Source organism: Odocoileus virginianus, chromosome 24, assembly GCF_023699985.2.
Source record: "Odocoileus virginianus isolate 20LAN1187 ecotype Illinois chromosome 24, Ovbor_1.2, whole genome shotgun sequence".
NCBI lineage: Eukaryota > Metazoa > Chordata > Mammalia > Artiodactyla > Cervidae > Odocoileus > Odocoileus virginianus.
Window position 1 is genome coordinate 11,716,407 of NC_069697.1, and position 288,358 is coordinate 12,004,764.

A 288,358-nucleotide genomic window follows, 5' to 3' on the forward strand; every position below is an offset into this window, starting at 1 on the left:
ACATCCCAGAATTTCAGAAATAAAAGCAAAAATAAACAAATGGGACCTAATGAAACTTAAAAGCTTTTGCACAACAAAGGAATCTATAAGCAAGGTGAAAAAGACAGCCCTCAGATTGGGAGAAAATAATAGCAAACGAAGCAACAGACAAAGGATTAATCTCAAAAATATACAAGCAACTGCTCCAGCTCAACTCCAGAAAAATAAATGACCCAATCAAAAAATGGGCCAAAGAACTCAACAGACATTTCTCCAAGGAAGACATACAGATGGCTAACAAACACATGAAAAGATGCTCAACATCACTCATTATCAGAGAAATGCAAATCAAAACCACAATGAGGTACCATTATATGCCAGTCAGGATGGCTGCTATCCAAAAGTCTACAAGCAATAAATGCTGGAGAGGGTGTGGAGAAAAGGGAACCCTCTTACACTGTTGGTGGGAATGCAAATTAGTACAGCCACTATGGAAAACAGTGTGGAGATTTCTTAAAAAACTGGAAATAGAACTGCCATATGACCCAGCAATCCCACTTCTGGGCATACACACCAAGGAAACCAGATCTGAAAGAGACACGTGCACCCCAATGTTCATCGCAGCACTGTTTATAATAGCCAGGACATGGAAGCAACCCAGATGCCCATCAGCAGATGAATGGATGAGGAAGCTGTGGTACATATACACCATGGAATATTACTCAGCCATTAAAAAGAATTCACTTGAATCAGTTCTAATGAGATGGATGAAACTGGAGCCCATTATACAGAGCGAAGTAAGCCAGAAAGATAAAGACCATTACAGTATACTAACACATATATATGGACTTTAGAAAGATGGTATTGATAACCCTATATGCAAAACAGAAAAAGAGACTCAGATGTATAGAACAGACTTGTGGACTCTGGGAGAAGGCGAGGGTGGGATGTTTCAAGAGAACAGCATTGAAACATGTATATTATCTAGGGTGAAACAGATCACCAGCCCAGGTTGGGTGCATGAGACAAGTGCTCGGGCCTGGTGCACTGGGAAGACCCAGAGGGATCGGGTGGAGAGGGAGGTGGGAGGGGGGACTGGGATGGGGAATACATGTAAATCCATGGCTAATTCATTTCAATGTATAACAAAAACTACTGTAATGATGTAAAGTAATTAGCCTCCAACTAATAAAAAAATTAAAAAAAAATTTTTTTTTCTCCCGTTCTGAGGGTCGTCTTTTCACCTTGCTTACAGTTTCCTTTGCTTTGCAAAGCTGTTAAGTTTAATTAGGTCCCACTTGTTTACTTTTGTTTTTATTTCCATTACTCTTGGAGGTGTGTCACAGACAATCTTGCTTTGATTTATGTCGTTGAGTGTTCTGCCTATATTTTCCTCTAAGAATTTTACAGTTTCTGGGCTTAGATTTAGATCTTTAATCCATTTTGAGTTTATCTTTGTGTATGGTGTTAGGAAGTATTCTAATTTCATTCTTTTACATGTAGCTGTCCAGTTCTTCCCAGCACCACATATTGAAGAGGCCGTCCTTGCCCCATTGTATATTCTTGCTTCCTTTGCCAAAAATAAGGTACCCATAGGTGCTTAGGTTTATTTCTGGTAATTTTCTTAATATGAATTAACTAGCTAATTTCAGAGTTTGTATTCAAACACAGATATATCTGATCTTCATTCTTCAAATATCCTTAATCATCATCATGCAGAATTCGAGAACAGAAAAATGAGGTTGAAAATTTATAAATCTTGAATAATGACATGCTCAACTGCAATGAAAATCACAACTTTTTGTGAGTCTTGGATATGCAGCCTCCTTTACTGATAGGTATTAAATGTAACATACATATAGTCAATGAAATTTTGTGTGCAGAACTTATAAAACACGATTACAAACAAAAAAGAGAAAAGAGGAAAAAAAAAAGAAAATAAAGCAACAACAACAATAATAAACAAAAAAGAAAATTGCACAACCTGAAAAATAGGTGAAGATATTATTAGTTAGAATTACATTTGGCTTCAAGTGGCACAAAGTCTCAAAATAGTAGAAATTTATTTTTTCCCACATAAACAGTGACAAGGTAATTAGTCAAGGTTATTAGTAATTCAAAAGCTGATTGGTATGTACATCATATACTAACAATAAAACTGTTTTAAAATACATGAGAATGACAAATAACATAAGTAAGCGAGTGGTTCCCACCACGCAGAGAAGCCCAGGAATGTGTGGAGGCAGACGACATAGTGACCTCAGTTTTACTTATTACTTTTCTTTCCTTAGCTAGTCGGTAGGTGAGACTCCATTTTATTTTCCTTATGTATGACTGAAGTATTTCATAATACTAAAAAGGTGGTAGGGGGGGTTAACTTCAGGACAATCATTAGGAGGTTGAGAGAACTAAGAAGAGGAGGAAAAGAATACCCAACTATCTAATTACCGGCATATCTACTCGAAGAAACCCCACAGTTACTGAAAAGGTGAGCTCAGGGAGAGGATAAGTCTTTGTTTCTCTTTTCCTGTTTGAGAACGATAGATTCTTGCTTCTGCTTATTCTTAAAGTAAGCTGCAAAGGGGTAATTATGACAGTAATGCCATATTGGAGATTTTTAACGTGCTCTGTTCCACAAGACAATATCCAGTAGTTGATAATTTGGTTACTGTATGTGATAGCTGCTCTCCCTTCCTGCGGAGGGGTTGGTTTTAAATGGGTAGGGTTGTTGTCCGGTTGTTAAGTAGAGAGGAGAGCAATATTGTCATTTAGTAAGTAATGACCAGGGAAACTCTATATACTTCAGTTCAGCATTGCAAAAAGTGCCAACAAGCTCCTTGGGTTGGGGAGAGGGGGAGTTGGGGGCTGGGGCAGATTCTGGTAGAGCTACCCTTCATCTGAATCAAGAGGGGCATGTATGTAGGCATCCGTGTGTATGAATCAGAAGATTTTTATCACGCTGGGACTTTATTTTCTACCAGAATGACAGGAATATAAAGGAATAAAGGAAAAACTCCATAAACTCAAGGGAATTATTACACTCCCTTCTACACTAAAGATGTATAACACTTAAGTTCTACACAAAGCCTATGTGTTTACTTTGACTTTGTTTACTCTGACCTCTTGGTCTAGCCCATAAGCTTGTATTTTCTAGACAGTGAGTTTTCACTCTTCTTTATTCAATAGAGAAGGTAAAAGCAGGAAAAAAAAAACCCCTCAAGATTATCCACATAAATAATAAATTTATTGAAACCATGTAGATTTGACTTTATTAACCCCTCCATGAATGCTTTAATTTTTCTACCTTGTATTTTAATTTTTCTACCTTGTATTTTAATTTTTCTACCATTTCTTTTTATGTAACAAATGATTTTGTATCACTAACATTTAAAACAAGTGTTTAAAAAACAGTCTGAAATAAACAGGAGATATTTGAATTGGAAACTTTATCTCCTAAGTGTTGCCTGCAACTGAGATCTCTATGGTCAAAGTGTCTTATTATTGATGCCAGAGAACTTAAATCTGCAGAAAGAGCAATTTACATTCATTGTGGCTGCTACCAGAGTGGCTGATTCTTAAATTATTTATGCAAAGAAGCAAATTGTTCTGTTCTCTTTCTGAAATTATGCCGATTGCATGCTTAACAAGGCTAAACTTCTCACTGAAAATTCAACTTATTTTTCAAGCTCGTATTTTATAATCTTGCCACTCACTGTTCACACTGAGGAAGATGAATCATGAGCACAGAGCACAATGCTTTACCCAGACTCTTGAGAGAGTAATAACTAGAAGCTGTGATAGCAGATTCCATAAGCAAAATCTAACAGGTTTATTCTTGGCTGGTAGGGCTATTAACGTTTCTTGAAGTTATACTGCTGAATAAACAAGTTTGGGGCATTTTTTTTTTTTTTTCTCAGCAGAATACATTCAGTCCAAAAGCTGGAGGTTAAATGACTATGGCCCAAAATCTGTTTGCTATAAAACTAATGAACTTTATGTGCCAAAGAAAACTCAGACATATCAGAGTTGGGATTTGGTTTACTAAAGAAATAGAAAGGAACATAGCCCAAGTGGTTTATAAGAGATGTGAAACTTTAGAAAATTGGAATTATTTTGGACATTTATCACCAAGCCCAAAGCAAACCAATACACCAAAAATTTTATATATGCTAAGTATTATGCCCAGGGCTTTTTTACATAAATAGTCTCATTTATTATTAGCAACCCTCTTTGTGGTAGGTGTAATTGTCTAGACTCAGGAGAGATGGCTCAGTCATAGCTAACAATTAATTGATCATGGAGCAGTAAATGGATCTCTGAAGTTTTATTTTGGTACAGTGGACCTCTGATACATAGGTTGAGAAATGCTCATTTCTGTGGGTTTCTGCAGTATAAGAAAGAAGTATAATATCTTTAAAAATTTTTCTTAGTATCATTAACAGGATATCAGTCGGTCCCAACAGGTACTTTATTTGGTGACTTAAGCTGGAAGTGTGGTTAGTTCTTTACCATAAATTGCATGATCTCTCAGTAATATAATTTTGTCTAAGTTCACATCAGGAAACAATTCTCTCAAGAGAAAATAACCAGAATTAGTTTCCCTGGGCATTCCTGAGCAGGCCTTGCCTCGTGTTTTCTTCTTGTTCTCTTCCTCTGTCAGCCCCAAGCTGTTTTTATTTTAGTGGTTTTCAAGTACATTTAAAAAAGTGAAGTTGCTCAGTTGTGTCTGACTCCTTGAAACTCCATGGACTGTAGCCTCTTCATTCCATGGGATATTCCAGGCAAGAATACTGGAGTGGGGTGCCATTTATTTCTCCAGGAGAAGTTCCTGTTCCAGATTGAACCCGGGTCTCTTCACTGTAGGCAGACTCTACCATTTCAGCCACCAGGAAAGCCCAAGCTATACCTAAAGTAAACTACCTACTTCCATCCTTCTATTTTCTTTGTTTCCCTCTAATATTCTAGGCCACATTTGCTAACTTTATTCTATATTTAAACTGAATTTTTCTAGTTTTAAAAACATGTAAAAAATATACCTTAAGTTTATGATAGATATTGCATTAAATTAATATAAAATTTGGGGGAGTCTTGGCTTTTGTTTTTACTGTAGACCTTCTCATCTAAGAATATATTTCCATTTGTTCAATGTTGTATCTCATTCTTCAGTAAGATTTTCTAGTTTTTTTTCACTCTTGCAAGTTGAACATTTAATACCATTTTCATTTTTTAACCAGCTATTGCATTAGTAATATATTTTATTAATGTATATACCATCATCTTTATTATCTTATTTAATATTGTACTTTTGCTGGAGACTCAGGAATATAGAACAAGGAAAGATTTACTGAGGGGACTAATCTAAGCTTTGAGATATCATATATGAAAGAGGAAGGATCTCCTTTCAATAAGGAGATTTTGGTCAAGCGTGTTACATGTTTTCAAAAAGTGAAGGAAAGTGAGGATTTAGAATATAGGAAGAGACTTGGACAACCAAAGCAAAGTTTCCATGATGTATCAAATTGCATGTGTTCAACAGTTGATTGTTTTAAAAAATTTCTTCAGTAATTCTTAAAGTGAAATATGAAGATACAGGATGGCGGCTGAAGAGTGAGCAGTGTCACATACAGGGTTTTCTTTTGGGGACGTGTTCTTAAGCAGAAGGGAATAAATCTACGGAGAGATCAGCCTGAAGATCAAGATGAGAGGGGATGATTGGGAAACCAAATGCTTGAAGGGCAAATTGTTGGCAAAATTTCTGTCATTTTCTTCTTGAGTGTAAAATAATTGATGTTAGGTGTAGCATGTGATACCACTGTCTTACTTAGTCCAACCTCTATATGACTGACCTCAATGTTAAACTTGATTCTTCCAGTTGGAGAATGCATCAATAATATGTATATTAGAGTCTTATATTAGTTCATTGATTATCTCTCGACTTATTCAAACTGATTTCAATAGTGTTTTTCAAGAAAAAAAATGTAGGTAATTATTCCTCAGACTGAGAATGCCAAATTATACATTGATCATATTTGCATTTTCTAGTAAGTTGTTTTTAGTCACATGGGAGATTTCCCTTCAACTTCAGACCATCATCTTCACTTAAACGGGGTTTCTTGGGTGCCAGGAAGTGCTCTAGTGCATTTCCGTGTGCTATCTCTTTAAAGTTTCAAAGCAATACCATGATAAAGATAATATGACTCTCCTTGTCCGACAGGAAAACTGAAATACAGAAAAGCTAAGTCAGGTGGCCAAATTTTCATAACTAGTAAGTAGCAGAGTGGGTATCCGGACTACTGAGGTTTCAGTTCCAGTTTCAGCCAATCTGTATTTAACCAATATAATTATTGCCTCATTTCAACTTCTAAAATGTAATAAAATGTAAAATGTAAACCTAAAGCATAGAGATAGTGAAAGAAAGAATTTGCATGGTAAGATGGGGCAAACATATTTAGAATTCCAGAGGATGGAATATTGTTCACTAAATACAGACATAGTGCATGAATAGCTCCCCTGTTCATGTTTTTCTTGTGGAAGGTCTTTTAATTTGGAATGATCACTTCATAGAGTGTATAATGTATTTTGGCCAATGGAAGACTGAGGTTTACATATCTAAAACTCTGCACAAGATTGTAACACAGCAGTGTGTCGGCATCAAATAGAATGGCCTTGTGTTCCAATTTTTCTTCCCATAGAGTTCTGGTTCCATGATGTCCCCATCCTGTGAGGAAATTTTTTGTCTCAGCCCTTCTGAATGCAGGGGTGGTCTTGCAACTTTCTCCAGGCAATGAAATATGGGTGTAAATGATCTGTGTAAATTTCAGGCAGAAGCTTTAAGGGCCTGTGGTAGTTTTCCATGTTTTGTTTCTCTCTGTCAAAAATCGTCAATATTCCAGATAGAGTCCTGAGTTCTGGAAAGAGGCAACATGCAGCTGAAACTTACAATTCCTGATAGACACATAGCTTTGGTAAAAATTGACCTTTGCTATCGTAATTCACTGAGATTTTAGACCACGTGTTTTCTGACTAATTCTAGCTGATTCTGATAATAGAGTTATACTTGATTGATGTAATTGTTTAAAGTTAAAAATAATTTTTATGTCATTACTGAGAGTATTTTGGAGATGAGTGTAACTTAACTGATCCAGTTTCTGGATGTACTTAAGTTTCTCTTCAGACTATTAAACAGGTTTTAAACCCACAGCCAATGATGAAATATACTGAAGGGACATGTTTATGTTGTTTTTCATTTCTACTGTCCTACAACCTTAGTCTACCAAAGAGACTTTAGATTGATCTGCTTCATTTCCACATTTGTTTCTGGTATGAGACAAAAACTCACAGTTGATAAAGTGTTGTATAAAAATATAAGTACATCCACACATCTTGTTTTCCTCTCTAACCTAAGTTGTCTCAGTTTATTTCCCAAAGCAAAATTTTTCACTGAATAAATAAACTGGAACCAGTGTGCTTAGGCATGAACTTTCTATCATCTCTGGGCAATAAATAATACTTTAATCACTAGCTCTCTCTGCGTTGTTAAGAGGAATCATCATATCTCCATTATAGTAAAGTCTGTTGCTATTAACTCTTGAACAAGTACCAAGAATTCCCCATTTGAAAAAGACTTTGATAGCAAGTTATTGTCAATTCCAAATGCCATCCCCTTATTTATACTTCTGACTTGATGTTCAAATTTTAAACTGTCTTTATTTTCTCTGACTTAAATGTGTGGATGAATACATGTTGACTGACAGTTCACATAGCCCAGCCTGACACCCTGAAGAATTGCCTACCTTTGTGTTGCCTAACATGGACTCCCAAGAGACTTTTGCATGGGCTGAAGAGATGAAATTTCCTACTTCAAAAATGACAACTTGGGTGAAAATCTACCCAAACATTTTAGGATCGTCAGCTTTTTGTTCTTTTTTTTTTTTTTTTCTGGTGAGGCTTTATTGGGGTCCCTGCTGCAACAGGAGAGAGTGAGAACCAATAACAGAATCCCTTGTTTTGGTTACTCCGTGAGTAGGGAGCAAGCATGTACCTTAGATGGGGCTGGGGTAGGTGTGTGTCCAAGGTCAGTCAGAAAGGGTGGCTTAGTGTGGTTTGACCACCCCTCTGGTGGGGCTGAGTGCAGGGAACATGCTCAGTGCCCTGCTTTTCTCCTGGTTCTTTAGAAGTTGCAGTAGGAATGTTTTGGGGTGTTTTTTTTTTTTTTTTTGATATCTTTTTAGGATCATCAATTTAAGGATGCTTAGGATATGTGTTTTGGTTTATACTTTAGGTTCAGTAAGATGGTGATAGAAACTTCTGATTGATAAATGGAGTGGCAGAAACAGACTTTCAATCTGAGGATCTTATTCTTACTAACACCCTACACTTTATGCTATTTCTTATCCTTATTTTTACACATTGTAAGTAAATAACATGTATTCTGTAAGCAATTTCTTTTCATGTTGAACAATCATAAAATATTAGAGCTAGAAGCGTTAGTGCTCCTCTGGTTGAATCCCCTCTAAAATGAGAGAGTGAAGGACTTGTCTCAAAGCTAATTAAGGGCCTGATTCTTAGTCCAGTGCTCGCTCCTCTATGATGAATCCATGTTCCTGTGTCAGCTAAAAACATTAGGAATAATGAGTTATTGTTTGCATTTGGATAGGTGCTAGAGGAACATTTTGAAGTGAAATATACAGGGAAACAGGAAATTTGTTATTACTTTTGATTTTCAATGAGAAAAGCAAAGGTCTATATGCCAGTATCTCATGTGTAGGCAAAACAGCATGAGGGGGACAGAACTTGTCTCTTGGTTACAAAATCACAGTGACTTCTTGAGAGAAAACATAAGCTGAATTGAAAATATCTATACTTAAACCTACCTTTCCCAAAATGCTAGGATGTAGCAAATTATAAAGAAGCATCCTGGTTTAGGTATGTCTTATGTAACCAGAAAGAGTAAATGACTAGGAACACTTAACTCTAACTCCAGATCCTTAGCATATATATTTTTAAGATCAGAATACAAAACAATAACAATTCTTGAATTTGGCATGGGTCTAGACTTATAGTACAGTGCTGTTTTCCTGATGTGAACGCATGACTAAATGGCTCGTCCTAGACAGTTATTGTCGGGGAAGGCAATGACACCCCACTCCAGTACTCTTGCCTGGAAAATCCCATGGATGGAGGAGCCTGGTAGGCTGCAGTCCATGGGGTCGCTAAGAGTTGGACACGACTGAGCAACTTCACTTTCACTTTTCACTTTTATGCATTGGAGAAGGAAATGGCAACCCACTCCAGTGTTCTTGCCTGGAGAATCCCAGGGACGGGGGAGACTGATGGGCTGCCATCTATGGGGTTGCACAGAATTGGACACGACTGATGCGACTTAGCAGCAGCATCAGACAGTTATTGTAAATTGGTGTATTTCCTGACTTCTAACACTGGAGTCAAAATATACACTTGATGTACTTTCCAGGGCCTTTGGGAGGTCAGGATGAGCTAACATCCAAGGTGGTTATGAAAAAGGTAAAAATACATGTAAACTTTAAATTGATGTATTGTAAATATGAAGGAGTTTATTGCTTCCATAAGATCTCACAGTGGCTCTACCAGGAGTAGAAAGGGAAACTGGCAGGTTGTTTATAAATTATCTCAGTAAAGGCAATTTTTATATACTGCATAGCTCTTGACAAGAAAGCTCAAAACTATCTCTGACATATGCTATGAATGTTTCATTATGTATTTTACATATAGTTCTTATAAAAGATTTCAATATGGCAAGACAAAACCCTAAAGCCTCACTAGTTAAATTTAATAAAGAAACACTTCTTAATCATGTGAAGCCTCATTATTATCTACTGCAAACTGAAGAGATTTAAAATGAAAATTGGTGCCCTTTCAAGGTAGAAGTTGGGGATAACATTTGTGGCCATTTTTTATGATTATGCTGATGAACATTGCGGTTGTGTGTGAACCTGTTTGCAGGGTCAAATGCTGCTTTCATAATTTATTTGTGATTGTTTTTGCTTTGATTATTAATAACCTCACTCATTTGAGAATGTTTGTATTTTATAACCCAGTGTATAGTGAAGTACGGCAAAGCCTGGTGTGCTACAGTTCATAGGGTTGCAAAGAGTTGGACATGACTTAGTGACTGGACAAGAAGCATAAATATCATCTACTATATTAAATTAGGAAAAATGTTTGGATAAGATCTTATAAACTTTTATGATGCTTTTTTGAAATATGTTAATGAGACCAAAGCAATTTGATAGCAAGCCTTATGATATGAGAAACGTAAATTCTTCCAGTTGCTATGTTGGTATAAAAAATGTATTACTTTTTCCATTTCTACAAGAGGCTGATTTGTATGGGTAGAAACTTCTATATATCTTGGTTACAGCATTTAGAACAGGCATTTAAAAATTGAAATTGGTATTTTCTGCATCGAACATCACACATATCGAAGTTTTCAACTATGCAAAATGTGACTTATTAAACCATGTTAGTTTTCATAAAGTAGATAAAAATATAATGTATGATAGGCATATGTAAGTTGTGGGTACTATTTTTATTAGGACATTACAAGTTATTTTTTTTATAATTAGAGCTAATAATAAAATTTTCATTATATGTATTTAATTCTCTCTACACTCCCATATACATACAGTGTTATAATGAAAAAATTCTTCAGCCTTTAGCAATTTGTTATTAAATGCTGCTTATTTTCTTTATTCCTCAATCCATATATCTACTTGTTCAAACAGTAATTCATTTATTCATTCAATATTATTTATTAAACATGGATGTTTGCTCTAAAATTCCCAAGTTACACTTATTTTTATTTTACTGAATTTTTGAGTTAAAAATTTTTGTTCTCATGTCTGTATTATGTCTATTCATATCTGTATCATTTTCCATATTGCACATATGAGTTGTCTTTTAGATAACATTGAATCTTCATATTTTCATTTTCTGCTGGATTCTGGCTAGAAAGGTTTTTACTAGCGGTGGATTGATAGAATCACACTCAATTAAAAATTTGGTTATTAGTCTAAAGAGAAAAACGAATGTTCAAGATACATAGCATGCCTCCACTGTGTTCTAGGGAAATTTCCTATTGGATCTTACTACCAAACTCAATTCACAATTTAATCTAGTATTTTTTGCTGGTTAGTCGCTCAGTTGTGTCCAACTCTTTGCAACACCGTAGCCCTCCAGTCTCCTCTGTCCATGGGATTTTCCAGGCCAGAATACTGGAGTGGGTTGCCATTTCCTACTCCAGGGGATCTTCCTGACCTAGGGATCAAACTGTTGTCTTCTGCATTGTAGGCAGAGTCTTTACCACTGCGCCACCAAGAAACCCCTAATCTAGTATTAGTCTGTCATAAAAAAAAAAAAAATTAAAATTACATTCATATATGCAGTAGTCCACAAAAGACATTATATGTCTATTTAATTTTCTGTTCCAGTTATTCTTACAGCTTTCTGTTTGAATGAAAGTGAAAGTCACTCAGTTGTGTCCAACTCTTTGTGACCTCATGGATTATACAGTCATACTATGCTGTCAATTCTCTAGTCATGTTTTATAATGCCCTGAAAACTTTTAATGACAATTTGTTTGTTATCAAGATTATTAACCACAGGCCACTCCCACTGCCCCTCCCTTTTGCAGATTTGTTATATATGACTCATTTTGTAATTAATGCTTGTAGAGTGGATTCTTCTTTCAATAAGCAGTGAATTCCAGACACACTTCTATTTTGAAAACAGTAGACAGGCTTAATGAGATGACTGTAAAAATATCCATGAAAAATTCAGCTTTTAAACATTACCGAGATGTATCAAGTTTTCTAGGTGACAAGGTGAGAAAGGACTGAGAGAATCATAGAATTTAAAAGTTATGATTAATTGAAATTCTAGTAAGAGTCACAAGGGCTGGGTGTCATTTATCATACTGATTTGAAATGAGATATGTGAGACTTCAAGGTTAAGCAAGGTGAACTGGGAATTTCAAGGGAGCAATGCTTTTCTTTATTCTTTTCTGAATGGAGGTTGACAACCCATAATAGTCAAAAGAAAAGAAAGCCCATCTTTAAAGAGGCTCTACTCTATGATGCCAAAGCCTGTCTTTGGTTTATCTTCTAAATTCATTCTTATTCTCTTTATTTCATTAAAATAACTTTGGAACTTTATAGAAAGAAAACAAGGCATTAGAAAAAACATTACTTAAGTATCTTAAAGTCATAGTGTTTGGATAAAAGGACATGTGCAAATATTTTTAATTAAATTGCCATATTACTTATCACGTTGAGAAGATTGATGTGGTTATTGGTTTCTTGGTGCATCAAAGCATGATACCTCTCTCAGCTTTTATTTGGAAGCACCTGATAAACAGATATAAGAATTGGATCTGGAAATCATATTTGGAAAAATATGGCTTGGCCTGTACCAGGAAGTCCTGCTATTACTTCATGTGTGAATTTATCCTACCTACAAAGTCATGGGCATTGATAAAAGCCACTGCCATCCCATCTGGGCACCTGACTATGTAAAATGCAGGGCAGAGAAAAGTAGTGTTTCCTGCAGACGGCTGCCTCTCAGGAAGAGACGGGAAAGATGGGGAACACACTGGGCCCCCCCTTCCAAACCTGCCAAACAGATGAACTTTCCTCCTCCCCTCAGAAAAGTGAAGAAAGTATAAGGCTACAGGCCAGGAATTTTTTTCCAGTAAATCTCCTCCACATGGAAACCTCAGGGTGAAGAATGCATGTATGCCTTTAATATTTTAAAATCTTGGAGGTCTGAAATGCATTCAGATCCATTAGTCATTAAATCATGTGTTGTATTCTTTTAGGTAAAAGACACAAGGAAGATTAATTTCCATCACATAGATCTAGGCTTCTTTCAGTTAATATAAAAGGTATATCAATGTTTCAAAAAAACGGGATTTTTGAGCTGATTTCTCTTCATGTTATTTTTTTGGGAGAGAATAAAATATTTGCTTTAACAATTCTTAATGTGGAGGGAAAATTTACCAAAAGAAAAAAATCCAAATGTTTTAGGTACTATAATTCTACCCGTCTCTAAGTCTTACTATTAGACTTTATTTCCCAACAATTGGATTAATCTTTCAAGTGTGTGTTTGTTGTGAGGATATCTATACAAATAAATGTTCGATGTGGTCCTTGCTTTATTTATCATTAAATACCAGAGAAAGTCTCTGCCTTCAAGGAATTTATATTTTGGTAGGAAGAGCACATAATAAACATAAATACATGTATCAAGTAGTGATAAATGCTGTGAGTAAAATCAAGTACCCCCTGGAGAAGGAAATGGCAACCCACTCCAGTATTCTTGCCTGGAAAATCCCATGGACTGAGGAGTCTGGTAGGCTACAGTCCATCGGGTCGCAAAGAGTCAGACACAGCTGAGCGACTTCACTTAAAATCAAGTAGTGATAAGTGTTGTAAGGACCAGAAGAGAGAAGGAGGTGGTGCTATTGAGAAAAAATAACAGTAGATAGAGAAATACCATACTTTAGGGCATTACTAGTGTAGAGGTCAGAAAAACTAGAAAAAGCCACTTACAGAGTCCAAAAATACATAACAACTGAGTCAATAAAAGAATCAAGAGGGCGCGTATCAGGGAGCCACTAAAAAATGTATTTCAAAAAAAAAAAAGAAAACATCATCTGATTTGAATGCTGCTGAAAGTTACAACATCATTAGATAGGTATCACTGCTGAGTTTGTAAACGTGCAGAAGTTGACCTTGATAACGGTGGTTTTAGTGAAGACAGAAGCCTGAGAGATGGGCGTTCGGGAATAATTGCTGGGTATGAGAGTAAGGACAGTGCAAGCAAAGCACAGTCCTTTAGATAAACTGATCAGTACCCAGGGGCAGATGTATTGGTAAAGGGATTTATTGACATGATTGCTATTATTTTAATAAAGCCATATATCAGGGTGCCAGACATTTTTCTATGTGCTCTATAGGCGTCTAATTTAATATTCTTAACAACTATAGGATGGACACACTATGGTTGTTTTTGTTTTAGTGGAAGTTTGAGGACAGAGACATTAAATCTATTGTGTAAGGTCACACAGATAGTCAGGTGTGCAGGTGGTAATTTAACCCAGGAAATCAGAATCAATAGCACTTTCCAGAATCAGTCTCCCAACCCTGTTGCTAAGGTGCAGGATGTTTGTGTGTTGGAGGTCATATACTGATGGAAATGTTACTATGAGGAAGCTTTGAGGATTTAAGAGAGAAGGGAAGGAAAGCTGTAGGAGCAAATGCCATGAGTATGCAACAAGGGATCAGTGCAGTTCATTAAGAGTTTGGTCTTAAGATGTAAGCCGGATAGTTCATCCATTGCGATAGGACAAAAGGCTAACTATTTCTATGCAAAGGCAGGAAAGTTTTATCTTTGATGCTAGGAGAATGAGGAAGTTCTTGTCTAATTATTTCTATTTTGTAGTGAAACATGAAGCCAGGCCTTAAGTTGAGAGTGAGAAAAAGGGATAAAGGTAATGGAGTGTTGAAGAAAAAAATAGATGGTATAAAATGGTGTGTGTGTGTGTTGTGGATGGGAGAATTAAGTAACTAAGAAAATATGTAAGGATGCTTTGGGCTGGTGAGAATCTACTTGATATTTCATGTCATAAAAATAAAGTGAATCCCATCGGCACAGTCTTCAGAGGTATTTTTCTATAGCCAGTTCAGCTGCTATCTCTACATGTAACAGATCAAATAGGTGAAGAAGTATATTTAACCAGGCTTGAAGTTTTGTCAGGTGAGTGTTATAGCAGGAGATAAGGATGCGGGACTTGAGGTTTTATGGACGGGACCTTGGGAAGTTCACTGGTTAAATGAGGAAGTGAAGGAGCTGGTAGACAGTGACAAGTGTGTAAAGTCCTAAATGGGAGTATTAGAACAGTTAACACACTTGAAGGCAATAGAAGTAAATCTGGCAAAGAGAAAACAAGCTCCACTCATAAAATTAACTTCCAGGGTCATTAGAAACCATTTCTTTAGTTTCAGCGAAATGCAGTTATTTAATCTCAATAAATAGTAATTCTACTGGAGGCAGTTACTGTGTTTTACATTTAGCAAAGTTGTGGGAATGCTTTATTGTGTGTTCAAAATATAAAGTAATTCTACTGCATGAATATTTAATGCTCACTGGTGCTGATGGTGTCACAGACAAGGCCATCACTTGTCTATTTTCGTATATAAAATTTAAATATTTAAAAATAACTATCGTAATTACATGCACTACTAATAAGCACTTCCTATATGCAAGCCTTGGTCTAACACCTTAAATGTATTAATTCATTTACTTCTCTCAACAGAACTATTATACCAGTTTTTTTATATAAGAAAACAAAGACATAGTAAACCATAGAGCAATTTATTGATCAAGATTCTGTCAACAGGGCCAGAAACCGAACTTACTCACAAGCTTATTGGCTCCTGTAGCAGGCGTGTCCAGGGGAGCATTGTCTAGCACAACTGAGTTTAGGCTCTTCAGAAAGGTTATATAACACTTACTTTCTTCTCTTTGCTTCCCTCTGAGTTGGATGCATCCTCAGTGTGGCTCTTCCCCAATACTGTCCCCTCCCAAGCCTTTCCCATAGTGGCTTCTAGTCGCTTCAGATTCACACCCTTATAGCTTGTTAACCTTGGTGGAAAGAAACATTCTCTTTCCCAATAGATGCTACACAAGTCTTAAGGATGACCCGGGAAAAATATTGTGCCTGAACTGACTGCTGGAACCAGTGGAATGTGATTTACCAATTGGTTAAACTTATATCAAGAAGGTGTTGTATTGATCCAACCTGAATTTCATGAACCAAAATTTGGGGAGGGATTGCTTTGCAAAGGAAATTTGATATGCTCTTATTAGTTGAAGGGGAATTAGAGGCAAGGCAGGACTAAAATGAAAGTTCATTGATTTTAGTGACTGTCTTCAGTGATCTCACAGGGTCATTTATTGGTTCTAGGGTCATCAAAGCCAGCCTAATTGGAAAGTTTATCAAGACTAAGAGCAATATTTATGTTCTTGTAGGTAGATGACTTGTACTATTTGAGTAAAATTACCAAAGTTTTGGGTTGTTCTTCCTAATACTTTTTAGTCATCTTCTGAACACTTGCCAATTTGCAAGGTTTTGCTCAGTTTGTTTTACCAAATTGTGTTCCACTTTTATTTAACTGCAGCTTGCACTTACATAATGACACTACTGTAGGAAGAATTTTCAGTGGTGTTTAGACTAAATAATAACTGTAATTTGATGCACAGGGAGACTGTTCTCAAAGGTTAAATAATTCATTTTATGATTCACATGGGCTGCAGTAGAAATAGAAACTCCATCTTGGTTTCTTACTTCGCTTGTTCTTTCTTATTCCTATTTTCCCTTCATGATTAATTTTTTCTCCAGGAAGAGGTTGAAATTTATTAATGTGAATGATTAAGGTGATGTTAGAAATCTAACCTAGGGTATAAAATACATGATTCTGTTTGACTTTAGGGAAAACTTTCAACATACATATATCTGAAAAAAAAAACTGTCTAATATGAAATTGTTGCATCCCATAGTTATCATGTAAGGTTATTTTGCAGTTATTTTTATGAAAAGTTTCATATATACAAATCCTGATTATATCATACTGAGCATTCATTTCCATATTACTCAGCTTCAAAAATCATCAGTTCATACCCATTTATTTCTTCTGTGTTATTGTCTAATTTGCACTTTATAAAAGTAGCACTTTTAGTGATAGTAACTCTGGTAGAAATGATTTGAAATATATTCAGAAACCATTTAGGTTAGTTGACCTAGGTAAGAACCTGAATTTAAGTAAATAAGAGATTTAAATTAAAAAGTACATATGGAAAATATACAGAATTGACCTAACCTGGCAATTGGTTGAATGAACAGTGCTCTAAAATATTCTAATAAGGGAACTGGTGTTATTTGATTCTCTTCTGTCCTGTTTAAACATTTAAACATTACCAAGATGCTACTAAATGATCTTGTTGTAATGTATAATTCTCTTTTGTGGTAGTGAAAATGATTATATATTTATGTAATTTTATGATTTAAATTAATATTCAGATTAAAATTTTTATGAAGTTTCCTATTTTTTGAGAGAGGAAGCAGAAATGTAAGAGTATACTTGACATATAACAGAAGCTTAATAACTGTGCTTTTGTAAACACATAAGAACATTATTCAAAAAATAGTTTAAAAGTGATTTTTAAATAATATTTATTTATTTCTGGCTGTGCTGGGTCTCTGTTGTTTCATTTTCTCTGGTTGCAGCGAGCATGGGCTACTCTCCAGGTGTGGTGTGCAGTCTTCTCATTGCAGGGACTTCTCTTGTTGTGGAGCATGGGGTTTAGGGTGTATGGGCTTCAGTACTTGTAGCTCCCGGGCCACAGAGCACATTCTCAGTAGCTGGGGCACATAGGTCTCCTCACTCTGCGGCATGTGAGATCCTCCTGGATCGGGAATCTACCCCGTGTCTCTTGCATTGGTGGGCAGATTCTTTACCACTGAGCCACCAGGGAGGCCCTAAAGGTGATTTTTTATTTTATCTCACTACTCTTAGAAATCACTTGGGTATGTTTGTAGGGAGAATACAACAGTAATATTTTATTTGTCAATTATACCTCAATGAAGGGCTTTCTTGGTGGCTCAGACAGTAAAGAATCTGCCTGCAATGTGGGAGACCTGGGTTCAATCCCTGGGTTGGAAAGATGCCCTGGAGGGGGGCATGGCAACCCACTCCAGTATTCTTGCCTGGAGCATCCCATGGACAGAGGAGTCTAGCAGACTGCAGCCGTGGGGCCGCAAAGAGTCGGACACAACTGAGTGGTTAAGCACAGCACATACCTCAGTAAAGCTTACACACACACACACACACACACACACACACACACACACACACAGAGCTTAAGAGAATACAGTAGAATAAGGCTGTAAAAGTACAAATTAAAGAGAGAGAAGCCTAACAGACAGAAGGAAGCAAATGGATAAGCAAATTGTTGGTTTAGTTAAATTCCTATGACAAGTCAAGTGGCTGTGATGATTCTATTATTCTATCATCCTATGAGTTAAAAAAAAGAAACTTTTAATTAAATGTAGTGTATATATAATCATATTCAGTGGCTCTCAGGAGGTTAAGTTGCAGCAATACTTGGTTTAACACAGATATCATAAAGAGAAAGGAGAAACATGCCTTTGATTTCTAAAATTTTTATTAAAGTCCGTATTGGTGTTTCAAATACAACAAACCATGAAAAAGGACTCCTCTCCTACCCTAACTTCACTACTTGTAAGTAACAGCATCAGGGAGGAAAAGAGAAAGCCTATGCTTTGATCATCAAAATATATAGTGTCCACATAAAGTGAACTCTTACAGGTTGGCATTATGGGAGTTGATAGTTGGAAAAACACATGGGGATAGATAAAGTGCAAACTTATCTTTTCACCTTGGAAATTTCTTAATTCCCACTGTAAGAAAAACTCTCCCTACCAGCCCCTCCCCAACCCCGTCCCTACCCCAGTACTCTGAAGAAATGTAGAAACCTCAGGTAAAATGTTAGGTCATCAAAATGGAGAAATTGGAGTACAACCCTTTTCATATACAAACTTGATGATTAGTATTCTTTGAAGACTTATCTACTTCATTGGTTCTGAGAACAGAGTCCTAAAGACAGACTATTCTTTTTTTTAATTGAAATATAGTTAATTTACATGGCTTAATTTCTGCTGTACAGCAAAGTGATGGTTATACATATATATATAGATTCTTTTTTAATATTATTTCATTATGGTTTATCACAGAATATTGAATATAGTTCTTTGTGGTATACAGTAGGATTTTGTTGTTCAGAGACTATTCTTTTCAAAAGCATAACCTCTTCTGGAAGCTGTTTTCCTTTTAATGAAGTGAGTCATCAGGATATAATAGAATCCCTTACTTGTCTTATTATGCATATACATGGATAATTGATTTCCTCATGTGAAATATATATTTCTGAAATCATGTTTTTCTCCAAACTGTGGGCAACTATTTATTTTAGACTTTAAAATATCATCTGTTATTGTTTTCCTTGTAATTTAAATTGTGCTAAGGTTTTATGAGTCCTTTTACTCTGAACATGCTGCTTTCTCTAAAATGATTGTTTTGTGTACTTTTGGCATCCAGGGCAAAGGCAAGTTGGATAAATCATGGAAGGGGTCGTTTTAAATTAGCAATTTCCATCCAATGCAAAATCCCTCTCCAATTCCAATAAATTTGCAAAACTTTACAATTTCCTGGATCCTCAAACACTTTTTAAAAGTCATAAGAGTAGTGGTCATAGAGCCATGTGGTTTTTCACTTATATTTACAAACATTGATAGAAAGAGCTATATGATAATATTCTTTCAGTTTGGTTAAATATACTATTTCAATTTAGAAATTAGCTCTAGGAGAGAGACAGGCATTTCTTTGTTCACTTCATTATTTAACTCAGTAAGCATTTATTATCAATAATGTGTTATGCCTTGTGTTAAAATACTAAAACTTAAAGTATGGATAAGATATATTCATATTTTATATCATACATATACCATAATTAAGTCTGAAATATAACTGAGTGTCATGGCAACTAAGTATTTGATTTGTTTAAGAAGCTTAAAATAGAATTCCCTCAAAATGAAATGAATTGACTTTAAGAAGCACTGTGTCAATAAAGTTACTATAATAATTTGGTGAAAGTAGTGAGTGCTATAGGCACACTACTCAAAAAGAGCCTGTGACAGTAGCCTACTCAGCCTTTCAGCAGCTGTCTTATCAAATTCCATTTCTGTATGTAGTTTTTTGGCAATAGTTTCATTAACTAAAAGAGTGACATGTAATAAATATTTGTTGAATGAGTGAATGAAGCAGTAAATTATCATTGTCAGCCATAAATATTCAACTGAAAAATTTTCATTAGGCAGCATTTGTATTTTGGATAGATGGTCTCTCTTGCCCAAAATTAAAGAATCAAGTTGATGGGTGACAAATTAAACTCATAAATACACCTTTCTACTTGAAAACTCAAAATTGATGATGTAGTGTTAGAAATACTACATGATCCATGACATGAAATGATATCATCACCTGAATTTTAAAGGTGATATGGCTTTTCCAATGCTTGATTTATGAATTTGTTTTGGTTTTATAGTTATGTAAGAGTTAACATAAAGCATTTATAAGTATCTGTGAATGTTCAGTATTATTCACCTAGAAGGAATGAGAAAACTAACCTGTCTAGACTCACTCTTGGAGGCCACAGCAGATTATAAAGGGCAAAGAGTGACATTTATCATGAGTGCATGAGTGGACTGGCACAACCTTTAGAGGTGTGAGTGAGGATAGAGAAAACTCAGTAGGTTATTTTACTGTTTACATGAATCTACTTCTGCTTCCTGAAAAACACTGGAAAATTCCTTTTTTTCCCTTAGTTTTCAGAGGTTGCATAGACTGTGAACACCATTGAACATGTTCCTTATCGTTTGATTATGATCAGAAATGGCAGTTTGGAAATGGAGATGAAAAGCATTGCTTATAGTCAAAAGTACTCCAGACTAAAGTACGGTAATCCAAAGAGTAATTGTGATCACTGAATGAGTCTACCGCAATTATAGGCACCTGGATTCAGCGGTGTAGACAAAAAAAGCCCTGACCTTATGGGAGGATATTCCTTGTACTTGAGGACACTGAGTCAAGTGGAAAGAAGGCTGCGGTGGTGATTTGGAGTTGGAGTGCCTGCTCAAATGCTCATTAGCTTTTTGACACTGGCAGACATTTTGCCTTTGCTTCCTTGTCCATAAACATGATGGAGTTGGACTTTGTATTTTTTTTTTTTGACTTTGTATTTTGAAATAATTTCAAACCTATAGAAAAGTTCTTAGAACACTACAGAAAACCCCATAAAATGCTCTTTTATATAAAACAAATTCACCCACTGTTACAAAGTCTTTAACAGGAAAAGGATCTAATTCAGGATCCTCTGTTGGATGTAGTTGTCTTATCTGGAACTGTCCTCATTCATTCCTTGTCCTTCATGACCTTAAGATACTTGAAGCTTACAGGCTGGTTATTTTGTAGAATTTGGCATGGTCTGGTGTTTCCTCTTCTTAGAGTCAGGCTATGAATGTCATAGTAGTGATTCTGTGCCCTTTTCCCTGTAAGACATCATCTTTGGGTTGCTTTGTCCTGTCATTGGTAACCTTCACCTTGATCACTTGAGTAAGATGATGTCTTCTAGATTTTTCCACTGTAAAGCTATTGTTTTGTCTTTTATAATTAGTATTTATTTTGTGGGAGATACTTTACGCTACATAAATACCCCACTCTTCATTCAACTTTCACCCACTAGTTTTGTGGATGTTTTTTGCCTGAATTAATTATTATGATTATGGTTGACAAATGGTAATTTTCAAATTTCATCTCTTCTGCATTTGTTGTCATTTACTGTATGGAAAACTTTGTTATTATTTATTTATTTCAGTGTGGGGTTATGGATTCTTATTTCATTCTTTTTCTTACATGTTTTGTTACTAAGTATTTTAATACAAAATGTCCCAGATTATGCCAGTGGGGCCAAGTTAGCTTCTGTGTCTTTCTGATATGATTCCATCACCTTTTGTGCATTTCTATAATTGCTGGCATAACATTTTCTAGGCTTATTCTGTGATTTTCTTGCTCAACCTCTAGAATTGGTTCTTCAATCGAAGGAGTCAGAGTAGGTCTTAGTGAGTGTTGGAGTATCCCTGTTCCCAGACGCTCCGACTCTTCAGAGCTAGAACACACATATTTATCATCTAGATTTCCTTTTTCTTTTTTTTTCATGTGTACAATTTCTTCCTCTTTCAGTGAGAAAGCTCAGTTTAAATTTGTTAAATGTTCCAATCCCAGTGAGCTGCTGTCCCGCTTGAGATTTTCCGTGATATCAACCCCTGCCAGGCTTCTCTCCTTTCTTGATTGGGACTGTCTACTGGCTCTTTATCTGAATTATTGAGATAGAAAATAAATTAAGAAGGAGAGAAGAAGGGGAACTGTTAATTTTGAACAGGGAAAATAGTGGCAATATAGATTATTTAAGACAAGTAAGTATATGATACTCTATCAAGGTAATATAATGATTGGATTAGGTTCATAATGTGATATTAACAAAGTAAAGCACAGACTATATATATATATATTTAAAATATTTTTAATTTCTATACTTATACCTTCAATTGGCTTGTCCCTTAAAATCTAGTTTTCTTCTCTAATGGCAATAGTAGTGTTTTTGGACTCTACATTAGCTATTTACACCATTTTTCAATGTCGTATCTGAGGGAAAAATCTCTGAAAGGGAAAGGAATGAATACATGAATTTCTTGATTTCATTTGGCTAACTACTGAGAGATATGCTGTCCAATTTTTTTGAAAAAATATGAACTTTAAAAATTAAAGCTATATGAGTAGATTAAAAATAAACTCTCTAAGGACAAAAAAAATTCCAGAAACTCCCAGTATTTTGTGAACCTTAAAAGAAGTTAAAAATGGAAATGCCCTGACATTCTTTCTTTGAAAGGTTGAGCTTAAAAATAAAAATGACCTGACAAACACAAACTGATTAGACATTGAACCATAACATTTCAAAAACAGACTAAGAACAGATATGTCTGAACAAGATAGAGCAGTGCTGAGAGCCAGGCAAGATTCTCCCAAGGAAAAAAAAAATATAAGCAGGGGATAACTATATTTCAGTGGGCATTTACAAGGAGATAATACTCTGGTGAGGTGGAAAGGTATATTTAATGAACATTAACTTGAAAAACTTGCTGTTTTGATTTTCTCGGCTATTATTCATTCCCACAATCTTTCTAGCACATAACATTCTACTTACAGGGGAATTTTATTTTCCTGGTTTTTCCATGGACATTCCTAAATCTTCAAAGTCTGGTTCATTTTTTAAGACCTCGTTTTTAAATACACAGTGAGTTTTTCTAGCTGTTTCCAGGTTCTCGGTTCCTAATCTTCCCCTCTGTCCTGATAAAGATGTATGAAAGACTTGGTCGTGCACTAGCTGGTGGGTGTCTAGCTTCCCTAATGAGAAAATATATTTGCTCATTGAATGGCTGCTTTCTTTTTTTTTTAGCACCTACTGTGTACAATCACTCCATTTGACATCACTACCTCAAAAACATATTTGCAGTCATGGAAAAAATTTTAAAATGTATAGTAACTATAATAACTCAGAATTCCCCTGGTTGATTTGGCTGTTTCAGTCAGATTCTTAGTAGCAGAAATGAAGTCAACTTAATTTAGAAAAGGAAGAATCCTGGGAACAATCAGTGGAAAGTCTAGACAACCCAGTTAAGGACATCAGCAGGGAATAAATGTGGCTCAGCTGTAGGATACATAGCCAGGATCTGGATAATGGGTAGCTTATACAGAGAACTGGATGAGGTAGAGAGACAATAGTGTGATTTTAAGCATCTGGAATACCAGTCCCAGTGAGCTGGAGATAATTGGACTTTTAGACCTAAGGAGCCTTTACAAATATTGGTAGCTAGATTTTTCCCACAGAAATTCTGCTCATTTGGTGTGCATACTAATATCTTTCTAACCATGAGACTCGGAACCATTGAGGTCAAGAGCTGATCCTAGGGAAGTTTAAGCTGGCTTGAAGGATCAGGTAGGTATCTGAATAAACTTGTGAGATTTAGTTTTGATATTTAACCTAAATCAAGATATACATAGGGTATTCCCCAATGGCTCAATGGGTAAAGAATCATCCTGCAATCCTGGAGACACAGAAGACGTGAGTTTGGGCCCTGAGTCAGGAAGATCCCTCAGAGGAGGAAATGGCAACCCACTCCAGTATTCTTGCCTGGAGAATCCCATGGGCAGAGGAGCCTGGCAGGTTATAATCCAAAAGGTCACAAAGAGTCAAACACGATGGAGAGACTAAGCACCAAGATATACATAGACATATGTACACATAGTCTTAGACTTCCTTGCCCAAAGCCACATGGACAGGCAAAATCAAGCTTATCAAACTCCTCATCTCAATAAATAGACTGTGATTGTTCAGAAAAAAGTATTAACTTGAAAGCTTTAGGCTTAAAGTATAAACATATGTATATGTGCTGCTGAAGCGAGCCCTTAAAATATAAACATATGTATTCTGAAGAATTTAAGTGTCATTGAACAAATAGCATTTGGTTACATCAAAGTTTTTCTGAAAAATAATTATCTTTCTATGTAAACACCAGGCTGAATCTATTTCAGCTGTTTTCACATTTTTTTCATGTCCATTCCCTTTGTCATCCACTGTTTAACTAAAAATGCATAGAACTATTGAAGCAAAGCAACTTATTAACAAACTACCCTTTGCTCCTTTAAATCAGATCTCTTCACTAAATGAAATGCATTGTGTCTGATAATGATTGAGCATAGTGAAAACAACATCCCTAAATTTGATCTTGAAAAATCCAATTTCAGTTTTGAACTTTTCCCGGGTAAGAGAAATGTAATTACCAAAAAATAACAAAATGAGAGGATCACAAGTCTAGACAGCTGAGACCTGAAGGAGAGATCAAAATTCCAAGCAGATAAACAGGTGATATATAGTCACTGAAATATAAAGCATGGTACAAAGCTAGAAAGGCAGCAACAATCACATGAAGATATTTCATAACTGGTTCTCTCTGTCCTAGGACAGTAGGATTTCTAGAATCCTTTTAAGGTAGGACCTGATCCCTAATTTAGCTAGTTTGGTTGTTTTGCTAAGTACTTGAGTGTTGTGGTCTGAGATGCAGTAGGAGGGAGGTGATTTTTGACAGCATAATGGATGATCCAAATCCTTTTTGATTGAATTATGTCAGTTAAAGATAGGGACATTATATTCTCTTGAAGCAATTAACCAACTTACACTACTAAATTATCTGCCCAACTGTCAATGCATCATGGCTGTTAGTGATAAAAATAAAAACATGTTGAATTTTTGGATGTTTTCCTTCTAGATTTGAAATGATCACATTGAAAACTGAGTTGAAAAAATATATATATATGTATATATATATACACACACACACACAACTATATATATATACACAACACAATATATATATATACTATATATATATATACACATTACACAATATATATATACAGAAAAAATATATATATACAAAACTTCATTGGAAAAACACAAACTCAGTGTGAAAGCAGATGTGGTACTTCAGAATAACGCCAACGGGGTAATATAGTTATTAAATTGGCCCCAAACACTAGCATGTACATTAAAAAAAAGGTTGACAAGGAAAACATATCTCTTGGGAGTGTAGACTAGACCATCTGTCAAAGGGAGAATTGAAACCATATTTCCATTAAAGGTGGTCATTGATCATTTGGCGAAGATTTCTGTAGACAAATTGCATAGACTATGTCATCTTCCACTATCTTATCTTACATGTACAGACCTCAGACATTTTTCAAGGAAAGGCAATTTGGTGTTCAGAATTTGAGCAGGATTGTTAAAAATGTGATTCCCGAAAAGGCACTCTGTAGACATCAGTTGGAGAAAATAGATAGAAGCTGTATGTTTGATTGAGAACCAGTAAATCAGCTACAGTACTCTCTGGGGCTGAAGCCCAGGAAGTAACTTCAATTAAAAAAAATTAAGAGTTTGATTTATTTGGTAGGTAAGGGGATAAGAAAAAATCCTGTAAATGAATTAATTTGAAAATCAATAAAGAAAGAAATTAGTAAATTTTTTTTGAGGGGAGTCCTAGAGAGATAAGCATTGCTAGATTAATAGAAATATCTTGAATTTTCTAATAACTTTTTTCAGATGTAAATATTCATATATGTACAGCATTACTATCCTTGAACACTGATAGTGAGCAACAGAAAAAGATGTATATCCTTTCTCAGATAATGGAAATTCTTGCTAATTTCTACAATAAGTTTGGGACAATTGTTTAGAAAAGATGACATAAATTCTAGCATTTTTTTGTATGTTAAATCTCCCATAGATATGATGTTAATATCTACATTAGTATCTGCATAGTATTAACATCTCGTTTGTGTTGTTACTGTTGTTCAATCACTAAATTGTGTCCAACAAGAAATAATGTTTATACTCATCATTATTAACATACAATTACAATATAACTTTCCCCATGGGTATATTTTGTTGTCTCACTAAGAAGATACAAACTCCTTAAAGGTGTATATTGTATGATATACTTCCATATATTCCCTATTTTATTTAACAGTGTTATGTATCAAGTTAAATACACACTTATTTATTAAAAATATGTATTTCTGCCTTTGTGCTAGTACCATACTGTCTTGATGACTATGGCTTTGTAGTATAGTCTGAAGTCAAGCAGGTTGATTCCTCCATTTCCATTCTTCTTTCTCTAGATTACGTTGGCTATTCGAGGTTTTTTGTATTTCCATACAAATTGTGAAATTATTTGTTCTAGTTCTGTGAAAAATACCGTTGGTAGCTTGATAGGGATTGCATTGAATCTAGAGATTGCTTTGGGTAGTATAGCCATTTTGAAAATATTGATTCTTCCAATCCATAAACACGGTATATTTCTCCATCTGTTTGTGTCCTCTTTGATTTCTTTCATGAGTGTTTTATAGTTTTCTATGTATAGGTCTTTTGTTTCTTTAGATAGATATACTCCTAAGTATTTTATTCTTTTTGTTGCAATGGTGAATGGTATTGTTTCCTTAATTTCTCTTTCTTTATTCTCGTTGTTAGTGTATAGGAATGCAAGGGATTTCTGTGTGTTAATTTTATATCCTGCAACTTTACTATATTTGTTGATTAGCTCTAGTAATTTTCTGGTAGAGTCTTTAGGGTTTTCTATGTAGAGGATCGTGTCATCTGCAAATAACAAGAGTTTCACTTCTTCTTTTCCTAATAATATGTAATATGTAATTCCTAAAGGAATTTTAAGTACCCAATAGCTTTTAAATTATTAAAATAATTAATAGTTAATTCCATTAATGACCTGTCGCCTTAGCAAATACCCCTGAGTTAATAAAGACTGCCATTCTTTGGGAGCAGTACACAGAGATTTTTATTTCTCATGCTGTCAAAATTTAAACAGAACTTAACACACTTAACAAATGTTAGTTCTTATCTTGACTAACTGTCTCAAAATGTATTTATACAGCATTTAACATCTATATCCCACTGTCATTGGACTTGTGGCACGACATACATGAAGAGTAACTTTTTGCATGAGAACATTGTAACTTGCTAACCTCATTGATTCTCACTGAGGTTCTTTTGTGGATCTTCATCTTAAACAATTTACATTACCCACCTGGGTTCAATCCCTGGGTTGGGAAGATCCCCTGGATGGGGGCATGACAACCCACTCCAGTATTCTTGCTGGAGAACCCCATGGACAGAGGAGCCTGGTGGGCTACAGTCCATGGGGTCATAAAGAGTCGGACACAACTGAGTGACTAAGCCCAGCATGTGTGTATAAGAGCAGAGCGGTCTGTGTGTGTTGAATAAAGTAGAAGCTGAAGGCTGGGGGTGGGATGAGGTCTGAAGAGGATAAAAAGGGAACAGCTAAAGAATCTTCCTGTGTTTACTGACCAGGTACCCTCTTCTTCTGGTCTGCCCCTCTGGTTGTGACTGACAGGGTTTTGATTATGTCACAAATGTTTTTAATCTTTGTCATATGAAGAAGCATCTTGGAGATAAATGTTTCCTAGTTGACCTTCAGTGGTCAGTCTTGCTTGCATATATTCATCATGTCTTCATGCCTTGGTAAGCCCCAGTGGATTGGCATAGGAAAGAGGATAAGGAGAATGCATTCGGGGTCAAATACAATGGCAATTTAGGAACACTTGCCTGATCATTTTGACCTGGAGTGTCAGTGTAGGAGGTTTCATATTATTCAAAATCAAATATTGTAACTCATACAGTTATTTTCACAAATGCTATAACATGGACTGTTTCCTCATTTTGTTTTCTTATTTAAGATAACTTTTTAGACATTTGCATACACATAAAGGGGGTTCTTTGGTGGCTCAGACAGTAAAGAATCTGCCTGCAATGTGGGAAACCTGGGTTTGATCCCTGGGTTGGGAAGATCCCCTGGAGGAGGGCATGGCAACCCTCTCCAGTATTTTTGCCTGGAGAATTCATATTGACAGAGGAGCCTGCTGGGCTACAGACCATGGGGTCGCAAAGAGTCAGACATGACTGAGTGACTAAGCACAGCACATACACATAAGAAACACAGGTTTTCAAAATGTTTATATTTTACAGAATATAAAAACATGGACAGTCACATGGACAGTGTCAAGAACTCTTGTACTGACATTTACTATTTAATTATTAAGTGGGTCTCTTTTTTCATATTTGAGCATTTATGAAATGAGCAAGCTGATCTTAAAGTTTATTTTAAAGATTCCAATACATGTCTACCTTTCCTATAATGAGTTTAGCACAAGTTTTGCTAATTCTTATAAAAAAAATTGACAATATAATTTTCATTGTCCCCAGATTTTATAATTAACATAGACCTTAGTGACTAACTGGAGTATTTGTAAAGGTCCTTCTGATTATAAGATTATCTCTTCTTGTGAAATAAACTAAAAAATGGTTAAACCTCTTCCCCAAAATGTTTAATTTTTTTCCAATCTTATTATGAAGAACACATTTCTGATTAAATTTTGAAGTTCTGTTTAGCTCATTAACTCCTATTAAACTCCTACCACTGACTTTTAGTTAAAATCTTATTTTCTAACACATCTTTCTAACATATAATAATGCTAGAATATCAGGTTTTTAAAGTCTGTTTTAAGCTCAAGGATTTATTTTACATGGAAATCATTTTTTAGTCCTTGCTGAGAATGACTTCCATACAGTTTTAATCAAGTCTGACTTAAAGAATAGGATCTCCCTGATGATTAGTTAATACAGTTAAGGTGAGTGAGAGTCCAACTGTAGGAAATGTAATATGAATTTCATTTGCATTTTCATCCAGCTACTCAGACTATAAAGAGTGATTCTAAGACAGTGTAAAAAAAACAAAGATTTTGAAATTTTAAAGAATAACCTAACTGAACAGAGTGATTCACTTAGATATTTACGAAGAAAATTATTTAATTTATATTTTAGAGCTCTCCTGAGTATGGTTAGTCGTAAAGAAAAGAGCTTTAGGGAAACAAAGCATTATTATGATTATTATTTCCATTATAGAAAGGCCAAATCTAAAGACACACTCACAGAGTCAATCCAAATAGCATCTCACTGAATAAGGAAGACAAGGCTGTCACGACATTTCTCTTTGGGAAAAGCCCTCTCCACTGCTCGGGCGAATGCATCACATTTTGAAAGGCTAGATCCTAAGGATAGAATAAAGCAATAAAACATGACTGGGAAAAGCCTTTTTCTCATGCTGTTATTAACATCCATCAAAAACCCAGAGTCTCTTTTAATATTATTTTCAAACTGACTTCTTCCCATCAAGCAGAATCACAAATGACTTCATTCACAAAAACAGGGTTTTGGTTTCTCGTCAACAAATGGCAGCATGTTTTTGCCAACCAAACCAACAAGTCAGTATTTTCTATTTGATGTAAAATGCAGTTTTAGTCAGTGAAATCATTTCTAGGTAGAAGGCAAAGAAACAAAGCTTAAAGCAGATAGGGGCTAACTATATTTAATCCACTGTGTATACTGGGCCATCCCAATGGAATCACACACAGGTATTTCCCGCACTAAGCCTTCCTTCACCATTTTGAACAGAGCTATGAAGTATGTTTATTATGAACTTTTGAACTATCTGAACCTATTCCATGCACTGAAATATTACCTTGAAAAATGATTTTTTTTTTAAACTCGTGACATGAAAGCTAAAGCTGTTGTGCTTTGTATCATTGGAAGGTATTACCCTGAGAATTACATTTCCCAGCATTAGCCCAGGTTCCCTGAAAATGGTAAGCTGCACAGTGAATAATTAATATTGGCAAAGTCCTTATAAACCTCTGTAGATAGACTCTATCGTATTCTACTGGAATATATCCCAAGTATAAAGCAGCTTTGATTTAATTCATTGTCCATTCCTGATTTGTTTTTCTTTTACTAGCCTGCCCTCCATTCTATGTAGGACATCATGTAAATAAAATTACTGTTTCTGGCTTGAATCATCAGTAGATTTGAGTTAGTGGTTGCATGAAAGGCTAATTTAAACAACAGGCAGGGCCCCTGCCTTATATAGAAGACAGGAAGGAGCTCTATCCACGACCATCCTTGGCAGTAATGCTCTGTCCAATTAGAATGAATCATATTCACGTTATACGTAAAATATATCATACTACAGTTAAACGAAGAATTTGCTGTTACTGAGTCAAGAATGAAAGAAAGCAAGCTTCAAAGGTCATTAGCCTGTCCTCTGGCTTTCTGAGGACTACAATTAAAAAGTTCTCGAGAATTATCTGCCAAGTCCTTAAAATTATTCAGACAAGTAGGCACCACAGTCTCCTTCTGTAAATCATTACCAGGTCTGCCAGGCTTTATAGTGAGTAAGATCTGCTTGCTATTTATTCCAGCCATGAAAACAGTCTCTGGCCAAAATACAGTGGTCCCAGAAAAAGATAGGCAGTAGGTCTAATTTTTAAAATGGGATGGGAATAAAAAAATAATTTTTTCTTGCTCTATTTTCCAGAACTTTTGGTTTTCTTGGTAATCAGTCTTTTTGAAGTCTTAGCCTCCTAAACTGGTGAGGCAGTTTCTTATTACAATGTGGAACTTGGGCTGGACCAAACTGTGCCCTGAATCAAAATATATTCCTTGGAGAAGAACACAGAGTGATGGACAGCCAGCCTGTAACAGAGCCCTTGTTCTGTCCCCCAGTTACAACAAAATAATGATCACTTATATTTACTGAGTGCTTACTGTGTATTAGGCATTGATTTAAGACACTCCAAAATATTAATTCTGTAATATCCTATAAGATGATTATTCCCATATGACAGTGAGAGTGTGAGGTTCTGAGGAGGTCAGTAACTTGCCTAAACTACCCACTGTTGTTGTTGTTGAGTTGCTAAGTTGTGTCTCTTTGTGACCTCATGGACTGTAACTGGCCAGGCTCTTCTGTCCATGGGATTTCCCAGGAAAAAGATCTTCTTGACCTAGGGATCAAACTTGAGTCTCCTGCATTGGTAGATGGATTTTTTTTTTTTTTTTTTTACCAGCGAGTCACGTGGGAAGCCCTAAATCACCCATTAGTCAGAGGCAGAACTTGGGTCCGAACTCAGGCATTTTGGAGTCAAAATCTGTATTTAACCTTAACAAAGTAAATATCATTTGCTATTTAAGAGTTTGCATATTTCCAAGCTTTTGGAGTGAAAAACTCAGGTAAGAAGCACAGAGGAGTGTCTAGAAGGCCACAGGAAATATAAATTTGTGAAAGAAGATCATTGTTTACATTTCTGATAGAATTATTTAATATGGTTGAAAGCCACCTATCCTGTCTAGGCAGGATAATTCTAAGGAGTATTTCTGGCAAAAATGGATTGCCATTTTTTTAACTATCACAATTCCTGAGCTATATAATTGGTTGAAATGGACTATTTCAAGGTAAGGTTTAAACAACAGGGAATGACTCATTCTTCTTTATTTTTATTTTTAAGTTTTTATTGGGTATAAGTTGATTTACAATGCTGTGCTGGTTCAGTTGCATAGTAAAGTGAATCAGTTATACACATATATATATATACCTTCTTTTTCAGAATTTTTCCTGTATAGGTCATTACTGATTATTGAGGAGCATTCCCTGTCCCATAGAAAAGGCCCATATTAGTTATCTATTTTATATATAATAATATGTATATGTCAGTCCCAATCCCTCAATTGGTAGCTCTGTTAACCCTAAGTTTCTTTTCTACTTCTATGACTCTATTTCTGTTTTGTAATTAAATTCATTTGTATTATATATTTTTTATTATTGTATACAGCTTTATAAAATAATCTCTTAAAATATTCCTGACTTTAAAAAATGGATTCCATTTTTATACCTGGACCAATTTTCTTTCATCTTCATGTACTCATATTCCATATTTGGTTACCCTCACTCTCTTGATTATTCAAGTTCCTATCCATATAGAAAATAAAATACTTATGAATTAGCAATAATTTCTTTGGTTTTGAATTTCCTGCACAGCTGTACCATGTTTTTGGATTCCACATTTAGGCAGTATCATGCATTTGTGTTTGTCTATCTGACTTACTTTACTCATCAGGATAGTCTCTAGGTCCGTGTATGTTACTGCAAATGGCATTATTTCACATTTTTGAATGGCTGACTCATTCTTGAATTAGTAATCCCTCTACCCCCTAATCCCATCAGTGGGCTACTTTACAATGTTTTCAAATAATCTCTCTAAACCTTGTCTGTTCCTCAAGTCAGCATTCTTGTACTTAATTTCTATAAAACATAATTTAAAATCTTCTCCATCCTCTTCAAACTCCTGGCCCCCTTTCAGTTTTGGCTATGGCTGTATATCCTATTTTAATGAGCACATGATGATGTAAAGTATCAATTATCTCTTCCCTGTCACTTAAATGACAAGAGACTCGTCTTTGCTGATTTTCATTCCTCCTTTCCAAGATTAATCCTTCCACTCATTTTCCTGGGAACACATACTGTGGAGTTATCTCTCTTCTTTTTCCTTTGCATCCATCTGTAAACAGAACTGTCTTTCTCATTATAAAACTGAATCAACAAATGAAAGAAAATAACATTCTTTGACCCTATTATATACCTCCTTTCAACGTTCTTTAAATCATCTACTTTTTTCTTTTAATATTTTTCCCTTGGCTCATTCTCCTTGCTTTCTTGGCTTGTTAGCCTCCTAATGCATTTCTCTTTGAATACTATCTGATCTCTGTTTTCCAGTGTTCCATTAGTATTGTCAGAGTTACCACATTTGTTTTAGAAAATGCAGTGGGTATTTCTCAGTCACCTTTTGGCAACATGTACTACTATTGAGTTTCCTTTCTTGAAGAAGCCCTTCTCTGGGCTTCCATGACACCACACTCACTTGTTCCTTTCTTACTTTGCTCTTAGCCAGTTTTCTTACATGTTCTTCTTCTACTTGATAATAACTTTTATGCTCCATTCACATCTCTCTTAAGGGAAAATTCCCCTAAAAATTGCATCCAACTTTATGACTCTAATTCCCAACTCTATGCCAATGATTTCCAAATAAAAAATTGCAACTAGATACTTCTCATGAGCATCAGATCTATTCCTCCAACTGCCTGTAGGATACTACATGTAGTTATTCTGTCTAACTTTTCACATTTACCATTCAACAAAATAAGCTCATATTTCCCCCCTGCAGTTCTCTCTTCTTCCTGTGTTTTCTGTCTCAATTCATAGCAGATCCTTTGCTCAGTTGCCCAACCATAAGGTTTGGTGTTATTCTTTACTTACCTCTTCTTCATCCCTTACATCCATTGAAATCTTTGTGTTCTAGTTTTATAGCCTTCCACAATTTTTGTAGCCCAGTAAGCTTTTCCCTTTAGCTATAGATCAAACTTAGGCTACTAGCAAAAACATCTACTTCTGCTTTATTGACTATGACAAAGCCTTTGACTGTGTGGATCACAACAAACTGTGGAAAATTCTGAAAAGATGGGAATACCAGACCACCAGACCTGCCTCTTGAGAAATCTGTATGCAGGTCAGGAAGCAACAGTTAGAACTGGACATGGAACAACAGACTGGATTCAAATCAGGAAATGAGTACATCAAAGCTGTATATTGTCACCCTGCTTATTTAACTTATATGCAGAGTACATCATGAGAAATGCCAGGCTGGATGAAGCACAAGCTGGAATCAAGATTGCTGGGAGAAATATCAATAATCTCAGGTATGACACCACCCTTATGGCAGAAAGTGAAGAACAAAAGAGCCTCTTGATGAAAGTGAAAGAAGAGAGTGAAAAAGTGGGCATAAAACTCAACTTTCAGAAACTAAGATCATGGCATCCAGTCCCATCACTTCTTGGCAAATAGATGAGGAAACAGTGGAAACAGTGACAGACTATTTTTTTTGTCTCCAAAATCACTGCAGATGGTGAACACAGCCATGAAATTAAAAGACACCTGCTCCTTGAAAGAAAAGCTCTCACCAACCTAGACAGCCTGTTAAAAAGCAGAGACATTACTTTGCCAACAAAGGTCCGTCTAGTCAAGGCTGTGGTTTTTCCAGTAGTCATGTATGGATGTGAGTTGAATAAGGAAAGCTGAGCGCCAAAGAATTGATGCTTTTGATTTGTGGTGTTGGAGAAGACTCTTGAGAGTCTCTTGAACTGCAAGAAGATCCAATCAGTTCATCCTAAAGGAAATCGGTCCTGAATATTCATTGGAAGGACTGATGTTGAAGCTGAAACTCCAATACTTTGGCCACCTGATGTGAAGAACTGACTCGTTGGAAAAGACCCTGATGCTGGCAAAATTGAAGGCAGGAGGAGAAGGGGATGGCAGAGAATGAGATGGTTGGATGGCATCATTGACTCAATGGACATGAGTTTGGGTAAACTCTGGGAGTTGGTGATGGACAGGGAAGCCTGGCGTGGTATAGTCCGTGGGATCGCAAAGAGTTGGACATGACTGAGTGACTGAACAGAACTGATCTTTCACCTGGATTCCTGCAACAGTATCTTCATTTATTTTTCAGCCTTTAATGTTCCATCCCATTTTTCTGGCTTGGACATTTCCAAAGGCATCATGCCATGCTCCTGTTTGACATTCTTCAGTGAGAATACATTGCACTTACACTGAAGTTCAAATGTATTAACAGAACTTCCTGATCAAACCCTTTGATCAGTTCTTCAGCTTTACTTTATGTCAAACTGAAGTGCTTTCAATTTCTCAAATGCGTTGTGTTCCTAGAATTCTGGGCTTTTCATCCGCAGTGTTCTTAAACTTGAACAGTCATTTATCCAATCTTACATGGCTTTCTTTAACAAATTCTTCAGATAAACTTTTCCTTGTGAAACTTTGCCTTGATTATTAAATCTGGGTTAGTCGTTGTTATGGGTTTTCAGTAGCATTCAGCCTTCCCTAATAAGAGTTTTTTTTCCCCTCACATTTTTGTTTATTGTTATGCTATTTTAAAGTATAAACAAAGACAAGAAATTCATTTAGATTTTTTGTTGTAAATTCAGGATATTATACAGTTTCAGACAATCTGTACTTACATTTACTTGTTGAATGCAAAACTAATAAAAGCAAATCCATCTTTGGACAGCAGTATTTATTATAGGAAATATGTATATACCTTCTTATATCTGTATTTTGAATTCATTTAATGATAATTTGCAATATGGGTTCAGACTGCAATCATTTGAAAGTATGTCCATTACCATCATAATTCATATGATCAGTTCCGTTCAGACGCTCAGTTGTGTCTGACTCTGTGACCCCATAAACCTCAGACACCAGGCCTTCCTGTCCATCACCAACTCCTGGAGTTTATCCAAACTCATGTTCATTGAGTCAGTGATGTCTTCCAACCATCTCATCCTCTCTTGTCCCCTTCTTCTCCTGCCCTCAGTCTTTCCCAGCATCAGGGTCTTTTCAAATGAGTTGGTTCTTTGCATCAGGTGGCCAAGGTATTGGAGTTTCAGCTTCAACGTCAGGTGATTCTAATGTTTAAATCTCACCAGATTGAGATGGGAATTTTCAGAAGTCATTCAGTTTTGGGTATTTGGGGTCTCTGAAATATGTGGCTGGATCCCTGAGAGAAAGAATTTAAGGCAGTTGGATTGCTGTCCATCCACTTCTTTACCCAAGAGGGGAAAAAAATGGAGTCAGGTGACACGTCTAATTGTTCTGTCAGCTGGTGCTCCAGGTAAACCGACTAATGATATTTGTTAGGGAGAAGAAATCTTGTGTCAGAAATGCCTTTTGCAAGATATCTCTGGGAATGAATAAACTATAGAACATAGAATGCAGGATCTAGAAGGCAAGGCTCCCTGGAGAATGCCATGTAAGCCATGCACTTCTATGGGGTATAAAATGAAGATGTGTTGTAATTGAAACCTAACTGAAACACCCTCTAGTTGTACAAAGACTCCAAGACTCATCTAGAGACTGTATCTGTTCTGGGCAAACGCACACACACACACACACACACACGTGTGTGCATGCATCTAATACTGGAAAGAAGGACCTGAATAATAGCTTTCAATGTCCCAAATTCTCACTGTTGCTTCTGAGCCTTTTGATATTATTTCATATGGATAAGAACTCTGACTCTTTTTGTCTTACTGGCCAATCTGATCCTATGTGGCAGTGATCCTATGCAGATCCAATGCTCCTTTAAACAAATTTAACAGTCTTCTGTTGATATTTATGTACAGTATATGATGTAGCTGGATTCATGGTTCTTGTCTCTCTCTCAAGTTCCCTTCAGCATAGCACTTGAAAACATTTAGTTTTCCTGCTTGATTATGCCATATTTGAGGGAACATTCAAGGTCAGCTTCACAATCCACTGGTAACTCTAACAGATTGTGCATTTTAAGCAGATTTAAATTGCATTCATGAGTTTTATTTCAAAACCCATATATCCTCTTTCAGAGAACAATGCTAAGGACATTAGGTAATTGCTGAACTGAGTATTAGAGTTGGATAATTTCCTTAGATATTTTAATTGGGTATCTGTGAATAAAGGCTCCATCGCACATTGTACTTAGCCTTCTAAGTATCAAAAAGCTAAGCATGCATTTATTACAAATGGACTGTGGTGACATTAGCTGTTCTGGGAGTTCCTAAAAATATGGTTATTCTATCTGCCTCTTAAAAGGAACCGTTGATATTTACTGCCTCAGAGACTCTGATGAGTGGACAGAGGAAGGGATGGAAGATGGGGAGCAGGAGCGAGTTATGAGAACAAGATGTATTGCCATGTTTGCAGCAAAGGCAAACCAAACGCAATGAGTCTCAGAAGACAGCATATAAATCAGGATATTCTGACATAATATAGGAGAGGTCTTTAAATGGAACTGATTTCATCGTCTTGGTAAGTCATAAAAGGTCTATTTGAAAAACTGCAATAATAATTAGACATCTGCCAAGTTTTCAGCATTGACATTTGCTGGAGGACTGAAAACTTTCCTGAAATCTGTATTTTAAGACATTTTCTCAGCTAATCACAAAAGGTTTTTAATCAGAATATTCTGTGGGACCCCTTTAAATAATAACAACAAAAAAAATATGAACAATCTGAGAAGGAAAGGGAAATGTGGCACAGTTCCCTTTTAGAATTTCTGCTCAGTTAAAGAATCCAGAAGAGATTTTAACTCTATCAAAATACAGTTGTAGTTTTGAAACAGTCAAACTGTTATGAGCACTTTAAAAGTTCTTGTGACAGTCTCTTAAATTTTGCTTTGTAACAATCAAATTGGAATTGAATCTCACAGAAATAGCTTCCAAGAAATTGGTAAGCAAGAATGGAAAGAAACATATTTGTTCAATTCAACATAATACAGAAAAATTTATGCTAAAGGCATTACGTTTTGAGAAGTGTGAAAATTCCATTTTTGTCATCCCATCAGCAGATTTTTTTTTTTCATTCTTTGCTTTAAAAAAAAATGAATGAATTGGACTTTCTGAATTATACTCAAGGAAAAATCTTGAATTGGAGTCCTGTGAAAGAAATTTTTCCTCTGCCCACTCACAGGCAATTACCATTTTATTTTAGCCACATGTTTTGATTTGTTCTTATGTGTGTATACAACATAGAGATGATGAAAGATATGCCTTATAGTAGTTTAAGAAAAGCCTGTGAATTTAAGAATATATCTTAAGCTCCAACAAAAATGCTGGAGAGGTGTGTAAAGCTTGTGTGTTTTGGACTACAAGTGACTCTTGAAATGCATCTTGAATGTGGAATAGCTATTGAGTTCACACTCTCTTTTCCTGTGACTTTAGTCTAAAAAGGCCAGGCAGGTAATTCAAATGAGTGAGGGGAGTCAGGTGACAGAAAAAGAAACAGCTCCAAGTGGTATCTAAAGGGTCAGTCTTTACTCAGCTCCAGTTGATGGTGGACATGCTAAAGCACAGGCCCAGTGGGGGAGTATCTGTTTCAAGAGTATTTGTGAGACACTCCAGATGTGTGAATTCTCTCAGTTTTAAATATTGCCCAGGCAAATCAAGAAGGTAGATTATATGTGGCTCAAGATATGCTAGTTTCCATATCTAATACAAGAATATTCTAATATTCTATGTCCCTACCAAGCTGATGAAACCTGAAATGTCTAAACCAATATTTCACTAGCTTATCTTCTTGAAGTAGAATCTTCCCTGAATTGTGTTTAATGTTGTGTATTCAGTTCTCATTGAGAATTGATACATAAAACAACATGGAACTGGACATGGAACAACAGACTGGTTCCATATAGGAAAAGGAGTACGTCAAGGCTGTGTCACCCTGCTTATTTCACTTATATTCAAAGTACATCATGAGAAATGCCAGACTGAATGAAGCACAAGCTGGAATCAAGATTGCCAGGAGAAATAACAATCACCTCATATATGCAGATAACACCATCCTTATGGCAGAAAGTGAAGAAGAACTAAAGAGCATCTTGATGAAAGTGAAAGAGGAGAGTGAAAAAGTTGGCTTAAAGCCCAACATTCAGAAAACTAAGATCATGGCATCTGGTCCCATCACTTCATAGCAAACAGATGGGGAAACAGTGGCTGACTTTATTTTTCTGGGCTCCAAAATCACTGCAGATGGTGACTGAAGCCATGAAATTAAAAGACACTTACTCCATGGAAGGAAAGTTATGACCAACCTAGACAGCATTTTAAAAAGCAGAGACATTACTTTGCCAACAAAGGTCGATCTAGTCAAGGCTATGGTTTTTCCAGTAGTCATGTATGGATGTGAGAGTTGAACTATAAAGAAAGCTGAGCACCGAAGAATTGATGCTTTTGAACTGTGGTGTTGGAGAAGACTCTTGAGAGTCCCTTGGACTGCAAGGAGATCCAGCCAGTCCATCTTAAAGGAGATCAGTCCTGGGTGTTCATTGGAAAGACTGATGTTGAAGCTGAAAGTCCAATACTTTGGCCACCTGATGTGAAGAGCTGACTCATTTGAAAAGACCCTGATGCTGGGAAAGATTGAGGGCAGGAGGAGAAGGGGACAACAGAGTATGAGATGGTTGGATGGCATCACCGACTCAATGGACATGAGTTTGGGTGGACTCCAGGAGTTGGTGATGGACAGGGAGGCCTGGCGTGCTGCGATTCATGGGGTTGCAGACATGACTGAGCAACTGAACTGAACTGATTCATTCTCTTTGAGAACTGATACATAAAACAACACTATGAGGAATATACCTAAACAAACTATAAAACTTATCAGTAGTCTGTTAGGTGTCAAAACTTGTCAGTGATTGATAAAGTGTTAAATGTCACTTGTGTGAAGATTTATAAGACAAATTTACTTTAGAAGTTAATACCAATAGAACATTTTTTTAAAGATAAAGCATATCACATACTGCATGGTCTTTTTTAGGAATAAGCAAGTAAATGAGAAAGTGCACTCAAAATTCAGTCTCAATCATGGTAATTATATGAATTTAAGAATGATCATTTGTATCGTTCTAAGTTTGTAGAATTTGAATTCTTGTTCTCTTTTAATAGCTGTGTGTATGTGTGAATGTATGTGTGTGTATAAAGTTTTGTAATTTTTTTTGTGTATATATATATATACACACACACATATATATATATATATGCCTAGTACATATATGTGTGTATATGACTGTGTGTCTTATTTTAAGTGATTTAAGTCATTCTTTGGAAAGTGGAATACAATTTTAAGTAGAAATTTCAAAAAAGCAGTTTGGAATCTTTCTGTCACAGCATCTGTAGAATTTTGATACTTTATCAAAATTTTAAGATACCTGAATAAGGAGCTAAGTTATTGATAGGATTGTAAAGTAGCCAAATTGTCTTTTAAGTTCCTTTCCTTTTCTTAAATAATCTATACTAATTTATTGAGACAACAGTGATTTCATATTATTCCTGAGTGAAAGGTGTATATTTTAGTAAGTATATTTATTTTACAAGCTGAAAGAACGTGAAACAGAGGCAATAGTACACAGTATTATAGAAAATACATGAAGTGTTTTCTTGTTGTTCAGTTGCTCAGTTGTGTCCGACTCTTTGCAACCCCACGGACTGGAGCACATCAGGCATCCCTGTTCTTCACTGTCTCCTGGAATTTGCTCTAACTCATGTCCTTTGAGTTGATGATGCCATTCAACCTTATCATTCTCTGCAGCTCCCTTCTCCTCCTGTCCTCAGTCTTTTCCAGAATCAGGGTCTTTTCCAATGAGTCAACTCTTCCCATCAGGTGGCCAAAGTACTGGAGCTTTAGCTTCAGCATCAGTCCTTCCAATGAATATTCAGGGTTGGTTTCCACTAGGATTGACTGGTTTGATCTCCTTGCTGTCCATGGGACTCCCAAGATTTTTCTTCAGCACCACAGTTCAAAAGCATCAATTCTTTGGTGCTCAGCCTTCTTTATGGTCCATCTCTCACATCTGTATGTGACTACTGGAAAAACCATAGCCTTGACTATGGATCTTGTTGGCAAAGTGATATCTCTGCTTTCTAATACAGTGTCTAGGTTTGTCATAGCTTTTCTTCCAAGGAGCAAGTGTCTTTTAATTTTATGACTGCAGTCACCATCTGCAGTGATTTCGAAGCCTACAAAAATAAAATCTGCCACTGTTTCCATTTTTTCTGCATCTATTTGCCACAAAGTGATGGGACTAAATGCCATGATCCTAGTACACAGGGGGTGTTTAAGACATATAAACGTTGGTTTTACTTTTGTGTTGTTACCTCCATAGCATTAGCTAGATCAACATGCTTAGGAAAATTATATTTATTGTTTAAGTTAATTATGTGAAGCAATCATGATCAGAAAATAAATCTCCTAAAGAAATTTTGAAATTTTAAAATTGGATTTGCCTTAAAGCAAGCTTTTTCTGTTTAATTCACCAGATGAAACTTTTTCATCAAGATCATATTTTGAGAGGTGGGCAATTTTATGTACGATTACAGGCGAGCGCAGATGTTGTGTTTGAGACTAGTTTTGACATCTTTTTCATCTTCATATCATTTGTATCCCAAGTACAATAGCAGACATGTTGTCTGTTTTCTATAAACTCTTATGAACTCTACTAAAGATAACTACTGAATACTTTTGAAAACATAGTGACCAGAAAAATATTTTGTGCATTACTGTACACTGTTAAGCCCAACATAATTTTTGTTGATAAACTTTTTTTTTTCACGTTAGTAACAAAGTTTCTGAGTGGTTATTGAATAATTGCCTCTCTTTTACTTTAATCATTACATTGGAATTAGACAAATATTGTGTTAACTTTTTATATTAATATGACCAGCATAGGTTAGCTACTGAAATGTTCATAAAATATAATGGGAATGCTATAAATTAGTCTTTAAAAATATTAAGAAATAGCACATTTCCAAACTTTGATCCAAATGTATACATTTAAGGCACTTTTTAATTTATTTTACTTATTTTTTGCACATTTCTACTGGAATCACACTGATCCTCTGACTTTTCAATGATTTATTTTCTTTCAGTGATTCTGAGAAATTGCTTTCCCTGGTGATACTAGTCTAGCACTCAGATAGTGCTTTATTTTGGTCTAAAAGAGTCTTTGCATCCCCTATCTAAGGCTTTATCCCTGTCCTGAGTGAATAATGGATTAGAAAGTGGACTTGCCAGCCTCCTTCCTCAGTCCCCTTCCTCAATTCTTAATCTTCAGAGTAAAAAGATATGTACTTGGGGGAAAAAGTAGTCATAAGTTTGTGTTGTTTTCTAGAAAGTTAAAGTGTGTTACGGGCTTCCCCTGTAGCTCAGTGAGTAAAGAGTCTGCCTGCAATGCAGGAGACCTGGGTTCGATTCCTGGGTCAGGAATCCTGGAGAAGAAATGGCAACCCATTCCAGCATTCTTGCCTGGAGAATCCCATCGACAGAGGAGCCTGGTAGGTTCCCAGTCCATGGGGTCTCAAGAATCGGACACGACTTAGTAACTAAACCACCACCACCAAAGTAAGTTATGTTTTTAGATTTCCAAATGGCTTCAAATTTAAGTATGTCTAGGGAACTTTTGGAATGCATATTCATGAATTTATCCTAAATGCTATTTGTCACTGAGACCTGTTGCAATGAAGACCCTCTCTTCATAGAATAGTTTGCACTGTTCTTTAATCACTTCACCTCCATGCTAAGTCCTTTACTTATCTTCACATTATATTTGAAGGATGTAGCACTTTTGGTCCTCTATTCTATTCCCTGTTTCTCTGCCAATTTTCATCCAGGCTTTTGACATATTATAAGCATCTACATAATTGTGCAGACTAATAGGTAATGAATAATTAATTTTTTCTCTTCATTTAGTGTAGAGGAGATTTCTATGGTAAAAGCTATACTCCTGTTGTCAGAATGTAATGACATATTGCATGGGGAGAGGGAACTAAGTGCATGGATTTCTCATGAATATGTGGGGATGTTTGCAAGTTAAGCTAAATTAAGAGGTGGATGGTGAGTTTCTAATGTATTGTTTATTTAGAATTCTGCCTGTGCAGGTCTACCATCTTCGTACACAAAATGCTCATGTTTCCATATGGTATAGTGAGAGTCACACTGTCCACTGAAGAGCTATAGTTTTATATCAGCTTTGCTTTTAATTATACACTATCTTTAAGACCTTTAAGAAAGGTCACTTGACCTCCACAAGCTTTTGTTTCCTCATTCATGCCAGCTATCCTTTACAGAATTGTACAGGAGATTCATATTATTTACATATCAAATTATTTCATAGTCTAAAAAATAGTATATGGATGATAGGGCTTTTGCCACTGTTGTTAATTGTTATTTGTTTGGCTTTCTAAACACTGTATGAGATAATAAAGGCAGATTCATTCATTTATTCAACAAATAATTATTCATCACCCACAGTGTTTTCAGTGCTGATCATTCAACAGTGAGTGAGTTAAACAGGGATTTCTGCCTTCCTAGAGCCTATCCCAGTGCCAGATACAGACACCATCTGGTTATATCAGTTCTAAGTGAAGAGTTTTGCCAAGAGAACACACTGGTCATAGCAAACACCCTCTTCCAAAAGGACAAGAGACAACTCTACACATGTACATCAGCAGATGGTTAATACTGAAGTCAGATTGATTATATTCTTTGCAGCCAAAGATGGAGAGAAGCTCTATACAGTCAGCAAAAACAACACTGGGAACTGACTGTGGCTTCAGATCACAAACTCCTTATTGCCAAATTCAGAGTTAAATTGAAGAAAGTAGGGAAAACCACTAGACTGTTCAGGTATGAGCTAAATCAAATCCCTTACAATTATACAGTGGAAGTGACAAACAGGTTCAAGGGATTGGATCCAATAGACAGAGTGCCTGAACAACTATGGACAGAGGTTCGTGATATTGTACAGGAGGCAGTGATAATGACCATCCCTGAGAAAAAGAAATGCAAAAGGCAAATGGTTGTCAGAGGAGGCCTTATAGTAGCTAAGAAAGAAGCTGAGAAAAGAAGAGAAAAGCTGAGAAAAAAAGAGAAGCTAAAGGCAAAGGAGAAAAGAAAACATATGAGCATCTGAATGCAGAGTTCCACAGAATAGCAAGGAGAGATAAGAAAGCCTTCCTCAGGGATCAATGCCAAAAAATAGAGGAAAATAGTAGAATGGGAAAGACTAGAGATCTCTTCAAGAAAATGAAAGATACCAAAGGAACATTTTATGTAAAGATGGGCTCGATAAAGGACAGAAATTGTTTGGACCTAACAGAAGCAGAAGATACCGAGAAGAGGTACAAGAATACACAGAACTGTACAAAAAAGATCTTCACGACCCAGATAATCACAATGGTGTGATCACTCACCTTGAGCCAGACATTTTGGATTCCTAAGGCCTTGGACCTTAGGAAACATCACTACAAACAAAGCTGGTGGAGATGATGGAATTCCAGTTGAGCTATTTCAAATCATAAAAGATGATGCTTTAAAGTGCTGCACTCAATATGCCAGCTATTTTAGAAAACTCAGCAGTGGCCACAGGACTGGAAAAGGTCAGTTTTTCTAATCCCAAAGAAAGGCTTTCAAATCCCAGAGAATGCTCAAACAACCACACAATTGCACTCATCTCACACACTAGCAAAGGAATGCTTAAAATTCTCCAAACCAGGCTTCAGCAAATATGTGAACTACGAACTTCCAGATATTCAAGCTGGATTTAGAAAAGGCAGAGGAATAAGATATCAAACTGCCAGCATCCACTGGATCATCAAAAAAGCAATAGAGTTCCAGAAAACATCTATTTCTGCTTAATTGACTAGGCCAAAGCTGTTCCCTGTGTGGATCTAAAGAACTGTGGAAAATTCTTAAAGAGATGGGAATACCAGACCACCTGACCTGCCTCCTGAGAAATCTGTATGCAGGTCAAGAAGCAACAGAACTGGACATGGAGTAACAGACTGGTTCCAAATTGGGAAAGGAGTACATCAAGGCTATATATTGTCACCCTACTTATTTAACTTATATGCAGAGTACATCATACAAAATGCCAGGCTGGATGAAGCACAAGCTGGAATCAAGACTGCTGGGAGAAATATCAATAATCTCAGATATGCAGATAACACAACCCTTATGTCAGAAAGCAAAGAAGAACAAAGCGCTTCTTGTTGAAAGTGAAAGAAGAAAGTTAAAAAGTTGACTTAAAACTCAACATTCAGAAAACTAAGATCATGGCATCTGGTCCCATCACTTCATAGCAAATAGGTGGGGAAACAGTGACAGACTTTATTTTTGGGTGCTCCAAAATCACTGCAGATAGTGACAGTAGTCATGAAATTAAAAGATGCTTGCTCCTTGGAAGAAAAGATATGACCAACCTAGACAGCATATTAAAAAGCAGAGACGTTACTTTGCCATCAAAGGTCCATCTAGTGAAGGCTATGGTTTTTCCAGTAGTCATGTATGGATGTGAGAATTGGAATATAAAGAAAGCTGAACACCAAAGAACTGATGCTTTTGAACTGTGGTGTTGGAAAAGACTCTTGAGAATCCCTTGGACTGCAAGGAGATCCTACCAGTCATCCTAAAAGAAATCAGTCCTGAATATTCATTAGAAGGACTGATGCTGAAGCTGAAACTGAAGTTCAGATCATTTTAATCACCTATACATGTAATGATGAGAATATAAATGGGGTGTTGTGTTAGTGTTTGCTTAAGATATGGACTCAAAATGTTCACTTGAAGTTGTTGTTCAGTTGCTCAACTGTGTCCAACTCTCTGCGATCCCATGGATGGCAACACGCCATTCTTCCCTCTCCTTCACCATATCCTGGAGCTTGCTTAAACTCATGTCCTTTGAGTAGGTGATGCAACCCAACCATTTCATCCTCTGTTGTCCCCTTCTCCTCCTGCCTTTAATCTTTCCCAGCATCAGGGTCTTTTCTTTTGAGTCAGCTTTTTGTATCTGGTGGCTGAAGTACTGAAGTTTCAGCATCAGTCCTTCCAATGAATATTTAGGATTGCTTTCCTTTAAGATTGACTGGTTTGATCTCTGATCTTCTTGCAGTCCAAGGGACTCTCAAGAGTCTTCTCCAACACCACAGTTGAAGAGCATCAATTCTTTAGTGCTCAGTCTTCTTTATGGTCCAACTCTCACATCCATACATGACTACTGGCAAAACCATAGCTTTGACTAGATGGACATTTGTCGGCAATGTAATGTTTCTGCTTTTTCATATGCTGTCTAAATTTCTCATAGTCTTTCTTCCAAGGAGCAGCAAGTGTCTTCTAATTTCATGGCTGCAGTTACCATCTGCAGCGATTTTGGAGCCCAATAAAATAAAGTTTGTCACTGTTTCCATTGTTTCCCCATCTACTTCCTATGACGTGATGGGACCAGATGCCATGATCTTCTTTTTTTGAATGTTGAGTTTTAAGCCAGCCTTTTCACTCTGCTCTTTCACTTTCATCAAGGGGCTCTTTAGTTCCTCTTCTCTTTCTGCCATAATGGTAGTATCATCTGCATATCTGAGGTTAGTGATACTTCTTCTGGCAATCTTGATTCTAGCTTCTCCTTCATCTAGCCTGGCATTTTGCATGATGGGCTCTGCATATAAGTTAAATAAGTGGGGTGACAATAGATGTTATATATTGTCACTCTGAAGAATGGACAGTTAAATGAGATTTGAATGTTGAGTGGGGACCAGTTACTTGAAGATTTGGAATGAGGACATTTCAATAAAGTACATTAACCTTTCCATATAGCTCATATGGGTTTCCAAGGTGGCATTGTGCTGTGTTCATAGGTCAGTCATGTCTGACTCTTTGTGACCCCATGGACTGTTTATAGCCTGCCAGGCTCCTCTGTCCATGGGGATTCTCCAGGCAATAATATTGGAGTGAGTTGCCTTGCCTTCCTGCATGGCATCTTCCCAACTCAGGGATCGAACCCAGGTGTCCTGAATTACAGGCAAATTCTTTACCCTCTGAGCCACCAGGGAAGCCCAAGAATACTGGGGTGGGTGGCCTTTCCTTCCTCCAGGGGACCTTCCCAACCGATATCACTTCACAGATATGTAGATGAGGATTTAGTCATTTCCACCCTCTTGCTGATTTTTCTGCTTAATTTTTTAAGATGCATGTATAAGAAAACTGGGTCCAGAGAACTTGGGAGGATTCTATCCAAAAATAAAACAAACTTCAGTGGAAACTTACCCTTACTATCATTAACCTCTCATTAAAGAAAGTGTGGAAAACAATGAAAAAAATTAAGTGCATATTATAGCTTACAGTGAACAATGTGAGATTCGTGATCTCTGGAGAAGAAGATTTAGCTTCGGGACTGGGGATCAGGTTTGATGACTCAAGAACTTTTGTGTAACAGAGTTTTACTAAAGTGAAAGAGGACAGAGAAAGCTTGTGACACAGACATCAGAAGGAGGACAAAGAGTGCCCCCCTCTCTCATCTTAGCAAGGCCATATGCACTTATCTCAGACCTACTCCCACAACATATATCTTAAGATAACAGGATTAGAACTAACATCTTACCAGACCCACTCTCACAGTATACAAGTTTTAAGATTGCAAGATTAGTTGGAAGGTTCTTGTTAAGGAGAAACAGATCCTCCAGCATGGACACTTCAGTTCAGTCGGTCGCTCAGTCATGTCCAACTCTTTGGAACCCCATGAACTGCAGCACGCCAGGTAACCCACCATCACCAACTCCTGGAGCTTGCTCAAACTCATGTCCATCGAGTCGGTGATGCCATCCAACCATCTCATCCTGTCATCCCCTCCTCCTCCCACCTTCAATCTTTCCCAGAATCAGGGTCTTTTCAAATGAGTCAGTTCTTTGCATCAGGTGGCCAAAGTTTTGGAGTTTCAGCTTCAGCATCAGTCCTTCCAATGAATATTCAGGGCTGATTTCCTTTAGGGTGGACTGGTTGGATCTCCTTGCAGGCCAAGGGGTGCAGTCCAAGGAAGTCAAGAGTCTTCTCTAACAACATGGCTCAGAAGCATCAATTCTTCAAGTGCTCAGCTTTCTTTATAGACCAACTCTCACATTCATACATGACTACTGGAAAAACCACAGCCTTGACTAGATGGACCCTTGTTGGCAAAGTAATGTCTCTGCTTTTTAATATGCTGTCTAGGTTGGTCATAACTTTTCTTCTTAGGAGCAAGCGTTTTTTGCACATGTTCATTGTAACAAAATTTGAATAACTCAGAAAATAAAAGTTTTTCTTGTTTCATTAGCTCCAACAGTTTAATTGCAAATAGTTTTCACTTTTGTGTTGTCTTTATTTATAGAAAATTCTTTATCTATGTAGTCAGCTAGAAAATTTTAGAGGATAAGTCTTGGAAAACATTGATGTGGAATTTATATATATGAAATATTAATATTCTAACTTTTGTTGGGTTTTAGAAACTAACATAGTAGGCAACATTAGCAATATGTATAAAATATTTTTAATAAAACATTTAAATTAAGTGTTACCTTTTATTAGGTAGTGATTTATCAAAGTAGTTATCATAAAATAATGACAAATTTGTTCTATATAGTTTTTAGGAAGGCAATTTTTTTAGGAAAATTTAGTGTGACAATATATATAAAATATAACACCAATTCAGCATATTGAAATTTATATGGATAATAAAAGTACTGTCAAACAAATGATATTATAATACAATATGAAAAGTTTTTTACAAAGTTCTTCTAAAAATGCTTTCAGGGAAAACCCATGATTCACAAATAATAAGTAAGAAAGGAGAAAAGATTAAAGTCCTAAACATCTTGCATCTGGGACAGAGAAATTACACAGTAAACTTAAAAGATATTGAAGCACACTTATTGAATGGGAATTTTCCAATTCATAATTGCTGATTATACTTGAAGATACAGCCACAAAATGTTCTAGTTTAAGTCACAACTTATAAACTCTCTTCTTGATAATTTTGTTTAATGTTAACTATCAGAGAGGAGAATTTTCTCCATTTTTTTTTTTCTCATTTAGGACAATTTAGATGAGGTAGACTCATTACTTGACCCAAGAAAGCTCTTCTTTTGTTATTGAGCTTAGCTGCCTCAAGCTTGTTGACTGGACTCTGTTCTCAGATTTAACAGCTTTGTGTTTGATTCTCGTATATCTTGTCAGTTGTCTCTGCCCGAGTCTCACCTGAAGCTGTAGTGACAGACCAGCGTACCTCTCCACTGGCCCTGGACCTGCAGATCTTCCACGACAGGCTGACCAAAGGCGCCGAGCAGGGTTCGTCGTATGTGTCAACTTGACTCCCCTGAGGGGCACCCAGATATATTGTTTCTAGGTGTGTCTGCAAGGGTGTTTCTGAAGAGATTACCATTTGAATCAGTAGACAGAGTAAGGTTGCCTTCTCTGTTGCAGTTAGGCATCATCCAATCCACTGACAGTTCCAATAGAACAAAAATGTAGAAGAAGGACGAATGTGCCGTCTGTTTAAGGTGGAACATCCTTCTTCTCTTGCCTTTGTACATCGACATTCTTGGTTCTCAGGCCTTTGGACTTGGATTGAGACGTAGACTTGGATTTTTCTGGCTCTCAGACATTTGGACATGGAATGAATGACATCTCTAGTTTTCCTGGTTCTCTAGCTTGCAGGCTTCAGATCCTGGGACTTATCGGACTCCATTATTGTGTGAGCTATTTCCTATAATAAGTCTTTTATTACTCTATATTAATATCTATTTATCTATAGCTATCTGTACATGATATCCTATTTATGGATATATCCTTCCTATCCTATCTATCTATAAATCCCATTGGTTCTGTTCCTCTAGAGAACCCTAACTAATACAGCACCCATATCTGGTTACGAGTTCCTCATCAAGAATGAGATAAGCCCGAGGAGGCTGATGTGTCAGTCTGCAGTGACAGTGATGTGCTGGCAAACATTCAACAACTTCCTCTTTAAAAATCAATGTCCTGATTTGTAGGATTTACTGTTTTCTGTGTTGTTAATACTCCCACCATGGTCAATTTCAAACATCATTTAAAGAAAAACTGGGCTGAGATATATAGTAGTCTCTCTTTATATATCTATGTCCATGCTTACAGATATAATAGATGTAAATAAATTCAAGACTGTGTAGCAAAGTAGGAAGGGCTAAGGTATGCATATTTATTACTTTTAGGTAATACATTTCAGTGTAAGTTTATATATTTTAATTTCAATACTTGCTTAAAGACCAGCTGGCAAAGTCCCTGAAAACTTTACAAACCACTCTCATAAACTGCTACAGACTGACTCCAGCATGCACTTGTTGTTGTTCAGTTGCCCAGTTGTATCTGACTCTGTGACCCCATGGACTGTAGCATGAAAAGCTTCCCTGTCCTTCACTATCTCCCTGAGTTTGCTCAAACTCAAGTCCATTGAGTTGGTGATGTCATCCAACCTTCTCATCCTTTGTTATCCCCTTCTCTTCCTGTCCTCAATCTTACCCAGCCTCAGGGTCTTTTCCATTGAGTCAGCTCTTCACATCAGGTGGCCAAAGTATTGCAACTTCAGCTTCAACATGCCCTAGGGTGGGACAAATGGTAAAAATACCGTCAAAGAGGTTGTTGCCTTAATCACAATACAGAGGAATGAGAGCTTGGACCATAATGGTCAGTCAAAACACAGCAATGGAGAGAAGCTCTGGAGATGAGGCAAGAGAGGATCAAGAAATCACTCAAGGGAAGGGTGGTCTCTTTGAGAAAAAGCAGCACATTTATGACTTGTTTAAGTGTCATCAAATGCAAGGAAGAGATCTGGAATGGAGAGCAAAATTGCAAAGTCCACTTGATTTGGATCAAAGTGCTATTAAGTTCCTGAGTTCTGGAAGAATGATAACATAAAATTGAAGATGGTGACTTAAGGAAAGAGTCAATGCTAGTCATTTAACCTTAGTGGGAATCATGTCTATGAGAGGGAAGTTAGTGAATGTGAATCTGACTTTCAGCATAATGCATATATTTAAGTGAAGAAGAGATTTGAATTTAAGAATAAAAAAGGAAGAAACCAATATAGGAAGTGCTATTAAGGAACTGCTCTCATAGAGTGGTACAATTTGCTGTGTTTTGAATTTAATTTTTCTGTTAAAAACTCAGGAGATAAAAATCAGTGCTAAAATAAGTTCTTTTGAATGTGATATTTTTCATTTGGAAATTCAATAACTAATAGGAACTTCTTACTTAAAAGGACAAAATTAATGCCTGAAGACATGGGAAAAGCTGGCCTAGTGAGCACACTTTACTCTTCTTTTTTCTTTATACTTTAAAAATATCTCTTTAGGCACACAAGGTTAAATGAACTCAATTAAATTTGCTGGCTGTTAATTTATAATCTGTTCAATATTACATTATTTCTTAAAAGAGGTCTGATATTTTAGCTGGTTTTGAGATATAACAGAATTAAAAAAGAACTCAGAGCAGCAGAGTCATTTATTGGCCAGTTCTTCAAAAACAAGATGCAATTTCTTTTGATACCCTATTTTTGAGGAGCCTTGGAGACCTGGTGTGTTGTAGGGTCATCTGTCTTCTTTCAAAGACTGATACTCTGCATCTCCCATGATTGAGCAAGAAAGTGACAGCAGGCATGTTGTAAATTTACAGGTCAAAAGAAGCTCAGTGGTGTAAATTACATTACTTTGAAGTCTACATCTATTGCTGATCCCTTTGAAAATCTAATTTTACTCAACAAATTCCTTCCACCATACAAATATTATTTTCAAGGAAAAGATGGCATGGCCTTAGAAAATGGACGTGTCCATAGTAGGATATAACAAAGGAAAAAAGTAACTTTATTCTATCTCTGTGTTTAACTCTCTGTTGGGATCCACTGAATAATCTGTACCCAAAGGAGTTTATAGATATTTTTGCACACTCTGAATAGGGAGATAAAGAGCAAAGCAAGGGACTGTGTACAGTTAGAGCTTCCTTTAGAATGCAGAATAGGATTGGTTACTTAGCAATTAATGTCAAGAAATTACTGATTGCGATTTTTTTTCTAGATTCTATCTTTTCCCTTTTTTATGCAATGATTTTCATTTAAAAGTGATGTGGTATGATTTTAGTTGATGTATATGTGTTTTTGTAGTGAGTGCATTAGCTGTGTTGCTTCTGATGATGGTCAGTTAGTTATGCTGGCTTCTGACGTGTAAAGAATAAGAGGTATAAATAGAGGAGATTGTAGGCTATACTCTCAAAAGTCTTTACTGATATTTCCTGCAAACTGCACACAGAGATAGAGTGGGGATGTTGGGCAGGTTATGGGATATAGTAGGCAGCTTCTAAGATATGTCCCAATGAGACCTGCTTCCTGATTCTCCTCTCCGTGTATAATCCCCTTGCCTTGTCTCTGGGCTGAACCTAGCAACTTGCTTTTGATGAGAACAAATGACAATAACAATGAGATGTCACTTTAGAGTCTGCTTTACAGAAAGATTCTCTTATTTGTCCTTTTTTACTCTCTCATTTGCTTCCTTCAAATATTGCCAGCTGCTATGTATGAACTTCCCTATGCAAAAGCCCATATGATAAGAAACTGAGGGTGGCCTCTGACTAACATATAAATGAGCTTATAAGCAGATTTTCTGTTAGTCAAGTCTTAAATTGATTACACCCTGGTTGACAGCTGGATGGTAGCCTGTGGGATACCCAGAGTCAAATGACTTAAGTTGTACCCAGATACCTTATCCAAAAAATAGTAATTGATTTTTAAACACTAAATTTTGATATAATTTGTTGCATGCAATAGGTAACTAAAAGAGGCAATCCATTTTTATTTTATGTATCCCATACTTGCATAAACAGAATCCTCATAATTATATGTCTGATCAAATTAAAATCCATAGAACAACTGTATCATTCAAAGGCAAGGTGGAAAATAAATAACATCTCAAAGAGTCTAACTAAGAACTGTTTAATGAAGGAACTATTTAGAGAGGAGTGGGAAAGGTTAGGAGATCCAGCCAGAAAAACCAGAGAAAGAGTAAGAAATTAGCCTTGGGGGAAGCTGTTAAAACCACAGACCAAGAGGGGCCAGAAGAGGGAATGGTGTTATTAGAATCCAGAAAGGGACTGGTGTTGTGAAAAACTGGCCACCCTCCAGAAGCTCCAGCTTCAGGGTGAAACTGAACTGATGCTGGAGCAACAGCGAAGCTGTGAGGATAGAGGGAGGAAATCAGTGCTTTGACCTCTTTCGTCCTACCTTTGGCTCTTCTCTCTCTATCTCCTACTGGCCAAACCCAACGAGAATCCAGAGGGCAAGCGAGTCTAGGAGATGAAGACTTAAGCTCCATCTCTCAGGGCATAGCCCAGGACAAAGAAGGGTATAGGGTGTGTTTTGGATCTCCAAGGGGTGTGAAGAGAGACTCAACTGCACAAGTGATATTTAGAGTTGGAGATTTGCTTCAGCCTACCAATAGGAAGATGGTGGTTCATAAGCAGTTGGTGGAGCAGGAGAAGTTGGATGCTACTTTTCAGGAAAATATATGACCTCTTCGTCCCGGGCGCCAACTGTGCTTCTACTCCTATCCCTTTTTGGGGGTTAGGTATGCCATGTAACAGAGTTCTGGCAATGGAAACAGTAAACTCAGACCACACCCATATTGGGTCCATATAAACCTTGTAAGTACTTTGCTTTCTACTTCCCTTTCTACTTCTTGCTGTGTTGGATGGTGCCCCTGCAAGAATATTTTGGGATTCAACTACTGAAAGTAGTAGACTGTTCCTAAATGCATGGGTCGATAAATGACTATATGGAACAGAGCTAACTATCAGTCAGACCACTCAGAAATACTAAGAAAGCGTGAAATAGATGATTGTTTTTAGAGACATTATATTTTTGAGGCTTTTTCCTCTTTCATCCTAGCCAATCTTTACTAATACAAAGGGAAAAAGGGTACTTTTTTTTTTTTTTTGAAAAGGGCTTCCTATTACACTCGTTAAGTCCCTGACCACTTTGCCTCCATGTAAGAGTGTCTCTATCTACAGTGTTTTTTAGTCGCTCAGCTGTGTTTGACTCTTTGTGACCTTATGGATTGTAGTCTGCCAGGCTCTTCTGTCCACAAGATTCTCTAGGCAAGAATTCTGAAGTAGGTAGCCAGTCCCTTCTCCAGGGAATCTTCCCGACCCAGGTATCAAAGCAGGGTCTCTTGCATTGCAGGCAGATTCTATGCTTTCTGAGCAACCAGGGAGACCCCCCACTGACACCTATATTAATATTAGCTAAACTGGATTAAGATTACAAAGATTGTGTCAAAATGCTGCAGTTTAAAATAACCAAACAGGGAAACAGAATTCCTAGTATGGCTGATCATATTGGGTTGGCCAAAAAGTTCTTTCAGATTTCCCATACCATCTTATGGAATATTTTTCAAAAATGCCTTAAATACTTTGTTCAATCCCACAAGCTAATCTGAAAATTCATCTTTAACACAGGTGTGTGGGCTATGATCCCTATTTTAAAATCTGGAGAGCTTATGGTTACAACACGAATGATGCTATGTGGTTTCCAAGGCTGGGTTGCAAAAGGCAGCTGAGTTTCTTCTTGATTCTCATGAGATGCTAACTCTTAAAACTTAGTCATAGTGATATAAGGAAGCAGGCTGAGAGGACTACTGAACTGACAAGATGAGTTATTTCTTACAGAAAAGGAAGGGAGACTCAGAAGGGAAAGCACAGAGCCACAGAGAACAACTCTCAGACAGTAGGACTTAGTTTAAACAAGAAATGTGCTAGATATCAAAATAGCTATAGGGCAATGCTTGCTAATATCTCTTGTTTTTACCCCTTCTAAATTAAAGTGTCTACTATAGCAATTATCCTATGAATGTTCCACTACTGTGTGCTGGGTGTGTGTAAGGCAGATATAACTTTAGTTCACAGTTCTTCAGGTTGACAGAAATGGTATTGAAGGAACTGTATGCAAGTAATCACATTAAAGAGCCCCATATGTATTTGGACCTGATTTTGATAATAAGACCCTTAATTTAAGGCTCATGCTATAACTAGATTAGATTTGGGGATTTTAGAGGAAATCGAGAGCACATTTTCCATGGCAGTATATGAATTTGGGAACCCAGTGGGCAGACTAGGGGAAACTATTTCTCAAAACTAGTTTCAAACATATTTTCCCTTCTATATGTTCTTAACTTTTGTCCCTAATACTCCTCTCATTGAGATGTAGGGAATCTATATTCTTTCCTCTTGAATTTTGGTGCACTTGTGACTACACAGAAGTCTCATATATGTTGCATCTGGTTCTAGGAATATAAAAGAAAGGAAAACCTGGTCCTCCTGGGATTTATGCTTTTAGAACTAAAAAAAAAAAAAAAATTTCCCTAGCCAAGGTTGGAGTCTGATGCCTTCATTTCCTATCATATATTTAAGTTTTCAAGCCTTTAGATGATTTCAACTCCCATACATTTTGTTACCTCTAGCTTTTGAGTTTTCTTAAAGAGAGGAAACAGAAAAAAGAGCTCTCCAGGCCCTAGGTTATCTTAATACCTGACTCACCTTAATATAATGGCTATTTATACCACTCATATGGGAAGCTTTATTTTGCAGCTATATTAACTAAAATACCATGTTTCCATTTGTAGACCCATAGGCCATTTCTATAATTGACTTCTGAAGTATCCAAAAGTGAAGGTCTTAGAAGTCTCAGCAACTTCCTAATCCTTTGGTCATCTGTCCATTAATGGTGGATTGCTAGATGACTAATTACCAAGACCATCATCTTATTAATAATTACTTTATTCTTACCTCTACAATTAATTTGGTATAACTGCTTGACTTCCACAAGCATGCTCATCTTGAATATACAAGGTAAAGTAGTATAGCCTTGATGAATTCCACATACCTAGGGCTTTAAAGATACCACCCATATAACCATATCATTATTTATCATATATGTCTCTCCATATGTATGTATATATCGATCTACCTATATGAGAAAGAGAGACTCCATTAGGAAGTGGAGGACACAACTAAATACCAGTAATAAAAAATACAACGAGAAACCAAAAGACCTGCATTTAGTTTGTAGCTCTGCCTTGAAGATATTCAAAAGTACTACAGAGATAGTGCAAACATTATGGGTATGGTAAATTAAATTCCCTTTTAATGTCTTCCTAACCTTGAGGCTTGCTATGTAACATTCTGTTCGAAAAACCTAGGATTCACTCCAAATGAGAAATCAGCTTATAAAAATAATGCCGTGTCTTCTCTGACAGCCTCCAAATAGGCCTCTCTGTGCAAAACTCACTGAAATATTGTAGTCTTCATCAGCATCACAGTGCTGAGGGTGAGCAAGATAAGCATGAACTCCACGTGATTGGGTTATTTATTACCTGTTGTCTCAGAGTGAAAGATTTTTGTAACTCTCAAAAATATGATAGATTTTATATCAGCTATATAAGTTCTGAGTCATATCACATTTTTCTGCTTGTTCTGTTATGGTGTAAAAATCACAGGAATTTTCGCTAGGTAGTAAAAAAAAAAATAAAGAATGATGAAAGCCATTTCATGAAGAGACATTTAATATTGCATCACTTTCTTGTGTCCTGAGCAATAATTTATGGTTTGTATTTGCTCCTCTCTGTAGAATAGAAACCTTCTCTTCCTTCCTTAGGGATGCCCTCTCTTGTGAGAGCAACTCTCAATTTTTTTTGCATTGCTATGAGCTCTACACATTTCTTACTTTTTTCTTCCAAATTCTAGTCAAACTGCAATGGTTGAACATGATGATAAGCCATGACTCATTTCATCTTCTCTACCGGGGGATTCTGCTTGAGTTGACACTGATTTAATGTACAGTATTTAAAAGGCTTCCCAGGTGGCACTAGTGGTAAAGAATCTGCCTGCCAGTGCTGGAGACTCAAAAGCCACAGGTTCAATTCCTGGAAGACCCCCCTGGAGAAGAAAATGACAATCCACTCCAGTATTCTTGCCTGAAAAATTCCATGGACAGAGGAGCCTGGTGGGATGCAGTTCATAGTGTTGCAAAGAGTTGGACATGACTGAGCCTGCATACACACACACACACACACACACACATACACACACACACACATTTAAAAGGCATGTTAAAATTGTACATGAAGGATCTATTTGCAGGAATGTTGAAGGAACCTCCCAAGAAAGTATCTCATGCTCAAGAAAGACAGTCAAGGTGCCCAAGGTTGCTCAAGGCTTAGTTAGGGAGGGGCCACTATGGAGTACAGTATCAGCTGTGACTCATTCAGTCTCAAATATCAGAAATTCATTTTCACCTAGTCTTCATCTCTCAGCTGACTGATAACAGCACATGAAAGCTAATTGCTAAATTTTCAGGAGTTTGGTGAACCAAACTCAAGATTAGTTCTTGAAATTGGCTATGGTGGAGGTTTCACACCACAGAACTTGCCAAACATACAAATAATGTTTTCCTCCTCTTATACAGGTTACTAACCTTTACTGGAATAACATTTGTTCGACTTGACTCATTTCTGGCACTTTATTACCACCACAATTGTCATGAGGATGATTTCTAAAAATCAGAAAATATCATTCCACTGCTTGGAACTATCCACTAAGTTGAAACTGTGTCCCCCAGAGTTCCTTTCCCTATATGGTTCTGGGCTAGCATTGGCCACAAGAGAGTTTGAGCCTTGGGAGATGGAAGTGAAGTAGCCTTTGATTTTATGATCCAGAGGTCAGTGAAGAGAGAGGCGCTATTGCCATGGCCGCTGAGTTTGCCCTTGGTGGTGTCCACTTCATCTGCATGAAGTCCAGTTTGTCCTCTTACACCCTTACTTCATGCCCATCTTTTTTCTCAAATATTTGCTCTAATGAGTTCAAGCTCAAAGCCAGACAAATAACAGTGAGACAAGCTGTTTAACCAGCTCCCACACATGCACTAAGATCCCTTTTATTGTATTATTCCTAGTGGTTCTGCAACTCTGATTGATCCAAGCAACTTAGAATGAAACCAAGGTTCTCACTCTAGCTGAAAAAGGAGGTTTAAGAGTGAGGGGATACATGTATATCTGTTGCTGATTCATCTTGAGGTTTGATAGAAAACAACAAAATTCTGTAAAGCAGTTATCCTTCAATTTAAAATTAAATAAATAAAAATACTGTACTTCTACACACCTCTGCAACCATCACTGACCTTGTGATGAACTTCTCTTTTCTTTGCTCCCTGTTTTGCCATACTGGCCTTCATTCTTAGTTCTTAGTTGTTTGTTCTTAGAACCCATAGTGATTCTACTACTTTAGGGCTTTGTGTTAGCTTTTTCCTCTGTCTAATCTGACTCCTCTAAGACAGGTTTAACCTGACCACCCAATTTACAGTCTGCATTGAAGCCTACTGTAATTTATTATTTTTTTGCAAAGTCCTGATCATTTTGTAATATATTTCTTTTATTTATGTGTTATTATCTTTCTTCTCTCAGCAAAATCTAAATGCCTTGGAGGCAAAGCTCTTTCTGGCCTGGCCAGTAGTACATTGCCTGTTAATAAGTTTTGCATTTTTGTTTTACTTGCGTGGAAAACATAATGAAAGTAATTTTTATGAGCTAAAGTCTTCTTGGAAGATACAATATTTCTTAGTAAAACTGGCTTGATGGCTGCTAGGGGTGAAGGAGGTAACGAGGAAGATGAGAGAAGGGAGTTGGGTTGGGAGTGTTACGTTGTCCACTGCATGCTCTCAGATTCCTACCCATGTATTCTTTAAAGATTAATCCATTAAAATTGATTGAAGATAATCATTTCTCCCAACTTGAAACTGAGCTCAGTTTTATATGCATGTTAATGAAGTAGTAAAACAAAATTTAGAGATCTTGGAGCCCCAAATCAGAGGGAATCACAGGAACTGAAGTCTCTGGGAATTTAAAATTATTTGCAGCGGTATCTAGACCTGCTGCTACTGCTAAGTTGCTCTGTCATGTCTGACTCTTGGCGACCCCATGGACTGTAGCCCACCAGGTTCCTCTGTCCATGGGATTCTCCAGGCAGGATACTGGAGTGGGTTGCCATGCCCTCCTCCAGGGGATCTTCTGGACCCCGGGATCAAACCCACGTCTCTTATGTCTCCTGCATTGGCAGGCAGGTTCTTTATCACTAGCACCACCTGGGAAGCCAAGTTTCTACACCTCTAGGGAAACAATTAGGAATATCAAGGGAACTCTATTTATTCCCCTGGGGCAGTGAGACTTTAAGTAATGGCTCATCTCAGAAGCCAGGAGGAACTTTAGCTTAATACTTGTTGTCTTTAGATCCAAATTTGAATCTATATTTTCTCTACCACTTACTGATTCTGTGACCTTAACTATCATGTTATTTGTATTCTCTACCCCTTGGTTTCTCCATCTGGACTTTAGGACTAGTAAGATTATCTACTCATGGGTTTATTGTAATGATTAAATATATGAAAACATTTCAAGCATTTAGAATAGTGCATAACACATAGCAGTCAATCATTGTGTTAGTACATTTTAAAATATTGATTAACAGGCATGTCTTTTTCTCTAATCAGGATACATGTTTTCCTGAAGGTGGATGTACGTCTATGTTCTTTATACCTAACCCGGTTTAAAATAAAAATTTTTGGCTTTAGCATGTAATCACTGTATCACAAACTATTTTCACATGTATCATGAAGAAACATTTTTTGTATTTGATAAAGTTAAATGGTAAAGATTTTGTATCATAAAACATCCTTTCCTGGTATGCTCTAGACAATATTTTTTCCCCAAATTTTAAACATTTTAATTGCTATAATTTAAAAAAAGATAGATGTATGTGTTACAAAATTCAAAAGATACAAAATGGTCATACAGTAAAACATCAACTTTCCTCCCATACTGGTTGCTATGTCTAAATTTCCTTCTTCTGGCTGTACAGCCAGCTACCTTCTGGAGATAATTTGTGCCTCACAGGAGTATAAAGGCAATGACTGCAAAGACACAGACCTTTGCTTCCCTGATGTAAACAATGACCAACTGATTTTAGATATGTAAACACATGTTCACACATCCCGTTGAAGGCTCCTTAAAAGAAGGGACAGCCAGATAAAGGCATACTTGGGGTGTGTCTTGCTCTGCTTTAAATACATGGAAAATTAAATACTAAAAATATCAGCAACAAAAACAACAAACAAAAACTGCTCAGTATTAAATCCAGCTGTTTTCTATGCGAGATATTTAGTTAAATGATAAAGAGTTTCAATAAGCTCTCAAAGAAGGAACAAGAAACCTGAGGTTTATCCCTTTAGAATATAAATAATTATGCATTATCATTCAATTATTTCTATGCAATATAAATTATGATACATGAAGTAGAAATAAAAATACATTAAAATAAAAGCTAATTATGATGTGTTAGATCAAATTGTCCTGTGAGAGCTTCTGTATATTGCAATAGGGTAGCTTTATCACACCGTCTGAACTGTTTTCTATAGAAACTTTTGTATTTCGTAAATGTATTTTTATTGACAAATTATTCACATGAATTGAAAATTTTCCTCTATTTTTCAATAGATGTGTGAATATATAACAGAAGTATATATGATTGATATATACATATGTACATAGTCCTGGCCACATTTTTAAAATATCATTTTAATGACTACATTTATCTGAGATGGTATTTCACTTGATGTTTGACAGCTTGACTTTTGAAATCCAGTCCATCTGAGTTGATACTGTGACCCTACAACCTTTTAGCTGTCTGATTTTGGACAAGTTCTCTAATTCCTGGAGATAATAATGGTTCACCTTAATTGAATATTTGTTATTTGTCTTCCTGATCTAAGTGCTTCACATGTATGAGATCAATTTTTCTTGTTCAACAAATGAAGAATTTGAGGCATAGATAAGTTAGTAATTGCTTTGTGATAGAGAGATAGAAAATGGTGAAGCCAGACTCACACTTCAGGCACTTGGCCTCCGCAGTCTGTGCTCTTAACAACTGCTTTATGCTGCCTTGTTTTATTAAACCAGCGTACCTCCCAGAGTGAGTGTAAGGATTCTAAATGGGGAAATCAGAGTCAACACACCTTAGATAATAGTTCATGGTTTATTTGTTTCAAAATGTTTAATTGTAAAATTCTTATCCCATAAAACTTACCATCTTAATCATTTTAAGTGTGTAGTGTAATGGTGTTAAATATGTACAATTATGCAGTCATCACTACCATCCACATCTAGACTCTTTTCATCTTACAAAACTTAAACTTTTATACACAGTTAACAATAACTCCTTCTTCCCCTTTCAACCTCAACCCTCAACATTATATTTTCTGTCTCTGTTAATTTGACCACTCTAGATACCTCATATATGTGGAATTATATAGTATTAGTCTTTTTGTGACTGGCTTATTTCATTAGCATAATGTCTTATAGCATATGTGAGAATTCCTTTTTCTTTAAGGCTGAATAATAATCTATTTTATGTATATACTACACTTTTTAACTCTATTTGTCCATTGAGGAACACTTTGATTGCTTCCTCCCTTTGGCTATTGTGAATAATGTTGCTATGGATATGAGTGTACAACTATCTCTTCAAGACCCTGGAATTTCTGAATTACATTGTGGCTGTACCATTTTACAGTTCACAAGCATTTTTATCAGTGCACAAGGATTTCAATTTCTCCAGACCCTCACCAACATTATAATTTTTTATTTTTTTAATAGCCATTTTAAAGTGTATGAAATGCAGTTTCCCATTGTGGTTTTTGCTTTGCATTTCCCTAATGATTGGTAGTACAGTGTTAAAGAGTCCTCCCGCCAATTTGGGAGATGCAAGAGATATTGAGTTTGATCCCTGGATCAGGAAGATGCCCTGGAGTAGGAAATGGAAACCCACTCCAGTACTCTTGCCTGGAAAAGTCCATGGACAGAGGAGCCTGGCAGGCTGTAGTCCACGGGGTTGCAAAGAATCAGACTGAACACTGATTAGCGATGCCAAGCATCTTTCCCTGAGCTTTTTGACAATTTGTATATCTTCTTTGGAGAAATGACTTTTCAAGCCCTTGACCTATTTTTCAATCGGGTTGTTTGTTTTTGTTGAGTTACAGGCGTTCTTTATATGGCATGGATATAAATCCTTATCATATATACAGCCTGCATATTCTTTCTTTCGCTTTGTATTTTATTTTTTCATTTTGTTAATTGTGTCCTTGGTGCACAGAAGTTTAAATTTTTAATGGAGTCCAATTTATCAATTTTTTTTCTTTTGTTGCTTGTGCTTTTTAGTGTCCTATGTAAGAAATTATTACCAAATTCAGTGTTATGAATTTTTACCCTGACATTTTCTTCTGAGTTTTACAGTTTTAGCTCTTACCTTTAGGCCTTTAATCCATTTGAGCTAAATTTTGTATATGATTTAAGGTAAGTATCTAATTTCATTTTTTTCATGTGGATATCCATTTCTCTCATAAGCTGTCCTTTTCTTATTGGATAGTCTTGGCACCCTTTTTGAAAATCATTTGAGTGTGTGTACTTTTTAATGTCTGTACTCTCTGTTCATCTATGTCTGTATGCCTGTCTTAATGCTATTATCACACTGTCTTGATGACTGTAGCTTTTTAATAGGTTTTGAAATCAGGAATTGTGGGATCTTCAACTTTGCTCTCCTTTTTCTAGATTGCTTTGGCTATTCAGGGTTCCCTTAGAATCCATATTATTTTTGGATAGATTATTTCTGCTGAATATGTTGCTGGGATTTTAATAGGGATTGTGTTAAACCTGTAGATCACTTTGGGTACTATTGAAATCTAGAATTTTAAACTTTTCAATCTATGAATATTTTTCCATTTATTTGTATCTTTAAAGTCTTTCAGCATTGTTTTATAGTTCTCAGTGTAAAAATCTTTCATCTTCTTGGTTACTTTTATTCCCAGCTATTTTATTCTTTTTACGCTATTGGAAATGTATCTTCTTTTCAGTTTTTTTGTTTTTTTGGATGGTTCATTGTTAGTATACAGAAATGCAATTAATTTTTGTATGCTGATTTTGTATCCTTCAACTTTGCTGAATTCATTTATTAATAGTTCACAACTTTTATTATTTTTATGCACAACCAAAATTTATTGTTTTCTAATTTTTAAATAGTATTTATAAATAAACATTTTATTATTATAAATAATGTTGAAACTAACATCGTAAATAAGTCTCTCACTACATCTTTACGCCAAATTCCTAGAAGGGAAGTTATTTGGGCACATAGTTTGATTTTTATGACTGTTGGTAACCACAGTTAACCCTCCATATTTGCCTGAAATTGGTTCTAGTTCCCCCTGCCTTACCACACATTCTCTATTGGTGCTAAAGTCCCTTAAACAAAGTGGCCCCATAGGTAGCCCTCCATATTCATAGGCTGGATGTCCTTTGACACAAAAGACCAGCTGAACTGACAAATGATTTTCCAGAAAGTTTTATTAATAACTTTTCAAGAAAAGATAAAATCACAACTTTCACACAGATATAAAATGAATGAATATTAAATTATTTTATTTATAAGAAATGAGGGAACCAGGCAAATGTCATAACTATTTCAAAGGAAATATCAAAATAGCACAAATGTATATGAAGTAAATGATCCCTAACAGAATAGCAAATTGAGGCAACACTAGTTATTTTCACAGAGCAGGGTAAGGCAATTAAAATCACTAGCAGACAGGGTTGTTGTTTCGTCACTAAGCCCTGTCTGACTCTTTATGACCCAGTGGACTGCAACACACCAAGCTCTTTTGTCCTCCACTATCTCCCAGAGTTTGCTCAAATTCATGTCTATTGAATCTGATGATAATCAGAAGCAAAATCAGAATAACTAACTTATTCTCTGCTGCCCTCTTCCTTTTTTGCCTACAGTCTTTCCCAGCATCATAAGTCAGCTCTTCCCATCAGGTGGCCAAAGTACCAACTTCAGCATCAGTCCTTCCAATGACTGTTCATGGTTGATTTCTTTTAGGATTGACTAGTTTGATCTTGTGCAGTCTAAGGGACATTCATGAGTCTTCTCCAGCACCACAATTTGAAAGCCTCAATTCTTAGATGTTAGCCTTCTGTATGGTCCAAATCTCACATCTGCACATTACTCCTGGTAAAACCATAGCTTTGATCATACAGATCTTTGTTGGCAAAGTGATGTCTCTGCTTTTCAATATGCTGTCTAGCTTTGTCATAGCTTTCCTTCCAAGGAGCAAACATCTTTTAATTTCATGGCTGCAGTGATTTTGGAGCCAAAAAATATAAAATCTGTCACTGCTTCCTTTTTTCCCTTCTATTTGCCATGAAATGATGGGTTGGATGCTATGATCTTAGTTTTCTGAATGTTGAATTTTAAGCCAGCTCTTTCATTCTCCTTTTTCACTCTCATCAAGAGGCTTTTCATTTCCTCTTCACTTTCTGCCATTAAAATGGTATCATCCACATATCTGAGGTTGCTGATATTTCTCCCGGCAATCTTGATTCCAGCTTGTGATTCATCCATCCTGGCATTTCACATGATCTATTCTGCATATAAGTTAAATAAGCAGGGTGACAATATATAGCCTTGCCGTACTCTTTCCACTATTTGGAACTAGTCCTTTGTGTCATGTTGGGTTCTAACTGCTGCTTCTTGACCTGCATACAAGTTTCTCAGGGGGCAGATAAGGTGGTCTGGTATTCTCATCTCTTGAAGAATTTCCAGTTTGTTGTGATCCACACAGTCAAAGGCTTTAGTGTAGTCAATGAAGCAGAAGTAGATGTTTTTATGGAACTCTCTTGCTTTTTCAGTGATCCAACAGATGTTAGCAATTTGATCTTTGGTTCCTCTGCCTTTTCTAAATCCAGCTTGAACATCTAGAAGTTCTTGGTTCATATACTCTTCAAGCTTGGCTTGCAGAATTTTTAGCATTACTTTGCTAGCATGTGAGATGAGAGCAATTATATGGTAGTTTGAACATTCTTCGGCATTGCCTTTCTTTGGGATTGGAATGAAAACTGACCTTTTCCAGTCCTGTGGCCACTGCTGAGTTTTCCAAATTTGCTGGCATATTGAGTGCAGCACTTTTAGGATGACAATATACAGCCTGTCATGCTCTTTTCCTAATTTTGAACCAGAAAGCAGACAGGATAGCATTTATTTATCTATATTAGCTATCTAAAGCTTACAAACAGTTGCAAAATAGTTTTAAGACAACAATCAGGGCTAGAAAATCGTAATGCATAAGAATGTTTTGTAGCAGGTAAAATTTTCTATTGAACCACTAAAATATTTTCTTACAAGTTAAATCAATTTACACTTCTAATAGCAATTTATATTAGGTTCTGGCTCACATTCTTCTTCTGGCATAAAATATATCCTTTGAAAAATCTGCTAAATTAATAGCAGAAAAAGTGTTATGTAATTATTGATTTAATTTATATTTTTGGTGACTGCTCAGAGAGTGATTGAAGATTGTCATAGGAAAGAACCTTAAAATAGAAATTAAGTTCTGAAACTGTTCCAAACTCTTCTCACTTTCCAAAAGATAGATAATAAGAGACATAAAATTTAGAAGATAATTTTTGAACAGAATGAAATACTTGTTTATAGTTGAGCAGCTGAGGAATTTTTAAAGTTTAAATGTTATAAATCATAAATATAAAATATTTATTTGCAAGCAGAGTTTTTAAAAAACAGTACAGTGGCAATTTGATTATCCTTGGTATTCTCTCTTTATAATTAGGATCAATTTCCCTTTCAGATTCTACTTCATCCTGGAAAGTGTACTCCCTGTAGGCAAAGAATATTGAATGTTTAATGAAAGAAAAGCTTTCTAAACCCATTATTAAGGAACGGCTGTAACAAAAGCCACTTTTATTACTGTGTTCTCCTACTATATATTCTAAGTTTGCTAAAGGACAAGTGCTTTCTCTGGAATTTTAATATTTCTCTGCTATTTTTAATTGTGTGACCTTTGATGAAATCTCTGGACCTCTCTCTTTGTTAGCAGAAGTGGTTACTCTATCTCTATGCAGAACTGTTTGAGAATCAAATTAATCAATATATATGAAAGCACACTAAAAATGATGCTTCAAAGAGATATGAGAAGAGATTTGTAATATATTTATTCAACTCTTTTTATTAACCTCTTCTCTTCCATGAGCCATATCCTCTCTGGTCTGCCCTGTTCTCAATGCCATTCAAGCAGTAATATGGGAATGATGGCTTTTTCTTCACTTCCATCAGATAGGAACATTGAAAAACCAACAAAAAAATTAAATCTTGGCTTTTGAATCCTTCAGATGATTACTGCAAAGAAATAAAAAGAAGCCTTACAGCAAGAGCCCTGGTGTTCAGTTGTATAGACATGAAACTGTCTTCTGGGAGAAGGTTTGATTGTTACTCTGGTTTTAATTCCAAAATCTTTGCTTTAAACTTCCAGCACCAAATCCTAGAGAACCTAGAGCTTAGAATAGACTCCATAAACTGTAGAGTGGGAAACACTTTTGACACAAAAGCCCCCCTTTTTAATTAAAGGGAGGTAAAAACATCAGAGGGAGAGTAACTGGAGTTTATTGGTTTAAGAAAAGATCTAGTATCCCCTTTGCCATGGTAAATTCTGGAGAAAAGCAGGAAGACAGAAAGTTCAATGGAAGCACCTGAGAAGTTAGAGGAGCCAACTTCTTTAGGACATGGACCTGCTATCTTGCTAAACTTGGTATAACCTGGTCGTGAGAGGATGATGTTGAGATGGCCAGAATCCAGCATGTCTGAGAGCAGCATCCCAGTGTCTGCTCCACATCTCATTGCTCCCTTCGGAGGAGTCTAGAAAGGGCTAGGAGGACAGGATGGCAGGAAGGAACCTCACAATGTGCTTGTTCCTGATGACTGAAGTTTATAGGCAACAGCCAACATAAACATTTTTATTTGGGTCAGGTGACTTAGCCCAACACCAATAAGGTAACAAAGGGCAACTCAGCAGAGGCCAGAAGTGGCAGAAAAACCATTCTGGGCTAAATGTAGAGATAATGCAAATACAAGTGGACAATGGGCAAACCATGTATAAAAATGAAACTGACCCAAAGTCCTGAAGCAACCAGTTCAGGAAGCCACACCACTTCTTTGTAGCAATCAGCCCCCAAAGGTTAATATTTGGGTCGATGACTGCCAATTTCCCAGGTTTTTGCACACCCATACCCCCTGACCAATGACATTGGATGTCCTGCTTCTAGTTAGCTAAACTCTGCCTTCCCTATGCCAATGATGCCCAATCACAACACAGCTGAAGCCTCCTATTTCCCTCCTCAAAAACTTTCCAATTCTCTTTCTGCCTTTGAGTCTCTGCCAAATGTGAGTGATGATGGTTGACTCCTAGCTATAGCAAGCCCTGAATAAATACCTTTACTTGCTCATATTTTGGTGGTCTTTATGTACACATGATTTACACAATGTGCATTTCCCCTTTGATGCATGAAATTATATGTAGACTTACTCTAAATCTAGAAATCATCTGGGGAAAAGGCAGTGGGAGAATCCTAACTTGACTAAAAAATAACTTAGGAAAACTGAGTTTTAAACCAAATGTGACTGATTTTTTTTTGTAAGACATTTTCTAAAACCAGGCATAAATGGGAGATTGAGATAAGTTTAGATAAAAAGAGATTTTATATATTTGGGGGGATGTTCTAATATTATAACATGTAGTATGTTGGAGAAGAATTATGTTGAGTGTTATTGCCTTTCTTATTTATTTATATTAAAAATGAAAATATAATGTTCATTTTTCATTCATTCATTTTTCAGTCATCAAATTATTATTGTTATTATTATTCTTTACTATTTTCTGGATACCATTGATGCAAAGAAGAGCGACATATGGGTATCAGGTGTTCTAGCAGCCTTAGTTGGGACACTGTTTAGTAGGGTCACTATCACACATATAACACAGGAGTGAACAAGTAATATATGCTAATAGTATTATTTATGTCAGAAGTTGCTTACCCCATATCTCAGAGCTCTTAGAAGATATAGTGAGGTCCCCCTGTCCAAAGGGACCACAATAGCTCTGCTCTTAAATTTCTCGGCATTTCCAATATTTAAAACTTTTAGAAAACCAACACGTTTTTCAAGAAACCATTTCAGTAGGTACTAGTGCAACAAAACATGTGAAATTTGGGGTTCCAAACATCTAATCAGAATAACAACATTTAAGTTGTCAGTCAATTCAGCTTGCAATCGTTTTGGCAGTGAATTTAAGATGAAAAGCAATTTACATAGTTATATTATTTCCCTACTGTATTTAATCAAAGTTAGCAGTCTAAAATAATTAGGAAACAGAGATGTAATTTACATAAAAGCTGCACATTTAAAGAAAAGCAGATGTTTTTTAATATGTAATTTATTTCCTATGGAGCAGTGAGAAATTTAAATTTAAGATTTAGAGATTATATTCCTTCTTACCCTCAGTCTCATTTCACCAGGTGCTGTGGATTGCCTTTCTCTTAAAAATTATTTTCTCCTTGACTAGCCCCATGCCTTTCCCCATGATGTCATTTTTTAGATAGAAAATTAATTGTGAAAAGATAGTAGATGGCAGATTTAATTATTCCCTGGTGACCCAGATGGTAAAGAATCTGCCTACAATGTAGGAGACTCGGGTTCAATCCCTGGGCTGGAAAGATACCCTGGAGAAGGGAATGACTACCCACTCTATTATTCTTGCCTAGAGAATTCCATGGAGAGAAGAGCCTTGTGGGCTACAGTCCTTGGGGTCACAAAGAGTTGGCCATGACTGAGCTACTAAGTACATATCACATCTTATAGGGATTGAGAAATAATGGTTAAAATAATATAAAATTCGGTATGTTTATATGCATTTCAACTGTTTGAGCACCTAATATGCTAAGCATTGTACCAGATCCCAAGGGAACACAAGTAAAAATGACATAGCCCCTATTCACAAGGAACTTACAGATGTGTAGGAGAGAAAAAAGAATAGCAGTTCTGTTTCATCTTTTTCATTTCTTTTGAAGTTTTGCACATATTTCACTAGATAGTCTTAGATTCTTTATGTCTTTTGATGCTGTGGTAAAATGTGTCAATAAAAACTCCATTTTCCATTTGTTTATTGTCAGAGTATAGAAGTACAGTTGATTATTATATTTTGATCTGGTATGTCGATAAACTCACTCATTCTATAGACTCTTGAAATATATGTCTGTAGATTCTTAAGAATTATGTTATCTGTGAATAATGACATTTCTTTCTTTCTGGTCTTAGGCCTCTTATTTCTATTTATTGTCTTATTACACTGATTTGGAATGTAGTTTATATCAAATATAAAATTAGTAGTAGTTGGCATCTTTACTAGTTCTTACTCTCAAGGGAAAGTTTGAAATATTTTGCCACTGAGCGTGTTTCTTATAGATGTTTTTTCTTATTGTAAGTATTGTTGTTGTTCATTCACTTAGTCATGTCCGACTGTTGGTAGCCCCATGGACTGCAGCGCACCAGGCTTCCCTGTCCTTCACTATCTCCTAGAGCTTGCTCAAACTCATGTCCATTGAGTCGGTGATTCCCTCCACCATCTTGTCTTCTGTCATCCCCCTTTCCTCCTGCCTTCAATCTTTTCCAGCATCAGGACATGTTCTAATGATTCGGCACTTCACATCAGGTGGCCAAAGTATTAGGGCTTCAGCATCAGTCCTTCTAATGAATATTCAGGATTGATTTCCTTTAGGATGGACTGGTTTCATCTTCTTGCAGCCCGAGGGACTCTCAAGAGTCTTCTCCAACACCACAGTTCATAAGAATCACTGCTTTGGCACTCAGCCTTCTTTCTGGTCCAACTCTCACATCCATACATGACATACTAGAAAAACCACAGCTTTGACTATATGGACCTTTGTGGGTAAAGCAGTGTCTCTGTTGTAAGTATTACTTATCCTATTAAGAACAATTGTTCTTTTCCTTCTTGTGGAATAGTCTGGATATTTTAAGAAGAAAGGACTATAAAAATGTGCTTACAAAATACTGTGCTTGTGTAATACTTCGTGTTATGAAATTGTTGAAAGTAATGGAAGAGCTGGACTTAGTGGTGTAACACTTGGAGATACTGATTTCCAGAATGCTTTGTAGTGTCTGTAATATAAGGATCAGGAAGCTGAGGCTGATCCATCACAAACCACCTCTTAAAACTCCGCCTTTCCTGCCTGACTTTCCAGAAGAACTTTCGGCAGGATGATGGCTTCTGCCTCACTTCCACTTTTTAGATGTGCCCTGACTACTTCTGATTTGCAGGAGCATATCTATATGCAGATCCCAGGCTGCAAGTAGAGGTGAAGATGGCAGATTCTGTAGTAGAGATGACATGGAGTGGAAATGTCCTAGGTAACCCAGTGGCCAAAGGACAGCATCCACAGCAGTCTATTCCTTGGCCTTGTCAGTGTTCATCCCATTACCCCCGCTTTGTTGTTGTTCAGACACCAAGTTGTGTCTGACTCTTTGCAGCTCCATGGACTGGAACACACCAGTCTCCCCTGCCCTTCACCATCCCCGGTTTATCTATTCAAATATTCCCAACAACAGAAGTAATAAGCAATTGCTCTTGACTGTCACAATGTGGGGCTTCCCAGGTAATGCCGTGGCAAAGGATCTGCCTGCCAGTTCGTGAGATGCAAGAGACGTGGGTCCAGTCTTCTGGGTCAGGAAGATCACCTGCATGAGGGAACAGCAACCTGCTCCAGGATTCTTGCTCAGAAATCTCCATCAGCAGAGGAGCCTGGCAGGCTACAGTTCATGGGGTCACAGAGAGGCAGGGATGGCTGAATGACTGAGCAGGCACACAGAACAATGTAACTTTTCTTTGTACAAAGGAAGATACATTTACCTTTTCCTATCTAGAGCCCACCAGTCATTGAATCTATCTCTGGGTAGGTAATGTTCACTATCCTTTTAGTTTATTTATTGTCTTAACTAGATATCCTTAATGAAAGGAGTAAATCTTGAACTTAATTGTCATCACCATAATTAACACAATGTGTGTGTGTGTATTCAGTACAGTATAGTCAGCCACGTCCGATTCTTTGCGACCCCATGGACTGCAGCATGCCAGGCCTCCCTGTCCATCACCAACTCCCAGAGTTAGCTCAAATTCATGTCCATCGAGTTGGTGATGCCATCCAACCAACTCATCCTCTGTCGTCCCCTTCTCCTCCTGCCTTCAACATTTCCCAGCATCAGCATTTTTTCCAAAGAGTCAGTTCTTTGCCTCAGGAGGCTAAAGTATTGGAACTTCAACTTTAGCATCAGTCCTTCCAATGAATGTTCAGGACTGATTACCTTTAGCATCAACTGGTTGGATCTTGCAGTCCAAGAGATTCTCAAGAGTCTTCTCCAACACTACAGTTCTTCGGCACTCAGCTTGCTTTATAGTCCAACTCTCACATCTATACATGACTACTGGAAAAACCATAGCTTTGACTAGACAGACATTTGTTGGCAAAGTAATATCTCTGCTTTTTAATATGCTGTCTAGGTTGGTCATAGATTTTCTTCCAAGGAGCAAGTGTCTTTTAATTTCATGCCTCAGTCAATATTTTCAGTGATTTTAAAGCCCCCCAAAATAAAGTCTCTCACTGTTTCCATTGTTTCCCCATTTATTTCCATAAAGTGATGGGACCAGATGCCATGATCTTAGTTTTTTGAATGAAACCCTTGCATTAGGCCAAGGGGAAAAAACCATACACCAAGTGCTCAGTATATATTGGATGACAAGTTAAATGAATGATACATGATAGGCCCAGTTTAGTAAGACTCTTCTAGAATGCTCTTTTTCTCTCTACCAGTTGGACCACCAAGACCTGGCTGGAGACCCCCTCCCTGAAACTTTCCTTATCCAGTCATCCTCTGATAGGATAAACAAGTGAGGATGTCATAGAAATCATTTGTATCTTTGATGTCATTCATAATGGTACTGTATTTGATTTCCATTGGAGATTATATATGTGTGTGTGTCTGTATATGTTGATATACACACATATTTATACACATACATATATTTGGTAGAAAAGACACTTGCACAGACTTACATATGGCTCTTCTGATTTTCTGATCATGAATGCTCTCAGTTTCATGGATCAGAGAATCCTAAACTTTCTAATTGCTGAGCAAACTCATCCCATCCATACTCGGGTAATGGGGGAAAATTATAGGTTTTTTTTTTAAAGTCAGTTAATCTATTATAAAGATAAATTAATTTTAAGACTGTATCAGTAACCTGACGCACATAAGTTGCTAGTCTTCGCCACCCATGAGTGCCATATTATTTGTGGTAGAGTTACCAAATTCTTTCTTCTAGTTCTAGAATCACTTTCATTTAAGGGTAATATGCAATAGCATGGAAAAAAATTTGGATAAAGGGCTATGATTCTTCATTGTGTGAAATCAAATAAGGCCTTATTTTCTTAAACTAGACTTTTTGTCTTTGTGTTTTGTTTGTTCAGATCATCCAGCCCTTCCCTCACACCCATCTTTCAACTGCTAGCCATCTATTTCAGTCTTAGGAATTCTGTTTTAGTTTTCCATTATTGTGTAACAGATTGCCACAAACTTAGCCACTTAAAACAACACACATCTATTATCTCACAGTTTCCATGGGTTAGGGATCTGGGCGTGGTTTTGTTGCGTTCTGCTCAGGGACTCAGAGGGTTGCAATAAAAATATCAAACAGGGTGTGCTGTCATATAGAGACTCAACTGAGACAGAATTTAAACTGTTGGAAGAATTAATTTCTTTGCAGCTATGTGATTGAAGGCTCCAGCTTCCCCCCACCCTTTCCTGGCTATCAACTGGTGCTACCCTTGGTTTGTATAGGAATCCTATAGTTTCTTGACTCATGAACTTCTGCAAGCTGATTATTTACTTCATCAAAGGCCATATAGAGAGTCTACAACCTCTCTTCTGGCAAGATGCTATCTGTGTGTGTCTGTGTAATGGGAGTGGCTGCCTATAACTTCAGCCATATAATGTATAATCACCAAAGATACATCAATTACCTTTGCTATATTGTATCAGCTGGAAGCAAGTCATAGACCCCATCTGTATTCATGGGGAAGGCATTACACAAAGACATGAACACCAGGAGGTTACCCCAGGGTTGGTCTGGCACAAACTGCATATAGAATAAGCCATCACTAAACAGTGCAGATTGTATCTATTTTGTGATTCTCCATAAAGACAGAATGGACTCTCTCTCAATTAATAGGATGTTCAGTCTGATGATGTGGTTGCATGCGTGCTCACTCTTGTCTGACTCTTTGCCACCTCGTCGACTGTAGCCCACCAGGTTTCTCTGTCCTGGCAATTTTCCAAGCAAGAATACTGGAGTGGGTTGCCATTTCTGATGACATAAAAGTGCGTTCTGCAGAGTACAGTGAGCTCTGTGGTTCTCAAGCATGTTACTTCCCCTATTCTCTCTCAGTGTGTTCTGAGCCATCTAGGGGATATCCAACTAGATCTTATGCGGTAAATTCATGTCAACAATCCTATCTTCCTAAGGTTTTGTATCTTTCATCTATGTTTTACTGAAGAAATTCTAGAACCTCAATTAATAAACCTAGGCCATGGTTGAGTTCAAGTTTCATGCAGTCAATTGGACAAATATCAGAAGTGTGTTCAGTTCCTCTAACACATTCAGTCCAGAATTCCTGGTCAGTATAACTGTGTAGATAATGTCAGCCTAAGCTAAATTTGTGATTTTCATTCCCCAAACTAGCATTTTTAAAGTCCATTTCAAAGTATTTCATCTATGTTTCTGCTGATGAATGTTAGTAAAATAATGCAGCTCTTTTGGTTTATAAATTTTAGGGCAGAATTTGTCTCTAGGCTGAAGCAAATACTCTAAGGATGCATAGTAAATGTAACAACATATTAAATAGCAATATATGGAGGCACAGTGATGAGTAGCAGAAGAAGCATGAGGCCGTTGAACTGAACAAAACAAAGTGAAATTTTTTTTTCACTAAAGAGCTTAGTGAGTTTCTGAAAAAAGGAATAAATATGCAATGTTTACCATGCTTTTCAGACATTGAGACCTGTTTTCCCTGACTAATAACTTGGAAATAACGAGTGCAAAGAGAAGAGCTTCAGGTGTAAGGAGACCCATAATTTAGCTTTGCTTGGTCATTAAATAGCTGTGTGATTTTTGGTAATTCACTTTACCTCAGTGTGCAGTGTTATTTTCATCTGTAAATTGACAAATCCAGATGCTGCTGGATTCTAGAGTGTTCTGTCCCCTGTGTTCTCAGGCGCTCAGTCGTGTCTGACTCTTGCTGACCCCATGGACTGTGGCCCACCTGGCTCCTCTGTCCAGGGGGATCCTCCAGGCAAGAATACTGGAGTGGGTTGCCATGCCCTCCTCCAGGGGATCTTCCCAACCCAAGGATTGAACCCAGGTCTCCCACATTGCAGGCGGACTCTTTACCGTCTGACCCACCAGGGAACCCCATCCCCTCCTCTAAATATTTAACTGGAAAAAGACTTTATACAGATGAAAATAAAAAAGCTCATGAATAATTTTTGACTGCTTTAAGAAACATTCTAATTATCTCCCCACTCTAAAGTTACATAATTAGAATGTTTCTTAAAGCAGTGAAAAATTATTCATGAGCTTTTTTATTTTCATCTATATAAAGTCTTTTCCCAGTTAAATATTTTAATAATAAAAGTAAATGAGAAAGAAAAATCTGATATTTTGTTAAGTTTTGTAATATATATAAGGCACTTGAAAACCTTTCCACATTTGTAGATAATTCAGTTACAGAAAACTAAAGGCAAGCAAACGCCTAAATTATTTTTTCTCAAGCCTTTACTGGATTAATATTTGACCTGTTTATACTCTTATAGAATTTAATCCATACACTGGAATCAAATACTTAATATCAGTAAAATGATTTGTAAGAGCTGTTTGAAGTCCTAAAGCTCTTTGAATACTCTTCAATCAGCTAAAATTTTCTTTCCATTAGTTGCTGAAGAATATGTTTTTGTCAAAATTAAATCAACATATTTCCAGTCCCTTGGCTTGGGAAGTAAGATTCTGAAGTTATTCTGAATAGTCTCTTGGAAGTTATTTTCTTTTCCTTGCTTGCTAACCAGAGGAGGCATTTTTTTTTTTTTTTTATAAACCACACAATGAAACTAGCAGCAAAAACCCTTCTCTGATTAATCTAGAATGAAAGAATCTTCAACTTGTTAAAGTATTTAGAGATTGCTGACAGTAATAGAGTACCACTAGAGTTAAGGAATGTGAGGTTTCAAGAAAGTAAATGAGATTGCAGGTCATGTAGCTTGGTAGTCAAAAAGTTCAAACTAGAATCTAAGTCTTTTTACCATGGTTTTGTAAATGCTACCTATTATGAACAAAGAAGCCTCTGGTGGTTAAAATATCTTGCTTATACTTTGGCTTCCCTGATAGCTCAATTGGTAAAGAATCCGCCTGCAATGCAGGAGACCCTGGTTCGATTCCTGGGTCAGGGAGATCTGATGAGAAAGGGATAGGTTACCCACTCCAGTATTCTTGGGAAGGGATAGGTTCTTGGGAAGGGATAGGTTACCCACTCCAATATTCTTGTGGCTCAGCTGGTATAGGATCTGCCTACAATGCAGGAGACCTGGGTTCAGTCCCTACCTTGAACCTCTTTTTCATATTTAATCAAAAACTGGAGATTGCAACACAGTTTTGTTTTGTCTTTTTGTTTTGTTTTGTTAAATTTATTTAAAGTTCTATGTTAATGTTTAATAGCATTTTCCATTTCCTACATTAGATTGAGTCATGCATTCACAGATTTTGATGGATACATCTAGTCTCTATAGTAGCTTCTTTCCAATCGCTTAAACTTTGCATTACCTGGAATATGCAGGAATGGTAAAGATATGTTTACTGTACTTGATGAAATCCCCAATTTTTATTACCAGCTTTGGTTTATATCTCATATGATCTGAGGGAGAAGAAAAATCATTATGAGTGCCCTGAATTCTGACAAAGCTTGACCTCTTCTGAGAAGTACTGTTGTGAAAAGAAAAGGCATGTTAAGTGGGAATGTCTGTTACCAACTCTCTAGGTGTTTGTAGAACACCTATCTGAAAGGCCACGGTTTATTCAGGGAAGGAAATGGCTCTAACCAGTTGCATAAGCATAAATAAACAAGTAGGCTGAAGAAACTGCTTAACCTCCAAAGGAGGAGCTTGGAGGGGCTTTCTCATAAAACTTTTCTTAGAGTAATTCCATATTTGGTTAATATTCATAATATGTTCTTTTTTGCAGCATTTTTGTAATGAGAAAATTGGACCTAGGAGGCATACAATGGTTTGCACTCAGTCCAATTTGTTCAACAAACAAGAATCTAATATGGAAATGAACATTTTAAGAGATAAGCTTTCTGATTTTTTTGGGAGTCAGAATTGGATGATCCAGAGAAAACATTAAAGATCTTTCTTTGAAACTTCCTTTTCTGATCTAGTAAGAGGAAATGTCAGCCCAGACCAAATATTATTTTGTTAGTATTGGGACCAATAACAGAACATGAATAGTTAGGTTTTCCATTTTCTTTTGGGAGTGAATTTGGGTAGAAAAGAGTTTTTGTGGCACTGAGGTACCTACTTGGGAATATTTACTTACCCACTGTCTTCTTAAGTCTGATGTGTAATTTTCAAAAGTGATAATGTTTGAGTTAAACTAAATTATACTGTGAAAAGTTCAAACTTTTAGTCCAAACACTACCTAAAGTATTTGTTAGATTACAGATTCCTGAGTTTCATGACTAATCTATTTAATCAGAATCTATGGAGTCCAAACCTTAAAATCTGCATAGGTAAAAATGACTATTGGTTTTATTGTGCAGATCTTCCTTGACTTATGATATATGGCTTGATAAAGCCATCTTAAATTGAGAATATCATAACTCAAAAATGCGTTTAATACATCAAACCTACCAAACATCACAGCTTAGCCTTGCCTACCTTAAATGTATTCAGAACACTTCCTTTAGTCTATAGTTGGGTGAAATTATCTCACTCAAAACCTATTTTAAAATAAGGTGTTGAATATCTCATGTAATTTTATTGAATACAGTGCTGGAAGTGAAAAATAGGATGGTTGTGTGGGTATAGAACTTGTAAGTGTATCAGTTGTTTACTTCCGTGGTCACATGGCTGACTGGGAGCTGTCTGTCTTATCTGTCCAGCGTCCAGAGGGAATATTGCACCTCAAATCACTAGCCTAGGAAAAGATTGTCATTCAAATACGATTTCTACTGAATGAATGCATATCAATTTTGCGCCACCATAAACTTGGAAAATCATAAGTTGAAACATAAACAAAGTCTGGGACTGTCTGCACTTCCTAAAGTTTGTGAACGCTTGCCTAAAAGCTTATTCTGGATGCTTTTCAGAGAAGTGTCTCAAAAGTCCCTCACTTTCCTTAAGAAATTACTGCTTTTCTTAGTTCATTTTATTTTTTTCCCGAATATGTCATGTTCTCTTTCTGTATTGTGATCTTCCTGGCATCAGTGAAAATTAATTCTAGCTTCTCTCCTGATGTGTTGAACAGTGATTCAACAATAACACTATTGACGATGCCTATGGACCATGATCTGCCAGGCCACAGTCCATAGGGTTGCAGAGTTGGACATGAGTGAAGCGACTTAGCATACATAGAATTCAGTTCAGTTCAATCGCTCAATCGTGTCCGACTCTTTGCAACCTCATGAACTGCAGCACGCCAGGCCTCGCTGTCCATCACAAACTCCCAGTTTACTCAAACTCATGTCCATTGAGTCAGTGATGCCATCCAGCCATCTCATCCTCTGTCCTTCCCTTCTCCTCCTGCGCCCAATCCCTCCCAGCATCAGGGTCTTTTCCAATGAGTCAACTCTTCCTATCAGATGGACAAAGTATTGGAGTTTCAGCTTCAGCATCCGTCCTTCTAATGAACACCCAGGACTGATCTCCTTGAGGATGGACTGGCTGGATCTCCTTGCTGTCCAAGGGACTCTCAAGAGTCTTCTCCAACACCACAGTTCAAAAGCATCAATTCTTCGGTGCTCAGCTTTCTTTATAGTCCAACTCTCACATCCATACATGACCACTGGAAAAATACATAGAACACTATGGAAAATTTTGCCTGATAGTGTTTTCCTCCTTTTCTGCAGTTTTGTCTACAGAAAAATAGAAACAGATATCAAGTATGACAATTTCACTAACCAATAGTGCTTTTGAAAATTTTGTTTCAAATGAAAATAAACATGGAAATAATCAACACAAGAAACAGTTTATAAGACAACATTTAAAAAAATTGTGTTTAGAACTATTGAAAATAGTTTATTTTCAGTAGGTCTGTATCTTTTTTTTCTTTGAATTAAAGTAGACAAACTCTAAAAAATTAAAACTTGAGGCTAAAGTTAGCATAGCTCTACGGATGAATGAACATTTGTTGAGAAGTATGCTACATTTGAGAAGTAAACATTACATCTGAATTTTAGCAAATTAACATGAGTTCCTAATACTTTCAGTTTTAACTACAGATAGCTTAGACTTTTTTGATATTAAACTTTGCTTCTAATCTGTAGATTCTGAGGATTTTCTTTGAACTAAGAAACTCAGAAAAAGGAAGCTAGAAAGAGGGATTTGGAGAGAAACTGACATACACTCTGTGGTTTGAATGTAAAATATTGCAATGTTAGTGAGAAGGCATTTGTCACAGGACTGGGGGGTGAGAATTAATTTTGAAGTAAATGCTGCAATTTTTGATTCTTCACTCTTTACAACAAAACTGATAGCAAAAGAGACTTTTTAATTATCATTGTTATTAGTTGTGGGGCCAAAAGAAATGGAACTACCTACCCATAGATTATTGTTTCCTAAACTAGCTTACCTTCAGTGACTGAGGGTACATGTTAAAAAAACAGATATCTAGGTTGCTGACTATCAGATTCTGATCCATATTGTCCATGATGGGACTTTAGGGAATGTGGATTTTTAAAAAATTATGTAAGTTTTTTTTTCCAGTGTAAATTACACTTTATTTATTTTTATTTTTTTCCATTTATTTTTATTAGTTGGAGGCTAATTACTTTACAATATTGTAGTGGTTTTTGCCATACACTGACATGAATCAGCTATGGATTTACTTGTGTTCCCCATCCTGAACCCCCTCTCACATCCTTCCCCGTCCCATCCCTCTGGGTCTTCCCAGTGCACCAGCCCTGAGCACCCATCTCATGCATCCAACCTGGGCTGGTGATCTGTTTCACCCTTGATAATATACTTGTTTCAATGCTGTTCTCTCAGATCATCCCACCCTCGCCTTCTCCTACAGAGTCCAAAAGTCTGTTCTGTACATCTGTGTCTCTTTTTCTGTTTTGCATATAGGATTATCATCACCATCTTTTTAAATTCCATATAAATGCATTAGTATACTGTATTGGTCTTAATCTTTCTGGCTTACTTCACTCTGTATAATGGGCTCCAGTTTGGAAACATAGTTCTAGTCTATTTTCTTCTTTGTCAAAATTGTCCTTATGAAAAAAAAATAAAAGACTAATTCTTATAATCTCACTTCAGCTCACTTCTGTTCCTTCAGGTTATTGCTGTGAGTGAGAAATCAGGAGTTCTATTTCTGCTCTGGCACTTCATATGAATTAAGACAAATCATATAATTGTCTTCAATTTCCTTAATTATATTCCTCAAACATTTCCTTATTAATTCTTATATGCAGGACATTTGTAAAAGGAAGCAATTAGGGAAACTGATCTCCTTAGTCCTTTTCATGTCCAAGTTCTATATATAGAATTTGTTCTCTATCCCAGATTCTTCCCTGGTAGCTCAGATGGTAAAGAATCTGCCTGGGTTTGATCCCTGGGTTGGGAAGATCCCCTGGAGGAGGGCATGCCAACCCACTCCAGTATTCTTGCCTGGAGAATCCCCATGGGCAGAAGAGCCTGGCGGGCTACAGTCCATGGGGTTGCAAACAGTCCGACACAACTGAACGACTAAGCACAGCACATCCTAGAGTCAGTTCTTGAGACAGAAGGATCTTCATCTTTTCATTTAAATAGGCAGGGTATGCCATAACACACTCTTGGCTTTTGACTTACAATTTATGTCAATGGTTTTGTGTCTAAATAGTCCATTAACTTTGAATGGAAATCCTTCTATATGTAGGTTAATGTTTTGAACTGTAAATCCTTTGTATATCACAAAATGTCTGGCTGCATAAAACAGTTTTAAGATATCAGTATTTTTGTAAAGTGTTCTTTAACAGTGGGAAGGATTCTCAGGTATAATCCAGTTTCTGCCAGTGAAAAAATAAATGGCAAAACTTGGAGTCACAGAATTTTAGAGCCTAGCCTTTGCTGAACAGTATTTTCATCACTTTAAATAAAAGTTTGGTCTTAAGATTTGGCTATCTTGGAAGTGACAAAAGGAAGTAAATAATCAGTATCCTACATCTTCAGAACTTTGCTTCATAAGAAGCAATCCTCTGGTGTGTTTATCGGCAAGAAAATAAAATCCTTTTTGATTCTCAAATGTGATTTTTTATTCCACAGTCTTCCCAATTCAACCTACTACAGGATATTTTAAAAGTGTCTTCCCTGTGTCAAATGTGCTGGAGATAGAAGAGTAAAATGAAGATGTCCTCCACCTCAAACCCACATTCTTAAAGGGCTTACATGCTGGTGAGGAAATCAGGCAAGAGATTAAAAACCAAGGAAACACATTATGCACATTATCAGGCATAGAGTGTATTAGAAATAAACAGAGGAGGGAGGGTATGGAGTGCTTAGAGAGGTGGGTTGCTAGTGACATTGGATGGTTTCACTGAAAAAAATCCACTTAGCAAAGACTTGAAGGTGAGGATTGGAAAGACTGAAGGTGGGAGAAGGAGACAACAGAGGATAAGATGGTTGGATGGCATCACCAGCTGAATGGACATGAGTTTGAGTAAGCTCAGGGAGTTGGTGATGGATGGGAAGGCCTGGCGTGTTGAAGTCCATGGGGTTGCGAAGGGTTGGACACGACTGAGCGGCTGAACTGACTGAGTGACTGACTGACTCTGTGGCTAGACTCTTCCAGGCAGAGGGAAGAAAGAATGCCAAGTCCTGAGGTGGGAGCATACTTGGCATGTTCTTAGAGCTTCTAGGATTGCAGTGGGACTAGAGGGGGAAATGTAAGGGGTATGTATAGGGTACAAGGGCACAGAACTCATGGGGTCATATAATGCAGGATATGGCAGGTTATGGTAAGAATTTCGGCATTGACTCTGAGGGACATGGAAACCACTGGAGGATTTTGTGCAGCTCTGCTTCAAGCTTGTTAGTCGGTTAACAAGACCACGAGGGCAGTTGTATAGTTTCTCAGTGCTTCTTTGAACCAGTCTCTGCTCTCTGTGACCCTGTTGTACCTGTGGATAAAATGTGAAGCTGGTTAATGAAAAACTTTACAGGATAGTTTTAGCCATGTCATAAAGAGAGTCATGGGACCGTGGTGAAACTGGTGACATTAATAAATCAGAGATTTTCCCTTTGCATAAATAACCACTAATGCCATTTATATACTTTTGAATTTATTTTAATGAATCTACTAAGTTGCCACTAATATAGATGTATATTTTGTACTTATATTTTGCTTGTATTTGGTTACATTTGGGATTAGGAAATGAGAAGATAAAACAAAAAGTGAAAACCTCAAATATTTAGTTTTAAAGTAAAAACACTTGCAATGTATAATGCTTTAAGTGTCAAATATTTGAATATTTTAGTAACTGTTAGGTTCAGTTTTGAAAATTTTTAATGTAAGATGTTAATAAGAGAAGTGAGTGAGTTAAGTCGCTTAGTCGTGTCTGACTCTTTGTGACCCCGTGGACTGTAGCCCACCAGGCTCTTCCATCCATGGGATTCTCCAGGCAAGAATACTGGAGTGGGTTGCCATTTCCTTCTCCAGGGGATCTTCCCGACCCAGGGGTTGAACTCAGGTCTCTCGCATTGCAAGCAGATGCTTTAACCTCTGAGTCACCAGGGAAGACCAAGATGTTAATAATGATAGGTAATTCATTTAGACTGATTTAGAGAATTTTTCATTTTAAACGCTAGCAGAAATTTAAGAAGATACATCACTGCATCTATGGTAGTCAAACTAAGAATAAAAATTTAACATTCATTTAGCATTGAAGTTTTTTTTCTTTTTTTGAATAATACTTTAATCACTACTTTCTTCACTTCTTAGTAAGCATCTGCAAAGACATATTAAAATCTAACATAAACTACTGAATGTATTTTAAAATCCGTAGGACAATAAAACTTTAATATATTTTCCAAGATGAAAAGCAAAATCTTATTTCTATATAAAATTGAATACAAAGGATTCTTAGATTGCATAGAGTGGAATCATTTCATTACCAGGTTTATTTAATTTTTACTAGGAAAATCTTATGTAGGTTTGAATAATGACTTATTTAATGAGGAAAAAAATTCTTTGTGAAACCATGACATTATTTATGAGCCATCCTATGGACTAAAACATATAACAAGGTATATGATACTATTTTTAAATTAAAGCAAACATTCAGGGAAATCTAGAAAGTTTATAGGCTTCATTTCTGTTTAGTTTTATAGAATAATACCTTTTATTTCATCTTTTTTTTTTTCCTTTTCCTATTGACGTTAACCCCTCTTGTTTTCAACTTAATATTTTTCATCTACTTAGATACCAAAAATGGATATAGGGCATAGAAATTAGTAGAGCCTGTCAGTAAGGTAAGCTGATTAAACAATACAAAGATATAGTTATTTTCTAGGAATACATCTTGTCACACAAATATTGTCTGATTCCACCATATGTTGTTTTAAATGCAAAACACATTTTCTTGTCTGATAGTTCCTAATCTTCCTACAACAAAGTCAAATGCTTCCAATTTTTATAGACTTCAGAGAATGTTGTTCAGAAACACCCAGTCATTTATTTTTACATTATTTTGCAGTATAGTAACATTACCTCACCATTGTTAACAGATGTTTTCATCTCCACACAGTTTGCTGTTATGTCATCAGACACAAAAATACAAAGAAATTCAATAAGAAATGTATATTCTTTTCCCTCATAACATTTATCACAATCAATATGGCATTGGAGCAATGCTAATACAGCCATGCTCCTTTGAGGCTGAGAGCGTTTGTAGCATAGCAGTGGTGCTATGAGCTGGTGCCAGGACGTATTCATGGAAACACTTAGGATAATACTGCTTTAGTAGAGTCAGTAATGGTATAAACAGGGCAAAGGAAACACTGGGATTGCAACAGATGCAATTGATTATATGCCTTGGGGAATATTCCACTCATTTATTTTAAGTCCCGTCCATGTAAATCAAAAGACCATGATGTTGTCAGGAAGACAAATCACAGACGCCGTAATACACTATGACAGTGCCCCTGCTCTCCTGACACGGTGGATCATGCCTTTGGACACGAGAGCTGTCTGAAGCATAGCTCTTGCACTGTCAATTGTAGAAAATAATCTGACTTAAGCGTCTGAATTGCTGTGAACTGTGATATGGCTTGCTCCAAAAGTAAAAAGTGATATGACTGCTTTAGGTAAAGTTAACTTATGTATTTGAACCTAGTCTTAAATATCTCCAGAATAGAACTTAATAATTTTCAGTAACACTCCTAGTTGTCAATCTACACTAGAGCAGTAAATCTTAGGCACCAAAAGAGTCAGCTACGGATAATAACTCTAGAATCAGGATTTCAAATGAGATGTTCTTGGGAAGAGATGCTTTCAGACCAGAGGTTGCTTCATGAAGACCAAGTGTCTTTTCCTTACTCTTTTCAGCCATTAAGCGGGTATTTTGGAGTAAAAGAATTTCTCTTCCTCTGTCATAATTATAGATTGTGCTAGCCTACGAAAGCTATGCAACATTTCTCTAATCTGATGCATGGCGAGCACAGAGATTGGGAAAAGCAATTTGCATTTCCTTTTATCTCTTACTGATTGAAAGATCCATCACACCCCAGATTCACCTTGAAAGTAAAAAAATGGCTGAGTGGTTCTTTGAAAGCTGGGACTTAAAGAGAATTGCTGAGCATTTTAATAGAGGAATTGAACATCTTATAATTAATGCTACTGTGTGGCCTCACTCCTATAAAATAATACATTACATGCACATTAATTATGATTAGCATTCCTTCAGTGAATAGCAAAGGAAATAATAATGATTTGTTACTTATTCTTCAATGCTGTCACACACAGTCTTTTGTAAAGAATGGGCTTGACTTGCTCAATAGATAGTAAAGTGATGCTAAATTTCAGTATTATGATTCCTTTCACTAGATAGTTCATACAATATGCAAGTAGTGTATAATTTAACTTCAACTCTGCTCCTTAAAAAACAAAAATATCAGTGTGGCAATTTAACTTGTGACTTTGAAAAGAAACCTGTCATTTTCTTTAAAGTGGAAGATAGAATGCAATCATATTTTTATTATTACTCTCTTACTACATTTGATCCAAAAACACAATATAAGTTCTTGTTCAGTCTTGCAACAACTTGGGAATCATGGAGATAAAAGGTTGGAACTTTTCCTGTGTGTTATGAGTATACTTCTCATATGCAACAATATTGATATTTATATTACATTTTTATAAGTTATGAGTCATCGTCTATAAATTCAGATGGACAAGAAATGTCATACACACTTGCATATACACATGTGAATAAGTCAGACTTGGAACATATAGAAAGTCAGCCTTGTAAAATTATAGTCATTTGATTCTTGGGGGCAGCCCCTCTTCCTGTTGTACAAAAACCTGGCAAATAGAAGACGGTCCTCGAGCTGTCAGTCTATCTGTATAGTTGCTGATACATTGCTTCCTTTAAGCTTGGGGATAATCATCTCTGTTGCTTTTATTTCAAATGTGGGGGCCGGTATCTTTCCCAAGTCTGTAATTCCATGCAGTAGGTCCAACTCCCCAGTATAGCCCCCAGGTGAAACCCCGCCACCTGGCGGGGTGCTGCCAGGGACAGGAAATGTGTTCCCGCCTTTTCTCAGGATCCAGTGGCCTCCATTACCCTTAGCTGTGATGACACTCAGCATTTTCCCTCTTCTTTTTATTTTTCCTTGTTCCTACATTTGTCCAAAATATTCTTCTTCCTCTTTACCCTATCACTACCCTCTCATCCTTGAAATCTAATTTTCAAAACACAAAAGCTGAGAAGAGAATCTGCTGGCAATTAAGGCAGTTGTACCGTGTGATCACAAGCCTCTTTTGAGATAATGGGGAAAAAAAGATCTGGATACCTTATGGGAATGTGGGGATGGAAAATTTCAGTGAGAACAGAATACACATTAATAGCTCAATAAATTACCTTGCCTCATTGCTTGAAAATTCCACCTGGAATTTTTAATGTATCTATACCCATAGTTCGGTTTGGAATTATAAGCTGAAAAGAAGCATGGAACACACCCAGAAGGAAAATGTGCATTGGTTCAATCATTTCCGATCCAGAGGTTCAATGTCTGATTCATAGCGAAACCTCAGCAGGCAAGTGAACCAATGGGAAGGCACAGATTGCACCTTTCTGCATTTTTTATGCATATTTCTAATGAGCTGTTCCTTTCAACAATCCTGATTTTATCAGTAAATTTGTGGCCATTGAACTACATATTGTGAAATCTATTAGAGATAAATAGTAGTCTATGATTCACCTTCCGTGGTACTCAGACATCTGTTAAAAAAATTATTCCTTTGAGACAAATTTGGTTTCACAAAGCATATAAAACTTAGTTGCCAGCTCGATCTGACTTAATACTGCCATTCACCACTGTGGCATAATGTCCATAACACATTTTCACTCCTTAAAATAAAAATATTCAAAGCACAAGACAGACTAGACATTGGGGACTGGAATAAATGACTGCCTGAGAGGTCCATCAGTTGAGCAGAGTTGTGCTAACAATGGTAATAATAGCTAACACTTACGTGGTGCCTGCTGTGTCCCGAGATGGTTTTAAGGGCTTTATAGGCATTAACTGTTTCAGTCCTTCCACAAGTCAGTGAGGCCGCTATTATTCTTATTCTCACTTTACAAGTAAGAGAGCTGAGGCAGAGACTCTCAGGGATTGTCAAGTTCACTTGGCTGATAGGAAGCTGATTGGTATGTGAGCCTAGTAGTTTGGCTCCTGAATCACTGATCTTACCCCCTCCACTGAACACCATGATTTCTTAGGATGGAAAGAGGACACAGTCACCTTTATTCCCATCTTTCCCCAACCCAACTCATGTAAAATATAAGCATAAACTTCTCTTTCAAAAGCTAAATTACCAAGTTTATGCTTATCAAGAAAAATAGCATGCAAAAAATTTAAAATAATAATTTCCATTGCGTGCTTATGTTATATATACCTAATAGCTAATATATATTTGTATTATGTAAAATAACATCATCAGAATGTACAATGTTGAGAGCCACATTTTCATTTAACTTTATGTGTTGAGAATTTTCCACTTGCAAAAAGTCCTTAAAATATGTTTATTATTTATATAAAAATATTACTTATATTCTTTATATGTATTAATTATATAAAATTTTAGGTTGTTTCCAACTTTTCACAATTCTAGATAAAAACAGTAAAAACAGATTCTTTTGCTCTTATGATCATTTTCCTGAACCGCACTTTCCAAAGTGAATTGACGGGATAGATTATATGAACACTTAGGAGCTCTTGAAACACTTTGCCAGATCATCTCCCCAAAGTAGTCTTGCTTTAAAGTCACACAAATTAGTGTGCAGGTACCATTTGTGATGCAAGTTCAGCAGCACTAGGTATTCTAGCCACATGTCTTTGTTCCTAGTAAGGGAAAGAGGTTTGCAATATGTTACAATGTTGTTTTAATTTAATGTATTCTCTGATGTCTGTTTTCCTTGACACAGAAGGTAAACATATTTTTCTTATTTTTTTCCGAGCACAATTTCCATAGTGAGAGTAAGCAACCTTTGACTTTCCCATATGTTACAAATATTTTTTCCTGGGTGGTGTTTGTATTTATTTTGCTTAACATTATTTTTACATAGAAATTTTAAAATGTAGTTTAAATACATCAACATTTGTCATTGTGGTTTCTTTATTTCCATCTTGAGAGTAGCTACCCTCATTTTAATATTAGAGAAATACTCAATTTACTATCTTCTCTAGTTATTTGTGGTTTAATTTTTTAGTTTTTCATAGTGTAGCTGATCTGAAGTTTACTCTGGCAAAAATCAATACTGAATTAATTTGTGTATAGTGACATCTTTTTAGTATTGAATTTTCTCCTCAAATGATCAGTGCTTTCTTCTCTCACTGAATTTTTATAGTTTTATTCATATTGTCTATAATTTGTTTTAAATTTTATTTTAAGATATGTATCTTGGATGCTGTTGTGATACGGGTAATTGGTTTTTCCACTTTTTATTTTACTCTAACGTATAAGCAAGATATGAATTATCACATATACTTGGTCAGCTTATTGGAATCTCTAATGAATTTTTTTTTTTTTACTTTTGTGTGTTGTACAGAAGCTGTATCTTAAACAAAAGAATGGTCATAACCATGTAAAAAACAAATTTTTTTTTCTTCTTTCTAATTGTTATATGTCATAGCATCTATAGCACTCTGAGAACAATATTACATAGTGATAAAAATGGTATCATTTTTTTTTTTGTTGTTTTTTATTTTGGTTGCTAACTTTTAAGTAGCATCTTGGCTTCTGTTGAGATATTTAACTCAAAAATATTTATTAAACACTGAATATAGGCCAGCCAATCTTGGAGACTGTAGAGGAAGAGGCAGAGAATAAGTATGATAAATAAATAGATTTATTACATTAGTCAATGATAAATGTTAAGGATAAAAAATCTCCAGGCAATGGAGTGAGATATTTGTATGGGTTGCTTTTAGATGTTTGGATGGGTTGATTTTGGGCAGGGTAGCTAGGGATGAACTCACTGAGAGGAAAGACCTTGAGGATGTGAAGGAATGAGTCCTGGACAAAGGTTATTCCTGGAAGAGCAAACAGAAATGTAAAGGCCCAAAGATAAGTACTTGTCTAGTGTATTTAGAGAAGAACATAGATCTTCAAAGATCTGAAACTTAATGAGGCACCAGATCGTCTAGCCTTCAGTTCAGTTGCTCAGTCACGTCCAACTCTTTGTGACCCCGTGGACTGCAGCACGCCAGGCCTCGCTGTCCATCACCAACTCCCGGAGCTTACTCAAACTCATGTCCATTGAGTTGGTGATGTCATCCAACCATCTCATCCTCTGTCGTTCCCTTCTCCTCCTGCCTTGAATCTTTACCAGCATCAGGGTCTTTTCAAATGAGTCAGCTCTTCGCATCAGGTGGCCAAAGTATTGGAGTTTCAGCTTCAACATCAGTCCTTCCAATGAATACTCAGGACTGATCTCCTTTAGGATGGACTGGTTGGATCTCCTTGCAGTCCAAGGGGCTCTCAAGAGTCTTCTTCAACACCACAGTTCAAAAGCATCAATTCTTCAGTGCTCAACTTTCTTTGTAGTCTAACTCTCACATCCAAACATGACTACTGGAAAAACCATAGCTTTGACTAGGGGGACCTTTGTCAGCCTCTGCTTTTTACAATGCTGTCTAGGTTCGTCATAACTTTTCTTCCAGGGAGCAAGCTTCTTTTAATTTCATGGCTGCAGTCACCATCTGCAGTGATTTTGGACCCCAAAAAATAAAGATGTCACTGTTTCCATTGTTTCCCCATCTATTTGCCATGAAGTGATGGGACTGGATGCCATGATCTTAGTTTTCTGAATGTTGAGTTTTATTCCAGCTGTGCTTCATCCAGCCCAGCATTTCTCATGACGTACTCTGCATATAAGTTAAGTAAGCAGGGTGACAATATACAGCCTTAACGTGCTCCTTTCCCGATTTGGAGCAGCCTTTTGTTTCATGTCCAGTTCTAACTGCTGCTTCTTGACCTGCGTCTAGCCTTAGACTTCATAATAAGCACTTTGGTTTTTATTTTGAGTGAGGCAGGAAGTTGTTAAGAAGGGGTACTTAAAAGAGCCTTGATTAAGAGAGATTTTTTTTAATTAGGAAGAGATATTGAATCAACTTTAAAATGAAAGATTTTATTAAGAGGATTTGCACAAAAGGCTTAAGTATTTTCTGTATCTGTCTTAGAGTATAAAGAAAAATGGAAATCAATTTTAAGTTGGTTATTTTACCACAACAAAGGGCAGTGCCATTTGGGGAAAACAACCATATACTGTTGGGTATACTTACAGTAAAATGTGAGTATACTCACCTTAAGTGTTATCATGAGATTTAGATGAAATAACATGTAGAATATTCAGCTGATTCTTTGGCAAATAAATAGTAAATATCCAAGTATGTTAGCATAATACTCAAGTTAATCAAATGTGTTATTATATAGCAAGGACTTTGATATAAAAATATATACAGTATATATAAGAAACTGACTTTTAGAATGGAATTAAACTTGTCATACACATTTTTCCTTTAAATTTCTAGTCATGTCATTTTAGGATTTTTCTCAATAAGGTTATTTTAGCCTCACAGAAAACCTGGGTGTACCTGGGGATAAATCCTAGATACTTTTTTTAATAAAAAATTTTAGAGCAATTTTAGATTCATAGCAAAATTGAGTTAAAGCTGGAGAAATTTCCTCTGTACCACCTACCTCCACACATATATGGCCTTTCATCAACATCACTCACCAGAAAGGTATACTGGTTATTATTGATGAACTTACAATGACATGTAATATCACTAAAAGGATTCACCTTTAGTGGTATTTTTTATGGGTTTGGACAAGTGTGTAATGGCATTTATCCATCATTATAGAGTCATATGGAGTTAGTTTCACTGCCCCCCCAATCCTCTGTTCTCCACCTCTTCATCTCTCCTTCTTTCTTAACCCGTGGCAATCACTTATCTTGTTACTGGCTCCATAGTTTGCCTTTTCCAGAATGTCACATGGTTGAAATCATATAGTATGTAGCCTTCACAGATTGATTTTTTTCACTCAGTAGTATGTATTTAAGATTTGTCCCTGTCTTTTCATGACTCAATAATTCCTTTTTTGTGTTTATTTTTTTTAATTTAGCATGAAGGAAATGTTTCATTCCAAATATACCAAAGTTTAACCATTCACTCATTGAAGAACATCTCGGTTGCTTACAAGTTTTAGTAAATTTAAGTAAAGCTGCTTTAAACATTTGTGTGAAGATTTTGAATGGACATAAATTCCAGCTCCTTTAGGTGTTAAGAATAGTGCTAAGAAGCACTATTTCTGGACTATATGGTAAGAATATATTCAGTTTTGAAACCACCACTGTCTTTCAAAGTATTTACACAAGTTTGCATTCCTACCAGCAACGCATGAGAATTTCAGTAGCTGTACATCCTTTTCAGCACTGGGTGTTGTCAGTGTTTTGAATTTTGGTTATTCTAATAGGTAAGTAGTTATATCTTATTGTTGTGCTAATTTGCATTTCCCTTATGACATCATCTCATATGCTTATTTACTATCTGCCTTTCTTCATTCATGAGGTGTCTCTTAAGGTCTTTGTCCAACTTTTTAATCAGTTGTTTTTCTTATTATTGAGTTTTAAGAATTCTTTTCATATTTTAAATAATGATCCTTTATCAGAAATGTCTTTGGCAAATATTTTCTTACAATATTTGTATAATATTTTCTTATACAAGTCTGTGGCTTGCTTTTTCATTCTCCTCATAGTGTCTTTCACAAAGCAGAAACTTTTAAAATTTTAATTAAGTCCAACTTATTTCTTTCTTTCACAGATCATGCCATTGATAGGGTATCTTAAAAGTCATTGCTGAATTCCTGGTGATCTAGATTTTCTCTTATGTTAACTTCCAGAAGATTTATAGTTTTTTATTTAGGTCTGCTACCCATTTCAAATTAACTTTTGTGAAGAAGATAGGTTTGTGCCCACTTTTTATTTTTGCATGTAGATGTCTGGTTGTCTAGCATTGCTTATTGAAAAGGCTAACTTTCCTCATCATATTGTCTTGCTTCTTTGACTATAGTTATGAGGTCTATTTCTGGGTTCTCTATTTTATTCCATTAATCTGTTTTCCCCCCACATACCACACTGTCTTGATTACTGTAGCATTATGGTAACTCTTAAATTCAGATAGTGCTAGAATTATGACTTTGTTCTTCTGTTTCAATACCATGTTGGCCATTCTGGGTAATCCTAGTAGGTAATTTTAAATATTAAAATGTGGGCAGGAAGTAGAGTGTTTTTTTTTTTTTTTTTTTCCCAGAGCATTCTTTGTTTTAAAAATCAATTTTTATTGGAGTATAGTTAATTTATAATGTTATGTTAGTTTCCACTGTACAGCAAACTGAATCAGTTATACATACACATATACCCCCCTATTTTTAGATGCCATATAGACCACTGGAGAGTAATGAGTAGAGTTTCCCGTGTTATACAGTAGACTCTTATCATCTGTTTTATATATAGTAGTGTGTATATGTCAGTTCCAATCTCCCAATTTATCCCTGCCCATCCCTTTCCCCACTGATATCCATAAGCTTATTTTCTACATCTGTGACTTTATTTCTGTCTTGTATGTAAGTTCATTAGTACCTTTTTTAAAGATTCCATATATAAATGATATCACATGATATTTGTGTTTTTCTGTCTGACTTTAGTCTTGACCACTAAAAACATTACGTGATAAATCAGAAATCCACTGCCTCATTGATTTTGAAATCTGCCCTTACATTCTAATATATGGATTCAAAAGAGAATATAGCAAGCTTTTCCCTTTTGAATATGTGGAATTATGCCAATTTTGTGTGTGTGTGTTTCTTAGAGATGGAAAGAGAGGAATGATAACAGTAATAAAGGTGTATGTGTGTGAAGGTATAAAGTCAATCTCTGCCTCCTTTGTATGCCAGTACAATGAATCGGTTACACTGCAGCCAATTTCACAAAGAAGCATTTCAGAATTAGTTGCAATAAATGAGAATCAGTAAACTCATATCTAGAATATCACATTAGCAACTTTTTTTGTATGTAACATTCTACCTAGTTATATCTGCATCATCCTGAATCAATGATTTGAAAGGTTTATTTTCTCAGATTCTGCCCTTGACCTGGTTTTATTTTAAAGTGCTTCACCTTTTAGGCATTTTGATTTAGTTACTTACTTTCTAGAAACAACAACAAAAAAGTAAGAGATGTGTGTTTTTATTAGCATTTATGCAGCATAATGTGATAAAAGCTACTTCTATTATATGCTTCCTAATGTGGAAGTGCTTTTGCTGAAAGCTAATTTAACCTGAAAGTGACAAGATATTGATCCGTTATAACATATCAGAAATATCTTTAGTTGTGTAGTGTTCCCACATAGGAAAAAAATCTGAGATAAACAATGGTCTCTTTCTATAAGCCTAAAATGATAAAGAAACAGTTATTTTTCCAGTTGTAAAAATACTAAGATGAAAATAAGGAACTATCAGAAACAAAAGAATATTCAGTAAGATCATATGTATTAATAGATTCAATCATTTCAAATATTAAGTATGTGTTCTTGATAATTCAAGGTGACCAGCCCCACATACGAAAGTCAGGCTTTTGTATCCACAGAGCACGTTCGCTGAGCAGTGCTTTAATGTTAATGAAAGTTGGCATCTTGTGATATTCTGTTCTCTGCTTTTTGAATAGTTGAAGGTTATTTCCATATGGCCACTTAAGGTCTGGAGGTTAAAGCAGTATGTAAAACATTTTCTTTGCAATTTAATCCTATCAACAAAAAAGACTTTCTGAGATATATGGTAACTGATCACATTTTTCTCCTTTCACTTTAATTATCAATAAGCCTGAATGGTAAAAAAATGCTCAGTTTTATGTACCCTGTTATGGCTTATATATTGAAATGATTTTTGAATCTTGATTTCTACTTCTTTTTTTAAAAATTTTGAATCTATAATTTTATTTCTATTTTCTTATGTCTTAGGTGTCCCAAATTTGTACATGTGAGTAATGGTTGTACGTAAGTGAATGGATAAATAAATGTTGTGTGTCAAAACTTTCTAATTTCTTTAGAAATTTTTCAAAGATTTGGTGCTCTTACTTAGCCAATAAACCTGTCACAGAAAATTAAACTTGCTGGAGACAGACTAACAATTAGTCAGAATTCTGGACAAAAATATTGTTAGGGTAATTGGTCTGCCAAGTCAAGTCGAAGTGTATCAATATTCAAAATCAGTTCATAAAGCAGTGATAACCTGACATAATCAATCATGTGAAAGTTTTTTTTTTTAGAATTTTCCAGTAAACTAGTATATGATAAGGAACGTGATATTGATTTCCCAAGATTGACACTTGGAAATGCAAAGTAACCTCTCATATAAAGCCTTTGTTTTTTTCTTTTTACATTAAAGGAATACCTTTATAAATGGTTTTCCATCTTAGATTTTAAAATAATATATTTTAGTATCAAAAACTCATATATATTTCAATAATTTCCAAAAAATTGTAATTCTATTTTCCCTTCTAAAATACAATTGTTTACAAGATATTTGAAAGAGAACTTTATCCGACTATTGTGTCCAGTTTAAAATCATACATTTTAGGAAATGATAAAACAGGCTAGAGGGCATTTAATATGAATGGAGAGGTGGAAAAATTATTTTTAGGCTAATCTAGAAGTAGTCATTAATTATTCTGGAAAGATAAATTAAAAGGGGCAAATGAAAGCCTCTTTTTGAAACTCTCTTTGTTTACTTGCTCTTCATCCTCCCATGTGTGGACTGAAAAAATGAACTGTATTTATTGTGAAGGAAGAATTCACACATAGGGAAGATGTCTTTGTAGTATGGTAGATCAAAATGCTGACCTAGGCTGCCAAGGGTTAAGTTGCTGTGAATTTTAATCCCTAGGGAATCGCTAAATTTGATGGACAACTATGTGATTTGAATGATTTAGATAGTGGTGCTAGGTACTGAATCACTTCAAGAGATGAAGGTTGTGATGCTTTTCTAATTTATGTTTCAGTGATTTTATTGAAGCAAATATCATATATTCTAATAGATATAGTTGTTCCTTCCTAAATTAAGCACAGAAACAGATAATTAAGTTTCTGAAAGTTTTATGTGTTACATACACCTGATATCTTTTTTAAAAATTACATTTTCCTTCCAATAGACTCCTCAAGCATGCTGCACATGCATCTATTTGAAGTATTTAATATGCTTCATTGAGTTATATATTCCTTTCTTTCACTAGATAGTAGTTTTTTTTTACAGTTAAGATCATGGTGTAAATTATTTGTATTCCTGGAACCTAGTGCAGTGTTGCACATGATGTCCACAATTATGATGTGGTAAATGAAAGGAAAAAAGATGAAAGCAAATAAGAAAGAAGAAATTTCTGGCTCCTGTCTTAAAAAGTTGATCCTGTAATTTTGGCTTGTAGCCATAAGGTGGCAGAAGTATCCCACTGTGAAGAAATTCATTTATTCACTCATTCATTTAATCATGTTACACACGGTTAGATTTTCTTTTCTTTCCTCCATGACCTTTCTGGAGTCTTGAAGACTATAGAAAACAGTGAATAATGTGAAAAGCATGTCACCCAATACACATTTTTCAACTGAACAGCTGAAATCTTGGTGAGGTTAAAGTATCCTGATGCTAAAATGGAACATTCTCTGACATATTTTTTTCTCACATTCTTGCTTTTTAGTTTCTATATACACTTTTATTACTCTGAGAGTCCTAATTTTAAGTTAATCTAATAAAATATTCCAATTTAGCTGAAATTAATTTTGCAATTTCAGTGTCTTTGCTTTAAAATTTATGCATATTTTCTACTGATGGGGAGGCAAAAAACATCTTTCATTATTATTAAACTACCTATCATTCGTTGTGGTCCAATAAGATATCTCTTCATGGGTATTATTTTTTCTTACTTTTAAGTTTGATATAATAAATTTATTCACATTTTAAAGATGAGGAAACTAAATAACCGAGTATTTAGAGTTTGCTCAATGTTACACGGAAAGTTACGGGAAGAACGTGGGATATGAATCTGGTTTGGCATTCTTATAGATTTGGGCCCACCCATCAGAATCTACCCATGTAGGGTTTTTTTAAATTCATATTTGCTGGTGTATCAGATTTCATTTGTATTTCAGTTCACAGTCAAAGTAGAGATGATCCACCTGAGGACCTACCTATTAGAATTCTTATCACAATGTATTGTAATTGCTCATTTACTTGTATGCTTAATTAAAATTGAATTCTCTGAGGGCAAAGTTTGATCTTCTATCTTTGCATTCCCAGCATCTGGTAAAGAGTATGCATGCGTGCTAAGTTGCTTCAGTCGTGTCCGACTCTTTGTGACCCTCTGGACTGTAGCCCGCCAGGCTCTTCTATCCGTGGGATTCTCCAGGCAGGAATACTGGAATGGGTTCCCATCCCCTCCTCCAGGGGATCTTCCTGACCCAGGGATCAAATTAAACCTGTGTCTTGTGCAACTCTTGCATTGCATGCAGATTCTTTATTGCTGAGCCACCAGGGAAGCCAGGTAAAGAATATTCTAGGTGGAAAGTACTCCATATATAAAAATGTTAAATAATTTAATAAATCATGGTTCTTTTACCAAAGCTTAGGTTTCTTTTTCCCTCTCCTCCATCCAAAGCCTCAGAAGTAGTTTTCTTAAAGTGAGAATATTTTTGCAGCAGACTCCATTGCTTACAAACCTCACTTTCTCCCTAACTTCAATTTTGTTTAGGTGTCAGGATGCTTTGTGTTTCAGGGGAGTATGACATGGAGAGGGAATCAGTCAAGGTAACACAACCCCCTTGTGTTCAGTGGTTGAGTTAGGGGTGTGTAAGTGATATGATGCAAGATGTGAGAAAGTCTGTTGGGAGTTGACTGCAAGAGTTTTTCTTGCCTTTAGGAAGCAAAGTAAGGAAAACGTTTGTATTCTTCTGTTGGATGTTTCAGTATGAGGATATGATAGTTGGAAGCTGCTTCAACCATTTGAAAGATAAAAATCAAAATAATGAGAATGGCAGAAAAGAAAGGTGAAAGAACTTGATTACACTGTAATTTTCTGAGTTAATAACTTTTGAAATTTCCTAATCCCTTGTACTGGGATAGATAATTCAATCAGAGCCATTACCACACCTGCCATTTGTTCATCTCAGTTTATTGTAAAATTTTCTGTACAATCAAATGTGGCAAGGAAGATTCCTCCCCTTAACTGGCAAACTGCCCTGGTCTTCAATAGCAGTTAGGGAAGATCTAGATGCCATTCACTTCGAGGAGGTTCAGGAGACATCCAGAACACACCTTATGAACTACTCACCAGCTATGTTAGGACAAGGGAGTGACTCAAAATCTCTGGTATACCAGTAAAATGTAACAACTCACTTCCCGAAAACAAAAGGTGATATTTTAAAATTTATTATAAGCTTCACAGATAGAAAGCAGGTATAGCACACAGTTTACAAATATTAATAAAGTATACAATACTCTTTATTATAAGTTTCATATAGCTAATTGATTCTCACATAATGCTCTGTTTGGTTTCTGCCAAATTTCGGTATCTACAGACAAGCTATAGTTGCAGCCAATGAATATATTTCCAACATGACTGTGCTTGATATTTTCATTTGCATTAAGAATAATACAAATGAAACTATAAAGACATATGTTGGAATTCTACTCATTTGCCAGTGATATTACCAACTTCTTTGCTGAATATAATAATGTTTTTCAAATACTGGAAGAATATTTCCTTGCTACTGTATTCCATTCACAGTGGAACAGATACAGCCATAATATACTTTAAGTTTACACTACAGTATTAACACTTTCTCTATGAATTAAGTTTGGGCCATTAAGAAAACAATCAATCAAGCCTCCATTTGTTGGGTTTCCCAGTTACTTTGGTGTAAATATTCTTGCAATGACTGTAATGATGACAAAACATGAAACTGGGAAGAGGTGTGTAGTGGCACACTATATTTTTCCACCATATAGAAATAAGGCAAATAATAGCAAAAGCAAAGATAATTGTAAGATACACTAAAATAATTAGGAAGTGATGAGGCTTGGGAATTTAATATAAAATTTATCAAATTGTAAATTTATATGATTTAATTTTTAATAATAGCTATGTTTAACAACCACCTTGCAAAATCCCTGAAAATTAAATAATCAGCTTTTGTGAGCTGGTATGGGCCAGCTCAGGCACACTGCTGCACCATATGTTTCATCACAGAAATAAGTGATTCATTTTCCTGGTTCAGTTTAGCAAAATCTGGCTAACAAATTGTGTCGAATCTCCTGTTGCTATCAGATGTATTTGTTTTTAGGCAAACAATTCTACTGGCAGACTGTTTTTTCTCTTTTGAGAGTTAAAGCCAGTATAGACTGGATAAAGTAGTTGAGGACCAAATGGATAAAGTAGTTGAGGACCAAAATCTAATTATTTTAAGATGCTTGTGAATGCCATATACACAAATTTACCAAAATAATTTTTACTATTATGACTGTTATACATATCAGTTGAAGGCTCGTTCAAGGAATATGTGTCAATCAAAACTTGGGAGTTGGGCATTTGTTTTGAGGATTAAAATATGGCAACTTATTTTTGTGTGATAGTGAAATAAACATGTCTTACTTAAATTATGTTATCATAAACCAGAAATATCATATAATTTTACAATTTTTGTTTACAGTTCAGTTTAGGCCTTTTTGTTATATCTGATGAATATATATGGGTGATTTTCTTTTTACTCAATCCAGATAAATCTAGTTATTTGCAATGAATATAGCCTTGACTTTTCAGGTTTATTTAAATCAGACAGGGAACAAAATTGAGGGATTAGAAAGTGATATCAACAGCTTTACAGTACTGTCCTATGATTTGTCTTCTTCCAATTTAGGTTCAGAAATAACATCTAATTATGTTTCTATCCCTGTAGAGAATACCTCATATTTATAAAACATTCCTCATTGGATATGTTTTTTTCAAAATCTTGATTGCATGCACCATTTCATTTGTTTTATTTTAAAATAAATCAATGGAAAGAAAAGAAACTACGGAAATAATCTTTCCTTCTTTAAATTTCATGTTAAATAAAAGGACTTATTTTTGAACCTGAACAACCAGCTGGTGTAGAAGAAAGGATACATAAATTTGGCATTAGATGAAACAATACCTATTCTGCTCCAAGCTTTTGAGAAACACATGGGAATTAAGTGTCACTGAAATTGAGCCCTCTCTTATCTCAGTAGGGTCAGGAAATAGAGAAATAATTTCTTTTTTCCATAGCTTCAGACTGGGATCTAGCTGAATTTGCCCACTCTGGGTTACTGACTTGTGCTTACAGATAAGTTACAGTTGAATGCATGAGCAACTACCCACATGGATTTTTAAATGAGGAGAAAAATAGTTTGGCTCTAGAGTTAATGTATTCCAATTGTGATAGACATAATACAGTTAATATTGGACAATTTGACACAAGTGTCTGGGCAATTCAAGAACAATCTTTTCTATTATCTAATTATTCATGTAATTGAGGAAAATGGGGTTATTATGGTGACCCCTGTATTTAAATCCAACCTTTCAATTTTTCGGTGTTTGCAGAGAACTTCATTTGAGAAATTATTCTTAATGTTAATTTTATACATATTTTCTCTACTTACTGTCTTTAGAAATATATAAAGGGATCTTTTTTCCTAAGAACTTTCCTGCTTCTAATATCTCTGTACTAAAATTATTATGAAATGGCTAGATATTTCCTCAGTAATAATTTGTAAATATCTCAGCTTGAGAAGCTTTTAAATAAAAACTCTAAGATTTAAAAGTTCTATTTTAAGTATTGCTATTGGTTGTTGAACGTGTTAGTTGCTCAGTTGTGTCTGACTCTGTGACCCACTGACTGCAGTCCATGGAATTCTCCAGGCAAGAATAGTGGAGTGGGTTGCCATTCCCTTCTCCAGGAGATCTTCCCGACCCAACGGTTGAACCTGGGTCTCCTGGATTGCAGGCAGATTCTTTACCATCTGAGCTACCAAGGATGCCTAATCAATAATCTGTTGATTATTAATGCTTAATGAATATGCTGATTTTTCCCCAAAATTTATTGGTAATTTTAAAGTCTTCCCCTCCTCCCCCCAAATGATGCCTCTAGAATATATCTTGATTAAAAGAATATACGTCCTGGACCTGTTTTCAGTCAGACCTATGATATGTGATGTGCATATGATTTTTGGTAATTCTGAGACATTAATTTTGTGTACCAATACAGATTGTTTGCACATAATGAAAGAGTGGAATCTGGTATACTGGAGAATCCTCCACACACACACCATAAAGGAGAAAGATGTTTTTAGGAGTAAATGCTGGGAAGTTTTTTGTTTCTTAGGGGTACACTGATGAAAAATAAACCAAAAGCAAACCTGATGGCTTAGGGAAGCACTCCAAGATAGGTTACAGAACCTGCTGAGGTGCCTTTCTCCTTTCCTCTTGTTAAAAAGCCAGAAGGTTGTAAAAATGGCCATATTTTATTTAGCACCTTGGTAATTATTTTTTGTGAGTGTGTCATCAAAATAGCAGCTCTCAATTTCTCCTCTCACTTTGCAACACAACCATAGTGATTAACAGCATAGATATGGAATCTGTAAAGATTAATCTTAGGTGTCAACTTGATTGGGCTAAGGGATGCTAGGATAGTTGGTAAAAACATACATTTCTGGATGTATCCATGAGAGTGTTTCCAGAAGAGGTTATCATTTGAATAAGTAGATGCCAATCTGGAGAATTCTGCCCTCACCAGTGTGGGTGGGCGTCACTCAATTTGTTGATGGCCCATATAGGACAAAGAGATGGAGAAAGGGTAAATTCTTTCTCTCGCCTTGGGCTGAGTCATTTGTCTTCTGGCCATGGACATTGGAGCTCTTGGTTCTCGGGTCATTAGACTCTGCTTCACCAGCAGCACTTCTGGGTCTCATGTCTTCAGTTTTGAAATGGGAGTTAGTCTCATACTTTCACCATCATCTTCCTTGGTTCTCAGGTTCCTTCAGGTTCAGGATGAATTCTATCACAAATTTTCCTGTATCTCCAGCTTGCAGACAGCAGATTGTGGAACTTCTCAGTCTCCTTAACTGTGTGAACCAGTTCCTATATCTCCCTTTGTAGAGATCTTGGTATATCCTACTAGATCTGTTTCTCTAGAGATCTCTGAATAATACAGATTTGGACTGCCTGACTTTGCATTTTAAATGAATGTTTATATATTTGTAAACTTCTATACATTGATATTGGACTTCCTAGGTGGCTCAGTGGGTAAAGAATTCGCCTGCAATGCAGGAGATGCAAGTTCAATCCCTGGGTTGGGACAGATCCCCTGGAGTAGGAAATGACAACCAATTTAAGTATTCTTGCCTGGAGAATCCCATGGACAGAGGAACCTGGAGGGCTACAGTCCATAGGGGCACAAAGAGTTGGACACAGCTGAAGCAACTGAGTGCATATACATTTATATAGCGATGACAATGTGCCAGGCAATGTATTAAGCACATTTACAAATATTACCTTATTTGATCCTCACAACAGCAGAGCTAGTGTTCAAAGCTCAGCAGTCTGTCTCAGAGCCTATACCCTCAGCACATTCTCATTTCTAAGATGTTGGCCAGATGCTATAGTTTCTATAAAATGCAGATAAAAATGGTACCTTTTTATATTTTTGAAGAACAAATGAGTTGCTACATGATAAGCACATAGGGTGGTGGCTGGCACTTAAGTATTAAGTGTCACCATTCCTACCACTCACCCCTTGCCCACTCTTGCCCCCTCCTTCTCCATGCCTTCAGCAGAAGGGTGACTTGATTACTCTTTGGTCATTATCAATAATTCCTCTTTGTCTTTTCTTCAAATGATTTTTATTTTTGTCTAATCTAAAACCTATTGGTTCTCTATAAGTCATACATTCAAACTTGCTAAGAAAGAGAATCCCATTGATTTGGTTGGTCACCATCAATCTATACTAAGACTGCTAGCTTTTGAGTGATTTCTTTGGATTGCTAGATTTTTAGTCTTATAGGCAACCAATTCTGGGCCCATATTCTGAGGCAAGGATGGCAGAGTCATGACACAAATTTTCTTAAAACTGGAACAAATGCCTAATATATTCCATCATTCTTCACTATGAAGATATGTTGTGAGCTAGATTTTTAACTATGCCAGTCTTGCACTCCTCTCATGATCAATATGCTTTATTCATCAGTTTAACTAACTGTGTTGCTAATTTGAGTTCTGGCCAAACATGCTCAGCCAGGAACACCCCAGTCTACCTCAACTTGTTCACTGCTGTACTTCCCAGGTGGCGTTAGTCATAAAGAACCCACCTGCCAATGCAGGAGACATATCTGACATGGGTTTGATTCCTAGGTTGGGAAGATCCCCTGGAGAAGGAAAGGGCAATGCACTCCAGTGTTCTTGCCTGAAAAACCCTGTGGAGAGAGGAGCTTGGTGGTCTACAGTCCATAGGGTTGCAAAGAGTCAGTTTAGTTCGGCTCAGTTGCTCAGTCGTGTCCAATGCTTTGCGACCCCATGAGCCACATCACTCAAGGCCTCCTTGTCCATCACCAACTCCCAGAGTTCACCCAAACCCATGTCCATCGAGTCAGTGATGCCATCCAGCCATCTCATTCTCTGTCGTCTGCTTCTCCTGCTGCCCTCAATCTTTCCCAGCATCAGAGCCTTTTCAAATGAGTCAGCTCTTCACATCAGCTGGCCAAAGTATTGGAGTTTCAGCTTCAGCATCAGTCCTTCCAGTGAACACCCAGGACTGATCTCCTTTAGGATGGACTGGTTGGATCTTCTTGCAGTCCAAGGGACTCTCAAGAGTCTTCTCCAACACCACAGTTCAAAAGCATAAATTCTTCGGCACTCAGCTATCTTTTTAGTACAACTCTCACATCCATACATGACTACTGGAAAAACCATAGCCTTGACTAGACGGACCTTTGTTTGCAAAGTAATGTCTCTGCTTTTTAATATGCTGTCTAGGTTGGTCATAACTTTCCTTCCAAGGAGTAAGCATCTTTAATTTCATGGCTGCAATCACCATCTGCAGTGATTTTGGAGCCCCCCAAAATAAAGTCAGCCACTGTTTCCATGGTTTCCCCATCTATTTGCCATGGAGTGATAGGACCAGATGCCATGATCTTAGTTTTCTTAATGTTGAGCTTTAAGCCAACTTTTTAACTCTCCTCTTTCACTTTCATCAAGAGGCTCTTTAGTTCGCCTTCACTTTCTGCCATAAGGGTGGTGTCATCTGCATATCTGAGGTTATTGACATTTCTCCTGGCAATCTTGATTCCAGCTTGTGCTTCCTCCAGCCCAGTATTTCTCATGATGTACTCTGTGTATAAGTTAAATAAGCAGGGTGACAATATACAGCCTTGATGTACTCCTTTTCCTATTTGGAACCAGTCTGTTTTTCCATGTCCAGTTCTAACTGTTGCTTCCTGACCTGCATACAGGTCAGACATGACTGAATTGACTTAGCACTTAGCAGTTGGCTTTGACCTATTTGCAAGTTAGCAAGCCAGCTGTTAATTTAAATTAGGTTCTTGGTTTATTTTAACTGAATAATTTTATTTATTATTTTATTAGGCATATAGAAACTTTTTATAGTATCAAATGTTATTTACCATTTATATGCATTAGTCTGTTTACCTAAAATGATATATAAGTTTACAAGTAGAGCAGAGTCCTTTCTGAGACAAAACTTCCATTTAGAGTTGGAAGTGGCTGACAAAATGGTAGAACAAGTGGTTCAGGACTTTATTTGGATGAATTAATTTGAATTGAAAGAAATAAAAAGGGAAAAGGTAGTCTGAAGACAGAGACTGAGGGAAGGCTGAGTATTTTCTCTCCCAACTTTAAGGTCTGAGTATGAGCCTTATCGAGCTTTCCTGGTTGCTCAGCTGATAATCCGCCTGCAATGCAAGAGATCCTGGTTCAGTTTCTGGGATGGGAAGATTCCCCTGGAAAAGGGGTAGGCTACCCTATCCCACTCCAGTGTTCTTGGGCTTCCCTGGTGGCTCAGATGGTAAAGAGTCTGCTGTAGTGACAGAGACCTAGGTTTGTTCCCTGGGTCAGGAAGATCCCCTGGAAGAGGAAATGGCAGCCTACTCCAGTACTATTGCCTGGAAAATCCCATGGACAGAGGAGTCTGGCAGGCTAGAGTCCATGAGGTCACAAAGAGTTGGACACAACTGAGTGACTTCACTTTCTTTCTTTCATAAATCATACAATCAGCCAACTTTTTAAGTTTCCTATCAGTATTTTTTGTTTATAATACATACAGAGTAAAAAGTTAATTCACATATTTAACATTTATTAAATATCTTATTAAAAGAGTTTAGGTATAAACTTCTGTATCATAATGATTATGATTGAAACTGTTTTGCATATTTAGACCTAGGTCCTTATGATATAGAAAATAAAACCATATTTGATGAGTATCTCTAGTTCTGGTATAAACCAAGATCCACTCTACTTAATGAGTTAATATGTCCATGGCTTATTCTCCTTGTAGCTATGACTCTTGGGCTTTTAAGCTCACCTAAATTAAAACAGAAACCAGGTGGGTGGAGGAAAGCTTGATGATGAGGAGGATAATAATGCTGACCATGATGATGGTGATTTAGATACATTTTACATGGCATCCTATAGAAGTCAAGCAGAGTTCCATTTTATAAATTACCAGGATTTTTTTCAGTTTCCTCTCAATTGTTCCTCCTTCTGTTGTAGCCACTATATTCACAAGAGTTAGGGTAAAGGGAACATCTTAGGAAGTTATTGTTTCATATTTCACCTTTTATCTTAACAGGTTTCAGATCCTTTCTTTTCCAGTGACCTTGTTCACTTTTTTCATTTTCCAAACACAACATGACTTGGTAACCTATGCCTTCAGTCCAGTTCAGTTCAGTTACTCAGTAGTGTCTGACTCTTTGCGACGCTGTGGACCACAGCACCCCATTCTTCCCTGCCCATCACCAACTCCTGGAGCTTACTCAAACTCATGTCCATCCAGTTGGTGATGCAATCCAACCATCTCATCCTCTGTCATCCCCTTCTCCTCCAGGGAAAAGCATTCTTTGTGCTATGCTGTGCTATGCTTAGTTGCTCAGTCATGTCTGACTCTTTTTGCCCCTGTGGACTATATCCCACTAGGCTCCTCTGTCCATGGGGTTTTCCAGGAAAGAATCCTGGAGTAGGTTGCCATTTTATTCTCCAGGGATCTTCCTGACTCATGGATTGAACCCACATCTCCTTCATTGACAGGCAGATTCTTTATCACTGAGCCACCGGGAAAGCCCCAGTAGAACTCTCTACGTGGCTATAAAAATAATTGACATTTGCAATTTTACAGGGAAATATTAGGGTTGTCTAGAACTTTCAAAAATTGTCAAACTTGTGCAAATAGGGCAGAACATTTAGGTCAGGTCATTTATTATCTCTTTTGGGCTTCCCTGGTGGCTCAGATGGTAAAGAATCCTTCTGCAATGAGGAACACCTCGGTTCAATACCTAGGCTGGGAAGATCCCCTGGAGTAGGACATGGCAACCCACTCCAGTATTCTTGCCTGGAAAATCCCATGGACAGAGAAGAGAAGTCTGGCAGGCTGCAGTCCATGGGGTCACGAAGAGTTGGACACGACTGAGTGACTAAGCATACACACACGCTCATTTATGATCTCTGTAGCTGAAGATATTAAAAGGCTCAGACCAGTGAACAGCTCTGCTACTTGGGTGGGTGACTATGCAGACTTTACTTCCTATCACAGAGAAGAAACTGTGATCCATTTTCTCACTAATGAGGGCCTTTCTTTGTTCTTGTAACTTTCAGGATTTAATTTTCTTTTCATTCCTTTGGATATGTAATCTAATAGAAAATTTTATTATTAAGTTGGGGAATTAGGTGGAAAAAAGGTATAATATTGAATTGAAAATAATATTGAAAATTCTTGAAGTTACGGAAAGTTTCCCTATACAGTTTAGACAATTCAAAAGCTATTTAAGCTTCCATTCAATTTCCAAACCTTCTACACAGGGGGCATTTTTATTTTTCTTCTTAATAGACTTCATAACTTATCTTCAAAGAAAGTTGGCTTTTAGGCACTTTATGCAGCTGCTTCAGAAGTATCCTTTTATAAGTGTCGACTTTGATGTTTAATTGTTACAAAGCAATCAAACATAATTAAATTGTGTTGATGTTTTCTTGAATTGTTTATCTGTTACTTTCACTAAAGTTCATCTTAGGTTAATTGTCATATTTCAGTATTTAGTTTCATTATATACTTTTTATGACTATGACTATTACTGTTATTGGAGGTATATTTTATCACTTACTTGGAAAAGGTTTAGGGTGCTCTTTAATGCCTTTTGAATTTCTTAATTGTAATTAGTTAAATATATGAGGAATGCAAATTTTATCGCTACAAATTATCAGTCAATTTATTTCATCCTAGGTTAGCTAATATTTAACTGAAAAACCCAGAGCTTCAGTCACTTTGATCAAGGCTTGATGTCATGTCTAGTAATACTGAGGATCAAATTTCTTTCTGTCACTCTGTTTTGGATTCAAATTCATTGTAAGATTGTCTCCCTTTGTGACTTCAGGAAGACTATTGGCTACTCCCAGGGCTATATGATTTCTTAAGCATGCCCATTAGCATTCTCTGTGGTGGTTTAAGGTTCATTATGAATGTGCAGTTTTGACCACACATCTAAATCAGTCACCATGTATTTCAATATGAAATATATTGATTGCTTTGCCTAGGTTATGAGCTATATCTTTGGTTCTGATGGTGGAATCTGCTTCCTGAGAACTTTGTTGCATGTTAGTGTTGCATGTGGTAAATCTATTGCTATATTTTTAAAATATATCAAAACTTAGTGCTTTGAAACAACCATATTTAAAATATCACAGTTTCTGTGAGTCAGGAATATGGTCAAGTCTTCTCTGGGTTTTCTGTTTTTCAGGTTCCTCACAAGCCCTAAAATTCAGGTGTCATTAGGGAGTGTAGTCATCTCAAAGCCCGACTGGGAAAATATATGCCTCCAAGTCTACTTGTATGGCTATTGGCAGAAGTCAGTTCCTTCTGCATCATTGGGTTGAAGGACTCAGATCCTTGCTAGCTATTGGCTGTAGGCATCTCTTGGTGGTGGTTTAGTTGCTCAGTTGTGTCCGACTCTTGCAACTACATGGACTGTAGCCTGCCAGGCACCTCTCTCCATGGAATTTTCCAGGCAAGAATATTGGAGTGGGTTGCCATTTCCTTCTCCATAGGCATCTCTTAGATCCTCGCTACATGGGCCTCTGCAACATGACAGCTTGTTTCATCAAAGTTGCAAATTAAGAAGGCAATAAAGAATGCCTAAAAATGTTGAAGTTATATCCACTTATAAACTCAGTTTATACATACTTGAATTAAAAATACCAGGTTTGTGATTCTTTTTAAAGTAATATTTATCTCTTTTTCTATCAGGAATGCTTAGGTTAAACAGAGATCAGTTGCAACAAGAAGACAAGTAATCATCAAATTAAGGAAGGCAAGAGGCTTGGAAAACAGATTTTATTTAATTCAGTAGTGTCTAAGGTTTAAACTGCTAATTGTAAGTACCTAGAGGGCTTTTAATTGATCCCAGGCAAATATCCTAAAAATTGGACATGTTCTTTAAATCACTTTTAGTGGACCCAAATTAATAGCAAAATAAGAGGTTGATCTATGAAGGATAGTAACCCTGACATCTGTCAGTCATCTGTGATCTGGAGGCAATTCTGGCAATAGTGATAAGAAAGTGTTTCTCCCTGAGCATTTACTTATTACCAGTAGTTGAAGTTTGAAGTCTGCATCTCTATTAGAGAAATAAGGTAGAATATATGAATTCTATAAACCTTCCAGCCCATATCAAAGGAAATATTTTAATGATTTCATAAATAAAACCACATGCCAATATTAGCTCTGATCTCCACTGTGACTGGGTAAACCATATACATTTTCTCATTTATAAAAGAAAGATACTAAAGTATCAGCTATCCTCACCCTGACTTATCAAACTCTTCTGAATCAAATAGGAGTGTTTTGGATGAGTTATTATCCCAGCACTTTCAATACAGCACTGAGATTTACAAGGGCCTTTTATTTCTGGTTTAAGTGCTCCCTGAATTTGATACATTTATATTAAATTTTTATGTAGATGAAAATTTCAGCATCTTAATTGCTGGTTATTTTTAGTAATATTTCAGTTCGGTTCAGTTCAGTCACTCAGTTGTGTCTGACTCTTTGCGACCCCATGAATTTCAGTACACCAGGCCTCCTTGTCCATCACCAACTCCCGGAGTTTACTCTAACTCATGTCCATTGAGTTGGTGATGCCATCCAGCCATCTCATCCTCTGTCGTCCCCTTCTCCTCCTGCCCCCAATCCCTTCCAGCATCAGGGTCTTTTCCAATGAGTCAACTCTTCACTTGAGGTGGCCAAAGTATTGGAGTTTCAGCTTCAGCATCAGTCCTTCCAATGAACACCCAAGACTGATCTCCTTTAGGATGGACTGGTTGGATCTCCTTGCAGTCCAAGGGACTCTCAAGAGTCTTCTCCAGCACCACAGTTCAAAAGCATTAATTTTTCGGTGCTTAGCTTTTTTCACAGTCTAACTCTCACATCCATATATGACCACTGAAAAAAACCATAGCCTTGACCAGACTGACCTTTGTTGGCAAAGTAATGTCTCTGCTTTTTAATATGCTATCTAATTTTTTTGGGCTCCAAAATCACTGCAGATGGTGATTGCCGCCATGAAATGAAAAGATACTTACTCCTTGGAAGGAAAGTTATGACTAACCTAGTAATATTTACTAAACATTAATTATGTCTTTTTCAAATTCATGCATTGGTTTATAGACTAGTGATGAAGAAAAAAATATCTAGGAAAGAAAGGCAATTCAAAACAGTGGGTCTTAGGTTTATGGGAATATTAGAAATAAGGAACTAGAGGAGGGAAATTTTTCATGGCTAGGGCTAATGAAGGAAGTTTCAAAATGGAAGTCACATTTGATGTGACTTGAAGGATAGGTGGACTTTAAAATATGGAGATGATGGGTCAAAACTTTTACTTCAGGGGGAAAAACAGGAGCAAAATATAGATAGCAGAAAAGTATAAGCAGTGAATACAACCAACTGTTTCAAGTTTGCCTTGACTTGCACAGGCGGTGCATACAATAAAGCCCTAATGGGCTTGGAGTCAGACTTTGAATAAGCTTGAAGCCCAGATGATGGAGTTTCCATGTTTTTTTTTTTTTGTTAGAAGAGGAGAGTTACTAGGGGTTCTGAGTGACATGGCTGAAAGGCGAGAGGCAGAGTTAAGAGACTGGTGTCATAGTGCATAAGTGGGCTACTGTGCTAAGTATGGTTTTCCATAGAAGCTGCTGTTCACTTAAAAAAAAAAGAAAAAAGGAATGACTAGCCCTGAAAATAAGTTGCAGCCTTAAGTAGTTGACCTCACTTGAAATCATTTTATCATTAAATGTGTCTAATAGCTCAATTATAGCTTTCAAACTATAGTTTTTCCTTTTGGGAAAACTCAACATTTTGAAACAAAAGGTAATTTTTTGGTTGTTTTGTATGTCTTCCTTGTTCCTGCTACAGGAATTTTTCTTGATGCTGTTCAAATAAGAGCTCTATTCTTTTAGCAAGGAAGATTTTCCTTTCTTTGTTTCCATCAGGCAGTGAATTTACAACCCTGTATTTCTGACATCAGGTCTGTTTCCATGGAAATGGATGTAATAGAGCATATTTGGTACTATGGACTTGATCCAGCTAAAAATATTTGTAACAGTCTGGAATGTGAGGCAGTATAAAGCTATGGGTGTTGGCTCTGCCTTAGTGTTGATGTCTTCATTGAAAATGTCAGCTTTCTATAAAGTCAGAAAGCAATTAAAATGGCATAGCAGGAGACAACCCTTCAGAGCTGACTTTTCTGCCACCTCAGTTAGGTTGTTCAGTTTGTTCCTAATAATGCTTAGAAAGGTTCGTGTGTTACTAACTATAACCAAGTGAGAAGATCCTTCAAGATCCCTGTTTCAGAAGTATGATTTTTAACTGCAGTAGAAAAAGATGTAAAGAATACTAGCATGGAGAAGATGTAGCATTCACTTTCTGCTAAGAACCTATTTCCTTTAAATTCTTATTCAAGCACACTTGGGCTTCCCTGCTGGCTCAGACTGGAAAGAATCTGCCTGCAATGCAGGGAACTGGGGTTTGATCTCTGGGTCAGGAAGATCCCCTGGAGAAGGGAATGGCTACCCATTCCAGTATTCCTGAAGACTATCATGGACAGAGGAGCCTGGTGGGCTATGGTCTATGGGGCCACCAAGAATCAGACATGACTGAGCAACCAATACTTCCACTTTTTCAAGCACACACAAAAGTTACAGGGAGAGAGCAGTGCCCTGCTGACCAAGAATAACATTCTCTAATATGAAGTGCTAGTTAGAGGGACAAACTAAACCCCTGAGACTATTTTTTTGTGATATGGAAAATTTATAGGATATATCAATCTTTGAACAAGAGTAGTATTTCAGTATTTTCATATTTAGTTCAAATATTATCCTTGAGTATACCTTTGGTGAGTCTTTTTTTTAAACTAAAATTTCCCAGATTTATTGAAATATAATTAACATATAACAATGTATAGATCTAAAGTGTGCCATGTGATAATTTGATACACTTAATTTTGAGAAATGGTAACCATAATAGAGCTAGTTAGCACCTTCATCACCTCATGTAATTGCCATTTTTTTGGTAAGAATGTTAAAGATCTATTCTCTTGGTAATTTTCAAGTACATAATACAGCATTGTTATCTATAGTCACTATGCTATACCTAGATTCCCCAGGACTTATATTTATTCCCCAGGAGAAGGGAAAGGCTACCAACTCCAGTATTCTTGCCTGAAGAATTTCATGGACAGAGGAGCCTAGTGGTCTACAGTCCATGGACTTGCAAAGAGTTGGACACAACTGAGCAACTTCTTCATATTCTTCTTATAACTGGAAGTTTGCATCTATTTTTTTTTCCATTTATTTTTATTAGTTGGAGGCTAATTAAAGTTTGCATCTATTGATTGACAGTTTATCTCCCCTACTCTCCAGCCCCTGGCACCTACTTTTCTACTGTCTGTTTCTATGAGTTTGATTTTTGTTTTATTTTTCTAAATCTCACATATAAGTGATATCATGTACTGTTGCTTTTCATTGTCTTATTTCACATTCACATTCACTGTCTTATTTCATTGCATAATGCCCTCAAAATCTATCCATGTTATTACAAATGTCAGCATTGCCTTCATTTTTATGACTGGATAACACTCCGTTATATCTGTCTACTTATCGATCTTCCATCTCTTTATCTATTTATTCATCTGAACCTCACATCTAGTAAGTGATTATTATAAAAAAGAGACAGAAAATATCAGAGAAGATGTGGATAAAAGTAAATCCTTGTGTACTCTTGATGGGAATGTAAATTGGTATGGTCACTCAGGAAAACTGTAGATGTTCCTTAAAAAAAAAAACCAAAAAACTAAAAGTAAAGTTGTGCTATGATTCAGCAATCTACTTTTGGATATTTAGCCAAAATTATTGAAATCAGGAACTTGAAAAGGTATCTGCACTTCCACATTCACTGCAGCATTGTTTGCAATAGCCAGGACATGGATACAACCTAAGTAACCCTCTTCAGATGAATAGATAAAGAAGATGGTAGATAGATAAGAAGATAAATATAATGGAGTATTATGCAGTCATGAAAATGAAGGAAATATTGCCATTTGCAATAACATGGAGAATACACAGAAGAACTATACAAAAAAATTATTAAAGACCCAGACAACCACGATGGTGTTATCACTCACCTACACCCAGACATCCTGGAGTGCAAAGTCAAGTGTGCCTTAAGAAGCATCACTATGAACAAAGCTAGTGGAGGTGATGTAATTCCAGCTGAAACTATTTCAAATCCTAAAAGATGATGCTGTGAAATGCTGCACTCATTAAGCCAGCAAATTTGGAAAACTCAGCGGTGGCCACAGGGCTGGAAAAGGTCAGTTTTCAATCCAATCCCAAAGAAAAGCAATGCCAAATAATGTTCAAACTACCACACAACTGCATTTATTCCACATACTAGCAAAGTAATGCTTGAAATTTGCCAAGCTATGCTTCAACAGTACATGAACCAAAACCTTACAGATGTTCAAACTGGATTTAGAAAAAGCAGAGGAACCAGAGATCAAATTGCCACCATCCGTTGGATCATTGAAAAAGCAAGTAAATTTCAGAAAAACATCTACTTCTACTTCATTGACTATGCTAAAGCCTTTGACTGTGTGGATCACAACAAACTGGAAATTCTTAAAGAGATGGGAATACCAGACCACTTTACCTGCCTCCGGAAAAATCTATATTCAGGTGAAGAAACAGCAGTTAGAACCAGACATGGAACAGTGGACTGGTTCAAAATTGTGAAAGGAGTACATCAAGGCTGGGCTTCCCAGGTGGCACTAGAGGGAAAGAACCCGCCTAGAAATGCAGAAGTAAGAGATGTGGGTTTGATCCCTGGGTTGGGAAGATCTGGAAAAGGGCAAGGCAACCCACTCCAGTATTTTTCCCTGGAAAATCCCCATGGACAGTGGAGCCTGGTGGGCTACGGTCCATGGGGTGGCAAAAAGTTGGACACAACTAAAGCGAATTTTCACTGCACTTGCACTGCACTCACATTAAGACTGTATATTGTCACCCTGCTTATTTAACTTATATGCAGAGTACATCATGTGAAACACTGGGCTGGAAGAAGCACAAGCTGGAATCAAGATAGCCAGGAGAAATATCAATAACCTCAGATATGCAGGTGACAGCACACTTATGGCAGAAACCAAAGAGGAACTAAAGAGCCTCTTTATGAAAGTGAAAGAGGCTTAAAACTCAACATTCAAAAAACTAAGATCATGGCATCTGCTCCCATCACTTCATAGATGGGGAAGCAATGGATACCATGACAGACTTTATATTCTTGGGCTCCAAAATCACTGCAGATCATGACTGCAGCCATGAAATTAAAAGACACTGTTCCTTGGAAGAAAAGCTATGACCAACCTAGACAGCATATTAAAAAGCAGAGACATTACTTTGCTGACAGAAATCCATCTAGTCAAAGCTATGGTTTTTCCAATAGTCATGAATGGATGTGAGAGTTGGACCACAAAGAAAACTGAGAGCCAAAGAACTGATGCTTTTGAATTGTGGTGTTGGAGAAGACTCTTGAGAGTCCCTTGGACTGCAAGGAGATCCAACCAGTCCATCCTAAAGATCAGTCCTGAATATCCATTGGTAGGACTGATGCTGAAGGTCCAATACTTTGGTCATCTGATGCAAATAGCTGACTCATTGTAAAACACCCTTATGCTGGAAAGATTGAAGGCAGGAGGAGAAGGGAATGACAGAGGATGAGATGGTTGAATGGCATCACCGACTTGATGGACATGAGTTTGAGCAAGCTCCGAGAGTTGGTGATGCGAGGAAGCCTGGCGTGCTGCAGTCCATGGGTTCGCAAAGAGTCAGACATGATTGAGTGACTGAACTGAATATCTTATTTTTATTTTGATTTGCATTTCCCTTATGATTACTAATGTTGAGCATCTTTCCACATTGTTGGCTATTTGTATGGTATGTTTTCTTTGGGAAAATGCCTATATAGTTATTAGGTCCATTTTCTTTTTTTCTGATCATAATGGCATTTTTTATTTTTTTATTTTTTTTCATTTATTTTTATTAGTTGGAGGCTAATTACTTTACAGTATTGTAGTGATTTTTGCCATACATTGACATGAATCAGCCATGGATTTACATGTGTTCCCCATCCTGATCCCCCCTCCCACCTGCCTCCCCATCCCATCCCTCTGGGTCTTCCCAGTGCACCAGCCCTGAGCACTTGTCTCATGTATCCAACCATTAGATTGTGTGTGTGTTTTCTTTATATGTTTTGGGCATTTATCCCTGGCCATTTATGTAAACTACAAGTATTTTCTCTCATTCTGTATGTTGCCATTTTGTTGTTTCTTTTGCTATGCAAAAACTTTTTAATCTGATGTAGTCCCATTTTTTCATTTTGCTTTTGTTATTTGTGTATTTGATGTCATATCAAAGAAATTACAGCCAAAATCTATATCAATAAATTTTCCCTTATGCTTTCTCCTAGGAGTTTTATAGATCTGGGCTTTACATTAAAGTCTTTTATACAGTTTGAGTGAATTTTTATGTATGTTATAAGGCAGGGGTCCAATTCATTCTTCTGCATGTGATTGTCCAATTTTTACAAAAGGATTTTTAAAAAAATTTACTGGAGTATGAATTTTGGCCACCTGATGTGAAGAGCTGACTCATTTGAAAAGACCCTGATGCTGGGAAAGATTGAAGGCAGGAGGAGAAGTAGATGACAGAGGATGAGATGGTTGGATGGCATCACTGACTCATTGGACATGGGTTTGGGTAGACTCTGGGAGTTGGTGATGGACAGGGAGGCCTGGCGTGCTACGGTTCATGGGGTCTCAAAGAGTCGGGCACAACTGAGTGACTGAACTGAACTGAATGGAGTATAGTTAATTACAATGTTTTGTTAGTATCTGCTGTACTGTAAAGTGAATCAGTTGTATAATACATATGCTCACTCTTTTTCAGATTCTCTTTCCATACAGGTACTCACAAAGTATTGAGCACAGTTGTCTGTGCTATATACTAGGTATAGGTCTTTATTAGTTATCTATTTCAGTTGTAATTTTTTTATTTTTTAAAAATGTATTTTTATAGTATGTCCCTGTTGGTTTTCTATTTTAAATACAGCAAGTGTGTACATGTCAATCCCAAATTCCCAATCTATCCTTCCCCCACAACACTTTCCCCCTGGTAACTATAAGTTCATTCTCTAAGTCTGTGAATCTGTTTTATAAATAAGTTCATTTTTATCATTTTTAAGATTCTATCTATAAACAATATCATGTGATATTGATCTTTCTCTGTCTGACTTACTTGACTCAGTATGATAATCTCAAGTCCTTCTATGTTGTTACAAATGGTATTATTTATTTTTAATGGCCAAGTAATACTCCATTATATATACAAATACACACACACACACACACACACACACACACACACCACATTGTCTTTATCCATTCCCTCGTTGATGGATAATTAGGACTCTGAATGTCTTTTGATTGGGTTTTTTTTTTTTTTTTTGGCTGTATTCTTGGCTCCCTTGTCAAGCTGACCATATACAGGAGGATTTATTTCTAGGCTGTTGACTCTGTTCCATTGATTTATGTTTTTATTTTTATGCCAGTATCATACTGTTTTGATTATTGTAGCTTCATAGTATAGTTTGAAATTAGGAATTGTGGTGCTCATTCAGTTCAGTTCAGTTGCTCAGTCATGTCCAACCCTTTGCGACCCCATGAACCGCAGCACTCCAGGCCTCCCTGTCCATCACCAACTCCCAACACACAAACCCATGTCCATTAAGTTGGTGATGCCATCCAACCATCTCATCCCCTGTTGTCCCCTTCTCCTCCTGCCCTCAATCTTTCCCAGCATCAGGGTCTTTTCAAATGAGTCAGCTCTTCGCATCAGGCTGCCAAAGTACTGGAGTTTCAGCTTCAGCATCAGTCCTTCCAGTGAACACCCAGGACTTATCTCCTTTAAGGTATTTTGAATTCTTTATTGAGTAAACTGTATATCTTCATGTCTTTGTGGTCAATTATTGGAAGACTACTGTGATCTTTCGGTAGTGTGTTGATTCTTTGATTTTTCATTTTTCTTGAGGGTTTGTGTTGCTGTCTTCACATTTGAAGTAGCAATCATCTTTCCTAGTCTCTATCAACTAACTTTGGAAAAGAAATACCTCCTATCAGCCACTAGAAATTCTGAGGCTTTCTCAGAACTTCTGTGGATATGCCTGCTTGATGTTTCTTGCTCACTCTGACAAAATTCTTAAGATTATATGACTTTCCTTGATTCTGCAAAGCATCAGCCTGGGTGCTGACAGTCTTCCTTTTAGTTTTCCAAGGTCAGAAGTAAAGCTCAAATTTGCTGGTTTTCCCTGACCCAGAGATTCTGGCAGAATTTCTGCAAATGCTCACTAGCTGTCTGTCAAAGCTTTCTATCATTGTTGGGAGTATGTACAAGAAGCTGGCTACAGGATGGGGATATATGTGGGTAAAATGTGTAGAGCAGGAGGGGTGACAGTTGGCTGGTTTGGGATCTATGTGCAAGGCATCCCCAGTGGCTCATGAGCAGGCTTATTCAGAGTCAGCAGTGTAATTGGTAAGATCCATGTCCCTTTAACACCTTATGAAGATTCTACCTGCTGCCTCAGTCTCTTCTCACTCCCCAGTTGTATAAGTCATGGAAGAGGTGAGAGAAATGGGCTTCTTTCGCTGCATTTTGTGCAGCTGAGGAAGCCAGGGATTCACTCACACACTTTTACTTTTCCCTGTAGGAGAACCATAGACTGAGATGATCTCTCTTGGCACTGAGCAGTACCATGTTGGGGGAGAGGATAATTCAGATAAAATCAAACTCTTCCTGTTTCTCTCTTTAATGTGTCCAAATTTGTGGGGTTTTTTTTTTCCCCCTCCAGTGGTCTTCTGGAACTTCTCCATTGGAAAGCTTTACTACCCCAAAAGCTTTTTTTTCTGTGGGTGACTGTCTAAGACAGTGTTCTCCGAAGTCTCCTGGACTTTGGATGAGAGGGGCTGGAGCTGGTTCATAGGACACTGCAGGATCCACAGCTAGTACTGAGATCTGTATCCTCTTACACAATACACAGATGGGCAAGGCTTTTTATGGGTCCTGTGGCATCTTGTGTTGAATCCCATACCTCCATCAAGGTACTGTGGGTGGATGCCAAATTATTGTTGAGGAAGGGGTACAAATGAGAGATGTTTTATTTGGCTTTGTTGCTGACATCACTTCAAGGAGTGCTTTGATTCTGGATTTTAAAAAAGGAATATGGAATGATTATTTAAGGACAGTTGAAACTTTAATTTGAACAGTTACTTACTTTGCTGCCAGTTTATCATGGTGAACACCTGTGAATCACTACTTACAGATTTTCTTTATCCACTTATAGCTATATCTTGAGTTGACTGTGCAAAATACCCTTTCCATATAGTCAGTCATATAATTTGAATAAGCTTTTGTCCATCCTCAAACCTTTCTGAGGGCTCTCAATGGTTATTCCAAACATATACCCTAGTGCTTTCTTCAAGGATACATAATGATGGTAGATTATATTATTTTGACAAATGTTTATACCTTCATGTTCCTATTCATATCACTAATTTATAATGGTCAATGTAACATATTTCAGCCAATGCCAATGGTACATGAAGAGTGATGATTTATGCCATATCCAAGAGATTACTTTAAATGTCCTGTGTGTCAGAAAATGGGTATATCAGTCAGGAATTACAAGGGGAACAATTATGATGAGTTTTATAGGATGAGAAATTTACTTTGAGAATTAGAACTTACATGTCAAAAGAGATGAAGAAGATATAGACAGAGATTTTGAATATCAGAGAAATCTTTAATGAATCTCAGAAGTTAAGCAAAGAAAGAAAGTTTGTGGGGAGGTATTTTGCCATGTGCATCGACAGCCAAACATTTACTAGTGAGTTATTCTGTGGCCAAGTCATGTCCAACTCTTTGCAACCCCATGGACTCTAGCATGCAAAGCTTCTCTGTCCTTCACTATTCCTGAGTATACTCAAACTCATGTCCATTGAGTCAGTGATGCCATCCAACCAACTCATCCTCTGTTTTCCCTTTCTCCTCCCACCCTCAATCTTTCCCAGCATTAGCATCTTTTCCAATGAGCTGACTCTTCGCATGAAGGTGGCCAAAGTATTGCAGCTTTAGCTTCAGTCCTTCCAATGAATATTCAGGGTTGATTTCCTTTAGGATTGACTAGTTTGATCTCCTTGCTGTTGCAGGAACTCTCAAAAGTCTTCTTCAGCACTACAATTTGAAAGCATCAGTTCTTCAGTGCTCAGCCTTCTTTATGGTCTAACTCTCACATCCATATGTGACTATTAGAAAAACCATAGCTTTCACTAGATGGGCCTTTGTTGGCAAAGTGATGTCGTTGCTTTTTAATAGGTTTGTCGTAGCTGTCTCGGTTTGTCATAGCTTTTCTTCCAAGGAGGAAGTATCTTTTAATTTCATGGCTACAGTCATTGTCCACAGTGATTTAGGAGCCCAAGAAAATAAAATCTGTTACTGTTACCATTTTTTCCCCATCTATGTGCCATGAATTGATGGGACTGGATGCTATGGTCTTAGGTTTTTGAATGTTGAGTTCTAAGTCAGCTTTTTCACTCTCCTTTTCCACCCTCATCTAGAGGCTCTTTAGTTCCTCTTTGCTTTCTGCCATTAGAGTGGCATCATCTGCATATCCGAGGTTGTTGATATTTCTCCTGGCAATCTTGATTCAAGCTTGTGCGTCATCCAACCTGGCATTTCACATGATGTACTCTGCATATAGGTTAAATAAGTAGGGTGACAATATACAGCCTTGATGTACTCCTTTCCCAGTTTTGAACTAGTCCTTGTTCCATGCCTGGTTCTAACTGTTGCTTCTTGACCTACACACACATTTCTTAGGAGACAGATAAGGTGACCTAGTATTCCTGACCCACTATTGGTCAAGAAGATAGCATTCAAAAAGGATACTTAAATGCAGAGCAGAAAAGAACAAGACTAAATTACAGTGCACTGAGTCTATGTGTAACTAGTCTTATCTGTGTTGAGTCCATAAACTTTTGACTTTCTCATCTGTTCGTCATGATATCTTATGCTGATGTTCTTCAGGCAGTAATGGTCACTGGTTCACTTCTGCCTTGTATATATAAAGCAAAATTGTCTTATGATCAACTCTAATATGAAGTTTCAGAGGGAAATAGATTCTGGAAAACAGTTTTAAGCTTAACAGATGGATAGTACAGGATACCGAAATGGATATTTGCCAAATTGAAACTACTCTTTCAACCTGGATCAGGATAAAGAATATATGTAATTGAACCACAGCTGGAATAGAGTTTCAGTTAACCAGCAGCTCTTATATAGCATGAACAAAAAAATATTTGTAGTAAGTCACTGAGAGGTTGGAGTTGTTTGTAATTGTAGCATACTTGACTCATAGGGAAATTGATACTGGAAGTGATGTACTGCCCAAACCCAGAGCCAAAAATATATATCATTTCTTTTATTGTTGGCTGGGGAGGAAACAGGAATCTGGACAAAGAGTGACCTGTATTTTCAATAAAATGCACAATGGATAACTTGGAGGACAAATAATGACATAATAAAATTGTCTAGCCACTCCAGGAATGCAAGGGAAAAAAGAGACATAAATATTGGAATAGAATAATTAAAACTTTCTATATAAACAGAACATTATCTCTGTAGGACATCGTAAGACATTTCTAAAATAGTGATGGAATTAAGAAGCAAATTCACATAATAGAAGATCAATATAAAAATGATAGTATTTTTAAATTCTGCAACTAAGGAACAGAAAATAAAAATAGAGAGGTATTTCCAATAAAATAAAAAGTGTAAAATATATACAAGCAAACAAAAGATGTTCAAGATCTGTGCACTTAAAACTAAACATTGTCTAGAGAAATGAAAGAAAATTCAAACAGGTGAAGAGATATACCAAATTCATAGATTGGAAACCTCAACATTATCAAGATGTCCAATCTCTCTCAATTCATCTGAAGAGTCAAGGGAATAAAAATAAAAATTCCAGCAGATCCTTTTTGTTCTTTTCTTTGAAATTTTAACAATAATTTTAAATTTACATGAAAATGCTAAGGATCTAGAATAGCTAAAACAATTTTTACAAAGGGAAAAAATGAGTAATTTTTTCTGCTTGACTTATAAATTAATGGAATAGAAGAGAGATTCCAAAAATAGACCCACATGTAGTATATTAGTTGATTTTCAACAAAGTTACCGAGGGAAGTATTTGTGAGAAATGATAATTTTCAACAAGTGATGCTGAGACAACTGAATGTCTGCACTGAAAAAAAGAAAAAAAAAAAAACAACAAACCTAAAACGTGACTTAGTGCTTTACATATAATACATTCACTATGGGCTATAGACATAAATGTAAACCCAAAATAAATATATTTGTATAAAATAGTAGAGATTCTTTATAACCTTGGAGTAGGCAGATTCCTTTGGCTACATAAAGCAGTAAACATTAAAAAATGATAAATTGAGCTTTGGCAAAATTAAGTGTTTATTTTTGAATAGTCATCAGAAGGACTGATGTTTAAGCTGAAGCTTCAATACTTTGGCCACCTGATGCAAAGAGATGACTCATTGGAAGACACCCTGATGGTGGGAAAGATTGAGGGCAGGAGGAGAAGGGAGTGTCAGAAGATGAGATGGGTGGATGGCATCATCAATTCAATGGACATGAGTTTGAGCAAATTCTGGGAGATAGTGAAGGACAGGGAAGCCTGGCATGCTTCAGTCCATGGGGTCACAAAGAGTCATACATGACTAAATGACTGAACAACAACAATGCTTTTAAAAAGCCATTCTGTTTATATAACAGCACTCTTTGTATTATTTGTAATATATATGTTATATTAGATCTATTATTTTTGATAGCCAAGACTTTTACAAATTTTAATCCACAAAGGATTTGATAAACAAATTGTTATATTCACATAGTGGAATACTACTCAGCAATAATGAGGGATGATTAATTGAAAAAAACATAGAGATATGTAACAACATGGATGAATCTTTTAAAAAAGCTTAGGGGCAGAAGCCAGACACAAATGATGAGGGTTGGCAAACTTCTTCTGTAGAGTCTGTAAATCCTTTCGGTTTTCTGAGCCATATAGTCTCTATCACAACTACTCTGCTCTGCCATGATAGCATGAAATCAGTAATAAACAAGGTGAAAATGGGGCTATGTTCTAAGAAGACTTTACTTTCAAAAATAGGTGTCAAGGTTGGTTTAGCCCATGAGCCATAGTTTGCCAACCCTTGCTGTATGAATTTATTTATATGAAGTTCAGAACCAGGCAAAACTAACCTATAGAGATAGAATTCAAAATAGTGGTAACCTAGGGTGGCGTTAGGGTGGAAAATTCATTGCTAAGGAGCAGGAGAGAATTTTCTAGTGCAAAGTGAATGTTGATATTTTGATTGGCATGGTAGTTACACGGTATACATTGTTCAGGCTCATTAATTTATGTAGAAAGAATAGCGTGTGCAGAGGTTTGGAGGAGACAAGAAACAACATGGAGAGTGCAATTTTAATTTTTCTAGGTTTAATTTCAGACTTCGAGATTACTTAGGTCTGTAACTTGATGTTAAATGAGGACTCAACATTAGTTTCTAGAAGACCAAGACTTTTCCTGCCAAATATCTCTTCATTCTCAAGCAAGGATGGAATCTCATCAGGAACTGCAAAGGAGGATGGAGAGATGGTCCAATATATGCTTTGTAATCCTCAGCTCCTCACCTAGTTCAAGTTTATAAAAGAGTTGGCATAGAACTGTTCAAATTTGGTGTGTGTGTGTGTGTGTCAGGGGGGTGGTTCTATGGAAAGAATGCTAGTATGCTGTTGACCCTTTCTTCCACCTTGAAGAGGTGGCTTCCTCCTTACATGAGCCTAGAGGGTCTTCAAGGAGACAAATGGAAGAACTTCACCTATGTCTCCAGTTGGCTGGATGAACATAGTTTTAAATCCACACCTGAGACAGTAGCCAGAGAGCAACCTGTATAATAGAACGAGACATGGTAGCTTTTTAAATATTTTGTGTGTCCAGAGTTATTTCAGGCCAAGGATGGTCCATTTTCTGGGAAAAAATATAAGCTCTTATTCAAGAGGAACAAGGTAACTCCCAAATAAAATCTTTTTTATAGTTTCTTGAACAAAGGGAATTCACTGACAGCATGAGGAGCCTTGGCTAAGGACACTGCTAGTGAGCCTCCAGCAATGGAAATGCTCTGAAAAACTCATAAATAATCTGTAAAAAGAAAGGGTTTTTTTTGTTGTTGTTGTTGTTTTTGTTTGAACTGGCCAGCCTAAGGGAAACTAACACCAAATTATACCTGTGTCAGTCAAGGGAGGTTTTTTTGTCCTTTGCCTCTTTTTCTTCCCCTGTTTCAATCCTGAGGACCTAGGAATGGCCCATGGTGTGGGAAAGCAGAAATGAGAGCTTCAGAAGGGGGAAAAAAAGAAGAAACAGACCCCATCACCTTTTCTATTGTGGCAGCCAGCCTGGAAGCAGACCCACTGTGAAAATTCAAGACCTTATACTATAGACATTTTTAAAAAATTTCGTTAAGTATGTGGATTTCTGAACCTCCTGCATAAAGCTTGCCTAATTCCAAGGATCTGGGGCCCATAGGTGGGGAATTGCCTCTTTGAAGAATCTCTGTGTTAGTTTAATCCAAAGGGTTGACTTTCTAGTCATTTTTAAGTAAAGCAAAATGCTTTAAACCCTCCTGGCTCTTCAGCTTTATCTCCTACTCTGCTTCATAGTTTCTCGGACATGAATGATTCATTTAAACCCTCCTGTCTCTGGAGAAGTGAATGGCAATCCCCTCCAGTATTCTTGCCTAGAGAATTCCATGGACAGAGAAGTCTGGGGGGTTACAGTCCGTCAGTCACAAAGAGTTGGGCACGACTGAGCACACACAAGCCCTCCTACAGCTCTTCTCTCTCTTGTTATTCCGTTAAATACTTCTTCAGAACCCATTAAGCAGTTCTTTGCTATTTCCTGGATTCATTTTGTACTTACTTTTTTGCCCTTCTCTTATTCCGTTTGAAGCTCTGTGGAAGCACCTTTTGAAACTACCCATCTTTCATGGCCTATCTCAAATGTTGCTTCCTTCATAAATGATATTTCTTATTCAATCAGAATTTTGTCTCTCTGTGAAACCTTATTACCATGTTATGGCTTATAGTATTTAACATGTTCTCTGTTGTAGTATAACTATTTGTTTTTTTCTGTTTGTTTGTTTTAATTGGTAAACTAACATATGCATGGTTTCTTTAAAATTCCAATGATACATTATAATAGTGAAAATGATAAATCTACCTTCATTTGAATAGCCACACTCATCCCTATTTCCACTCCACCATGTAATATTATTGAAACTTTGATGTTTATCTTCAGGTTCATATTTGTGAAATAGTACCACATAGTCACATGGTTGATAAGAGGACTAACTGAGATAGTTTATAAAAATACATAACACAGTACCTGGCATATAGTGATTATTCAGTATTGGTTATTTTTATTATTTTGATTACATTATTGTTAACATCCTTTCAGATTTTTCCCATTTATTTATAAAATTTTTAATAGCCTGCATATCATTACATATATGCACATAATATTTCTTTTAGAAAATGTAATACAAGCAATCAATATATTGTTAGCACATACTCTCATGTTTGACATGGGACTTTATGATTCTGATGCTTTGCTGTGAAAATGTTATCTTGAATATACTCTTATATTCTTCTTTCTGTTTAAATATTTCTGAAGGATGGAGTCTTAGTAAACTTTGCTTTATCAAAACTTGTAAATATTTTACAAGTTTGATAGGTACTACTGTGGAACATTTTGCTTTTTCATACTGTTCATGGGGTTCTCAAGGCAAGAATCCTGAAGTGGTTTGCCAATCCCTTCTCCAGGGGACCACATTCTGTCAGACCTCTCCACCGTGACCGGTCCGTCTTGGGTGGCCCCACACGGCATGGCTTAGTTTCATTGAGTTAGACAAGGCTGTGGTCCTGGGATCAGACTGGCTAGTTTTCGGTGATTATGGCTTCAGTCTATATGCTCCCTGATGCCCTCTCACAACACCTACCAGCTTATTTGGGTTTTTCTTAACTTGGACGTGGGTATCTCTTAACAGCTGCTCCAGCAAAGTGCAGCTGCTGCTCCTTACCTTGGACAGGGGTATTTCCTCACGGTCGCCCTCCTAACCTTGAATGTGGAATAGCTCTTCTTGGCCCTCCTTCGCCGGCGCAGCCCCGCTCCTTGGACGTGGGGTTGCTGCTCTCGGCAGCTGCCCCTGACCTCCGGCGTGGGGTAGCTCCTCTATGGACGGTGGTTCATGACATTATACAGGAGACAGGGATCAAGACCATCCCCATGGAAAAAAAATGCAAAAAGGCAAAACGGTTGTTTGAGGAGGCCTTACAAATAGCTATGAAAAGAAGAGAAGCAAAAAGCAAAGGAGAAAAGGAAAGATATTCTCATTTGAATGCAGAGTTCCAAAGAATAGCAAGGAGAGGTAAGAAAGACTTCCTCAGCGATCAATGCAAAGAAATAGAGGAAAACAATAGAATGGGAAAGACTAGAGATCTCTTCAAGAAAATTAGAGTTACCAAGGGAACATTTCATGCAAAGATGGGTTCCATAAAGGACAGAAATAGTATGGACCTAACAGAAGCAGAAGATATTAAGAAGAGGTGGCAAGAATACACAGAAGAACTGTACAAAAAAGATCTTCATGACCCAGATAATCACGATGGTGTGATCACTCACCTGGAGCCAGACATCCTGGAATGTGAAGTCAAGTGGGCCTTAGAAAGCTTCACTACGAACAAAGCTAGTGGAGGTGATGGAATTCCAGTTGAGCTATTTCAAATCTTGAAAGATGATGCTGTGAAAGTGCTGCATTCAATATGCCAGCAAATTTGGAAAACTCCGCAGTGGTCACAGGACTGGAAAAGGTCAGTTTTCATTCCAATCCCTAAGAAAGGTAATGCCAAAGAATGCCCAAACTACTGCACAATTACATCATCTCACACGCTAGTAAAGTAATGCTCAAAATTCTCCAAGTCAGGCTTCAGCAATATGTGAACCATGAACTTCCAGATGTTCAAGCTGGTTTTAGAAAAGGCAGAGGAACCAGATATCAAATTGTCAACATCTGCTGGATCATCAAAAAAAGCAAGAGAGTTCCAGAAAAACATCTACTTCTGCTTTATTGACTATGCCAAAACCTTTGACTGTGTGGATAATAATAAACTGTGGAAAATTCTGAAAGAGATGGGAATACCAGACCACCTGACTTGCCTCTTAGGAAACCTGTATACAGGTCAGGAAGCAACAGTTAGAACTGGACATGGAACAATAGACTGGTTCCAAATAGGAAAAGGAGTACATCAAGGCTGTATATTGTCACTCTGCTTATTTAACTTAAATGCAGAGTACATCATGAGAAACGCTGGACTGGAAGAAGCACAAGCTGGAATCAAGATTGCTGGGAGAAATATCAATAACCTCAGATATGCAGATGACACCACCCTTATGGCAGAAAGTGAAGAAGAACTAAAAGAGCCTCTTGATGAAAGTGAAAGAGGATAGTGAAAAAGTTGGCTTAAAGTTCAACATTCAGAAAACTCAGATCATGGCATCTGGTCCCATCACTTCATGGGAAATAGATGGGGAAACAGGGGGAACAGTGTCAGACTTTTTTGGGCTCCAAAATCACTGCAGATGGTGACTGCAGCCATGAAATTAAGAGACGTTTATTCCTTGGAAGTAAAGTTATGACCAATCTATTAAAAAGCAGAGACATTACTTTGCCAACAAAGGTCTGTCTAGTCAAGGCTATGCTTTTTCCAGTGGTCATGTATGGATGTGAGAGTTGGACTGTGAAGAAAGGTGAGCACCAAAAAATTGATGCTTTTGAAATGTGGTGTTGGAAAAGACTCTTGAGCGTCCCCTGGACTGCAAGGAGATCCAACCAGTCCATCCTAAAGGAGATCATTCCTGGGTGTTCATTGGAAGGACTGATGCTGAAGCTGAAACTCCAGTACTTTGGCCATCTAATGTGAAGAGTTGACTCATTGGAAAAAACCCTGATGCTGGGAGGGATTGGGCGCAGGAGGAGAAGGGGAGGACAGAGGATGAGATGGCTGGATGGCATCACCGACTTGATGGACATGAGTTTGATGGACAAACTCCAGGAGTTGGTGGTGGACAGGATGTGCTGTGATTCATGGGGTCTCAAAGCGTCGGACACGACTGAGTGACTGAATTGAACTGAACTGTGGAACATTACCTTGTTTCACCATACCTCTATTAGGATCAGTTATTGGGGATTTTTTTTTTTCTTTTGACCAATTGGATGGAAAAATGATATTTCATTTTTATTTTAATGTACAATTCTCTGATCACTGACAAGTTTAAGGATATTCTATTTGTTTCTTTTTCTGCTAAGTGCTCTCTTTAATTTTCTCCATTTTAAATAGGGTTGTTGTCTTTTTCCTGTATCTGTTGTATTGTCCCACATTATCTAGTATAGCTCTGCACCAACATCATCTTACTGAGTTTTATAAGAGAATCTCCTTGGATTTTAATTGTAATTAGGTGGATTTGTAAAATATATAAAATTTAATGTGGAGAAATTGATAATACTTAGTCTTGCCATCCAGATTCAGAGATTATCTATCACTCATTTTTTACTTAACATAATGCCATTGAATATTGCCTGGTATCTTGCTTACTTGAATGTTTGAAGTGATATATGTCCTGGCTCCTACATGTATGCATGTGTGTGTTTCTAATTTGGAAAACTCGGTTATTTGACCTCTCCTCTTCTTTTGTTGGAAAGGAAGGAGAATCAGTTCAGTTCAGTTCAGTTGCTCAGTCATGTCTGACTCTTTGTGACCCCATGAACTGCAGCACGCTAGGCCTCCCTCTCTATCACCAACTCCCACAGTCCACCCAAACCCATGTCCATCCAGGATAAAAAGATACTAAATTTTAAATGTTGGAAACAATGCTTTTTTAAGGCCTCTAACTTTCCCTCTAGAATTAGAATAGGGGAAACAATAAATTTGGTAAGTATGAGTCTGAGAGAACTATATTCATGTAACAATTTTAAATCTGACATGATTTTAAATGAAAATATGGCTGTTCCTTAGGCATCTATATCACTTGTATAATAGCAAGGTTCAGCTACTCAATATGGCTGTGTACTACAGAAATATGGAGTTCTAAAATCTCATTTCTCCTTTCCACTGTTTATATGCATAACAAACTTATAATAAAATTGAATGACTGTAATAATGTTCTCTATATGTAAACCATTTCAATAACCCTGTGCCATCAGGAAAGCACAAATATCATTTTAGTGACATCTACACGTTTTGATTAGATAGCATCACTGACTCAATGGACATGAACTTGAGCAAACTCCAGGAGACAGTGGAAGACAGAGGATTCTGATGTGCTGCAGTCTGTGGGGTAGCAGAGAGTTGGACATGACTAGTGTGTAAACAACAAAAACACATTTTGAAGGCTTCTTAAGTTTTGATGGTTATGTTGGAAAACAATTGTAATGATAATAGATGTTTTCCATCTTTTTTTTTGGTAGAAGGTAAAAGATCTAATCTCAAGATATAGCAAAACTTAATTGACAACAGGAAGAATTTGCTTGCCAATGAAAGGATGATTCTCATGAAGGGATTTCTGAGCATTTCTGCTCCCAACAGAAGAGCTTGAAAACACACTATTTAAGCACAGGTTTTCTTTGACTAATTTTATGGAGATCTCCATAAACCAAACAATTAGCTCAGAGCAGAAGGATAAATCTTTTTATATAAACTTTCACAATTTGGGTGTATTTGGTAACTGACTCTTCTTTTTCAGATCACCACATTCAATGAAACTTGGATAGTTATAGGATGGGAAATTTCATAAATAAATACAAGCTGCATCGTACTAACCTAGAGTCTGGAATGATTTAAAATATTTGCTTTGATATGATTCCCAAATTCTGTATAAAAGTAAAGTAATAATGCAGAAATAAAACATAATGTGGCATGTCTAGAACTTTTATAACTAACCTGACTTTGAAAATGAGTGAAATAAGTAAGAGATCAAAGATTTAATGACTTTAGTTTCTCTCCCCTTTTTGTTTTTCCCCCTCTTGGAAAGGCTGTTCTATGGGGAAACCAGAACAGTTGACACTTCAAAATAAAATCGTATATTTAGTTAAGAATATAATATTGATCATCTCATAGTAAAGATTTATAGGTACTATGAGATGGGCTTTTAAAATTTTTATTTCTACTGCATTTGTCTAAGTAGTTTAGAAACAGTTTGCCAGGCGTGTGCTGAAAAAAAAAAAAAATAAAACAAAACCTGGGAAAGGAGCAATTCTGAATATAATAGTAATAAAATATATTATTAAATGAACTATTATAGTATATATTCTTCGGTTGAATATGAATCTGCAGGAACATATTACTACATGTTATGATAGAACAAAACTTTATCAAATACCTTCCTTTCCCTGGGTTTATAAGTTCTATCACTTTGATAGAGCAGATTGTGTGCTTAGAAGGAGGAGCTGGCATTGGGCAATTCCAAAGAGAGCTAAATAAAAAATCAAATTGATTTGGTCTTATAAAATACTATTGACTTTGATTTTTGAGTTCAATTTATGCTTCTGTGCATTTTCAGGGACATCATTTCTAACAGGATTGAGTGATTTGGACATGTGCAAACTGAAGTACTTAATTACCCCCTGGAATGAACCAATTAGATTTTTGACTAGATTTCTTTTGTCAAGAAGCTGCTCTCTCAAGTCTTGAGCTGAATTCAATAATTTTATTCCCTGATAACATTAGCTATACCTTTGGCTCTTAAACTTGGGCGTAGATCAGACTCACCTGGACAGCTTGTTAAATCACAGACTCAGCCTCTACCTCAGGAGTAAGTAGTTTAGTAGATGAGGCAGTGATTTCAATAGCTAAGAGTTCTCAGGTCATGCTGACAGAGTAGTTTTGAGAAGCATTGGCTTAATACCTTGTTTGGCTTATAGCATCTGCTTTCTCTTCTTCTTCAGACCTGAAGGTACCTGTTTCTGAGCCTAATGGTTTGGAATTTCTTTGTATTTTTATCTTCCGAATCAGTGGAAAGCTAAGCAAGAGGCGTGTACTAATCTCTTCCTCAGAGAGTCAACGTTAAGTCCACCATGCTTCTCAATTTGGCTGAATTTATGCTCCGGTTCTGAAGGTAACTTTAAATTTCTTAATTTCTCTGAAGTGTACCAGATTTCTTCCTTCACAATCTTCTTAGTAATTTTCTTTTTGTTGTTGTTGTTCTAAGTAATAGCCTTCTAATGTATCTCCTACTTTTTCTAATAGATTTTTTAAAGTTCTACCCAGATAAATTTTCCATAACACTGCTTTGCCTATACCATCCTTTCCTGAGAGATTAAGTGATATAACATATACGAATAAGAATTTTAATGCATCATTTAAATGGTCACTGTGCTTAAAATCCTGCAATTGTTCCCAATGCCTGGAAACATTTCCTGCTGTTGGGCTGTAAGCTAGGAAAGGTGATAAAAATTTTCTGGAGTGAACCCACTTTTTGACCGTCTCTTAGGTTTTGTTGTAGTTGTTGTTCAGATTATTTCCCCCAGCCTCATATCCATGTCTAGGAATTTAGATTGTTTGCTTGTTGATACTGAAACTAAGGTTTGGAAATGTGGGTTAAAAACAAACCTCTAAATACTGAACATTAACCTTGTCTCCCTCCACTCTGCCTTTTACTTAATTTTTACTATTTTCTTCTCTAGAGAGGCTGGGTTTTTGTTCTCTTCCAGACACATTTCTAAAGCATTCTCCACCATCTTCCTGCATGGATTTCACTCTTAAATTTCACTTCTTAATTTACCTTAGTCCTTCTTGTTCTTTAAACAACTGCATACTCTTCTACCTTGTAGTCCCTATGGAGTTTTTCCTGAGTTAGAGCTTATCTGACTCTTATTGTAGTTGGTATGTTTTTAGAAATAATGTTTGCTAGTGATTTAAAAAAAATATTCTAAGAAAACAAAGCAGCAATGACTTGGCATCCTGAGGAAACACAAGATAGACAAATTCTTGGGCTTTTGTATGTAAAGTTCTCAGGTGGTGCTGTAGTAAGTTTGAAATGGAAGAAGCCTAAGAGGATAGTCTATGCTAATATCCTTTTAATTGTCTCAGGGGACTAGGTTAGTGTTGACGTGGTTTTTCCATCCTAATATCTGGATTTCAAGCTGGTGATAACTGATGCAGGCTTACATAGTCTTCCTCATGACTATTCTCAGGCGAATGTTACAGAAGTTATAAGGCATGTACATATCCTTTGAAATCTTTGTAATACAATGAGCAGATTTACTTGATATATACCTATGATTTCTCTTTTTTATTTTATCTGATCACTTCTGGCTGGAGAACTGCTAAATACCTTATTTTCAATGATTATGTATCATGTTTATTATTTACATTCTTCAATATTCATATATCATTAGAATGTTGAAAAAGCTAGTAGATAGTTAAAATTTACTCATGAGTTTACATTAAGATATTAATGAAATCTAATTTTTCCCCTCAATTATGCATCTTATTTTTCAATTTAGGGTAGACTCCTGTTACTCATTAGTGTTTTCACTAGGATTTCTCTATTGACTTATTCTTTTGAATGATAAGAATGAGCTGGTTGTATAAGTGTGAATAATTATTTTTTTACCTTTAACCTCATTAAAATGTAGGAAGAATCAAGAGGAGAAGCAAATGAGAGACAAGTTTGGCAGTGCTCTAATAGTGTAGATTGGGAGTCATCTATAATGGCAGATGGGTTGACTAGTTTGATTAATGTGGCTTATTAAATTAATTGGTAAAGAAAGAAGCAAATTTCATAAAGGATTGTGTGGTTTTTCTTGGTAGTCAAACCTAAATCTGTAGTTTCAAAGGTTACAGAGTATAAAGTTCAGTTACTATGCAGTTGCACATCTAGGACTATGTGAATGGCTGCGTTTAGGGATTTCCTTTTGTTGTCAAGGAGAGAAAGAAAATCAGTTGTTAGCTGCCCCCCATCCCCTTTCCTATGCTTAGCATTGTGTATAAAAAGGCTGCAGTTTTGGCATTAACTTGTACAATCATTCTCAATTACTGGCATGATTCTCATTCTGTCCAAATCTTGAACATTTTAAAGGAGTATGTGTCACTCTTAATCAAAACTCTTAGTACCAAAAGTGAATAAGTTAATGATAAGACATAACGATAACCCTATATGCAAACCAGAAAAAGACTCAGATGTATAGAACAGACTTGTGGACTCTGGGAGAAGGCGAGGGTGGGATGTTTCAAAAGAACAGCATTGAAACATGTATATTATCTAGGGTGAAACAGATAACCAGCCCAGGTTGGGTACATGAGACAAGTGCTCGGGCCTGGTGCACTGGGAAGACCCAGAGGGATCGGGTGGAGAGGGAGGTGGGAGGGGGGACTGGGATGGGGAATACATGTAAATCCATGGCTAATTCATTTCAATGTATAACAAAAACTACTGTAATGATGTAAAGTAATTGGCCTCCAACTAATAAAAAAAAAAAAAAAAGAAATGAGAGAAAAAAAAAAAAAAGAAATGCATAAGCAGACATGGAAGTCCAGCTTTCTTTTGTAAAGTTAGATATTTAAAAGTTTCACAAGACTAAAATAATGCTACACTACTCACTAAAAATATTTTTTGGGGGTATTGGAAAACAAGTTACTTTTTATTAAAACTGTTATGTTAACATTCAAAAAAAAAAAAAAAAAGAATAGTACTGCCCAATTTACCTCAAACATAGCATTTTAGAATCTTCTCTTGAAGTCAACTATAAGCAGGGAAGGTCTCAGCAGTAAGCTCTTCTACTATGCTGCATTTTCTTACATATAAATAAAAATATGTGAAGTTTTTATTTCATTGTTTCAGATGTGTTTGAATCTCTAAGTAGACTATTATAGATTAATGTTACTTCTTTAATCACTGTTTCCCTTGAGCTCAGCATATCCTATTCACTATGACTGTGACTTCTTGGTAAAAGTTGCTAGACACTGTAAAAGGAATATCCAACAGATGACCAACGTTCATAGACTTTTATTCCACGTATTTTATGTAGTTCTGACATGTTCAAGCTCAGCTCACTAGACTCAATGATACCTGCAAAGTCGTATTCGTTCAAGTTCAAACAGGATTCCAGTTAGCCCATTTCCCATAAACCCTTTCTAAGCAATTGCCTACCCAAACCATCATGCTTTTGATGTAGCTGCTATACTTTCTAGCATGAAACAAAATTATAGGCAAGGGGAAAACCAGAGGGTTCCAGGTTACAAGAATATTTTTGTCTGTTTTATGAATGCTTATTTCTTTAGTAATAAATTGAAGGATTTGGAAAATGAAATATCTTATTTTCAGATTCTAAAGTTCTCTGATTATTTGACCTTACATATAGTGAAAGGTGTAATGCATATTAAATACTTGGTTTTGAAAACAAATTTACTCAAGCAAAGAGAATGATTGACTTGTGAATACAAAATGAGTGACCTGTGGAGGCAAATGGAATTTTTATTTTTCAGTGAGGCTTCAATTCTTAATTTGCAATTTGGAGTAATTTTTTCTCTTATTGAATAAATACATTCCAATTAACTATAAAGTGAATGCATCTAAATATATAGATTTATCCACATTTATATATTTTATACATTAGTAACCCAAAGGATAAATATACAATAAATATTCCAAAATATTTGGTTTTATCCTAAATGAGTTTTGTTAAAAGAATGAAAAATATTAATCTTAATATTATTATAAAAATATTTTCCAGGGGATATTTATAAACATTTATTTAAAAAAGAATAAATTGACAATTGACCCAGCATTAGGTTTGACTTAGTAACTTAATTGTAGGAATGCATTTCCTAGACTTTGAGATCTATAAATTGTCTACATGAATCTGTATTCTTGCTTGGGCTCACAGTTCTTTGCCGTGACTTTTGTCCTTTTCCCTTCCTTTGTTAGTTTGCTCAAGCTGTCATAAAGTATCACAGGCTGGGTTGTGGCAGGGGGTGGGGGCACAGATGCTTATTTTCTCAGTTTTGGAGGCTTGAAGTTCAAGACAGAGGTTCTGGCACCTTTGGTTTCTGGTGAAGGATCTCTTTCTGACTTGCAGGAGGTCACCTTCCTTCTGTGTCCTCACATGGCTGTTTCTTGTTGTGTTTACATGGGGAGGTAGAGATCTCGGGTGTTTCTTCTCAAAAGGACACTAATCCTATTGCATCAGGGCCCCACCTATATGAATTCATTTAACCTTGATTATTTCCTTGGAGTATCATCTCTAAATATAGCCACACTGGGGGTTAGGGCTTCAGTGCATGAACGATGAGGGGCGGGATATAAACCTTCAGACTGTAACACACTTTTATTTCCCTTTCTGACAACAGATATTTCATTTCATGCTCTGTGACTGTATTATTTCCCTCTGTAGCTTCATGTGTTGTGTTACTTCCCTCCTTCTGGTTTTTCTGCTGCTGAATTGCACTAGGCTGCAACTTACACTCTGTGTATGGTGCTGCTTTACATGGCACCTTCAATACCCTTAACATTCGGAAGAACCTACTCTGTTTCTTATAGAATCTCTTTTTTCCTACTCCTTATTTTCTTGTGGTTGGAGAAAAAGCTTCTCTCTGGGTGTGGTAGAAAGAATTATGGGTACTCCCTCCTCTGCAAGATGTCGGAGCCTTAATCCCAACAACCTGTAAATATGTTACATGGAAATAGGGAATTAAATTACAGATGAAATGAAGGTTGCTCACCAGTTGAGTTTTAAATGAGATTATTTGGAATTATTTGACTAGGCCTAATATAATTACAATATCCCTTTAAGATGGAAGAAGCAGGCAGAAGAGTTAGAATCAAAGATGAGAAGATGTTCTGATACGGGATTTGAAGATGGCTGAAGGGATCACAGAAGTGTAGGTGACCTCTGGAAGCTAAAATAGGCAAGGAAGTTGTCTTTAATGCCTTCAGAAGGAACACAGCCCTGTCAAAACCTTGGTTCCAGTCCAATAAAACCTTTTCCAGACTGTACCTGTAGATCTGCAAATCTGTAAATTGTTTTGATTTTTAAACCATTAAGTTTGTTGTAATTTGTTATAGAAGCAGTAAGAAATGAACACAGTGAGAAACTCAGAAGGCCAGTAGATACCATTGATAAATGATCAGGTCCCTGGTTTACCATCAATCTGGATAAGCACAGTTTCTTTTTTTTTTTTTTTTTCCATTTATTTTTATTAGTTGGAGGCTAATTACTTTACATCATTGCAGTGGTTTTTGTCATACATTGAAATGAATTAGCCATGGATTTACATGGATAAGCACAGTTTCTTAATCTCCCAATTCCTAAACACAAAACTTCCCAGAAAAACTCTGTCTCTTGAGAACCATATCCCATCTTAGAAGGTAAGCAGTGTTATTTTCAAATCTATTACTGGTTGTTTACTATCTCTGGTGGCTGGTAGAATCTACTTCCTGCTTCCCAAAAGCTCCTCTTTGGTATAATACATGCCATACATGGAATCCTTGCTTTAGTTAAGAACTTCTCATGCATGGTTCCGGATCATCCCCATGAAAATAACTTGGGGTGCTCGATCCAAGACTTGGAGATACTGGTGTCAACATGTTTAATGAATATTTCAAGTGATTTTAATGTCCACTAATATTTGAGGTCAATTGCTCTTAGTCTTGACCAACCTAGACAGCATATTAAAAAGCAGAGACATTGCTTTGCTGACAAAGTTCCATACTAGTCAAAGCTATGGTTTTTCCAGTAGTCATGTATGGATGTGAGAGTTGGACCATAAAGAAGACTGAGTGCTAAAGAATTGATGCTTTTGAACTGTGGTGTTGGAGAAGATTCTTGAGAGTCCCTTGGACTTCAAGGAGATCCAATCAATCCATCCTAAGGGAGATCAATCCTGAATATTCATTGGAAGGGCTGATGCTGGAGATGAAACTCCATTACTTTGGCCACCTGATGCGAAGAACTGACTCATTTGAAAAGACCCTGATGCTGGAAAAGATTGAAGGCAGAAGGAGAAGGGGATGACAGAGGATGAGTTGGTTGGATGGCATCACCGACTTGATGGACATGGGTTTGAGTAAGCTATGGGAGTTGGTGATGGACAGGGAGGCCTGGAGTGCTCCAGTCCATGGGGTTGCAAAGAGTCAGACACGACTGAGCTACTGAACTGACTGACTCTTACTTATAACAATATTTATGAGAACAGTTTTCAGAAAGGTCTTAGATGCTAAAAGATTCTTTCGCAGCAAAATAATTCTACATGAGCACATATATCTAGAGATACAATATTTACTTCTGATTTCCCAATGATTGTAAACTAGTGAACACATGTTTCTGAGAAACTTTTTCCATCAAGTTTATACATGTTAGCTGCTCAGTCATGTCTGACTCTTTGCTTCCCCATGGATTGTAGCCCACCAGTTTCCTCTGTCCATGGAATTCTCCAGGTCAGAATACTGGTGTGGGTTGCATTCCCTTCTCCAGGGGTTCTTCCTAACTCAGGGGTCAAACTCAGGTCTCCTGCATTGTAGGCAGATTTTTTACCATCTGCGCCAGCAGGGAAGACCCTGCAATATCTTATACATTACCTGCCTCATGGTAGTTTTTGTTTTGGGCATTTTCAGTAAAGCCAACAGTTTTCACATTTGCCTTGCACTTGTATGCTTTTCTTGTATTATGTCATTTCTATACTACCTACTACTCCTTTGAAATATAGGCCTTGAAGTAAAATGCCTCAATAGTTTTCCAATATTTTTTTCTGATTAAAAATATTTTGTTCTTTAGTCCAGGGGACTGCAGTCTATGGCCTACTACCTACTTTTGTAAATAAAATGTTATTGATATACAGCCACAGTCATTCATTTATGCATTGCCTTTGGCTGCTTTATTGCTATGACCACAGAACTGAATAGTTGTGACAGAGACTTTATGGCTCACAAATGCTACAATATTTACTATATGATCTTTTTCAGGAAAAAGAGCTATCAACTCCCACCTTATCATGTTAGTAATTCCTCTTTCTAAAGTTTATTTCCAATCTAATTTTTTTGGTACCCAAATCTATGTTTTGTGTTGTCTTCATGGATACAAAGGATGGCTGTATTTTATATTTTGAAAGTTCTAGGATTGCAAAGTGGTTCAGTAAAATAAACTTTAAATTAGAACAGAAAATTTTCAGCTCTGCCATTCACTGGCTGTGTGAATGGCATTCAGATTCTCTGGACATCATTTCTCTTATCTGTGACTCATTAAATGAGTTCATGCATATAAGATGTTTAGCTCATTTTCTTGGCATGTGATCCACCTTTGTGGCCTTGTTAAATTGTCATTTTTAACATAGAGCCCTGAGGTCCTGTATGGTGAGCCTTGGTTTAACAGCAGATTGCAAGGAAATTGAGATAGAGAAATTTATTACTTCCTGGACAACGTACATACCACACCTTAAGGGGCCTCTTGGGGAGGTTGAGGCAGGATGCAAGCAGAGAAATTGCAGGACCTGGGGCATATGACTTTCAGAAAGTCCATGGCTGGAGAATTTGGGGCTTCTTAAGGTGAGTCCAGGTTAATCAGTTGAAACCAAAAAGAGTAGGAACTTGATAGGCTTCTTGAGTATCTTATCTAAGGAGCACAATGAGGGAAGACTCTGCAAAGCGGGGAAACTGCTTGTCACAAGGGCCATTAGAGGAGCTGTATTATGAACTTACAGGTATTTGTGACTCTTCAGGATACTTATCTAGGGCGTGTGCTCCAGGGAGGGGCTACTGTCGGTTCAGACCTTCTGTGAGCTACTTGGTTAGCAAGGACGCAATGTTATAAAGTTGTTTATGTATTATGTTATAATACAATATTATAAAGTAGCTTTTAATGATTTATTGTGTCAAAAATAATAAAAGTAAATATTAAAGGTTTAGCTAAGCTACTTTATGATTTCTTGTGTCAAGGCTTTCTTGATAGCTCTAAAGAATCTGCCTACAATGCAGGAGACTCCAGCTCAATTCCTGGGTTGGGAAGATCCACTGGAGAAGAGATAGGTTACCCATTCCAGTATTCTTGAGCTTTGCTGGTGGCTCAGCTGGTAAAGAATCCACCTGCCATGCAGGAGACCTGGGTTTGATCCCTGCGTTGGGAAGATTCCCTGGAGAAGGGAACAGCTACCCACTCCATTATTCTGGCCTGGAGAATTCCATGGACTGTATAGTCTATGGGGTCACAAAGAGTTGGACACAACTGAGCAACTTTCACTTTCACCTCACTTTCATTGTCTCAGAGTAAAAATGAGACATAAATGTGACACGCCTATTTTAAAATGATAGTTTCTTTATACTTACCTTGATATTCATGTATGTATGATGAATATTCATGTTTATATTGTGAAGATACTATGTATCTTTCACATTAGAGATATATTAATGGCTTAGGCTCTGATGTCAGTTCTACTAGATGCTACAAACTTATACAAATTAGTGACTCTTAGTTCAGTTCAGTTCAGTTCATTCACTCAGTCATGTCTGACTTTTTGCGACCCCATGAATATCAGCACGCCAGGCCTCCCTGTCCATCACCAACTCCCGGAGTTTACTCAAACTCATGTCCATCGAGTCAGTGATGCCATCCAGCCATCTCATCCTCTGTCACCCCCTTTTCCTCCTGCCCCCAATCCCTCCCAGCATCAGGGTCTTTTCTAATGACCCTGAGTCATTAGAGTCGGGGTCATCTGAGTCAACTCTTCGCATCAGGTGGCCAAAGTATTGGAGTTTCAGCTTCAGCATCAGTCCTTCCAATGAACACCCAGGACTGATCTCCTTTAGGATGGACTGGTTGGATCTCCTTGCAGTCCAAGAGACTCTCAAGAGTCTTCTCCAACACCACAGTTCAAAAGCATCAATTGTTTGGTGCTCAGCTTTCTTCACAGTCCAACTCTCATACCCATACATGACCACTGGAAAAACCATAGCCTTGACCAGACGGACCTTTGTTGGCAAAGTAATATCTCTGATTTTTAATATGCTATCTAGGTTAATCATAACTTTCCTTCCAAGGAGTAAGCGTCTTTTAATTTCGTGGTTGCAGTCACCATCTGCAGTGAAAATAAAGTCAGCCACTGCTTCCACTGTTTCCCCATCTATTTCCCATGAGGTGATGGGACCAGATGCCATGATCTTAGTTTTCTGAATGTTGAACTTTAAGCCAACTGTTTCACTCTCCTCTTTCACTTTCATCAAGAGGCTTTTTAGCTCCTCTTCGGTTTCTGCCATAAGGGTGGTATCATCTGCATATCTGAGGTTATTGATATTTCTCCCGGAAATCTTGATTCCAGATTAGTGACTCTACTGAGCCTTATTTTTCTTCCTTATAGGGCAGAGATTGTCTAGAATGATCATAACAGAGTTTTATGCTATTTCTTTTTATATAAAAATATTGATAGTGCTTTAGTACAGAACTGAGTAATTAATAGTTAATATGTGATCAATAATTATTGGTTATTCTAATTATTAAAATAAGTATTATAAGGATTTTTATTAAATATTTACTGAGATTTATTATTGGTGAGACTGAACTATTCATCAGAAAATGTCTTGGGAATGTCAAAATGAGCAAGATGTACTCTCTATCCTCAATGAGTTCACAATCTAGTAAGGTAGGTGTGTGTATATGTATATAGTTGCCACATGTGTGACAAGTGTTACACATAATAAAGGCACCTAAGTCTTGGCCTGATGAATGGAAGAGTTAATTCTATTTATTGTATTTTGGATACAGTCAAGGGAGGTTTGGAGATGAACTTAACTTCAAATAAGTGTAAGTAAAGTATAAGTAAAAATGTAGCAATAGTTGGATATTTAGGAAAAAATCTATTTCAGTTGAAGTAATAGTATGTTCAAAGCATACAAAGAGGAAAACACTAAAGTCAGGGAAACACAAGACTGTTAAGTTGACTGTGGTGTAAGTGACAATTGGAGTGAGTTGAGAAGTGAGGCTGGAGGTGTGAGCTGAAGCCAGGTCATGGAAAATTGCTTAAGATAACACAAGAGTTTAGATTTTATTCTGTAGGTGATGAGGTGTATTTAAAGGCCTTAGATTTTTTATTGGATTCTACATTAAAATGTTTTGAACCAGAGTTTCAGAATCATGCTAGAACTTTTCATCATAATAACTGCCACAACAGCAACAATTATGTTCTTGGCACTCTGCATATTCAACCTGAAACTTTGCAACATGTCTTCTAGATAAGCACTATTTCCTTATTTTATTTTTTTTAATTTTAATTTTTTTTATTTTCTTATTTTGAACTGAGACCCTGATAACTCAAAAGTCCATAGTAATACAAGTAAGTGAAAGAGTAAGAATACATAATTGGATTGTTTATTTTCAACTTCCTATTTTTTTCACTATACATCATATTCTTTCTAAGAATAATCTGTTTGCAGTTTGTGGAATAGAAGAGAGATGAGATAGGGGATGGATCAGTGCAAAAAGAACTGTTAAGAAGATATTCCTTTCTCTAATAATCAATGATGTTGATTATCTTTCATGTGTTTTTTGGCCATCTTTGTGTCTTCTTTGGAGAAATGTCTGTTTAGATCTTGCACCCATTTTTTGATTGAGCTGTTTGCTTTTTTGTTATTGAGCTGCTTGAGCTGTTTGTATATTTTGGAGATTAATCCATTGTCAGTTGCTTCACTTGCAAACATTTTCTCCTATTCTGATGCTTGTCTCTTTGTTTATGGTTTCCTTTGCTGTGCAAAAGCTTTTCAGTTTCACTTGATCCCACTGGTTTATGTTCATTTTTGTTTTCAATATTGTAAATCAACTATATGCCAATAATTTTTTGTTAAAGGTATGGTGTCACAAGGGAGAACAAGGGCATCTGCTCGCTTCCCACTTCCTCACTTTTTACTTTCTTCTGCCTCCTTCCTGGAATGGTCAGTATAGCGATCAAAGATGTGGAACAATGAGGGAGGGATGTGGATCAGATGAAGAATCAGTCTTGAGGTGAGGAGCTCCTCCATGGTGGCATGAGATGACAGACCTGGAAAAAGAGGACACAGGGCCATGAGGGACAGCTGCAGAAGTAGCAACAGGAGGAGATGACTTATATGCTGGAAGATGGGTTAAAGTAGACAAATCAGTAAATTGAAGAAATGAATGAATATATTGAGTTGTTTCTCAGATCTGGAGAGATATAGTATAATCACGGATATGAGGAAGACTTGCAATAGCTCTTGGTTGTTAGATAATGGGACATCAGGGTAAACTAATATGTGCATGTATTACTTATGTAGCATCATGTTAGATGCAACACAAATGTTTCCTGTTCTTAGTAGGCTTAGAGACAATGATGTCTCAGGAGCAGTGAGTGACCCACATGCCCAAAATTTGCTTTCTAAATATCACCCTCCTTTAAAGGAGAAATGACTGATGACAACTTGTGGCAGAGAAGGTCCAAAGTCTTGTTCATCTTGTTCACAAAAAGTAAGTCCTCTAAAATAAAATGTTGCAAAAGAATAAAATAACTAGTTTCAAGGCAGTCTCAATGGATGAATAGAGGAGGACTTGAGTATTAAAATAGTGATAGTCATTCATTATTTATTTAAAAAAATCAAAATCTATTAATGTGTCAGTATGTCATATACATTAATTAAGCAAGCAAGAAGGTAAATGTAGAGAAATGGAAAGCTATTCCTCAGAGCTCCAAAAATTGTTGGAAATAGAGATTCACCATTTACCAGCCATCAGATGAGTTTAATTAAGTTGGAAACTGTGCAGGGATGCTAAGACTGGTAGGTAGAATTTGAGGAACAGGTTATTAGCATAATACCTCCTCACCAAACACTATCCAATTACAATCAGAAAAGTTGTGAATTTAAGCTGGAGAAAGCTGCTAGACACCACAGGCCAGGTCATCAGCACTGCTATCACTCATGCTGGAACAAGTTGACATTGTGTGTTTCCTGATGTAATGCACCACAAAGAATACTGTCATTTCTGTGGTTTTCCTGCCAAGAATGCATGGTCTGAGTCTGGCCTCCGAGGACTCTCTTGATGGGCCCAGCTCAAAACCCACCCTTCAGACTGTAAGACCTGTTCTCTTTATAACTGTGAGGACATGAAAGACTGAGAAGGACTCAAGAATTGTTCCAGATGGAAGAGGTCTGTAATACACACTAAGTATAATCATATTTCTGGAGAAGGCAATGGCGACCCACTCCAGGACTCTTGCCTGGAAAATCCCATGGATGGAGGAGCCTGGTAGGCTGCAGTCCATGGGGTCGCGAAGCATTGGACATGACTGAGCGATTTCACTTTCACTTTTCACTTTTATGCATTGGAGAAGGAAATGGCAACCCACTCCAGTGTTCTTGCCTGGAGAATGCCAGGGATGGTGGAGCCAGGTGGGCTGCCATCTATGGGGTTGCACAGAGTCGGACACGACTGAAGTTAGATAGCAGCAGTATAATCATATTTCTAGGATAGTAGACTAAAAAGAAAAGACATACTGGAGATGTTTTATCTATTTCTGGGCAAAAGGTTTCCCCATAATGTAGTGACATAAAGCAATAGTCATTGTGTTATATTTCATGACATTTTAGGTCAGAAATTTGGGCTAGGCTTACCTGAACAACTGTTCTCTATAGTGTGGTATTGAACAGGTGCATGTAGGCAGGAATGAAGAGCCCAGTGTAGCCTCAATCACATTTCTAAGGCCTTGGCAGAGATGGTCAAAAGACTGGGTTCAGTTGGGTCTTTCAAAGGAACTGCTTAGCTGTAGACGCTCCAGCATAGTGGTGTCAGGACGTCAGACTTCTTTCTATGGCAGCTCAAGACACCATGCATAATCTTGGTGAGCAATTATTAGTGTCCACCCTGATACAAGGGAAGAGTAATTAGATGACACAAATCAGTGGGAGAAACAGTGATGTCATCACAGTCATCTTTGGTCTATGACATTGGTATGGTAAGCAAATTTAGAATGGGGTCTGAGAAGGTGGTGGTGTTAACAGTTTTGAATAACTGATTTGAAGAGTTATAGAGTAGTTTATATAGATGTGTCTTTTAGTTTAAGGATAATGGGGTATTACATTTGTAGCTTACTGTCATAGCATTGAAATATATACATTACCATATGTAAGATAGGTAGTGGGAGCTCAACCAGGTGCTTTGTGACAACTAGAGGGGTGGGATGGGGTGGGGTGGAGGGTCAAGAGGGAGAGGATATATATATACACATACACATAAGTATATAAGAGAGGATATATATATACACATACTTATGGCGGATTCATGTTCTTATATGGCAGAAACCAACACAATAGTGTAAAGCAATTATCCTTTAATTAAAAAAATTTAAAAATGTTCTGGAAAGGACTTAGATATGTGTGTGTGTGTGTGTGTGTGTGTGTGTGTGTGTGTGTGTGTATGTATTTAGGATTTCCCTGGTGTCTTAGATGGTAAAGAATCTGCCTGCAATGTGAGAGACCTGGGTTTGATCCCAGGGTCAGGAAGATACCCTGGAGAAGGAAATGGCAACCCACTCCAGTATTCTTGCCAGGAGAATTCCATGGACAGAGGATCCTGGTAGGCTACAGTCCACGGATTGCATATATTTATGTACATGTATATATACACTTTGTCTATGTATATAAACATGTGTGTGTATATGTATATGGAGCAGGGCACAGTGGGGCAAATGTGGTAAAATGTTAACAATTGGCTTTTCTGATTTAAGGGGATATGGGAGTTCTGGCTACTCTTCTGTATGTTTGAAATTATTTCAAAATATGAAACATTAACATTTAAGAGAAAGGAAAATGTGATTAGAGTCTGAAGTAAAGCAGCGGCAATGGATGTGAAGAGAACAGGATGAACTGATGATAAATAAGACTTTAATGGTTGAAAGGATGTTAGGCTGGGAGAAATGGTTTGCTTGGAACACTGTCATAAGCGCAGAAGTTCCACTGGCTGCTCATTTACAGAGAGATGCAAACAAGCAAAGCTTGCCAGTAACGCTTTGCTCTAACATTTTGCTTTGTCCTTTAATGATCACCCTGGAAAACAAACAATAAGCCTAGTTTAATTTTATAAAGCATTGAGACTATTTAAGCAGAGTCAGATTTACTTAAATGTATAATGGATTCTTTTGTTAAGAACAAAATATATGGCTCTTTTTTATTTGATGGAAAAATTCTTCTGCATAGGCGTATTCCAAATGGATGCATAGACTCAGTGTGAGTAATGTGGTTTAGTTTGTGCAGAGTATACACTTCCACAAGAGGAGAAATTCTTTCATAATAAGTGTATATGTTAAAGTATATTTCTGGATTAAAAAATTGTTACCTTTTGTATGAAATGGAGTGTGGAATGTGTGTGTGGTGGATTCTGTATGAACTACTTAAAAGTCAGAAAGAAAAGTTATAAAGCGATGCAATTTGAAACAAGGAATCTGAGGACAGTGCTATGAAAAGGTTCAAGTATAAATGAATAAATAAAACCATTCTTAAGATACGTGGAATGAATGTTACCTCACAGTATTTTTGAAGCCTTAAAATAAATAACCCAGTCGTTTTCAGTATCTCTGCCCTGGATGTAATGTTGACATCTATCTTCATGGGGGGTGCTGACATTTTGCTGGAACCTTATGAAAAGAAAGCTCCTGCTGTGACTCAGAAATGCTATTTCATCAAAACTGAGAAATCAGAAGTCAAAAAGACTGTACAGAGAGTTCTCATCAGCTTTATTAACCGTAGTCATTTTTTCTGTAACAATTCTTCAGATGGCAAATACGTGATTTTATTATATAGGTTAAAAAATAGGTGGAAGAGTGGCACAGATTATTTAGATTAGTTTTCATGAGTCAGGATGGTTGCAGAAAACAACCAAAAATGGCAAATTTTTTCTAAATTTGTATTATGGTGTGAATCACCTCAGTTCAGTTCAGTCGCTTAGTTATGTCCGATCACCTCAGGCACTTCATAAAGTGCCTAATCTTTATCCGAGAGCAACAGTAAGTCTAGCTAGTGATATAACCTGCTTCTCCAGTGTGTGTGCCTACATAGGCATGTGGTCTACATTGCGGGAAATGGGAGTGGACATGTACACGAGATGGGAATGAACAGAAGGTGAAGAAAGTTGACTTCAGCTGAGAATTAAAAAGGCTTATCAGAGATTTTAACTTTCTGAATTAATTTTATTTTTTGTAAATATGTGTGAAAGAAAGCAAAAGTGTTAGTCAGTCAGTCATGTCCAACTCTTTGGGACCCCATGGACTGTAGCCCCCCAGGCTCCTCTGTCTTTGAAATTCTTCAGGCAAGAATACTAGAGTGGGTAGCCATTCCTTTCTCCAGGGAATCTTCTTGACCCAGGGCTTGAACCAGGGTCTCCTGCCTTGCAGGCAGATTCTTCCTTGCAGGCAGATTCTTTACAGTCTGAGCTACCAGGGAAGCACATAAATGTATGTGCATCTATGTATTATTGTTAATATCGTAAGACTTCTGAATCTGATTCTTAAGGATTCTATACTAGTCTTTTGTTTCTTACTTGAATAATCATATCTTTATTAGTTATCTATCACTGTATACCAAATTACCTCAAAACCTAGTAGCTTCAAACAGCAAACATTTATTGTCCCATAGTTTCTGGGGACAAGAATCTATGTACAGCTTAGCTATGTGCTTTTGACTCAGAGTTTCTCACATGTTTGCAATGCAAGGGATGGGCTGGGGCTACAGTTACCCCAGTAGGGGAGCCTTCAAGGTCATTCACATGGCTGTTAGCAGGCCTCGGGTATGGTTGTTTGTTGGTGGGAAATCTCAGTTGTTTGCCGTGAAGACCTCTGCATGGAGTTACCAACAAGGCAGTTTGTCCCTCCACCTCCAGACTCCCCCCACTTCTGGCAAGGTGAGGTATATAAGGATGAGAGGGAGAGACAGGAGCTGAAATTATGTCTTTTTTGTATCTAATCTTAGAATTGACATCTAATCAGTTTTGTAATATTATTTGTTAAAAGCAAGTCCATAGGTCGAGTGGCAGACTTTATTTTCTTGGGCTCCAAAATCACTGCAGATCATGACTGTAGCCATGAAATTAATAGAAGCTTACTCCTTGGAAGAAAAGCTATGACAAACCTAGACAGCCTATTATAAAGCAGAGACATTACTTTGCTAACTAAAGTCCATCTAGTCAAAGCTATGATTTTTCCAGTAGTCATGTATAGATGTGAGAGTTGGACCATCAAGAAAGCTGAGTGATGAAGAATTGATCCTTTTGAACTGAGGTGTTGGAGAAGACTCTTGAGAGTCCCTTGGACAGCATGGAGATCCAACCGGTCAATCCTAAAGGAAATCAACCCTGAATATTTATTGGAAGGACAGATGCTGAAGCTCCAATATGATGACCATCTGATGAGAAGAGCCAACGCATTGGAAAAGACCCTGATGCTGGGCAAGATTAAAGGCAGGAGGAGAAGAGGACGACAGAGGATGAGATGGTTGGATGGCATCACTGACTCGATGGACATGAGTTTGAGCAAGCTCCAGGAGTTGGTGAAGGACAGGAAAGCCTGGCGTTCTGCAGTCCATGGGGTCACAAAGAGTTGGACAGAACTGAGTGACTGACCTGAACTGAGGTCCAGTATTTACTCAGAAAGATAATTTACACAAATACATGTGTATCAAAATGTGAGAATCCCTGGAAATCAACCACCATAATGCTAAAAATTCTTGGCCACTCCTTTATCATTATTCCTCCCTGTGCAGCTTTCTACTAGACTGTGATGTATTGCCAAATTAAGTCATTGACTCTTTCCTTCTTGTTTCTCTTCTCTTCCCTCTTTGATTGGATTTTCCCATTTCCAAGGGGCTTCCCTGGTGGCTCAGAAATTTGTTTTTAAATCACTGGTTATCAAACTGAGGGTTCCAAAAAGTTACATAGGTAATTTACATCAACCTTATATTCTCTTTCTTAAAATCATTCTGCCTGAGATATTCCTGGACTCACAATGGCACGTTTCCTTTACAACTGTAAGATCGTCCTCAATCCTCTGACCATTCTTTTAGTGCTCCCAATTTTGCTATGGGGCACTGCTCCTACATATAACAACCTCTGGGATACAGACAAATGGAGGTATCCTTTAATGGCTCCTCGAGGTATCTTAAAGCCTGAGTGTGTCCCCATTTTTCCTCTCCTTGTGTATATGTGTTTTTTCAAAATGAGATATTTTCATGTATATATCATTTTCAAAATGAAGCATGATTTTACGTTAGATTTTTTTCCATCTTTTGAGATAATCTGAATTTAAATATATGGTCATATATGGTCTTGAGTATGAGGTCCACTGTCTTTTTGAAAATTATTTGTCTCCTTATCCTTACTTCCACTTCTATTCCCTCCTTTTTAAAAATGTATTTTTTTTCCTAATGGAAGTCCTTCAGAGTAAAACTAACTACTTAAAAGTGGCATTTTCATGTATTTAATCATAAGCAATTCTTCTCAACTATTCTAGCCCCTCCTCTGTGGAATGCATCATTAGTTGGCAATAAAAACAGTCATAAAAGTTGAAGAAGAATAAGTTTTTTAAAAAAAACATCACTAAAGCATTTTCTAGGTCTGCAAAAATAATCTAGGTATGTTGGATAAAATTCAAAAATAAAACTTGTATGTATTTTATGTATTCAAGACTTAATGTATATTTTAAAAGGTAGGAAAAAAGATCTTTATCAAATCATACGGAATATGTCTGAATCACAGTCAAGCCTTCCCTCATTTTATTTCCACAAAATGCTTAGTTTTGTATGCTTTCTTTTAAAATATGACTTTTACCAAAAAAATTGTAGGTACTAAACACAATTTTAAACACATTATGCCTTTTTGTTTGGTTGAAAGGAGACAACTAGAACATCTAGACAGATCAATAGGGAATCAACCTATATGAGAATATAAATAACATAGACAAATCAGATCTATAGATATATACAGATAATTTCACCCAACAGCAGAAAATTACACATTCTTAAATGCCTATGGAACTTTCTTCAGGTTAAATTTCATATTAGCTCACAAGATGAATTTTAGTTAACCAAGTTAAGAATTTTAAAATTTAAGAAGATTGACATTATACCAAGTGTCTTTTCTGACCGCAGTGGAGTGAAACTGGATATCAATAGCAAAAGAAAACTGGAAAATTCACAAATATGTAGAAATTTAACAACACACGCTTGACCAACCATTGAGTCAAAGTAGACGTTGAGAAGGAAATTAGAAAATACCCTGGGGCAAACCAAAATGAAAATACAGCATAAAAAACATAAGAGATACAACAAAAAGTAATACTAAGAAGAGTTTGTAATAAGTGCCTACTTAAAAAAAAAATCTTAATCAGACAACCTAACTTTATCCCCCAAAGAACTAAAGAAAGAACAAACTAATCTAGATTTATCAGAGGGTGGAAACAACAGATGAGGGCAAAAATAAACAAAATAGAAAAATAATAGACAAAATCAAGAGTTAGCTTTTCAAAATAAAACCAAATTGACAAACCATTAACTAAATTAAGGAAAAGAACACTTAGAATCATAAATAAAAGAAGAGACATTACAACTAATTCCACAGAGATAAAAAGGATCATGAGTGGCTACTATGAACTATTATGTCAACAATTTAGATTTCTTCGAAGAAATGGTTAAATTCCTAGAAATATACAACTTACAGAGGTCAATTCATGAAGAAATAGAAAGTATGGATAGACCTATAGCTGATGCAGGGAATAAACCAGCTGTCAAAGCCTTCTAACAAAGAAAAGCCTAGGGCTAGTTGGCTTCACTGGTGAATTCTATCAAACATTTAAAGAGTAATCGATACCAATCCTCTTCAAATTCTTCCAGAAAACTGAAGAGGAAGGAACTATTCCAAATTCATTTTATGAGTCCAGTATTACCCTAATACCAGAGCCAGACAAAGATGCCAAAGAAAATAAAATTGCCAGGCAGTATCCATAAGGATCACACAGCATGACCTAGTGAACTTTATCCCTGGGGTGCAAAATTGGCTCAACATATTAGGATGCTGCTGCTGCTAAGTCAGTTCAGTCGTGTCGACTCTGTGTGACCCCACAGATGGCAGCCCACCAGGCTCCCCGGTCCCTGGGTTTCTCCAGGCAAGAATTCTGGGGTGGGTTGCCATTTCCTTCTCCAATGCATGCATGCATGCTAAGTGGCTTCAGTCATATCCGACTCAGTGCAACCCCATGGACAGCAGCCCATCAGGCTCCTCTGTCCACGGGATTCTCCAGGCAAGAACACTGGAGTGGATTGCCATTTCCTTCTCAAATTAGGATGGTATATCATGTTAATTGATCTTAACAGAATAAGGAATTAAATCACATTTCAGTAGATGCAAAAGGAAAAAATCATTTGACAAAATTCAATACTTTTCATGATAAAAACTCACAAACTAGGAATAGAAGAGAATTGTCTCGGTATAGGCCATATATGAAAATCACCTTGCTAACATCATACTCAGTGGTAAAATGCTGAAAGCTTTTTTCCAAAATCAGGGATGAGACAAGATGCTTACTTTCACTCCTATTCAACATAGGACTAGAAATCATAACTGGGGTAATTAGACAAGAAAAGAAAAGGCATCCAAATTGGAAAGGAAGAAGTAAAACTGTCCATGTTTGCAGATGACATGCTCTTATATATAGAAACCCCAGAAACTCCATAATGAAAGATAAACTGTTAAAGCTGATAACAATTTGAGGATGCAGGATACAAAATCAACACGCAAGAATTAGCTGCACTAACAAAAAACTACCTAAAAAGGGAATTAGAAAACTAATTTCATTTTAACTAGCATTGAAAAGACTAAAACACTTTAGAATAAACTTAATCAAGGAGGTGAGAGACCTATATGTTGAAAACTATAAAACATTGATGAAAGAAATTAGAAAAGACAAAAACAAAAGGAAAAAAAATGCTATGCTCATGAATTGGAAGATTTAATATGTTCAAATATATACTATTAGAGTGATCTATGGATTTAATGCAATCCATGTCATAATTCCAATGGCTTTTATTAACAGATCAGTAATTTATGTAGAACCATAAAAGTTCACAAATAGCCAAATCATTCTTAAAGAAGAACAAAGCTGGAGGCATCATGCTCCTCATTTTAAGCTATTAATATCTTACAAAGCCATAGTAATCAAAATAGTACAAGACTAGCATAACAATAAGGTCAATGGATCTTCAAGAGTGGTAAGAAAACCCAATGGGAAAAGGATAGTCTTTTTGATAAACGGTTGAAAAAAAAAAAGGAAAATCATATGCAAAGAATGAAATTGGGCTCTTAAACTACACACAACCCAAAATGGATTAAAGATTTAAATGGAAGACTTTAAAGTTTCTAGAAGAAAACAGGGAGAAAGCTTCCAAATTTTGGTCTGGGAAGTGATTACATAGTTATGACACCAAAAGCAGAGGCAACAAAGACAAAAGTAAGCAAGCAGGATCATATCAAATTAAATTAATTCCTCACAGTAAAGGAAGCAGAAGAGTGAAAAGGCAACTTATGGAATGGGAGGAGATATTTGCAAACCATATATAAGAAGTTAATACCCAAAACATACAAGGAAATCTGACAACTCAATAGGGAAAAATTTAAAAACTGGATTAAAAAGTGGTCTATGGATCTGACCATACATTTCTCCAGAAACTACATACAAATGATCAAAAGGTATGTGAAAAAATGTTCAGTGTTACTAGCCTTCCAGGAAATGCAAATTCATACCACAGTGAGGTATCTATTCATCCATGTCAGGATGACTGTTAGAAAAGAAAAAAGTGTTGAGCAAGTGTTGATATTGTTGGTGGTAATTCAAAATAATGCAGTTGCTATAGAAAATAATATGAGGTTCCTCAAAAAATTAAAAGGAGAACTGTCAGCTAGAACCAGCAGTCCTACTTCTGGGTATTTATCCAAAAAAATTGAAATCAGAATCCCCCCAAAATATTAGTACTTCTATTAGCACTTCCATGTTCATTGCACCACTGTTCACAGTAGCCAATAGGTGGAAACCATCTCTATGCCCACAAACAGATTAATGGAAAAAGAAAGTGTTGTATATGCATATAAGGGAATATCATTTTGCCTTAAAAGATTCTGATATATGGCACAACATTGGTGAACATTATGCTAATGAAGTTTAAAAGTTACAGAAAGACAAATATTTCATAATTCTATTTATATGAGGTATAAAACAGTTTATAGCACCAGTGCAAAATGGTGATTGCAGGGGCTGGTTGAAGGAAACTAGGAGTTGCTTGTCAAGGGGGGCATAAAGTTTCAGTTAAGTAAGATAAATTCTAGAGACCTATGTACACTGTGTCATAGTCAAAAATAATACATTGTATGCTTAACAATTTTAAGAGAGTAGGTCTCAGGTTAAGTGTTCTTACTACAATAAAATAAAATGAATACTAGAAAAGTACAGTCATGTAGGATGAAATTGATACTAGATTTTTGTTCTTGTTTCTTACTTATTCAAAAAAGCTCAACTCAACTTGTGAGGAATAAATGCATGTGCCAAAATTCATACCCCAAAGGAATTCCTTTCCTCATAAATAACTTTTAATATTTGCTATTCATCATATTGATTTATTAGTAAAATAATAAGAAACAACATACTAATTTATCAGTTTTCTAAATTGCAAAAATAAATTAACTGTACTAGATCTGTAGCACTGCTTTTTACATAATGCTTTTTACTACTATATATTATCTAGCTGACTACTTCTAATTATTTTGGTGTATTTTGTAAAATTCACTAAACTAGAATTGAAAAATAAAGTTAGCATATTTTTTCCTAACCTAAAGTAAGATTTGACTGATTTTAGAACATGAACTGGTTTTGCCAACTAGATTATTTAGTAAATATTTTAAAAAATGAATTAAATCTGCAGAGGCAAGATTAAAATATATTTAAGCTATATTAAACATAACATCTGTTTCCTCCTTCAATTGTAAGTTTATCAGGAATAAGTTACATTCATCACGTTGTTGTTATATATTCAGTGCTCAGTATGTTATCTAGTATAGATTATTATTTTCAGTAATACAGAGAAACTTAGTTATAATTCTGCCTTTCCTCAGTTGTAGAATTTTCAAATGAATTGCATCATTGTATAAAAAGTTTTATAGCTGTTTGATTTATATAGTTTTTTTTAATAGATGGAAAGAGGAAAAATCAATATGTTAAACTGATTCTCTTAATACCTATGCAGTTACTTCTACTGGTACTCTGTCTTTATGTGGATTTGAATTACCATCAAATGCCCTTTCATTTTAGCCTAAGGACTCCCTTTAATATTCTTATAGGGCATATTTATTAGCAGTGAATACTTTGTTTATATGGAAATGTTTAATTTATGCTTAGTTTTTGAAGAAAACATTAGCTGCATGTAGAATTCTTAACTGACAGTTTTTCTTTGAAAACTATAAGGATATTATCCCATTGTCTTCTTGGTTCAATAGTTTCTGATGAGACATGAGCTGTTAATCTTATTGAGGCTACTTAAGTCATTATTCACTTGCTGCTTTTGAGATTCTCTCTTGGTCTTTGATTTTTGCCAATTTGCCTAAGATGTGTGGATCTCTTCCATTTTTTATACTTATTGAATGAGTAGACTAATATTTTTCACCAAATTTGTGAATTCTTTAGCTACTATTTCTTTTTTTTTTTTTTTTCACTTTTTTCGTCTCCTTCTAGAATTCTCAACAGGTGTATGTTGGTATACTTGGTGGTAACCAATAGCTTGCTGAAGGTTTCTACATTTTTCGTCATTATTCTTTGATTCTGTTCCTCAGACTGATAAGTCTAAACTCACTTCTTTTGAGTTCAGAGATTCTTTTTCTATAAGTTCAGCTCTTTTGCTGAATCTCTCCAGTCAATTTTCCATTTCAGTTATTGTACTTGCTACTCCAGAATTTTTATTTGGTAATTTTATAACTTACTCTTTATTGATGGTGATAGTCTCTATTTGGACAAGATATCATGCTCCTACTTTTCATTCATTCTTTAGTCATTTCCTTAAAAAAAATTAAAGCATGTTTGTAGTAGCTGATAAAAATTTTTGTGCAGTAATTCCAATATCTGTCTTCCTCTGGGACATTTTCTTTTGGCTGCTGTCATGGTCCCTGTGCAGGTTGAAAAAGAATTTCCAGACATGAGACAGAATGAGAGGGAAATAAAGCTTATTAGAGTGGGAGACACTGTTAGAAGAGCGGGCCAGTTCAAGCGAGAACTGACGTTGAGCAGTGGTCTTTAGTCCACATTTATACCCAGGGTACAAGGAGTGGGATAGGGGTCTTGTGGGTCATTTGCTGATTGGATGAAGCATATATCCTGAGTGGGGAAAGAGGAAGGCAAAAATTACCTTATCCCTATGGGGTAGGAGGGGAGGCAAGTTATACTGCTCAGGAGGACCTGAAATCCATTAATAGTTACAACATGGGAGAGGGAAGGATGATAGGGGTCTGGTTTTTCTGTTCCTGCATTCCAAGACCCTCCTTGGTTTTATCTGCTCTTTCATCCTTGGCTCACCACAGCTGTGTCCCCCCATTCTGGTACACCTGGCCTCCTTTCCTTTTTGTTTGCATGTCTCATAAGTTTTCGTTGAAAATGGGGCATTTTAGAAGTGTATTTACTCTGGCATGGAATTGCTTCACTCTCTAGCATTTGCTGTTGTTGCTTTTTTCCCCTTGCTGCTGCTTATTCTTTAACAACCTTCCTGGACTAATTCTATTCTTTCTGTATTTTGTGTGGTGTGTGGACACTGAATTTTCTAGTAGCTTTTTGTTTTTAAGTTCTAGTTTTTATTTTTCAGCCTGCTTTCTAGAGGTCAACTCTAGGTCAGTATAATTTAATGGTCTGTCAGTCATCAGTCAATCTTCCTTAAAGGCCTTGTGTACTGTGTGCTAATTTCCTTTAGTTGTGTCCAACTCCTGGTGACCCCATGGACTGGAGCCTGTCAGGTTCCTCTGTCCATGGATTATCTAGGCAAGAATAATGGCATGGGTTGCCATTTGCTTCTCCATAGGATCTTACCTGTATGCTTTCTACCATTTGCCAAAGGGTTCTGTGTAAGAAGGTTCACCTCAAGCTTCTCAAATTTTACAGGATAGCCTTGGGTTATCACAGTGCTTATGTGAGCCTCAGTGTCAAGTATAGTTGAGCAATTGGTGCCTTCTTCTCTCCCAGGTCTCTCCTGGACACGTGTACATCCAAAACTCCAAAATATGTCCTGTTAGAGATGTTCAAAGTTGGCTTGTCATGTGGTTCTCTAGGATTTCCTTTAAAATTCCCAATAAGACTCTTAATGCCCTCACTTAAATAGCAGCTTTAGACAACCAAGTAGTTGCCAGCACTTCTTTATTGTTTTGGTAATGCCTTGAGGATTACCTTACCACTCCCCTGAGGAATGAATGAATGAATAAATGGTATAAATGGAATCTCCACTATTTATTTAGAATTATCTATGCTATTATTGCTGTCTGTGAGAACTGGTGATTCATAGTTTACATGTTCCTTTCACATGCATTATATTCTTGGGATTCTAACTCTGTCATTTGAGGCAAACCAATACCTAGCTTGCTAAGTATTATTCTCAGGGACTTGATGTGTGAATGAAGAATAAAATTTATTTGAGAACAACAAGTATGTATTATAAGTTCAACACAGTAGTTTTCAAAGATACAGAAATTGCATATATATATAAATATTAGCAAACATGTTTTTATTGAAAGTTTATAATATTTGGTTTTTTCATATTAAATAACGCCAAAGTAGTCTTCATTCATCCAGCTCACAATCTGGCCATCGGTAAGGGGTAATAGTTGATGGGCAGAGTTGACAAGAAATATCAAGATTTTAATCTAATATATATTACTCCTAGGAAGGCTGCCATTTAGATGCATTAATTACTTCATTCACTATGCTTTTAAATAAACACCTAGATTGCTATTGTCTTTCTCTAGAATATAAGCTCCATGTCTCCCTTGTCACCAGTGCCTCCTATATGCTCTAGCAGAGTAGGTGTTTGATATATATTTTATTTAAGGAATGAATTCTGTCTTAGAGCTGGACATCTTAAGCAGAAAGAGTAATCTTTTTTCTCCCTCATATGAGAAATTCTAAAATACAGAGTATATCAGATTAATGCAGAAATTTACTGAAGGCTTCTTTCTTAGAATACTTGTCGCAACTTACTGTGAACATCTTCTTTTCCACTGTGTATTTTGCAGTGATTATTAACATTTTTAAATACAAAAACTATTTGAGAATTCACTGAGATATATGTGGACCCTATCACTAAAGGGGGAGGAGGGATACCTTTCTTTATCCATCCATCCACACACAAAATCTTTTTTTTTCTTTTTTTTTTAAAGCTTTTATTTTGTATTGGGGTATAGCTGACTAAAATGTTGTAGTAGTTTCAGCAAAAAAGCTCAGGCATGCATATATATGTATTCAGTTTAGTTCAGTTGCTCAGTCGTGTCTGACTCTTTGCGACCCCATGGGCCACAGGACGCCAGGCCTCCCTGTCCATCACCGACTCCTGGAGTTTACTCAAACCCATGTCCATTGAGACAGTGATGCCACCCAGCCATCTCATCCTCTATCATCCCCTTTTCCTCCTGCCCCCAATCCCTCCCAGCATCAGGGTCTTTTCAAATGAGTCAGCTCTTCAAATCAGTTGGCCAAAGTATTGGAGTTTCAGCTTCAGCATCAGTCCTTCCAATGAACACCCAGGACTGATCTCCTTTAGGATGGACTGATTGGATCTCCTTGCAGTTCAAGGGACTCTCAAGAGTCTTCTCCAACACCACAGATCAAAAGCATCAATTCTTTGGTGCTCAGCTTTCTTTATAGTCCAACTCTTATATCCACACATGACTACTGGAAAAACCACAGCTTTGACTAGACAGCTCTTTGTTGGCAAAGTAATGTCTGTGCTTTTTAATATGATGTCTAAGTTGGTCATAACTTTACTTCCAAGGAATAAACGTCTCTTAATTTCATGGCTGCAGTCACCATCTGCAGTGATTTTGGAGCCCCCCAAAATAAAGTCAGCCACTGTTTCCACTGTTTCCCCATCTATTTGCCATGAAGTGATGGGACCAGATGCCATGATCTTAGTTTTCTGAATGTCGAGCTTTAGGCCAACTGTTTCACTCTCCTCTTTCATTTTCATCAAGAGACTCTTTAGTTCTTCTTCACTTTCTGCCATAAGGGTGGTGTCATCTGCATATCTGAGGTTATTGATATTTCTCCCAGCAATCTTGATTCCAGCTTGTGCTTCCTCCAGCCCAGCATTTCTCATGATGTACTCTGCATAGAAGTTGAATAAGCAGGGTGACAATATACAGCCTTGATGTACTCCTTTTCCTATTTGGAACCAGTCTGTTGTTCCATGTCCAGTTCTAACTGTTGCTTCCTGATCTGCATACAGGTTTCCTAAGAGGCAGGTCAGGTGGTCTGGTATTCCCATCTCTTTCAGAATTTTCCACAGTTTGTTGTGATCCACCGAGTCAAAGGCTTTGGTGTAGTCAATAAAACAGAAATAGATGTTTTTCTGGAACTCTCTTGCTTTTCAATGATCCAGCAGATGTTGGCAATTTGATCTCTGGTTCCTCTGCTTTTTCTAAAACCAGCTTGAACATCTGGAAGTTCACAGTTCACATATTGCTGAAGCCTGGCTTGGAGAATTTTGAGCATTACTTCACTAGCATGTGAGATGAGTGCAATTATGCAGTAGTTTGAGCATTCTTTGGCATTGCCTTTCTTTGGGATTGGAGTGAAAACTGACCTTTTCCAGGCCTGTGGCCACTGCGGAGTTTTCCAAATTTGCTGACATATTGAGTGCAGCACTTTCACATCATCTTTAGGATTTGAAATAGCTCAACTGGAATTCCATCACCTCCACTAGCTTTGTTCATAGTGATGCTTCCCAAGGCCCACATGACTTCACATTCCAGGATATCTGGCTCTAGGTGAGAGATCACACCATCGTGATTATCTGGGACATGAAGATCTTTTTTGTGCAGTTATGTATTCTTCTGTATTCTTGCCACCTCTTCTTAATATCTTCTGCTTCTGTTAGGTCCATCCCATTTCTGTCCTTTACTGAGCCCATCTTTGCATGAAATGTTCCCTTGCGATTAGGTAGTTAGAATAGGAAAAAGGAGTCCAAATTAGCAGTGGCTAAAAGACAAAGAAAGGGAAAATTCCATGAAAATAGAACAGAGGAAAGTCTGAGGCCCAGAGTGAGACACTCAGGTGAGGCAAACAGCCCTTCTGGCTAGCCCAATTTACACAGGGAAGGTGCTGGGGAAGGATAAAAAAGATATGGAAAGAGGAGCCAAAATTGAGCTGTGTACCTGTTTTGGGTCAGCCCACCTTCACGCCTCGAGGATGTATTTTCCTTTGCTTGCCAAATAAAACTGAGCTGTAACCGAATTATAACACTGGTCCACCACTTCATATTTTTGCTGTGGCAAGACAGAACTGAGGAAATTACATACTCCTCCGACATATCTGGTGCTGTGACTTGGATTTAACCTGGTTGAAGCAACCTTGGCTCGGCCCCCATGAGGCAAATGCCAAGCACAGCAGAAGCCCAGCTTGGCAAATGCTTATGTAGTAGAAGCTGAATGTGAAGAAAACCCAGTGCAGTGGAAATGACAGGAAGCCCAGAGTGCTAGAAACTGGGACAGCAAAAACAAACTAGGTAGAAAGCTCACAAAGCTCAGTCTCAGATTCCAGAAGACCTTTGGTTAAGGTAGGAGGTCCTCACCCCAATGGCTAGAAGGATATATGGCTAACAAGTTAATCTTATTTCCTTTGCTGTCTCTCATTTCTTGTTTCCTTGAGCTCCCTGTGAGCAGGCAAGTGGCAGTGGGTGCAATTGAGGGGCTCTGCCAGGGGGCTACCTCCCAGTGTGTCCCAAAACCTCCACTATCTTTTGGGCCTTGGTAGCTGTTGTCCAAACGGGTGAGGGTCTTTGTCTTTAATCTTCTTTGTGCCAATGAAAACTGTGAGCACAGGTCAGATATTTAGCAGATTTTCCAGCAGGTTAAGAAGGGGATTCCTTGGCATATTTTCCCCACTGCTTTTTCCTGCCATCCTTCAGCTCTTCTCTCCATCTGTGCCACTGCTCACAAAGTATTGGGCAGATCATCATCTTCCCATTTCTGAAAGTTGTGTTTGAAACTGTTTACCTAAAATTGGAACTCAAACCCATGTGGCAGGGACTCTCTGCTATGCTTAGTCACTCAGTTGTATCTCACTGGGACTTGAGCCTGACCTAAACCCATGGTACCTCATTTCAGGACCCAGTGAAGCTCAGGTTCTTGATATCTCATTGCAAAAAATTCAGTGAGAGTCACAGCCATAGGTAAGAGGTAGATTGTTTGGATTTAGAGAGAAGCACACTCCAAGAGTGTGGGCATCACAGAGGGTGAGTGTGGCCATGGAATGTGGTGTGGTTAGTTTTCAAGAACTGGGAATTTCATGTGCTAATGAGTGGGAGGATCATTCCAACAATTGGGAAATTACCTTGGTCTTTTGATAGTGCCTTGGAATTCCAATTGTGTCATTTAGCTTGCAGATTGAGAACCAAAGTTTAGTTGAAATTGACTTGTCTGTCATCTTGGACCCATTTGATTTTAATTGGTTTGTGTTATGCCCTTGGGCTATCTCATTCTTTCAAAAGTTGTGCTCTGCCCCCTTCCCTCCTGTTTCATGCTCTTTTCCTGAGCCCTGTCCAGGCCCACAGTGTTGCCTCTATAGTCTTCTTGAGGGACAACTAGAAAATAGCTGGCCCTTGAGAGGGAAATATTGTATAATATCCAGTCCCACTAGATATTCAGGCCTTCATCTTCCATGTTTCCTACAACATCTGCAGCAACAGCATCTCTCTGTGGACCCACTAGGGCGGGTGACAGGCACATAATGCCTGCTAAAAGTCCATCTGTTGGTGAAATCCCTTCAAGGGAAATTGGGCTTCCAGGAATAATGGTTGCCACTTTGGGAGTTAGCCCTGCAGGCTGTTTGAGAACAAACCCTTATCACCCTTCTAAATTTACAAACATACCCCTGGATCAAATCTCCACTCCACTTTTATGGAATATCTGCTCTGTTGCCTCTTAGCAATTTGTTTTTAAGCCACCAACTAACTCCTACAACCAGGACTCTGCCTCTTTGTAGGCAACATCCCTCCATCCCATTTATTACTAAAATACTCTTAATGCCCCTAACAGGACCAGATAACCCACCCCTTTGTCATTACTTCTGTTATGACCTAGAGTGAGTCTATGACACGAAATGTTTACCATTGAAAACACCCTAAACTGCTCTTATGGAGGACTAGGGGAGGAAATCAGTGACTTACATTCCCTCAGAGCAATAAGAGGATAAGACTTACAGCTGTTTCACCAGGTTCCCAGTCTCAGGGCACAGGTTTGGACTGCTTTATATCATGGTATCTATTCCCATTCACAGTGGACAAACCAGCAGTGAGTTTAGATTACACCCCCTTAATCCTACCCAGCAATGGTCATGCTGGAGACTTTGGGGATGGCCAACTCTAGCCTGGGGGTCTCGGGAGGTTGACCTGCCTTGACTTGCCTAGTGATCCAGTCCCCAGGAGGTTGTCATGCCTCAGCCTGCTCAGGGATCCACCAGCCCAGGGTCCTAGGAGTTCAACATGCCTCAACCTGCCTAGGGCTCTGATCCTTGAGAGACTGTCACACCTCAAACTGCTCTGGGATCTGCTGGTCCCAGAAAGTCAGCATGCCTTGACCTGCCCAGGGACCCAATTCTCGGGAGGATGACCTGCCTCGAGCTGCCTGGGGATTCTATCTCCAGGAGGCTGTCACACTTCAGCCTGTCTGGGGATCTTCACTCTGACCTGGGGACTCCTGGCTCTCAGATTGCAACAGTACTGGGTAGGATAAGCTTCAGAAAGACTGGCCCCTAAGGAAGCCCCCCCCATAAAAATAGAATGGTGCCTATTAGTTTTTTTCTTTTCCTCCATGTCATCACTGTATTTCAGGTAGGAAATAACCAATCCACTTCCCGACAGATGCCCTTGAGATGCATCCTTGTTAACTGGAAGCTGTTCAATCCTCTAACTCTAAGGAGAAATAGCTTACAATTCCTTTGTACCAGGGCATGGCCATGATATCCTCTGGGGGATAAGGAACACTGGTCTGAGGATGGGAGTTTAAATTACAATACCATCCTGCCGCTAGACTTATTCTGCAAAAGACAAGGGAAATGGACTGAGATCCCCTATGTCCAAATTTTCTTCTGACTAATAGATATGAAGGAACTCTGTTTTAAGTACGGGATTGTTGTATGCCCTAAAAGTGAGCCTACTATGCAACTAGTCTTAGGCACAGACAACCAAGAGAAGGAAGCTCCCCCACCCCCCACCATGAAGGCTCACTTCCCATGGCTCCCGAGTTGTGTGGTCCTCCTTCCTTGTATCCAAACATGCCCCCATGTCCGGGACCCCCCCACCCCCAAAGCCAACTCAAGTATGACCCTTAGTTGAAACAGGAGGAGAATTTGGATCAACCCGGGTCCATAAGCCCTTCTCCCTCTTAGAACTAAGACAGATCAAACAAGATCTGGGAAGCTATACAGATGATCCAGGAAAATATATGGATACATTCCAACACATTATCTTGGCCTTTGACTTGACATGGAAGGATATCAAGGTCATATTTAGTCAAATTTTATCTGACCCTGAGTATGCTAAAGTCTTAAATGAAGCCCAAAGTTATGCTATGGGGCTTCACATGTCACCTTCACATATCATCTTCACAGGTGATAAATATGCAGTGGGGGAAACTGCAGTCCCCTCCTCAGATCCTAATTGGAATTATGGCCCTGAGCACATCTGGGAAAAGGATTATTTTCTGATCTGTGTAAAGACAGGACTAAAAGCATCCCAGCAAAAAGTAATCAGCTATGCCCGGGTCTCAGCAATAACTCAGGAGCCCAGTGAGATCCCCATTGCCTTTCTGGAAAGGGAAAAAGAGGCCCTCCAAAAGTTTACAAATCTGGACTTAGACTTCTACGAGGAACAGGTGATTTTAAAGGACAAATTCCTGTTCCAATGTACTTCAGACCTCAGGATAAAGTTACAACAGCTAGAGCAGCAGGGCCCTGCTGCCTCTTTAGATGAGATGGTCCAGACAGCCACCAAAACGTTTTGTAACAGAGAACAGGAGAGGAAGGCCAAGGCCCAGGAAAGGGAGAAAAGGAAAGAGACAAGGCATGTCCAGACACTGGCTGCCCTCCACGGAAGCCTATGGCAAACCCCGAGTCCTTGAAGGACAAGGCACGAGGCAAATGCCTAATCTGTAGACAGGTGGGACTTTGGGCCAAAGAGTGTCCCAACTGTGACAACTCTCCTGAAACGACTTGCTGCAAATGCCATCAGTTTAGACATTGGGCAGCACTGTGCCATTGGGACCCAAGAGCCTCAAGGTCAAGCACCAAGCCTTCCCTCATGAAGTTCAGCAGGACTGAAGCAACCTGCTCCAGCCAGCCCACCTGTCACAGATAACCATCATGGGGCTGGAGCCAAGGGCGCAACTGGATGTGGCGAGTAGATCTGAGAATTTCTTGGTTGACACAGGGGCTACCTACTCTGTCCTGACCTCCTACTTCTCCTCCCAACCCCGTACCATTAGGGTGCTCCAGGAAAAACAACTACAAAAAGATTCACCCAAGCACTTGTTTGTTTCTGGGAGGGACAAATATTTTCCAGTCAGTTTCTGGTGGACCCTGAGACATACTCACTAAATTGGGAAGAGACATACTCACTAAATTGGGACCACCCTTGTGATGGTAAGCTTTTTAGCCCCTAGAGCCCTACAGCTTCTGGTTACTACTGAAGAACCCATTACACCCTCTCCAATAGGGAGGGACCAAAAACTATGGGAGGACAAAATTAACCCCCAGGTGTGGCAACAGGGGACTCCTGGACAAGCCCACCAAGCTGAACTGGTTATCATTGTCCTCTGAGGTCCCAGTCAGTTTCCAAACCAGAAACAATACCCGCTCAGAAGAGAAGCTCATGAAGGACTGGAGCCTCTAACAAATAAATTCCTCACCTGTGGGCTGTTGGTCCCCAGCAATTCACCATGTAACAACCTGATCCTCCCTGTAAAGAAAAAGGATGGGAGCTGACCAACGGTTCAAGATCTCCTGATCATAAGTGAAGCTGTAGTCCCACTCCATCCCACAGTACCCAATCCCTATGTAATCTTCGGAGAAATCCCACCCAGTGCCTAGTGGTTTACAGTCCTGGATCTCAAAGATGCATTCTTTTGCATACAACTGGCTAAAGAATCCTAATATCTTTTTGCCTTTGAGTGGGAGGCTCCAGGAGAAAAACAACAACAGATGACTTGGACAGTATTTCCTCAGGGGTTAAGAGATAGCCCCCACCTGTTTGGGAAGGCTTTTAGCCAAAATCTCCTAGATCTGGACCTGGGACCTAGTGGGAAAATATTACAATATTACAATAGATGATCTACTAATCTGCTATCCAGATAAGGAAAATGCCCAGAAACATACAATTCAGGTTCTAAACTTTTTGGCAGAGAGGGGATATAAAATCTCCTGTGCTAAGGCACAGATGATCGAGACAAAGGTCTCTTACCTGGGAGTTCAGATTACACACAGGTCCAGGAGACTGTCCTCTGATTGAGTATAAGGAATCCTCCAGTTGCCACCCCCCAACTTGAAAGCAATTGTGAGCTTTCCTGGGGCCAACTGGGTATTATAGAATCTGGATATCCAACTATGATTTAATTGCCCAGCCCTTATATGAAAATTTGAAGGGACAGGATGATTCAATCCCACTGATGTGGAGAACTCCTCAAAAGAAGACAGAGGCTACAGTAAAACAAACCTTACCTCAAGCACCCGCCTTGAGATTGCCAGACCCAGAAAAAGCATTCCAACTTTATGTCCATGAAAAGGAGGAAATAGCCTTGGGAGTGTTAGCTCAAAGGTTGGGACCTGAGCCGCAACCTGCAGCTTACTAACCTAAGAGGCTCAACCCAACTGCATGAGGCTGGCCTCCCTACCTTCAAAAACTTGAAGCTGTTGCAGTCCTGAAAGAAGATGCTTTAAAACTCTCTTCTGGGGACAAACTATTTTTACCAGCCACCAACTGAAGCAACTCCTGAATGGGAGAGGCCATTTTTGGATGTCTGATCAAATTATCCTCAGGTATCAAGTAGTGCTGATGGAAAATCCAGGCCTGACTATGTCCCCACGTGAGGTTCTTATCCCAGCTACCCTACAGCCTACTCCCGAGGGCTCTCTCCCCTTTCAATCTTGCCAAGAAACCTTGGACTGCTGGACAAAAGCCAGAGAGGGGACTGTCAGAAGATCCTCTGACCAACCTTGAGGAAATCTGTTACACTGATGGAAGCAGCTTTGTCTTGGGTGGAAAAAGAAGAGCCAGATAAGCAGTAGTCTCCAATTTTGAGAGCATAGAGGCTAAACCTTTGCCACTAGGTACTTCAGCCCAATTAGCTGAGCTCATAGCCCTGACTTGAGCTTTAGAGCTGGGAAAAGGAAAAAGAATAGCCATTTACACTGACTCCAAGTATGCCTTTCTCGTGCTACATGCATATGCTGCTATTTGGAAAGAAAGTGGCCACTTGACCACCCAAGGGTCCCCAATCAAATATGGTGATCAAATCCTTAGGTTCTTGGAGGCAGTCCATCTACCCACTGAGGTTTCAGTCTTCCACTGTAAAGGACACCAAAAAGGGAACATGGAAGTGGCATGAGGGAGCCAAGCAGCTGATCAGGCAGCTAAGAGAGCAGCGTTACAGAACGATGACCTAATAGGAGTTGCCTCCTTAGTTCCACAGATCAATTTGTCAGAAACTCCTTCATATACTGAAGGTGAGACTCTTAAAGCTAAGAATGAGGGCTTCTAAGAAGATCATATGGGGTGGTTCCAAAAGAAGGAACTCATTTTTCTGCCTGGGAACCTCCAGTGGAAGTTGGTTAACTCCTTACATGTCACCACTCATTTAGGAGAAAAGGCTCTCCAAAGATTACTAGAAAGGTCCTTCATAGGAACAGGCCTCCAAACAGGACTCCAAACAGCAAGTGGTCTCCTCTTGTCCCACTTTCCAATTAAGTAAACTCCAAGGAACTCGAAGATCCCAACTGGCCCAGCCTGTCCAACGATGTGGGACCTGCCTAGGAGAGGACTGACGGATGGACTTCACCCAGATGCCAGTTTCTCAAGGGTATATATACCTATTAGTCATGATAGATACATTCACAGGATGGATTGAAAACTTTCCTACCCTGACTGAGAAGGCTGAGGATTTATTAAAAAAAAAAAGAAAGAAAGAAACTGCTCCATGAAATCATTCTGAGATTTGGTCTGCCCAGGTCATTACAAAGTGACAATGGGACATCATTTATTTCTAAGGTCATCCAAGGGGTCTCTAAAGCATTGGGCATTACTTATTATGTCCATTGTGCCTGGAGGCCTCAGTCTTCAGGAAAAGTAGAAAGAGTCAACCAATTCTTAAAATTAATGATAAAAAAGATAATCTAGGAGACCACCCTAGGATGGAAGGAGGCTTTGCCAATAGCTCTCCTCTGCACCTGTATTGCCCTTAAGGAACAGGTTGGTTTTAGTCCTTATGAGATGCTTTATGGGAGACCTTTTGTTTATGTCAAGGACCTCTTCCTAGATCCAGAGACTCAGACGCTCTGATCTTATACCATGGCCATTGGGCAATTCCAGCAGGATATATGCTTGTGGGGTGTCAACCACGACCCAAAAGATTCTAAAGAGCCACCAATATATGCTCCAGGGACTCAAGTCCTAATTAAAGTCTGGAAAGGTGGGTCCCCAAAGGCTCAACTTCAGCCCACATGGAAGGGCCCCTACCCTGTAATATTTCTACTGCAGTCAAGGTACCAGGACATGACGCCTAGATTCACTACTCATGAGTCAATCCATGGATGAAAACAGAAGAGGACACTCAATACACCTATGAGCCCTTGGGAGAGCTCAGATACCTATTCAGAACTACAAATGAGTGCCATTCCAATGAACACTCCAAAAATTAAGTTTCTGGGGATAGCTATCTCAGGATAGTTCTAAAGAGCCAACAGAGCTTGACAATGACAACACAAAATAGACAGGGAGATAGATCTGATCCCTGAACAAGGAGAGACTTGAGCCATCTTGAAAGAGACATGTTGTTTTTGGGTAAATACCTCCAGCTATGTTAAGAAAAGTCTCTCAGCCTTCAAGAAAAACATTCAAATCTTGCTGCTGCTAAATTGCTTCAGTCATGTCCGACTCTGTGAGACCCCATAGATGGCAAGCCACCAGGCTCCTCTGTCCCTCGGGTTCTCCAGGCAAGAATACTGGAGTGGGTTGCCATTTCCTTCTCCAATGCATGCACACATGCTAAGTCGCTTCAGCCATGTCCAACTCTGTGCGACCCTATGGACAGCAGCCCACCAGGCTCCTCTGTCCACAGGATTCTCTAGGCAAGGGTACTGGAGTTGGTTGCCATTTCCTTCTCCATTCAGACCCTAAAGTCAAGTCAAGCCAAGTCAAGTCACTCAGTCATGTCCGACTCTTTGCAACCACACAGACTGTATCCTACCAGGCTCCTCTGTCCATGGGACTTTCCAGGCAAGAATACTGGAATGGGTTGCCATTTCCTTCTCCAAAGGATCTTCCCGACCCAGGGATCTAACCCGGGTCTCCAGCATTGCAGACAGATGCTTTACTGTCTGAGCCACCAGAGAAGCCCTCATTCAGACCCTATAGGACCTCAAAGAATGAGCTGGAGAATTTGTGGCTACAATCTTTCTTTGGAGGATTCTTCTCCTGGTGAAGGGGAATTTAGAGTTGGCTAATGCCCCTTCCGTGGTGTCTCAGACAGTAAAGTGTCTGTCTACAATGCAGGAGACCCAGGTTCAATCCCTGTGTCAAGAAGATCCTCTGGAGAAGGAAATGGCAGCCCACTCCAGTATTCTTTCCTGGAAAATCCCATGGATGGAAGAGCGTGGTAGGCTACAGTCCATGGCGTCGCAAAGAGTCAGACACGACTGAGCGGCTTCACTCACTTCACTTTTAATGCCTCTACTAAACCCTGTTATCACCATATTGATGGTGCTTATGACTGCTCCATGTATTATCAATTGTCTAACCCATTTTGTCTCTGCCCAGGTTGACAAGCTACAACATGTAGTGACAGTTTAACAAGGCTATGTAAAACTATAGCCAAACACGGAAAATATCTCTTACCCTTAGATGGACACTGCTATAAGGACTCTGAGGCTTGAGATGAGCAAGAGGGGGAGGCTCAGTGCCCCTTGCTGTCCCAGCTCAGCAGGAAGTAGCCAAAGAGACCTCGACGCCCCTACTCCCAAGGAATTGGGCCTCCCATTTCTTGAGGGGGAATTTTAGGTAGTTAGAATAGGAAAAAGGAGTCCAAAATAGTGGTGGCAATAAGACAAAGAAAGGAAAAAGCCCACAAAAATAGAACAAAGGAAGCTCCAAGGACCAGAGTGAGAATCTCAGGTGAAGCAAACAGTCCTCTTAGCTAGCCCAATTTACATAGGGCAGGCTCAGGATGAGGAGAAATAAACATAAAAAAAGAGGAGCCAAAATTGAGCTGCATGCCTGTTTTGGATTAGCCTGCCCTCACGCCTTGAGGATGTATTGTCCTTTGCTTGCCAAATAAAACTGAGGTGTAACAGAGCTGTAACATTGGTCCGCTGCTGCAAATTTATGCTTCAGCGAGACAGAACTGAGGAAATTACATACTCCCTGACATATGTATCGATTCTCCCCCAAACTCTCCTCCCATCCAGGCTGCCACATTGTACTGAGTAGTCCTATGTGCTATACAGTAGGTCCTTGTTGGTTTTCCACTTTAAATGAGGCAGACAAGGGGGAGGAGTACCTTTCTTTATTCATCCATTCACACACTAAATATTTTTTATAAATTTTTTTGGAGATGGGTGAAGGCATTACTTCAATAATCCATTGAGACAGTACAGTTGACCCTTGAACAACATGAGTTTGAACCATAAGGGTCCACTTTTACAAAGATTTGTTTTTCAATAAAATATGATAGTTCTACACAATCTGTGTCTGGCTGAATCCATGGATATGAAACTGCAGATATGAAGGAACCACATATGTGGAGGGCTGACAAAATTATATGTTGAATTTTGGCTGTACAAAGGATTGATGTACCTAATGACCTCAGTGTTCGAGGGTCAACTGTACTAGTCCATTAAGGCTACTTTTGCTGCAGTAATGAGGTTGCAAAATCATTAAAACAAGCAAGGTCTATCTCTTGTTCACATTTATGTTCAGCACTTGTAAATTAGTCATAGCTGTAGTCTCTATGCCTTTTCCCTCTGGGGTTCAATATGAAGGAGCCATCTTTCACACTGTCATAACATGCCGCTTGTGTAGCAAAGCATATACTTTCAAATAGCATAGGCAATACACAGTTGGTCAAAGTGAGTCACATCTGCAAGCTTTATTTTGTTAATAGAGTGGAGAAGTACAATTTTCCACTGAAAAGGGTTCCTACTCTGTACACAGTCAAGTCTGATGCTGGCAGTCCTCAGAAAGTGGGGGGTAGAAAAGATAATAGAGGTTACTACAAAACCTCTCCATAGTCCCAGAGTAAGAACTAAATCATTTCACTGTTTTCCCTCTATGCATTAGTCAGGGTTCTCCAGAGAAACAGAACCAATATGGTATGTGTGTTTGTATGTGAGTGTGCACATATGTATGTTTTAGGCATTGACTCATGTTATTATGGAGGCTGACATGCTCAAAATCTCCTATTCGAGCTCAGATGTCACTACTCTGAGGACTTAGGGAAAAGGACTTGCTGCAGTTTAAGTTCAGAGGCCATCTTACTGGCAGAATCTTCTCTTGCTCAGGGGATGTCAGGCTTTTTGTTCTATTCAGGTCTTCATGTTATAAAGGCAATCTACCCTATTCAAAATCCACTGATTTAAATGTTAATTTCAGCTAAAAATATCCTTTTAGAAACATCCAGAATAATGTTTGACTGCAGAGCTGGGCACCATGGCCCAAACAAGTTGACACATAAAATTAACTATTACACTATGTATATAGTTATCTTTAGCTCATTTATTTATGTCATAGTGTAAGTCAGCCTTAGCAAAAGATTTATTGAACATTTCTATCAATTATGATATGCTCAGCACTGAAAGTGAATCAAAATATGCCAGATAGTCCTTTCTTTTTCATATGGGCAGAACCTCTAGTGTTCTGTCTCTTGTACATTCCTAGTACTTAGAGCAATATTTTGTGACATAGAACATGCTTATAAAGATTTGATTAATGGGTGAAAATTACCTGGATATTCCAAGGAGTTGACAAGTAACTGTAAAATAAACTAGGCTATATTAAGTGTTAAAATTAAAAGTCAACCATATTCTGAGGATAGTCAAAAAAAGAATACTATTATGTAGAATTTCAGAGATTAGTAATATTTGAGATACCCTGAATGACATTTAATAGAAGTTGAATCAGGTAAGGAATAGAAAGGAAGGAATACTAAGTGCTGTGTGTTTAAGAAAGCAGCTATAAGGATATTCACTATAGAACTATTGATACACATTTTGAAATGACTAAATGCCCACCTACGAGAGAATAAATAGTGATATATCCATTGTGTGGAATATGATGTTAGAATTAAAAAGAGATAGGTAATATGTTAGATGTCTAAGGCATTGTAATTTTTTTTTAACCTACATAATCATACTATGTATTTTCTGTGGGTGCATATATGGGTGTAAATGCACAAAATACAAGAGTATCTATGTAAAAATGATGGTTACATCTGGGGAGTGGAATTGATAATGATGTGAAAGGAGTTTTAGTTTTTTCTGTAATGTTTTTAATGAGAATTTTACTCATGTATAACTGAAATAATAATGATACAGAAGGAAAACTGGCCACTGGAACAGTAAAAAAAAATATGTTAATCTAGTATTACCATTATAAAAGAGGAAAAGAAATTGATTTTAAATATCTCAGGCAGTTATTAGACTCTCTAATATCACTTTGTATTGAGTGTTGTTTTAAAAAATGCCATGTGGAAGGATAATTGTAAAATAAAAATCAAAGAAATGAAAGCAAATTTCAAGCAACAGAAAGAGATGAAAGGAAAGAAATGATAAGTTATTTGCAAATGCAAATGTTAATTTCTAAATTCTTACTGTACAGAGTAATTGGTTACTTCAGTTGTTATCAAGGGATTTGGAAAGAGAAATAATATTTTAGAGTATTCATGCTAAGTCACAAAACTACAGATGCCCCTTTTCGGCATGTATATAAGAAAAATCGCACCAAAATTTAATTATGAAATGAAAAAGAGCTATTTGTTCCATTTTCTGCCAATTTTGAGCTGCCACGACTCATGGAATGATTTCAACCCTTAGGATATGTTAACTGCCATGGTTTAAAACTATAGAACATTATTCTTTAAACATAACCTAGGATAGTAGTAGTATATCCAACACTACTAAGTAAGAAAACACGTATAGTAAAATCTAGTTTCCTAGAAAACAGTCAAGCCTTTATTACATGGTGTATATTACAAAATAAAATACCATAGTCCCCCCTTTGGTTTGGTTTTTGTTTTGTAAGGAGAGTGTCATGCTCTTGTGAAATAACTAGATTCTAGAGATAATAGCAAATAATTTAATAGAACCACAACATCTCAGAACCGTACAGGTGAGCAAACACACTTGACTACTCTTTCTTTCTCATTTTCACTTTCTCCATCTCCTGGGACACTTTATCTGTACTCTATACTTGAATATCTCTAGTCTTTGGGAATTTATTCTTAGTACTGATGGTTTTGTCTTTCAGTTCTTTCTCTGAACAATCTATGTGATCATGAACATTTTATTTAGTTAGTTTTTGTCATACCTTCGTTTTGACTGAGGAAACTATGGGGCTATTTTACTTCTCTTTCTTGAAATATCTTTTTATAAGGCTTATGTGAATAATGTGTAGTAACATACACATATAATTTAAAATCTCTATTGACATTTTAAATGTAAATAATTCTTTAGGACTGTTTGTTTTATCTGGTACAAAGTTTGGGGCCAATAAGCCAGTAGAATCTATGATAAAAAGTCAGAATTCTGAAAGAATAAATAAATATGCCCTTCTAGTAGGAAATGAACCTGGTTTTTGTAAAATGAAATCATGCTTGACTATTATAGATCTTTGAGTGGGTAACTAAAATAATGAATTAGTGAGGGCTAGGGAATATGTGTTATTTAGACTTCATTTAGATTTTGGCAAAGTTCCTCATCAAGGGCTATTTTCTAAGAATGTGAGTTACTGTGAAATTGCAATGAATCCAGGGAGGAATTGTTTAGTCATGGATAGAGAATTAGCTTAGTGACAGAAAACAGGGATGAACAGGCACTTTCCTACAAAGATGAGAATAAATAGTAGAGTCCTCCTCTGATGCTTCTGGGCCCGGATTTATTTAACCTAATCTGGTGAAAGGGCAAGACCACAAATACTCCCAACCTCCATATGTTCTGGACTCCCTATGCTTAACAAAATGCCCTTTTAATTAGTGTACAGCTGCAGGGGGATCTCTCAAGACAGGGGAAATAGCAGTTTCATAAGTCTACATGTGAGCAAGGTTAAGGGAAAATAATCTGAATTCTGTAAATGTTTATAAGAGAGTGTACCACAAACTAGCTTATGATTAGAAATGGAATTTGAGCTCCTCCTCAGAGAAACAAAAGCATTATTCCATAGTCAATGTGGTCCTCATGACTGCAGGCGTCATCAGAGTAACGGAAATAAAACAGAGAAGCGTCTTCAGTTATCTCTAACAAACCCTATTTCTTCTAAAATATTATGTAAGTGTCCATTTACTTTGTTTAAGGGAAATAATCACAGAATTTAAGATGAATAATTTACGTGGTCAAGGAAAGAGGTGAGGGAGAATAAACAAGGAAAAACTGATAGAAACCAGCAGCAGTCATATTCATTATGTATAAAGTATTTCTACATGGGCATCTGAATCTTTCTTAAAGCTAGAGAAAAAAACAAAAGGAAATAGTGTCCTTTATAAGTAAATGTATGAAAATCACTATTGTAATTAGCACAGGTAGAAATAGTGTTGAGTGTTTTATCCAGACTGCTCATGAGGCAGGAAGCTGGGGATAGTGTAGATTTGATCATTCATTTTTTCTTTATAATTGATGTTATAAAGGAAAACCATGCCTTTTACTAAATTTCCTTTAGTGCAGTTGTTTCAGACATATGGAAAACTATGTAAAAAAAAATTACATTGAAGCTGCTAAGAGAGAAGTGATAGAAAGATTATGTGTTAAAACAGGGAGCTTTGCAACAGCCTCCATGTGAAAAAAATTATAAATTTTCCATGAATGTTATCACCTACATACAGTATCAGACTTTCAGGGTAAGAAGATACTAGCTTCATTTTTAATTCAGAAAAATTAATGTTGTGATTTTAAAGCTTCTGCAGATTGTTGTAATAGAAGATTCTAGTAATGATTCCATTTGCTATTACAGGTGAGTACCATGCCCACAGCATAGCTTAGACAGAGGTTTATCCAAAGTGGTATACTAAGTTGAATAGCAACCTCCTCACCACCAAATTTGTATCTTTCCAGAATTTTACAATTGACTTTATTTCAAAATAGGATTGTCAGGATATAATTATATAAGATGAGGTCACACTGGATTAGGATGGGCCCTTTATCCAATATGATTAGTGCCCTTATAAAAAGAGGGGGGAGAGATATAAATACAAATATACACAGAGGGAAGGCGGACACTGTGTGACAAGGGAGGCATGGATGTGAGTGATGAATCTACAAACTAGGAAACATCAAAGATTGCCAACAACCAACAGAATGTAGGAAGAGAATTTCCCTAGAACTTTTTTTTTTTTTCTAAACTGTTTTTTTTTTTTCATTTATTTTTATTAGTTGGAGGCTAATTACTTTACATCATTACAGTAGTTTTTGTTATACATTGAAATGAATTAGCCATGGATTTACATGTATTCCCCATCCCAGTCCCCCCTCCCACCTCCCTCTCCACCCGATCCCTCTGGGTCTTCCCAGTGCACCAGGCCCGAGCACTTGTCTCATGTACCCAACATGGGCTGGTTATCTGTTTCACCCTAGATAATATACATGTTTCAATGCTGTTCTCTTGAAACATCCCACCCTCGCCTTCTCCCAGAGTTCACAAGTCTGTTCTATACATCTGAGTCTCTTTTTCTGTTTTGCATATAGGGTTATCGTTACCATCTTTCTAAAGTCCATATATATGTGTTAGTATACTGTAATGGTCTTTATCTTTCTGGGTTACTTCACTCTGTATAATGGGCTCCAGTTTCATCCATCTCATTAGAACTGATTAAAATGAATTCTTTTTAATGGCTGAGTAATATTCCATGGTGTATATGTACCACAGCTTCCTCATCCATTCATCTGCTGATGGGCATCTGGGTTGCTTCCATGTCCTGGCTATTATAAACAGTGCTAAGATGAACATTGGGGTGCATGTGTCTCTTTCAGATCTGGTTTCCTCGGTGTGTATGCCCAGAAGTGGGATTGCTGGGTCATATGGCAGTTCTATTTCCAGCTTTTTAAGAAATCTCCACACTGTTTTCCATAGTGGCTGTACTAATTTGCATTCCCACCAACAGTGTAAGAGGGTTCCCTTTTCTCCACACCCTCTCCAGCATTTATTGCTTGTAGACTTTTGGATAGCAGCCATCCTGACTGGCATATAATGGTACCTCATTGTGGTTTTGATTTGCATTTCTCTGATAATGAGTGATGTTGAGCATCTTTTCATGTGTTTGTTAGCCATCTGTATGTCTTCCTTGGAGAAGTGTCTGTTGAGTTCTTTGGCCCATTTTTTGATTGGGTCATTTATTTTTCTGGAGTTGAGCTGGAGGAGTTGCTTGTATATTTTTGAGATTAATCCTTTGTCTGTTGCTTCGTTTGCTATTATTTTCTCCCAATCTGAGGGCTGTCTTTTCACCTTGCTTATAGTTTCCTTTGTTGTGCAAAAGCTTTTAAGTTTCATTAGGTCCCATTTGTTTATTTTTGCTTTTATTTCTGAAATTCTGGGATGTGGGTCATAGAGGATCCTGCTGTGATTTATGTCGGAGAGTGTTTTGCCTATGTTCTCCTCTAGGAGTTTGATAGTTTCTGGTCTTACATTTAGATCTTTAATCCATTTTGAGTTTATTTTTGTGTATGGTATTAGGAAGTGTTCTAGTTTCATTCTTTTACAGGTGGTTGACCAGTTTTCCCAGCACCACTTGTTAAAGAGGTTATCTTTTTTCCATTGTATATCCTTGCCTCCTTTGTCGAAGATAAGGTGACCATAGGTTCGTGGATTTATCTCTGGGCTTTCTATTCTGTTCCATTGATCTATATTTCTGTCTTTGTGCCAGTACCATACTGTCTTGATGACTGTGGCTTTGTAGTAGAGTCTGAAGTCAGGCAGATTGATTCCTCCAGTTCCATTCTTCTTTCTCAGGATTACTTTGGCTATTCTAGGTTTTTTGTATTTCCATACAAATTGTGAAATTATTTGTTCTAGTTCTGTGAAAAATACCGTTGGTAGTTTGATAGGGATTGCATTGAATCTATAGATTACTTTAGGTAGTATAGCCATTTTGATAATATTGATTCTTCCAATCCATGAACACGGTATATTTCTCCATCTGTTTGTGTCCTCTTTGATTTCTTTCATCAGTGCTTTATAGTTTTCTATGTATAGGTCTTTTGTTCCTTTAGGTAGATATACTCCTAAGTATTTTATTCTTTTTGTTGCAATGGTGAATGGTATTGTTTCCTTAATTTCTCTTTCTGTTTTCTCATTATTAGTGTATAGGAATGCAAGAGATTTCTGTGTGTTAATTTTATATCCTGCAACTTTACTGTATTCGCTGATTAGCTCTAGTAATTTTCTGGTAGAGTCTTTAGGGTTTTCTATGTAGAGGATCATGTCATCTGCAAACAGAGAGAGTTTCACTTCTTCTTTTCCTATCTGGATTCCTTTTACTTCTTTTTCTGCCCTGATTGCTGTGGCCAAAACTTCCAAAACTATGTTGAATAGTAGTGGTGAGAGTGGGCACCCTTGTCTTTTTCCTGATTTCAGGGGAAATGCTTTCAATTTTTCACCATTGAGGGTGATGCTTGCTGTGGGTTTGTCATATATAGCTTTTATTATGTTGAGGTATGTTCCTTCTATTCCTGCTTTCTGGAGAGTTTTAATCATAAATGGATGTTGAATTTTGTCAAAGGCTTTTTCTGCATCTATTGAGATAATCATATGGTTTTTATCTTTCAATTTGTTAATGTGGTGTATTACATTGATTGACTTGCAGATATTAAAGAATCCTTGCATTCCTGGGATAAAGCCCACTTGGTCATGATGAATGATTTTTTAAATATGTTGTTGGATTCTGTTTGCTAGAATTTTGTTAAGGATTTTTGCATCTATGTTCATCAGTGATATTGGCCTGTAGTTTTCTTTTTTTGTGGCATCTTTGTCTGGTTTTGGAATTAGGGTGATGGTGGCCTCATAGAATGAGTTTGGAAGTCTACCTTCTTCTGCAATTTTCTGGAAGAGTTTGAGTAAGATAGGTGTTAGCTCTTCTCTAAATTTTTGGTAGAATTCAGCTGTGAAGCCATCTGGTCCTGGGCTTTTGTTTGCTGGAAGATTTCTGATTACAGTTTCAATTTCCTTGCTTGTGATCATTTTGTTAAGATCTTCTATTTCTTCCTGGTTCAGTTTTGGAAAGTTATACTTCTCTAAGAACTTGTCCATTTCTTCCAAGTTGTCCATTTTATTGGCATAGAGCTGCTGGTAGTAGTCTCTTATGATCCTTTGTATTTCAGTGTTGTCTGTTGTGATCTCTCCATTTTCATTTCTAATTTTGTTAATTTGGTTCTTCTCCCTTTGTTTCTTAATGAGTCTTGCTAATGGTTTGTCAATTTTGTTAATTTTTTCAAAAAACCAGCTTTTAGCTTTGTTAATTTTTGCTATGATCTCTTTAGTTTCTTTTGCATTTATTTCTGCCCTAATTTTTAAGATTTCTTTCCTTCTACTAACCCTGGGGTTCTTCATTTCTTCTTCCTCTAGTTGCTTTAGGTGTAGAGTTAGGTTATTTATTTGACTTTTTTCTTGTTTCTTGAGGTAGGCCTGTAATGCTATGAATCTTCCCCTTAGCACTGCTTTTACAGTGTCCCATAGGTTTTGGGTTGTTGTGTTTTCATTTTCATTCATTTCTATGCATATTTTGATTTCTTTTTTGATTTCTTCTATGATTTGTTGGTTATTAAGAAGCGTGTTGTTTAGCCTCCATGTGTTTGAATTTTTAATAATTCTTTTCCTGTAATTGAGATATAATCTTACTGCACTGTGGTCAGAAAAGATGACTGGAATGATTTCAGTCTTTTTGAATTTACCAAGACTAGATTTATGGCCCAGGATGTGATCTATTCTGGAGAAGGTTCCGTGTGCACTTGAGAAAAAGGTGAAGTTGATTGTTTTGGGGTGAAACGTCCTATAGATGTCAATTAGGTCTAGCTGGTCCATTGTGTCCGTTAAAGTTTGTGTTTCCTTGTTCATTTTCTGTTTAGTTGATCTATCCATAGTTGTGAGTGGGGTATTAAAGTCTCCTACTATTATTGTGTTACTATTAATTTCCTCTTTCATACTCGTTAGCGTTTGCCTTACATATTGTGGTGCTCCTATGTTGGGTACATATATATTTATAATTGTTATATCTTCTTCTTGGATTGATCCTTTGATCATTATGTAGTGTCCATCTTTGTCTCTTTTCACAGACTTAATTTGAAAGTCTATTTTATCTGATATGAGTATTGTGACTCCTGCTTTCTTTTGGTCTCCGTTTGCGTGGAATATTTTTTTCCAGCCCTTCACTTTTAGTCTGTATGTGTCCCTTGCTTTGAGGTGGGTCTCTTGTAGACAGCATATATAGGGGTCTTGCTTTTGTATCCATTCAGCCAGCCTTTGTCTTTTGGTTGGGGCATTCAACCCATTTACATTTAAGGTAATTATTGATAGGTATGGTCCCGTTGCCATTTATTTTGTTGTTTGGGGTTCACGTTTATACCACCTTTCTGTGTTTCCTGTCTAGAGAAGATCCTTTAGTATTTGTTGAAGAGCTGGTTTGGTGGTGCTGAATTCTCTCAGCTTTTGCTTGTCTGTAAAGCTTTTGGGTTCTCCTTCATATCTGAATGAGATCCTTGCTGGGTACAGTAATCTAGGTTGTAGGTTATTCTCTTTCATTACTTTAAGTATGTCCTGCCATTCCCTTCTGGCCTGAAGGGTTTCTATTGATAGCTCAGCTGTTATCCTTATGGGAATCCCTTTGTGTGTTATTTGTTGTTTCTCCCTTGCTACTTTTAATATTTGTTCTTTGTGTTTGATCTTTGTTAATTTGATTAATATGTGTCTTGGGGTGTTTCGCCTTGGGTTTATCCTGTTTGGGACTCTCTGGGTTTCTTGGACTTGGTTGGCTATTTCCTTCCCCATTTTAGGGAAGTTTTCAGCTATTATCTCCTCGAGTATCTTCTCATGGCCTTTCTTTTTGTCTTCTTCTTCTGGGACTCCTATGATTCGAATGTTGGGGCACTTCACATTGTCCCAGAGGCCCTGAGGTTGTCCTCATTTTTTTTGATTCTTTTTTCTTTTTTCCTCTCTGCTTCATTTATTTCCACCATTTTATCTTCTAACTCACTTATCCTATCTTCTGTCTCTGTTATTCTACTCATGGTTCCCTCCAGAGTGTTTTTGATCTCAATTATTTCATTATTAATTTTTAATTGATTTTTTTTTTTAAATTTCTTCTAGGTCCTTGTTAAACATTTCTTGCATCTTCTCAATCTTTGTCTCCAGGCTATTTATTTGTAACTCCATTTTGTTTTCAAGATTTTGGATCATTTTTATTATCATTATTCTAAATTCTTTTTCAGGTAGATTCCCTATTTCCTCCTTTTTTGTTTGACTTGGTGGGCTTTTTTCATGTTCCTTTAATTGTTGGGTATTTCTCTGCCTTTTCGTCATGTTTAGATTGCTGTGTCTGGAGTGGGCTTTCTGTATTCTTGTGGTCTGAGGTTCCTTTTTATTGTGGAGGTTTCACCCAGTGGGTGGGGTTGGACGATTGGTTTGTCAAGGTTTCCTGGTTAGGGAAGCTTGTGTCAGCGTTCTGGTGCGTGGAATTGGATTTCTTCTCTCTTCAGGGATTTTAATCTGTTGTACCGGTCCTTTCTGAAGCGGTTCCCTTTGTTTATTTGGCTTCTGTTTGCCGTCTCTTTGGTGTCTAATTTCCGCCCTGACACAGGCGGGCGGAGGTGATCTCTTATTTAGGTTCTCTAGTTCAGTTCAGTCCGGCTACGGGGAGGGCGGGGCACTGCAGACAGATACCGCTCTGTGTGGATAGCGCTCACCGTGTTCCGGCCACACTGGGTTTGCCCCGCTCACGGGTGTCTGTGCTTTCGCCGTCTACACTGCTCAGGCTCCCGGCTGCTCTATATGGAGCGGGCCCTGCGTTGAGTGCGGTTCCAGTTTTCGGGTACTCCACAAAAGCGCGGATTCGGTTGCTCCGTCGTTTTGTGCCTTCCCTGGCCTGAGCGGTTCATGCAGCCAGAGGCTTGGGCGTACTCTCCGGGGTGCGGCACGCCTTTTCCCTCCGCGTCGAGCGGCCCAGGCAGCCAGAGGTTTGGGCGCCCTCTCTCCCCGGGTACGGCGCGCTTTTTCCCTCCTCGGCCCCAGCGCGCACCGCCAGTCGGGTCTCAGGAAGTCTTTAGCTAGAACCCGGAGGCCTGTTTGCAGTGTGGGAGGGGGGGGGGGGGCTTCTCAGGGGCTGAGTTTCCCTAGAACTTTTAAGGGATTTTCCCTAGAACCTTCAGAGAGCATGGCCTTGCTGATATCTCAATGTCAGACTTTCACCTTCTAGAGCTTTGAAAGAATAAATCCTGTTGTTTGAGATCATGCATTTTGTGGTTATTTGTTACATCCGCCCCAGGAAACTATTAATAATACAGATGAGTAGGGGTGGGGTCTGCATAATATTGTAGTGATGTTGTCATATGGTTGCCTGGGTTTTTCAGGTGTGTGTTCCTTCTAAATCAGACCTTGATTGTTTAGCTTGTGAACATGGATTGTGTTTTCTTTCAGAGCCATATGGTGTGTGTGTGTGTGTGTGTGTGAGAGAGAGAGAGAGAGAGAGAGAAGATGGGAAGAAGGGAGAGAGAGAGGGACACAGAGTTCTGGAAGGAGACTAGTCTGATTGCCAAAACCTGTCCTTCTCCTCCTTCCCTCCCACTGTTGGTTTAGAACAAGCAGTGAACTCTTGGGACTTTGGAGAAGGTATTACTTGCTAAGATCCACATATGCCCTGGTGAGATAGGGTGGCAAATACCAAATCAAATAGTATAAAGGACATGATTTACATAAAGGATATTGAATTTTCACTAGTCAGGTTTGAAAATATAACAAGAATATATTGAATTAAAAAAGGTGATCAAGGTCAAGGAAACAAGGTGCACTTACAATACAATTCCCCTTTGAAAGGTTTCATATTTATGATTGCATTTCTTTTGAACCAAGGCAGCTAGAGTATCAAGTCTACCATTTTCCCACTTTTAAGACTTTGTGGCAGGAGACAACCTACTCAACACTAACCTTCAGGTGTTGAACCACCATTACTGATGGCTGTCTTAGTCAGTGTTTTCAATTTACGACAGGTAAATAATTGAAGACCCTAAAAGTAGAGGTGAAGTATGCTTTTTACATATACCAGTGGTGGATGACCCTTTTCAAATGAAGGGGAAAACTGATACTTGAATTTAAAAATTGTTCTTTTATTTATTCTTTAAATATTTATTGAGTGCCTACTGTATGCCGACATTGGTCTAGGCCCAGGGGATGTGGTATGAACAACAGACAAAATATCTTCCTTAAACAAATTACAGTGCTGTTAAAGTAACTCAGTAGTATTTACCAAAATGGCTATGTTCAAAATGTCTTTTTAAGAGTGGTCTCTAGGGAAGATATGGAAAATAGCACCAAACTGTTTCTTATGTCAATCAGAGCTTTGTTGATAAGCACAAGTTCAAACATTGTGTTAGATCCTGGAAACAGAAAATAACTTCCATTAAGAATTCACTGGCCAGGATAAGAATGGTTGTAAATAAGCACACAATTCAATGGTTTATGTAAAAGGGTAGAAATGTATTCTGAGTTTAATGGGGCACAAAAGCAGGGATGGATGACTTTATAGAATAGGTTGGAATTTACGAAGTTGTTCCTTAGAAAGGATGACACTTAAACTGAAAATATAAACAAAGAAGTTGTTTTACAGAGAAAGAAGTTGAATTACAGAACAAAAGAAGTAGCACATTCACCTCCTGTTACTGTGGCAGCTATAATATTGCCTTCCTCCTTTGTTCTGACAAATTCTCCACACTGTATCCAGAGTACATTTTTTCAAATACAATTGTGATTGTATGCATGGCTTCTTTTAGCCTTAGGATGAACGCCAATTTCTTAGAAGGCTTTCAAAGGCCTATGAAGCTATGTGAATTATGAAGTTTAAGATATCTATGAATCTATGTTTCCTTTAATTGCTCTCAACCCTTGAGTAAAGTCTTTACTCAGCCTTTTTGTGGAGAAATGCTAATTCATGACTGCTGTGCAGTTACATAAAGTGAACATTCCAAGTAAAACTTTCCCGAAATACCTAAACAGAGGAACAGAAACATTTACATTTTTGTGCTTTAGTTATCCAGATGATTACTTTAATTCTTCATTTTATTCTAGAAATGTTTATACACAGCATTAGTTAGATTTTAAAAAATTTTTGATTCTCAATTTTTCCATTTGACTGGGTTCTGTTTCCTAAATTAGACTGGCCGTTACCTATTTCTCCATTTTTATCATTGTGAACAGGACATTCTTTTTTTTTTTTCCTTGGACTGATACTATTCATTCTATGGAAATGGCTCTTTTAAAAACAAAATTTTTAAGTCAGCTTAGTTTATGTGTCACCATTCGCCCCACCATAGAGCCACTGAGCAGACGACCCACAACCTAGAGAACAATTATACCAAAGAAGTTCTTACACTGTTATGAAATTTCCAGGATGTATAACAGATTTCCCAACTTGGAGATCTGGCAAAGAGGCTGAGATCCCCCAGGGATTTGGCTTTGGAGGCCAGTGGCATTTGATTGTAGAACTTCCACCTGGTTGGGGAAACAGACTCTTGGAGGACACAAACAAACCTGTACACATCAGAAGCCAGGAGAAGGGAGCAGTGACCCCAGAAGAGACTGAGTCAGACTTGCCTGTGAGTTTCCAGAAGTCCCTGGCAGAGGCGTGGGTCAAGGCACTGACTACAACAGTGCTGGCATAACTCCTTTTGAAGGAGGTCTCCATTACCCCTACTTTAGTCTGGTCTCAGGCCAAACAACAGGGAGGAACACAGACCCACCCATCAACAGAAAATTGGATTAAAGATTTGCTTAGCATAGCCCTGAACATCAGAAGAAAACCCATATTCCCCCACAGCCAGTCTGTCCCATCAGGAAGCTTCTACAAGCCTCTTATCCACCAGAGGGCAGAGAGAATGGAAACCACAATCACAGAAAACTAACCAAACTGATCACATGGACCAAAGCCTTGTCTAGCTCAATGAAACTATGAGCCATGCCATTTAGGGCCACCCAAGATGGATGGGTCATGGTGGAGAGTTCTGACAAAACCTGGTCCATGGGAGAAGGGAATGGAAAACCTCTTCAGTCTCCTTGCCATGAAACCCCATGATCAGTATGAAAAGGCAACAAGATATGACACTGAAAGATGAACTCCCCAGATCAGTGGGTGCCCAATATGCTACTGGAGAAGAGTGGAGAAATAACTCCAGAAAAAATGAAGAGAGAGACCCAAAGCAAAAACAACACCCAGTTGTGGATGATGGAAGTAAGTTATCAATGACTGGCTCATCACCACTCATGGTGATGAAAGTAAATTCCAATGCTGTAAAGAGCAATATTGCATAGGAACCTGGGATGTTAAGTCGATGAATCAAGGTAAATTGGAAGTAGTCAACAGATGGCAAGAGTGAACATTGACATTTTAGGAATCAGTGAACTAAAATGGACTGGAAAGTGTGGATTTAATTCAGATGACCATTATATCTACTACTGTGGGCAAGAATCCCTTTGAAGACATGGAGTAGCCCTCATAATCAACAAAGGAATCCAAAATGCAGTACTTGGATGCAATCTCAAAAACAACAGAATGATCTCTGTTTGTTTCCAAGGCAAACCATTCAATAGCACAGTAATCCAAGTTTATGCCCCAACCACTAATGCTGAAGAAGCTGAAGTTGAATGGTTCTGTGAAGACCTACACGACCTTCTAGAACTAACACCAAAAAAAAAAAAAAAAAAAAAATCCATTTCATCATAGGGGACTCGGATTCAAAAGTAGGAAGTCAAGCGATACCTGAAGTAACAAAGTTTGGCCTTGAAGTACAAAATGAAGCAGGGCAAAAGGCTAACAGTTTTGCCAAGAGAACACACTGGTCATAGCAAACATCCTCTTCCAACAACACAAGAGACAACTCTACACATGGACATCACCAGATGGTCAACACCAAAATCAGATTGATTATATTCTTTGTAGCCAAAGATGGAGAAGGTCTATACAGTTGGCAAAACAAGACCAGGAGCTGACTGTGGCCCAGATCATGAACTCCTTATAGAAAAACTTAGACTTAAATTTAAGAAATTAAGGAAAACCACTAGGCCAGTCAGTTAGTCAGTCAGTTCATTCTGTTGGTTGTGTCTGACTCTTTGCAACCCCATGGACTGCAGCACACCAGGCCTCCCTGTCCATCACCCGGAGTTTACTCAAACTCATGTCCATTGATTGGTGATGCCATCCAAGCATCTCATCCTCAGTCATCCCTTCTCCTCCCTCCTTCAATCTTTCCCAGCATGAGGGTCTTTTCCAATGAGTCAGCTCTTCTCATCAGGTGGCCAAAGTATTGGAGTTTCAGCCTCAGCATCAGTCCTTCCAATGAATATTCAGGACTGATTTCTTTAGGATGGACTGGCGCTGTCTATCTCCTTGCTGTCCAAGGGACTCCCAAGTATCTTTTCCAACACCACAGTTCAAAAGCATCAATTCTTTGGCAGGCAGATTTCTTTATAGTCCAACTCTCACATCCATACATTACTACTAGAAAACCATAGCTTTGACTAGATGAACTCTTGTTGGCAAAGTAATGTCTATGCTTTTTAATAAGCTGTCTAGGTTGGTCATAACTTTTCTTCTAAGGAGCAAGCATCTTAATTTCATGGATACAGTCACCATCTGAAGTGATTTTGGAGCCCAAGGAAATAAAATCTGTCACTGTTTCCATTGTTTCCCCATCTATTTGCCATTAAGTGTTGGGACTAGAGGCCATGATCTTAGTTTTCTGAATGTTGAGTTTTAAGCCAGACCATTCAGATATGATCTAAATCAAATCTATTCCAATTATACAGTGGAAGTGACAAATAGATTCAAGGAATTAGATCTGACAGACAGAGTGCCTGAAGAACTATGGACAGAGGTTCATGACATTGTACAAGAGGCAGTGATCAAGACCATCCCCAAGAAAAAGAAATGCAAAAAGGCAAAATGGTTGTCTGAGGGGGCCTTACAAATAGCTGAGAAAAGAAGAGAAGCTGAAGGCAAAGGAGAAAAGGAAAGATATATCCATATGAATGCAGAGTTCCAAAGAATAGCAAGGAGAGATAAGAAAGCCTTTCTAAGTGATAAATGCAAAGAAATATAGGGGAAAAAAAATAGAATGGTAAAGACTGGCGATCTTGTCAAGAAAATTAGAGATACCGAGGGAACATTTCATGCAAAGATGGACACAGTAAAGGACAGAAATGGTATGGACCTAACAGAAGCAGAAGATATTAAGACGTGGCAAGAATACACAGAAGAGCTATACAAAAAAAATCTTCATGACCGGATAACCATGATGGTGCAATCACTCACCTAGAGACAGACACCCTGGAGTCTGAAGTCAAGTGGACCTTAGAAAGCATCACTACAAACAATGCTAGTGGAGGTGTTGAAATTCTGGCTGAGCTATTTCAAATCTTCAAAGATAATGCTGTTAAAGTGTTGCACTCAATATGCCAGCAAGCTCGGAAAACTCAGCAGTGGCCACAGGACTGGAAAATGTCAGTGTTCATTACAATTCCAAATAAAGGTAATGCCAAAGAATGTTCAAAATATTGCACGATTGCACTCATCTCACATGTTAGCAAAGTAATGCTGAAACTTCTTCAAACTAGGCTTCAAAAGTACATGAACCGAGAACTTCCAGGTGTTCAAACTGGATCTATAAAAGCAGGGGAACCTGAAATCAAATTGCAAACATCTGCTTGATCATAGAAAAAGCAAGAGAATTCCAGAAAAACATCAGCCTTATTGACTATGCCAAAGCCTTTGATTGTATCACAACAAACTGTGGAAAATTTTTAAAGAGATGGAAATACCAGACCATCTTACCTGCTTCCTGATAAATCTGTAAGTAGGTCAAGAAGCAACAGTTAGAACTGGACATGTAATAATGGATGGGTTAAAAACTGGGAAAGGAATACGTCAAGGCTATATATTGCTTGTTTAACTTATACGCAGAGTACATCATGATAAATGCCAGGCTGGGTGAAGTACAACCTGGAATCAAGAGTGCTGAGAGAAATAATAATAGCCTAAGATATGCAGATGACACCATCTTTATGGTCGAAATTGAAGAGGAACTAAAGGGCCTCTTTTTTTTTTTTTCATTTATTTTTATTATTTGGAGGCTAATTACTTTACAATATTGTAGTGGTTTTTGCCATACATTGACATGAATCAGCCATGGATTTACAGGTGTTCCCCATCCTGAACCCCCCTCCCACCTCCCGCACCATCCCATCCCTCTGGGTCATCCCAGTGCACCAGCCCCGAGCACTTGTCTCATGCATCCAACCTGGACTGGCGGTCTGTTCCACACTTAATAATATACGTGTTTCATGCTGTTCTCTCAGATCATCCCACCTTTGCCTTCTCCCATAGAGTCCAAAAGTCTGTTCTATACATCTGTGTCTCTTTTTCTGTCTTGCATATAGCGTTATCATTACCATCTTTCTAAATTCCATATACATGCTTTAGTATAGTGTACTGGTGTTTATCTTTCTGACTTACTTCACTCTATATAATGGGCTCCAGTTTCATCCATCTCATTAGAACTGATTCAAATGAATTCTTTTTAATGGCTGAGTAATATTCCATTGTGTATATGTACCACAGCTTTCTTATCCATTCATCTGGTGATGGGCATCTAGGTTGCTTCCATGTCCTGGCTATTATAAACAGTGCTGTGATGAACATTGGGGTCTCTTTCAGATCTGGTTTCCTCAGTGTGTATGCCCAGGAGGGGGATTGCTGGGTCATATGGCAATTCTATTTCCAGTTTTTAAAGGAATCTCCACATGGTTCTCCATAGTGGCTGTACTAGTTTGCATTCCCACCAACAGTGTAAGAGGGTTCCCTTTTCTCCACACCCTCTCCAGCATTTATTGCTTGTAGACTTTTGGATAGCAGCCATCCTAACTGATGTGTAATGGTACCTCATTGTGGTTTTGATTTGCATTTCTCTGATAATGAGTGATGTTGAGCATCTTTTCATGTGTTTGTTAGCCATCTGTATGTCTTCTTTGGAGAAATGTCTGGTTAGTTCTTTGGCCCATTTTTTGATTGGGTCATTTATTTTTCTGGAATTGAGCTGCAGGAGTCTAAAGGGCCTCTTGTTGAAATTGAAAGAGGAGCATGAAAAAGCTGGCTTAAAACTCAACATTCAAGAAACGAAGATCATGACATCTGGTCCCATCACTTCCTGGCAAATAGATGGGGAAACAGTGGAAACAGTGACAGACTTTATTTCCTTGGGCTCCAAAATCACTTCAGATGGTAACTGCAGCCATGAAATTAAAAAATGCTTGCTCCTTGAAAGAAAAGCTATGACCAGTCTAGATGGCACATTAAAAAGCAGAGACATTACTTTGCTGACAAACTTCCATCTAGTCAAGGGTATGGTTATTCCACTAGTCATGTATGGATGTGATAGTTGGGCCATAAACAAGCTGAGCGCTGAAGAATTGATGCTTTTGAACTGTGGTGTTGGAGAAGACTCTCGTGAGTCCCTTGGACTGCAAGGAGATCAAACCAGTCAATCCTAAAGGTAATCAATCCTGAATATTCCTTGGAAGGACTAATGCTGAAGCTAAAGCTCCAATACTGTGGCCACCTGTTGCAAAAAACTGACTCATTGGAAAAGACCCTGATGCTGGAAAAAATTGAAGACAGGAGGAAAGGGGATAATTGAGGATGAGGTGGTTGGATGGTATCACTGACTCAATGAACATAAGTCTGAGCAAGCTCCAGTAGTTGGTGATGGATAGGGAAGCATGGCGTGCTGCAGTCCATCAGGTTGCCAAGTGTCAGACACGACTTAGTGACTGAACTGACTGATTGCTGTGATTAATACCTACTTTTTGATAAGGTTTTCTAAGATAAAATAAGCTTTGTTTTCTTAAGGTGATTTTCTGGTATGTTTTGTTTTTATGAGGTCAGTAAGATTTCTGTATATTTTTGCATACATTTTGATATTTTTCTAGCCATTTAGGTTTAGTCCATGCTTGGAAACTTTTGATCTCTGATTCTGTTACCTTTGTTTAAAGAATTGTTTGAATTCCCCAACTACCAGACAGACAATCCAAGAAGAAATGTATACAAGCTATAAGAAAAAATAAATTCCCAAATCCACAATTTTTTTTTGCCACAATTACTAAAATGTCTGTGAAGCTTTATTTATGTGAATTCTACTGAAGAAAATTATTTTCAAAAAAATATTTCTTTATGAGGGACTTTGCGTGGGGATTGACTTGATTAAAATCCATTCAAAATTGGGAAGGATCTTATTTTATGTTTTAAAATCAGTGTTTATGTCTGTAGTTTACTAAATATTAGAGAGAACACATTCAAATGTATCTGTAATTATAGACAAGTTTTTGTTGTTCCTTTTTAGATGGATAATTTAGACATTACATATGCAAGCACAATTTATTGAATTTATTAAATATTAAATTAATATTAAATACTAAATTTATTATAAATTTATTAAATTTGCATTACTTATTAGCCAAGGATTTAAATTATATTAAATTATTTTTATGTAAGCCAAACTATTTGCACACCTCTCTTGTGTATATACATTAATTTTATCCTCTTCCACCACCCCATTTTTTGTAATAGGTGTAAGTACCTTTTTTTGGTAGAAGGCACCACTTTATGTTTTTGGCTTTGAAATCTGAAAAATAATGTTTAATATAATTTTATTCCAGGAAGCAGCACAGCAAATTTGTGCTTTATATATTCCCAAAAGGAAATATAACTTTTTCCTAGTGTCTTCTCTTTTCCTTGCTATTTATGTCCCCTTTTAATTAATATATAGCTTAAAAATATTGAACTTTCTTATTGATCTGTTTTCAAGCAGGTATGTGATGAGATTTTCATCTTAAAATAGAAGAGCCTCAAAATTTTGATGGAATTTAAAATTCAAGGCTGTTTCATCCATACTACTTTCTGTAGTGTGTAACAGATTACCACAAATGTGGTGACTTAAGACACCACGTTTATCATCTGACAATTTCCATGGGTCAGAAGCTCAGAAATGGCTTAGCTGGTTTTCATTTGGAAGGCCTACTAAGAAAGAATTAGCTTCTAAGTTTTTTTTAGTTGTTGTTTGCAGTTGTAATGTTTAGTCGTAATCATTTCCTTGTGACTATAGGATCCATATTATTAATAGCTTGTTTTTTTGAAACCAGTGACAGAGACAGAGAGGGAGCTGCTGAGATTTGAGAATGAGTTGACTAGTAAGACTGAGTCTCAAAGAGTCACGGAAGTGCCACTCCATCCCGTTTCCCCTATGAGTGTGTGTGCTCAGTCGCATCCGACTCTTTGCAACTCCATGGACTATAGCCCAGCAGGCTCCTCTGTCCAGGGAATTCTCCAGGCAAAAGTACTGGAGTGGGTTGTCATTTCCTACTCCAGGGGATCTTCCTGATCCAGGGCTTGAACCCACCCCGCTTCTCTTGCATCTCTGTGTCTCCCTTTCCTGCGTTGGTAGGCAGATTTTTCACCACCCCGCCATCTGGGAAGCCCCCTTTCCCAGATAAGGCAACAGAGTCATGGGAGTGACATTCTGTCACATTCGCCACATTCTTTAGTTAGAAGGAAGTCATACTCAAGGGAAAGAACACCAGGGATGGAATCAAGGGGACCACCTTAGAATCTGTCCTATACTCCACATCAGTTACGTCCACTACAGTAAGAAAAGTAAAAACATTTTGGCTTGATGCAATGACATCTTTCCTCATTTTCTGTTTCAATTTGCCAAAATTGTGTGATATGTACATCATTGATTACTGAGCAGAGAAAGAAATGGTAAATGGTATTAGATCTTACTATGTCTTCTCTGGTAGATTGATTTTACCTTGACTGAGGTAGAAAAAATAGTACTTCCTTATCTTGCTGCTTCTATGTCTTTCTTTTTTAAAACATATATAATGTACCTTTATTATAAATATATGTATTTCTTACAGTAAAATATTTAAATAAATGAATATAAAATAAAGGTATGACATTAAATGAGAAATCATGAAAGTAACCACTATTCACTCTTTCAGCCATTTTCTATACAAGGCTGTGTAAATATGCATGTATGTAGATTTTAACATTTTTTAATGGCACTGCAATATATTTTTGTTTCTAGAACTTTACTATATCCTGGATATGTCTTGTGTGTGTCTATAGAAATATCCATAGCTGTATCTTATTCTCTTTAATAGTTCTTTAGTATTCCATTGAAGTGTGTCACAATTGTCATAATTAAAATTCTGTACAGAGATTTTTTTTCCCCATTTATGTGCTAAAATGCTATATTTTTATTGAGCTTTTTGATTATAAAGGGTTATAAAAGCCCAATTAAAATTGGCTTAAACAAAAAAGGAAATTTGTTTGCCATTACAGCTCAAAAAGATCTAACTTTGAGTGTAATTGGCTCTAGAATCTCAATTAATGTGGTCTGTAACTGTTTCTCTCCATCCTTTGGCATGCTTCCCCTCTTGGCTGATTCTCTCATTTAGCTGGATCTCATTTTAAGATGGCAGAATGGCTGCCAGCAGTTTCAGACTGGGAGTCTTGTCCCAGAAACCTGCAGAAAAGAGAGACACTCTCTTCTGTTTCCTTAAGCAAAGTTGGTGAGAATTACTCTGTTTGGGAGTGACTGAGAGCTTTTCTCTTGACCTGTTGCTGTGGTCATGGAAAGTGATTCTCTGATTATTCAGTTTTGGGTCACATGCTGCTTTTGGAGGATACGATATGAGCTGTACTGAAAGTACATGGACTGTGGTGGTAGATGGAACAGGAAAAAAAGTGCTTACCAGTTCCTTGTGGATATATCTTTGTTGTCTTGTATATTTTTCTATTTGCTGGGTAAATTGTTAGAAGTACTAATGCTGGGTAAATGTATGTATATATTTTCACTTTTCCTTGGTATTTCCAAATTTTTTCCCACAACGAGTACTTCAAATTATACTTCAGCCAATAATGCATACTTGTGTTCATTGTAGATTTCATCAGACTTAATAATCTTGAGACTCCTGGAAGTCCAGTGGTTAAAAATCTGTGCTTTCACTGAAGGGTACATAGTTTTGATCCTCTAAGATCTCACATGCCACATGGCATGGCCAAAAAAAAAGAAAAAAGTAATAAATAATCTTTTCAATCAAATATGTGAAGATTTGAACCCTGTTGTTTCAACAGCTATTTCTTTAATAACTATAGACAGGCAGGGTTTTTTTTTTTTTTTCCTATTTATAATTTGTGTTTCCTTTACTGGGCTCTTTCATATGTGGTTTCCTAATTGTGACAAAGCAAATGGCATAATAGAGTTGCAAAAAATAAGCTTGTGTGTGTGTGTGCTTAGTCGTGTCCGACTCTTTGCGACCCTCTGGAATGTAGCCCACCAGGCTCCTCTGTCAATGGAATTTTCCAGGCAAGAATACTGGAGTGGGTTGCCACTACCTTCTCCAAGATATCTTCCCGACCCATAGATCAAACTTGTGTGTCTTGTGTCTCCTGCAGTTAGGCATATTCTTTACCACTGTGCTGCCTCTTAGATATATCTAAATTTTATGTAACTTGAAGATAAAACTTTTCCAATGCATGGATGAGATTATGTCTTGATAATCAGATGAGATAAAGGGACTATAGGAAGGAAGCAAGTTATTTTTAGGGCAATTTTTTTGTTTGTTTGTTTTATTTTACCATGACATCTAACTCCTGTTACTTATTACTTTATCAAATAAGGGAAACTAAAGATTAAAATAGAGCAGCGATACGGTGTTACCAAGAGGTTGATATAGATTTTTCAGGGCATGACAAGGGGTGAATGTAGCCAATGTTTTCAGGAAGCCCCAAGGAAGACCGGTCATGGAATAGACATAAGGCTAAGGGTCAGTCCTTTAGAAGACTGGAGACCCTGAGATCTATCTCAGGATAGGAGATGGACAAAGACAAACTTCAAAGTAAATATAGAAGAAAATAAAGAGTGGGAAAAAAAAACAAAAACAAAAACTGTAATCTAAAACATCCGCCTGCAGAGCTCAAGTATGCAGAGGTCAAGAGAAAGTGTTACAATTTCAACGGTAACAACAACAGTAACACAGAGCTCTTGCCTAAATTTCAGAGGCCTTTAAACTATAATATTTGTGTATCTGAAGATCAGATGTGGTCTCAAAGCCTACACGGAAAGCCCCTGGTGCTACAGAAAATACAAAAACCTCAATTTTAAAGATAAGGTTTATTAAAAGTAGACAATAAAGAGCAAATGATATGCAAGTGGATCTGGTGACTCATGGCTAAAATATATTAAGTTTAGTAAGAATGAATTATGATTAAAAAGGAGCATGATTGAATAATATAATTCTTCACTTGTATGTCTATGTTAATCATCAGTGAATGGTTAAAGGTACCACACATTTTTTTCCCCATAGTCAAAGGAAAAACAAAACCAGATGTATGTGCCTTTAAGTGTGAATTTTTAAACCCATTCAAAAATAATTTCTTGATTCAGTAATTGCTTATTGCATATCTACTGCATGCCCGATATTACATTTGTCACTGATAAGATGTTATAAAAAAGAAGGCACATAAATATACCCTGCTTAAAAGAGTTCTTAGTCTTCTAAAGGACCAGGCCTATAAAATGAAACAAACCAAGCCAACCAAAAAGTAATTGCAAATTGTAAAGTGCTATGAAGAAAACTAACCTGAGTTGAACATTAACAGAACAGTGCCAGAACCAGTTCTCATTAATCTTCTTAGTAACGTAGGAGGTAGGGACCATCGTCATTTGTTCTCTACAAATGAGGGAATGAGGTCCAAAGAGGACAAGTCAGTTGTCCAGGGTGAGAAGAGGCAAAGCTGAGATGTGAGCTCAGACAGAGCCTGTCACCTTCTTGCCTAAGCTGACCTGACTAGAGACTGTTGGGAGAGCATTCATGAGGTGACATTTAAATTCAAACTTGAAAGACGTGACGGAGCCAGCCATGTTCAGAACCTGGGTTACAACAGCATTCCAGGTGTCATGAAACATAAGTGAAAGTGAGAGTCTATACCATCCATGGGATTTTCCAGGCCAGAATACTGGAGTGCGCAGTCTTTCCCTTTTCCAGGGGATCTTCCCAACCCAGGAATCGAACAAGGCTCTCCTGCATGGCAGGCAGATTCTTTACCAGCTGGGCCACCAGGGTAGTCCTGAAACATATGTACTATGTCCCTTAAGTAGGGAGGAAAAGTGGCATATTCTTGGAGATGAAGTGATGCTAATAATAATTGAGAATATTATTATTTTATATATAATAAATATATACTTTATATTTATTATATATACAATTACATATAAAACATTATATATATAATTTACTCATATATTTTAATATACTTATTTTATATATTTGTACATAATATAAATATAGACATTTTACATTTTATATATAATATAAATATATACTTATTTTATATGTTTATACTTAAAATTAGAGACATCTGTCAAATTCGACATAATCTCTGACATAAGATTCAGACTTTTCAAACACATGTAGGCCAACTTTAGAACTTTTGATTTGAAATGCAATGGGTAAATGTTAAAGGATTTTTACAAAGAGGCCTGACCCGATCTGGTTCATGTTTAATTGGCTTCTGTGTAATAATAGGATGGACAAAGACCACAGGCAAACCCGAGACACCAGTAATGAGGCTATTTTAGAGGCCCTAGAAGGAGTTTCAAAAAGGTGTAGGAGATTAGCTGGAGAAAAACAGACATAATCAAGATATACTTTTGAGGCAGAATTCATGGGAAATGCCTGTAGGTTGAATGTAAGTGATGAGAAAGAGGAAGGGATTAAGGATAATTCCTTTTTTTTTTATCATCACCTACGTGATACTACTTTCAGCAGTTTGGACATGTGATGGTACCCTGTATGCCTAGAAAAGACTGAGAGGGAATGATTTACAGAAGAGAGAGAGATAAGACTTTGGTTTGAGACTTATCTGAGATGCTTGTGAAGCATTTGGTTAAATAGACTGTACAGAAAATTGGATATGAGTGCCTGGAATAGTATTGCCATCACCAGCAGAGAGATAAGACTGAAAACTATCAGAACAGGTACAACTTCTAGGTAGAGGGTTCAATATCAAACACAGGAAAAACTCAGTGATAGATCATGGTAGAGAAGGAGCAGCTAGAGTAACTGGTAAAGTAGAAAGCCCCGGGAAAATTTAAGAAAATATATCACAGAAGAGAAAAGAGTATTTTAGGGAGTAAGGATTGGTTATTAGGATGAAAATTTTTTGAGACATCATGTAAACTGAGAACACAATAATGTATATATGTTTTTCATATCTAAGCAGCAACTGTCTTATATTGACCCTTTCAGGACATACGTTACAAACCAATAAATAAGCAGCAAATTAGAGCATGCCCTTGAGTTCCTATGCTTTGATTTGTTTAATAGACAGTCAATTACTGTCTGATATATTTCTTTTTCCTGTAATTAACTGCAGTGTTTCTCTCTCAAACAAAGTCAAGACACAAAAACACAAGAGCTATGAAACACTTGTGGTCAGTGTAAGCTAATGCTATCAAAATATCTGTCGGTGAATAATGAGTCCAAGAAAGCAAATATTTGGAGCCCTTTTAATAAGTGGGTTGTCAACTGGAGGAAGGAATTGGCTTAGAGACTGAGGATTCACATTCAAGAATGATACTGATGGAATCAAGCGAAAAGGGGCCAGCACTTTCTGAACTAATTGTTTAGAACAAGATTTTTGCTCCAGCTGCTATAAATTGAAAGATGGATGATGTGAGAATTTGTAATTTGTAATTTAAAACTTCATGAACCATGAAACTTTCTGGAGACTTTGGTCAGTCAGTTGACTTACTAGAAATGATGAGACCGCCATAGTCCATAAACTGTCTATTTTCCCACCACTATGGCAATGAAATAGAGAAGAAAAACATGCAAATTGCTCATTTATGGTTTTTTTTATTTTGCTTTCCTAAATTACTTCTAAGCTTGCTGAGTCGGATTTCTATAACATCTTTAATTATGATGAAGTCTTGGCTTAAAAAAGAAAAGTTGTTTAGTTAGAGCTTCATAATTGGCAATGAAACATTTAACCAAATTGCCCGCTCTCAAATTTGTTGTATGTTGCTTTTTATTTGGACTATGGGAACAGCATCATGGAGACTTGTGGAATTTGATACTGAGACCTTAAAATGTTAGTATGAACATCTGTAAAATAATTGCAAACAAAACTGAGCATTATGTATAAATTGCAAAACATGGACAAAATTCTGAATGTATTTAAGTAAAACAATACACTGTAATATAACAAATCATAAAATATCAGAACAGCAATGAATTATACAGGTTCCACTCTCTTTTAATGGGAGAGACAATGTGATTCGTGATGCAAAATCAGGCATTTGTGAAGAAAAATCAACCATTTGTGAAGTCTCCAGCTGTTCAATTAAGAGCTTTCATGTCTGTAAAGTGAGGAAAACTAAAGGAAATTCTTTTGAAAAAACTATGGATTGACTAGCACAATAACACATGTGGCTTTAAAACATTTTCAATAATGAATTTTTTTCATAGTAGTCTCACAAATATTAATGAGGAATTATCATGCCAATGTTCTCACACTAGGGCTTATAAAAACAGATTTTTCTTCATTTTAATAAATTATTAAACATTAAAAAATAAGGACTTAAATTCTGAAAAGAAATGATTCTATTGATAGGTCCTATTGTTTCAATAGGGGTTGTAGTAAAATTAAAGTAAGAATTGTTCTTGTTCAAAATTTGCCTTCCAAAGATATAGCAAAACTAATGTTTCAAAGGTGACAATTATACTTTGATTTTTTTAATTCAGATTTTGAGATTGCAGATACTATAAATTCTTTATAATTCCTCCTATTTAAGCAGAATGTTTTCTCTCAATTCAAGATGATTCATACCAAGCTGATTTCTGAAACCTTAATCCCATTTCCGATGAGAGTCACAGGTCCCGATGATTTAGTTTAATTTGCTACAGATGATTAAGACACAATTCAAAGCTCAGAGTAACTTGTGGAATTTTTTTCCCCCTCTTCTTCTTTTCCTTCCTCACTCCTTCATTCTTTCCCTTCCCTCCTTGTTTTAAACAGAACAGAAGCCATAGCTGGCATCAGAATCATCTTATGAGAAAATACTTTACATGTTTCTAATTACATGTAGATAATGAAGGCAGATTGGAGGAGGAAATGGCAACCCACTCCAGTATTCTTGCCTGGGAAATACCATGGACAGAGAAGCCTGGCAGGCTGCACTCCATGAGGTCGCAAAGAATCAGACACGACTTTGCGACTAAACAACAATGATAAAGGTGGATCGAATGCTTTTTAAAAAGAAATTAAGTGTTAAGACATACATTAATTGTCTTGGCAGATAGAATTGGCCTGTGTTTATTCTGATTTTTAAAAAATTAAAAATGGTCTTGAGTTAGCATTCTCTAAAAGATAAACTGGCTTCTTTGTCTCCTGGTATTTCTTAAATACATTTCTCCTGCAAATGCTCTCCTAAATTGCTGACATGGGGGACTTTTCACAAGAGGTGGCATTCTGGATCTTGTTCACAGAACTCTGGGTGGATTGGCTTATTCTCTGTGAAAAGCCTATGGTTCAGAGTCTAAGAGCTGTTCAGGAAACAATTTGATTATAAAGGCAAGTCCAAGTACAGTGAAGAGTATCAGTATGTCAAGTTTAACCTAAAAAGGATCTGTAGTCTTAGTTTCTTTTTAGAAAATCCAGGGGTTTTTGTTTTTGAATGTTCAATTAATGGCTATTTCCTTTTTTTGTCTCTCATATGAAAGTTTATCATGATTCTCAGAGCTTATTGATAAATAAGTCTTAAGCATATTTAATTCCTTCACTTCATACTGAATTTTTAATCAGTTTTTAAATTTATTATGCTATATGAGTGGTTCATTGTTATTCTCTGAATTAATTTATTCATTTTTTAATCTATATGACCTCTCATATAATGATAATATAAAGCTGCCTTTTCATTTACTTGATCTCTAGAATCATCATAAAGATTAAGTAACATCTTATGTATCCAACAAATATTTGCAAAAACCTAATACTACAAGTTACAACAAACAACAAACTTTTATCTGAAAGAAAATTAAAGCCTTTTTATATATGCCACTTCTGCCATATCCTTATTTAGAAAAGACAGAAAAGGACTTCTAGTTGTCTATAATTCAAAAGTAATAGTTAAGAATCACATAAAGCATGCTTGATCTGGAAAAAAATCATGAATGTAGAACATAGTAAATTATTTTGGATATAAAAAGCTTCTGAAATATTTAAATTTAATAGTTTTAAATTTGTTTCTTTTAATCCAAAATGGCATTAAAGTATAACTCTATAATAAAAACAATTGTAAAGGACATAAACACATGTTTATTCTCAGATATTCAATACCTAATAATTTGCACAAATGTATATCTATGATTTGGTTAAAGGCAATTATACATTAGCTCTCTTGCTAATGCTATTTTCTTAAGGGTTTCTGAGGTGGTCATCTAGAAAATAACAGTGATTATTTCTAAAACAGTGGTTATTTTTAACTAGGATTAGAAACCATAATGAATGAAAAAATCCTGTAAATAGTAGTACAGATATTAAATTTTATAAAGGCCAATTCTTTTAAAAGATGTATAACCAGAACAAACTATTTGTTCATTTGATTAATCAAATATGACAAAATGAGAAACCTTAGGAATGAGAGGAAAAACATAATTCCCAAATACAGAAAAGATGAACAGAATTCGAAGAAGTTATGGCAGGCAAATCTATTTTGTAACCTAGAAGAAGCAGATGATTGCCCAGCAAATTAAAAAATGCCAAAATTGCCCAGGAAGAAGTAGAAAACTTTAGTAAATACATTAGCCTGGAAATAAAGGAAAGGTGATTCAGTATCAATCAATAAAATGACTAAGTAGATTAACTGGTGAGTTTTAGCAAACTTTAAATGACAGAAAATCCCATATATGCCTACACAAATCCATGTGCCTTCATGCACCCAGTTTATTTTTTGTGTTCACATTGTGTATGGTTATTCTAACAAGAGGAAAATATGGAATGATTCATACCAGTAAGGTCTTTGAAGGGAGATTGTGTGACAAGAAGAGAGAGAGAAAAAGAAAATATAAACATTATAACACATAAAAAATCATGGTAATTTCAAGTGGTGATAAAACAAGGGCCAAACAAAGAGAGGAAAATGTAACACAGTATTTAAAAGAGCTGTGACTTTTAATGTTATGTGTTTGTTTAAAGGGCTTCCCTGATAGCTCAGTTGGTAAAGAATCCACCTTCAATTTGGGAGACACCGGTTCAATTCCTGTGTTTGGAAGATCCACTGGAGAAGGGATAGGCTACCCACTCCAGTATTCTTGGGCTTCTCTTCTGGCTCAGCTGGTAGAGTCCGCCTGCAATGCGGGAGATCTGGGTTCCATTCCTGGGTTGGGAAGATCCCCTGGATAAGGGAAAGGCTACCCACTCCAGTGTTCTGATCTGAAGAATCCATGGACTGTATAGTACATGGGGTCGCAAAGAGTCAGACACGACTGATCAGCTTTCACTTGTTTGTTTAAAATTTATATCTATGTCTATATATCTATGTATATGTGAACAAGTGAAAGAGGAATGAAAGAAGGGAAGAAGGAAGGAAGAAAGGAAGTGAAAACCAGACTGAAGCTACATCTTTTTCCAGGGTAGTGAAGTGAAAGTCGCTCAGTCATGTCTGACTCTTTGCGATCCCTTGTACTATAACCTGCCAGGCTCCTCTGTTCATGGAATTCGCCAGGCAAGAATACTGGAGTGGATAGCCATTTCCTTCTCCCGGGGATCTTCCCAACCCAGGGATCAAACCCAGGTCTCCCACATTGCAGGCAGATTCTTTATTATCTGACCTACCAGGGGAGCAGGATAAAGCCACATAAGATTTTTTCTTTTATGGGGGCAAGAGAGAATAGTAAAAGATCTCTCATTTTGTGAAGTTAATTCCAGATGTAAAAAGTCTGACCCATTTTATACTTGAACTATTCACATTTTCTCTTTGAGCTATGGGGATCCTTACCTGTACCAAGAAATGTCAGAGTTGGTTTAAGTCTTCTTCCTTTCCTACATTCCCTGAATTTCTCTCCTGTGTCACACATTGCCAGGACGTGGACAGTAGGCAGGGAACATATAGTTTGTGTTGCTATTAGTCCTAACCTTGTAGCTTTAGTGACATGACTGCTTATCTCATTTTATGTTTTTCATCCTTTTAAAATTTTGATGCTTACAAATCTTCACTGACAATCATGGATAATCTGAGAAAAAGGCCAGAGGACATTTAAAAAGTAAAATGCTCAAAACAATCATCAGAATTTCTTAAGTTTAGCTTACCTTTAAAACAGAGTTATATTATAGATTATAATTTGTGAAAGGCAAAGTTACTTGCAAGTGAAGATAATAAAATTTGTTTTATCCCTGAAGAAAGAGAAACATGTCACTGACTTGGGAATCCCAAGAAGAGAGAGAGAAAAAAAGAAAACAAACAAACAAACAAACCCAGCTCTAGGTGGCCTAAAAATTGTGAAGTACATGAATAGCTTGCTAATGCATTTTGATTTGGGCATGCAAAGAAGTCATTTTATTTTAAAGAATATATTGATGTTGAAATAAACATAGGGAAAAATTAAGTGAATTAAGAAATCCAGTAATGAATTCTTTTTTATTTACTGTTAAGAGATTGGTTTGATGTGAATGGTGGTATGACTTGTCTCCTGAGAGATGTTGTGGTTGTTGTCTCCAAATCCTGTCCAACTCTTCACGACCCCATGGACTGCAGCACGCCAGGCTTCCCTGTCCATCACCATCTCCTGGAGTTTTCTCAAGTTCATGTCTATTGAATCGCTGATACCATCCAACCTAGCGCATCCTCTGTTGCCCTGTTCTCCTTCTGTCTTCAGTCTTTCCCAGTATCAGGGTCTTTTCCAGTGAGCAAGTTGTTCATGTCAGGTGGCCAAAATATTGGAGCTTCAGCTTCAGCATCAGTCCTTCCAAAGAGTATTTGGGGTTGATTTCCTTTAAGACTGACTGGTTGGATCTCCTTGCAGTCCAAGGGACTCTCAAGAGTCTTCTCCAGCACCACAGTTCAAAAGCATCAATTCTTCGGTGCTCTGCCTTCTTTACTGTCCAACTCCCACATCTGTCCATGATTACTGAAAGTGGAGCTTTGTCAGCAAAGTGATGTCTTTGCTTTTTAACACACTGTCTAGGTTTGTTACAGCTTTCCTGCCAAGAAGCAGCCGTCTTCTCATTTCATGGCTGCAGAGACCATCCATAGGGATTTTAGAGCCCAAGAAGAGGAAATCTGTCACTGCTTCCACCTTTTCCCCTTTAATTTGTCATGAAGTGATGGGACCAGATGTCATGATCTTAGTTTTATAATATTGAGTTTCCAGCTGGTTTTTTCACTCTCCTCTTTCACCCTCATCAAGAGACTCTTGAGTTCCTCTTTGCTTTATGCCATTATAGTAGTATCATCTGCTTTTCTGAGGTTATTGACGTTTCTCCTGGCAGTCTTGATTCCAGCCTGTAACTCTGCCAGTCCAGCATTTCACATGATGTGCTCTGCGTACAAGTTAAATAAATGGGGTGGCAACAAACAGCCTGGTCATACTCATCTCCCAATCCTAAACCAGTCAGTTCCATACAGTGTTGTTTTGCCAAAAGTTTTCAGTTTCATCTCAGGCTCAAAGGTTTTGTTAACAAAATAAGCCACTCATTCTATACAAATAAATAATACCAATACTTATTAGAGAATTATCTGGCCTATTTTCAAAATACTAACTTTGGTCACCTCATGTGAAGAGTTGACTCATTGAAAAAGACCCTGATGCTGGGAGGGATTGGGGGAGGGAGGAGAAGGGGATGACAGAGGATGAGATGGCTGGATGGCATCACTGACTCAATGAACTTGAGTTTGAGTAAACTCCGGGAGTTGGTGATGGACAGGGAGGCCTGGTGTGCTGCGATTCTTGGGGTCACAAAGAGTTGGACATGACGGAACGACTGAACTGAACTGAACTGAACATTAAAAGAAAAGAGAAATAGAAAGAGCAGAGGATACATCACCAAATTGGGTTTTGATCAACATCCAGACTCAAACAGCTCTAGAAAGTCCCATGACACACCACATCTGAAGTCCCAATTGGGAAAAGGTCCCAGGCAGTGTGTCTGCTCCTTGAGTAAGGCTTCAAAGTGAGAGAGTCATTTCCTAGGCAGGTTGATAGGAAGTCTAGGGGTCCCCAAGGAGAGAGAGGTCTGGAATATTCAAGGAGGAAGAAAGGACAAACTTTTTACTTTTTTCCTCTACATTCCTTAGGATTATGTAACAATAATGTATCCTGCCTGAGGACAGTCTTTGGATTAAACCTTGTGGCCAACTGTTATCTTAAAATGTAAATTATGGGAGTAGGTCTGGTGAGGTCTTTACAACCTCCAGACATTCTTTGGATTCATTGGAGAGTATATAACTCCATTGCTAACACTAGCAAGTGGGTACTCTTTCTACCCCCTTCTGATGTCTATGTCAGAAGCTTTCTCTATCTCCTTTATACTTTAATAAAACTTTATTGCACAAAAGCTCTGAGTGATCCAGCCTCGTCCCTGGCCCTGGATTGAATTCTTCTCCTCCGGAGGCCAAGAACCCTGGCACCTTTGTGTGATTCAGAAACAACCTTTCAAAAGATTCCAGTTCAGAGTTACAGTTTATAATCCCAGGACACAGACTGATATCATCACCAATCTGTGAGCAAATAGTAGCTCTGACTTCATGTTAATGCATAAAACTTGGAATTTTGTTAAGCCCAGTACTTGGTTGGCCAGCCTTACTCCAGGGACTCAACAATCTCCAGATTCATCCCCGATCTTATCTATGGTGCTGCAAGACTTTCACTGATGGCAGGCAGTCAGTCATATTCAAGGCAGTGTCCAGGCAGGTTAGAAGCAAATTCAGAGGCCTGCTGTGCTTTCTCTCTGAAGCCTAAACAAGACTATTTGTCTAATTTCCTTAACAAGGGTTCTAACTGTTGCTTCTTGACTTGCATACATGTTTCTCAGGAGACAGGTAAGATGGTCTGGTATTCTCATCTCTTTGAGAGTTTTCCACAGCTTGTTATGATCCAAAGCTTTACTGTAGTCAATGAAACAGAGGTAGATGTTTTTCCGGAATTCCCTTGCTTTCTATGATCCAGCAAATGTTTGCAATTTGATCTCGAGTTCCTCTGCCTTTTTTGAAACCCAGTTTGAACATCTGGAATTTCTTGGTTCACGTAATGCTGACACCTAGCTTGGAGGATTTTGAGCATAACCTTATTAGCATGAGAGATGAGTGGAATTTTCTTGTGGTCTGAGCATTCTTTAGCACTGCCCTTCTTGGGAATTGGGATGAGGATTGATCTTTTCTAGTCCTATGGCCACTGCTGGGTTTTCCAAATCTGCTGGCGTATTGAGTGCAGCACCTTATTAGCATCATCTTTTAGGGTTTTAAATAGCTCTGCTGGAATTCCATCACCTTCACTGTCTTTACTGGAAGCAATAGTGCTGCCACTTCGCACTTGCTAAGGCCCACTTGACTTCACACTCCAAAATATCTGGCTCTGAGTGAGAGACTACACTTAGTTATCTGGATCTTTAAGATCTTTTCTTGATCCAGTTCTTCTGTGTGTTCTTTGCATCTCTTCTTGATATCTCCTGCTTGTATTAGGTCTTTACTACTTCTATCCTTTATTGTGCCCATCTTTGGATGAAACATTCCTTTGATAGTTCCAATTTTCTTGAAGAGATCTCTAGTCTTACCCTTTTTGTTGTTTTCTCTATTTCTCTGCCTTATTCAATGAAGAAGACCTTTTCTCTCCTTAATATTCTCTGGAACTCTGCATTTAGTCAGATGTACCTTTCCCTTTCTCCCTTCCTTTTCGTGTGTCTTATTTTCTTAGCTATTTGTAAAGCCTCCTCAGATGACCACTTTACTTTTTGCATTTCTTTTTCTTTGGGATAGTTTTGCTCACTGCCTCCTGTACAATATTATGAACCTCTGTCCATTGTTCTTCAGGCATTCTGTCTATCAGATCTAATCCCTTGAATCTATTCATCATCTCCACTGTACTTTCCTAGGGGATTTAATTTAAGTCGTACCTGACTGGCCTAGTGGTTTTCCCCAGTTGCTTTAGTTTAAGCCTGAATTTTGCTATGAGGAGCTGATGATCTGAGCCACAGTCAGCTCCAGGTCTTGTTTTTGCTGACTGTATACAGCTTCTCCATCTTTGGCAACAGAGAATGTAATCAATCTGATTTCAATATTGACGTTTTGGTGATGTCTATGTGTAAAGTCGTCTCTTGTGCTGTTGAAAAAGGGTATTTTCTATGACCAGTACTTTCTCTTGGCAGAATTCTGTTAGGCTTTGCCCTGCTTCGTTTTGTACACCATAGCCAAAGTTGCCTGTTACTCCAGGTATTTCTTGACTTCCGAGTATTACATTCCAATCCCCTATGATGAATAGGACATCTTTTTTTTTTTTTTTTTTTTTTTTGGTGTTAGTTCTAGGAAGTCTTGTAGGTTTTCATAGAACTGATCAACTTCAGTTTCTTCAGCATCCGTAGTTGGGGCATAGACTTGGATGACTGTGATGTTGAATGGTCTACCTCAGAAATGAACTGAGATAATTTTGTCATTTTTGAGGTTGCACCCAAGTACTGCATTTTGAATTCTTGTTGATTCTGAGGGCTGCTCCATTTCTTCTATGCAATTCTGGCCCACAGTAGTAGATATAATGTTCATCTGAATTTAATTCACCTATGCCTGTCCATTTTAGTTCACTGATTCCTAAGATGTTGATGTATACTCTTGTCATCTCCTGCTTGACCATGTCCAATTTACCTTGATTCATGGACCCAACATTCCAGGTTCCTATGCAATATGTTTTTTTACAGCATCAGATTTTACTTTCATCACCAGACACATCCACGACTTAGCATCATTTCCACTTCAGCCCAGCTTGTTCATTCTTCTGGAGCTATTAGTAGTTGTCCTCGGCTCTCCCCGAGGGGCATATTGGACACCTTCTGACCTGAGGGGGCTCATATTTCAGTGTCATATCTTTCTGCCTTTTTATACAGTTCATGGGGTACTCATGGCTAGTATACTGTGGGTTTGCCATTCCCTCCTCTGGTGGATCACGTTTTGTCACAGCTGTCCACTATCACCTGTCCATCTTGAGTGGCCCTACCTGGCATGACTCATAGCTTCATTGAATTATATAAGCCCCTTCACCACAACAAGGCAGTGATCCATGAAGGGAATCACTGAAATCTAACGGTATTATAAAATAATTTTGACACAGTAAACTTTTCCCAATATGTCATGCATTTTTTTCCTTCATACTTTGATCTATCAGTTAAGAAGTTTAGTCCAGTTGGCACTTATGGGCAAAGTTTTGGATAACCCACTAATTTAATATTTTCTCAGTAGGAGAAATACTTTCATTTCCCCACGTCTGTGAAGTTTAATAATTTTATATCATTATATATTTTTATCTTAATAGCTAATCTTTTAAAAATACTGTCTCATGCTAGATATTGATTTAAGAACTTTACTTGTATTAACTCATTGAATTCTTACATAACTGTATGAATGATTACCCATTTAAGTGAAGAGAAGACTGAAGCACAAAGAATGAAATGACTTACTAGTAAATGACAGAACTGAAATTAATACCCAGACAGAGCTGGGCCTTCTTGATCTTACACTGCCCCTTGTCAAAACAATGAGGAAATTTCATAAATTATTTGAATACACATTTCTCTACAAAATGGTCACAGCATTTATATTAAGATGTTGATTATCAGAGTCATCATTTAATAACTTGAGGTGTTTATCATTTGATTTGTAAGAGTCAGAATTCTGTGTTGCTTTTCCTTTTCCCCAAGGTACTTCAGGCATAGAGTTAAAAAGTGGGAGTCTGAACAAGAGGCATATGGTTTGAATGTAAAAAAAAAGCCTAGGGCTGCTTAAAGACCATATTTTATCATTCTTACAGATAAAAAGTTCTCAAAGTTCTCAAGCCAACAGAATAATTAAATTTAGATCTCTGTTCACTGAAAATTTGAATACAGCCTTTTTAACAATACCATTTTTAAGTTGGGTTGCTGAATAAAATAAGATTTTAAACATTTTAACTAGGTCTTTTTTTCCAGCTAAGGTTTTAAATATCTCTCATTCTGTCCATCTCCCAGCAACAGATCATCTAACAGATGAATTCTAGTCTATATCATAAGAAATTATGAATAATTATCATTATCTTTTTTGCACTTATAGAGCATGTTTCCCCTGAAAGTATGTGTGTGTGTGTGTGTGGACTTATGGGTCATAATGAAGAAAGTTAATGCCTAAAGGAAAAAGTAAATTATGATTTTCAAAAAAGTTTTCATAGTTTTTAAAACAATGAGTAAAAGCAATCCAACAGCACAATTCCTGTGAAAGATACAAATATCATTTAAGGAAAAATTTTGAGGTATTCTTGTGACCTGGCAGCCAGGGGGATAGTTGATTTCAAGTTTCCTTTGACAATCCTGAGTAAGGGGCTAAGGTGATAAAGAGGAATAAAGAAACCAGAGTGCAACATTGTTGAAGACGAAGAGAACATAGAAATACCCCATCCCCCAGATGGGAGTAGACAATGTCAACTGGAACAAAGGTGATCATTATCAAGTTTGAAGTAGCCGCAGTATCACTTGTATTTCTCTCCTGCACATAACCAGCCTAATACAATTATGTATAACTATTGTGGGGGAAGAATTTGAAGGAGATATATGGATGTGAGAGTTGGACTGTGAAGAAAGCTGAGCACTGAAGAATTGATGCTTTTGAACTGTGGTGTTGGAGAAGAGAAGACTCTTGAGAGTCCCTTGGACTGCAAGGAGATCCAACCAGTCCATCCTAAAGGAGATCAATCTTGGCTGTTCATTGGAAGGACTGATGCTGAAGCTGAAACTCCAGTACTTTGGCCACCTGATGCGAAGAGCTGACTCATTGGAAAAGACTCTGATGCTGGGAAAGATTGAGGGCAGGAGGAGAAGGGGACGACAGAGGATGAGATGGTTGGATGGCATCACCGACACAATGGACATGGGTTTGAGTAAACTCCGGGAGTTGGTGATGGACAGGGAGGCCTGGCGTGCTGCAATTCATGGGTTCTCAAAGAGTCGGACAGGACTGAGCAACTGAACTGAACTGAACTGAACTGAAGGAAAACAAATTATTTTCCTAATTTGGGAGGAAGGGAAAAACAGAAGACAGATACAATTGAGATTAAAATTTAGCAGAAACAGTCACTTAGGGCAATCTGACTTGAAGAAACATGAACTCTAAAGATTCTTGCAAAAGGGTCTGAGGAAGAAGGATTCTTAGTTCTCCCACTGCAGATGCTATATGGGCCTCTTTTTCATGAAGAAACATGTGTTTTATTTACACTTGAGGGATAAGAATGATTTCATAGGACTACACGAATTGGGGACTATCAGGGTGAAATTATCCATTGTAACTTTTTCTTAACTATAATTCTATATTTGATTTGAAATACTGCTTCCAAACAGGCCAATTTGGCGAGGTTTAGTTTGAACTGTGTATTTGTATGTTTTAACGCTTTAAAATAAGATTGCAATAAAAAAAAAGTATCTATTTATTTTGGCTGTTGTGGGTCTTTGCTGCACAGGCTTTTCTCTAGTTGCGACGAGCGGAAGCTAGTCTCTAGTTGCGATGGCTTCTCATTGCCATGGTCTCTCGTGTGGAGCACGGGCTCTGGGGTGCACAGGCTTCAGTAGCCGTAGCGTGTAGCCTCAGTGGGTGTGGTTCCCAGGCTCTAGACTGTAGGCTCAGTTGCATAAAAGCTTAGTTGCTCTCTGGCATGTGGGATCTTCCGGGATCAGGGATCGAACCCACATCTCCTGCACTGACAGTGGATTCTTTACCACTGAGCCAGCGAGGAAGCCCTAGATTGCAATTTTTATGTACCTATCTTGACAATTAGAATTTAAAAGTGTTAGGCAAGTGATTTGATCTCTCCCCCCTGCATCCCTGCTGAATTCATCTAGTACCTTTCTCTCATTGATTACTTTTTTTCAACCTTATTGCCACAGCACTTCAAACTGGTTCCCATCCCCATGAATCTATTCTTCTATTGTATCTTCTACCTGGAAGGTTCAAATCCTACCTCTTTAGGGAGATCTTCTCTAACCAGCTAATCTAAAATATAGCTGCCTTTTCTCTGGCCTTCTCTATCACTTAACTCTGTTTTATCATCATCTGAAAATTACCTTGATATTTTAAGTGTTAACTTGCTTATTGCTTGTCTCTTGGTACTAGTGTACAGGATCCTTCATGGCACAGGACTTTAAACTGTGCTGGTTAGGACTGTATCTTCAGCACTTGAAGTTGTGAGCACATAAAAAAAAAGTGAAATAAATATATAAATCAGAGTATATATGTTACTTAACAAAGAGAATTGTTGTTGTTGTTGTTCAGTAGCTCAATCATGTCCAACTTTTTTCAACACCATGGACCAAAGCACACCAGGCCTCCCAGTCCTTCTCCATCTTCCGGAGCTTGCTAAAACTCATGTCCATTGAGTCATTGATGCTATCCCACCATCTCATCCTCTGTCATCCCCTTCTCCTCCTGCCTTCTGTTTTTCCCAGCATCAGGGTCTTTTACAATGAGTTAGCTCTTCACATCAGGTGGCCAAAGTATTGGAGCTTCAGCTTCAGCATCAGTTCTTTCAGTGACTATTCAGGGTTGATTTCCTTTAAGACTGACTGGTTTGATCTTCTTGCAGGCCAGGGGACTCTCAAGAGTCTTCTCCAACACCACAGTTCAAAGCATCAATTCTTTGGTGCTCAGCTTTTCTTTATGGTCCAACTCTTACATCAATATATGACTACTGGAAAAACCATAGCTTTGACTATACAGACCTTTGTTGGCAAAGTATTGTCTCTGCTTTTTAATATACTCTTGAGGTTTGTCAGAGCTTTTCTTCCAAGAAGCAAGTATTTTTAATTTCATGACTGCAGTCACCATCCACAGTGATTTTGAAGCCCAAGAAAATAAAGTCTCTCACTGTTTCCATTGTTTCCCCATCTATTTGCCGTGAAATGATGGGACTGGATGCCATGATCTTCTTTTTTTTTTTTTTGTGCTTGTTTTTTAAATTTTTTTTTTTTATTGTTATCTTCGTTTTTTCACTGTTGAGTTTTAAGCCAGCTTTTTCACTCTCCTCTTTCATTTTCATCAAGGGACTCTTTAGTTCCTATTTGCTTTCTGCCATAAGGGTGGTGTCATCTGCGTATCTGAGGTTATTAATGTTTCTCCTGGCAATCTTGATTCCAGCTTGTGCTTCATTGAGCCTGGTATTTTGCATGATGTACTCTGCATATAAGTTAAATAAACAAGGTTACAATAATCATGGATTTTAAATATATGTAAAAAAAGTAATTTGCTAGTGTAAAGACTCCACCTGCCAATGCAGGAGACAGAGGCACAGGTTTAATCCCTGTCTCTGGAAGATACTCTGGAGAAGGAAATGACAACCCCCTCCCAAATTTTTGCCTGGGAAATCCTATGGACAGAGGAGCCTAGGGGCCTACAGTCTATGAGGTCGCAAAAGAGTCAGAATGACTGAGCAACTAAACAAAGTTTTGAACCTTACTGTAGCAAGATTATTCTGGATAATTTGGGCAAGTCTAATTTAATCATGCAAGTTTTAAAAGACAGTCTTCTCTGACTTGAGTCAGAGAGATGTGATTGAAGAGACAGCAGGAAAGATGCTGCCCTGGGGAAGGCAGAGAGTCCAAGTGAGGATTCAGTGCATCATTGCTGGTCCTGAGCTCAGGAGGCCAATTGCAAGGACCAGAGAGAGGTCCTGGGAAATAAAAGACCACCCATAATTGGCAATCTTCAAGAAAAAGGGAACTTTTTCTTGTAAGTACAAGGAACAGTTCTGCCAACAAATTAAAAGGGCTTGGAAGTCCCTCCAAATGTCTGCCTCTAGAAAGGAACACAATCCTGCCAACATCTTGATCTTGGTTCTTGTGAGATCTGGACCAGGGGAATGAACTGAGCTGTGCCATCCCCAGACTTCTGACCCATGGAAACAGTGAGATAATAGATGGATGTTGTTTAGTGGATGTTGTTTAAGTTGCTGTGTTTGTGATAAATTGTTATGGCAACAGAACTAGTACAAAGTCTAACAATAATAATCATAGGAATAACAAATTGCCTGGAATTCTTACTGTGCATAAGAATTTTGCTAAGGCTTTCAGGATTGTTTAATTTTTATGGTCATGCATGAGGTAGTGTACTTGACCTATTTTGAATCTATCTGCCCCAAACCTCTTTACTTTGAGAACCACCTCTCTTTACTTCACACAAAGGAGTGGGCCTTTGGCAATGAGGTTAGCATTCTGTGATCTCATGGCTTTGTTTTACTTCTTTTTTTTTTTTTTATGACTAATATCCTTTTTTATTTATTTATTTTTTCTTTTTTTTTTCCATTTATTTTTATTAGTTGGAGGCTAATTACTTTACATCATTACAGTAGTTTTTGTCATACATTGAAATGAATTAGCCATGGATTTACATATATTCCCCATCCCGGTCCCCCCTTCCACCTACCTCTCCACCCGATCCCTCTGGGTCTTCCCAGTGCACCAGGCCCAAGCACTTGTCTCATGCACCCAACCTGGGCTGGTGATCTGTTTCACCCTAGATAATATACATGTTTCAATGCTGTTCTCTTGAAACATCCCACCCTCGCCTTCTCCCAGAGTCCACAAGACTGTTCTATACATCTGAGTCTCTTTTTCTGTTTTGCATATAGGGTTATCGTTACCATCTTTCTAAATTCCGTATATATGTGCTAGTATACTGTAATGGTCTTTATCTTTCTGGCTTACTTCGCTCTGTATAATGGGCTCCAGTTTCATCCATCTCATTAGAATTGATTCAAATGAATTCTTTTTAATGGCTGAGTAATATTCCATGGTGTATATGTACCACAGCTTCCTCATCCATTCGTCTGCTGATGGGCATCTAGGTTGCTTCCATGTCCTGGCTATTATAAACAGTGCTGCGATGAACATTGGGGTGCACGTGTCTCTTTCAGATCTGGTTTCCTTGGTGTGTATGCCCAGAAGTGGGATTGCTGGGTCATATGGCAGTTCTATTTCCAGCTTTTTAAGAAATCTCCACACTGTTTTCCATAGTGGCTGTACTAATTTGCATTCCCACCAACAGTGTAAGAGGTTCCCTTTTCTCCACACCCTCTCCAGCATTTATTGCTTGTAGACTTTTGGATAGCAGCCATCCTGACTGGCGTATAATGGTACCTCATTGTGGTTTTGATTTGCATTTCTCTGATAATGAGTGATGTTGAACATCTTTTCATGTGTTTGTTAGCCATCTGTATGTCTTCCTTGGAGAAATGTCTGTTTAGTTCTTTGGCCCATTTTTGGATTGGGTCATTGATTTTTCTGGAATTGAGCTGCAGGAGTTGCTTGTATATTTTTGAGATTAATCCTTTGTCTGTTGCTTTGTTTGCTATTATTTTCTCCCAATCTGAGGGCTGTCTTTTCACCTTGCTTATAGTTTAAGTGGACAAATGGTGAACACTTGGCCTAAGATGAGTCAAATGGATTCTGTCTCCTTGGGCTTGAAATTGCAATTGAGAGATATTACTTTCTGGAACATGGGTGTGTAAAATCCAACTGTGAATTGAAATTTACATGGAAAGATAAAATAATGAATGTATAGAGAGATAAGATATTTTAAAGCTGCTTCTTGGTTTTTAGATGGCTTTCCCGATTGTCTCCATCTTCTCTTAAAAACCAGCTGTTTTCCTGAACTACCAGTTTATTATGGGAAATTTCTTCATTTAACTTAGTGTAGCTGCAGTGAAGTTTTGCTACTCCCAACCAAAACAATGTTAATTGTCAGGTAGTGGTATTATATTTCTCTTTAAAGAGATGTTGTATTCTTTTGGGTAGGCTGAACTGATATAACAGATGCTTTGAAGTTCAAAGACAATGCACTCATGGAAAAGTCAAAGTGATGGCCTTGTTCTGCAGGAAACTCTTCTTGTGGTAATTCAGGAGCCAGGCTTGTTCCAGCTTGTTTCACTGTGTGTCAGAATCTTTACTGTCATATGAATCTGTATTTCGGTCTGTATTGAAAGCGGAGAATGGAGGATGAATACTAGCTTCATAAAATCCTTAGCTCCAAAGTACCATCTGCTGCTGTTCTGTTCATATTCCATTGGTAAAACTGGTCAGATGGCCACAATTCACTGCAAGAAATGTTGAGATATATAGTCTAGCAGGGAACCTAGGAGAAGTAAAAGTCATTATGATGATCAGCTGGCAGCCTCTGCCAACAGATGTTTAGTAACTTGTTCAATATCATACAACTGATATTGGAAGATGTGGGGATGGAAACACATCTCTGGATCAAGAAATCAAGATCTTAACCGTATTTCTCTACTACATTTTTGTTTTACCAGCTGGCTTCCATTTGTTTAATTAGCTGATTTAGAATTCTACTCACTCTGTTAGCCCTCTCACGTGTGCATCTTTTTTTATTTACTTTAATTTAGATAATTTCAGAGAAAAGAAACTCAGTACCTAGTATATTCAGAGAGAGCCAGTGACAAATTACACAAGAACAGCTGAGCTCTCAATTAGGCTACTCACTGCACGGCTCAGAAATAAGACCACCTGCTACGCTATTTAATGACAAATGGTAGCCAAAGAATTTGAAACCCTGTACCTTTCATATAAGTACTTCTGATAAATTAATAGCATGAAGTCATGTTCTCATGCTATTAGTATGAAACAATTAATGGGTAATTGGTAATCAATTTAATTTGATGTTAATTGACCTAAAATATAAATACCTGGAATGTATTCTAGCATTCTTGATTTTGTCCTGTTGCTTTTTGGCATTCTTCAGTGATGTATTGGTGTGATATCTAGGATGAGGGTCTGGCACTAAACCTGTAGGTGTGGGTTTTAGATAAGCATATTCTGAGAACAGGTGTGGCGATGTGGATGGCCTACTTGAACAGGGAAGTTTACTTTCACACACAGACATTCTGTTGGAGGTGGGTTGGGTGGATTCCACAGTCTACAAGTTGTTCACATTTATAGTTTAAGTAAAATAATTGACAGAATTTCCAAGATGAAGAAAAGACTAATAGGTAATTGATAGGTGTGCCGGAGCTGGTTTTGGGAGCTGGCTCATGCCAGCCCCCAGTGCACAACTCTGCATTCAGTAATGATACATTGGTAGATTTCAATAGGCCATAGTAGAAATATTTATAGAAATTGGTTTATATTACAAGTCACGACATGATTATGAAGGCTGAGAAAATCAAGATCTGTCCATTGCTAGCTGGAGGCCTGTGAAAGTCTGTGGTTATAATTCTAGTCCAAACTTAAAAGCCTGAAAACCTGGAGTGCCAAGTCTTAAGACAGGAAATGATGATGTCCCAGTTCAAGCAGGAAGTAAATTCATCCTTCATCTATTTTTTTTTTTATTCTTGTTCAGGCCCTTCATGAATAGAATGATGCCTAACATAATTGGTGAGGGTGATCTTCTTTATTCAGTTAACCAATTCAAATGTTAATCTATTCTAAAAGGACCCCCACAAACACACCCAGAAATAATATTTTACCAATTATCTGGGCATACCTTAGCCAAGTTGACACATAAAAGTGGCCATCACACCTGCATATTACTGGTGATACCTATAATCCTATAGACCTACAGAGATCATCTGAGGTTTTCTTCAGGGGACACTGTTACTGCCCTGGGTCAGGGTTCAGAGGCAGACTTGATGACATTAGAGTGCTGTGTGCTTGCGATCCCATGGATTGTAGCTTGCCAGGCTCCTCTGCCCATGGGATTTTCCTGGCCAGAACACTGGAGTGGGTTATTTCCTCCTCCAAGGGATCTGACCCAGGGATCAAAGCAGTGTCTCCTGCATTGCAGGTGGGTAGGGACCTGACAACAGCATGTAGGTCTCAGTTAGTGAGAATGAGAACCAAGAATCATTGTTGTGGCAGCAATTCTCCTGTAACAACTGGGTAAAGATGATTGGAACTCCATTATCACAATGGAGTACCACAGCGTAGGTGGTAGAGGGTAATGAACATGCGTGGTCTTTCAGAGACCTCAGGGCGTGTGATAATCCACTATCCCAGAGGAATGATGATTTGATACTAAATTCTACTGTATATTCTACTTAGAAAACACGGGGAGAAAGCAAATCCACTTGCAACAGTGATGTGACGTGAAAGCCTTATTGTAACTAAAGTTGGCTGGGAAGTCTTGGAACCAAGTCAGCACCATCCCCTTTAATTTGGTGGAGCCCTTCTATGATATACAGATATAATAACCTTGCCATGAACCAGATAAAACCCGTCGGCCCTGTCTCTTTTGGTCTGTCTTCCCATCTTCTTCTTAGGTGATTTACACATTTGCCCACCATGATGTAGAAAGTCCTGAGTGATTCAGAAACCTGAATTACTTCACAGGTGTAACAGTACCTCTAAGCTGGAATTAAATATATCTTTCCTTTTTATATAGGAATAATGCATAGGGATAAAGATCAACCTGATATTCACATTTCTGGTGATAGGAACAGTGACCAACTGTGAGCAGGATCTATGGGTTGTTGAAAACATCATTAAAATCATATTAGACATGGTTACTTAGGAAGACTGTACCAAAGGGAGTAGTTTCTATGCAATTATCTTACCTTGTGTGTAACTTATTAAAGTAAAGAAAGGTTGTAGGAAGTTAGTTGGGGGTCCAATAAAAAGTGATTTTTTTTTCCTCATGCATCCTTTAAAAAAGGACAGAGCCTGAAAGGTAATTTGAAGGAATCAGAAAATATTAATAATTGTTAAACTGATGAATGCCTCTTGGCACCAGGAAGGATGCTTATTTCCTCTTTCACTGGAAGATGCCATAACGAAAAGCTGGGATTGTTTTCAGGAAATCGTATCCTAGTACCAGCATGTTTCCCAGAGTTGTTGCTAGATACAAAAGTAAGAGTTAGAAAACTCTGTAATTGAGTGCTAGTCCAAACCAAAACAAATAACAACAACAACAAACCAAGCAAGTCAGTGACAGTGGCAGAATGTGTAAATGCCTTCAAGTGGGCATTTTGGTGAGTAGAGAGGTGGAGGCTGTTCTAGCTAATTGCTAAATAACTTCCCAGAATGATAGGAGAAATATATCTTTACTACCTAAAAAAATCTGTGGAATATGAATTTGAGTTCATATGTTTTCTGGATCAACTCCAAGTTTCCCCAAATATAAATTGTTCTAAGTAGAATATGATTGCCCCCCCCACAATTTTTTTCTTTATTATTAAAGCTAATCAAAGAAGGAAAGGAGGCAGAAGCTGAAGGCAAATTGAGAGAATGTTTAAAAAAAATAAATTCACTACAACAGCATGTGGAAATGACACTGGCCAAGATCTAAACCTATCACTGCCAATGAGAATATATCAAAGCATGTGTGGTTTCTAATAGAAATGTTGCATGTTTCAGACAGCCCAGGGGAGATACTTGAAATATACCACCTTGATACGTTATCATGAACCCAAGCAATAAAGCAGGACAGTGAAGGGAAAAAACCCTGTGGCCTCAGGGAGCAGTATTAGTTCTTTTTCAAAAACATATGTGACATCTCTAGATTTACACTTGATTTTGTTTTTCTTTCTCCTTCTCTTTATGCTGAGATTCTGGAACCCATCCATATCTAGGGAATGGTATCATTTAATTGGAATTTCTGTACTGGATAATAGCAGCATTCAGTAGGTAGATACTGCCACACTTCCATGCCCAGACTTGGAAAGAGTTCAGATGCACAGACACTTCTGATTGCAGTGAATTCCAAGATTATTTTTTAAGTGCTTGTTCAACTCTGTCAGCAGCAGGAAGGCATCCAATAAGTGGATGCCCTTTCTTTCCACATTCTGTGTACTAATGCAAGAGAAGCAAAACAAATAGATTAGTCATTATCCCTTAATTCACTCTCATCGTGAATGGTACCTGGAGTATTCCTCATGCAAAATCTCACAAACTGATTTTGGAAGTCTCCTCCATAGGTTCAGAATGGAAGGAAAATCTATGGAAGAGACTCCAAGCCATAAGAAATGACTTCTCTTTCCATAAGGAAATACAGGATAGAGTTGATTAAATTTAATAAATTTGGAGAGAACTCTAGGGATATTGCATTGTTTGAAATCAAGAGGGTGAGGAAACACATTGAAAATTTGCAGTTGATACACTTACACTGTACTTAACCCCCAAAGTGTATGTAATTATGTTGTTTCATTAGGTTAATCATGTTTCCATTATGGCTTGCGACTATAATTATCTTTTATTTTTGTCTGGCTATTGATTGTGAAAACTGATAAACATCTCTTATTAGTTTGATTATGTAGCTATTATTTACTTAATACCATTGTATCATGATTGGTCTACAGAAAATAATAGAGTAGTATCACTAAAACTACAATTTAATAGAAAAACCTGTAATCACTTTTTAAAATACAGATGCACATATCAGAATTATCTTGGAAGTTTTTGAAAAATGCAAGTGCCCAGGTATTGCGTTTTCTCTCCAAAGTTCCAAATGCGTTTCTGATGAGCAGCCATGTTTAAAAACAACTGTACTATATGACTATATGATAATCTTTTACTTGTATCTAGTTTGTTTCCCTTTCTCTATTTCATATTCAGTGCTCCCATTTCATTCAGTTTATGTTTTCCAATTTGTCTCTTTTTTGTTGTTCTTTCTCAAACATTGTAGTAGAAAAGCTTTTGTATACATATAGAGGGTATATAATATATATATTATAGAAAATAATAGATATAGAATATCTATATATTTCTTTTGCAAAACTTATAAATCGTTGCCTAACTAAAAAATTTATGGCACTCTGATTCCACTCATTTGACTTAGTATAAATAGAATGCTATATTTCTAATTTATATTCACTCAAAACATTGATATAGTTCCATGTATTTTGGCATGTAGTATTGCTGCTTAACATCTAGAAATTTTATTATCTTAATGAATTAAGAAAAAAATTGAATGAGGCTTGAAACTTCTAATCCAATTCTGAGGATATAAAGAAATACTCTGTTGTTAAAACAAAAACAAAAACAAAAACAAATTCACATGTGATACAGTATTATTAACTAAAGTAGAGAGTTTGCTCAAATTTTTTATAAATTTTAGGCTAGTGTCCATTATTTTTTTCCATACCTTATTAATGATTCCACATTGTATTTAGTTGCATTGAACAACTTTCAGCTGCATATAACAATTTCTGGTAAATTCTGTTTTCATTTTTGTTCTGTTAGAAAGATTTTCTAATTTTTTTGTTAGGGAAAAACTTCAGTTTAGCAGTGAAATCTCCATTAATGGTGGTGCAGGAAAAAGAACCAGACAAATCAGAATTGCATTAAGGTGAATGAACACATCATACCCTGAATTTAAGATGCTTTGAACGCTTTACTAGTGATCCAGAAGCCAGTGTTGCACTGATATGATTTTTAGCAGATACCCAGTGACTAATGAGTATAACAAAGCAAGCAAAAACCTCCACTACCACTACCCCAAAAAGTCTTTCTCTTATAATTTATTAATCTAAATTTTATTAGTTTTAACTTTGAGATATGAATTTTTAAAGTGTTATTTACTTAAATGACATAGTAAGATACTAAAACAGAGCAAAGCTATTATAGGTGCTAGTTTTCTAATAGCATATAGATTTATGATGTCTGTAGATTTAGGTATAAATTATTCCATACTTTCATGATAGTGCTGATAATATTTAAACATTTGTTGAGCACCAATGCTTAAAAGTATATTACCCTCACTAATTGAAATTGACCTACCAATCACAGATATTTCAAACATTTTGGGGATCAGTGGCTACTAAGGGAGCATTGAGGATTTTAACTTGAACACTCAGTGATTCAGTGACTTACCTCAGAATTATGAAAAGAATGTTCAGTGGCATCTGAGAAAGAAAATACTGTATTCAAGACCAGCAAATCTTTTTGAAACCTAGGAATAGATGGAAGATGTTGACAGGCAGTTAAAGTATGGGAAAATTGTGGGGTTTTTTTTAATACTTTTATTTTATTTATTGTTGGCTGTGCTGCGTCTTCATAGCTGTGTGGACTTCTCTAGCTGTGGTGAGAAGGGGTTCCTCTCTAGCTTCGGTGCAGGGGCTTCTTATTGCTGTGGCTTCTCTTGTTGAGGAGCCTCAGGCTCTAGGGCGCAAGGGCTTCAGTTGTTGTGGTGCGTGGCCTCAGTAGTTGCAGGTCCTGGGTTTTAGAACACAGGATCAATAGTTGTGGTGCACGCGCTCCACGTATTACAGCTGTTAAACTCCACATACAAACTCCACATATAACCCTTGGTGTGATGTTTTGTCTGAGTCCTATAGGCTTTGTAGAAAAAGAATGAAGCAAGTGAGGGAATCTGAGAGTATAAACAATGTTTGTCTCCAGATACAGGGCCATAAATAAATGGAGTTATCTGAATGTTCCTGGTTTCCAGGCTTGATTTGACAACTCTGCATCTACTTGTCCAAGGTTGTTTTTAGACTGATCCTGGAGTCTGTTCATTGTAATGGATCTCCCCAGAGAAGATCAATCTTTCCATAGAAAGAATATAAAGATTTGATGATTGTATATCAATTTATGTATAAATAAACACACACAGCAGAGATAAACAGTGTACTTTAGAATTCTTGTTTCACTGTTTGGTTCCTTGACATGAAGGGAATAGAAATGTACTATGAAGTGAACAGGACCCAGAGCTCTGGGATCTGCATATTGGCACACATTGCCACTCTAATGGCAGAAAATGAAGAGGAATTAAAGAGGCTCTTAATGAGAGTGAAAGAGGAGAGTGAAAAAAGCTGGCTTAAAATTCAACATTAAAAAAATGAAGATCATGGCATCTGGTCCCATTACTTCATGGTAAATAGATGGGGAAAGGTGGAAACAGTGGCGTATTTTATTTTCTGAGGCACCAAAAATCACTGCTGAAGGTGACTGCAGCCAAGAAATTAAAAGATGCTAGCTCCTTGGAAGAAAAGTTATGACAAACGTAGACAGCATATTAAAAAGCAGAGACATCACTTAGCCAACAAATGTCTATAGTCAAAGCTATGGTTTTTCCAATAGTCATGTATGGATGTGAGAGTTGGACCATGAAGAAGGCTGAATGCTGAAGAAATGATGATGCTTTTAAGTTGTGCTGAGGAAGACTCTTGAGAGTCCCTTGGACTGGAAGGAGATTAAACCAGTCAGTAAAGAAAATCAACCCTAAATATTCATTGAAAGGACTAATGCTGAAGCTCTAGTACTTTGGCCACCTGATGTGAAGAGCCAGCTCATTGGAAAAGACCCTGATACTGGGAAAGATTGAAGGTAGGAGAAGGGGATGACAGAGGATGAGATGGTTGGATGGCATCACCAAGTCAATGGACATGAGCAAACTCCAGGAGACAGTGAAGGGCATAGAGGCCTGGCATGCTGTAGTCCCTGGGGTTGCAAAAAGTCAGGCATGACTTAGAACCGGAACAACAACAAATTGGTATAGGTTTTCTTTACCCTTTCGTGTCTCTGTTTCTTCACGTGAATAATGAAGAAATTGTACCTAAGAGAATTTCTCTGAGGATCAGCACAGTTCCTAGCTCATATAAATGTTAGACTTATTTTTTTTAATAAAGGATTCAAATGCCACTCTGATCAAGGGTTCTCTTAGTGCTTCTGGTCTCAATTATTTTTCAAAGCACTGATATTTAAAAATATCCTCAGATTTATCATTGTCACCTTAGGAGCCAAATTATGTTTCACAGTAAGCATTTATTTATTTATTTTTTGCCATTGTTTAAAGTCTAATTTGCATTGACTATATTTTGTTTCCTGAGAATGACTTTCTTCCCTCTAATACATCTTTTCACATACTGACTTCCTGTTCTTTACTTGGTAGCCACAATTTCTCTCTGCTGATTCAATTTTATATCACAGAGGGGCAAAGGGAGAGCTTGTATTATTTTTGCTCCATTTGTCAAGAAAGAGATTCTTCTTCTGAGTCCCAAAGCAGAACATACGTCTCCTATTGAGCAGTAGCAGTATACTTTCAAGGGTACAGGTTTAGTTTGCATCTTTCCTGCTTAGCAATGCTAGTTTAAATATAAAGTTGTCCCTCAGAATCCAGTGGGGATTAGTCCCAGAATCTTCCTCAAATACCAGAATCCATGAATGCTCAACTCCCTTATATAAAAAGATATATTTGCCTATAAGCTATGCTCATCCTCTGGTATACTTTAAATCATCTCTGGGTTACTTGCAATACCTAAGATGATGTAAATGCTACGTAACTGTTTACAAATACATGGAAAATTCAAGTTTTGATGTTTGGAATTTTTTCAACTTTTCATTCTGGACATTTTTGTCCTGTGTTTGATTGTGTCTACAGATGTGGAACCCATGGGTACAGATGGCTGATTAATATGCTTGCCATTGGGTATATTACCCTAAAACCAAGAAAAAACAGTTTTAATCAGTTAAGATCTTAGCGACAGTCTATATAGCAGGCTTTCAAAGTAAAATGCCCTAGGGCCAAAGCAGTGAATGAACCTCTCAAGAAATAATTTTTTTTTCCTCTTTACTGAAAGAAATATAATAGTGTGACTATTTATGATGGTAGATGGCAATTGATACCCAGTGAACAAAGTAGCTACTGTGGAACTGGCCAATGTAACTGCCTTAGTTGAAAAAGTGACCAAGGTATTTCCCTGGGGTAAAATGTACCCAGCATTGCCAGACGGTCACTATTTTCAGAACATGGGAAACAAGCAAAACCAAAAAAGCGTGTTTGTCTTTCTCTGTCTGACTTATTTCACTAAGCATAACACTCTGTAGATCCATGCACGTTATTGTAAATGGTCAAATCTGCCTCCTTTTTGTGACTAATTAACACTCCAGTTTAGTCACTCAGTCGTGTCTGACTCTTTGTGACCCTGTGGACTGCAGCATGCCAGGCGTCCCTGTCCATCACCAACTCCCAGAATTTACTCAAACTCATGTCCATTGAGTCAGTGATGCCATCCAACCATCTTGTCCTCTGTTATTCGCTTCTCTTCCTGCCTTCAATCATTCCCAGCATCGGGGTCTTTTCAAATGAGTCAGCTCTTCACATCAGGTGGCCAAAGTACTGGAGTTTCAGCTTCAACATCAGTCCTTCCAATGAACACCCAGGACTGATCTCCTTTAGGATGGACTGGTTGGATCTCCTTGCAGTCCAAGGTACTCTCAAGAGTCTTCTCCAGCACCACAGTTCAAAAGCATCAATTATTTGGTGCTCAGCTTTCTTTATAGTCCAACTCTCACATCCATACATGTCTACTGGAAAAACCATAGCTTTGACTAGATGGACCTTTGTTGGCAACGTAATGTCTCTGCTTTTTAATAAGCTGTCTAGTTTGGTCATAACTTTTCCTCCAAAAGCAAGCATCTTTTAATACCAAATCTATTTATGTTAATGAGCAGTATAAATATATGATTATTTTAAGTTGCTGATCTCTTAATTTTAAGTATATTTTTAAAAACCAAGTATTATATATTCTTTCAGATATTTTGTGCACTTGTTCTATCACTTATTGAGAGAGGATTTTTAAAGTCTCCCTCTGTAATTCTGATTTATTTTTGTCTCCTTGCTCTTCCAGTTTTTGCTTCATGCATTTCAATGCTGTGGTATTGGGTGCATAAATATTGTGTTATTGACTGCATAAAGAACATTCTTATGTTCTTTTGATTAACTGACTCCTTTATCATTATGAACTGACTTTCTTCATCCCTGATGATATTCTTAGCTCTGATCTATTTGGCTGATTGGAGAAGGAAATGGCAACCCACTCCAGTATTCTTGCCTGGAAAACCCCATGGACAGAGGAGCCCACAGTCCATGGGGTCGCAAGAGTCAGACATGACTTAGCGACTAAACCACCACCACTTGGCTGATATCAACAATGAGACTCCACTGAAACTCTCCTTTACTTGGATTATTGTTGTCATGTTATATCTTTATCCATTCTGAAATCTGTTACCTATATGTCTTTATATTAAAAGAGGATTTCTTATGGTTGGAACTTTCTCTTTTATTCAGTTTGACAATTTCTATATTTTATTTGAAGGTTTTAAATTCACTTATATTAATATAATATTATGGTTACTTTTTCATAACATTTTTAGTTAATTCAGAAAATCCAGAATATTGTCAGTTTGAAATATAATACATGTCAGAATCATGAGTAAGGTGTGTTAGAGTTTTCCTCATAATGACCTTCTTAGTCCAGTATTTCACCATTGCAACATCTGCAGTTAGGAACTTTAATCAGACATACCAGCTTTCATAGGTTTTGTAAGAGAATTTTCAGGAATCAAGTTGCCCAAACATACTTTTAAAAAATCTTCCAATAATAACTAGTCAAGTGTTGTGTTTTATATTTTTTTTAATAAAATTGAATATATTACAGTTTATATATGATAATTTTATATATATGAACACATACACAGTAAAATTATCACTACATTCAAGCTAATTATTGTATCTTCTCATCACATAACTACCATTTATGTGCATTTGTGTGTGTGTGTGTGTGTGTATGTGTGTAATGAGAGCACTTAAAATCTACTCTCAGCAGATTTCCATTATTCAGCACACTATTATTATAGTTATCATATTGTATGATATGATAGATATCTATAATTATTCATTCTGCATGACTGCAATTTTGTACCCGTTGGTCAACATCTCCTTGTTCCCCCACCCCCTTGTCTGTTGCAACCACCATTCTTCCCTTTGTTTCTATGTTTTTGATTTTTTTTTTTAGATTTCACACATAAGTGTGACCATGCTTTTTTTTCCCCCTGCATCTGACTTATTTCACTTAGGATAATGTCTTCCAGGTTCATCCATGTTGTTGCAAATAGCAGGATTTTCTTTTTTAAGTCTGAGTATATATACCATGTTTTGTTTATCCATTAATCTATGAACAGAAACGTAGGTTGTTTCCATATCTTAGCTTTTATAAACAATGCTACTGAACATGGAAATGCAGATACCTTTTCAAATTACTGATTCATTTCCTTTGGGTGTATACTCAGAAGAGAGGTTGCTTGACCATATGATCATTCTATTTTTATCTTATTAAAGCACCTGTATACTGTGTTTCATAATGTCTTTATTAATTTACCTTCCAACAACAGTGTATGAGGGTTCCCTTTTTCCTTGGCAGCACTTGACTTTTTCTTTTTTTTAAAATAGCCATTCTGACAGATATGAGTTTATATCTTCTTATTGTGGTTTTGATTTGCATTTCTCTGATGACTAGTGACATTTAACTTATTTTTTCATCAGTTTTTTACACTTTTCGGTGGAGATCTTTCACCTCTTTGGTTGAATTTACTCCTAAGTATTTTATTCTCTTTGATACTATCCTAAAATGAGAGTTTTCTTGAGTTCCTTTTTGGATAGTCACTGTTGGTATAAAAGAATGCAATTGATTTTTGTATGTTGATTGTGTATTCTGCAACTTTACTGAATTTGTTTCTTCTAACAGATTTTTTTTTGTGGTTTTTAGGATTTCTAGATGTAGAATCTTGTCATTTGCAAATGGAGAGAATTTGCTTTCTTACTGATTTGGATGCTTTCTATTTCTTATCTGATTACTCTTGCTGGAACTTTCAGCACTCTTGAATAGAAGTGGCAAAAATAGGCATCCTTGCCTTATACCAAATCTTCCAGTTTTTCCCCATTGATTATGATTTTAGCTGTGAGCTTTTCATAAAATGGTCTTTATTGTGTTGGAATAAACTTTTATTAAATTTGCTTTCCCCTATTTTTGGGGAGTTTCTATCATGGATGGATGTTGAACTTTATCTGATTCTTTCCCCCACATCTATTGACATAATCATGTGGTTTTTATTTTTCATTCTGTTAATGTATTGTATTACATTGATCAATTTTTGACTATGTTAGACTAACTTTGCATAAATCCCACTTGACCATAGTGTATAACCTGCTTGATGTGTCGTTTGATTCAGTTTGCTATAGTTGAGAATTTTTGTACCTATCATCAGAGATATTGTAATTTTCTTATGGAGTCTTTGGTTTTGTCTGACTTGGGTAGCAGGGTGAAGCTGGTCTCATAAAGTGAGTTTAGAAGTATTCCCTTTACTTTTCATTTCTCACTCCCTGCTTCAAACTTTTTTCTTTATTTTTTAGAAATTTGATTATATGTGAATTTCTTTTGGTTTATTCTGCTTGGAATTTCTTCAGGTTTTTGAATCTCTAGGCTTATTTATTTTTCCCAGACATGCAAAGTTTTGTCATTATTTCTGAATATTTTTTCCAGTCCTGCTGCCTTTTATTCTTTCTGTTACCCTGATATCACAAATGTAAAATCTCTTGTCCTAATTCAACAGATCCTTGATGTTCTGTATATGTATTATTTTCTCTATAATTCGTTAGAAAATTTCTATTCTGTCTTCAATAGCACTGATTCTTTACTCTATCCTCTCTATTTTATTTACAATCCCCTCCACTGGGGCTTTGTTTTTGTATTTTTCAGTTCTAAAATTTCTATTAATATCTTTTTAATATCTACTATGTTTTTCTCCTTCTTGATGATACTTCTAATTTTTTGTTTAGAATTTGTTTTGTTTTTTATTTGCTCTTAGGCATGTTTATGTTTTCTCATTGAAGTATTTGTATAATGGCTTTTAAAATCTTTGTTATATAACTCTAAATAATCTGTCATAGTAATCTTGGCATCTATTGATTTGTGTGTGTTTCTTTTTTCATTCAAGTAGAAATTTTTCTGGGTTTTGGTATGACAGATAATTTTCAGCTGGAATCTGAATGCTTTGTAATGAGTATCTAGATCTTGTTTAAACCTTCCATTTTAACTTGCTTTCTCTGCTGACTTCACTTCAGCACGCAAGAGGGCATCACCTCATTATGCAGGATGAGGCTTAAACTGAAGCTCCCCACACAGCCTCTTGACACCAAAGGAAATGTATCCTAATGATTGCTGCATGGAAGTTGGAGCTCTAGTCCCCACTGGAGCCCCATTGGTATCAGCCTGGCTGGAGAGACAGGAGTCTCTTGTTACTGCTCCTCTGGTAGTTTGCATTGATACCATTTTGGGTGGAGGCTTTTTACAAACTATAAAGGATAAAAATCCTGGTTTTATCTGACACCACCCTGGCAGTGGGGAGGGGCTGGCATGACTCATTACATCCTGGCTAGGTTAGAAGTCTAGATTCTGATACTGCATTCAGCCTTTCCTGGAGTCAGTGATAGGTAAGCACCGTTTGGTATTGTTTTTTTTCCCCCATCATATTTGATGTTTGGCTGGAGTAGAACAGTAATTGTCTAAAACTCTTCTGTCTTACTAGGCTGCCCCTTTTCTCTGTCTTATCATTAGAACACACAGGTATGTATGATATCACACTTAAATATCTTTGATATTTGACTTCCAAAGACATTAAAAATCACTGTTTCTCATATTCTGATCATTTTTCATGTGTTTTGGGGCCATACTAGCCAGAGAAATAAATCTTATCTTACTTTTTCAAAAATAATAACTTTCTATTGTCAACTACAAATTGGCACTTGCCAACAGCACTGCCTGGTGGCTCAGATGGTAAAGAATCCACCTGCAATGCGGGAGACCTGGGTTCGATCCCTGGGCCAGGAGGATCCCCTGGAAAGGGAAAAGCTACCCACTCCAGTATTCTTGCTTGAAGAAGTCCATGGACAGAGGAGCCTGGTAGGCTACAGGCCATGGGGTCGCAAAGAGTCCACACGACTGAGCGACTTCACTTTCACTTTCTGTCTGGAGCTGTGGACCGTCACCACCCCCTGAGGGCGTTTGGGGGGAGTGAGGCACTCCGTATTTCAGGGAATCTGGTGGCACAGGTCTTGGGTGTTGGTGGGGCAGGTCTTGAATCTGGTGGGACAGATCTTGGATAATTGGATGTTTTTCAGAACCAATTTTATGATCTTTATCCTTGCATCTCCTCATATCTAGAGAAGCACTAAATCTCTTCATGGTAACATCAGATCCTGGTGACTAACAAAAAACTTTTGTAAAATGAGTGCTTAATGGTACTGAGCTCCCATTTCACCAAAACCTTATATATTGACCTTCCTCCACTGCTGCTTTGGAGCAGTCTCTCAGCACTATCTGAGGTGCTTCCTCCTGGACTGCAGTCCTCATTTTGCCCCAAATAAAATTAACTTGCAACTCTCAAGTTGTGCATCTTTTTTTAGACAACTATATAAATACACCTTCTGTGGGTTGCTGGCTTCTACGACTCTGTGTTTGTGATGTTAAGGCAAGAAGAAAACCCAGGGAGTGCACCACCACCTCATTCTCTGGATCGCTTTTTCCCTACCAGTCTGATTTTTCTCTACCTTTTGAAGACTTTCATATATTTTTTTTTAATATGATATTCAGAATTGTTAGTTGTACTTAGCAAGGGAATAAACAAAAGTACTTCTACTAAATCTTCTTGGAAGCAGAAGTCCAGTTTTTTCTTTGAAGTAAATTTTTTAAATGAAAAAAAACAATGCATTTACCAACACAGTATTTGAGTGCTCTTCAGTATATTGCTTTAGGTACAGATATTATGAATTCTGCCTTGTTGGATATTGGTATTGTCTGTATTCCTAAAAGGATTCTTGGGCTTTCCTCTGGGATATGGCTGAGTTACTTGGAAAACTGACACTTTGAGGTCTCGCCTCTAAGATTTATTAGGTAGAACCAGAGCAGTCTTTAGTGTGTGGCTAATTATTTATTCCCTGTTACTGAGGCAAGATCTTTCCGAGTATAATCTCCAGCGTCCTATGAGTTACAGGCTTTCATTCTGGCAAAAGGACACACATTATTCCTGTTCCTGTGTGTGCTCCGAATACTGTTTCCTTTAATCCTTTTGAGTGGCTTTTTCCTGACTTTGAGTAATTTCTTCACACACATGCTCTGCTCAGTACTCTGTGGAATACTCAAAGCGGGGGCCTCTGCCGATCTCTGGGGTGTTTATTCCGTGCAGCTTTCCCCTAACCAGCACTGTGCCCTGTGACTTCCAGCACTGTGGTCCCCGTGGCTTTCAGCTCCATTTCCGCAGTTGAGGGAGACTATTGGGCTGCATCTGGATCACTGTCTCTGTCTCAGGGTCTGGGATGACTGAGGAGAGGATGTGGGGGCAGGCCTTAGGCTCACCTTGTCTGTTGCTCACCTCTCAGAGATCATATTACTTTTTGTCACTTTATGTCCAATGTTTTAAAAACAGTTTCCTATATTTTTTCTTGTTTTCCATGTGGTTTTAGACAGGAGGATAAATCTAGCCCCTGATTAAACTCCAAATTGTTTCAGAAGGATAAATACCATCTTATTTTTTAAAACATCCTTCTATATAAATGTTCTTTCTTTTCAACTTTGCTCTATACGCTTTGTGTGGCAGTGACTATTTTTTATAAACTGTCTTATATATAGTTGATTTAGAGCATTAACTATTTGTTGATTCAAAGATATGAAATATTGGTAATTTGAACAAATCAGTTTTAAATAATGCTATATCAAAATGTTGAAGTCCACTTTGCTCCATTTTTCTGTTGGTACATTTTTTGTTAACCTTCCCTCTAGCTAAGACAGTTTTATATCATTTGACTACAAACATGTTTAGAGAGTTTATTATGCTCAAAGTATAAAATATGAAGCAAAACTTCAGATGTGATGAAGGAACTGTACTGATTGATCCTTGAGGCCATTATGTATCAGTCATCCTTCCATAAATCTTTGAGAATTTACCCCTGTGTGTCTTTTTCAAGTTTATTTTCAGTTCTTATGTGAAAAAAAAAAAGTGTCTTTATCCTGTAAGCTTTTATCATTCAATTATTGGGATTTCAGCTTGAGATTTATTCCTATTATTTTTCTGGGTATGATAGTTCTTTGTTTTCTTTTCCTTTTATTTTCTTTTGTCCTTCCTTCATCCTTTCCCTTCCCTTTTCTGCCTTTGTTTCCCCCCACTTCTAACATTTAGGGTCCCTTCTGATGCTTATATTCTGTAAGTCTCAGAAATCTGAAAACTTTATTTTAAAACTCACAGTTTACTTATCATAATTCTGAAAAACAACTTAAAGAATGCTTAATTTCTAGAAAATTAGTAGGGGAGAAATACTTTTTCTCCCCTCTCAAGTTCACTTTAGTTTGTAACATAAATTAGGCTATATGCATTTTCATAATTTAGTTTTAAAACAAGTTTATTACCACTTCCTGGAAGAGCCCCTGGAGAAGGAAATGGCAACCCACTCCAGTACGCTTGCCTGGAAAATTCCATGGACAGAGGAGCCTGGTGGGCTACAGCCCATGGGGACGCAAAGAGTCGGACACAACTGAGTGACTTCACACTCACACTCATGAGACAGATAGTTTACTATTTTCCCTTTATATGTGAGAAAACTAAAGTCTTAAAAAGTTCAATCTAGGCTGACTCTAGCTCAAGAGCTCATCCTCACCTGCTTGTTAAATAATACTGTTTCCATTATAAGGCAAGAGGCTATGAAGCCAAGGATATAGCTGACCTTTCCTTGAAAGATAAATGAACAAGGGAGAGATGGACAGAATAATTGGTTGAGAGAAAAAGAAGACATGGGGGAAAATCACAGGACTCTTGACCTGCTCTCCTTCTTCAGACTGAAGAGAGTTTGTGAAAGGAGACATATATTCATGAGTGAGAGGGTACCAGGGGAAAAGCTATTCCCTGAGGATCAATCTTCTATGTTATTATCCAAACTTGAATACCTTTTTGATAATGAAAGGGGAGGTGATTAATATTTATTCTGCTATAGCAGTCACAAATTATGCTTCTTTCAGATAAATCAAGATGTATAGTCACCACTGATAATAACCAGAAAGAGTCTGATCTAAGTGAATGAAAGTTACAGGTTTTGCTGTCACTGTAACCTTTCTCTTATAATCTTTTAAAGGGGATTCGTCTGTTGGTAGATGTAGGTGTGAAAAATGTTAGAAAGTAAAGATAAAGGTTTTTCCTTTCTTTCACTAAATCAATGTGCAAGTCTGAAAGTCGCTCAGTTGTATCCGACTCTGCGACCCCATAGACTATACAGTCCATGGAATTCTCCAGGCCAGATACTGGAGTGGGTAGCTGTTCCCTTCTCCAGGGGATCTTCCCAACCCAGGGATTGAACCCAGGTCTCCCGCACAGCAGGCAGATTTTTACCTTCTGAGCCACTGGGGAAGCTCTCAATAAATCAGTAGATAATTATAAATTGCTTGTCACGGAAACTTCATTAGAAAAATAGGGGCTTGGGTGCTACAGTGTGCTTCAGTTATAATGAAGACCAGTATTGTGCTTTAAGAATCTCACAGCAGATAATCAATGCTATAGCCATTATTATTCCTCTCTTAGAAGGTAATTCTCAGGTTAGAGATTGGTCATGTTCCAATATATGTTATCTACTATTCACTAGTGGCTTCTAGTTCCTTTATCATCATTCATAAGAAATTTAACACTGTCAAATGTTTGTTTTTAAATTGAATTTATATAATACCAGCCTAATGTGACATGTTTTCAAAGCAAAGCACCAAGTGGAGGAACTTTCTTCTATATTTTAAAGAGAAATACACAGTTGTTGATATCAGACCAAGTTAAATAGGTAACTGCTTCACTCCATTTTGCTATATGGATATAGATGTACTTAAGGTATCCTGTATCAAACAGAGTTGAATCATAGTTCCATAAAAAGGATAATGGAAAGCTGGATGACTCAATGTAGACAACCAGTCTGAAAATTTTAAACCTTAAACTTCTGCTTTTTCCTTATAATAGAGGTTGATAATTGACTAGGCAGATAATTATCTCAACCCTCTATTTAATTTAGACCTATTCTTACAAAGTCTCAGTGTCAAAAAATCTGTACATTTCACTTAAAACTAGAATACACTGAAAAATGTATTAATGTAATCATTAAGAACTCTTGGCACATGTACAAAAGGGTCAGTAAAATTTCAGCTGTCAGAATCATCAGTGATAGTTGCCAAAATTTTGAATATTGAGCACATGTGCTTGCATGCACACACACAGAATTTGAAGGAAAATTGTTGGGAGTGTTTTTTAAACACTCCAGAAGTCTACTGTTGGGAGATTTTTTAAACCCTCCAGAAGTCTACTGTGTAAATAAATCGAGTTTGTTTGATTGATTAATTAATTTTTAAAATTGAAGTATAGTATATTCTTATTATATATATTCTATACATAGAGATGGTTGGATAGTATCACCAACTCGATGGACATGAGTTTGAGCAAGCTCTGGAAGTTGATAATGGACAGGGAGTTGGTGATGGACAGTCCATGGGGTCGCAAAGAGTTGGACACGATTGAGTGACTGAACTGAACTGACTGATACTATATTTGCAATGTTTTGTTCCAGCTGTACAGCTCAGTGACTTAGATTCTTTTTCATATACTTTTCCTTTATAGGTAATTACAAAATATTGAGTATAGTTCCCCATGGTATACAGTATTTCCTTGTTGGTTATCTATTTTATATATAGTAGTATATATATGTTAATCTCAACCATTTAATTTATCCATCTCCCTTGCATCTCTTTCCATTTGGTAACCATAAATTTCTTTTCTATGTCTGTGGGATCTATTTCTGCTTTGTTAATTCATCCCCCCTCCTTCAGATTCCATGTATAAGCAATATCATTTATTTCTCTTTGGCTCACTTTACTTAATATGATAATCTCTAGATCCTTTATTGCAAATAACATTAATTCATTTTTAATGGCTGAGTAATATTCTACTGTATATATGCGCCACAACTACCTTACACATTCCTTTGTTGATGGACATGTAGGTTGCTTCCATGTCTTAACTATTGTAAATAGTGCTGCAGTGAACATTGGCAGGCATGTATCTTTTCAGTTTATAGCTTTTTCTAGATATAGGCCCAGGAGTGGCATTGCTGGATCATATGATAGTTGTATTTTTAGTTGGTTGAGCAATCTCTATACTGTTCTCCATAGCAGCTGTACCAACTTACATTCCCACCAAGAGTGTTGGAGTATTCCTTTTTCCCCTACACCCTCTCCAGCATTTATTTATCTGTAGACATTTTGATGATGGTCATTCTGACTGGAGTGAAGTGATATCCCACTGTAGTTTTTATGTTCATTTTTCTAATAATTAGTGATGTTGAACATTTTTTCAGATGTTGGCCATCTTTCTTCTTTGGAGAATGTATACTAAGATCTTCTGTCCATTTCTTGATTGGCTTTTTTTTTTTTTTGATATTGTGCTGTATGAGCTATTTGTATATTTTGATAATTACCTGCTTGTTGGTCACATTTGCAAAAGTTCTTTCCCATTGTGTAGGTTGTCTTTTCAAATCAAGCTGGTTCTTATTTTCAAAAAATCCAATAAGTAGAGGTTTAGAGAAAACGGAACTAAGCTGAAAAAACCACTTTGGGTAAATTACATTTAAAGTAGTATTATATTTCTTTCATTAACTAGAATCTAATTTTCTTTTTGATTCAAATTCTGTAATTTTTAGGTACCAGAAACAACTCTAAAACTGCATAAGATTTCCATAACAGTTGTCTATTTCTGTGTTAAAATTCACCCCAAATTCAATGGTTTAAAACACCAGTGAGTGATTTATTATTTCTCCATATTATTTGTTATGAATGAGAGTTTCTTTCCTTGGTTTTCTCTAAGCTCAATAATGAAGCTGCATTCTGCTGAGGTTTGGGTTGGGCTACAATGTACAGGATGTTCTGAGTCATAGGTCTACCTGTAAGCTGGGGAACCTCAATTCCCCTCCATGAAGTCTCCAACCCAGTAAATTACTTGTGGTTTCCTTAGAGCATAGTGATTTTGGAATTCCAAAAAAGCAAAAGCACAAGCTACAAAGTGTAATAAGACTTAGTCTTGGAAGTCATACAATGTTGCTTCTGCTCCATTATTTTGACCAAAGCAAGCCAAAAGGCATGCAAAATTTCAAAGTTGGGAAGTGAACTCTATTGTTTGAAGGAACGGAAAAGAATCTGTGGTCCTGTTTAAGATATTACACTTTAAAATTGCCTAATATGTTAAATATACACTGACATAACTCAAAAATTAAAGTTCTTTGGGGTCTTCAGTAATTTTTAAGCAAGTCAGATGTCCTGAGGCTATAAAGTTAGAGAATTTTTACTCTAGATCAAATGACACAAGATACATGGATACCAGCTTTCTCTGTTGCTGGGCTAAGATACTTCCAGGCAGGTTTAGAACTGATATTTATTTACATAAGATGTTTAGGCAGCTCATGCATCTGAGCATTTATATTTAAATGCTTTAGATTTTTAAAAATATATATTCATTTGTCTGCAATAGATCCATGCAGGATCTTCAATCTTTGTTGTGGCATATGGCTTGAGGCAGCAGTTAAGTTATTGGTACATGGTTGGCATTATGTACTTACAAAAATTATCTTAGTTAAACTTTAGGAAAGAGTTATCCACTGAAACACTTCTAGGTGGAATCTAGTTCCTTGACCTGGGATCAATCTCATTTCCCCCTGAAATGGGAGTCTTGGCTACTGCCCAACAACCCGCCCCCACCACACACACACCCGCTGCCCAGGAAAACTACCTAATGCTTTATTTTAATTTTGTTTTAGGCCATTAGTTTTACATTTCTATTGCTAATAGTTAACATAAATAATGCTAAACATTTATGTTGTAATTGCATTGTTTTAATTGCTAGCATCTCCCACTCTATTGAGCAAAGTAATTCCATCTTGGGAAGAAACTTGTTCCAAAGACAAAATCAGATACAAGAGGCTTGGCTCTGTTACACATCAGAGTTGTTGAGAAAGAATGGTTTTGCATAAAGAACACAGTGGTTTCATTTGGGTTTCTCACACTTCAGCAGCTCATAGATTCATTGCCAGATCCTAAGGGTTAAGAAAGGGCTTTAGGTAAAAGCTGAGAGAAATTTTCCATGAAACCTCTATAAATATTTAGAAGCATGGTTTAGAACCTGTGTTTTGGAGTCAGATGTAGATGGGGAAATCAGCACTGCTACTTACTGAGTGATCTTGAGTTTACTCAATTTACTCAATGACTTTAGCTTCAGATTTTAATTTTCAAATAATGAACATTGTATGAGGTGATTTAGTAGAGTGGCTAGTGCATTGTAGGTGTTGGAGTGGTGATACCTGTTACTAAACATTGCTTTAGAACTTGGCTCAAAAAAAAAAAAACTGGCTAAGTGTGTAACACTAATGAACATTGTGAAATTTTGTTTTTTTGTCACAATTTCTGGAATAGATAGTGCCTGAGAACTTTGCTATTGCCCACAAGGTGTCATAACTATGACTAAGAGTAACTGGAAGCAGAGTCAGCAGTTGAGCTAGAGTTGATAATCACTGGATTTTACAGATACAAAGAAAATAGTTGTGTCTGGAACAGGTTAATATTACCTAGTGGGAACAGCTCTATGTGAAGGATTTACAGTATAGCTACAGAAATTGTGGGTAGGAAGTTCCTAAATTTGTTCAAGAAATAGCCTCAGCTATTGCATGGGAATTCACCATAATGCTTCATGGAGAGTAATCTTGAGGGCACTAGGGGACTGACTGCACTTTGGTATATGGAGGTAGCAAATAATGAATAAAACTTTTTACTGGTAATAATCCCTGTGTCAATTCTTGGGCTGGTGTGGCTTTGAGGTGACGGTTAAGTTCTTGGTACATGGTTGGCCATTATGTCCTTACAAAAATTATCTTCTTAATTTAAGTTTAGGGAAGTTATTCTATGAAACCCTCTTTGGTGAAAAGCAAACTGAGGAAATGCAGAGAAAATCAGAAAATATAGACAGGTTTTATAAATGTCAAACACATCACAACTTTTGTACTCATGTAATTGAGTTGTACAGAGTCCTTCCTTTCCGAAATATTGAATTGTGGAAAGTTTTGCTTGTTTCATTGACTGAAAGGCAAGGTTCTTTATCTTCACTCAGCCCAGCTAATGTAGAAGATCACAATATTGCTGCAGAGTAATTATTTCAAATACAATTGGTTTTCTGAGGTGATAGCCTCTAGAGAGAAACTATGAATGTAGATTACTTCTAAAAGCACCATTCTAAATGTAAACCTTGGTAGAAGAAATGTATATCATTGTAAAAGACAGTAACTTTTGTGTGACTTTTTTCCTTACATTAACACTTCACGTTACCTATCTATCATATATGTATTCATTTCTGCTGATATTATACAGATGCAAATGTCAGTATAGCTCAGAATATCAAAATGATAAATGGTATTATTATTAATGAAAATAGTAACCCCAAAGCATATTGTTTTGACAATAATAGTTATGGAAGATTAGCAGAATTCTTTCAAAGGGAATAGGGATTGTGACCATTTCAATTTTGAACAGTTAGGAAAAAATTATGAGTCATGAATTTCATGTGATGTTAAGCCTTTGTTGGGCTTCCCTGATGGATCAGCTAGTAAAGAATCCACCTGCAATGCAGGAGATCTGGGTTTGATCCCTGGGTTGGGAAGATCCTTAGGAGAAGGGAATGGCTACCCACTCCAGTATTCTGGCCTGGAGAATTCCATGGACTATACAGTATCTGGGGTCTCAAAGAGTCAGGCATGACTGAGCAACTTTCACTAAGCCCTTGTTATTTTAAAGTTATTTTGTATTTTAATTTCAGAACAATCCTTTTAGAAAAAAATATGAATTGTAATTGGCAGTGAAAAAAAGGAGACTTAGAGAAGTAAAATAACTTGATTATATTCATTTGTTCTGTGAGCATTTATATAAAACACTACATTTTAATTTTGTTCATGGGCAATTTATTTTACATTTTTGTTGCTAATAGTTAATCTAAATAATGCTGGACATGTATGTTGTAATTACATTGTTTTGATTTCCAGCATCTTCTGCTCTATTGGGCAAGGTATTGACAACTCCGCCTTAATTTTACCTTGTGGTCCAAATGGGAACTGACATATTTTACATGGAACTTGCTACCTAGACATGGCAGTGATTCAAGAAATGGCCATGAACCCAAGTCCAGTCAGTCATACCCCTTCACTGGGAAATTTCTAACTTTTGATGGAGGAAGAGCTTTTTTAGTTCTGTCACTAAGGTGTGCACATTTAAGCCCAGTATGTGTTGATGCCATGTCCTTGACTGGCAGAAGATGTGCCTTAGTAGCAAGGGAAAATTAAGCCACCATGCAAAGAAATGCAGCGATGAGACAGAAGGAGACACCCCTGATAGTTTCAGGACCTGAGTCCTGCAAACTTGTAGGCCTCCTTCCTTGCCAAGAATCCAAATATTACCGATATTCCAATCATATCACTTATATACTGCATACAATTTTATTTGATATATAACATATACAATTTTTAAATGTATATGTTTTAAATTACCAGTCAGTTTTCTAGCATAGTTTGAGGAATAATCCTTCTTTTTATGACAATTATTTACAATTTTTTTTCATATATTCACTTCATATATTTATAATAAATACTCCAGGGTTTCCATTCAGGCACCAAAGTGAACATTTTAAAACATAGTTTATAAGGAAAGGGAAGACAAATGATGAAGGAACATCCCAAGGCACAGACAGAATCACATCTTTCTCTTCCACTAGAAAATTATTATGATGGAAACAGCCCCCATATAAAGGATATAAGGACATTAAAATACTAATTTTGGAAGAAAACATCAGGATTAGGTACCAGGTATTTGAAGAAGTCAAGGAATGGAAATAAATCAAAGCTGATATTTTATGTGCAGATCTCAGGCTTCAGAAATCAGAGCAAAACACATCTCATTCTCTATATACTTTCAGGCGTGTGGTTTAATTGTATTTTTCAAAGACCGTCTCCTGGCATTTTGTTTCATCTTCTTTGACAAAAGAACTTCCATTTGGTTTAACCTTGATGGTTGGTGCATTTGTCTCTCTTGAATTTCTCAATAGAATCAAAACCCAAACTTTAAAAAATTACAAATTTAAGATTTGGAATCTGTTATTTTACTATAGCATTGATGACTATAAAAATAGTTCACCATTTTAATTTGTTTCATTTGCAGTTTTTTTTTTTTACCATTCTGAGGGCTGTCTTTTCCTCTTGTTTATAGTTTCCTTTGCTGCACCAATGCCTTTAATTAAGTCCCATTTGTTTATCTATGTTTCCGTTACTCTAAGAGGTGGGTCATAGAGGATCGTGCCGTGATTTATGTCAGAGTGTATTCTGTTTTCCTCTAAGAGTTTGAATATTTCTTGTCTTACATTTAGGCATATATATGGAACCTAGAAAAATGATACTGGTGAACCTGTCTGCAGGGCAGCAATAGAGATGCAGATGTAGAGAACAGACAACAGACTTGTGGACTCAGTGGGGGAAGGAGAGTGTAGCATGAATTGAGAGAGTAACTCTGAAACATTTACTTTACCGTATGTAAAATAGATAGCTAGTAGGAATTTGCTGCATGAGGCAGAGAGCTCCATCCAGTGCTCTGTGACAACCTAGAGATGTGGGATGGGGTAGGGAGTGGAAGGGAGGCTCAAGGGGCAGGGGCTGTATGTATGCCTGTGGCTGATTCATGTTAATATATAGCAGAAACCAACATAGCATTGTAAAGCAATTGTCCTCCAGTTAAAAATAAACTTAAAACATCACACACGAAAGAACAGCCAACACTACTGCATTACACTTTATGGTTTTATTGCATAAAATTATTTTATTGCATGAGTTTTCACTTACTTGATTTAAATCTTTTTGGAAGTGATATAATTACCGCATCTCCAATTTTCTGATTTTAAAAGTGAGTTTAGTGATTGGCAAGACCCTTACAAGGATTTAGAAAAATACATTTTAGACTCTGTGGGAGAAGGCGAGGGTGGCATGTTCGGAGAGAACAGCACTGAAACAAGTATACTATCAAGGGTGAAACAGATCACCAGCCCAGGTTGAATGCATGAGACAAGTGCTCAGGGCTGGTGCACTGGGAAGACCCAGAGAGATGGGATGGGGAGGGAGGTGGGAGGGAGGATCGGGATGGGGAACACATGTAAATCCATGGCTGATTCATGTCAGTGTATGGCAAAAACCACTACAATATTGTAAAGTAATTCGCCTCCAACTAATAAAAATAAATGGGAAAAAAATTGGGAATTATGATATACACATACATGTTCTACAAATACTTTTAATATTGTTAATGGAGGTTGGTAAGTAAACCCATGATTAGAAACATCTGTGATATTATGTCAGCTTTTTATTTGATTTAGGTGTTAAGAACTGAGGAGGTAAATCATGCAATAGAAAGAATGACTGTATACATGATATTTTGTTTCCCTAATCTCAACCTGTGTTGTTATTAACATTTTAACAATATGTTAGAAGCCAAAAAGTGCTATATGTAGAGGTCTCTTCTTTAGATTTTGTAGTTTCAGAGAGGTCAGGATCTATTTCCCTGATAATCTCACTAATTCACCTATTCACTGTTTTATTTGTTAATGCTTTCATTTATTTATTTATGTTTTTAATTCAAGAGATGTTTATTTAGTTCCTATGTACATCAACTACTGGAGTGGTCTCTGAATCAATATATTATATTCCACATTTGAATAAAATATGTATAGACATGTACACATAGGTGTGTGTGTGTGTGTGTATTGCAGAATGGTGCTCATGGTGCTCAGTAGATTTAAAATATTGAAATTTAACAATTCCAGAATTGTTTAATTGTTCCAAACTGAGCCTATAAATGAAAAGTGGCTCATGTAAAAGCCACCTTATTTTTTTCTTAGGATAACAGAAAACCCTTTTCTTTGCCCTTATAAATATTTCAAGTTGTTTCAGCATGCTAAGATTTTTGTGAAATCTATGGTTAAGGGCAAGGAGAAAAATCCTATAGAAAGATATAGCTTTAGTCAACTTAAAATGGAAGCTATAATTTATAATTAGTTTCCCTTGTCCATAAATGTTCTGAATGTCTTTATTTTGTGACCCTTTACATAAGATGAGTACAAAAGATTCTGCATCAGAATAGGTGGAAAATTGTACTTAATAGTATTCCATTTCACAGGGTTACTTATGTCAGCCCAATACAAGTTGAAGTTGACCAGTAATTTTGAGGATTCAGATAAAATTATCATCACATAGACTTGGTTGGTACCAGATGTCTAGGTACTCAAAGGGTTCTAATTCAGAAAAAAAAAATGATAATGAGATGATTTTTAGCACATGTATATCAGAGACCATTCTAAGTTAATGTTTTTAAAGTTAACTCTCTCTGGGTGACCAAAGGCTGTGAGAAATCATGTTAGCCACAAAATGAAGCAATTTACCTACATTATGATAAATCAACATTTTAACAATTGTTCTTGATTTTCATAATGGTTTCTAAATGGAGTCATTTACTTGTCTAAATGGCAAAGCCCTTCAAACTAGCATGGAAGGATCATAGCTTCCTGGGGTATTTAGTTTTCAGAGTTCAAGTTTTATATCAATACAACAAATTGAACTGAATCTGTTGACAAGTTAAGAAGAATGATGGCTTTGGGGAATGTCAGATTTGTTTTGGATCAGGAACACCCCTGTGATTTTTAGAGGGCCGTAGTGATCTAGAATAGAACCCATACAACCTGAAATAGACAGCCAAATTTACTAACATAAAAGCACAGTACTTTGCTTTATGTTGAGAAAAAACTACTGACATATACTCATATTAAGTTGATAATGAAAACCTGGAAACATAGTTATGTTTTTCTTTTGTTAAAAATATTTAAGGGAAATTGGATTTACCTGTACATCATTTACATTCCCTTTATTTTTCTTTAAAAAGCTTAGTGGTTCTTTTGCCTTGCTTAAAATATAATTTAGTCAAATATTTAAATGGTTAAATAATTTTTTAATAAATGCTTCCTGACAACTTATCATGTGAAGGGCACAGTGTTATATTCTGTGGAGGAAAATAAACCTGTTAAGCTTGGATCTTGCCTTAAGGAGAGGTTTATATCCTTGGAGAATTGACTAATAGCACCTCATCTCTCTAAAAATATGCTGAGTAATATCTGAGATGTTCTGATTGCCCTTGGTGACTTGAGAATTCATGTACTTTCACTCTTACTAATTGGGTTGTGTACTTACTAAAAATCAGCTATGTGTATTCCAAAATCAGCTCTATTTGCTTTAGTAATGTGGTAATTTAATTTAGAATTACTTTGTGTTTTGAGTCACCAAGATTGCTCCCAACTCGGGTGATTTGCTAGAAGGATTTCCTATATAATTGTAATTACACCTAAGATTTATTACAGGGAAGGACATGAAGCAGAATCAGCAAACAGAAAGGGTGTGCAATGCAGGGTTAGGAGATCTGGTGCTGATTTCCAAGAGTCCTCTCCCAGGGGAATCACACAAAATACACTTAAGTCCTCTTGCAACCAGTTTTGGCAACCCATGTGTTAGCTACCAGGGAAGCCTATATGAGCATAGGGGTTCAGGGTTTTTGAGATTTAGTCATATAGGCCTCCTCTGCTTAGCAAACAGCAAAATTCCAAACTCTCAGAAGGAGCACAAGTGTTCACCATAAACTACATCATTGGCACAGAGAGGCACTTTGACTGTTTCAAGACAACTTTACACCAATACAGAAAATTGTTTCCTAGGCAGGTTCCCTGGCACCAGCCAAGGGCCAACTTTACAAGCAGGACTTTCTGAGAACAGTCTCAGACCTGCTATGTTAAGTCTTTTTTGCAGATTTATACCCCAATGAAATATGAATGCAGAAAAAAAAGAGAGATCAAGAGAGACAGTTGTGTCTAGGAAAAGCAAGCTCAATATTTTGAAGAGGTTTAATGAAGGTGAGTTTTTTATAAATTGAAGTTGAATTGGAGCAGTGCTTAGACCATTATTTATGCAACTTTTATAAGAATCACCTGAAGATTTTGTTGCAGTATGGATTCATATTAAATTAATTCTGGTACAGATCCTGAGATTCTGTATTCGTAATGAATTCCAGGATATGATGATGAGGGTGTTGGTTGTGAACTGTACCTTTAGCAGCAAGGAAAAGACTAAAAGACAGAAAACTAATAAACATTCAAGGATTTTTACCTTGAGATTAATATATATAGGTTTCTTTAAGTTGCTGCTCACTACTAGCTAAAATTAAGATCAGTAGACAAAGCATTATGAGCATTCTTTAGGAGAGAGCATTATCTAAAACTATAATCTGCAGATCAGCACTCAAAGAAAAGGTCTTAACTAAAATATCCATGAGTGTGCAGTTACATATTTTAATTTACTATAAACTATGATATGAATGTCTTTGTTAACAATTCCACATTTTTATAATCCTTTCCAACTATTTGACTGATTACCTGAAAGTTGTGTTGAATAATAGGGCTTCTAGGGAAGTAAAAATCTCATGGAGAGATCAAAAAGATAAAAAGATGAAGGATAGAGAAATTATTCCAATCAGAAATGTTCCTTTGTAAAAGGAGGTGGCATTTATCCTTGGAGGCCTTGAAAGATGAGTAGATTTTGATAAGCAATGACAGAAATAATGGGAAATGATGACAGGATCTTTTCCTAGAGAATTAGGATTTATGAAATAATGTTAAGTCAGGGAGGTAGATTGATTGGTTCCAGATTGCAGAACTTGGGTGGACAGAGTAAAAGCATGCATTAATAGCAAAAATAATGACTCACTATCCTCCTACAACCCCTATTTGAAACCCTCCATTGGCTTTTCCAAACACTTAGAATGAAATCCCAAATCGTGGCAAGGCTGCTAATGGATGCCCTACCTGATCTGGATGCTAGCTACCTCTTTGAAAGCCACCCTATCCTCAGTCTTTATATCCTTGAATATGTCAAACATAATGCCACTACAAGACTTTTGTATCTGCAGTTGTCTCTGATAGTAGAGTCCTTTTTTTTTGGGGGGGGGGTGTTCTCCTGGCTCTCTCTCTTTCTGTTTAATATTTCCTTTGCGTAGGTGTCCTTGGTTAAAGAAGTCATCTTGGCTATATCCATATAAAATAGCACCTACACTTTAACTCTGCTTTAGCTTTTCTGCATAGCACTTAGGATAACCTGGAATTATTTTTATATTTGTTTGGTTTTTTGCTGTAACTACCACTGAAAAGTAAGCTGAGATATTTACTGAAATATTTCTAGAGCCTAGAATAGTGAATGAAACATAATAGGCATTCAGTAAATATTAGGTGAAGCAACAAGTATCAAATATATTATGTATTGAATTTTTCTTGTTTCAGAGCTGATTTAATGTGATATGATAGAAAGTCCTATGAAATAGATGGTTTTAGTGATATAAAGTTTCTCTCCAGAGCTAAAACAATTCTTGATATACAATAGGCATTCATTAAATATTAGATGAATGCATAGTTATCCTAATTTGTTATGCATTGAATTTCCCACTTCCATGTCATAGCTAATTTTATACAAATAAAATGTGGCCATATATTCAGAAAAGTTGTATACATCTTCAGTGATAGTCTCAGGTTTTATATCTTAGTTCATTGAACTGTTTCTTTTTTATCAGAAAATATGGTCCAACAAGAAGAAGTGAAAGACGTTGGCTATACCAAAAAATAAAAAGGTAGACTCAGGGAATAAAGAGGGAGGTTATATTGAAGAGGTCAAGGCTTTAGTCTGTCAGTGTGCTGAATGAATGTGTGTGTTGAGTGTTGTATATATACCTATATGTATTGCAGCTCAGTACCCATTCATATCCACTTTATTTACACCACTTAAAAAATGAACTTATACCCCAGATATTCCTTTGGGCAGCTTTTAGATTCTACAGATGTTGGCTTTCTCATCAAGAAAGCATATAATTGCTACTGAAAGGAGGCATTACAGGTTGAAGAGGTAAATTAAAAATGTAAATTAAAAATGCATGGAGTTGATGCATATGTGGGTGGCAGGACTGAGCCCATAAGCTTCCTTTGGCCTCTAGCTTTTGGGTGGGATGGTCAATGTGAAGATGAATGTTCTCTTGCCCTAATTCTGGCTCAATTATATGATTTGCTTTTGCCAAGAGAATGAGGCAGAAACAGAGCTATACATTTCTAAGTTCAGTCCTCAAAAGGCCTTGGATATTTCCACTTGCCTTTTTTTACCCCTGCCATCGAACTAAAGAGGATATCTTGGCTAACCTACTAATCCCAGGAGGATACTGAAGGATGCCTAGAACAAAGCCAACCCACAGATGCGTGAGTGAATAAGCAGGGAACTGCCAAATTCAGTATAGACAGCAGCTGAATTCTACATGTGAGAAATACATGTTTACTGTTTTAAGCCATTGAGATCTGGGGTGATCTGTTTAGTAGCAAGAGCCACTTGGTACAGGTTGGATTCCAGCTGAATATCCTCTTTGTGTTGACTCTCTCCTTCCCTTCATATCCATTGTACTTTTCTGTCTTTCCACTTCTGCAGCAACTATTTACACAGCTTCCTTCTCAAGTTACATTTTCCATTCACATCAGCACTACCTTAAATTCAGGTATTTTTTTACACATCATACCTTAATTTTCTCTTTTGCCTCTTCCTTATACTGCTTTATAAGATGCTGACAAAGTGAAAGTGAAAGTTAATTGTTCAGTTGTGTCCGACTCTTTGCAACCCTTTGGAATGTAGCCGCCCAGCAGGCTCCTCTGTCCAGGGGATTCTCCAGGCAGGAATAATGGAGTGGGTGGTCATTTCCTTCCCAGGGGATTTTCCTGACCCAGGGATTGAACCTGGGTCTCCTAAATTACAGGCAGATTCTTAACCATTTGAGCAACCAGGGAAGATGCTGACAGGAATATAGTAATAAAGTGTTCTATTCTTAAAAAAAAAAAAAAAAAGATTTAAAAAAGAATTCTTCAATATGATCAAAATAAAATGCTATTCTTTAATGGTATTCCAAAAGATTTTACTGTGCTGTTTGATTGAATTGTGTTCCCTAAAAATTTATTTGTTGATATCCTAATCCCTAGGACCTCAGAATATGGACTTATTTGGAAGTAGGGTTATTGCATATGTTGGTTACACTGAAGAAGGTCATCCCAGAGTGTGAAGGACACCTAATCCAATGTGACTGTGTCCTTGTGGAAGGGGACTTTGGTCACAGATGTGCATGCAGTGGTAATACCATGTGAGGATTGGGGTGATGCTGCCACAAGCCAAGGACTCCCTCCCAGGAGCTTAGGAGAGAGGCCTGCAGCAGATCCTACCCTACCCCTTGAGGGGGAGCATGGCTTCCTGATAACTTAAGTTTAGACTTCTGGCTTCAGAGCTGTGAGATAGTGAATTTCTGTTGTTTTAAAACAGCTAGCCTGTGGCACTGTTAGGGCATGGAATCGCAAAAGGGTTGGACATGACTGAGCGACTCACACTAACACAGTAAAATAGGATATTTGCTAATATGCGTATTAATCTTTAGGAAAGAAATGTATAATGTTCCATTGTTTAATTAGCTACTGCCCCCTTCACCTGTATTCTCTTAGCATGTCTTCAGGAGGAGTGTTAAGTAGTATTCCAAGTTCAGTAAATAAGGCCTGGAAACATAGATTTCTTTTCCAAGGCTTTGTATCAAATATTTGCTTGATGATGTATGTAATACTAGGGTGATATTTAATGAAACCCATGATTCTAAAGTCAAAATTAAAGAATGGTTAAGAGTGAAGGGTTCTTCTAAAACCCTATCAGTACTAAGCACTGTCATCCTCCTACCTTTTATAAAAGTACAATATTATTCATATTCAATGCCTGTAAAATATAAATCACAGTCTGAAGTCTTTCACATAGTTTTTTCTCATATCACTCTCAGAAAAGTAAATCATCTTTTATTTGAACAAAACCTCCCACCATTATTCCCCACTGATGCTTTGGTGCATGTAGCCTATTAGGGATGAATAAATAGATATGACTCTTGGCCTTTCCATAAAGGGAGAATTTGTTAGCTTTACCACTTCCTGACTGGAAATGAATTTTAGAGAAAGAGTGGAATAAAGTCCCCTGCAGTGCATTTTATATAACTATTCTTCTTTATCATCAAACATGGAGCCTACACTAATAAATCAGCTGGAATTTACAGTGTCTTCTGAGTTTAATAGGATCCAGCCTAGGTAGGACCATCAACTGACAATCATTTTAAGTTGTTAAATAGAAATTATTAGTCTGACACTCAGATATTCTTCTTGAGTAAGCATTGTTTGAAGATGGTCATAAATTATGATATTTGCTATTCAATTGAGCATGAGCCCATGATTCTCAAGGGCTTAAGCAGCTTCTTACACATTCTCATATATCCTACAGGCCCACCAGAGAGGAGGCATCTGGGGATATTTTTTTCTAAGCTTGTTTCAAGGTCTTGCATACTTTTATTTTTATTTTGAAGATTTCACATGTTACCTAGGAAGAATAATGTCTAGAGGCAAGGTGAAAGAATTTTTAAAGTATTTAAAGTAGTGGTGTGGTAGCATAGTCTTGTGGAAAGCTAAATGGATTCCAAGTTGGGAGTTCATAGGCTCCAATCCTGGAGAAGACTTTGAAGATCTTACCTAACATCTGAGACTGTGCTTTTCTTAGCTGTAAAAGGAGAGGATTGGCTGAGATAAACTCAAGCTGTAACATTTTACTGATGGAAATTAAGTAGAGCCTGTGGTTAAGTCTGAGGCATGTCTGAATATATCTAGTGAAGAGGTCGTGCAGGCCTGTTAAGAATATATCTCATGAGCTGATTGAGAGGGATGAGGTGGGTCTATATGGAGAATGTTTGAGTATAAGACCCTAGCAGAAAGATGATTGGTGATCAGTGTGCTCTATGGCTCTCAGCTCAGTTGAAAAAACCAGTTTTCAATGCTCCATAGGAGGTGTAGCAGGCAGAAGGGGTGGGTCTTTATGGAGAATATTTGAATATAGGACCTTAGGGGAAAGACGACTGGTGATCAGTGCGCTGTATAGTTCTCAGCTCAGTTGAAAGAACTAGTTTTCAATGCTCCATAGGAGGTGTAGCAGGCAGAACATAAAAGTGGTGTCAGAAAGGATTGCAGTATTTCCTTCATCCTAAGAAGCCATTCTTCATCACAAGCACTATTAATAACATACGTTCACAGAAAACAACTTAAAAGGATGCACCACATTAAATCTAATATCAATGTAATAGACATCCTGATTTCAGAGCCGTTAACTATGAAGGCAACTTGTGACACAGATGGAAAGAAATGAGGCATTTGAGATATGGCACACAGGCTATGCTCTAACACTAAAATGATAGACTTGTCAAGTATTTATCATCTCTTGTCTCACTTATGTTGAAATGCCACGATAATAGGTACATTTGCTACCTTGTTCATTATTTTACCTTTACCGTCTCATATGTTGTTTGATCTCCAGTGCCTTGAGTAGTATTTAGCATATAGAAAACATGCACCACAGATTTATTAATTGAATACATGAGTTAATGATGACAGTGTCTGTCATTCAATTGGAGACAAGAGTCCTCATTTTTACATGGAAAATAGCAGAGCACCTGACCAGCACTGACTGGAGTGAAACTGCTGCTCCTTTGGGAGCTTTAAGGTTGAGCTTTGGGAAATCACTGCCCTAGGCAAGAAGACTGTCCCTGTGAGTGGTGTCCATAATGTCCTGCCAGCATGTGGCTTTCATCTCAGGTAATTTTTACAGGAAGGCAACAGCAGCATTGTGTATGAGCCCGCGTTAGTCACCTTCACATAAAACCACATGCCGCAAGAAGAAGCTGAAACTCCTGCATTAGGGGAGTGGATAGAGCAGACCAGTGACAACTGGATTATAACTCTGAATGTGAGCTCCCTGGGGAAATCTAGGTTAAAATTCAACCATTTTTTGTATTCAACAAATGTTTATTAAATGCTCAGTATATGTTAACTTGCAAAGTACTAAGAATATCTAGTGAACAAGAAATAATTTCTGTTTATCCTACCCTACTGGCTCCTGCCAAAAACTCAGAGTTTTGAGGGAGGACACATTATTTTTTATAATAATGTTTAAAATAAATATGACAAATATATTACAAATAATGTTTTATAGAACCATAGAAAGATGATAAATTTATCTTATATCTTTTAGGAAATAAAAGGCAAAGAAAAACTAGCCAAATTGTTTCTTAAAGAATGTTTACTTTGTCACCTTCCAAAAGTTTAAGTCTGAGTCCAAAACTGACTAGTGATGGTGAAGAACTCCAGGGAAAGAAAAGTAACGATATACATGTAACTCGAAACAAAGTCAGTACTTTTTTTTTCTTTTCTGAAAATAAAATACTTTGACATGATTATAAAAATAATCTGAAACTTCAGAAGCAAACACACTTCAGCAGAGCACCTATGAGCCAATGCGTCTATGTAATCATCATAAGCAAGGAGAAGCATGTTGAAATGCTACAATATTTTAAGGTTTCCACAGGTACACAGTTACTGAGTACCAACCTGATTTGTGTGAGAAAAAAATAAGAGAGATTTGAAAGGACAGTTTGCATGCAAATGTTAATCATTTCCACTATTAATTACCTTGTTTTGATAGAAAAATATGGCCTACTTGCATTAAGGAACTAAACTTGAAAAGAAAAAAAATAGTTTTTGCCCATTTCTAAATGTACTAGAAATTGCAGTGTTTTGTATTTTTTCTTTAGCCGATAGGAATTAAAGTTTGTTCCCAGTTCTAAAAGCACTTATTTCCATCTGTGCTGAGTAAAAGAAAGAGATGTCAAAATAAATGAATAAAGATTAGCTTAAATGTTGAGCAGTGGTGATGGGATGAATGAAGGACAACATAATTGGTTAAACTCTGGAAAGTTTCTTTATGCCTAGAGTGTGCATTATAGAAAACCATTAAGTGGCACAGCAATCATTGATAATAAGCATCCGTACCTGGGAAAACTTGCAAAAGCCAATAGCCAATATTGAAGAGGAATGAAATAAAGAGAATTACCGGCTGTTTCGCATAATCCCTCTAACGCTGTGTTTCTCCTATAGATTGGAGTATAATGTTAGCTAGCAGAGTTTTTACAAAAGGTTAGGTCGATGCTTTTGAACTGTGGTGTTGGAGAAGACTCTTGAGAGTCCCTTGGACTGCAAGGAGATCCAACCAGTCCATCCTAAAGGAGATCAGTCCTGGGTGTTCATTGGAAGGACTGATGCTGAAGCTGAAACTCTAGTACTTTGGCCACCTCATGCGAAGAGCTGACTCATTGGAAAAGACCCTGATGCTTGGAGGGATTGGGGGCAGGAGGAGAAGGGGATGACAGAGGATGAGATGGCTGGATGGCATCACCGACTCGATGGACATGAGTTGAGTAAACTCTGGGAGTTGGTGATTGACAGGGAGGCCTGGCGTTCTGTGATTCATGGGGTCGCAAAGAGTCAGACACGATTGAGCAACTGAACTGGACTGAACTGAACTGAGGTTTCCTATGTTATGTTATTTTAAATAATATAATTAATAATCTCTTAAAATTTCTACAAATTATAATGAAAGTGGAAGTGCTAGTCATTCAGTTGTGTTCAACTCTTTGCGACCCCATAGAGCCCACCAGGCTCTTCTGTCCATGGAATTCTCCAGGCAAGAATACTGGAGTGGGTTGCCATTTCCTTCTCCAGGAGATCGACCAGGGATCGAAACCAGGTCTCCTGCATTGCAGGCAGTTTCTTTACCATCTGAGCCACCAGGGAAACACTCACTTTACTCTCAAAAGTGGGAGGAGGGGAAATTGGATAGGGAACAGAGGAAAACTATTGTGTCATCCCATGGCTTTAATCTGTCCAAATTGGAAACTTTCTGAGCATGTATATTAAAATTCTGTGACCACATAAGCATATTTTGTGCATCCTACCTTCCTATGTCCAAATATATAATCAAGCAAGGTTAAATCCAAGGATAAGTCTAGCCATATTCTTTTCCTTTTTTCTCTTTCACACATAATTAAACATGCTGAATCCTCTCTTTTTTTAAACTGGTTTTAGGGTTGACTACAAGATTTGTGGAATCCAGTGCAAAGTCAAAATGCAGGACCCCCTATTCAAAAAGGAGGAAAAATATCTCTAAAAGTAACAGAACATGAAGCTTTTTCTTCCACAGTCTTTTGTCTTGCCATTGTATTTTGTATTGGTTATTTAATGTCATTATAAGTTAAAAAAAATTTTTAAATTATGAGCTTGAATTTTACTGTTCATTTTTCTATTATACAACACCAGTTTTTATGCAAATATAGCAACATTTAATTCTTCAAACCACTAAATGTATACAAATCATATTTCTGACATATGGAAAGGCTGTACAAAATTTGTTCTTATTTTAGGTTATATGCACACATTGTATCAATGTACTATGTTCAGCTCTCTGAGTAAGGAAGTAACAAGAACTACAGGTTGTTCTACCTTTCTGCTTTTCTTCCCCCATGTCATCATTTTCAATGCAAATGTTTAGCTAATACATGGAAGTAACAGAAGTATGAAAAGATGCCATAGGAGTTCTTAGATCATCTTTTAGAATGCCATTGCCTTCAGTCTGCATTTGAAGCAAATTCTGGTTCTGATAGTTAAGCGTGACCTTTCAGGGCTGGCCTACCCTCCTCATTCAACTGTGGCTATAACACAGGTATCTTGCACTAACTTTGAGTCTCATGGAACTCCACATATTATGTGTCCACCAGAATTGTGTGTCATGGAGTATTGCAAATGGCATGACTAGGAGCAGTGATGGACATGTATACTGTGAATATGTTTTCAAATAACATCCGTGCTCTGTTTTCCAATCAGTCTTCACTAGCAAAACACAAGTTCAAAGACACAATTATTAGGAATTTGAAGAGGCAACAACAGAACATTAAAGCAAGCTAGGTCCCTTCAGGGCATGGGACTCTTATGATAACCAAAGTCACACACTATGAAGCTAGCCCTAACTAGTTGTGTATATTATTTCTACTTAGGGAAAATGAGAGGCCCTGTTCATATCTGAGCCCATATCAGTCATACCTTGTCTTAATTGTTTTTGTGATACATATATTCTCAGCATTGTACTGTGTGCATCTTTAAGGAGGAGAGATGGCTTCAGGGTTGTTGCTCCCTGAAACATATACCATATAATAAGATTCAATCTGACACAATGAATGGGCTTCCCAAGTGGTGCTAGTGGTAAAGAACCTGCCTGTCAGTGAAGGAGATGTAAGAGACCCACCTTTTATCCCTGGTTTGGGAAGATCCTCTGGAGGAGGGCATAGCAATCCACTCCAATATTCTTGCCTGGAGAAGTCCATGGTCAGAGGAGCCTGGAAGGCTACAGTCCATGCAGTAACAAAGAGTAGGACATGACTGAAGCAACTTAGAACACATGTGCACACACCATTAATGATATCTGATAACTATTTATAGCTATTGGAGTTATAAATAACTCTAATAACTTGTTAGATAAGATATAAGCATCAGAATAATGACCTCAGGAGACCACAGCCCACCAGATAAATGTACCAGCTATGCCAAAAATTTTCATCAGGTGAACTCAAAGGCACAGAAACAAGCCCAGTATGGATAATAGAATCTTTTCCATCCTTGGTTATTTGAATGCAGCCAGCTTTGCACATCTGACATGCTGGCAAAGTAATGCTCAAAATTCTCCAAGCCAGGCTTCAAGGGTACATGAACTGTAAACTTCCAATGTTCAAGCTAGATTTAGAAAAGGCAGAGGAAACAGAGATCAAATTGCCAATATCCACTGGATCATCAAAAAAGCAAGAGTTCCAGAAAAATATCTACTTCAGCTTTATTGACTATACCAAAGCCTTTGACTGTGTGGATCACAACAAATTGTGGAAAACTCTTGAAGAGATGGGAATACCAGAATACCTGACCTGCCTCATGAGAAATCTGTATGCAGGTCAAGAAGCAACAGTTGGAATGGGACATGGAACAACAGACTGGTTCAAAACTGGGAAAGGAGTACATCAAGGCTGTATATTGTCACCCTGCTTATTCAACTTCTATGCAGAGTACATCATGAGAAATGCCAGGCTGGATGAAGCTCAAGCTGGAATCAAGATTGCTGGGAGAAACATCAATAACCTCAGATATGCAGATGACACCACCCTTATGGCAGAAAGTGAAGAAGAACTAAAGAGCCTCTTGGTGAAATTGAAAGAGGAGAATGGAAAAATCGGCTTAAAACTCAACATTCAGAAAACCAGATAATGGTGTCTGGTCCTATCACTTCATGGAAAATAGATGGGGAAACAGTAGAAACAGTGGCTGACTTTATTTTAGGGGGCTTCAAAATCACTGCAGATGGTGACTGCAGCCATGACATTAAAAGATGCTTGCTCCTTGGAAGAAAAGCTATGACCAACCTAGACAGCATATTAAAAAGCAGAGACATTACTTTGCCAACAAAATTTCATCTAGTCAAAGCTATGGTTTTTCCAGTAGTCATGTATGGATGTGAGAGTTGGACTATAAAGAAAGCTGAGAGCCAAATAATTGATGCTTTTGAACTGTGGTGTTGGAGAAGACTCTTGAGAGTCTCTTGAACTACAGTGAGATCCAACCAGTCCTAAAGGAAATCAGTACAGAATATTCATTTGAAGAATGGATGCTGAGGCTGAAACTCCAATACTTTGGCCACCCAATGTGAAGAACCTACTTCTTGGAAAAGACCTTGATGCTGGGAAAGTTTGAAGGCAGGAGGAGAAGGGGACGACAGAGGATGAGATGGTTGGATGGCATCATCGACTTGATGGACATGAGTTTGAGCAAGCACTGGGAGTTGGGATGGACAGGGAAGCCTGGACAATGCTGCAGTCCATGATGTCACAGAGTCAGACATGACTGAGTGACTGAACTGAACTGATCTTTGCACATATGCCGCCGGATCTTATATTCACCCAGATCTCTATCCTGTTGAACTGTTTTTTCTGCTCTTTTTTGGTCATGTTGTCCTGGAGCATTTCTATCCCAGTATTTCACATTGCCTTGCTACTCTTATTAGTGTCCATTTCTCCTTGTTTTACAATCATAATGACCTCCTTTTGCCAGTTAGCTTGGTACTATCCATTAAGGCTCTGAATGTTCTCTTTGCATCTTCTAGCAGGCTCTCAAGCCAAGTATGGTGAGAATTTGATGGAAATGTATGGTGGTAGAGAGGTTTAAGAAGTAGAGTTAAGTGAAATAGAGTCAAGGATAATAAAATAAGTAGAGGGATGAGGGATCATACTGAGGTTGATGATCAGATTCTCCAATATTAAAGAACTGGTAATGGGAAAGGACAGGAAGTTGTGCTCAAAGGAAGAAAGTAAGTTTAGATTACAGAGCTTGCGATGAAGATGAGGTCAAAGATGTGGCAGTGTGGGTGGGTCGGCTGACCTAAATTGAAAGGGTAAAGCCAAGTAGGACAAAGAACCTTTATTTTGTTTGATTATTAGAGCATTGAGAATGCCTGTCATAGGTTTTAATAATCACAGCAAGGTTCTTTAAATCTTGAAATGTTTTTTCTTTAAGCATTCAAAAGGTAATTTTGTGCTTAAAAGCCACCCCATTAAGAGAGTTATTATCTTACCTTCTCAATGCCCTAATCACTCATAAATTGAATTAAAAGCACTGGATGCCAGGTTTTCTTTTGGATTAATCATAATTACCCAGAAAATAGTTTTCAAAAATCATTAGGCTGCAAAAATAGTATTTGGTTTGTACTGCTTGCTTTAATCTCATCCACATTTATTAGTCAGCCATGTCCTCTGCTGACCTCTTTTTGTATTTGAGAGCAACCTTGTATAATTAGACTTAGAGAACAAGAATATCTTGAAGCAGCCACTGTTCCCATGTCTTTGTGTCATCATAATAACTGTTTGAAAATGTAAAAATTCATTCAACTCCTGTTTGAACTTTAAGGTTTTAAAAAGTATCAATTTTCTTGATTGTTTTAATAAATGAATTATTTAGTTAGATTTCTCCCTTGAAATTTTCTACAAAGACTAATCAGAAAGTAAATATTATGAATATTTTATCTTACTGGGAGATCTGGTGTTATTTCATTCAGTTCAATTCAGCTCAGTTGCTAAGTATTGTCTGACTCTGAGACCCCATGGACTGTATGTAGCACACCAGGTTTCCCAGTCCAACTCCCGGAGTTTACTCAAACTCATGTCCATCGAGTCAGTGATGACATCCAACCATCTCATCCTCTGTCGTCCCCTTCTCTGCCCACCTTCAATCTTTCCCAGCATCAGGGTCTTTTCCAAGGAGTCAGTTCTTTGCATCAGGTGGCCAAAGTATTGGAGTTTCAGCTTCAGCATCAGTCCTTCTAATGAATATTCAAGACTGATCTCCTTTAGGATGGACTGGTTGGATCTCCTTGCAGTCCAAGGGACTCTTGAGTCTTCTCCAACACCACAGTTGAAAAGCATCAATTCTTTGGCACTCAGCTTTCTTTATAGTCTAACTCTCACATTCATATACCACTACTGAAAAAACCATGGCTTTGACTAGACGAAACTTTGTTGGAAAAGGAATGTATGTTTTTTAATATACTGTCTAGGTTGATCATAGCTTTTCTTCCAAGGAGCAAGCTCCTTTTAATTTCATGGCTTCAGTCACCAGCTGCAGTGATTTTGGAGCCCCCAAAAACAAAGTCAGCCACTGTTCCCACTGTTTCCTCATCTATTTGCCATGAAGTGATGGGACTGGATGCCATGATCTTAGTTTTCTGAATGTTGAGTTTTAAGCCAACTTTTTCACTCTCCTCTTTCACTTTTATCAAGAGATTCTTTAGTTCTTCTTTGCTATCTTCCATAAGGGTGGTGTCATCTGCATACTGAGGTTATTGATATTTCTCCCAACAATCTTGATTCCAGCGTGTGTTTCATCCAGTCCAACATTTCATATAATGTACTCTACACATAAGTTAAATAAACAGGGTGACAATATACAGACTTGACGTATTCCTTTCCTGATTTGGAAAAAGCCTGTTGTTTCATGTCCAGTTCTAACTGTTGCTTCTTGACCTGCATACAGATTTCTCAGGAGGCGGGTCAGGTGGTCTGTATTCCCATTTCTTTAACAATTTTCCACAGTTTTTTTTTGTGTGTGTGTGATCCACACAGTCAAAGGTTTTTTCATAGTTAATAAAGCAGAAGCAGATGTTTTTCTAGAACTCTCTTGCTTTTGTGATGTTGGCAATTTGATCTCTGGTTCCTCTGCCTTTTCTAAATACAGCTTGAACATCTGGCAGTTCATGGTTCATGTACTATTGAAGCCTGGCTTGGAAAATTTTGAGCTTTACTTTGCTAGAGTGTGAGATGAGTGCAATTGTGCAGTAGTTTGAGCATCCTTTGGGGTTGCCTTTCTTAGGGATTGGAATGAAAACTGACCTTTTCCAGTCCTGTGGCCACTGCTGAGTTTTCCAAATTTGCTGGTGTATTGAGTGTAGCACTGTCACAGCATCATCTTTTAGGATTGAAATAGCTCAACTGGAATTCCACCACTTCCACTAGCTTTGTTCGTAGTGATGTTTCCTTAGGCCCACTTGATTTTGCATTCCAGGATGTCTGTCTCTAGGTGAGTGATCACACTGTCATGGTTATCTGGGTCATGAAGATCTTTTTTGTATATTTCTTTTGTGTATTCTTGCCACCTCTTCTTAATATTTTCTGCTTCTGTTAAGTCCATACAGTTTCTGTACTTAATTGTGCCCATCTTTGCATGAAATGTTCCCTTGGTATCTCTAATTTTTTTGGAAGGATCTCTAGTCCTTCCCATTCTATTGTTTTCCTCTATTTCTTTACATTGATCATTGAGGAAGGCTTTCTTATCTCTCTTTGCTATTCCTTAAACTCTGCATTCAGATGGATATATCTTCCCTTTTCTCCTTTGCCTTTTGCTTCTGTTCTTTTCTCAGCTATTTGTAAGGCCTCCTCAGAGAAGCATTTTGCCTTTTTTTTGTTTCTTTTCCTTGGGGATGGTCTTGGTCATTGTCTAATGTACAGTGTCACGAGCCTCTGTCCATAGTTCATCAGAAACTCTGTATATCAAATCTAATCCCTTGAATCTATTTCTCACTTCCACTGTATAATCATAAGGGATTTGATTTCGGTCATACCTGAATGGTCTAGTGGTTTTTCCCTACTTTCTTCAATTTACGTCTGAATTTGGCAATAAGGAGTTCATGATCTGAGCCACAGTCAGCTCCTGGTCTTGTTTTTGCTGACTATATAGAGCTTCTCCATCTTTGGCTGCAAAGAATATAATCCATCTGATTTCAGTATTGACTGGTGATGTCCGTTTGTAGAGTCTTCTCTTGTGTTGTTGGAAGAAGATGTTCGCTATGACCAGCACATTCTCTTGGCAAAACTGTTAGCCTTTGCCCTGCTTCATTCTGTACTCCAAGGCCAAATTTGCCTGTTACTCCAGGTATCACTTGACTTCCTACTTTTGCATTCCAGTCCCCTATAATGAAAAGGACAATTTTTTTGGATGTTAGTTTTAGAAGATCTTGTAGGTCTTCATAGAACCATTCAACTTGAGCTTCTTCATCTTTACTAGTCAGGACATAGACTTAGATTACCATGATATTGAATGATTTCCAAGGCAATATTGAATTGCCTTGGAAACAAACAGAGATCATTCTGTCATTTTTGAGATTGCATCCAAGTACTGCATTTTGGACTCTCGTGTTGACTGTGCTGGCTACTCTCTTTCTTCTAAGGGATTCTTGCCCACAGTAATAGATATAATGGTCACCCGAGTTAAAGTCACCCATTTGGTCTATTTAGGTCACTGATTCCTAAAATTTTGATGTTCACTCTTGCCATCTCCTGTTTGCCCACTTCCAATGCCTTGATTCATGGACCTAACATTCCAGGTTCCTATGCAGTATTGGTGTTTAAAGCATCAGACTTTACTTCCATCACCAGTCACATCCACAACTGGATGTTGTTTTTGCCCTGGCTCTGTCTCTTCATTCTTTCTGGAGTTATTTGTCCACTGATCTCCAGTAGCATATTAGGCACCTACTGACCTGGGGAGTTCATCTTTCAATGTCCTAACTTTTTGCCTTTTCATGACAAAATGTGTTCCACTGGGAAGGAAATGGCAAACCACTCCAGTATTCTTGCCTTGAGAACCCCATGAACTATTATTTCATTAGTAACATAACTTTTTTTGAGGGATACCTTTTTTTTTTACCCCCTGAAGGATCAATTCAGAGAAAATAAAGATGGTTGCATGATACATATTAAAAGTTAACACACAATTTATTCTAATAAACTCCATGGAAAATGCATATTCTTATAAGATAGATTCATTATATATTGAATAGAGGAATGCAATTTTGAAAAGTATCTCTATGTTTGTGTCACTAAAATTTTTAATATCTGGACATATTCGAGAAGTAAAATTAAAGCTATTTTCTAACTTTTAACCCTTTATGTTTTAATGCTTTAAAATGAAAATTATATGTTTCCACTTAAGGTATTTTATTTCAACTTTGCAATAGCCCTAAAATGTAGATATTGTTTCCAATAATAGGTGAATAAACTGCATAGAGTAGAAAAATAACTGTACTTAAAATAGTTTAAAATAGGCTTAAAATATTTTATTTCATGGAATAAATTTGTGGGGGATGGATATGGTCTGCAGATATACATTTAGGAATAGCAGGATATAGCTGAAGTAAAATCACAAGACAAGAGGCAGAGCCTAAAAATTATACCTAGGAGAAACCCAAAATTTAGAATTTGAGAAGGTAAGGAGAATCAGCAAAGTAAACTGTTAAGGACTCTCAATGAAATCTGAGTTGGATCCAGAAAGAGTGATGTCATGGAGGGCTAAGATGAGGAACTGTTATGAGAAGGGGACCATAATCAACTCTGTCAAATGGTGCCACTAACACAAATCAGAAGACCCAAAAAACAACCAGAACAAATAAGAAGACCCAAAAAACAACCACAGTATTTAGCCACAATGGAGATAATTGCTAGATATGTCAACTTTTGTTTCAGTGGCTAGCAAAGATGAAACCTGATTGGACTAGAGAGAATGAGAGAACAGAGATGATTAAAAACATTTTACATGTTTTTTACTAAAAGAGGAACACAGACGTTTTCTGAAGGAGAGTACAAACATCACAGGAGGGCTTTTATTTTGTGTTGAGATGGGAAATATTTTAGAATGTTTACTTGATGGAAATGATCCCAGGCAGGGGGAAGCACTTATGATTAAGAGGAGATAGATAACAGGTAGGATGAAGGAAGGTATGGAAGGAGAATGTAGCCGAATGGTGTTTCATAGGTACTCAAGTGCTTTGTAGAATCTAGTGGTCCCCTTGGTTGCCTGGGATTATCCTTCAGATGATGGAAGTGATGGCATATGGAAAAGTGTATTATGGAAAGCAGGAACAACACAATTCCCAGTAGACTATATTCAGTAGATAACAATCATATTCTAAAGTGACATTGACATTTTCCACAGATAAATATGAGGAAGCAGCATGCATGGGTTTATTACATCTTCTATACCTGTAGCACGCTTCCTCCTAGACCTCTCCTGGGTTTCACTGGAGCTCAGGAGCCTTTAATGTGTAGGCACTATTCTCTGTCTAGAAGTGAGGTGGTATATTTTCATATTATTCTAAAACATAGGAGCTGGCCATGCCCCTTATACTTTCTTGTTCTTAGAATGGGTTTTGTCCTTCTAAGACAGTTAAGGCAGAAATAAAATAGAAAGAGTTAAATTCCATTTATCCAACCTGGCTGAATATTTGTACCTCATGCTATTTTATGTCATCTGTGTAGAACAGGAGATTCTAGATGATCTGCTGGCAATTGACACCATATTGCTCAAGCCAGATGCACCTTGATGTACTCAAACATACCTAGGATAATCTGAAAAAACATTAGGCAGGAGAGAAAGGAGAGGAAGAATGGGGAGAGAAAGGATAAGTAGAGGTCAAGAGGCAGGGAAGAAGAGGAAGAGGCTGAGAGGGGAGGGAAACGGAAAGAAAGGGAAGGAAAAAGCGAAGCACAGCACGACCTTTCATCCTCCAAGGAGGCTGTGGCAAGGAAGCACCAGGAACTTTCAGCATACATGTTGAAATTGTATTATCGATGGAAAAGGAGAAACTCCCTTTTTCTTTGCTCAGGTTGTCTTTACAATGAGCCTCAGGGCTTCTATGAGGGAAGGTCTGGTGAACTCCTGATGAAAGATACAGACAGAGGTTAAATGTCTTAGTTTAGAGAGTTATCTTGTTCAGAAGAAACAAGACTCTGCTTACCAGATAGGATAGGTGGTGATTCTTGTTGTCCCCGTCTGAAAACATTTTAGGCTGGATAGCCTATTAGCCTGTGATTCATGCAGCTGGTATGTTAACATCTGTGCAGGCTTTGCAAGAGGAGGGAAGGGGAATGTTGTTTTTATGGCAAAAACCAGGTGTACAAAAAAGGAATGTTCTTTTTGTATTGGTTTTATTTATGGGGAGGGTAGAACATGGGTTTTTAACCAAGAAAGTAGAACACTGGGAGATGTAGTTAGGGACAGTAGAAAGTGAGTGTCAGAGGCTCAGTGTTGGAATGAAGATGAGCAGGAAAGGGGAAGGAAGGCTAGATAGCAACATGATGCTGAGGAAGGAGGATGACCATGGTGATAGTGATATCACCATGGTGATAGTGCACATCATGAATGCCTGCATGGATTGTGATCTTGGCAAAAATGGAGTGAGCAACACACTGTTATCTCTATCATGTAGAGAAAAGAAATGGGGAGCAGAGAGGTTAAGCAGTTGGCTCAAGGTTAACTGGCTTGATCAGAGCTTGGCCTTAGGTGGTTGTCTAATTCCAAAGTTGCAATCCGAATAGCTGCTTTCCACATTGGGAGGCAGGAAAATAGTGATACCATGAATAGAAACAGGAAAATGAATAATTACTGTGTGAGTGCAGGGTAAGAAAGGATGAGAAGAAAGACCGAGGTTGATTGTTTTTATTAGCATAGTGATGAATGCACCTTTTACAGATTATTACTGCCTTCCTATAACAAGTAAGATTACTCAGAGTATGTAGTTTATAAGTATTCTTTATGCATATAAAATAACTCCAGTGATCCTTCCAAGAAAGCTTAAAGCATCGAACCTAAAACTTCAACTAAACCTATGCTTATTTATTGCTCTAAACATAAATTAGTGGCCTGCCACAGCCGACATCTGTAGAAAATCACTATGACGAAACGTCTCTTCCTCAGTATGATTTAGTAGTATTTGTTACTTTTCACGATGCATTGGGGAAATATGTTTTTCCACATGGCATATTTTTACTTTTTTCTTTGATGCTTATTTTTATAGTACATTGTTTTGTTCTCCACCCAACCCATTGTTCTTTTCATTTAGATTTTCTTCCAAATAAACATTATTGCTTTTCTGAAGTAGTATTTTCAAATCCAAAATTAGCTTCCCATGTGCCTGGGGGTCCCTTTTAAAAATATGACTCCTTTGAGATATTTTGAGTGGATGCATATTTGGTATTCAGTTCTTTATTTATCTTCTAATTCTGTCACTGAGATGGACAGTAAAAAACTGCTGATCATAGTCATATGTTTAGACAATTTAAGGAAAAAACAAAATAAAAATAATACAGAAGCATCTGGAAAAGTTGGATCAGCAATGAGGATAATAGTCTGGATGAACTATTGTGAGATAAAGGCATATGTTTCTCCTAGTAAAATTTCTGTGACATCACACAGGATGAATAAATATAATTGACCCTTGCACAAAGTAGCTGTTAGGGTCTGACCTCCCTGGAGTTGAGGATTTGAATATAACATAGAAATGGCTCTCCTTATACATGTTTTTCCCATGAAATTGTTCCACATCCATGAATTCAAACAACTGTGGATCATGTGGTTCTGTAGTATTTACAGTTGAAAAAAATTCACTTCTAAGTAGATTTGAGTAGTTATACAACCCATTTTCTTAAAATTTTTAAAATTTATCTGATTATTTTGGCTGTGCTGGGTCTTTGTTGCTGTCTGGGCTATTCTCTAACTGTGGTGCACTGGTTTCCTATTGCTGTGGCTTCTCCTGTTACAGAACACAGGCTCTAGGGTATTTGGGCTTCCATAGTTGCAGCATATGAGCTCAGTAGTTGTGGCTCTTGGGCTCCAGGGCACAGGCTCAGTAGTTAGGGCACACAGTTTAGTTGCTACTTGGAATGTGGGATCTTCCTGGATCAGGGATCAAACTCACGTCTCCTGCATTGGCAGATGGATTCTTTACCACTGAGCCACCAGGGACGCCTCTACAACCCATGTTGTTGAAGGGTCAACTGTATTTCTTTTGAACTTTCTCTTGTAGCCCAGATGATAAGAATCCTCCTGCAGTGCAGGAGACCTGGACTCAATACCTGGATTGGGAAGATCCATTGGAGGAGGGCATGGAAACCCTCCCCAGAATTCTTGCCTGGAAAATCCCCATGGACAAAGGTGCCTGGCAAGCTACAGTCCATGGAATCACAAAAAGTCAGACACGACTGACTGACTAAGCACAGCACAGTATGCAGAGCTAGACTTGGGGCTTCCCAGGTGGTGCTAGTGGTAAAGAACCTGCTTGCCAATGCAGGATACATAAGACAGAGCCACCTTTGAAAATATATTTTGAAAATAATCCCCAGAATAGACTTGAATCCATTCATTTGTTGTTGTTCAGTCCCTTAGTTGTGTCTGACTCTGCAACCTCATGGACTGCAGCTCGCCTGGTCTCTCTCTTCTTCACTGTCTCCCCGAGTTTGCTCAAACTCATGTCCAATGAGTCGGTGAGGCCATCTAACCATCTCATCCTCTGTGCCCCTTTCTCCTCCTGCCCTCAATCTTTCCAGGCATTGGGTCTTTTCCAATGAGTCAGCTCTTTGTATCAGGTGGCCAAAGTATTGGAGCTTCAGCATCTGTCCTTCCAATGAATATTCAGCTTGATTTCCTTTTGGATTGACTGGTTTGATCCCCTTGCAGTCCATGGGACTCACAAGAGTCTTCTCCAGCACCACAGTTCAAAAGCATCAATTCTTCAGCACTCAGCCTTCTTTTATGGTCCAACTCTCTCATCCATACATGACTATTGGAAAAACCATAGCTTTGACTACATGGAGCTTTGTCTACAAAGTAATGTCTCTGCGTGTTAATATGCTATCTAGGTTTGTCATAGCTTTCCTTTCAAGGAGCAAGCGTCTTTAAATTTTATGGCTTCAGTCACTGTCCACAGTGATTTTGGAGCCCAAGAAAATAAAGTCTGTCACTGTTTCCATCTTCCATCTGTCACTTTTTCCCCATCTATTTGCCATGACATGTTGGGTCCAGATGCCATGATCTTAGTTTTTCAAATGTTGGGTTATTAGCCAGCTTTTTTACTCTCCTCTTTCACCTTCATCAAGAGGCTCATTTAGTCCCATATATTCTTTATTTTTTACCAGTACCACAATTTATTATGTTTTGATTGTCATGTTAAGAGTACATGAACACATTGCAGTGACCACATTTCTAACTTTGCACAAAAATAATGAGCTTCACTGTACCCTCACTTGCCCCCTGTAGAACTACTCATCACTCCTTGAAGTGCTCTTATGCTTCCTGCCATTTTGTGACATGTGCCATGTTTGTTATTAATTGTGCAAAGCTTCCTGAGAACAGTCTAGACATTTATGTCTAGTTTATTATTACTTAGCTACCCTTGAACATCTGAAATATAAGTAGGTATTCAGAGTATGTGTAAAATGAAATAACGAAAGTGAGATATTAGTTGAGAAGATTATATACATAAACACAGTACCTCTGAGTGCAGATAAATATAAGATAAAAATCCTAAAGCTGTGGGCTTGAAATATATGTTATGTTTCTCATAGAAGTTTATAACTTAAATAAATTTCTAGTCTGAATTACTTTGTGTTTACTTTTTGATACAAAGCCTTACTAAATCTTTTTAAAAGACACATTTAAAACATTTGACTCATGATCGATAAGTCCACTTCAGTTGCTCAGTTGTGTCTGACTCTTTGCAACCCCATGGACTGCATGGTCAATATTTTATGATAATTTCATATTTGAAGTAGTTATGGGATAAAGGTTGATATTTATAATTATGCATATTTCTACTCCTAATAATCATTATTTTAAAAATAATATTAATGTAGAATTTCTTGGAGTTTCTCTTGCTTTCACAGAAAATGTACTGTGTGTACTTTTAGTTCTTTATGCACAGGGAAATGTTATTTAGGAAAAATTAAAGTTTGTCTATATATTCATGGGATTAGTCCATGATAAGAGTTATTATTGGGCTTCCTAGGCAGCACAGTGGTAAAGAATCTGCCTGCCAATGCAGGAGACACAATAGATGGTGAGTTCTATGTCTGAGTCAGAAAGAGTAGGAGATGGGAACCCCGTCTAGTATTCTTGCCTGGAAATTCCATGGACAGAGGGACCTGCTAGACTAAGTCCAGGGGATCACAGAGAGTCAGACATGACTGAGCACACACACACAGAGCTATTATTTTTCCCTTTATGTCTTGCTTTATAAATATAAATCAGTGTGCTTAAGAAACCCCCCTCATGATATAATCAGGACATCAAATAATGAATTGTTTCTCCCATCCTTGTAGGCTTTTCTCAGTACACTAATCTTCCCTTCTTCTGGGTGAAAACTCCATTAAATCTCAGAGTTTTCAGCCTAGACTTTAGTCCTTTAAATTGCATTTAATCTCAACTCAAATTAGAATGTTCAGTGTCTATAATGAAACACTGAATTTGCGTTCATTAAATCTTTTCTCCCCCTCAACCCCCCCTGTTGAAACGGTCTGTTTCAGACTGGAAATTAACAGGAAAAACGGCAGAGTGATGGTCAGTCAGATGGATTTCTCCTCACAATTGCTGTTTTGACCTCAATAAGGGGAAGGAAATTTTAGTCGGGGCAAGGACAAGAACAACTTTCGGTTGGTGCAATCTGATGATAAGCTTGGTCCTGCACTGTGACTTGGACAATGGGGTATGCTTTGGGGTTCCGCCCAGGTTTGTTCCTGGTCCCCCTTTTCTGTGGAGGAAGAATCTCTCTTGAGAAAGGTCCCTTAAGTGCCATTTTTAGGCTCTGACCATCTGTTGCTACAACTCGGAACTCTTTCTCCAGAGGTCTCTCCTTCCTCCAGGCAGTCTTATAGGGAAAGGCCCTATAAGACTCTTTCCTTGGTATGGCCTTCACTGGTCTGTAGGAAACACTTTTGGATCTTATAGCCTATCACACTCTGAAGTGCAAGTGAATCCTTCCACAGTTGCACTCTCCTGGATTCATCATCTAAGCAAACATGGAGCACGTTTCTCACAGGCAAGAGTCAGATCCCACTTACAGTTCAGATTTTTCAAACTTGAACCAAATACCAGCTCTCTCTGTATTGAACAATTTCAGCAAACTTACTTCAGAAACAATTTTCCTAGGTAGGGGAATTGAAGCCCCATCTCCTCTTACTAACACTAGGAATTAGAAGTAGGATTTCATGACTTTTAAGCAGCCCTCCCTTCTCTCACCTTTTATAAATGTCTTTGATCTGGATCAGGGATCCTAAGGACCGTGGAATGGTTTTTTTGCATTCCTATGCCAGATTCCCTTTGGGTGAGTGGTTAGGTAAGTCTGACCCAAACTCATTATTGGAACTTCAGTTAAGCCTGAAAACCAAGCACATTTTAATATCCTGTTACACCAGTCTTTGAAAGTATGAGGAATGAGGAACAACTAAGTTGAACCATATAGAAGTGCTAATATTGAATTATTTTAATTTATACAAAGAGTAATTTCATCAATATAATCCTATGTTCTTTTAAATATGCACTTGTAAAATTTACTGGGCTTCCTTGGTGGCTCAGTTGGTAAAGAGTCTGCCTGCAATGCTGGAGAACTGGGTTTGATCCTTGGGTTGGGAAGATCCCCTGGAGAAGGTAATGACAACCCACTCCAGTATTCTTGCCTGGGGAATCTCATGGACAGAGGAGCCTAAATAGGAAGGGTATGCCATTCCTTATCTGAAATCTTTGGGCTCAGGTGGGTCTCAGAATTCAGAAGATTTTTAGATCTTTGACTTAGATCTTTTTCATGTACTCTAGCACATATTCTTTGTATTACATATCTTCCCAGTGGGTCTAGATTACGGAGCCCTCAGATTTATGTACTGGAGTGTTTGGCCATGGAAAAATTTGTTTTATTTATATTGACAATTGTGGTTTCAGGCTCAGAATTTGCATTTCCTATTAACTTTTTAGTCATGTGATGATAAGTTTAGGGGATATGTGAACAATAGGCAGGGGATACACTGCCTTCTGTCCAGGGTTTCCTTAGAGCTCAACACTATGATAACATCATCATAAGACCTCTGTCTGTCAGGAACTCATTTCATTTCATACTGTCTTAATAAATGATTTCACTCTCTAGTATGTGAACACACTATTTCATAAAATCATAGCAAATGAATAGATTACATTTTAGAGGTTTAACATTGAAAATAAATTGAGACAAGCAGGGATATTTCATAGTTATCAATCTGCTTTATTCATTTGCTACTAGGAATGTGATCAATATATAAGTCAAAACTGAATTTCTAGCTGCTACACCTAGATTTTCTTCTTATACTAATTTAAACTTTATCAAATTTTAGTGTGTAGAGCAATTATTTTATAAGAGCACACACATAAAAAAATATGTATATTGTTAAGTCATGGGTATTAAGTCTTTTCCCCCAGGGTAATGGTTGCCTACATATGGCTTTCACTGAAGGCTTTGATTTTAGGAAATGACCTCTTCCTCTACCTAAGAGGTGGCATCACAGTGACAGGCCCTGTACGTGTAATGATAAAATCAATGTGAGGACTTCACTGGGGACTTTGTCAAATATATATAAGGGACTGCTGCTCACAGGTGTGAGACTTCTAGGTATACTGGAGCAGGAATATCCATTCGGCTTTATGTCATTACACTTGGCATTGTAGGATTTCATTTTTCCTGCTTTCTGCAAATGGAAACTGTATAAACTTTGGGAACTATTTGGATACTGTATAAACTTTGGGACCTATTTAATAGGAGAACAGGTGTGATATGAACAAAAAATAGTGTCATCAGGCATTTAGGAATCCATTTCTCTGTGCCTGCCACTATTAGTAGCAAATCACTTAAATTTATGCCTCCATTAGTAGCAAATCACTTAAATTTATGCCTCCCCCGACACCCTTGCCCCCCCTTGAAAATGGGTCTAAACTGAAAGCAGAAGTAATGAGTTACGTTTGTATGGCAGAAATTCTAAAGGAAATCAGTCCTGAATTTTCATGGGAAGGACTGATGCTGAAGCTGAAACTCCAATACTTTCACTACCTGATGCAAAGAACTGACTCATTGGAAAAGACCCTGTTGCTGGGAAAGACTGAAGGTGGGAGGAGAAGGGGACAACAGAGGATGGGATGGTGGATGGCATCACTGACTCAATGGACGTGAGTTTGAGTAAGCTCTGGGTGTTAGTGATGGACAGGGAGGCCTGGTGTGCTGCAGTCCATGGGGTTGCAAATAGTCAGACACCACTGACTGAACTGAACTGAACTGACGAGATGGATCTAAAAATCTTTATCTAGAAAGATAAACCCTGCCAAAGCTAGAAGAATAATGGTGGTAATGATGAATGTGTTAGATATTTATTGCTGCAAGACAAATCATCAAAAGCTTAGTTTCTAAAAAAACACACATGTATTATCCATAATTTGTGTCAGAAGTCTGGGCACAGTTTAACTAGGTCTCCTGCTTCAGTTACAGGAGACTATGATCCACATGTAGGCTAGAGAATTGGTTGTGGAAATATCTGCTTTAGAGCTGCTTTAGGTTGCAGGCAATATTCAGTATTTGCATTACTGAGGTTTCAGTTTCCTGCTGGAGAATGCTCTTCCGTTTTGGTTTTTGGCCATGTTGCATTAGGAGGTATAGAATTCTGTGGACAGAGTAGTCTGGCAGGCTACAGACCATGGGATCATAAGTCAGACACAACTGAGCAATTAACATGAGGCTATCTAGCTATCTATGGATTCCTTTGATATTTTCTAATTCTATATATAATTAATGCCACCATAAACTAAAATGGTAGCCACCCAATATATTTATTAGTTTTCATTAGTAATATTTAATGTGAATCACATACATGGCATTATGTTCACATGTATAGTCTCTGGAATTGGCCAAACCAGAGCTCTGTGTTTCATTTTACTATGTTGAGTGTGGTAGATTTCAAAATAAACTCAGTAACTACATAGAGATGAAGACATCCATAAAAATATGTATTTATGACTTCTGGACATAGTGGAAATTTAAAATGTTTCTTATAAATGAGGCCTAGTGGAAAGTGTTAGGGATGATATCTCTATTCTTTAGCCACATAGAGAGCTGGATAATCAAAGAGAGGGAATTTGGTGCGGCAGGACATCTTGTCTTCTGTAGTTGGTGTTTACTGACTGTAATCATAACGCTATTTTTAATGTTGCATTTCAGATCAAGTGCACTAAATGGTAGTGTTCACAGTATGACTCTTTTATCAGGAATAATGAAAAGAGGTAAATAAGGGTCAATTACCATGAAATTTAATAGAAAAACTCCAGTTAATTGTTCTGAGATGTATTTCACCCATCCAAATTATGTTAAAGTTGCTTAAGGATTTATTTGCATTGCATACTTCACTTAGTTCTTAAGTTTTAACCCTGTCTACTGAAATTTGGAATTGACTTTTCTTTTTTCCCCCATCTCAACTGTACATAGAGAGATATTGGACAATTCTGAGACTTTTATGTTACAATTGTTTGTAAATTTTGGGTTCTTTGGAGTATGCCTGTGTGGAGTTGGGTAAAGGTTGCTTCAGTGCACAACTGTTGAATATCAGGTATCAGTCCAAAACTAAAGTGGAATTTCAGATCACATTTCACAGGATTACGTGAACAGAGATGATAGCTACTTCAGCTGCCTTAGCTTCAGTTGTTCCTCGGCTGACTGACCATGCCATCAGCTGTCACCCTTCTCCTGTCCTGAGTTTCCCATTTACATCTCAGCACACAAAGAAAGGGGCTTAGTTGAAAAATCTTAGTGATTTTTTTAAAGACAAGTTGTGTCCTGGGATGTTATATTCAGTTCAGTTCAGATGGTCAGTCGTGTCCGACTCTTTGTGACCCCATGAATTGCAGCACGTCAGGCCTCCCTGTCCATCACTAACTCCCGGAGTTTACTCAAACTCATGTCCATCGAGTCGGTGACGCCATCCAGCCATCTCATCCTCTGTCGTCCCCTTTTCCTCCTGCCCCCAATCCCTCCCAGCATCAGGGTCTTTTCCAATGAGTCAACTCCTCGCATGAGGTGGCCAAAGTACTGGAGTTTGAGCTTCAGCATCAGTCCTTCCAATGAACACCCAGGACTGATCTCCTTTAGGATGGACTGGTTGGATCTCCTTGCAGTCCAAGGGACTCTCAAGAGTCTTCTCCAACACCACAGTTCAAAAGCATCAATTCTTCGGCGCTCAGCTTTCTTCTCAGTCCAACTCTCACATCCATACATGACCACTGGAAAAACCATAGCCTTGACTACATGGATCCTTATTGGCAAAGTAATGTCTCTGCTTTTTAATATGCTATCTAGGTTGGTCATAACTTTCCTTCCAAGGAGTAAGCATCTTTTAATTTCATGGCTGCAATCCCCATCTGCAGTGATTTTGGAGCCTCCCCAAAATAAAGTCTGACACTGTTTCCCCTGTTCCCCCATTTATTTCCCATGAGGTGATGGAACTAGATGCCATGATCTTAGCTTTCTGAATGTTGAGCTTTAAGCCAACTTTTTCATTTTCCTCTTTCACTTTCATCAAGAGGCTTTTTAGTTCCTCTTCAGTTTCTGCCATAGGGTGGTGTCATCTGCATATCTGAGATATTGTTGATATTTCTCCCCGCAATCTTGATTCCAACTTGTGCTTCTTCCAGCCCAGCGTTTCTCATGATGTACTCTGCATAAAAGTTAAATAAGCAGGGTGACAATATACAGCCTTGACGTACTCCTTTTCCTATTTGGAACCAGTCTTTTGGTCCATGTCCAGTTCTAACTGTTGCTTCCAGACCTGCATATAGGTTTCTCAAGAGGCAGGTCAGGTGGTCTGGTATTCCCATCTCTTTCAGAATTTTTTACAGTTTATTGTGATCCACACAGTCGAAGACTTTGGCATAGTCAATAAAGTAGAAATAGATGTTTTTCCAGAACTCTCTTGCTTTTTCGATGATCCAGCAGATGTTGGCAATTTGATCTCTGGTTCCTCTGCCTTTTCTGAAACCAGCTTGAACATCTGGAAGTTCATGGTTCATGTATTGCTTAAGCCTGGTTTGGGGAATTTTGAGCATTACTTTGCAAGTGTGTGAGATGAGTGCAATTGTGCGGTAGTTTGAGCATTCTTTGGGATTGCTTTTCTTTGGGATTGGAATGAAAATGTCTGGCTCTAGGTGAGTGATCACACCATCGTGATTATCTGGGTCATGAAGATCTTTTTTGTACAATTCTTCTGTGTATTCTTGGCACGTCTTCTTAATACCTTCTGCTTCTGTTAGGTCCATACCATTTCTGTGTTATATTAGCCCTGTACAAATCAGAATTGAGCTATAGGAAGCAGCATAAGCAAAGGCTGAAAACTGAGATACTGGTGAGAGAGGCTCCTGGAGACCAAACTCTGAGATCATTCTTTAGCTTTGTGTTCTTAGGCAAGTTACTTAATCCATGAAAACCTGGCTCCTGATCAGTAAAATGGGGGCTTCCCTGGTGGCTCAGATAATAAAGAATCCGCCTGCAGCGAGGGAGACCTGGGTTCCCCTGGGTTGGGAAGATCCCCTGGAGAAGGGAATGGCTACCCACTCCAGTATTCTTGCCTGAAGAACTCCATGGACAGAAGAGTCTGACAGGCTACAGTCCCTGGGGTCACAAAGAGTTGGACATGACTGAATGACTTTCACACACAGTAAAATGGGGGCTAGAATTGTGTCTGCTTTTGCTGTGGTGATTAAATGAGAAAACAAGTTAAGCATTTAGTCCAAGTTACATCAGCTATTAAGCATTATTATAGCATCCCCCCTTGTATTCTTGAGATGCCTCAAAAATATGGACTGCTGATGACAAAATACGGAAACTCGAAAATCAGACAAGATCTTCATGGTTACTTTTCCATTAAGCCATTTATACATGTTCTTTAATAAACTTATTACAGTGTTTACTTTCATAATGTTGTAAAGGTTGTTCGCTTGTTTTGATGTCTCTTTTTATAAGATTTAAGAGTAGCGAACATACTCTTCATTAGAAGAGCTTCATTAGAGCAGAGATTGTGTTGAATGTTTTATTCCTTTTTTTTATATAATGAATGTGTTCTTATTACTGAGGCAAATACCTGGCATACAGCAAGTACCAAGTAAACATTTATAAAATGAATATAAGGATGAATGTATGAATGGATTGACTGAGAACAGTCATCCGTGTGATATGTAGACATACTAAAAGGCCATGAAAACTGTAGAGGATTAATTTATTTACACATCAGATTCTAATCTGGTTCACATTGTATCCTTAGTGTCTGTAACTGATCCTCAAACACATGTATGATTGAATAACTTAAATTTAATGACATGAAATGGCCAATATTCAACTACTTCTGTCCTACAAAAATGACAATTTCATATAGTTCAACATGATATTTGAGAAGAGATTAGTAAATAAATTTTCCAGTCCTTGAGTAATTCTCCTTTATGGTTTTTAATTTTAAATATATATTTATTTGTATTTATAAATGTTAATTGTGTATCACAAACTTCTGGGAGTTATACAGTAAACATTAAAGATTGCCATCCCATATTTGTAATCTTAAAACTTTCTGAATACTGAATCTTGGTATTTTAAATAAAGCTTTATAGTTATTTCTAAATTCTTCAGATATTTATCAAATCTGGAAACTACCAATCTTAATTTTGTTACTTGTAGATTATCTTGAAAATAATTAAGCCTCTTTAAGATGGTCTTCTTAAAGAGTATTTAACTTTTGTTATTATGTTTTTACTTCAGGTTAAAATATTTGGAAACAGATAATCTAACACATGGGGATTTGTATAGCAATAGCTAGGGAGCATTTGTTTTTTCTTTTTAGATTTAGGGTTTACTGAAGATGACAAAAAGATTTTTAGCAATGACTGAGTTCATTAAGAAATAAGAAATAAGTGTATTTTCTATTTAGGTATCATGATGAACAACTATGCCTATAGATGGGTTTCTGAGATCAATTTCTAGTCTCCTTTCACCCAAGTACTTACAGTTATTAACCTTGGAACTAAGGGACTGGTCCCACTTCTGGTATGACGGAGATTATGCTTCAAATTCTGCTTTATCCTCTTCTGAATCTCATAACTATTATTTTCTGAAATGGGATATCTACTTTTGAATTTGGTCGATTAATAATTATGTTTAAATTTTGTATTATTCTTATGTATTTAATTAATGCTCTGGAGAAGAGAACGCCTACTCACTCCAGTATTCTTGCCTGGAGAATTCCATGGACAGAGGCTTCAGTCAGTGGGGTCACAAAGAGTTGGATATGGCTGACCTACCAACTAATTAATAAATACATATTAATGAAATAATGAGACATTATTTGTGATGTACATAGAAGACTATGTGTCCTTCCTATCAAATTTGCATGTCACAAAAACTGGGAGCTTGCTTTTGAAAATATTAAAATTTAGACATGTTGAGTATTTTTTAATGAATGCTAGTGGCTGTGGCTTCCTGGTTGTGCATGTCTGTCTCTCTCCTTGACATAAGTATGCATGTATGGGTTCATTCTTCTTACTAGCAAACAGCTTTATTTCTTCATACTTTGGCCATGATAAGTAAGAAGAAAGTCTGATTCAGCTAGAATTCAGAATCAGGTTTTCTGATCCTGATTATTTTTTTTTTTGAATTGCAACCGAATTCTAAGCTCATTAAGAACAGCCAAGTACAGTTTAAGATAGATGCCAGGCAAAAGAGTTTTTATTAAATGCTAAGTGAAGTGTCTGGTGTGTCCTTTAATAATCATGTTTGGGAGATAATCATAACAGTCCCGTGAATATTTTAGTGTTTTTGAAAGACCTATGTTTCAACTATGTCATCTATGAAGACCTAGTCCATACGGAAATCTCTCTAAGCAAATTACTCCCCAACTTGAAGTTAGTCTTGTGCTTAACTATCCTTACTGTCAAAATATTTCACTATATGACTATCTTGTGCTACTCCTTTATCCTATGTCTTGTTTATTCCACAGTCTACTTTGGGGACAATTTTTCATGATTCTCTGATGTATTATGAAGCCTTTCTAATGTCTCAAACTTATTCTAGATCATTGCTCTGAATCCTTCCTAACCCTTGTGTGCTTTTCATTGCTTAGGTAATTTAGAAAGCTTCATTTTATATCTGTGCTGCTATTCTACTGTAAAAGCACCTTAATAACTCATTAACTTTTATAGCTGAATCACACCATTGATTTATATTTATTTAGCATGTGAATCAGCATGACCTTCAGTATGTCAGTTTCATTTGGGGAGATTTGCAACACATTGTTTCTCTTAATTATTTACTTAGGTATTGTGTTTGATATACATTCAGTTTCATTTTTGTTGTCTGTATCTTGTTTGCTAATCCAGTTAAAGTATAAAATGCTAGCATTTTCACCCTGTAATTTTGCATTATGAAGGTATTAAATCTTAGTGTAATATGGTGAATTTTATTCTTATTTTTCTTAAAGTTTACATTACTTTTTTGTATCTTCAAATGTATAAATATGTAAACAGTTTTAAAATTTAGAGAAAAGCATCAGTGGTTAGCATATCCATAGAAGCAGATATGCTAAAGTCTTTTCTGACTGCAGATTTTCAAGTCATATGCTTATTTAGACGTGAAAAATATTGGCCCATTTATTGCTCTTTTATTACCTGTTCTAATGGAATGTTTCACATCTATCCATAAGATAGAGTTGTTGAACTTTAAGAGTAGCTATAAAAATATATTCCGGAAGATTGCATTTTAATTTAGTAAATAACCTATAACATTTTATTTATTTTACTTCTAGGTTAGAGTTTAAATCAAGAAGTATACCACAACATATTAGCATGTACTAGATTTTAGGAGAAACTAATTGGTTGCGATAACTGCCCTCTCTTAAAATACTTTTGAAAAAAACTAATCCATTTTAATAAAAAAATCATCTTGATTTTTAATCATGTGAATTATTGTCTATTCAATAAAGAACATTCAGAGACTTGTAGAAGGATAAAATATATGTAAAAGGAGAAAAGAATCCTATGAAAAGTAAAATACATGAAGAAACATTAATATTGATGCTGACATTAGTTTGAATTCTGTTGTTATTCTATCTTTGACTAAATTTTCCAAAGAGCATGAAATACAGTTATGCTAGAAGTATGTCATATTAACCTATCAGAATAAATACACAAACTTGTAATGAAACGTAGGCAGAAACATAGCTTTGAACTGTGATTTACAAAGTCTATGGCAGAGAGAGAAAGGTGCTAGGTTTAAGATGCACAAGGATCTGGCAAATGGAAGACAGTGGTATTTGACTACCAAGTAAGTAGTCAGTAACAAAGGTAAGTAGGCAAACCTGGCGGAGAAGGCAATGGCAGCCCACTCCAGTACTCTCGCCTGGAAAATCCCGTGGACGGAGGAGCCTGGTGGGCTGCAGCCCATGGGGTCGTGAAGAGTCGGACATGACTGAGCGACTTCACTTTCACTTTTCACCTTCATGCTTTGGAGAAGGAAATGGCAACCCACTCCAGTGCTCTTGCCTGGAGAGTTCCAGGGACGGGGGAGCCTGGTGGGCTGCCGTCCATGGGGTCGCGCAGAGTCGGACACGACTGAAGCGAATTATTAGCAGCAGCAGGCAAATCTGGGAGGGCTCCTAAGTAGAGAGAAGTCAGCTGATCGCTGAAATCTAGGAGGGTGAGCACAGTCAGAGTCTGAGGATCTGTCAGAACCTCATATCATAACCAAATAATACTGACAAGTTCTAATCCTAGAATTCCTGATTTTTTTTTTCAATCTTGTCTACCACACATGCTCATAATTTACAATGAGAAGGAAGTCAGTATCCCCAGAAATATTGAGTTGGCCAAAAAGTTCATTCAGGTTTTTCTGTAACATCTTATGGAAAAACGAATGAATTTTTTGGTTTTCCCAATATTTTACCTTAAGCCAGGTATGCTGATTTCAAAAAGCAATCAGGGCTTTCTGAAATTTGTGTGTAAAAAGCTGACATTTTTTTAATGCAAGTTGGGAATCAGGTACTATCTGTAGGTACTTTATATGTATCATATCTCTTAATATTTTGTTTATTTTATGAGAATTTTCTCCATTATACAGAATGGAGGATTAAATCTTTTAAGGTTGCACAACTAATAATGAGTTAACTCTTTATTGGTCAGTCAGTTTGACTCAAAACTACAAAAAAATACTATTCTAGAACAAGGAAAGGTGAGACCCTAGTGTGAGTGTGATTATATTGGACTGGCCAAAAGTTTCTTTCAGATTTTGCATAGGATCTTTTGGAAATACCTGAAAGAACCTTTTTTTCCAATTCAGTATTTGAATAGGATTCATCTTTGAATATCATACTAAAGTCGTGAGACTAAAGAAACTCTTGACCACTCCTATATTTGAAATTCATAGTTTATAATAAAAATACTAAAGAACATTCTATTTAAACCACCAAGGATGCACTGTTTATGATACAAGAGAATAGGTAATAAAATCTTAAATAGAATGAGAAATTTGAATTGTATAATTTTGTCATGGATTTATCTAAATTCATTAGTTTTCTCATCATTCATTCATTCCATACCTGTTTTGGTCTCACTGTTGAGTACTATGTTAGGGATAGAAGAATTAGTAAGACAGAAAGTAAGTCCTTATAAGTCTATAGCCCAGTGGTAGAGGTAGTCAATAAATAAGCAAATATATTACTATATATGCTACTATTATGATATTTCTTGGAAATAGTGTTATAAAGAAAAATAAAGCAGATTAAATGTAATGAGTTAAAGGAGAAGTTATAAACAAAGATGTTCATGAAAGGATTCTCTAAGGAGGTAAGTTTGACAAAAGACCTGGATAAAGTGTATGAATAAGTCTTCTCAATATATGGAAGAAAAAATTTAAGTGGGGAAGTAAGTGTAAAGATGTTGAATTAGAAAATACGGGAGGAGCACTAGGAGATGAGATTAAATAGACATATAAGAGGAAGGTATGGAGACTCTACAAGACCATGAGGTAAGCCACTGGGAGTTTTTGATAATGAGAATGTTATAATTAGATTTTTTAAAAATTAAAATAACTCCAGCTAGGTGGATAGTGACACCTTAGAATAAAGTGCTAGCAGTGGAAGTTAAAAAAAGTAATCCAATTCAGATATATTCTGAAGACTGAGCACAATATAACTAATTGTTCATGATTTAGGTGTTGAATTTTGGATGTAATAAATAAAATACTCCAAAGCTTTGACCAGAGCAACTGGTGGTGACAAGTTTGAAGTGATAGTAATACTCACATTTCTATTTTAGAAACATTAAGTGTGAGATGTCTGTTAAAGATCTAAGTGAGGAGAGAGATTTGGCAGTCAGATGAACAGCCAAGAGATAGTGGGGCTGTTCTAAGATGAATATATAAATTTAGGAGTTATCAAATGATGTAGATGGTTTTCAAAGCCCTGAGACTGGATGACATTACTTAAGAAGTGGGGGTGGGTAGAGAAAGCAGAGGCAAAGATTTGATTTCCAGGTCATTCCAGGGCTTAATAGTCAGGAAGAAGATGAAAATATAGAGAATTTGAGTCTGAACAGAAACAGTAAAATGAAACCAGGATTATGCAGTGTCATGGAATTAAAAAGAAGAAAATGTTTCAAGAAGGAGGTAAATGTCTAGTCAAACACTGCTGAAATGTTGAGTAGAATTAAAACTAAATATAGACCATATAACCATAGAATTTACCAACATGGAAATTGTTATTATCCTTGAGTAAAACAATTCCAGTGGAATGGTTGTGATCAAAGCACTAAGAGATCAGATGGAGGCAGCAAGCGTAAACAAACCCTTTGAGAAATTTTGCCAAGATGAAAGCATAGAATTTAAGGAGTAACTAAATGGCACATATGTATAGCTTTCTTTTTTCTTTAGTGAAAGTTATTAGAGAAGGTTGGTATGCAAATAGAAACAATCCAATAATTTGAGAAGAAGTAAAATTTGTTTGAGAGGGAAATGATAATTAAAGGAACAAAGCCTGAGATGGAGACAAGGTTGAAATGTGTATAAGTGAATAGGTTGACCTTAGATAGATGTAGAGATCTGTCATCCAGTCTAACAGAAAGGATCTTCAGAGTTCACCCACAGAGGCACAGACGTGATGGCAGATGAGGTGGGAGGAGAAGTTCTGATTTGGTTGCTTCAGTTTGCTCAGTGAACTAAGATCTGGTTCTCACCTGAGTGGGGAGAAGTGGGTGCTGAAAATTTGAGGAGATGCAAGATGGTATAAGATAATATTTTTTGTAACTGGGAGACTGAACTCACTGGGGACATATAGTAGAATCCCAGAGCACTGCTGTGGTCCTGAGTGAGACAAGTGGTCCTGGATATGAAGTGAGACTAGCCCACGTGGTTATGTGTGCTTTCTACAGTCATGTTGAGCAGTTCGGTGCAAGCATAGTGTGCTAAGAGAGTTGGATTAAGTGAGGATTCACGGTTTTTTTTTGGTTTGTTTGTTTCTTCAAGTAGGTACGGATAAGAGAGTACAGGAGCTCAGGTTTTATTCAAAGACTAGATGAGAGTTGTGGATAGGGAATCTAAACTGGATTTTTTTAATGAGAAAATGAGGGGCTGGTTGCCAATGAAAAAGTGATAAATCAATGGATCAGTGGTCCCATGGATTGAAGAGCTATTGGAGTGGATCTGATGATTAGAGTAAATGACCTGAAAAGATAGTGCTTTGAAATAGAAGAATATTGTCAGTTAGCTATTACAGGATACTTGAGTCATAAGCAGCTGGACCTGCCACTGCACCTACCTGCTCTGAGGTGTAACATTCTTTTTTTCTCATATTAATGATTGAAAAAGATGGATGTGCAATTCGTGTGTCATGTGACATGCTGAGTGATGGAAAAATTGAAACTTGTTTTTGGAATGGCATTTGTATACACCAAAATGATGACAAAGGTAAAAATTTATACTCTTGTGTAAATGGCCCTTCATTGAGATATTCTGTATTTATGTGATTTTTAAAAATCTAGTCCATAGGTCAATTTTGAATAATTTTTACTGAAGTCATAAAACTTAGAGGATTAATGTTCAAGCTTGTCTTTATATGTGGTGTGCTAAAAACATTGGCATGCATGAAGTCAATGTAATAAAAGATGATTTAGCAAGTTTCTATGATTTTTATACAGTGTTTTAGCCAATATCTTATCAGTACAAAATGATTCTTGGAATTGATTTGATTTATCCTGTTTAATTTTATCTTAGTGATCTTCATAAACTTGCCTTTGGCCTTGCATATAGCTTTTATGCCTTTATAAGCTCCAAAAATAGTATATTAAAATTTTGCTATAATTCTCCATTTTTACTCTAAAATACATTTTCAATACCTGGAAATAACTGAAGGTATTGAGTTAATACCTTAATGTTTTGAAATATTAAGAAGGTATGGGAGAAGGTGAGGGTGGGATGTTTCAAGAGAACAGCATTGAAACATGTATATTATCTAGGGTGAAACAGATCACCAGCCCAGGTTGGGTGCATGAGACAAGTGCTCGGGCCTGGTGCACTGGGAAGACCCAGAGGGATCGGGTGGAGAGGGAGGTGGGAGGGGGGACCGGGATGGGGAATACATGTAAATCCATGGCTAATTCATTTCAATGCATGACAAAAACTACTGTAATGATGTAAAGTAATTAGCCTCCAACTAATAAAAATAAATGGAAAAAAAAATTAAAAAAAAAAAGGTATGGGAGTTTGAAAATGTTGCATTGTTATCACTTATTTTACTTACATGCTTATATGCATATGAGCATTTAAAATGATTCTTTGTGTAGAAGCTTTAGTAGAAGCTAAATGGCAAATTCGTTGAACTTATTTCTGAAAAAGACTGTAAACATCCCTTGTTGATAGTAAACAAAATAGCTAGCTTTATTTCAGAGATAAAAAAAACATTTAATGTAATTGCACATGTATTATGATTTCCTAAATGGCATATACTTTCATCAACATAATTTTAAATATTTAGGGTCATAGCAAGTTCCTGGCACTAGTTTGTTCTTGTGAATTAAAGCATGTTTTTTAAAATACAAATAACATAGCTCATGTTTTTATATGACTGCTTTCCTAGCAATCATATGGTTGGATATGGTTTATCAAGTACACAAATCTTAATATCTCCAACTAGTACTTTATGAATGCCTTCTAACATCAATGAATTGTGCAAAGGTTTCTAAAATATATATATAAATACTCACACACACACATACATATATATACACTTTTATTGTACACATACATACATATACACACAAACACACACAAATTCAGTCTTTTCTTTCTGACAGTATCAACGATACTCTCACTTACTTGAAAATTTGAACCCCAAATGGGACATCTGGGGAATTTGGTTGAAAAGTATTGATGTAGAAGCCTAGTTATGCCTTCTTTGACAGTTTTGGCATCCTTTTTGATCCTTGTTTGGATAATCTACTACTGCTGCTTCCCTGAGCTTCTCAGTATTAATGGGTTATCTATCTGAATCACAGAATGGTAAAGGTTGAAGGACAAGACTCAGAATCCTTTCATTTTCCAGAGGAGGAGACTGCAGTCCAGATGGAGTGAGACGTGTCCAAAGCATAGAGCAGATGCTGAACTTGAGTCTTCTGACTTGAAAAGTTGTGCCCTTTTCATGTTGAGCTGGAGTGGGGCCTGGAAGAATTGGAAGGGTTTATTGAAGCCTGGTCCAGAGGAAGTTCATCTAGGAGAGGAAAGCAAGAGTTTTATGACAGGCTGCCAGGGAAAAAGAAAAACAAAAACGCAGTGTCACTTGAAGTTTGGAGGACAAAAAAGTGAATAAAGTATGGATAACTGTAAAAGAACATCATGTAAGGCTGCTAATACATCATCTGTAGTGTTTATTTTGAGCAGTTGGTGACATTTAGAAAGAAGTGAGGGTTCCAGCCATTTTCAGTAGGTGGTCAGTTTGACATTTCTGTATAATGCCTCTCTGGGCTAATAAAACTTGTCTCTTCCTGCTGGTTCCACTTTTCATTGTATTCTTTCTGTTCATTTAAAGTAACAATTTAGTAAATCATTGTATATAGGCAAATGCTGGATGTCAAGTTTTTATATAAATTTTTTTAGCCAGGAGGTTTTTTTTTTTTTTTTTACATAACAGATGGGAGAAGCATGAGTAATTTCACTGGAATTCTGTAGTCTTAGTTTTTAAATTTTTTATTTTTTACTTCATGACATTTAAATATTCACTTTATAGTTAATAAAACAAATCATATTTTTAAATAAGCTCCTCAATTATCAAAACAGAGTCATGTGGTTTGGCAGCTAGCAAGTAACATGGACATCTGTTACTGGGAAAATAAATTAAACCCAAATAAATTGAATCATGGTGAATGTTGCTATAATTTGGTAATTAGTTGATATTTTAAAGTATAAATTTCTTTCTTTCTTTTCTTTTTCTTTCTATCTGAAGCATGGCATGTTATCCAATATTCCCTAAATTTCTCAAATCCTGAAACATGGCCACACCATCCTCCCAGGACCATCTCTTTATAAATTATCTATTCCTCTATATTTATTTGAATATAGTCCCCTCACTTTTCCTTATTTGCTCCTCTGTATTTTAATTCCCCTTGATTCCCACCTCAGAAGAATAATTCTTGTTTCCTTATATGTGGCTTGGCATATATCTTTGCTCTTGACTACATTTTGTCCCTTCTAAGATCTTTTTGTTATCAATTGTCAAAAAGTGTAGTTGGAATAGACCTCAACTCTGCCTCTGTTGGGACAGACTGAAACTGACTCTGTTTATCCCCCTCCAAGTCCAGGGGCATGGAGCTTTGTCCTTCTGTCTATTTTCAAGTGTCTCCCTGGTTATCCAGGACCTTATCCTATTTGGAGAGCATGAGTCTTAGGACACTGAAGAATAGCTTGTCCAATGGGAAGAGTTGTGAAGGGAATTTATCCTACTGAAGATTGATCAGCACCATGCAGATCTCTACAAAGGCTACCTTTCGCTTACTACCTGCAGTTTGAAGGATTACTTACATTTCTCCTAGAAAGGCAATGTCTCCCTCTCACTGGTTTAGACAATACTTGCTCTTGGAAGAAGTGGGAATGCTTAACCTGAATGGTCTATTAGGTTGGGGTGAGTCTTTCTTTTATGCTTTATGGACTTTCCTGATCTTTCAGCCAGAAATAACACTATCAAAGAATGACTATAAAATATGCTCTTCATCTACCTCTTGAAACTCTGTTTATGAATCAAGTTCCTTATTTGATTTTTGACCCCCAATCCTCATCTTGTTTTTTCTTCTTGATGATCTCTGCTGTTGCAAATTTAAAGGTTTTGGATTTTTTTTTTTTTCCTGTTACATGTCCATCTATGAAATGAGCTTCAAAAGCCAGTTTAAAAGGCGAAGTTGTTCATTAACTTTTTCCTTTCCTTTTCAATCTTAATTCTCTCCAAGGTACTTGTGGTTGAATGGAGGAAGATCAAGTATGATGATTTGTGCATAAGAAAAGCACATTAACCTGTTTTAAAATTCTTTATATTTAAAGTTAAGTGTCATCAACAAGACAATATGTGACTTTAAAAAAATTCTTCTATTACCATTGCTGCAAGGCAACATCTGCATCCAAATCCATCCATACTTAAACATTTTCTGTGCAGATGAGGTATTTCTCTTTCTAGTCAAGGTTAATCTCTGCACTTTATTCTCTGGCTCCCATAACTAGAACACTGTCCTCTCCATATCCAAACATTTCTGAATCAATTGCTTTTTTTCTTTATATCTTCAAACTCTTTGGCCCTCTCTATTGGCTGTTTAGCTATTTCTCCTTTTCTGTTGTTTTGTATGACCTCTAAAAATAGTTTTCCCCAAATTTTTCCTTCCACCCCTTTTCTCACCATGCTTTTTTCAGTCTGTCTAAGGGATTGCATTTGTTTTCAAGATTTTAATGACCAGATACTTAGTTGTGCTGTGCTGGGCTTAGTCACTCAGTCATGTCCAACTCTTGGTGACCCCATGGACTGTAGCCCTCCAGGCTCCTCTGTCCATGGGGATTCTCCGGGCAAGAATACTGGAGTGGGTTGCTATGCCCTCCTCCAGGGGATCTTCCCGACCTAGGGATCGAACCCAGGTCTCCCGCACTGCAGGAGGATTCTGTACCATCTGAGCCATCAGGGAAACCCATGTAATTAGTCAGTCATGCCCAAATCTTAATCTGTTATTATTTATTCATTTTTTTGGCTGTGCCGGGTCTTAGTTGCTGTGTGGGCTTTTCTCTGTTGTGGAGAGCAGGGGCTGCTCTTTAGTTGTGGTGAGTGGGTTTCTCCTTGTGTGGCTTCTCTTATTGCGGCAGCTGGGCTTGATCATCTCAGTCCCCGCGCTTTGGAGCACAGGCTCAATAGTTGGGGTGCACAGACTTAGTTGCTCCCTGGCATGTGGTGTCACGTGGGATTGAACCTTTGTCTCCTGCATTGGCAGGCAGATTCTTTACTAATGAACTATTAGGAAACTTACCCCCTCCCCCCAGTCTAAAGTAAATCTACTTTAGTAGTATTATTTAAGCATTACTTTAGTGGTACAGTAATATTAAAGTTGAAGTGATACTAAAATAGGTTAGAATGTTAAGAGATTTGAAAGAAAGCTACACAAAACCCACACATTTTATTTTCTCCCTTGGAGCAAAACAATTTGCTAACTGAGGCAGCCAGTAAAGTAATATTTTAATTACATAAATTAAATTACATAATTACATTTAATTACATAAATTGCATTTGTTTTTGCATCTTCTAGTTTGAAAACAAAGCACATGTTAACTGTGGATTTCAGTCTGACATAGCAGTATGTTGTATAAGATAGTCTTAGAGCTGTTCTTGAGCACAGTATGGAAGTTTGTTATTAATATTTTCTTACTATGAATTTGGCTTCCCTCATAGCTCAGTTGGTAAAGAATCTGCCTGCAATGCAGGAGATCCTGGTTCAATTCCTGGGTTGGGAAGATCTGCTGGAGAAGGGATAGGCTACCCACTCCTGTATTCTTGGGTTTCCCTTTGTGTCTCAGCTGGTGAAGAATCCGCCTGCAATTCAGGAGCCCTGGGTTTGATCTCTGGGTTGAGAAGATCCCCTGGAGAAGGGAAAGGATACCCATTCCAGTATTCTGGCCTGGAGAATTCCACAGACTATAAAGTCCATGAGGTCACAGAGTTGGACAGGACCGAGTGTCTTTCACTTTCACTATGAACTTAGGCCTTTCTAAATGGTAACAGTACAAGTGATTTCTCCAGGGTACCATTTTAGTGTATCACTTGAATTTGACCTGTTTTTTTTGTGTTTTTGTGACATTCTGACCTCTTTCTTTTCACAGAATGTCAAATATCTTATTAAATTCTAGAAGTTTTATTACTTATAGAATCATCTTAAGGAATTTTATTAGCATTTTTGATTCATGTATTGCAATATGAAAAATGAGCTTTATATCTTAACTCATAGTGAAGAAGTAAATTTTACCTTTGCTACTGCTGAATAAATGCTAAGTCTTTTTCAAGCAATGAGTAAAGTAGACATACTTCTGACTTTTATAATGTTATATATGGCCTAAACTAATTATGATTTTACCATGAGGTTAACTTTTTATTAGGTAAAGATACTGAAATTAATAGAGATAAATAGATATGAACTGACACACTTTAATTTTAGGGGAATTTGTAGGCACATAAAGGAATATAGTTGGAATTAAAATGAGAGGATGAGAGGATATGAGTTAAGCTTGACTTTGAAAAGCCTGCCAACTTGCCCAAATTCGTACATTAAAATATCTCATCTTTCTTTAAAATAATGATAATTTGGAAATATTTTAAGAAAGAATAATTACTAAGAAATATGAAATAGATAAGGTGTTGTAGAACCTCTTATCTTTAGACTGGACTCAATTTGCTCAATTTTCTCTATGGAAAGGAAAGTTACCAAAGTTTATATCTATAGACATGTAAGGAGTTAATTAGTGTCAAAAGTTTTACCACACAGAAAGAACAATTTTCTCAATAGAATTACATAGTATACTATATGTTTTTCAAAAAAGGAGGGATGGTAAGAATTAAAATGTTTCAGAGTTTGTGTTTCTTAGTCTTCTAAATTCCTAACAATAGTTATTTATTTTTAAAACATATACTTTTTTGACCTTGTTTTTTCCATGTATAATTCCTGGAAGAACAAACAAAACTAAATACAAATAACATTCTAAAACTACATTTGCATTTGGGGGAAGTGGGGACATAAAGTCAAAACAGTGAAATAAACACTGACTTCATAGAAAAACTTTTTGGTCCTGTCCGAGAATACAGCGTTCCTTTCTCAAAGAACAAACAAAAGAGCATTTGGCTGATTTGAGTGTCAGGAACCTTGAGAGAGTGCTGTTAAGTTGATCAAGAGTTTGAATGCTTGAAAGTGCACGTTTTAAATGTAGCAATTTTTTAAATAAAAAATTCACAATCCTTTTTTAAAAACACTATTGAAACAAAACAAAAAGATTTTAAAAGTATAATCAGACTGTTTTATAGCCTAGATATCAATTATTTAAATTGATGGAGAAATCGGAATTTCGGATCTCAGTTATAATAGGAGATGATGTATTCTGATTCCACAGACTTAGTGAGTAAGTTATTGTTTGCACTAGGGGATATTAAAAAATTATACCACATTATTTGGTATTTGGCTTCCTCAATATCTGCCGATCAAGGATCTTTGCATGTTGATGGGGTGATATCTCAGAAGAGTGTGTCTGTAAGGTCATATCTTCTGTTAAGTCATAGGTTCTGATTCAGTAGAAGCAGTGAACACACACACATTCCTCAGGGAAGACTCTCCTGCATCAGTAGTTTCCAATGAAACTAGGGATGACTTAGTTATATTCATTCACTAAGAATGTAGCTTACAAGATTTGAACACAAAGTTGTACTTTTTATACACTGTAAACTATTTAGCAATTAAAAAGTAGGACGGTGAAAAGTTCAAGTGTCAGTCACTCAGGTGTGTCCTATGCTTTGTTTGTGACCCCATGAACAGTAGCCAGCCATCCTAGGTCCATGGAATTCTCCAGACAAGAATACTGGAGTGGGTAGCCGTTCCAGTCTCCATGGGATCTTCCCGACCCAGACAGACTCTTTACTGTCTGAGCCACCAGGGGTGCCCCTGGTTTAAATGAATGGCCAAGTATTATATGTGATATTGGAGGAGGAAAATGGCAACACACTCCAGTATTCCTGCCTGGGAAATCCAATGGACAGAGGAACCTGGTGGGCTACAGTCCCTGGGGTTCTAAGAGTCAGCTGCGACTTAGTGGCTAAACCCACCACCACCATAGGTGATACAGCACTGAGTCGACTATAAGTTTGTTTTTTAATATACAGGAACTGGACAGGGACAAAACTTCTGCAAATAGAACACAAAGTAGTATCATTTTGTTCAACACTCCTATACTATTGCTTTAAATAGTGTCTATCACATGGTTGTACTCAACATATATATGTATAATATACAAATATATATATTTTGGAGAATGGATATGGTAGATATTATGAGAATAAAAGTGTTCCAAGTGTTCAAAGTGTGGGTGGGAGTGCACAATGTTTGTAGAAAGTTGTGTGAGTTACATTCCTGGCCATTGCTCAGTGCTATGTTCTGTCGTGCTGAATTAAAAACCCTGTGACGCATAGTAAGCAGGATGTGAGACAGATTTCTTCCCTCCCACATTCATTTGCTCATTCATCATTCTATGGTGTACGGAACAGTTCCAAGGTGACAAAACTAGAACACAGAAGTAAAAAAAAAAAAAGATCTTCCAGTAATGAGGTCACTATGTTTTGGAGGAGATAGGCAAATAAATAAGAACTGAAATGATTATGATAAATGCCAAATGCTCCAATAAGCTCTGAGAGAGACAGACACAAAGGCAAGGAATATGTAGTATGTCAGGGTTTGGTGCTTCTGATTTTGTTTCTTGATGTCTGAACTGAATCACAGTGAATGGGAGTTAGTCTGACTTATCAGAGTAATACTGATCCTCAGTTTAGTCCCAGTTCCTCTCTTGCTTCTCACACCACATAGTACGACCATTACACATTTTCAGATACAGTTGTCCACACACACCCCTTTTTGATTTCTTACTGGGTGAAACACAATTGCCACTGCATTGTATTTTTTGTAAGCTCTTTGATTGAATGTGTAATGCCTTTATATTATAATGTATCTATGTTAATAGTAAATAGGTACCTTGTCTTGCTAATTGATCCTGTGTATCTTTGTAAATCACATTGTAAATGCTCTTTGCTTTGGGCTTTTGCTTTGACACATAGTAGGAAGTTGACTCGATTTTCATCTTGCTTGGCGTTTCTATCAGTGGTTCTCTTTTCTCTTCTCAGGCCCACTTTAAAGTTTTCCTCTATGTCGTATGTGAACTGCCTCAACAGTATAGGGCAGACTCCCATACTGACACCATAGATCCACCTATCTTTCATTCAAGCAGTCAGTTTTCTGTAATTTTCATCAGCTCCTCTATTCCCTATTCAGTGATTTAAAATAAATATTTGATGATTCCTCATACTAGGGTAACCGATTATGCATTTTCAGCTTTAAGAATAATCTAAGAGGCTGAGCTTCAAAGAGATCCCTAACATGCCCTCAAGAATCAGGCTGCCTGGTGTTCACATCTGCCATGTACTCACTTTGCGAGTTAAGGTCACTGAACTCTTAGGCCTCACCTGCCTCAGCTGAGAGCTGGTGATCATAATAGTACTTACAGAAAGTTCCTGTGAGGCTTAAACACATTACTGTCTGTGAAATGATTAAAATAGAAATTAATAGCATTAGTTACTTATCTACATGTTCTAACCAGATCATTACCCTGTATTGAAATGATGGAGATGCTACTGACAATAACCATGGCTAATATTTAGAAATGGATTTGCCATGAATATTGTAAAGCTTAATCTTCAGGATCCCTCACTTTGACAGGTCTCTTAAGGGTTATGAAATTTTAGCAAGATTTTTAATAGTAATATTATAACTAGAGTATTGAGAACATTGTCTCCTCACTACATGGCTTTCCACTCCATCACACTTCCCTTAGTAGGGTGACTGGTGGCTCAGACAGTAAAGAATCCACCTATAATGCAGGGGACCCAGGTTCGATAACTCAGTCAGGAAGATCCCCCGAGAAGAACAAGGCAACCCACTCCAGTATTCTTGCCGGGAGAATTGTATGGACAGAGGAGCCTGGTGGGGTACAGTCCATGGGATCACAAAGAGTCAGACATGACTGAATGACTGACACTAGGGAAGTTGAGTTGGGGATAAATGTATTTGGGGTTTAGTAAGATGCAGTTGAATGGTTCATGGTATCTTTGGTGTACAGCCAAATAATTGCTAGCTGTGCCAGTTATGAATAGCATTCATGAATATCTGTGCTGCCTATAATGCACATCTACCAGGGCATACTGACAGGGCTAGAGGCTGGACTGAAATGTAAACTCTTTCAGTGGCTCTCAGTGCCAAAAAATGTGTATAGTACAAGAAATACGAAGTTTGAAATGTGTGTGAAGGCAGAAGCTAATTTGTGGACAGTCTAATGGTTGTTGTTGCTGTTCGGTCACTAAGTCATGTCTGACTCTTTGTGACCCCATGGACTGCAGCACACCAGGCTTCCCTGTCCTTCACTATCTCCTGGACTTTGCTCAAATTCATGTCCACTGAGTTGGTGATGCCAACCATCTCATCCTCTGTCAGCCCCTTCTCCTCCTGCCCTCAGTCTTTCCCAGCATCAGTGTCTTTTCCAATGAATCGGCTATTTGCACCAAGTGGCCAAAGTATTGGGGCTTCAGCTTCACATTCAGTCCTTCCAATGACTATTTAGGGTTGATTTCCTTTAAGATGGACTGGTTGGATCTCCTTGCAGTCCAAGGGATGGACTCTCAAGAGTCTTCTCCAGCACCACAATTTGAAAGCATCAATTCTTCGGCATTCAGCATTCTTTATGGTCCAACTCTCACATCCGTACACGACTACCAGAAAAACCGTAGCTTTGGCTATATGGACTCTGTCAGCAAAGAAATATCTCTGCTTTTTAATACACTATCTTGGTTTATCATAGCTTTTCTTCCAAAAACCAAGCATCTTTTTTTTAATTTAATGGCCTCAGTCACCATCCACATAGATTTTGGAGCTGAGAAAATGAAATCTGAAACTGTTTTAACTTTTTCCCCCTCTACTTGCCATGAAGTGATGGGATTGGTTGCCATGATCTTCATTTTTTTAACGTTTAGTTTCAAGTCATAGAGCATATAAATTATATGGGGAAGTTTTGTGTCTTTTGGTGAATCTTTCAATAATAATAAAATATTTTAATCATTTATATACTTAAGCAATTATATGTTTAATCAATTACATTATTTTATGAATAACATAATCAGTTATATTTCTAATCTTTATAGAAATACTGCAAATAATTTTTCTAAAACAATTTAAAATTTTTATTTTTCAATATGCTTTTTCAAATTATATAAACATAATCCCTTAATTTACATTTCTGATTTAGTTTAAGCACCACCCAAGCAGTCATTTATTTCTTAGTTCATTGGTTATCAGCCTTCACAATACATCGAAATCATCCAGTGGGCTTTAAAAATTCAATACTCAGGCAATAACTCAGGCCAATTAAATCATAATTTCTGTTGGTAGGAACAGTACATTAGTATTTTTTAAGGGTTAATCCAATGTGCAGGGAGTTTGAGAACCAATTGCATGGTTAAAAATTTTGGTTTTTGATTTGGGGTAAAATAGAGAATGGTTCCCTGAGGTAGAAGATAGCACTCAGCGTAAAACCAACAAGAAGAACAAAACTATGCAGAGTGTACGGATTTCTAGGAAGAAACATCTCACTCACTTTGTAATGGCTAATGTAGTAAATAAGGGTGGAGATGTGAATTCTGACCCTGTCATTTTACCAGTTGGGTGAACTCAATGAGACCATTAAATTCTGTGCTATCTCAAGATCCTTATCTATAATATGCATGTAGTAGGTACCCTATGGTTGTTGTGAAATTGAAGATAACAGATGTAAAACAACTGTTGATTAAAATTAACACAATGTCAATATTGTTATTAATTATAAAGACATAGCACATGGTGGCTGCTTCATGGCAGCTGTCGTCTTATCTGCATACAATTGTATACTACTCTCCAGTGATGGAATTTGCTGACCTCTCCAAGGGCCAGGCCACTTCTGTCTTCTTCATGGCTAGGGCCACAGATCCTAATAAATAGCCTGGTATGGGCTGTGACTTGAAAATATTAAATGCCAGACACAGAAAGACAAATATAGCCAAATATCACTTACTTGTGGAAACTAAAAAATATAGCAAACTAGTTAACATAACAAAAAAGAAACAAACTCACAGGTACAGAAAACAAACTAGTGGTTACCAGCTAGGAGACTGAAGGGGAAAGAGCGAGAAAGGGGTAGGGGTTTAGGAGGCACAAACTATACTATAAAATAAGCTACAAGGATATACAGTACAACACAAGGAATATAGTTAGTAATTTTATAATAACTATAAAAGGAATATAACCTTTAAAAAGGGCTTCCCAGGTGGTGCTAGTGGTAAAAAAAAAAACAAACCAAAAAAACAAACAAAGCCTCTCCTGCCAATGTAAGTAGACATAAGAGAACTGGGTTTGATCCCTGGGTCAGGAAGTTCCCCTGGAGAAGGGCGCAGTAACCTACTCCAATATTCTTGCTTGGAGAATCCCATGGACAGAAAATCATGGCAGGCTTCAGTCCATTTGTGAATCACTATGTTGAACACCCAAAACATAATATTGTACAACTATACATTAATAAAAAAGAAGTAAAAATTATTAAATGGGTGAGTAAATTCATGTGCCTTTCATGGGTCTAAAATAGAAGAATACCACAAGGTTTCTTTTGTGTTCTCTTACAAGCTCTTCTTTCTCTTGACTAGAACACTATTAACAATAATAGCTTGCTCTGTGTTAGGTACTGGTGTAAGGACTTTACACTAGACAGTTGTTGAGCTGCAATTTGAATTTATCTAAGTAAATATAAGTGATGTCATCTGGTCCCATCACTTCATGGCAAATATGTGGGGAAACAATGGAAACTGTAGGAGACTTTATTTTTGGGGCTCCAAAATCACTGAAGATGGAGACTGCAGCCATGAAATTAAAAGACACTTGCTCCTTGGAAAAAAGTTATGACCAACCTAGACAGCATATTAAAAAGCAGAGACATTATTTTGCCAACAAAGGTCCTTCTAGTCAAAGCTATGGTTTTTCCAGTAGTCATATATGGATGTGAGAGTTGGACTATAAAGAAGCTGAACGCCGAAGAATTGATGCTTTTGAACTGTGGTGCTGGAGAAGACTCTTAAGAGTCCCTTGGACAGCAATGAGATCCAACCAGTTCATCCTAAAGGAAATCAATCCTGACTATTCATTGGAAGGACAGATGCTGAAGCTGAAGCTCCAATACTTAAGTCACCTGATGCGAAGAACTGACTCCATGGGAAAGACCCTGATGCTGGGAAAGACTGAAGGCAGGAGGAGAAGGAGATGACAGAGGATGAGATGGTTGGATGGCATCACTGACTCAATGGACATGAGTTTGAATAAGCTCTGAGAGTTGATGATGGACAGGGAAGCCTGGCGTGCTGCAGTCCATGGGGTTGCAAAGAGTTGGACACGACTGAGCAGCTGAACTGAACTGAAGTAAATTTGAAAACAAATTCTCTTGTTAACCTTCCTGTTGCAATCATCACTCCTTTTGTGTAAAGCAGCCATTGCTATGAACTACTTGAAGTTCTTTAACCAGTTGTTAATTTCTTTATTCAATGATCCAAGCAACTCTTATCCTCTAGGTTTCTTGGGGACTAGTTGTAACTCTGAGGGGAAAGAATATGTTATTTAAAGAGATATAATCATCATATTTACTTTGGTTGGAAAAATAATTTTTACTTTGCAAAAATGAACTTATTAATTTTTCTTTGGCTTAGACAAAAACATGTGAACCTAAATCAATACAGCTATTACTTCTGTTATGCTCAGATATTCTATTGCTGGAAGCAATGATAAATGTAAACTTTGCCTCTGTAGTATTATGTCACAGTTCAATAGAGAGTTAACAGTCATATTTAAGAGCCTTTATATTGGAACCTTAGGTTTTACTTATTAAAAATTTCTCATTACTTGTAAGGTATTCACTAAATAAAAGCTTACCAAATCTGATTTTCTACTAAAAAGTAGTAATGGGAAGGTGTATGCCATAGGTTATGCAGTTCCATTCTATTTCCTTTAAAGCTTCTCAGGAGATAAAATCCAAGTCAGGATAAAATCTCTCTCTCTAACCACAGAACTCAAGAAAACACCAGATGTATCTCTTTATAATGAGAAAAACCTCTTCCACGTTTGAAGTTATTTTCAGATGAATAAGTAAAATGATTGCCCTTTATATTGTATTAATCAGTATTCTCTTTCCATTACTCTATTTGTAATAGTTTTTAACTGAGTTATAAGTCTATCTTACCTTTATTAGTTTTGGATTGTATGAATATAGGCAAATAAAAAGATTATAGAATCACAAAGAAACAGTTTCATGTATCTCAGCAGAACACAGTTGGAGTTCCAGGAAATATTAAAGAAATTGTTGCTCATTCCTAATAATATAAATATGTTTGCTTAAGATGGATGGTGGATGGTTTTGGTGATGAGCCACTGGCCTTTGTAAGTTTTAGAAATAAAATGGCAGTCTTTCTCCTTCCAACAGCAGATGTTTCTCTGCTAATTTTGAAATAAACATTTCCTTTGGAAACATCTGTCAGAGTAACATGTCTATAACTGAAATAAACATTGAGGATATTAAAATGTGCCAATTAAAAAATCCACCCATTTACTGGAAAATATACTATTAAAAAAAAGCAACCAGACTTTGAGGTAAATTTCCACTATAAATCTCAGTTCATAATATATACCATAACATGTGTAGAATATAGTACCACACTGTAGGCACAGTCCACTTTTATATGACATTTAACTTAAAATGTTGAATATATCTATTTATGGATTCTATTGGTGTGCCTTGCCAAACAATATGGCTAGCCTCTTATTTTGCAGAGTTTTGATTTAATCCAACAAGGACTATACCATTATCTATGAAAAAAGCATAGGAGAGGTATTTAATAATCCAGAAAATAGGATTTAGAGTCTTCTTGTACAGCTCTAACATGAAGATGTATCTCCATAGAGGCTCAAACTAGAAAAAAAAAGTTTGATTTCTGAAAAACCCTTAATGTTTTTCCACAAGTTGCATTAAAGGATGAACAAAACTAAAGACAATAACTTGGATCTCTTCTACCAGTTCAATATGTTGATCTCATTTATCCTATTGACAGAAATACTTAATATAATTCCTGTTTACAAAAGGGAAAATGGCAAAATGGTTATCTGAGAAGGCCTTGCAAATAGCTGAGGAAAAAAGAGAAGTGAAGGCAAAGGAGAAAAGGAAAGATATACCAGTCTGAATGCTGAGTTCCCAAGAATAGCAAGGAGAAATAAGAAAGCCTTCCTAAGTGAACAATGCAAAGAAATAGAGGGAAAAAAATAGAATGGAAATGACTAGAAATTTCTTTAGGAAAATTGGAGATACCAAGGGAAAATTTCATGCAAATATGGGCTCAATAAAGGACAGAAACGGTATGGACCTAACAGAAGCAGAAGATATTAAGAAGAGGTCGCAAGAATACACAGAACTATACAAAAAAGATCTGCATGACCTGGATAACCTCAGTGCTGTGATCACTCACCTAGAGCCAGACATCCTGGAATGCAAAGTCAAGTGGGCCTTAGGAACAAAGCTAGTGGGGGTGATGTACTACTGAGCTACTTCAGATCTTAAAAGATGATGCTGTGAAAGTGCTGCACTCAATATGTCAGCAAATCTGGAAAACTCAGGAGTGGCCACAGGACTGGAAAAGGTCAGTTTTCATTCCAGTCCCAAAGAAGGGCAATGCCAAAGAATGTTCAAACTACTCTACAAATGCACTCATTTCACATGCTAGCAAGGAAATCCTAAAAATTCTCCAAGCTGGGATTCAACAGTACATGAACTGAGAACTTCCAGATGTTCAAGCTGGATTTAGAAAAGGCAGAGGAACCAGACATCAAATTGCAAACACCCGTTGGATCATCAAAAAAGCAAAAGAATTGCAGAAAAACATCTGCTTCATTGACTATGCTAAAGCCATTGATTGTGTAGATCACAACAAACTGGAAAATTCTTAAAGAGATGGGAATACCAGACCACCTGACCTGCCTCCTGAGAAATCTGTATTCAGGTGAAGAAGCAACAGTTAGAACCAGACATGGAACAATGAACTGGTTCCAAATTTGGAAAGGAATATGTCAAGGCTGTATATTGTCACCCTACTTATTTAACTTATATGCAGAACACATCGAGTGAAATGCCAGGCTGAATGAATAACAAGCTGGAATCAAGATTGCCAAGAGAAATATCAATAACCTCAGATACGCATGTGACACCACCCTTATGGCAGAAAACAAAGAGAACTAAAGAGCATCTTGATGAATGTGAAAGAGGAGAGTGAAAAAGCTGAATTAAAACACAGCATTCAGAGAACTAAGATCATGGCATCTGGTCTCATCACTTCACGGCAAATAGGTGGGTAAACAATGGAAACAGTGACAGACTTTATTTTCTTGGGCTCCAAAATCACTACAGACATGACTGCAGCCATGGACTTAAAAGATGCTTATTCCTTGGAAGAAAAGATTAGACAGTGTGTTAAGAAGCAGAGACATTACTTTGCCAACAAAGGTCCATCTAGTCAAAGCCATGGTTTTCCCAGTAGACATGAATGGATATGAAAGTTGGACTGTAAAGAAAGCTGAGTGCCAAAGAACTGATACTTTTGGACTGTGGTGCTGGAGAACACTCTTGAGAGTCCCTTGGACAGAAAGGATATCAAACCAGTCAGTCCTAAAGGAAATCAACCCTGAATATTTATTGGAAAGACTGATGCTGAAGCTGAAGCCCCAATGTTTTTGCCACCTGATATGAAGTGGAGACTCATTGAAAAAGTCCCTGGTGCTGGGAAAGATTGAAGCCCAGAGGTGGGGATGACAGAGTATGAGACGGCTGGATGGCATCATTGACTTGATGGACATGAGTTTGAGGAAACTCTGGTATGTATGAAGGACAGGGAAGCCTGGTGGGTGCAGTTCATGGGGTCACAGAGCTGGACATGATTGAGTGATTGAAAAACCACAACAACAATTTACAGAAAATAGTTTAATACTGTGAAGGTGCTGTTCTTAGTCATTCAGTCATGTCCAACTCATTTTGACCCCATGGACTGTGGCCCGCCAGCTCTGCTGTCCATGGGGATTCTCCAGGCAAGAAAACTGAAGTGGGTTGCCATTTCCTTCTCCAAGGGAAATTCCCAACCCAGGGATCGAACCCAGATCTTCTGCATTGCAGGCAGATTTATTACCATCTGAGGCACCAGGGAATACCAATATACTTTATACTAATATACTTTAAAATTTTTATTTACTCTTTCCCTATATTTTCCAAAGTAATATAAGATGCTGTGAAAGTGCTTGTGTGAATTTGTAACCAAAAAGTATTGTTTACATTCTTTGATTGGCTCGTTTATTTTTCTGGAATTGAGCTTCAGGAGCTACTTGTATATTTTGGAAATTAATCCTTTGTCAGTTGCTTCATTTGCTATTATTTTCTCCCATTCTGAAGGCTGTCTTTTCACCTTGCTTTTAGTTTCTTTTGTTGTGCAAAAGCTTTTAAGTTTAATTAGGTCCCATTTGTTTATTTTTGCTTTTATTTACAGTATTCTGGGAGGTGGGTCATAGAGGATCCTGCTGTGATTTATGTCAGAGAGTGTTTTGCCTATGTTTTCCTGTAGGAGTTTTATAGTTTCTGGTCTTACATTTAGATCTTTAATCCATTTTCTCCAAAGAAGGCATACAAATGGCTAACAAACATGAAAAGATGATCAACATCACTCATTATCAGAGAAATGCAAATCAAAACCACAATGAAGTGCCATCTCATGCCACTCAAAATGGCTGCTATCAAAAAGTCTACAAACAATAAATGCTGGAGAGGGTGCGGAGAAAAGGGAAACCTCTTACACTGTTGGTGGGAATGCAAACTAGTACAGCCACTATGGAGAACAGTGTGGAGATTTCTTAAGAAACTGGAAATAGAACTGCCATATGGCCCAGCAATCCCCCTGCTGGGCATACACACTGAGGAAACCAGATCTGAAAGAGACATGTGCACCCCAATGTTCATCACAGCACTGTTTATAATAGCCAGGACATGAAAGCAACCTAGATGCCCATCAGCAGATGAATGGATAAGAAAGCTGTGGTACATATACACAATGGAATATTACTCAGCCATTAAAAAGAATACATTTGAATCAGCTCTAATGAGGTGGATGGAACTGGAGCCTATTATACAAAGTGAAGTAAGTCAGAAAGAAAAACACCAATACAGTATATTAACACATATATATGGAATTTATGAAGATGGTAACGATAACCCTATATGTAAGATAGCAAAAGAAACTCAGATGTGAAGAACAGTCTTTTGGACTCTATGGGAGAAGGCGAGCATGGGATGATTTGAGAGAATAGCATTGAATCATGTATATTATCATATGTGAAACAGATCGCCAGTCCAGGTTCGAGGCATGAGACAGGGTGCTCAGGGCTGGTGCACTGGGATGACCCAGAGGGATGGGATAGGGAGGGAGGTGGGAGGTGGGTTCAGGATGGGGAACACATGTAAACCCATGGCTGATTCATGTCAATGTATGGCAAAACCA